The following is a 288,358-nucleotide window of genomic DNA, read 5'->3' as shown; positions in this document are numbered from 1 at the left end:
ATCCCCTCTGGTGCCCTTTATACCTTACCTTTCTCCAAACAGGATTTCTGTGTGTGTGCCAACATCAGCATCTGGTCCATCTGTGCACTACATGAGTACAGGGACCACGTATCTTGCCCACACCTGTGTCTAGAACAGTGTCTGGTACCTAAAAGGTGCTCAATCAGTTCTTTTGGATGACTGGCAATTAATGAAAATAATTCAAATAATTCAAAATTGATCATATTTAGTATTTTTGTTAAAAAAAACTAAGTTCAGAAATGTCTTAATAGAGATTCCCAGGGAAGTCCCCTTTTGAGGGCTTAAGTTTACAAAGCAAAGCCACTCTCTCATAAATCTGTGTTTCTTTGACCACCAGAGACTTTGAAAGAAGGGGAGGTTTATAGGCCCTAAACAGAAGGCAGCTGATTCAAATTTAATTCAGGCACCAAGGCCACGCTTTAACACGTACAACATTCTGGGCTGAAGTCACACTCTGGGTCCATACCTTTGTTTCAGGAAAACTGAGCCCCAAAACTCCTGGCCGTTTCACTGAGAGTCAGGAGAAGGCCCGACTGCTTCCACAACAGACAGCAAGAAGCCCTGCACCTTACAGGTAACCTGTGGCACAGGGGCACATATTCATTTTGGTCTTTAAAAAAAATTGATGCATAATGATTGTACATATTTATGGGGTACAATGTGATGTTTTGATACATGTACGCATGGTGTAATCATCAACTCAAGGTAACTAGCATACCCGTCCCTGACACCATCTCTTGTTTCTTTGTAGTGGGGAACATTCAAAATCCTCTCTTCTAGCTATTTTGACATATAAAATACCTTATTGTTGACGTAGTCACCCTACAGTGTGATAGAACACCAGAACATTCTGGTTTTCACCCACACTTGCTCCTGGAAGTGCTGCTCTCATCCCCACCTTAGGACAACAGGCCCAGGTTTCTGGGTACAAACCACCTCCCTTACCCCATCAGCTGAGAGTGCACTGACTCTATGAGGAGCCAAGAGAAACCACTCTCATGTAATTTTGGCTCCAAGCATTCTCCGCTGAGATACTGGAGCTTAGCCTGCACTTTACCTCTAAGGAGTGAATCGTGGTTCTCTAAATCAAGACCCATTTCTTTAAGAGAAAAAGAACCAAATTCTAGCTCCTTTTGGAGTGAGAATGATGGTCCAGTCCAAACAAATCCCACCCACCAGACCTCCCAGCTCCTCCCCTAGCTTGTTTCCATCTGTGTCACTTGCCCCCATCACCTAACTTAGGTATTTGATTGATGTGCTCATCGGCTGTTCCCCTTCCCTAATGCCCATCATCACCAGCAGAGTGAGAGGCTCTGAGGGCAAAAATTCGCTCTGTTCTGTACCCTCCTATTTCTTTGATGCCTGGCACATTCTTTGGTACATAATAGGTTCCCCACGTGTGTCTGCTGAGTGAATAGATATGAATAAATTAATGAATAAATGCACATACTCCCTTCTTTCCTCCACAAACACATGGAGATGAGTCTCCGCTCATCACTACCTTGGTGACTCCTCTTAATTCCACAGCAGGGAATCCCCTCTGGTGCCCTTTATACCTTACCTTTCTCCAAACAGGATTTCTGTGTGTATGCCAACATCAGCATCTGGTCCATCTGTGGATATTGCCTGGGGCCCTATAAATGTCCCTCTAGGGTCAAGGCAGTTTCTGTCCACAGAATGAAAGCAGCCATGACTTCATTGAGTCTAAAACCCACATAAACAGAACTACCAGTGGCCTGGGGTCCCTGTCCCCTGCAGGCAGATGTTCTCAGGTAACAAGAACCTGAGGCCAGGACCTTCGCTGTTGTGGTGTTAGGGACGCTCAGGGTCCATCGGCAACTGCTGCCTCGGGACGGGCTGGAGGAGAAGTGGTGGCCTGGAGACTCTGAGGGCAGGTGGATGTGGGGCAGCAGGGAGGGTCAGGATCTGGTTTCCTGTGTTGGCTCCACCAGTCCTGGTAAGCCATTCAAACCTCCTGAGACTCACCTATGACTAGCTGCCTTGTGGGGCCATTAGGAGAAGCAGGGTGGGCTTCACAAGAGCCCATCTCCTCATCTGTTCACTGCTGTTTACCCCAAGAGAGGGGAACAGCACTGCGGTGAGCAGCCCAGGCCAGGCCTGAATCCTCCATCTGCCACTTGCTCACTAAGTGACCTCCCACAGGTTTCTAAGCCAACCTCATGCCTCAATATTATTTAAGGGTCTGGCACACGGCTAATGAGCAGTAATTATGAAATGTAAAAGAATGCAAGAGAGTAGCCTGATCCCAAGGTGAAACTGAGAAGAAAGCTGGGTGTGGTGCAAAGGTCGATTCTTACTGTTGGTGTCTCAGAACTTGAACATCGTCCTGTCCCCACTGTTCTTCCCACTACATTTCCAGGTCGGGGGGCGGGGCGCATATTGGTGTGTGAACCTCTGGTATGGCTGGGCTGCTGGCCTTGGGATTGCCCCCAGAAGCCGCAGGTACTAGAGACTTTCGCTTAGTTGTGACTGAGTTGAGATGCATATGTGCTCTCCACCCTACAGAAGTGGAGTCAGAGAGATGGCAGTTTAAATCCCAGCTCTGCCACTTAGCTGTGTGACCTTGGCCAAATCAGTTACCCTCTCTGTGCCTCATTTTCCTAATGTGTAAAATGCAAATAATGATAGCCAGCACCCCTTATACTCATATGGTGGCACATTACCGGCTACATCCACATCCCCAAAACAAACCCCATGTTCTCCAGTCTCCTTGTCTTTGCATTTGGTGGTTCCTCTAACACTCTCTTCCCTCCTCATCTCTGCCTGCCAGAACCCAGACTAATCCTCAGGGCCCTGCTCAAATGACACCGCTTCTGGGAAGTGTTTCCAGGTATTTCTATCACGTGTGGCCTCTTCTTCCTTCCAGTATCCTGGACATACAACCTTTCTGTGGAAGTCACCCAGGCACAGGGTGAATGATACACGTACGTTATTCTTAGCCCTCTGCCTGACCATAAGCGTTGGAATCAGACCTGGGTTTGACTCCAGCTTTGCTATTTAATAGCTGTGTGACCTCAGCTAGATTATTTAAGTTCTCTGATCCTCAGTTTCCCCTTCTGTAAAAAGGACACAGCAAAACACCTATCTCATAAGGTTTGTGGCAAGGATTAAGGGAGATAACACCTATAAAACCTTCAGCACAATGCTTAGTACATTATATGCGCTCAATAGGAGTTATTTTCATTGTAATGATTATTAGCACTAAGTAGGTGTTGAGTCTAAAAGGCTTGCACGTGAAACTCATTCCTTAGGGGCCCCCCTCCAATGCTCATAGCTTCTAAAATGCACATCTTGGGGTTAGTGATGGCCCCAGGGAGGGGCAACTGGTGAATTCTCAGTAAAGACTTTGCTGCTCTTTTGACATCAGAACTTTCGGTACTTACTGGAAAAGCAGAGAAGAGAATACAAAGAAACAGGAACCCGAAGGAAGTTCCAAGGAGGCCCACATGTTCTCTGTTTAAACCTCAGGACAAACCTGCAATGTCATCACTGATGACTCTGAGATTCAGAAGATTTAAGTGACTTACTCAAGGCCACACAACCAGTGGAGACATACCCACATCGCGTTTACTCTAAGGCTCATGGAGAGAAGAGGGAGCAGGTGGAGGAAGGAGAGAGAACACTCATCCACCAAGAGCACGCACTCCCATGATACGGCAGAAAAGCAATCTGTGGAAATGTATGGTCTTATTTATGGAAAATTAATTCAGCATACAACTTCATTATAATACCATTTCTCGAAACATTAACTCCCATCAATGTTGTAAAAGTCTGGGAAGCTACAAAATGTCTTTTTCTAAAATCTCCTATTATCTACAAACATCCACTTTTCAGGCCAACCAAGATTTCCCTCCTCTCCCCTTTGCCCTATTGGTTTTAAGCCTAGAAAGGTCTGGAGTGGCCCAATGTGTTAATGGGGCTTGAGAAAGGTTCTCATCAGCCTGCAAGCCCAGGGGAAAGCAATGCTCACTAACTGCTCTGTAAATTAGAGTCTCCCTTTTTGGTTTAAATTCACGGCCACGGATGTATTATCTTCACCAGTCCTAGAAACAAGTGAAGAATTCTTTCTCTTGTCCGATACCGCCCTCTAGTGATCCAACTCTACTTGAAAAATAGAATGAATCCAGGAAATAGGCAAGTGAGCTACCTGGATCCCTTCACTCCCTCACTGGTTCACCCACTCACCTGACCAGCCTTCCCGCCCCGACACTCACTTTCTCATTATTGGTTACAGGCCTATCAGGCACCAATCAACATGGATGCTGGGATGACCCAGGTGTTAAATGATTCACTTGCAGAACCTGAGAGTCTGGAGAAAATGGCCCACATCTGGAATTCCAGCTCTGCCTCTTAAAGGCCCAAAGACCCTGGAAGTGGGAGTTAGTTCACCGAGCTGGGCCTGTTTCCTCACCATGGAGTGGTAATACCGACTTCTCCATCTTATTCACTGTTACATGCATATCCTCCTTATCTCTTTTATTATTTGTAGAGATGGGGTGGGGGTCTTACTAGGTTATGATGCCCAGGCTGGTCTTAAACTCCTCAGCTCAAGTGATCCTCCCACACTGGCCTCCCAAAGTGCTGGAATTACAGGCATGAACCACTGCACCTAACCTTATCTTTATTTTATTTTCACAACCAGCTCCTGGAGCACACTTAGTTTTTTGTCACAAAGAAAAAGGAGAGAGGCTAATAGGTAAGCTCAGTAGCCTTAGGTTTAAATCCTGGTTCTGCCAGTTACCTACCTTGTTACCTTGGACAGACTACTTAACCTCTCTCTACCTTTTTTATCCTGTCTGTAAAATGAATACAATCATAGGATTGAGCATGATTTAGGTTTGCAAACTTTGGTGTAAGCAAAAATTCCCTGGGGAGCTTATTAACAGGACAGACCCTCCTTCCCAAATTTAACAATCTGGAAAATCTGAAAATGGCCCTGGACCTCTGAGCGGTTAACAAGCCGCCTAACAATGCACAACAGCCACTGAGAACAAGTGTGACTGAGTCAGTGCACTGGTCCTCAAACTTGGCTGCACATTGAAATCAGCTGGGAAGCTTGAACATGCTGATGTCCCCTCACCCGCCCCCCTCTAGATTCTGACATAACTAGTCCAAGGTAAGGTCTGGCATTGGGATTTTTAAGAATTGCTGGGGCGATTCCCCTGTGCAGCCAGGGCTGAAACCCCACTTCCTTAGCCCAATGCCGTAAAAGCTTAATAAATGTTAAAAGAAGTCCTACCAATAGATCCACATCATGACTCAAACATTGTGCTTTTATTCAACATCAACAACAAAATAGTAAGCCTCTATCAGGTGCCAGGCACTGGAGATAGAGCCATCATCAAGCCAAAACAAAAAGACAGAAATCCCTGTGCTCAGGGAGATGGCACTAATGCTGCAGGCCAATTTGTCATTTTGTTCCGGGCCCCCAAAAGTATGTAGCCATCCCCGGAGTCGGGGCTGCATATCACAGATGGCCTTGCAGCTCACAGTGAGAACTCTCTTTCTCTTTGAGATGGGAAGCATTACAACTTCCACAGTTTTCTGTCTTGGAAAAAAAGAGATTTAGAGATGCCACTGCAGCTTTCAGAAAAGTTACTGTCTGATGATAAGATTTCAGGCAGGGAGATCTAGGGGAGAGGAGACATATGTGAGGCCGCAGGACCTGCCCTGACTTACTGCGTCCCTTATGTCTGTCTATTCTCCTCCAAGTAAGGCTGAGCAGGGGATGCACAACCATGGCCAGGAGCTGGTGGCTCCTGCTTCCTCCCCTCCCCCACCTGCTGTCCTGCAGCGTGCATGCTCCTCTCATCCCAGACTCAGCTGCCAGCTGCTTCCAGCTGTAGAGGTGAAAATACTTACTCTTAATCAGGATTTGGGCTTTGCACTTGCTTCCTTGGCTGGAGCTGAGGCTAATTCTGAGGCCAGGGATACAGAGGGTGGAAGGGAAACCCTTTTGGATTACTGCAGCTACTCAGCCAACCCCCAGCTGCTCATTAGCACCTATGAATGAGGCCCAGGAAACCTGGTGAAATCTTGTTAAGCTTCTGAGAGCTTGGGAGAAGGGAGGACACAGAGACCTCTCCTAGTCATCCAACCAAAACTAAATGCCTCCATCACTCTCTCTCCCCATTATCCTGCATTGTCTTTATTCATAGCACCTACGGTGAGCTGACATTTTACTCTGTATGTGTTCACTTCTAGTGGTCTTCTTAAAGATGGAAGATGGGTTAGGTGAGCTTACAGGACCCTTTCCCACAGAGTCAAATGGTCTCCTCCATCCCCACCCTGGAAGGGGGAGGGCAGGGATGGAGCCCCCAAATGGGGCATCAAATGAGATCACAAAAGAGCAGCCCACACACAGCCATCAGACTGTCCTGTTGGCCTACAGAGGTTTTGTTGCTGTTGTTTGGTTGGTTGGTTTCTGTTTTTCTGCAAATGGCATGATTCCACATTTAAAACCCAGGACGGGCAATCTCTCTGGAAAAGCTGGATAGTGACGGTGGGTGGCGCATCCTCATACAACACCAGCTACTTGTTGCTGAGGTGCTGCTGCCCTTTAACTGGGCTGGGCTTTTCAAGACCCCATCCCCTCTGGGCTGCCCAATTCTTCCCATTTCCTGCCCAGCCCTGAAGGCTGGGATTGCACACCCCTCCCCTCCCTATCCTGCTGGCTTTGCTCCTCCTCCCATGTCTGCGGGCATCTGTGTCCCCTCCTAGTGGTGGAGCTCAGGTTGTGCTGGGCAGCATAATTTGCCTGATGGGCGACAGCTTCACCCTCCCCACCAACAGCTGCCAGCCTCCCTGACCTCGGAGCCACAGCCCTGATCAGCCAAGGTCACCTGGGAGTCCCCGGACATCTCTCCTCTGCCACCACACGGTGAGCCAAGGAGTTTATTCCTTTCTCTCCTTCCCTATGCAGCTTCTAAGAATTTGGCCATGAGAGTGATTTATTCAGGTTACCAACAGCCCCGTCTTTTTGCTCAGCCCAATAGACATAAACCCTCAGCCGTTATTTTCTCTGGTCCCCTCCACCCTTCATTTCCCAAAACCCCTCTTAACTTTTCTCAACCAATTTCATTTCTTTTCATTTTTCTCTGAGGCCTCAATCCTGCAGCCCTGCAAATCTATGCAACTATCTCTGGCACGCAGCCTGTTCCTTCTTATTATTAATAAGACTGAGAATAATGGATAATAAATAAGACCCTGCTTTCAAAGGGCTCTCGTGCCATCGACCCAGAGCCTCACAAGAACCATACACCGTAAATGGTGACATGCAGAGTGTAAGTGACCTGTCTACGAGCAGCAGCTAGTTAGTGGCCAAGCCAAGTCAGGAATCTATTTTAAGTGGTATTATTTATGGCTTATCAGGAAATTATCATTTTAAAAACTAAGCCAGTGAAAAAGACAGTTGAGATTTTAAAGTAGGCCTTTATTACATTTCGGCAAGATTTATTCTCCTTCATATTGTAATTAAAGTAAATGGAATAAAATTTGGTATTATATTTGCCTTTCCAACAACCTTTTGGAGACACCTGCATTGCTCTACAAAAGGAAAGCCATCTGTTCATGCATTCATTGCATTAAATACCCACTCACTCACTCAGTCTACAATTATATGTTGCCTGCCTACTGTGTGCCAGGCCCTGGGATCAACACAGGGCACACATTGGTGAGCAAAACAGATCAGTTCCGGCCCCATGTGCTTAGAATCTAGTGATGAAGTCAGGTGTTAAACTAACATGTGCACCAAAAATGTATGACCAGAAACAAGCTAAGTGCCAGGAAGGAAAGGCACAGAGGCTCTGGTAGCCTCTAAGAAAGGAATCGACCTGGTCCAGAAATTCAGGAAGGGCTTCCTGGGGAAGTAGCCATTGCCCCAGAAGACAAGAAGAAATAAACACAGGGAAAAGGACAGGGAAGGGAGAGTATAGGGGAGGTAGAATGTGCAGCGCCCCCTAGTGCATGGACCAAGTAGAGTGCTGTCGGGAACTGAGAGTCGTGGTGGTTGGGGGGAGTATGGTGTGTGACCAGGCAGCACAGGTGGGTGGGGTTAGACTACCCAGTCTTGTGAGCCCAGGTAGGGATCTAGGTCTCTTCCCAGGGAGCAATATAAAACTGCTCAGAACAGGGATTGACCTGATCGGATTAAATCCACTTACATGCCTGGCATTTGGGGTGCCACAGGGAAAAAAATGTTTCAACCCTCAAAGAATTTCCCGTTAGATTCCCTGGCATTAATAAAGCTCTGCTCAAAATTAGGTCAGATTTTTATCAGAAATATAGGTATCACTCTTGAGCTAACAATGTTTTTTAAAATATATAAAAGTTAAAATAATAGGCCAGGCACTGTGGCTCACACCTGTAATCTCAACACTTTGGTAGGCCAAGGTAGGACGATCGCTTGAGGCCAGGAGTTCAAAACCAGTGTGGGCAACATAGTGAGACCCCCATCTCTACTAAAAATAAAAAATCCACCAGGCATGGTGGTGCATGCCTGTAGTTCTAGCTACTTGGGTGGCTGAGGCAGGAGGAACTCTTGAGCCCAGGAGGTCGAAGCTACAGTTAACTATGATCATATCACTGCACTCCAACCTGGATGACAGAGTGAGATCCGGTCTTTATTTAAAATAATAATTATAATAAAAATATCTACTACCTCCTAAGCATTTGCTGCTTTATGTTTTTACTTATTATTTCATTCAATCCTTGCCTCAAGTTGTGAGCACTGTCACTCCCATTTCATAGATGAGGAAAATGAGGTTCAAGGAGGGACAGTAACTGCCCAAGGTCACACAGCTATGGGCAGATCCAAGGTTCAAACCTAGGACCGTCTGAATGTTGGCTCTGCCATCTCTAGGCTCCATAATCTTGGGAATTTTTGCCCAGAAATTCAAGAACAGCCAACATGACAGGTGTAAAGAAAGTGTTCCTCCTGGAATGTCAAAGTCGTCAATGGGCTACACTTTGCCAAAGCCACTGGCCAACTCTTTCCTTGTCTTACTTGACCTTCAGTGCCAGTGAGCAGATGATCACCCCTCCTTCTTAAAACATATTCCTTGTTGATCAGTGCCTGGTTGTCCTCCTACCCACTGCTATTCCTTCTCAGTCTCCTCTGCCCGCTATCCCTTTTCAACTTGACCTTTAATTGTTAAGCTCTACAAAGCTCTGCCCTTGGCTATTTTTCTATTTACAATCCTCTATTTGATCATATTATCTACCCCAGGACTTTAAACTGGGTCCATAAACTGGTGACAAATCCATACCTCCTTCCCCTAACTCTCCCTGATCATGTCTCCACACGGTTGTCTAACTGACCCACCAAGTTAACTCTGGATACCCACCACCAAACTCTTTCCTCCCCTTAACAACTCCCTCTCATTAAATGGCACCTCCTTGTACTTTGTTGCTGAGGCCAAAAGTCTAGGTCTTATCCTTGACTCATCTTTTTCCCATATGGCTCACCTTCACTCCATTGACAAGCCCTGTTGTTTTGCCTTTTCTTCAAACTATATTCTGAATTCAACCACTTCTTACTACTTCCATAACACCACCTTAGTCCAAGCAACCATTTCATCTCATCCTGGACTATTGCAGTTGCCTCCTAACTGGTCTTTCTGCATCCTCCTTTGCCCTCCTACATTCTATTTTTCAGATAGTAGTTAGAGATGCAGGTGTTCAATTTGTACACTTAAGAGTATGACCTGGGTCCGAATCTTGCCTCAGTCATGGGGCAAGCCCCTTAGCTGCTTGGTTTCCCCATCTCTCAACCAGGGGTAATGAAATCTAATGACAGTATTGTTTGAGCACTAAGTGAGATGGTGTGTATATCATACTTAATGTAGTTCCTGGCTTGTAGTGAGTGCTCAAATGTGTTATTGCTACATGCTGCTCAGATTTCCTCACAGGAAGCCTTGCTACATGAACATCAGTTGAAGGTGATGCTGGTCACAAAATGAAGCAATGCCTAATTCATTGTATGTCAGCTTCCTGATTCCTGTCTGGCCTATGGTGGCCATGGAGCATCACTTCCCACCCCATCTCTGGATGCCTGTTGACAGTCACAGATATACACACACACTGGCCTAAGAGCAGACTTTTGAAATGTGAAGCAAGATTGGATTTGAATCACAGTTTTCTTTGCTCAAAAAGAAACCACTCCCTGAAACCACTATCCTCCAGACCCAGATAGAAGCCCTGACATTCAGAAGCTCCAGCTCTGAGATAGGGTTTTGCTGTCACAACTTGAAAGAGCCAAAGGCTTGGCCAAGAGAAGAGGTGGATGTAGCCAAGGGTAGAGTCATGATGTTTGTGCCCTACTGTGGAATTTCCAAATTATGAAAACAAAAAAATCTCATTTTATGGAGACAGGAGACCGAAACATCATAGGCTGGAGAGTGCTTGCCCTCTGGTGAGGAATCACAAGACTAGCCCATGCATTTGCCTTCTCTCCTTCCCTCACCCCTTCCTGGTAAACAGAGGTGAGGCTGCAAAGTCGGACAGACCTGGGTTCAAGTTCTAGCTCAGCCACTTTCTGGCTGTGTGACCTGGGACAACTATGAACCCTCTTTGAACACTGGCTTATTCACCTATAAACTGAAAAGTAATGATATTACTATTTCATAAGGAGCTGTGATCATTGTAGAAATAAAAAGCATCATATCTAAAAAGGGAGAGGCAAAAAGAGATAGCAGTTAAGACTATGGGCTCCAGAGTTTGAATCCCAGCTCTTCCACTCACTGGCTGTGCGAACTTCAACGAGGTACTTAATCTATCTGATTGTCTAATCTGTCAAATGGGGATAGCAATGGCTCCTCCCTCCATGATACATTTTGGGCACTAAAGATGTTACACATGTCAAGATCCTTGAACAGTGGCTGACACTTAGAAGGTGTCCACTTGCTTTTATTTCTCCCTGCTTCCTAGGGCCCACAAGTGACTTGCTGTTACAAAGAGCTTGGGTGGAAAGGAAGTCCAGAGATCAGGTAGAAGATAACTCCGTTACACACTTCATAATATGAAGGCTCATTGTAATTTTGCTTGATTCCCAGAAAGCTCTGCACCTGTTAGTGAACTAACTCCTGAAAATGAGGCTGCTGGGACCTACATGGAGCAAATCTTTCCACAGAGCTGTAAGGGAAGACATGCAGATGGACACAGGTTCTGTGCCATTTACTCTTAAGGCTCACTTACCATAACCATGCAAAATGAACTGACTTCAAACAGCATCTGGCCTCTTGCCTCCAATAGGTTCTCCACTAAACAGCCAAAACAGACTTGGCAGCATTCAGCACTGCCCATCATATTCCTGCTCCTCATGGACTCCAGAGAGAGTCCAAGCCCCTTACCTGGCCTTCAGATTTTCATACAATCTGCCTCCAGCCCCCTTCCCTGATGCTTTCTCTTCATAAGATGTTCCCTCTGTCTGCTCACCCCAAACACACGCACCACTGCCACTCTGGACTACTTACTGCCCCTCTGAACTACTTACTGCCCCAAATGTAAACCATGGGTTTATATCTTTATACTTTTTTCCATTTGGTTTTCTCAGTCTGGGTTGCCCATTGTATTAGTCCATTCTCTCAATCCTGTAAAGAAATACCTAAGACTGGGTAATTTATAGAGAAAAGAGATTTAATTGGCTCATGGTTCTGTAGGCTGTACAGGAAGCATAGTCACTTCTACTTCTGAGGAGGTCTCAGGAAGCTTCCAACCATGGTGGAAGGCAAAGGGGGAGTGAGGTGTCTCTCATGGTGGGAGTGGGAGCAAGAGAGAGGGAGGAGGTGCTACTCACTCACTATCTCGATGACAGTACCAAGGGAGATGGTGCTAAACCATTCATGAAGGACCATGGCCATGATTCAATCACCTCCCACCAGGCTCCCACTCCAACACAGGGAATGCTCACTCACCTGTGCACTCAATGCCACTTCATAGGTACAGAGGGTGGTCCCACCATCTGGTGAAAGAGATGCACAGTCAAGATATGGCCAGATGCACGGACAGGACGTGTCTAGATGCACAGACATTATGTGGCCAAATGCTCCATGGTACTAGACACAGACAATGGGTTTTAAAAATCCTAGAGGGCTGGGACCACCTGCTATCAGGAGCCAGGGGCTCAGAATCAATGAGACCTGGTTCAGTATCACTCTGTGTTGGTAGGACCCCCAGTCCCTTCCTCCCTGTGTTCTATGATAGTGGTGAAGAGCACAAGTGTCATGTCAGACAGAACTGGGTTTAGAAAAACAAAAAAACAGCTCTGTAACCCTGGAGACATAATTTTATCTGTCTGAGCTTTAATTTCCTTTATCTGTCAAATAGAGTTGATAGTGGGCCTGATGTCATAAGTTGTTAGAATTAAATGAGTCACTCCATATAAAGCACCTAGAATGATGCCAGGCACAGAATTTGTATCCAGTAAGTGGTCACTGCTATAGTGGTTGGAAATACTCTTACCATTTTTATTCTCCAAATTCCACCTCGCATCCAGCATCTCCATTAGCTAGCACTGTGCAGTATGCATTACTCTCTTTAAGCCTCAGAGTCATTGAATGACTGCCCAGAGAGACAAGGCAAGGTGAAAACTACATCCAATCTTATATTCACAGGGACCAGACCAGCAGATGCAGGGTTGGATTGGATTTGGTCATTCGTTTATTCATTCATTCAATTACCCACAATTACGTGTTGAGGGACTCTTGCATGTCAGGCCCTGCTCTGGCTCTCGGACCCACAGTCAATAGCACAGAGATGCTTCCTGCTGTCAAAGAACCCACCTTCCAGAGCAGTGCTCTTCATTAGAAATCCCACCAGCACATATGTGACTATATTTTTCTTGTGGCTGCTTTTTTAATAAGGTGCAAGGAAGCTTAATGATATATTTTATTTAGCCTAGTATATCCAAAATACAATCATTCTGATATGCCATCAATATTAAAAATTAGTAACTGGATACTTTACATTCTTTTCTGTCCTAGGTCTTCGAAACCCAGTATGTATTTTTCGCACACAGCCCATTTCAGTTTAGACTGGCCACAGTTCAGGCACTCAGTAGCCATATGGCCTGCATCTTGGACAGAGCTGCTCTCTTGTGTGTGTGAGACAGCACCACCTAGTTTTTTACATTTTTTATTTTAGTCAGTATATTGAAGAGATATCTTCACTTCTATGCTTACTGCAGCATTATGCATAATAGCCAAGTTTTAGAAGCAACCTAAGTGTCCGTTAACAGATGAATGGATAAAGAAAATGTGGTACATATACACAATAGAGAGCCATAAAAATGAATCAGATCCCACCACTTCCAACAACATGGACGGAACCAGAGGTCATTATGTTAACTGAAACAAGCCAAATACAGAAGACAAACATCACATCACCTCACTGTTCTGTGGGAGCTAAGAATGAAAACAATTGAACTCATGGACATAGAAGTAGAAGAATGGTTACCAGAGGCTGGGAAGGGTAGTTAGTGGGGATAGTTAATGGGTACAAAAATATAGAAAGAATAAATAAGACCTAGTATTTGCTAGCACCACAGAGTGACTACAGTAAAAAATAAAATAAAATAAAATAAAATTTGTTCATTTAAAGATAACTAAAAGAGTATAATTGGATTATTTGCAACACAAAGGATAAATGTTTGAGGTGATGAATAGCCCATTTACTCTGATGTGATTCTTATGCATTGCACACCTGTATCAAAATATCTCATGTACCCTGTGAATATGTACACCTACAACGTACCCACAGAGATTAACACACTTTGTTCTCCCACATTCCACCCCTGCAAAGCTTTCACTGTTTTTCAAATCAAATCTAGGCAACAGGCAAACCTGGCTTCAGCCCCTAGCTCTGCTAATGATTAGCTGTGAAAATGTGAGCAAGAGGCTTGTTTCATTTGATTTCCTGGGGCTGCCATTACAAAGTACCATAAAGGGGTGGGGGTACTTAAAATAACAGAAATTTATTCTCTGACACAAACCAAAAGTCCAAAATCAAGGTGTTGGCAGGGCCATGCTCTCTCTAGAAGCTCACAGAGAGAACCCATTTCACCCCATTCTCTTAGCTTCCAGTGTTGCCAGAAGTCCTTGGCATTCCTTGGCTTGTAGATGCACCCCTGTGGTCTCTGCCTCCATCATCACAGAGCATTTAAATTTGCATTTAAATCTTATCTCTTATTGTGATTTTTGTCTCCCAGAAAAGATGGTTTCGGGCATCAGTAAGCAGATAGAAAAGCATCATCTCAGGGGCAGGGTGGGAGTGAGTGGGAGAGATTTTATAGACACCCTCCTTGTGTGTCAGCAGATGCTAGCTACGGGAATCACAGCAAGTCATTTATCAAATATCTGAGTGCTGGATGCTGGGGACAGAGTGATGAACAGGATGTGGTCCATCCAGGTGCTGGGATACAGCATGAAGAGACTGCAGATTCACCTGTGCATCTGTGTCCTCAGGTGGCATTCTCCTCTCTGTATCTCTTCTCTTCTTAAAGGATGATAGTCATATCAGATTAAGGGCCTGCCCTACTCCAGCATGACCTCATCTTAAATTGCATCTTGATTACATTTGCAAAGACCCTATTTCCAAATGGGGTCACTTTCACAGGTAGCAAGGGTTAGGACTTCAGCCTATCTTTTTGGGATACACAATTCAAGGCACGACACAGGTTATTGTGAGGATTCAACAATCCACTGTGTGCAAATGCTTTGACATTTCAAAGAGGCTCCTTTTCTAGGCTACTTTGGATTTTCTCTGCTGGCATCTTGGCTGCTAGATCTGTGCTTGGCCCTATGGCTGACAACGGCCAGCTCTCGCAGCTCCCATCACTCCCAGACTTGCCAGTTTCAGGGTATGTGACTCAAACTAGAAATGTACAAGAGATGACTCCCCATGGAGCAAGCTTGGCCTTTGGGGGATTCAAAATGGGAAAGAAGCGGAAGAGGTGTTTGTCCTCCTGTAGAGCCCTGCTCAGGGGACAGAGGTCCATAAAGGCTCTTTGTGACTGTCCAGCAAGATGGAGCAACCTACAGGGCTGCTGCAGAGCTGTGGACACAATAATGCATTTCTTCCCATTACCCTCCTCCTTCACCACCGCACACGCACACCCTTTCCCTCGAATCTTCTTCCCGGAGGTTGCACTCCCTCCCGCCCCTGCCCCGACCCCAGTTTGTGCACATGATCCCTCAGATTTGCTTTTCTAGAGTCCCTGGAGTAAGCTATTCATAAAGGGAAGTTCTGTTACCTTTCCAGATTCAGCCAAATGACATAACCTTCACCCCCACTCCGACCTCAGTTCCTTCAGGCTCCCAGAACAGCCTGAACACTTACATCTATAGTAGCACTTATCAGATCACTATTAGTTGCTTCCTTGCCTGCCTCCTCCACCCGTCTGTAGCCCCTGCCATGAACTGCAATCTTTTCATGCTGTATCCCAGCACCTGAATGGATCACATCCTATTCATCACTCTGTCCCTAGTATCCAGCACTCAGATATTTGATAAGTGACTTGCTGTGATTCAAGTAGCTAGCATCTGCTGACACACAAAGAGGGTGTCTACAAAATCTCTCCCACTCACTCCCACCCTGCCCCTGAGATGACAGTTTTCTATCTGCTTACTTATGCCAGAAGCCATCTTTTCCAGGAAACAAAAATCACAATAAGAGATAAGATTTACTTTGGGAGGCTGAGGAGGGTGGATCACAAGGTCAAGAGATGGAAGCCATCCTGCCATCCTGGTCAACATGGTGAAACCCCGTCTCTACTAAAAACACAAAAATTAGCTGGGCATGGTGGCGCGTGCCTGTAATCCCAGCTACTCAGGAGGCTGAGGCAGGAGAATTGCTGAACCCAGGAGGTGAAGGTTGTGGTGAGCCAAGATCGTGCCGTTGCACTCCAGCCTGGGTAACAAGAGCGAAACTCCGTCTCAAAAAAAAAAAAAAAAAAAAAGAAGAGAGAGATAAGATTTAAATGCAAATATTGATAAGAGAGAAAACATAAGTCCTTAAATTCTAACTAAGGTATAAATGACTAATAGAATGGTTCTTTTCTGATAGGGGCCGGGGAGTCATGGGGTGGTGGAGGTGAAGGGACAAAGCTAGGGCAGAGGTGGCTAGCCCAGGGCATTTTATTCTTACATAGAATCAACACCATGCTGCCAGCCAAAGAGAGAGCTACCTTCTGGGGGCAATCTGAGGGGTGAAAAATGCCTCTTCCTCAAGTTAGCTCTACCATTGTTCTGCTGTGGTGCCCCAAACTCCCACTCCTCCATGGATCAAGTGTACAATGCAATGAAAGAAAGCTCACAAAGCCAGAACACCTGGTTCTCTCACTGGCATTTCCATCTGCTACTGTGGGATCTTGTGCAAAGCCTTTATTCACCCTCTCAGTTTCTTTAAACATAACGTTAAGATGATGACAATGATACATTCTCTGGTTTATTTACAGGGTCGTTGGAAAAATCAAATGAAGTCACACATATGAACATGCCTCCCAGTATGTAAAGTGATTTGCACATATAAGGTATGTATGTATGTATGAATGTATGTATGTATTTGAGACATGGTCTCTCTCTGTTGCCCAGGCTGGAATGCAGTGGTGTGGTCATAGCTCACTGCAACCTCCAACTCCTGGGCTCAAGCAATCATCCTGCCAACTCCTGGGCTCAAGCAATCATCCTATCTCAGCCTTCTGAATAGCTGAGACTACAGGTGAGAGCCACCACACTTGGCTAAGTGTTTTGTACTTTTTGTAGAGACAGAGTCTCACTATGTTTCCCAGGCCGGTCTCCAACTTCTGGGCTCAAGAAAACTTCCCACCTCAGCCTCCCAAAGTGCTGGGATTACAGGTGTGAGCCATTGTGCCCAGCCAAGATAGTTATTAGTTTTAGAACTGTGGTGAGGATCTTTATTCATAGAAACCTGGAGCTCTCAGGGAGGGGAAAGTCAAGAGGCAGAAATCTAGCTCTCTGTGTGTCTCTTAACCACTCACCCCCATGGGTGCCATCTGCCTCTAGGTCTCTGGGGACCAGGAGTCCCTTTGCCCCTCAGGCAAAGGGGAGCTGTCACTATTTCCCTGTGTGCCACAGGAGAAATTTCCCAGCCCCCACAACCGCAGGAGAATTTGAGCTCTAGGCCTTTCTCCCAGAGTCAACGGGCTCCCCCAAAATGAATAAAACTCTGCCTGAATTGGAAGCTAAGGAGCACTCAGTTCTTACCTCAGCTTTAACTTGGTGGGGTATTTGCTAGACGTATGCATTCCTCTTTGGGGGAAAGTTTTAATGAAGAAATCTGAAAAGTGAAGAGGACCACAGTGTAAAACCAGAAAAGTAAAAGCCACGGCAGTATCTCCTCCCAGGGGGTGTTTCTATTCTCTCCAGGAAGCACCCCGAAATCTAGACTTTCCCTTTCCAATTCTGCATTCCTCCTTGTGCACTGCCATTTCTGCACTTTCAGTGAGTCAAGGCAGTTACAAAAGCCTGCCCAGCTTCAAGGGGAGGGAACACAGACCCCACCCACTTCAATACAGGTAGATCTCATCATAAAAATGTCCACAGTGTAAGAGCAGCGTGAAGGATGGGCTATATGTTGCTGTGGCTATCTTTGGAAAACACTATCTACCACACTGACTCTTTAATGAGGGGGAAGAAATTTTCATTAAAAGCTATTAACTCAGGCTAAAATATAAAACAGAAAATAGTGAATTATTATAAACATTCATACTGCAAGAAAACAGCATATTTGCCCAAGCATCCCCTTAGAATACATTTTGATAATGATAATAGCAATTTACTAAGAGCTTCCCAGCTATAAAATGTCTCCTCATCATTACCTCCTTTCATTCAGCATCGCTGTGAAACAAGTACATCCACTTCCCAGTTAGGGAGACTGAGGCCCACAGCAGTACCTCACCCTGGCTCACACATTTGTTAGTGTGAGTTTTGGGGATTCAGCCCAAGGCTTCTGACTCTGATTATGGTTTCCTGTCCATATCTGACAAGCAACCAGTTCGAGTGGCATTTAGGATCCATTTCACAGACTCTGAAACTCAATACAAAATGTTCAGGCTAGTTTTGAACAAGCTGGCTGTGACTTTCCCACAGTTTGAGTCTGAACAAATCACTTTCCTCTCTGAGTTGCAGTTTCACCAACTGTAAATGCAGAAGATTGCACTAGAGGAATTGAAACTTTTTCCACTTAAAGAAAAATGTAAGCAATCACACCCTTTCTCCAGGAAAAATCTTATATGAGGATTCCTACTCTATGAAACATCTGTTCAAAAATAGAGCTGCCCTGCCTACTAAATCTAAGCATGCAGCCACCCCGTGACCCTGCAACACCACTCTGGGTATATACCTGACATAAATGTGTCCATTTGTCCCCAGAAAGGCTGTGCAAGAGTGTTCATAGCAGCTATGTTCATAACACCAAAATATGGAAACAACCTGGATGCCAATTAAAAGCAGAAAAGCTAAATAAATTCTGCTATAGTCACACAACAGAATACTACACAGCAATGAAAAAGAGTAGACACCTACATGCAACAACATAGATGAATCTCCTAGACACAATTTTGATCAGAAGAAGTTAGATACAATGAATGTGTTCTCTACGATTCCATTTATTTGAGTTCAAAAATACATAATATGAAAATGGTGGTTCTCTTTGGTTAGAGCACTGACGGGAGAACAAGAGAGAACTGCTGACACTTTAGAAAGATTCTTTATCTTGATCTGGGTAGTGGTTATATGGGTGCATAAGTTTACAGAAACTCATCAGGCTTTATTTTATTTATTTATTTATTATTTTATTTATTTTTTGAGATAGGATCTCACTCTGTCACCCAGACTGGAGTGCAGTGGCACAGTCAGAGCTCACTACAGCCTCAACCTCATGGGTTCAAGTGATCCACCCACCTCAGCCTCCTGAGTAGCTGAGACTACGACAAGAGCCATCATTCCCAGATAATTTTTGTATTTTTTGTAAGAGACGAGGTATCGCCATGTTGCCCAGACTGGTCTTGAACTCCTGAGCTCAAGATATCTGCCCACCTCAGCTTCCCAAAGTGCTGGGATTGCAGCCTTGCACCACCGTGCCCAGCCTCATCACACAAATTGAGATTGATATGCTTTGTTATATATAAGTTGTACCTCAACAACAACAAAAAGGGTAAAAAGAGAAATGGAATTACTTTGGTTGCTGTATACCACAAGATCTTGAACACCCCTCTCCATCCCACTACCTCTATCCATTCATACCCTTGAAGGACTCTAAGCTTCTGTGGGGTACAGTTTAAAAGATGATCAGACTAGACCATGTCTAAGGAACTCCCAGCCCTGACAGTCTGTGATTCACCTTTGGGGTTCAGATTCAACTGCCTTTCCCTAGAAACCATCTGATAGGGTTTAGATCTGTGTCCCCACCAAATCTCATGTGGAATTGTAATCCTCAGTGCTGGAGATGGGGCTGGTGGGAGGTGATTGGATCCCAGTAGCAGTTTCTCATGAGTGATTTAGCACCATCCCCTTGGTGCTGTTCTCAAGAGAGTGAGTGAGTTTTCACAAGATCTGGTTGTTTAAAAGTGTGCAGCACCTCCTCCCCTCACTCTTTCTTGCTCCTGCTCCTGCTCCTGCCCCATGAACCACCTCGCCCCCCACTTTGCCCTCTGCCATGATTGGAAGCTTCCTGAGGCCTGCTTAGAAGCAGAAGCTGCTTTGCTTCCTGTACAGCCTGCAGAACTGTGAGCCAATTAAACCTCTTTTCTTTATAAATAACTGAGTCTCCGGTATGCCTTTACAGCAGTGCAAGAACGGACTAAGACATCATCCTACAGGTGACAGCTGTTTCAAATGTCCAAATCCCCATACTGTGGTTACCTTATCTCACCCTCTTCTTGTCACCTTCTTCCTCACCCTCTGATGCCCAAAGCCCACACACTGACCCCAGGACCACAGCCTCCTACTCAAGCCTCCTTAAGCTTCACCATCTGCTCCCAAAGTCCCACAAGGGCTCCTGCAAGCTTACCTCATAGTGTGAGCACAGGCTCCAGAGTCCACCCACCTAGTTTCAGACCCTGACTCCCCTACTTGTAGCTGGATGAGCTTCTTATCTGTACATTGAGGTTGGCTAATAGTATATATCATTGAATTGTTAGAAAGATTAATTAAGATAGTACCATGGCAAGCACTTCGCACAGTGTCTGATGCATCCTAAGTGCTCAAGAAGTGTTAGCTAGTATTCTCATCATTGCTATCCGTCCCCGTCCTGTTCTGTTATCACACACTCATGGCTCAAAGAGAGACAGCTTTTTAAAATTTAACAAGGCTAGACGTGGTGACTCACACTTGTAATCCCAGGACTTTAGGAGGCCGAGGTGGAAGAATCACTTCTTGAGCCCAGGAATTCGAGACTAGCCTGGACAACATAGTGAAACTCCATCTCTATTTAAAAAAAAAAAATTAGCCAGGCATGGTGGCATGCACCTGTAGTCCCAGCTACTTGGGAGGCTGAGGCAGGAGGATGGCTTGAGCCCAGGAGGTTGAGGCTACAGTGAGCTCTGATTGTGCCACTGCACTCCAGCCTAGGCAACAGAGAGTCCCCGTCTCAAAAAATAACAATAATAACAATAATCTAGTAAACTGTTTACCACAGCTTTGCTGGACATCCTCAGCACAGCTTTTTTTGAGTAGACTTTGTGATGTATGCTCAAAGTTATACAAATAATCAAGGTTGGAGACAAAATTTAAATTTGAGCCTTACTGAGTCCAAAGCCTGTCGTCTGAGCCTCCATGCTGTTTGCTTAAGAAACTGTGTAACGGAGTTGATGGAGAGGGTACTTAATCTAAAGGAGTGAGCATCTGCTGGGGCCACTGGTGTGATAGAAAGGATTTATAATCAGACAGATCTGAGTCCAAATTCTGGGCTGTGTGTTTTACCAGCTGCGTGGATTTCCACTAATTGCTTTAACTGCTCCAAGTCTCAGTTAGCTCGCCTGTAAATTGAGACACCATTGTGGAAGGCATTAAATGAACTTTATAATATAGCCAAAAATTTAAAAAAGCTAACCCTGGGGATTTCCAGCATCAGGTGATGCAGATGAAGAGTGATTTGAGGAAGGGAACATATATTTCATCCATGCTTCACCCAGATCTCCTTCCAGTTCAAAACAGAACCCCTCACCCAAGGACAACCCCTCCTATGACTGGGGATTTTTTAAAAAATCAAATGATGCCAAAGTGCAAATGTTGACTTTGTGGTTCTGGTCTCTCTTCCTCTGTTGTCAGTTTTAAAACAGTTGCTAAAAACTAACATCCCCTCCCACCCTATCTTCCTCTTCTTGTTCACAAGACAGAGCCTATTAGAGAATTCAAGGCAGTTTTGCTTTCAAACGGCCCATTTTTCTGATTCCCTCTTCCTTCTCAGCCTGAACTCAACATGACTTTCCCTCCCTACCTCATTCTGCTCTACAGACACAGCTATGCCCTACGTGAGGGCAATTCAGGTGACACCCTAGACTATGATTTTACAACTCCCAGTTTGCAGCAAGAGGCAGGTAGCTGAAGTAAATTCTTAGAAGGAATCAGAAGGGGAAAAGAATTTGGCCACCAATGTGGGTTTAAAAATGCCAGAAATTCATATACACCCCATCTAAACACAATCCTTCACAACCTCCAAGAGGTAAGTGAAGCAGTCCTTTTCTCTCGCTCACTTCCACATAACTTGCTGAGGCTACAAAGTCTCTTGGCAACACTCGCTTTGTCGTCTTTAATGTGTTGCCTTTAATGACCCACATAATGAGATTGCACCTCTCCAGGCCTGAATAAAAGTAATCCTGTGAAGTGGGCATCTTCAAGGAATTGGGAAGAGTACAGCCTTTCTGGAAGGGCATTTTGGCTAAGAATTAAGTCTTTAAAAGGCTGATATCCAATAACTACAATTGAACCTAGTTTATCAAGAAGTCTTCTGCTAAACACTGTTTCAAACACAAAATTGCCACCAACTGTGTGTTCTCAAATCTTCTTTAATGGTGCTTGACATCATCTTAATGCAACTCCATTTATTTCCAGTTACTAAGGATTATTGAGTGGCATTTTTGTTTCTGTTGGACTCAGTCCCATGCATTTCAAAGCTTGAAACTTGTTTTCAGGTAATGACTCTCTTTTCCTCACCACCCCCAAACACATACACAAACCTAGTCTTGAGTTTCTAAGCCACTTAAGGGGGTAGGGAGTGGGGGAGTGGAGAGTATGGTCTCTTCTCACCACACCATCTCCTCTGCACATGCCCCCTGGTGTTGAGGCAGGATGGAAGGAAGGAAGGACAGAGACATCTCCTCGTTTAGCTGATTATGATGAGGAGCTGATACTCTTTATTTCAGTGGTTACTATTTCCTGGATAATGCAGACTGGGCTTTGACTCCTTCTGTGTGGCTCCTTCACGGGACTCATACATTGAGTTCTTTGCAGAATGTTGTAAGGTCATCCCCTGCATATTCACCTATATGGGTGGCCTGGCTAGGGTTCCAGCTGCTTCCTTTCCTTTTCATCCCCAACCACAGTCTTCCCCATACTTTCCTTCTGCCAGGGGCATCTCATCCAGTGGGCAACCCACTTGGGGCATATTGGCAGAACAGCTCAAGTCCTACTTCCCAAGGTGTTCTCTCAACCCAGGGGAAATGTATGTGTCCTTGCCACACCTGAGAAGCCACAGACCCCTATATCCATGTCCTAAGCAGCATCAGGTGCTCCTGCTGGTCCAAGACTCAAAAAAACATCAAAGGGAAAATAACAGACCTCAAATTAATGGAGTCGGACACTGGAGGAATAGGAATCCCAACTTATCAAATAATTCTCTTTGGGCCTCTCTCTCTTGGCTTTAGAGTAGGAAAATACCCATACCTGCTTTTTCTCTTGCATGGGGAAGTGATGAGAAAAGTCCTATAAAAAGGAATTAGTAAATAAATAAATTCTATGGATGTATTCACAGAGTTGATGGATTATTTTAATGGTATGACATGTTAAATGAAAAGAGCAGTGTAGCAGATTGTGTTTTCCAACATGGCAGAAACATCACCACCTCTCTCACAGGCTCTCATTACTATGTGAGCTTGATAATCCTCCTATCAAATGATGGGGTCACCTCCCCTTAAAGATGTGTAGATCTTAGTGTCTGCCTTAACCACGAATAGTGTAGTACTAACATTATGTGACTTTCAAGGCTGACTCATTAAAATGCCATGCACTTTCACCTTGCTCTCTTGAGATGCTCACTCTTCAGACCCAGCCACCATGAAGTGATGAAGCCCAAGGCACCACGTGGACAGGCCATGAGTAGTTGTTTCAGTGGATGGCCCAGCTGATGACTTATGTCAACTGCCAGGCATGTAAGTGATGACTCTCCTAATAATTCTAGCCCTCACCCATGAAGCCATCCCCAACTTCTGCATCTCCCTATCTGAGGCCCCAGACATCACTGAACAGAAACAAGTGATTCCACCACGATCCTCTCAAATCCCTGATCTACAGAATCTTTGGGCATAATAAATTGTTGTTGCTTAACCTTTAAGTGTGGAATTATTTCTTATGCAGTGATAGTAACTGAAACAAACAAGATACCAAATTGTCCATAGAGCATGATCCATGTATTTTATACATAGATAGGAGGGTGAAAAATATTTAACACTGACTGCAGATGCCGCTGTCTTCTAAGAGGAGAAGCATGGTTCATATTAATGAGAAAATAAATCTCTATCAGACTCTATTTCATTTACAAAGACTGGTGGAGAGACATAAAGAAAATATGAGAATTTCAAAGCCTCTACTTTTTCTTCTTGATTAATGATGACTGAAACTTAGAGTAGATGACCCTTGGTGTGAATGATGTCAATAGTAGGTTTTTAGATATACAAAGGAGGTCTAGGACTGTGTAGGGGCTGTAGAGCTAAACTGCCTTCTAGGATAAGTGATAGAATTTGAGTGTTTTAGGGACAGAGAAGGCAAACGACAAGGTGGAAGGCTAGAATCTTTCAAGAAAAGTGGTCAGTGAGAAAGACGCTCCCTACAGCAAGGTTGTTAAGGGACTTTTCAGGAGCGAGGTATCTAAGATCTAATTTTATCTCTTTTTTTAATTTGTAAATTTTTTTCTTCCTTCTAAGGAAAGCAACACTAATACGATCTATTTTAAACTCTTGGCATTTTTATGATTTTTTAAAATCCCTCCTGAGTCCCCATAACTTGAGTAAAGTCTGCTAAGTGTACATTTCTTGGGAGAAGGTCCCGGTGGGAACAAAACACAGATGCCAAGTTTGACACGAAGCTCGGTGCCTTGTACAGGGAGGGCAGGGTGCCATCCCTTCATGTAAGACCATGGATCCAGAGCTCCTCAGGAATGGACACAGAACGCAAGAGCTGTGGGGACATGGCTTCCTCTACCCAGATTTCAAAGGATGTCTCAGATAGACTGGAAGCCCAAGCCAGAACTGTTCCTCAGGGGCAGAGTCACTGCAGAGAGCTCCCACTAAGGCAATGTCCAGCAGAACTTTGGGGTCAGAGCTGCTGCAGAAAGTCCCTAATAGTCCTAGTGGAGCCATGAGGGTAAGGCCATCCCCAAGACCCCAGAACGGTAGAGCCACCATGATCAGATAACAGCCTGGGAGAGCTGCAGGCATGAGATTTCAACCCATGAAAGCTGCCGAGCTCTCCCTAACCCCCTGTAAAGCCATAGGGGCAGGGGTGCCCAGGGTGTTGGGGGCCCAACCCCCATCCCATTATAGCCAAAGGTAGGACACTGAATCAAAAAATATTATTCTTAAGACTTAGGATTCAGTATTATTCACCTTATTTGGTTTTGAATTTGCTGGGGACTTGTTTCTCCATTCTTCTTTCCCATTTCTTCCGTTTGGAATGGGGATGTCTATATTTTGCCTGTTCAGCTAATGCAGTTTGGAAATATTTTGTTTGATTTCACAGGCTGACAGTTGGAAGGGTTTTAAGTCGGGATAAATTGTGCCTTGAGTCTAACCCATATTTCATTTGAGACCCTAAACTTTGAACTTTTAAATTGGTGCTGAAACAGTTAAGACTTTGGGGCTATTGGAATGGAATAAATGTCGTTTGCATATAAAAAGGACATAAGTTTTGGGGGCCAGGTTAAGAATGCCATGGTCTAAATGTGTAGTCCAAAATTATCGGTTGGAAACTTAATCTCCAATACAACAGTATTTGGAGATGAGGCCTAATGAGAGATGATTAGGCCATGAGGGCTCCACCTTCATGAATATATTAATGCCATTATCACAGGAGTGGGTTTGACATAAAAGGGTAAGTTTGGTCCCCTTTTCTCTCCCTCCCTTCCACCTTGGGATGATGCAGCAAAAAGGCCCTCGCCAGACGTTGCCCCTCAATCTGGGACTTCCTGACCTCCAGAAAAGAGCCAAAACCTTTCTATTCACTACAAATACCCATCTCAGGCATTCTGTAACAGCAATACAAAATGAACTAAGATAGTATTCAAGGCATGCCACTCTTTATTCTCTTTCCAGATCTGAAATCTCTCAACATTTCAATTTTCCCATCTGTACAATGAAAAGCAAATGATCAGCAAAGTCTCTTCCAGCCCTGATGATTTAGAATGTTTCTCTTTGACACGAGTTCCTTCCTTCAGTCAAATTGATCTACTTACTTTCCTCCCTGTCCCCCACTCCCATCTATATATAAGCCCAAAACATTTGCCTTTGCTTACACCAGTTCTCTACCAATAATGCTATCATTTCCTCTCTGCTGTTTGAAATACTACGCAACCTTCCATAACCAATAGAATTTCTACTTCCACTCTTCTTCCTCATTTTTTCCCCCTGAAAAAATTTCCCTTTTATAAACTCTTGGGGCATTGTCTAGTCTAGGGATTGGTAAACTGTAACTGACAGGCCAATTGCAGGCCATTGGTCCAAACTGTTTTTATAAGTAAAGTTTTACTGGAACACACTCATGCCAATTAATTTACATATTATCTATGGCCATTTTTTGCCATAATGGCAGAGTTGAGGGCTTGTAACAGAAAGAGGATTGTGGCAGGCCAGGTCTCCATTAGCAACCAGAGAAGTTAGCCTTCACCAATACCTTATTGTCACTCTGATGAATGTATAAGTTAAACATTGAAGAACTGGAGAAACTGGTGCCTTAGTACAAAAGTTAGAATGTAAAAACAAGTCCATTAAGACCCCACCGGGGCTTTCTCAGACCTTAGAGTTAAATTAAAATAATGGAGTGTTCTTACACACCTTGTACCAGCATCTACTTTAGATTAAGTGATTGTTCCAAGCCTCTGAAACAATTTTCCAGACTGCAGGCCCTACATGTAGGCATATGGTTTTAATTTATATACGTGTCAGAGGTATTTAAGCCAGAACAACTCTATCTTGAATGGGGGCTAGATAAAATAAGTCTAAGACCCGCTGGGTTGCATTCCCAGGATGTCAAGGAATTTAGTCACAGGACAAGATATAGGTCATAAAGACCTTGCTGATAAAACAGACTGCAGTAAAGAAGCCAGCCAAAACCCACCAAAACCAAGATGGTGATGTGGGTGGCCTCTGGTCGTCCTCACTGCCACACTCCCACCAGCACCATGACAGTTTACAGATGGCATGGCAATGTCAGGAAGTTACCCTACGTGGTCTAAAATGGGGAGGCATGAAGAATCCATCCCTTGTTTAGCATGTCATCAAGAAATAACTATAAAAATTGGCAACCAGCCACCCTTGGGGCTGCTCTCCTTGTGGAGTAGCCATTCTTTATTCCTTTACTTTGTAACAAACTTGCTTTCACTTTACTCCATGGATTCACCTCAAATTATTTCTTCTGTGAAATCCAAGAACCCTCTCTTGGGGTCTGGATTGGGACTTCCTCTGGTAACATAAGCACTGGAGAAACACTTGTAACTTTGAGTTGGTGTGGTGAGTTACTGGGACCTCCACCTTGTAACCGGTTGCAGAAATAAACTCCCTTCTTTCCTAGTCTGACTGCATCTCGTTATTGGACTGTGAGAACAGGCAGTGGGGGCTCGTTCTGTCCGGGAACAGTGTGACTCATACACTGTTTAAATATTTACTGTCGGGCCCTTAAAAAAAGTTTAGAATAGCGATCATTAAAAAATCTGGAGACAACAGATGCTGGAGAGGATGTGGAGAAATAGGAACACTTTTACACTGTTGGTGGGAGTGTAAATTAGTTCAACCATTATGGAAGACAGTGTGGCGATTCCTCAAGGACCTAGAAATAGAAATTCCATTTGACTTAGCAATCCCATTACTGCATATATATCCAAAGGATTATAAATCATTCTACTATAAGGACACATGCACACAAATGTTCATTGCAGCACTGTTTGCAACAGCAAAGACCTGGAACCAACCCAAATGCCCATCGATGATAGACTGGACAGGGAAAATGTGGCACATATACACCATGGAATACTATGCAGTCATAAAAAACGATGAGTTTGTGTCCTTTGTAGGGATATGGATGAACCTGGAAACCATCATTCTCAGCAAACTGACACAAGAACAGAAAATCAAACACCGCATGTTCTCACTCATAGGTGGGTGTTGAACAATGAGAACACATGGACAAAGGGAGGGAAGCATCACACACTGGGGTCTGTAGAGGGGAAATAGGGGAGGGACAGCGGGGGGTGGGGAGTTGGGGAGAGATAGCATGGGGAGAAATGACAGATATAGGTGATGGGGAGGAAGGCAGGAGCGAGGTATCTAAGATCTAATTTTATCTCTTTTTTTAATTTGTAAATTTTTTTGTTGTATGTACCTATGCATACCAATGTATCCATGGTATATGTACCTATGCATACCAATGTATGTACCAATGGTACCTATGTACCATTGTTGTATGTACCTATGCAACAATCTTGCGTGTTCTTCACATATACCCCAAAACCTAAAATGCAATTAAAAAAAAAAAAAAAGAAAAGCAAAAACCAAAAATTCAGACTTGCAAAAAAAAAGTTTACTAACCTGTAGCTAATCTATGCTTCTCAAACTTGCATACAACAAGATCCAGGCTGAGATCCAAGCAGGAGATAGCAGAATCCACATGGCCAACGTGTGTATCTTCTTGGAGCACCAATTTTACTAGAAGACTAGGAAGAAAAAATAGTTAACAGACTCTAAATGTAGACATTTAATAGACATTAAAGCAAACACATTTATATTATGGAGTGGAATCCAACATTTTGAATGAAATTAGAGTCAAAATTCCAAATATGACCCAAATTTCAAGCATGGGGAGGCCGCTACACATTGTTGATGTTCCTTTACTGTTACAAATATTTTTGTAAAAAATTTAAGAAAACACCCATGTATGCTATTTAATTTATGGTGCAAGTGTTACAGAATTTTGCTCCTTAGTTCAACTAAAACTGGGTTCTTGTCACACAACCAGGAAAGATGATGTGCACGGACATGTTGAAGGGTGATTAGAGAGAAATTTATTGGACAAAAAGAAAAAAATGAAAAACCTCAGCAAAGCCAGAGGGGATCCTGCCAGCGGGCTGCCAGCTCACAGACTGAACACCAGGCCACCACACATGAAGAGGCCAGGCTCCTCCCTCCTGCAAATGGTGGGAACTTTTCCTGGCTCCACCCCATTCTCCCAGTGCGCAGGCCAGTCAGTCGGAGATTCTCCAGGAGACCCCTTTCTACCTGCCTAGGCACTTGGCCATCCCAGAAGTATGTATATTCTGAGTCTTTGTATTCTCGCCACTTCTGGCATAGTGCTTGACTATAAGAACTCCAGAAGGGCTGGCATTATTTATTAACATAATCCTAAAAGGTCTTTACCTGTCAGAATGGCTTAGAGTTCTGCATGTAGGCAGAGGGATATACCAAATGACTCTGCCTGCAGAGGTCTCATACACTGTGGTTTATTAGTGCCTGTACTGTCACTATGGCAACAAAAAGTCTCATAAGATCTAGTTAAATTAATATTCACAGTAATGTCATCACTAATATAAAATTCAAATTAGTTCTTCCTGAGCTAAAGGCAGAACCAATCTCTATATGAATGAACTAGTGATAACCTCATTGTTTTGTTTTTTATTTGCCTTTTTTTCTTTTCCTTTAATTTAATATAACCGATTTATGTATTTTGTAGGGGAATGGACATATTAGAAAGTTTACTATGTCCCTGACTACTGACCCAACCCCTATTACCATCCCACCCCGTATCCCTCACCCCAAAGCATCTCTCGACTTCTGAGATCTGAACAGTTTACAGTTTACTATTGCATAAAACTGTGAACACCGGGTTTTGTTGTCTGTTGTTGTTTACCTTTGCTTTGTTTTTGAATGCAAATGTACCTAGGAAAGAATAACATGTAAAGTTACCAATCTCTTCTTAAGACTCGGCAGATGGTTTTGAATTGGTTAAGGGTGGGGTGGAGAAAGGCAGACCTAGCCTCTGAATCCGAGTCAGATCTGAGGCCAAACCCCAATTCTGCCATTGACTTGCTGAGCTACTCTCAGTAATTACTTGCCACTGATGCACCTTCATTTTTCTTTCCTGTAATATGAAAGCTGGAAACTGGGTGTTCTCCAAGAGCTTTTCCAGCTGTAAAATTCTACAGTTCAAGGCAGCATAATTAATGGAAGAATCAAGGACACAACCACATGGATAGAAACCCAAAAAGATAAGCCTGATCAGAAAAGATTAGTTACAGAATAACTTGTACTGCATAAAACCACTTTAACTTTTTAATTTAATTTTTGGAATAGGTAGCATAGTCCATCCACATGGACTATCTCAAAAAAAAATTAAGAAATACATTTAAAAGTCTTCTTCCATACCTTATCCCACCCCTCTTTCCACATCCCATGTGCAAAACTCCTATTAGGTTTTGCAGGTAAACTTTCGGTTTCTTTATGCACATGCAAACAAAAATTAATACATAGGCTTATTTTCCTCTTTGTTAGCACAAAAGATAGAATGCTATATATATTCTTCTGCACCTTGCTTTTTTTTCCACTTACTATGTATTTGAAAACTTTCCATATTAGTACAGAGAGTGCCTTCATTCTCTTTTATAACTGCATAGGATTCCATTACAAGGATGCACCATACTTATTCAATCACTCCCTGTTAATGAAAATGTAGACCATTTCTGGTCTTTTTAGTACAAGCAATACTACAACGAATAACCTTGAACACATGTGCTTTTGAGCCTGTATAAACATATACCTATCTAAAGATAAATTCTAAGAAATGGGATTTCTTTTATAATTTTGTATATTTGCTTTATTATTACTATTATTTACTTAGAGGCAGGTTTTCACTCTGTTGCCCAGGATAGAGTAGAGTGCAGTGGATCAATCATATGTCATTGCAGACTCAAACACCTCGATTCAATCAATCCTCCTACCTCAGCCTCCCAAAGTGCCAGGACTATAAGCATCAGCCACCACACCTAGACTTGTGCATTTGCATTTTTGATATGCATTGTCAAATTGCCCTCTACAGAGATTATACCAGTTTACTCACCCACAATCAAAGTGTCTCTTTTCCCTCAGCCTCTTCTATACACTGTTATCAAATCTTGGGTATGGACCTATTTGACAGATTTTTGAAATGCTATCTCAATGTGAAGAGTTTTTTTAAGTGATTTTTAAATATACAGACAGGGTCTCACTATGTTGCCCAGGCTGGCCTCTAACTCCTGGGTTCAAGCCGTCCTCCTGCCTCAGTCTCCTAAGTATCCAGGGCTTTGGGAATTCACCACTGCACCCAGCTTCAATGTGGTTTGAATTTTTATTACTCTTTTTTTATGAATGAGGTAGTGAATCTTTTCTTATGGTTAACAGCCATTTGTATTTTTTTCTCTATAAATTAATACTTTAAGCTCTTTCCCATATATGTAAATTTTTAAAACATCCATACTTTTTGTTTATAGCCATGAACATGCATGATGAACGGTGGGAGGAAAACTCTAACCTCAGCTGAGAGGCTGCTGCTGGCAAGGACAGCAGGCAGGTGGGACAGAGCAGAGAGCAGAGAGCAGAGACACAAAGGGATTATCCATGAGAGGGTAACATTTTATTTCATTTTTTTTTTTAAAAAAAGCACATGAAGCAAGAAAAAAATTGAAAAAAAAAAAGGAAGGGAGGGAGGGAGGAAAAGAGAAGACAGGCTTTAAAATCAGTAAATCGGGAGAGAGATCCAAGATGGCTGATCACTAGCAGCTCAGGCTCGTAGTTCCCAGTGAAAGCGCAGAGAACGAGAGGACGCCACACTTTCAGACGAATATTTGTTGCTCACGGACCAGGAGATTCCCAGCAGAGGAGCCCCACGTGTCGCCAGGGCGACTCTTGTGGCCGGCGCAGCGGTTTTGCTGGTGTCTTAGCGTGCCAGTTTTTGGTGCAGAGTCCAGAGATTCCCGGGTAGAAAAGCACCATCAATCTTAACACCGCTATTTTGGCCGGCGCAGTGGATTGCTCAGATTTCGGCGCTGGGAATCAACAAGTTGGACGTCTGCTCAGAGACCTAGTTAGAAAGTCGGTAATTACAAAGACAACAAACGGATAAACATATAATGAAGGGAAGAAATCAGCGTAAAAAGGCAGAGAATACTCAAAATCAGAATGCCTCTCCCTCTACAGGGGATCGAAATTCCTCATCAGTAACGGAACAAGGCTTAATAGATTACGAGTGTGTTCCAATAACAGAAGCAGGTTTCAAAACGTGGGTGATAAGAAACTTCTGTGAATTAAAAGAACTTGCTCTAACCCAATGCAAAGAAACTAAGAACCTTGAAAAAAGGTTTGACGAAATGCTAATGAGAATGGACAATTTAGAGAGGAATATAAGTGAATTGATGGAGCTGAAAAACACAACACGAGAACTTCGCGAAGCATGCACAAGTTTAAACAGTCGAATTGATCAAGTAGAAGAAAGGATATCAGAAGTCGAGAACCAGCTCAGTTAAATGAAACGAGAAGACAAGATTGGAGAAAAAAGGATGAAAAGGAATGAGCAAAGTCTCCAGGAAATATGGGACTATGTGAAAAGACCTAATTTACGTTTGATAGGTGTACCTGAATGTGATGAAGAGAATGAATCCAAGTTGGAAAATACTCTTCGGGATATCATTCAGGAAAACTTTCCCAACCTGGCAAGGCAGGGTAATATTCAACTCCAGGTAATACAGAGAACACCACAAAGAAATTCTTCAAGAAGACCAACCCCAATGCACATAATTGCCAGATTTATTAGGGTTGAAATGAAGGAGAAAATACTAAGGGCAGCCAGAGAGAAAGGTCAGGTTACCCATAAAGGGAAACCTATCAGACTTACAGGAGATCTCTCAGCAGAAACCCTACAAGCCAGAAAAGAGTGGGGACCAATATTTAACATCCTTAAAGAAAAGAACTTTCAACCCAGAATTTCCTATCCAGCCAAACTAAGCTTTATGAGCAAAGGAAAAATTAAATCTTTTGCGAACAAACAAGTACTTAGAGAGTTCACCACCACCAGGCCTGCTTTACAAGAGCTTCTGAAAGAAGCACTATACATATAAAGGAACAACCAATATCAGTCTTTCCAAAAATATATCAAAAAGAAAAGAACGTTAACACAACGAAAAATTTACACTAACTAATGGGCAAAACAGCCAGCTAGCATCAAATGCCAGTATTAAAGTTATATATATTCTAATCGGATAAAAAGCCAAAACCCATCGGTATGCTGCATCCAGACCCATCTCACATGCAATGATACACAAAGACTCAAAAAGAAGGAGGAAGATTTATCAACCAATCAGAGAGTAAAATTAAACAAATAAATAAAAAGCAGGAGATGCAATTCTCGCCTCTGATAAAGTAGACTTTAAAGCAACAAACAGCAAAAGAGGCAAAGAAGGACATTACATAGTGGCAAAGGGATCAATGTAACAAGAAGAGCTAACGATTTTATAGATCAAAGAGACAGAAAATAAACAAGGACATCCAGGACTTGAACTCAGACCCGGAACAAGTAAACTTAATAAACATTTATAGAACTCGCCACTACAAATACATAAAACATACATTACCACCTCACACCTATTCCATAAGTGACTACATAATTGGAAGTAAATCACTCCTTAGTAATCGCATAGCATTTCATAGGTTTAAATGAAATATTGGTTGGCTGTTCGTTTGTTATTTTCTTCCCTTATTCCTTCCTGTTTACATCAAGTATAATTATCGGTATAAAAGAGGTTTTTAATACCCATTACTAAACTGCATTCTAGCCTGGGCAAGAAAGCAATACTCCCATTCTCTCTCTCTCTTTCTCTTCCTTTTTCTTCCTCTTCTTTATTCTTTTTCTTTCTTTCTTTCTTTCTTTCTTTCTTTCAAAATAAAAAAAAATCAGTAAATCTGGGCCTGAATCTCAGCCAAAATACATGCTCTGTGGCCTTTCAAAGCTCTCATAACCTCTCATTCTCAATTTCCACATTTCTGGATGTAGAGAATATAATAATGACTAAAGATAATCCATGTAAAACCATGATTAGCACATCATTGTTGCTCAACAGTTATATTACATTGTTAATATTAATTTGATTATTATTCAAATATATATGATACCTCAAGCCAAGAGAATGGTCTGGTGGCTTTTCCTGGCTCAACCACCTGTTTCCTGTTAGGCTTCCCCAGAGGGTAGCCTCTTCTTGGTGACAGCACGCCAGAGGTTTCATCCTCTCTTGACTATTTTCCAAATGTCCTCCCCAGAGCTGCCCCTGTTGGTTTAACTGGTGTGACTGAGAGAAGCAAGGATGTGCTTGGGGTAGGGCTGGGACGAGGAGTTTCCTCTGTGTCGCAACCACTGTTTCCAAAAGCTGTGACCTCTGTTAGCTGTGAGATTTTGGCTTCCAGCTGTGGCTACATCTGGAGAACCACATCCATGTTTACCTGCAACCTGAAACACCCTGGCCTCAGAGGAAGCCGAAACCTCTTTTTCCTAGTTTGCATCACCTTGACAGGCAGCAGACTTCCCCACCACCCTGCACCCTCCAGGTCTCTTGATGCCTTGTTTTTCCAAAGCCTCAGAGAAGCAGAAAAGTTATTTCTTTGCTGTAAACTCCTTTTATCAGAACAGAAATTATTAGAGCAGTGAACTTCGTACACATCTTCTTCCATCTTCGGATTATTTTCTGAGTTTAAACAGTTTCTATTCTTTTTCATGATTTTGATCCTAAAACATCAGAACACTAGAAAGGAGAGAAGAGAAAAAGGAAGAAAAAGAAACAAAGAGAATGGCCTAGGCAGAAAGAAGGAAAGCAAAATAGGGTTGAAACAGATGGTATCCTGGCAGGGTCACTTCTTAGGCCCTGGAGAGAAGCTCCAGAAGTGATCTAAAGGCTTATGTCGGACACCACCAGGTCCTTGCTCAGTGGCTGAACCTTTGATCTCAGAGACCAAATAGCTCCTGTGCAGCTAATGCCCAGCTATAAGTGAGAGAATTCTGGCTGAGCTTAAAGGAACACCCCCTCTGACAACAACTGGAAGCTTCACCAAACCAGCCAAGACAATGTCCTTCAATTATAATTGCAGCGATGAACCAATAACCTATCAACCAAATCATGAAAATTATGGAGAAAGGAAGTACTGTTATTCACAACAGGTGAAGATCACTTTATCCTTGGCAGAACTGATCTGAAGGGAAATTATAAGACACATGAAATTTAACTTTCCTGGCATTTGTATTTCTTCTTTTAATAACCTGGATTTCATGAAACCAGGAACCTCTTTCTGTAGCATCCCTCGCAGGCCTGCCAGCGCATTTACTGCCGGTGCCTCACCTCTTTCCTTCATCCGACCCCTTTCATTGGCCTAGTTTTCTGGAGCTCTTTGCTGGGAGACAGACAACTGCCTGTTCTGAGAAACCATTCCATTCTAAAACGAAAATGAAAATGGATGCTGCAGTAGGTAGAATAATAACCTCTCCAGATATATGCATGACCTAATCCCCTGTATATTTGAATATGTTACAACATAGCAAAGGGGACTGTGCAAATAAGATTAAAGTTAAGTACCTTGAGATTATCCCAGAGGACCCAGGACAGCCTAATCCAATTACAGGAGTGTTTAAAAATGGGGACACTTTCCTTAAAAAATGAATCAGAGGTGAGAGGAAAGAAGAGTTTCTGACTTTGAAGATGGAAGAATTAGCCATGAGTCAAGGAATTTGGGTGGCCTGGAGAAGCCAGGAATGGCCTTCAGTGATAGCCAGCAAGGAAACAACATCTCGGTCCTACAACCAGAGGAAATGAATTTTGCCAACAGCCTGAACGTGCAAGGAAAGAGATCCTCCCCTAAGCTCAGTAAGGCACACCCCAGCTGACACCTCTATTTTAGCCCAGTGAGACAACGCCAGACCCACAGAACTGCAAGAGAATAATGTTGTGTTGTTTGAACTACAATATTTGTGAAAACATGGATTTTTTTTTCCTAGCAACAGAGAACTAATACAGTGCTAACATGAGACTCAGTCAGTAGGGATTTCAGTTAGTTTGTTTTCTAAAGCAACCATTACGGCACAATATAAGGGGAAATATGTGTGCATTTTGGAGCAAGCAAGTTATTTTGCCACAATTTGTGGTCAGGTGTGTACACATTCACCTGTTCCATAAATATTTCCGGAATGCCTACTATGTACCAGGCACATAGCTCCCTGCACATACACTTCCTTTTTTAGATCATGTCTACATAAGTGGATTCAGTCAGCTAATAAGTCAACAAATGTTCACTGAGCATCTACTATGTACTACGTACAAGGACAATCCAATTGGGATTCATTGAAACGTTCTTTAAGCTGTGTAGGATGCCTGGGGAACCTGAGATTCCAAATTCTGCAAAGGAAGATTGGAACCAGACAGCATTGAAATCTGTTTTCACAACAGCTATGAGATACTGTTGTCTTCCTTTCATAAATGAGAAAACTGATCCTTAGAGGAACTAATTGACCAAGTCACACCACTAGTAAGTGATGGAGCTGGAATTTTTAAATTAAAAACAAATAACAGGGCTTGGCACAGTGGTTCACGCCTGTAATCCCAGCATTTTGGAAGGCTTGAGTCCAGGAGTTCAAGACCAGTCTAGGCAACTTGGTGAAACCCCAACTCTACAAAAAATACAGAAATTGTTGGGCATAACATAAACGCACAACACAAAATGTACCATCTTAGCCATTAACCACTTTAAGCATACATAGAAGTAATGTTAAGTACATTCACATCATTATGCAACCAGTCTCTGGAACTCTTTGTATCTGGCAAAACTGAAAGTCTGTACTCATTAAACAACAACTACTCATTCCTCTCTCCCCACAGCCCCTTCTAACCACCATTCTACTTTCAGTTTCTATGAATTTGACTTTTCTAGGTACTTCGTATAAGTGAAATTATACAGTATTTGTCTTTTAGTGACTGTCATATCACTTAACACGTGTACATGAATATTTGGGACTATCCCCATGTAAAGATGAAAGGGAGGGTTCCCCTTGGCCCTCTGAGGATTTACTGAAATATCAACTAGCAAAAGGCAGGTTAATTGGAGAAAAAGGCATACAAATTTATTTAATGTGCATACATAGGGGACTTCAGACTGAAGAACAAGGATACAAGGGAAATTGTTCATTTTTATGCTTGGGTTCAACAAAGTATGAGCAGCCATGTAGAAATAGAATTAGACAAAAAAAAAAAAAAAAGGGTCTAATCTAACTCTAATGCGAAGAGACTGAGCAGGGAAACCCAGCAAGACCTGTCTGTCTAGGTTCTTCTGGGTATGGGGCAGGACCCCTCTCTGGAATGGGGGTCAAACAAGGTAGGTCAGATAATTTCTTTATGGCCAGTTTTTACAAAGAAAGGCAGAGGGGAATATTAGAGTAATAATTCTAGGTTTTGTGTCTGTCTTTGGGGAAAAGGGGTTCTGGTTCCTATGACCTACCTTGGGAAAAAGGGATTCTAATTTCTCTGGCTAGCCTTGGGGGAAAATGGAATTGGGAGACAGGAGGGCAGACATCAGAGAAAAACTTTTGCTTCTGAGGCCTTTATTTTGGGGTATTGTTTTCTGAGCCCCAACACCCACCAGCGGTCATGCCTGGGGAACTAGATCAGAGAGAGTAGAGAAGAGAGATATTTTCCATTTTTCACTTCATACACCCTGTATTGTCAGAATGCTTCACTATTAGCTTCAATTGCTTTTGTAATGAAAATAATCCTATTATATTTGCTGAAGTGTTTAGAGGAGGAATATACTGATGTTTGCAATTACCTTTGAAATACAGGTATTTCAAATACATATAAGCAATTGGATGGGTTGATAGATGGATAGAGGATTAGATAGATGAACATGTGATAAAGCAAGCACAGAAAAGTATTCATTGTAGAATTGAGATGACAAGACAAATAGATGGGTGTTCATGGTGCAAGTCTTTCAACTTTCTGATTGTTCAAAAATGTTCATAATAAAATTTGGGGGTGGAAATCTTACTGTTTATTCAGTGCACAATTCTCGAATGCCTACTATGCGTCAGACATGCACCCTAAGTTTCTTGAATTCATGTCCATGCTGCTGCAATGGCATTTAAATGGCATCACAGGGCATTGTTGTGACCCCCTGCTGCCAGTTACGCCACAAGCCCCTTGCATCCTAGAAAACCAGGATTCAGCAGCAGAGCCGCCTACATTTGGATGTGGTGTCCCTGTATTGGACAGTCCAGTGCCTCAAGGAAAGAATGGGTCAGAGTTTCAAAGAATCTGTATTTGTCCAAGTTCCAGGAGAAAACAAGGAATATCCTCAAAACAGTCAACTGGAGAGTTTGCTGAAGGCACTAAATTCAGAGATGTGGTAGAACTAGGAAGTGGCTGGGGATGGAAACGCACCCTGGGAAGCCATTACTACCCCTGGGTCTACAGGGCTGGGAAAGGATAAGGTTTCTAGAGCTCAGCCAATGGAAGCCATGGGCACAGGAAACAGACACTGCCCAGGATGCAAGAAAGGGGGCACAGAGCACTTGATGACCCTGCTTCTCTCTTTTCCCTCACTCCCTTCTTCTGTTAGTGCCTTCCATCACCAAACCTCACAGGAATCAGAGAGCAGGAGTGGCCAAGTGACAGTGCCATTGAAGGTCAGCATTCCAGAGAGCAAGCTGGACAGAGCATGAATCTGGGGACAGAGGAGGATCACGGACAGGTAGTCAGAAAAAAAAAAAAAAAATTTAAGGACAATAATCTTACAACTGGCCGAGACTTGTATCAAACTAATCTTATAATTCATCAACCAATACAAGTTATTTAAAGAAATGGCCGGGCGTGGTGGCTCACACCTGTAATCCTAGGACTTTGGGAGGTCAAGGTGGGCAGATCACTTAAGGTCAGGAATATGAGACCAGCCTGGCCAACATGGCAAAACCCCATCACTACTAAAAAGAAAAAATTAACCTGGCATTGTGGCACATGCCTGTAATTGCAGCTACTCAGGAGGCTGAGGCAGGAAAATCATTTGAACCTGGGAGGCAGAGGTTGCAGTAAGCTGAGATCACACCACTGTACTCCAGCCTGGGCAACAGAGCAAGACTCCATGTCAAAATAAAAAAAAAAAAAAGAAGAAGAAAAGAGGCTATTATTAATCATTACACCAAGTCTACAGGCAAAGCCAGAACTGCATAGCGACTCAACTTTCATCATCTATTTCAATCTCCCCAGTTTGCAAATGGGGTAACTGAAGAGGCTCACACAGGTCAAAGGCAGAGGTGGAAAAAGTCACAACTGCTGACACCCAGCCTGGGGCTCTCGATTCCTCACCAGTTGGTCACAATGATCAAGCTCAGCAAAACATTGCAATGCGCTCACATGACTCTGGGGAAAGGACAGCTCATCTGCCTGTCCCAAGAAGCATGTGGTTTGAAGCTCCATTTTTTTCTCATTTTTTCTTCCCCCTTTTTGTGGTCAAATACTGGGCTGGCTAGAGGGGAAGCACTCAGGTGTCAGTGGGGTTTCACTGCTATTTCATTACATAAGTGAAAGCCTGCAACCGGGAATGAAATGCAAAACAGGGCCATCTGACAAGCTCCTTGGCTCTTCCCGGAGGGGCTGCAGGGCTGCCTCAGTCACCCCCATGGTGCCTTCCTGCCTCTGGGGACAGGCTGTTGAGACTTCTGGGAAATACCCGTTCAGTGAATTCCTCATCTAACAACTATTACTTGAGCATTTTTTAAGTCCCGGGCACTGTGCTATATAAGGATGATGAGAAAGACGTGGTCACCGCCCTCATTAAGATCCCATTATGGAAGATAATAGGACATTATGGGTGTTGGTTAATATATATATATATATACACACACACACACACACACATATATATATATATATACACAAATAAATTAATTATAGACCACAGTTAGCACTAGAAAGGAACTAGAGTGCTCTGACAAACAGTCATAATGACCAACTATTAATGTCGTCCTTTCTCCACAACTGCTCTGTGAGAAACATACAATTATTACTTCCATCTTACAGAAGTGGGAACTGAGGCAGAGAAGTCACGTGATTGCTTAAGGTCAACTCGCTGGTACGTGTTGGAGCTGAACTTGAACCCGTGAGTGGTGTTTCAGAGCCTGGGTCTTAAGTATATGTTCCCCAACCACTGTCTATGTTGGGGAGCATATACTTAGGCAGGTATGGAAGGCCTTTCCAAGGAGGGGGCAGAAGAATCTTTGAGGCAGAAAAAGGAGGTGGGTCAATGTACAAAGTGGAAAAAGAGCCTGGGGTGCTCGGTAATCTGTCAGAAGGCCTGGGAGATTGGGGCAGGGGTTGGATTTTATGCTAGGTGCACTTTACAAAGTGTCTTTGCAGCCATACATTTTCCTATGTTACCATCAGAGAACCTGGTCATGCCAAGTGGCCATGTATTATCCATGTTTTACAAAACAGCATACATTGTTTTTGGGAACTTAGGACAAAGGTGAGTGAGACTGGCCCCTGTGACTTTGGACTCATGTCCAGTGCTCTCTCTATGTGACCTCTGCTAAGGAACAAGCCGCCTCTATGGCTCTTTAAGTACCACGCACCACGGTAATGCCAGCTCGTCTTGTTCCCTTCTCTGCCTTCTCCTCCCACCCCAGAATTCACCTCTCCAGCTGCCTCAACAACCTCATTTCTAGGGGAATCTGATAAACAAATCTGTGCTCATTTGCTAATAGGTAATAAATCCCTGTTGGAAACCTAGAGAAAACTTGTCTTTAGATTCCTGTGAGAACTCACAACAGCCTTTCCATTTTCCCAGTCATAAGATCAGCCTTAAGCTATTAGACATTTCCTTCTCTGACAAAGAGGAAGTCATTCATAGATTAATGGCCTATTCCCAGAGGAATCTAGCCAGAGTTTGAGCCCAGGGCCTTCTGGTTAACAGGTGGCAGTTTGCAGATGCCAATAAACTAACCATTGTTCAAAGCAGCTAATTCTTTGTCTGTGAGTATAATCTCATCAGCCTTGGAAGCCAGCCCAGGAGATCAGCACAGCAGGCTCCACACCCCTAGGGCTCTCAGCCCCTCAGCATGGCCCCAAACACTGCCTTCCTCTCCACCTCAACTTGTACCATGTCCTACCTTAACCCTGGGGCCTAGATGCCCCAGACCCTTCACAGGTCCCAGAGTACACCATGTGACAGCCTTCCCCACCTCCTTCCCAGGTTGTCTCCTTTGCACCTGTGAAACACAACCCAGAGACACCTCCCCCAAAAGCCTTCCCTGACCATCCTGCCTCTTCTCGGTGCTTCCATAATCATAATTCTCTGAGTGCCCAGGATACACTGCACACTCTGTTATGTACTCCCCAGGGATTATCTCAATCTGATAGCAATTCAGAGACACAGAATCTCTCATCCTACTGTTTTATCATTGAAGAAACCTAATCACAAGGCTATACCATGGCTGGGCAGGGAGTGCTGGAGAGGGAATACAAACCCAGGATCATCACCATCTGCCATGCTTACCATCACGACTCACATTTATTGGGCACTTACAGCATACCTCCCATAGCCCTAAGCCCTTGACATACATTTTCTCATTGAATCTTCACAGTAATCCTACACAGTTTAGTCACTACAAGGTATGTATTATTATTATATCTATTTTGAAGATGAGAGAGGTTTAATTATTTAGCTAAATCACATATTCAGCAGAGAATATGTGATTTATTCTCCACAACACACTGAAATTGCCCAGATTAGCTGACACTGCTAGTAATTTACCCAACATCCCTTCTTCTCCTCTTTCATAATAACGAAGACTATATTGTTAGAGATGACAACGTGCCCAGCTTAAAAAAGAAAAAGTAAAGGCTAACCAAATTATCTGCTATCCGCCTTTGCAGATAGGGTAGGCAATGAAACGTTAAGTCAACATTATGGGATGGGGACCCTAGAAAAGTGATTTAAAGAGGGTGTACCCTGACCAGTACTGTGGCTCAAACCTGTAATCCCAACACTTTGAGAGGCCAAGGCAGGCAGATCACCTGAGGTCAGGGGTTCGAGACCAGCCTGCCCAATATGGAGAAACCCTGTCTCTACTATAAATACAAAAAATTATCTGGGCATGGTGACAGGCGCCTGTAACCCCAGCTACTCGGGAGGCTGAGGCAGGAGAACTGCTTGGACTTGGGAGGTGGAGGCTGCAGTGAGCTGAGACTGTATCACTGCACTCCAGCCTGGGCAAGAGAGTGAGATTCTGTCTCTAAATAAATAAATAAAGAGGGTGTACTCTGCTAACATCATTTTGCATTTACCCCTTTCTCCCTCCTCCTGCTTGAGACATGCAGTGTGGATTTCCAACAAGTGTCTTATGACCATGAAGCAATACTACTAAACACTGCCAAGCAGAAAAATTGAAGGAACTTGGGTTCCTGGTGACATCACAGAGCTCCCAAACCAGCCCTGGGCCACCCCCACTCCAAATTTCAAGAAAGTTGAAAGAAAAAGAGACTCTTGTTTAAATCTCTGTTGTTTTGATTCTCTATTACTTGAAGCCAAATGCAATTCCTCACTCATTTACTTTGCTATGTGTCTGATGACCTGTCCCATCAGCTGTGAGGTCCTCAATACTGAATATGCTGTTTTCTTGGTCTCGGTACCAGTCCCCTAGCACAGCACCTGCTCAAATCAACCCCTTTTTGCCATTCTATTCCCTCTACTCCTGCCTGGACAAAAGAGGTCATGTTAGGAAAACAGACATCTCCCCTTACAGGGGGTGAGAGGTAACAACGCCAAATTAAGGGAAGAATGAAGAAAAGCGTGAAGGGAAAGAAGGTGAATTCCATCTGTGAACCAGGGGACTGGGAAGAACCCATGCTGGTTGAGTGCCAGAGCTCCACTTGGTCTTCTGTCTCAAGTCACAGTGATGTCATTTCCATGCCTAGGAAACCCAGGGTCAGGAGCCAAATCAAATCTGGAGAGTGCAGTCAGCAGAGTACCCGAGCCAGAGCTCACTGTCAGCTTATGCAAAACAGTCAGCATCCCAAGTGTTGCAGCAATTTGAGGCACTCTGGGGATGGCCTGCTGCCCAGTCTCCACCAAACCTGAAGTCCTTCCACAGGCAGCATTTCACAGGTGAAATGCTATGGCACACTGTGGCCCCGGGACGAGTGCACTGGTTACTAGGGAAGTCAGCTTCTCAGAGGCTCAGTTTTCTCATCTGCACAGTGGAAATAATACTTCCTTCCCCTGCTTCTTTTTTATTATTATTTTTATTTATTTACTTTTTTTTTTTTGAGGTGGAGTCTCACTCTGTCACCCAGGCTGGAGTGCAGTGGCATGATCTCGGCTCACTACAACCTCAGTCTCCCGGGTTCAAGTGATTCTCCTGCCTCACCCTCCCGAGTAGCTGGGATTACAGATGCACACCACCATGCCTGGCTATTTTTTTTTTTTTTTTAGTAGAGACGTGGTTTCACCATATTGGGCAGGCTGGTCTCGAACTCCTGACCTCAAGTGATCCACCCGCCACGGCCTCCCAAAGTGCTGGGATTACAGGCGTGAGCCACCACACCTGGCCCTTCCCCTGCTTTCACACAGGAGCTAGGAAGAGGGTCAAGTATAACAATGAACAGGAAAGTCCTTTTATAAACACTGAAACTTTACACAAACCCAAGGTAATGAGTGTATATTTGTTTTTCTGAAGTGGCCTCTGCATCCACAATTATAGAAAGTTCCTTCCAGATCCCAAATACTACATTCATTATAATCTTTTTCTACACTCAAGTGTAAGCTGCTGATAACAGTTTTTTTCTGAAATGGAAAAGGTGGGCATAGGGTAGAATTCCATAGCAGTGAAAAGAAAAAGCCAAGAGAATGGAAGACAGATGCATGAGGAAGCCATGCTGTTCCCATAATGTGTAGCCCTGGGATGGTGGAAAGTGGGAACTGAGATGGATTGATTGGTTTGCTTGTTTCTGGCTCCTCTGGAGATGGAATAATCAAGCTATAGGTGATCTTCCTTAGCTTAGATACTTATAAGACATTAACTTAATTTCTTATTTTTCTCTTTTTTTTTTTTTTTTTTTTGAGACAGAGTCTTGCTCTGTCACCCAGACTGGAGTGCACTGGCATGATCTCGGCTCACTGCAACCTCCGCCTCCCGGGTTCAAGTGATTCTCCTGCCTCAGACTCCTGAGTAGCTGAGATTACAGGCACCCACCACGACACCCAGTTAATTTTTTTTTTTTTTTTGTATTTTTTTTTGTATTTTTAGGCTGGCCTCTAACTCCTGACTTGGTGATCCACCCGCCTCGGCCTCCCAAAGTGTTGGGATTACAGGCTTGAGCCACGGTGCCCCGCCGATATTAACTTAATTTCTTTAGGGGAGTGGGGCTGGGAGTTTGATCAGATGGGAAGGAAAAGGACTTTTATACTTTATAGCTTTCCAAATATTTTTGTTTTTACCACAAATGCATTTTTTAACTTATAAAAAGTATTTATAGGCAGGGTGCAGTGGCTCATGCCTGTAATCCCAGCACTTTGGGAGGCTGAGGTGGTAGGATCTTTTGATCCCAAGAGTTCCAGACCAGCCTAGGTAACATAGCAAAACCCTATCTCTACAAAACATTTTCTTAAAAGCTAGCTGGGCATGCAGTCCTGGGCAGAAGGCTCAGGTGGAAGGATCACTTAAGCCCAGGGACTGAGGATGCAGTGAGCCATGATCACACCACTGCACTACAGCTTGGGGTCCAGAGTAAGACCCCTATTTAAAAAACAAACACACACACACGAAAACAAATGAAAAATAAAATAAAGGTATTTATGTGTTTATTCAGAGTTTAAAATGCAATCAACCAAAATATTCATAAATGACGTTAATATTACCTGAATTTTCACATCCCCAACCCCTTCATGGGGCTGCCACTTGATACAGAAATCCATAGTGTAGCCCAGTAGTTAGGTTCTGCCCATCGTATTGATGCCATTAAGGGGAATTGAGGCTGGTTCACTTGCCATTTCTGTCCAGCCTTGCCCTGGCATTGAGAAGACCAAGAAACTGCCCCTAGTGTGTAGTTGCAGGGACGGTGAATTCCCATCATTTGTCAATCCCGTGGGTCCAAGATCAGAAGGGATATGCTTTAACCCAATGATGGCATTAAGTCATGAGATGAACTGCCCATTAGCTAATTTACCCATTAGCAGAGGTTAGCTTATCTGATTAGCTCATTGCCACCATCGCCCACTCATGCCAATAGAAAGCAGAACCTTAAGAGAATAAGCAAGGGATGCACTCATTTTTATGGATGGCAAAAAAAAATAAATTAAACATTAGAGCTCAAAAAGACCTGAAGGATGATCTAGCTAGGAGGCTGTAAACTGGAAAGCTCTGGCTTTATGTATTATTGTTTATCAATGTAGTGCTGTTTTCTTTGAATCCGAAAGTCTTTATATGCACTTTTCCTTTTATAATCATACTCCTCATCCAGTTATTCTATAGCTGACTACCTCTAATAGTTACGTTTCCTGTTTGGTTTCCAAAATGACCCTGCCAGGCCTTAAGTCCAGCCTTTGGTACCTGTCCTGGTACCCTTTGGCTAGGGCCAAGAATCCAAAAGGATTAACAATAAATGCTCTCAAGAAATGCATGCCACCTAAAGGAGAAGGAAATATAAAAATAAATTAATAAACAAAAATAAAAGTTGGACACACAACATAATGTCTCTGAATCTCAGAAATCTCTGAATGTCTCCTGTAGAATGGGGTTAATACTGCCTAGCCTAGAGTTGGGGAGAATCTGATTAGAGAAAGCATGTGAATTGCCTTCTCTCATCTTTAAAGAATATTCCTGTCCTTTCAAGAGTGGTCTTTACCATCCTGGTCAACATGGTGAAACCCCATCTCTACTAAAAATACAAAAATTAGCTGGGCATGGTGGTGCATGCCTGTAATCCCAGCTACTCAAGAGGCTGAGGCAGGAGAATTGCTTGAACCCAGGAGGCAGAGGTTCCGGTGAGCCGAGATCAGGCCATTGCACTCCAGCCTGGGTAACAAGAGCAAAACTCTGTCTCAAAAAAAAAATTAAAAAAGAGTGGTCTTTAAAGAATGTGTCTGTCCTATCCTTCCCAGAAGACTCAGCATGCTCTCCAACCCTCTTGCCTCATGACTCAACATCCCTTACCTAATAAAAACTAAGTAAGGAGTAAATATGATTGGGGTGTTCCAGAGAGGTGAGCTGAGGCAGAGGATGACAAAGTAACCTGTCCTTCATCACTTGGGCAGGTGCCTCCATCCAGCAGGCACCCACTTAGCCTGTAACAGAAGTTGGAGCTATGTCACCAGTTCCACCCAAAACTTGAGCAGTGGAGGTGCATGGTCTTAACACCACTCTTCTTGATAACTGATCCCACACAAATGGGCTAACCAGTAGCAGAGGCCAGTCATCACATATATACCAACAGCTTGCTTACTGGTTTCTTTTCTCTGCTTTTTTCTTTGGGCAAACGAAACATCCCTCAGCCAGATTCTTGGCTTCTACGTTGCCCCTCGGGTCTGATAACTGTTGGTTCATGGACTCCAACCTGGCCTGTCATTTTAGCAACCTAGCTAAAACTTCAGTCAATGAGGGGGAAATGATCATTTGATGGCATAAAAAGCCACGATCCAGGGGTAGGCCACAGTGTGGCCTTGTGAGCTGGGTGCCCCAAAAGACTGTCCAGTTCCAGTGAGCTGCAGAACTCCTGTGTCCTGACCTCATCTGTTGTTGGTGTACATTAACCTGACTTTAAATGACTAAATAATCACATCAAAATAGAAACCAGGATGGCTGGTCCCTGTTGAAATCTTGGCATTTTGGTCTCTAGTAAGCAGTGACCTTCCATCTGAGCCCACCTCTTTCTTCTCTTCTCTCCTCATGATATTCTCTTTCTTTGGATTTTCCATGGAGTTTCCTTTATTAGCATTTGCTTCCTTGGGTTTTTATCACTTTACACTAATTTCCTCTTTGTCACTAGTTTAAGTCCTACTCTTCCCTCTGCCTCTGCCTCCTCCACATAACTCTTTCTTCCTCCTTTTAATTTTCCCTGTCTCTTTTCTGTAAGTATTCCTTGAAACCCTTCTACTTTTGATAAGAATTGAAGAGCCTGTCAAGGAGAGAAAGTGGAGTTTATTAGTGAAAAGCAAGAACTTTGGTGGCAGCTGAGCGTGTCACCAAGATTTGCCCTTAGCAACTGTGTAGCTTTGGGCACATGATCTAGCCACTCGGCACCTCAGTTTCCTCATCTCAATAACAGGTATAACAACACTCATTTCGTGGGATCAAACATAATGCTGTGTATGTAAATAGCTTTGTTAGCAAACAGCCTTACCATATGATATATTCTAAACAAAAGTTAGCTTAGGGAAAAAAAGGATTTACACAATCTTTGCTCTCTATCATGGTTCAAATCAAGAGGGTCTCAACTATGTTCCTTGAAAAACTAAAGCTCCAAGACTTACCTGAGATGAGTTGGATAACAACAGGATGAGCCCTAATTACCCTTCCACTTTTAAAACAGTTTCTATTTTCTCTCTTTTGCATATTGGATCTCTGAATAATATTCTGAAAAAAGGATTCTATTGCCATGAAATTTTTTTTTCTGAAATTGGTTTAAACTGATTTTTTCACTTGTTCTTTTGCAGAATTCTTTTATCTTTGTTCACTCCAAATGAGTAGGTACCTGACACACAGAACCTATGAAGTCATCGTTCCACTCCTTGTTACTTCTTTGCAATTTGAAGCCCTTCTCTCTATTTTAAAAAGTATGACTGACATTTCTTTTCTGTAAAGAAGTGGTAGAGGAGTTTAGCCCACCCGTCAGACTCTCTTGCAAGATCTTTACCAGCCTCTGACTATCAGACAGTGAAAGATGGTTGTTAGGTACTTGGCTTCATTTGAAGAAAATGGATTGCCCATTTTCTTTACTATTTGAGAAATTTGGTTACACCCAGGATTTCACCCAATAGCCTGTAGTAAGGAATTGAGTCTGACAAAGCATTATTCATACTAAGTAATACTGTTTCACTACCTTAAAAAATTATCTTAAAAAAAGTCTAGGCCAGGCGCAGTGGCTCACGCCTGTAATCCCAGCACTTTGGGAGGCCGAGGTGGGTGGATCACGAGGTCAAGAGATCGAGACCATCCTGGCCAACATGGTGAAACCCCATCTCTACTAAAAATCCAAAAATTAGCTGGGCGTGGTGGTACACGCCTGTAGTCCCAGCTACTCAGGAGGCTGAGGTAGGAGAATTGCTTGAACCCAGGAGGTAGAGGTTTTAGTGAGCAGAGATCGTGCCGCTGCACTCCAGCCTGGCACCTGGCGACGGAGCGAGACTCTGCCTCAAAAAAAATTAAAAAATAAATAAAAAATAAAAGTCTGACCTTATTGAAAACAGATCAGAAATAAAGATTGCCTTTATTCTCTCAAGGGTCACCTAGAGGTATACTCACCCCCAGTCCCCCACACATTCATCCCCTTCCCCATAGTGGATGATCACAAATATGTACACAGACTTCAGTGAGACTGTGTTTTGGCAGAGATGTTCAGGTGCCTCTTTCCTTCTCCGTATCCATTTTGCATTCCCCATTTACATTCCTAGTATTTTACTGAGGGAGGTGGGGAGTTACAGGGAAAGTGTTTAGAGAGAAGAGAGAAAAGAAAAGAGAAAGACAACTAAGATGGAGGCTCCTCAACCCCTCCATCACCCCGGTTGTGAGCCCACATGAAAGTGAGTGTGATTGGGGCAAGCCACTATAGGATTAATGTTCATGAAAGATGATGTACAGACAGCTGCCACAGGACCCAGGAAACCAAGAGGGACGTTTGATTGAAAGCTCGAAGACAGCAGATCTCAGAGACTCATGACAATGTCATGGGTTAATGTATTCCCAGCGCCTAATACATTACTGACACATTGTGAATCTAATCTGACAAAAAATTCTCCATACTAGGCACACACTAAGACACACAACAAAGAACTGTCAGATGAATACATCAATGAATGAAAAAATAATTTGGAGAAGAGCCATTTTCCTTGCCTCCCCAACTGCCTGTTCCATAGTAGTCCATATGGGAGCTGACAGCCTCTCTGCTTGCCCTCCTGTTGGCAAATCCATCCTCCACTGTAGCAAGAGTGACCAATTCAAAATATAAATATAAAATGTAAATCAGGTCTTCTCTTTCCCTTGCTTCAAATCTTCCACTTAGGACTTAAGACATAACCAAAACCTTTGCCTGCGTGATGTGATCCTGGCTGACTCAGGGGCCCCTCCCTGGCCCTCATCCCTTCATTCTCTGTACTGCAGCCACTGTAATATTTTGCTTGTTCCCTAGACAAGCCAAGCTCATTCCTGACTCATGGCCTTGGCACTTGCTGTTCCATTAGTCTGGAAAACTCTTCCCCCAGATCTTTAAATGAAAAGACACTTATTATTCAAACCTCCAGTCAAATGACACCTTTTCATAGAGGCTTTTCTTGAGCACCTAAAGTCACTGTCTATTCATTGGTTATCACACTGCCATTTTCTTTTTCTTCACAGCATTATGCATTTAGGAATTATTTCATTCATTTATGTGGCTTCATTATCATCATCAGTCTTATGCAGTCTAATATCAACTCTTTCTCTATGTTGTTTGCAGCTGATGATTCCCCAATGCCTAGAACAAAACCTGGTATGCAGTGGGCTCTCAATAAATATTTTCTGAATGAATATTATGAAATTATGAATATGTATTATGCAGCCTTGGCATCCTGAGGGCTCTGGGCAACACCAAGTGAATTTTCCCAGGAGCGAATGCATCAGAGGCGGCAGATAGACGCTCCAAATTGATGCATCAGGAAAAAGAAGTGCAAATGATGATAGCTGACATTTATAGAGCATTTATTATATGCAGAGATTTTTTTCAAGTCCTCAATGTTTATTATCTTTTATAATTCTTACAGCCACCCCTGAAGCTAGGTCAAATTATTATTTCTTTTTTATGGATAAATAATTGGAACAGAGAAGGGAAGCAACACCCCCTAAGTCACAAGGGTAGTAAATGGAAGATCAAAGATGTAAATCCAGATTTTTATGCACTACACTACACTGCTTCTCTCAAACTGACTTACTGAGAAGCACACCCTCCCTGGGTGGAGGCTGGTGGAGGCAGGAAGAAATATGAAGCAAGTCAGGTATTGATATCAGTGTGAACACAGAGGTACCTCCAGACTGGTGAAGCTTGAAGCCTGGAGTGTACATAATGAATGGTCTCACATTGAAAGAAAAATGCTCTGGAGTCTGCCACTTAGCCCTCCAGCCAAAAACACACCTGGTTAAATTCCAGGTCCATAGCTGCAGCAGTGCCTCAGGCAGTCCGTCTGCCTCCATTCCCACCCTTGATGCTCAGAGCCTGAGAGCCAGGCCCAACCTACAGACACGTTTTACTTCATGCTCACAATGTGGTCTATATCATATATTTTTTTAATTATAATTGTGGCCAGCCTTTAAAATAGCTACTCCACATTTAAGTTCAGAGTTCCAGCTCTTCTCCAAACATCACAAGAACTGTGATGCCCGTCTTTCTTTCACATCTGGCACAGTCAGCTGGATGTGAGCAGCGAACTCCCTCTGGGAAAGAGCATGCACCATGGGTTCACTGTGGTCCCACCGCTCCCTAGCTTGCCCTCAGTCCTGAGCCTTGCCTTCCTGTCTGTGTATTTGTTAACATGTGCTGTGTCGAGCCTGGAAGTTTGAGTTCATGATGTCTGGTGGGCATTAATTGCCACACCCGGCACCCCGAGACAGCTCTGATGGGCCTCCTACCTCGAGTCTCACACCGCTACAGCACCATCCTTCATAACACCACCAGATTCCGGCAGCCACCTCACCAGAACTCAAACTGGAGCTCATCCCCAGCACTGCCACTTGCTATGTGGCTTGTCCTCTCCTCCTCAGTTTCCTCACCTGTAGAATGGAGAGAATAATAATAATATCCACTGTCTTCATTTGTCCCTGATACTATAACAAATTACTACACACTGGGTGGTTTATAAACAGCAGAAATATATCATTTATAGTTCCGACGCCTGGGAAGTACAAGATCAAGGTTCTGACAGAGTCCATGTCTAATAAGCCTCCATTTCCCCATAGACAGTGGCTTCCTTCTGTGTCCTCACATAGTGGAAGGAATAAGCCAGCTCTCTGGAGTCCATGTTATCAGGGCACTAATACCAACCAGGAGACCAAAAGGCTCTACCTCCCAACACTATTACCTTGGGGGTGAAGAATTCCACATATGAGTTTTGGGGAGACACAAATGTTCAGACCATAGCACCTACTTTGGAGGGCTAATGAAGATTTTAAAGACTTACAAATTCCTTGGAATATGTGTGACAGAAGACCTAAAATTAAAACCCAATATTATATGTTGCCTTGATATCTGGGTGAAACTGGGAAGGCCTCAAATGGCATAACCCTAAGCTCCCCTCCCTACCCTGCAATAGCAGATAAGGACTCCCTGCCAAAGAACCCTTCTTTTCAAAGGGACCAGGAGTAGTGCCTGCTTATCTCTTAGTAGTGGGTTTTCATTCTGTGTCAGTCAGCAAAATTATTCAAACGAGCCAATCACATCCTCCCACAGGCACCAAGGAGCACCACAGCCTCATGATACTACAAAGCCTGCCTTCTACATTGCAATTCCTGCTAGTTTACTCTGTTCCAAAGCATAAAGGCTACCACGTGGTGTCCTCCTTCCCTGGATGTGAGTGCAGTACGTGTGACTGACAAGCTGCTATCCATCTCGTCTGTTCAGTGTCAAGTGTTATATGTTGGCCATCCCTATAATCCTAGGTCAGGAATCCCTGTTTCAATAATCGGGTGAGTATGAGGTAAGTAAAACAGTATAATGAAGTGCTTAATTAATGGTGCTAACAACCCTTGAATAACTACTTTTGTAAGAAGAAAAAAAAACCATTTCATTTTGCATTCTAGAAAGTTTTTCATATACATCATCTCATTTAAATTGCTCAATGGCTCAATGAAATGTGTTGCCATCCCATTTTACACACAAGGAAATTGAGACTCAGAGAGGATGATTTTTACAATTGGAATCATCCCAATGTCAATTATTTATGGAGCTCTAATAATGAATGCCAAGCACTATGATTTTATGCTCTCTCCAGAGTGCTGCAATGTAGGTACAACTATGCCATTTAGCTTATAAGTAAGTTACAGCTCTTAAGGCTTATATAACCCAAAGTCACAAAATCTTTAACGGCAGAACCAAAGATTTATACTCAGTCTTTTCTGGACCTAGAGTTAGGTCTTTTCACCTCATTGTGCTTGATATCAGTAAAATCAGGACTCAAATCCAAGTCACAAGGATTTGAGATCTCAAATGTAGTGTCTTTATATTCTCTGTATCATGTTACTCCCTTATAGGAAATCAATCAATCAGTCAACAATGAGAACCGTTCATGTCCAAACCTCTCAGTTTGGCATTCAGGCCCTTCCACACTTGGTATCCATCTTGTGAATCACTACCACTTTTGCTTTCTCATCATTCTCAGGACATTTAATCAGTTTTGCCACAATACTTGTTGTATTAGTTCATTCTCACATTGCTACAAAGAAATACCCGAGACTGGGTAATTGGCAAGGAAAAGAGATTTAATTGGTTTACAGTTCTGCAGGCTGTACAGGAAGCATGGTGGCATCAGCTTCTGAGGAGGCCTCAGGGAACTTACAATCATGGTGGAAGGCAAAGGGAGAGTTGGCATTTCACATGGCAGGGGCAGAGGAAGAAAGAGAGTGGGGAGGTGCCACACACTTTTAAACAACCCAATTACAAAATGGGCTGAAGCCCTCAATAGACACAAGACATACAGATGGCAAATAAGAAGATATACAGATAGCAAATAAGCATAAGAAAAGATGCTTCACATCATATATAACATCAGGGAAATGCAAACTAAAACAACAATGAGAGTAGTGTGATCAAGACAACTGACTAGACATAGGTCTTTGTCCATAGAGAGGAACCAGAATAGTTAAGTGGATACTTACATTTCAAATATATCATCTAGGATTCACCAGAGAAGTGATGGGAATCACCAGAAGTAAGTGAGGAGAGGGTTCAAGGCAGCTCGCCAGGCAAGGGACTGGCTGAGAGCTGGGCGAGGCTCCTGGATGTGGGGAAACAGTAAGAGAGTAACCTCTAGGGCTTCACACTCCAAAGCAGGCTATTACAATCTTGGCTATGGGAGAAACCTCCAACCTCTCAGGGCCTCAGGCCTGACCCAGAGAGCTGCCTAAAGATTGCATAGAGACATTGCTCCAGGAAGGAAACACACACAGAATTCCACAGGCACCTAAGCCTAGAGCAGCTTCAGCTGGACACCATTTTGAGAAGCTAGATACCACAGATCTACAGACATGGCTGCTGCTTTTGCACTTCTTCAAGGAGGGAGAGGGGAGACCAGGCACTCCCATGCACTCCCTGGGAAAATGCCTACCACTCTGTGCAGCCTGCTGTTGAGATTCAGACATGAGCAGGTTGCACCCCCCACAGCTTCTTGCTCATGCTGCTTGCCAGGGAGGAGCCCGACCCTCTCTAGTCTCAGGGCCAAAGTATCAATTTGATAGTTTAATGCTGGGCTGTGCCTGTCCTCAGGCCAAGTTGAAGGTAACATGGCTGCAGATGCCACCCAGCCAGAGGAGGGACAAGAAGGACCAAGCTCTCCTGTGCACACTTAGGACAATACTTGCTGCCCTGCTACAGGCAGCTGTGCAACTGAGAACTATCCCAACCAATCCATTGCAGCCACCAGCAACACCAACATGGACTAATTGGGTCCAAGTGGGTTGGTTGCTTCACCACTGCTACTGCCGTAATGCACACCACACAAGCTGCTCAGGGGTCTGAGAATTTGCTTATACACCCAGCCCACTGTTCCCATTACTAAATTCTAAACAAGCCACCTGGAGGCCAACGAATCAACTCTCCAGACCCCACTAATGCAAGAGCTAAGGTAAGCTGACCTAGGGTCTAAAAACAAGCACATTCAGGCCACTTCTGCCACCACTGGGGCCCTAAGACTGACTCAGTTGGTGTCCAAGTCCCCAACAAAACATAGCCACAACCTCAACTAATAACTGTACTCTAAGGTACTGAGGAAATCACAGGTACTATTGACCCTTTTTCCTGCCAAGAAGTCAAACAAAGATCAAACCACCACGGTCATCTAAAATCAAAGCCAAAGTATCCTACTCAACCAACAACATATCTGCAGAAAAAAAAATTCTCCATTACTGGGTATATATCTGAAGGATTATAAATTGTTCTACTATAAGGACACATGCACACAAATGTTCACTGCAGCACTGTTTACAACAGCAAAGACTTGGAACCAACCCAAATGCACATCGATGACAGACTGGACAGGGAAAATGTGGCACATATACACCATGGAATACTATGCATCCATAAAAAACGATGAGTTCGTGTCCTTTGTAGGGACATGGATAAACCTGGAAACCATCATTCTCAGCAAACTGACACAAGAACAGAAAATCAAACACCGCATGTTCTCACTCATAGGTGGGTGTTGAACAATGAGAACACATGGACACAGGGAGGGGAGCATCACACACTGGGGTCTGTCAGGGGGGAAACAGGGGCAGGACAGCAGGGGGTGGGGAGTTGCGGAGAGATAGCATGGGAAGAAATGCCAGATATAGGTGATAAGGAGGAAGGCAGCAAATCACACTGCCATGTGTGTACCTATGCAACAATCTTGAATGTTCTTCACATGTACCCCAAAACCTAAAATGCAATAAAAAAAAAAAAAGAACTTAAAGACACGTCTTTTGAAATAATCCAGTCAGGTAAAAGAATAAAAGAACATAAAAGAATGAGCAAACCCTTTGAGAGAGTTGGGGCTATATAAAGTGACCCAAAATTATGAATTATCAGTATTCCAAAGGAAGAATAGATTTTAAAAAGTTTAGAATACCTATTTAAGGAAGTAATTGATGAGAAATTCCCAAGTTGAGCAAGAGAGTGACACATCCAGACACATAAGACTCAGCAATCCCCAGGCAAATCCCCTTTGAAAAAAGGACTTTACCTCAGCATATTGTATTCAGAATATCTAAAGTGAAAGTGAAAGAAAGAATTTTAAAATTAGTGGGAGAAAAGTGGCTGATCACCTATAAAAAGGAATCCCATCAGACTAACAGCAGAGTTTTCAGTAAAATCTTTACAGTCTAGAAGAAAATGAGATGGTATTCTCAAAGTGCTGGGGGAAAAAAAATACCTATTAGTCAAAAATTTTACACCCTGCCAGAATAAGCTTCCCAAATTAAGGAAAAATAGTCTTTCCTAGACAAGCAAATGCTAAGTAAATTTGTCACCATTAGACCAATCGAAAATGTTGAAAGAGGTCTTAAGCACAACAATAAAAGGTCAGTCAATATTCACCATAATGAAAACACATGAAAACATAAAACTCATAGATCTTATAAAACAATCACACAAAGGAGGAAGAGAAAGGAATTAGGCCAGGCACAGTGGTGCACTCATGTAATTGCAGCACTTTGGGAGGCCAAGGTGGGTGAATCACTTGAGCTCAGGAGTTTCAGACCAGCTCAGGCTAAATGACAAAAGCAAAAAAATTAGCCTGGCATAGTGACACACACCTGTATTCCCAGCTACTTGAGAGGTTGAGGTGGGAGGATGGCTTGAGCCTGGGAAGTTGAGGCTACAGTGAATTATGATCATACCATTGCACTTCAGCCTGGGTGACAGCATGAGATTCTATATCAAAAAAAAAAAGGGGGGGGGGCGCGGCCAGCCATGATGGCTCACACCTGTAATCTCAGCACTTTGGAAGGCTGAGGTGGGCAGATCACCTGAGGTCAGGAGTTTGAGACCAGCATGGCCAACATGGCGAAACCCCATCTCTACTAAAAAAAAGAAAAAAATTATCTGGGCATGGTGATGCAAGTCTGTAATCCCAGCTACATGGGAGGCTGAGGCAGGAGAATTGCTTGAACCCAGTAGGCAGAGGTTGCAGTGAACTGAGATCACACCACTGCACTACAGCCTGGGTGACAGAGTGAGATTCCATCTTAAAAAGGAAAAGAAAGAAAAAAGATAGGACTCAAAGGGCAACACAATAGAATTTCATAAATCACAAAGACAAAAACAGAAATAGAAAGAAACAAAGAATTTATAAAACAACTTGAAAACAATTAACACTGTAACAGAAAAAACTTTCCATATCAAGATTAACCTTGAGTGTAAATGGATTAAATAATACTCCATTTAGAAGATACAGATTGGCAGAATCATTTTTTTTGTTGTTGTTTATTTCAATAGTTCTGGGGGTACAGGTTGTTTTTGCTTACATGGATAAGTTCTTTAGTGATGATTTGTGAGATTTTGGTGCAACCATCATTCAAGCAGTGTACACTGTACCCAAATGTAGTCTTTTATCCCACACCCCTCTCCTAACCTTACCCCCTAAATCCCCAAAGTCCATTATATCATTCTTGTACCTTTGCATCCTTATAGCTTAGCTCCCACTTATAAGTGAAGACACACAATTTTTGGTTTTCCATTCCCAAGTTACCTTACTTAGAATAATGGCTTCCAGCTCCATCCATGTTGCTGCAAAAGACACCTCAAGGAACTAGAGGTGTCTTTTATTTCATTCCTTTTTATGACTGAATAGTATTCCATGGTGCATATGTACCACATGTTCTTTATCTACTCGTTGGTTGATAGGCACAAAAGTTGGTTTTATATCCTTGCAATTGCAAATTGTGCTGCTATAAACATGCACATACATGTGTCTTTTTCATATAATGACTTCTTTTCCTTTAGGTAGGTATGCAGTAGTTGGATATCTGAATCAAATAGTAGTTCTACTTTTAGTTTTTTAAGAAATCTCCATATTATTTTCCATAGTGGTTGTACCAGTTTACATTCTTACCAGCAGTGTAAAGGTGTTCCCTTTTCACCACATCCACTCCAACATCTACAATTTTTTTACTTTTTATGACCATTCTTGCAGGAGTAAGGTGGTATCTCGTGGTTTTAATTTGCAGTTCCCTGATAATTAGTGATATTGAGCATTTTTTCATATGTTTGGTGGCTGTTTGTACATCTTATTTTGAGAGTTGTCAATTCATGTCCCTTGCCCATTTATTTGTTTTTTTTTTTTTTTCTTAATAATTTGTTTGAATTCCTTGTAGATTCTGGATATTAGTCCTTTGTCAGATGCAAAGGAAAATTTTGTGAAAATTTTCTCCCATGCTATGGGTTGCCTGTTTACTCTGCTGATTATTTCTTTTGCCATTCAGAAGCTTTTTAGTTTAATTAGGACCCATTTATTTATTTTTGTTTTCGTTGCATTTGCTTTTGGAGTCTTAGTCATGAATTCTTTGTCTAGGCCAATATCTAGAAGAGTTTTTCTGAAGTTATCGTCTAGAATTTTTATGGTTTCAGGTCTTAGATTTAAGTCTTTTTTTTTTAAATGAAGTCTTACTCTGTCTGGCTTGAGTGCAATGGCATGATCTTGGCTCACTGCAACCTCTACCTCCCAGGTTCAAGCAATTCCTTGCCTCAGCCTCCCAAGTAGATGGGACTACAGGCACGCAGCACCATACCTGGCTAATTTTTGTATTTCTAGTGGATACAGGGTTTCACTGTGTTGGACAGGCTGATTGATCCATCTTGAGTTGACTTTTGTATAAGATGAGCAACAAGGTCCTGCTTTTATTCTTCTACATGTGGCTTGCCAGTTTTCCCAGCACCATTTATTGAATAGGGTGTTCTTTCCCCAGTTTGTGTTTTTGTTTCTCATGTGCTTTGTTGAAGATCAGTTGGCTGTAAATATTTGGATTTATTTCTGGATTCTCTATTCTCTTCCATTGATCTACATGCCTATTTTTGTTTGGTTTTGTTGTTGTTGTTGTTGTTGTTGTTGTTTGAGACAGGGTCTCACTCTGTAGCCCATGCTGGAGTGCAATGGTGCAATCTTGGCTCACTGCAACCTCTACCTCCTGGGTTTAAACAATTCTCCTGCCACAACCTCCCTAGTAGCTGGGATTACATGTGCCTGCCACCATGCCAGGCTGATTTTTGTGCTTTTAGTAGAGACGAGGTTTCACCATGTTGGCCAGGCTGGCATCAAACTCCTGACCTCAAGTGATCCACCCACCTCGGCCTCCCAAAGTGCTGGGATTACAGGTGTGAGCCACTGTCTCTAGCCTACCTGCCTATTTTTATACCAGTGTTATGCTGTTTGGGTAACCATAGCCTTGTAGTATAATTTGAAGTCAGGTGATGTAATGCCTCCAGATTTGTTCTTTTTTCTTAGTATTGCTTTGGCTATGCAGGCTTTTTTTTTTTTTTTTGTTCCATATGAATTTTAGAATTTTTTTTCTAGTTCTGTAATGAATGATGATGGCATTTAGATGGGAATTGCATTGAATCTATAGATTTCTTTGGGTAGTATAGTCGTTTTCACAATATTGATTCTACCCATCCATGAGCATAGGATGTTTCCATTTGTTTGCATCATCTATGATTTCTTTCAGTAGTGTTTTGTAGTTTTCCTTGTCGAAATCTTTCACCTTCTTGTTTAAGTATATTCCTAAGGGGTTTTTTGTTTGTTTTGTGGCTGTCATAAAAGGGTTTGAGTTCTTTATTTTATTCTCAGATTAGTCATTGTTGGTGTATAGCAGTGCTACTGATTTGTGTACATTAATTTTGTATCCTGAGACTTTACTGAATTCATTTAACAGATTTAGGAGATTTTTGGATGAATCTTAAGGGTTTTCTAGGTATACAATCATAGCATCAGCAAACAGCAACAGTTTGACTTCCTCTTTTCCCATTTGGATGCCCTTTATTTCTTTCTCTTGTCTGATTGCTCTGGCTAGACCTTCCAGTACTATGTTGAATAAAAGTGCTGAAAGTGGGCATACTTGTCTTGTTCCAGTTCTCAGGGGAAATGCTTTCAGTTTTTCCCCATTAGCATGATGTTGGCTGTGGGTTTATCATATATGGCTTTTATTACTTTGTGGTATGCCCTTTCTATCATAAAGTGTTTTTATAATAAAGGGATGCTGGATTTTATCAAATGTTTTTTTCTGTGTCTATTGAGATGATCATATGATTTTGGTTTTTAATTATGTTTACATAATGTATCACATTTATTGACTGGTGTATGTTAAACTATCCATGCCTTTCTGGTATAAAACCCAGTTGATCATGGTGGATTATCTTTTTGATATGCTGATGGATTTAGTTACCTAGTATTTTGTTGAGGATTTTTGCATCTATGTTTATCAGGAATGTTGTTCTGTAGTTTTGTTTTTCTGTTATATCTCTTCCTGGTTTTGGTATTAGGGTGATACTGGCTTCATAGAATGATTTAGGGAGAATTCTTTCTTTATCTTTTGGAGTAGTTTCAGTAGAATTGGTACCAATGCTTCTTTGAATGTCTAACAGAATTCAGCTGTTAATGCATCTGGTTCTGGATTTTTTTGTTGGAAATTATTTAAATTAATAATTTAATCTCACTGCTTGTTATTGATTGGTCTGTTCAGGGTTTCTATTTTTTCCTGATTTAATCTAGGAGGGTTGTATATTTTCAGGAATTTACCCATTTCCTCTAGATTTTCTAGTTTGAATGTGTACATGTGTTCATAGTAGCCTTGGGTGATCTTTTATATTTCTGTGTTACCAGTTGTAATATCTCTCATTTCATTTCTAATTGAGGTTATTTGGATCTTCTCTCTTCTTTTCTTGGTTAATCTCACTAATAGTCTATCTGTTTTGTTTATTGTTTCAAAGAACCAGCTTTTTGTTTCATTTAATCTCTTGTATTTTGTTTGTTTCAATTTTATTTAGCTATGCTCTGATCTTTGTTATTTCTTTTCTTCTGCTGTGTTTCGGTACAGTTTTCTCTTGTTTCTCTAGTTCCTTGAGGTGTGATTTTAGATTGTCTATTTGTGCCTTTCAGACTTCTTGATGTAGTCATTTAATGCTATGAACCTTCCTCTTAGCACTGCTTCTGCTGTATCCCAGAGGTTCTGATAAGTTGTGTCACTATTATTATTCAAAGAATGTTTTAATTTTCACATTGAATTCATTGCTAACCCAAAAATCACTCAAGAGCAGTTTATTCAATTTCCATATATTTGTATAGTTTTGGGGGCTCCTTTTGCAGTTGATTTCAGTTTTATTCCACTGCAACCTGAGAAGATACTTGATAGGATGTTGATTTTCTTAAATTTATTGAAACTCATTTTGCGGCCTAGCATATGGTCTAACTCGGAGAACGTTCCATGTGCTGATGAGAATGTACATTCTGGAAAGAATTTTTTACAAATATCTGTTAATTCATTTGTTCTAGGCTATAGTTTTAGTGCATTGTTTCTTTGTTGACTTTCTGTTTTGATGACCTGTTTAGTGCTGTCAGTGGAGTACTGAAGTCCCCCACCATTATTGTGTTGTTGCCTATCTCATTTCTTAGGTCTAATAGTAATTGTTTCATAAATTTGGGAGCTCTGGTATTAAATGTATATAAACTTAGGATTGTAATATCTTCCTGTTGGACCAATCCTTTTACTATTGTATAATATCTTTCTTTGTCTTTTTTACTGTTGCTGCTTTAAAGTCTGTTTTGTCGGATATAAAAATAGCTACTCCTGCTTGATTTTCGTTTCCATTTGCGTGAAATATTTTTTTCTACCCCTTTACTTTAAGTTTATGTGAGTCCTTATGTGTTAGGTGAGTCTCTTGAAGACAGTAAATATTTGGTTGGTGGATTTTTATCCATTCTGCCATTCTTTATCTCTCAAGTGGAGCATTTGGGCCATTTACATTCAATGTTAATATGGAGATGTGAGGTGTTGTTCTATTCATCATGTTAGTAGTTGGCTAGATACTTTGTTTTTTTTTTCCAATGTGTTATTGTTTTACAGGGCATGTGAGATTTATGCTTTAAGGAGGTTCTATTTTGGTGTGTATCAAGGTTGTTTCATAATTTAGAACTCCTTAGCATTTCTTGTAGTGCTGGTTTGGTAGTGGCAAATTCAGCATTTGTCTGAAAAAGACTTTGTCTCTCCTTCAATTATGAAGCTTAGTTTTGCTGCAAATAAAATTATTGGCTGACAATTATTCTGTTTAAGGAAGCTAAAGATAGTACCCAATACCTTCTGGCTTATAAGATTTCTGCTGAGAAATCTGCTGTTAGTCTAATAGGTTTTCCTCTGTAGGTTACCTAATACTGTTGTCTCACTGCTCCTAAGATTCTTTCCTTCAACTTGACTTTATACAGCCTGATGACTATGTGCCTTGGTGACAATCTCTTTGTAATGAATTTCCCAGGAGTTATTTGAGTTTCTTGTATTTGGATGTCTAGCTCTCTAGCAAGGCCAGAGAAGTTTTCCTTAATTATTCCCTCAAATAACTTTTCCAAACTTTTAGATTTCTCTTCTCCCTCAGGAACACCAATATTCTTAGGTTTGGCCATTTTACATAATCCCATATTTCTTAGAGACTTTATCCTTTTTTTGTTTTCTTTTTATTTGTCTTTGTCTGATTGGGTTAATTCAAAAGTCTTGTCTTTGAGTTCTGAAATTCTTTCTTCTACCTGTTCTAATCTGTTGTTGAAATTTTCCACTACATTTTGTATTTCCCTAAGTGTATCCTTCATTTCCAGATGTTCTGATTATTTCTTTATGATATCTATTTTTCTGAAAAATTTTCCATTCATATTCTGGATTTTTAAAAATTCTTTAAGTTGGCTTTCACCTTTCTCTGGTATTTCCTTGAGTAGTTTAATAATCAACCTTCTGAATTATTTATCTGGCATTTCAGAAATATCTTCTTGGTTTGAATCCATTTCTGGGGAACTAGAGTGATCTTTTGGGGGTGTTATAGAATGCTGTTTTTTCATATTCAAGTAGTTACTTTTCTGGTTTCTTCTTATTTGGGTAGACCATTTCTTCACATTATTCTTGAATTTATTTTTGTTTTGACTGTGGGATGTTTTTCTATTTCTTTTTCCCCCCGTTTTAAGGTTCAGACTTGAGTGACTTTAATGTTTATGGTTTATTTTAGCATAATTTGATTCTTGGTGCTTTTAGGGGGAAAATACTGTATGAGTTCCTTTATCATAGAGAGTCTTTGTGGTCTGGCTTTCCCAGATGCTGGTTGTAGTAGTTATGTACTTGGAGTGTGGGCCAGTTGACTGTCTCCTATGGGATTGGAGTGATAGGGATCTCTTGAGGCTTATCTCTTTCTCTCATAATATACACTTTACTTATTTGTTTAAATTTTCCCAGTATTTTATTTACTGAGTTGATGATTCAGGCTTCAGGCCAATAAGGGAGGTATCCTTAGGTAGGCACTGGTTGTAGCTAAAGCAGGTTTGTAGATGTAATACCCACTGGAGAGCAGAGGTCCCACCCTTGATGAATGTGGCTGGCGAAGCTCTCAATTAGATGTGCAGAGGTTTTATCAGAATGAAGAGTGGGTGCTACCTCAGTTCCCCTGCCAGGCCAGCAGGTAGGCTATCTACCTCACAGTCTCACTCTTGTCCCAGTGTTCGAGCCATTCAGATCATACAAGCACCTCTTTTCATCATAGAAATGTTACTTTTCCAGTTAGGAAGGAATTCTGACTCTGTCTCTCTTGCAGCCCTGAATCTGGGCAGCGCTCCTCCTGTGGGGCTACAATCACCCTGAATTGTTCCAGGAAAGCTATCTACAGATGCATCCACATTTCATTCCCATGGGAGAAGACACAGCTGTGTCTGCAGTATGTGCCGGGGGAACAAAAACTCCGTCTCCAAGGCCCTTTATGATCATAGAGGCTGCCTGCCTGTTGGTGTAGGCGTACATATTTTTCCTACTGTGCCTAGCACTGCAATTGTATCTCAGCTATAAGAAACTTCACACCAGAAGAAATATCAGGGACTAAAGGCCTGCCATTCAGATTATTTTGTTCCATAAGGTGACTCCTCTATGTGGTGCTCTCCCCCTTCCACCAGGACTGGGCTTCCTGAGAGCTGGACTGCAATGGTTGCTATTGCTCTTCTGGGTCTAGCCCACCAGTGGGACTACCAGGCTTTGGGCTAGGGCTGAGGAATATCTGCAAAGGATCCAGTGATGTGACCTGTCTTCAGGTCTCCCAACAATGGATACCAGCGTCTACTCTGATGGTGATAGCAGGGGTGTGACACAGACTCTATGAGATTCCCTGGTTGTAAATAGGTTTAGTGTGCTGGCTTTCTCAATTGTCAGTTATGCTAGCAGTGAATCTGTGATATGGACAGACTCAGGACCACTGTTTAACCAGCATGTTGCAGGCAGTGATGTTAGCTGGGATCTCATAGTCATTTTCTCTTCCCTAGGTTCAGTGTTATTCTATTGAGAGGTGCTGTAATAGCCTGAGTTAGTTGGCCTCCAGCCGGGAGATGCCACTTGCAAAAGAGCACCAACTGCATTAAGCTTTTCCTAAATTATCCAGGGGAGGTATTCTGGTTTCTCAACCAATGGGCAGGGCTATAAAGCTCCCAAACATTTATATATTTGTGTTAAGTTACCAGGGAAGATAAAGAAATACTATCAGGTGGGGTCAGGATTAGGCAGGCTCAAGCTCAGACTTTCTTTGTGCGGGGCCTGCCTCAGCCAGTCTGGGGAACAGAGGGTGGTTCTCAGGCCACCGGGGTAATGTTCCAGAGGAAAGTATAACTGTCTCTGCTGTGTGGAAGAGTTCACAAAGGGAGTGGAGGTTAGCTGACAGCGGTAGTTCCCAACCAGCTCCCACACAGTTGGTGAGGCTAGTCTCACTCCCACAGTGTCCCACTAACTGCACCAGGTTTAGATCAGGCAGCCTGCACACAGAACTTAGACCTGACCCAGGCCATAAGCTTCTCCACAGAAGCTTAGATCCAGGCAGCCTGCTCACAGAACTCAGACCTGACCCCAGTCATAAGCTTCCCTACAGAAGCTTAGATCCGGGCAGCCTGAGCACAGAACTCAGACCTGACCCAGGCCATAAGCTTCCCCACAGAGACGGCAATAACAGCTTTAAGGCCATTCCCCTCCCCATCTGCCCACAAGGCCAGGCACCCAGCTTCTGTGCTTGTGTCTACAGCACACTTCCTGCTCACCCCTGGATTCTGTTCAAGAGAAATTGTCCCCACTCAAAATTGTATCACAAAATTCAGTTGGGAGCTTCTTTCACCCTAATATCCTGCCCTGAGTTCATTGGATAACTTCCCCAACGGCATCTGTGAGAAATAATCCAGGAATGGTTTCCTTTGGCTCATGCTGCAGACTGTCAATGCCTACAAGGCACTTCCCACTGCTGCTGCTTCTTTAATATTTCACATTTCTGCCTAAATTCATTCCAGCTCTCAGTAGGGTTAAGGCCTTCTCCCATGATCTAGGTTTTCAGATTCCCCAGTAGGGATGTGTGTTTGAACCCAGGTTCTCCCCCTCTCACACTCTGGGTACTTACAATTTTTCACCTGTCTCATGGAGTAGGTTACAGCCTGCTGCTTCTTTCAAAGGCTCTGTGAATTCTTTCAGTTTTCCTGGTAAGTTCCTGTGGTGGTTCATGGAAAAAAAAATTAACAGTGTGAATCTCCACCCACTATTGTATCCTTTCAAGTGGGAGTGGGACACCAACACTACCTCCTATCCACCATCTTGAAAAAAAACACAATGGGTTTTTCTTAAATGATTCAACAGTATGCTGTCTATGAGAAAGTCATCTTATCCCTATACACAGACTGAAAAAAATAAATGTGTGGAAAAAGATATTCCACACAAACAGAAACCAAAAGTGAACAGGAATAACTGTATCAGGTAAAAAAAACTATATCAGGTAAACTATATCAGGTAAAAAAAAAAACTACTTATATCAGGTAAAACAAGCTTTATTACCAAAAATACTAATAAAAGAAAAAGAAAGTAATTATATAAAGATAAAGGATCAAATCAGCAGGAGGATATAGCAAACCTAAATATATAGGCACCCAACATCAGATCACCCAAATTCACAAAACAAATATTACTAGACCTAAAGAAACAGATAGCACTATAATAACAGTGGGAGACTTTAGCACCCCACTCATGGCACTAGACAGGTAATTGAGACATAAAATTAACAAAGAAACATTGAACTTAAATTGAACTTTAGACAAAATGGACTTATCAGTTTTTTATATAACATGCTACCCAACAACTGCAAAATGTTCATTCTTTTCATCAGCATATAGAATATTCTTCAAGATAGACCATGTGTAGGCCACAAAGCAAGTCTTAACAATTTTTTAAAAATAAAAATCATACCAAGTATCTTCTCAGATCATGGTGGAATAAACTTAGAAATCAATACCAAGAGGAACTTTAGAAACTATACAAATACATGAAAATTAAACAGCATGCTCCTGAATGATTACTGAGTCAACAAAGAAATTTAAATGGAACTTTTTTTAAAAAAAATTGAAACTAATGAAAATGAAAAGACAACAAACCAAAACCCATGGGACACAACAAAGGCAACGCTAAGAGTAAAGTTTACAGTATTAAATGCCTACACCAAAAAAGTAGAAAGATCACAAATTAACAACCTAATGGCACATCTTGCAGAACTAGAAAAACAAGAACAAAGCAAAAACAAAGTTAGCTGAAGAAAACAAACGACAAAGATCAGAGCAGAACTAAATAAAATGAGACCAAAAAAAAGATCAATGAAATAAAAAGTTGGTTGTTCAAAAAGATAAACAAAATTGATAAACCATTAACTAGATTAAAAAGAGAGAGGCTCCAAATAAGCACAATCAGAAATGAAAAAAGAGACATTACAACTGATACCACAGAAATACAAAAGATCATCAGAGACTATTATGAACAACATATGTTAACAAGCTAGAAAACCTAGAGGAAATGGATAAACTCATGGAAACATACAACCTTCTGATATTGATTCAGGAAGAAATAAAACTCCTAAACAGACCAATAATGAATAGCAAAATTTAGCCAATAATTTAAAAACTCTCCCCACACAAAAAAGCCCAGGACCAGATGGATTCATATTCAAATTCTACCAACTATACAAAGAATAATTAATGCCAATCCTCCTGAAACTATTCAAAAACAATGAGGAGGAAGGAATTATCCCTAATTCATGATATGAGATCAATGTCACCCTCATACTAAAACCAGACAAGGATGCAGAAAAAAAAAATAATAACTACAGGTCACTATTTCTGATGAACATAGATGCAAAAATTCTCAACAAAATACTTGCAAATCAAATTCAATAGCACATTATAAAGAGAATACTAACCAGGCATTGCAGCTTATACATGTAATCTCAGCACTTTGGGAGGCTAAAGCAGGAGAAGTGCTTGGGGCCAGGAGTTTGAGACCAGCCTGGGCAACATACTGAAATCTTGTCTTTACTAAAAATTTTAAAATTAGCTGGGTATGGCAGTGCACACCTGTAGTCCCAGCTACTCAGGAGGCTGAAGCAGAAAGATTGCTTGAGCCCAAAAGTTTGAGCTTAAAGTTAGCTATGATTGTATCACTGCACTCCATCCTGGATAACAAAGCAATACCATGTCTCAGAAAAGAGAGAGAGAGATAAAGAGAGAGAGAGAGAATGCAAGGTTGGTTTAACATATACAAATCAATAAATGTGATACATCACATAACATAATTAAGGACAAAAAACATAATCATCTCAATAGATGCAACAAAAGCATTTGATAAAATTCAGCCTCCATTCATTATAAAAATCTTCAACCAACTAGGCATAAAAGAACATACCTCAACATAATAAAGCCCATATATTACAAACCTACAACAAATATCACACTTCATGGGGAAAATTGAAAGCATTCTCTCTAAGAACTGGAATAAGACAAGGATGCCCACTTTCACCACTCCTATTTAACATAGTATTGCAAGTCCTTGCCAGAGCAATCAGGCAAGGGAAATAATAAAAACTATCTAAACTGAAAAAGAGAAAGTCAAATTATTCTTGTTCACTGATTGATTATATAATCTTATATCTAAAAAACCCTAAAGACTTCACCAAAAAACTTTTGGATTTGACAAATGAACTCAGTAAATTTTCAGGATAAAAAATTAATATGCAGTAGCATTACCATAATGGTCTAGCCATGAACCAAATTAAGAAGGCAATCTCACTTATAACAGCTACCAAAAAAATTAATAAAGTATCTGGGGATATATTGAACCAAGGATGTAAAAAAATCATTTTAGGGAGAATTACAAAATACTGGTGAAAGAAATTATGGATGACACAAACTAATGGAAAAACATTCCATGCTTATGGATTGGAAGATATAATTTTTTTTTTTTTGAGATGGAGTCTCGTTCTGTTGCCCAGGCTGAAGTGCAGTGGCATAATCTCAGCTCACAGCAACCTCCACCACCCAGGTCTAAGCAATTCTCCTGCTTCAGTTTTTTGAGTAACTGGGACTACAGGCATGTGCCACAACACCCAGCTAATTTTTGTATTTTTAATAGAGATGAAGTTTCACCATGTTGGTGAGGTTGGTCTCGAACTCCTGACCTCAGGTGATCCACTCACCTCAGCTTCCCAAAGTGCTGGGATTACAGGCATGAGCCACTGTGCCCAGCTGAATTAATATTCTTAAAATGACCACACAGACCAAAGTAATCTACAAGTTCAATGCAATCCCTATCAAAATACCAATGTCATGTCCACAGAGAAGGTTTAAAAAAAATACCAAGGTCAATTTTCACAGAATTAGAAGAAATAATTCAGAATTCAGAGTTAGAAAAAATGAATTCATATGAAGCCAAAAAGGTGCCCAAATAGCCAAAGCAATCCTAAGGGGGGGAAAATAAACAAAGCTGAAGGCATCACATTGCCTGACTTCAAATTATGCTATAAGGCTATAGTTACGAAAACAGCATGATACTGATACAAAAATCAACATAGATTAATAGAACAAAATAGAGAAGCTAGAAATAAAACCACACACTTACAGCCAACTGATCTTTGACAAAATTGACCAGAACATACACTGGAGAAAGAATATCCTTTTCAATAAATTGTGATGGGAAAATTGAATTGCCATATGCAGAAGAATGAAACTGGACCCCTATCACTCACCAAATACAAAAATCAACTCAAGATAGATTAAAGACTTGAATGTAAGAAACTGACAGTATAAAAATGCTAGAAAAAAAATAGGGAAAACACTTGTAGACAGTGGTCTAGTCAAGAATTCATGAAGAAGACCTTGAAAGCACAAGCGACAAAAACAAAAATAGACAAATGGAATTTAAAGTAAAAAGCTTCTGCATAGCAAAAGAAATAATCAACAGAGTGATAAACAATCTGTGGAATGGGAGATAATATTTGCAAACAATAAATCCAAGAGGGGACTAATATCCAGAATTTACAAGGAACTCAAACAACTCAACAACAAAAAACAATTCCATTTAAAAGTGGGCTAAGGACCTGAATAGACAATTTTCAAAACAAGATAAACAAATAGCCAACATGCATATGAAAAAATGTTACACATTACTAATCATCAGGGAAATGCAAATTAAAATCACAATGAAATATCATCTTATACCAATGAGAATGACTATTACTAAAAAGACAAAAAAAAAAACCACAGATGTTGGAGAGGATTTGGAGAAAAGGGAACTCTTACACACTGTTGGTGGGAATGTAAATTGGTACAACCTCTATGGAAAACTGTATGAAGATTTCTCAAGGAACTAAAAATAGAACCACCATACAATCCAGCAGTCCTACCCAGCTGGGTATCTACCCAAAGAGTTAGAAATCATTATATCAAAGAGATACCTGCACTCATATGTTTATCACAGCATATGGAATTAATCTAAGTGTTCATCCAGTGGAGGACTGGATAAAGAAAATGTGGTGTATATACACAATGGAATACTATTCAACCATGAAAAGAATGAAATTATATCTTTGCCAGAAACATGGATAGAATTGGAGGCCATTTTCTAATATGAAACAACTCAGACACAAAAAGACATGTTTCTCATGTTCTCACTTATAAGAGGGAAGTAAGTAATGTGTACACACAAAGCAGAATGTGGAGTCTGGGATAATGGACAATGGAGACTCAGAAGGATAGAAAGTTGAGGGGTAATGGGAGGTTGCTTGGTGGGTACAATGTGCCTTGCTCTAGTGATACATGATGCACTGAAGGCCCCAATTTCACCACAGTTCAACATAACAGCAGCAAAAATGAATGCTTATTATCAATGAATATATATACACATAATAAAACAATGAGCTACCACTACATACCTATTAGAATGGCACCAAAACACTGACACCACCAAATGTTGACAAGAATGTGGAGAAACAGGAACTCCCATTCATTGTTGGTGGGAATGCAAAATGGTATAACTACTTTAGAAGACAGTTGGGTAGTTTCTTACCGTTCAACTCAGCAATCGTTCTTGGTATATTTACCCAATGAGCGTGAAAATTTTTATCTACACAAAAACCTAAGCATGGATATATGTAGCAGCTTTAGTCATAATTGCCAAAACTTAAAAGCAACTAGAACATTCTTCAATAAGTGAATGGATAAATAAGCTATGGTACATCCAGACAATGAAAAATTATTGAGCACTGAAAATAAATGAGCAAATAAGCTATGAAAAAACATAAAGAAAATTTAAATGCATAAAAGAGTGAATTTTATCATATTTAAATTATATCTCAGCAATTTTTAAATCTCTTTAAGGAAGTTACCATTAGGATAAATTGAGTAAAAGGCACACAGGATTTTTCTGTGGCATTTTATACAAATGTATGTGAATTTATAGTGATTTCAAAAGAAAAAGTTTTGAAGAAATATTTTTTTAATTATGAGACTTAAAAAATCTCTTTAAGAGATGCATAAAGAAGAAAAACTGAGAAGGAAAAGGCTTACACTAAAAATCAGAACTCAGGAGGAGTGTGGATCACAACCATGGATTTGGATTTCAAGATGATTTACCCAAAGTCATATTCATGTGAGAGATGAAGACAGCCTTCTTCATTCTGAGGTTACTCAAGTTGTCACCAGAAAGCTGCTGCCAGTGATGACTCAAAACCTTCTCCAAGATTAGGAGGAATCCCACAATCCTCAGCAAAAAACACAACTTAAGGTCTTTCCCCAAAAGCTCATGGTGACAGTTCCTGCTGAGAGTCAAGTCAATCTGCAACCATTCCAAATCTCCCAGCCGTACTTTCCACCAATGAAGAAGACCAACCCAGGACAAATGGCCTTGGCTAATGAGAGACTGGTAAACCACAAAAACACTTCCCAAAAAATCCACAGGGTCACAAAGTGGCAGAGCTGTCCATGACAGTTGATGAAGTTCCTCTTTGGGTTCCACATATGCCTCACAGACTTCCTCCCTTTGGTCCAGCAGCCTAAACTCCATTAATCACAGGTGGGCATCACTATGGACTAAGTGGGGTGGGGCATTCTGGCAGGAAGCAAAGGGATAAGCAGTCAAAGAGAGTTTGAACTTCAGTTTGGGAAAAAGGCCTTCTGTACACTTATCTAGAAGACAGAACTTGATTTTCATCAGAAGACTTGAGTTTCATCTCTGCTCAGTTATTGCGGAAACTTACAAAAGTTCTATAACCTGTTTCTCATCTCTGTCGGTGATACCTCTCAAGAAATATTAATATGATAACTCTTAAGAAATATTAAGATGCAATGAGGTCATGGATATTCAAATGCTGGATTTTTCCTTTTCTTTAAGTCAGTGTTTCCCAAGGTGTGGCACACGAACTATTAATGGTACATTAGAAAATTTTAGATTAAAATAGACTTATTAATTTTAATCCTTATAAACTTGACTTAAAGCATATTAGAAAAAATATAACTAGCTTATCTACCTTGCCAAGATTAGGTTAAGTGTAAAACTGAGTCAAAGTAAAATCTACATTTAAAAATCTATTGGGTTAATAATTTCTGGCCAGGCATAGTGGCTCAGGCCTGTAATCCCAGCACTTTGGAAGGCCAAGGTGGGCAGATCGCTTAAGGTCAGGAGTTCGAGATCAGCCTGGCCAACATGGTGAAACCATGTCTCTACCAAAAATATAAAAAATTAGCTGGGTGTGGTGGTGCCACAAGAGGCTGTGGCAGAAGAATCGCTTGAACCCAGGAGGCGGAGGTTGCAGTGAGCCAAAATCATGCCACTGCACTCCAGCCTGGGAGACAGAGTGAGACTCTGTCTCAAAAATAATAATAATAAACTCTAAAATTTAGTAAGCATATATGGGAGAAATAATAAAGATGATTAAAATTTGAGAAATAATGCTTCCAGGCCTGGGAACGTCATCCCTGGGTCTCCTGAAAGGAGGACCTTTGGGCCTTTTGTATTTTATAATATAGTGCTCTCTTTGTTAGAATCCAGGGACACATTATTTTTGGTCATAGTATTAGATGCAGTTGTACTTTTCCTAAACATTTGTCTCATGGACATGGCAAAACTATGTAATTGGTAGAGTTTCTCTATTTGCATTGACAACAAGAAAGCTTAAAACCCAACCCAACTTAGGGTTAGTTGTCAAATACATACAGAACTGTGTCACATTCTTTTTATTTTTTATTTTTATTTCAATAGTTTTGAAGGTACAGGTAGTTTTTGATTACATGGATACATTCTTTCATGGGGTTTTCTGAGATTTTGATGCACCCGTCACCTGAGCAGTATACACTGTACCCAATATATGTAGTCTTTTATCCTTCACCTCCCTCCCACTCTTCCCTCTGAGCCCCCAAATCATTCGTATGCCTTTGCATCCTCATAGCTTAGCTGCCATTTACAAGTGAGAACATATGATATTTAGTTTTCCATTTGTCAATTACTTCACTTAGAACGAGGGCTTCCAGTTCCATCCAAGTTGCTGCAAAGTCCAGTATTTTTGTTCTGTTTTATGGCTGAGTAGTATCCTACGGTGTAGCATATTCATTATTAGCCTCATTTCTAACACCATTTAATGTTCCTGTCTTATCATTTTTGTTTCTTAGTTCTACTTATTTTATTTTCTTTATTTTTGAAACAGAGTCTCGCTTTGTTGCCCAGGCTGGAGTGCAGAGGCACGATCTTCACTCACTGCAACCTCAGTCTCCTGGGCTCAAGCAATTTGCCTGCCACAGTCACCTGAGTAGCTAGAACTACAAGCATGTGCCACCACACCCAGCTTTTGTATTTTTAGTGGAGATAGGGTTTCGTCATGTTGGCAAGGCTGGTCTCAAACAAACTCCTGGCCTCAAGTGATCCTCCCACCTCCACCTCCCAAAGTGCTGGGATTATAGGCATGAGTCACCTCACCTGGCCTCTCTTCCACTTTTAACTTACTGTCTTCTTATATATTCCTATTCTTTTAGCTTAAAAATATGGGAAAATGTAAAGTTATAAATGTCCTAAGTTCCTTTTCTTTTTTTTTTATCAAGAATATCTTTCTCTAAGCAAAGTTTGTCCTAAAATTCAAATGATTGTTCTTTCTGAATCTTTCCATATCCCTAGGTTAGTACAGATTTAAGAGTGAAACAATCAATCATTTGGTATCATTTTGAAATTAATCCTTATAAAAAGCCCATTCTTTTCAGGGTTACATTACTACAGTACAAAACAGATAGTTATTAACTTATTTCAGACATGGGCAACCCCATGGACCTAAGGTAAAATGGGAAGTGGGTTCTGTGGTGGAATTGGACTTCCTCCTTTTTCCTCAAAAGCCAAGATTTTACTGACAAAAGCAACAACAACAAAAAAACCCAACCTAAAATGATACCAAAATCTGGTATCAGAACATTCAGAATACCCTAAAGGGTGGGAAGCTATTTTATTCATAGTTCATATACTAAGTCTCCTAAGCCAGTAGACTTTTCATGACCTAGCTCCTTGTACCTACCAACGTTTTCAGTGAGAAAAGATTTTATGTTTGTTTTGGATTAACTCCAAGACTTTTTTAGTATCTTGTTTGCATATTTTTTCTGAGCTTCATTTTCTCTCTGTAAAATAAAGATAATTTTTATTCTATTTCAATATAAAGTCACAATGAAATACTAGTCAGGACTGTCTCAGTTGCATGTGACAAAAATTCAACTCAAACTAACCAAGAGCATAGCTAGATGGTGGTGGCAGTGGAGTTGTTAGAAGTTACTTAGATAAATATTGAACAGCCAAAACATTGCATAAAGGTGGAGCTCAGAGACTGGAAATGGAAATGCCTCCTTACTCTCTTTGCGTCTTCTCATTTCTGTTTCAACCCCACAAGACACCTCATTCTTTCTTAAAATAGACCAGCCAGGAACATGGCCACCCAGAGCTCTAGTACCTCAAATCTTACAATGCAAAAGCAAAACCCACAGAGGAATTGAGATTCACTTTTTCTAGTCTCAAACTCGAATATCCTACAAATTGATCAAATTGACCAGTCTTGGGTCAGGTACTTATCACCGAACTCACCAACTGTGGACATAAGTTTGAGTATTCTGATTGGCCTGGACTAAATCAAGTGCCTGTCTCTGAGCCAATCAACACTGCCTAGGAGAAAGACCTCAAAAAAGATGGCAGCTCCCATTCAAGTCACATGATTAGAGTGAAAAGCAGCAGCATTTCACAGAGAAAAAGAAGATGGAAACAGGTGGACTCTTCTGGGCAGGAAAAAAAGGAGAGAGACTTATTGTAGGTTTTTAAAATCAGGATTATTAGACACATATAGTAAAATGATTTCCAAGTGACTGAAGACTCATACCAAGTGTCTCCTACTCCTGATATCCTTTCCTGACTATATTTTCAATTATAAAACCCTTCCCTCACTGGCCTACCCATTATAGTTATGCAAAGTATAACTTTCACTCAATTATGTTTAATTTCATATTTGAGTATATGCTGTAATAAATTGCTTTCTAACAAACTATTTTAAATTTGTCTTCTTCACTTGGTTATTCCCTGATGACAGAAATTAGCTATTTCTTGCTGGTCATAGTGAATTGTGTTAATTTATTTTTGCTCCCAGGAAGAATATTTGCATTTTATCTAGGTCTATCACAGGCAAAGTCTTAACCCAAAGGAGTGACTGTGACACTGGGAATGTTAAACATACACAACAGAACATCTTTGGGATTCTACCCTCAGGCCCAAATGCTGTGAGATCGTTAATATAACCCCACTATATTAATATATTCATTGCCATCATCTATTTTGGGCTGCTGATAGACCTATGGCAATTATACATGCAGAATATATTATCTGGAAAGAGGTAGGCAGCATTGTGTTGTGGTAAATAAAGACCACAAGCTCTGAAGCCAAACAAACCTAAATTTGTCCTGAGTTCTTCCACTTATTTGTTTGACTGCACACAAACTACTCTACCTCTCGGAACATCAGTTTCCTCACTCTAAGGTGAATATGGTAATAGTATCTCCCTCAGGGAGCTGTTTTGAACATCAAATGAGAGAAGGTATTCAAAGCTTTTACTGTGCTACTTGGTATACAATAATTGCTCAATAAATGGTAGTATTCTTTTAAAGGTTCTAATTCAAAGAGTAAATCCCATTTCCCCCAAAAATATACATATCCATCAAAACACATGATACAATTTGCAGTTAGAAAATGTGATAATTATACCTAAACTCTATGATAAAAGGGCTACAAAATAACAATACTATTTTCGAGCATATTCCTATATAAACTGTAAAATCTTTTGCCAAGATAGATTTGGACTGTGATAGTCTTATAAAACTTTATTAAATTTATCAAAGTTGTTTAACTAAGACTCCCTATAAAAGTCCCCACATAGGCATGTGGAATTACACACCTATCTCCTCCCAATCCCTGGAAAGTAGTATGGAACCACCGAAGATTGTTTGGATAAGAAATTAACCTTTCCTGATACGCTTCTGAGAATTTGAGGTTGTTTTGTGCTGCAATATAACATAGCCTAACCTGACTAATAAAGAACTTTTTAATTTTTCCCCCAGGCACCCACTTAGAATGGCCTTTCCAAAACTCCCCTCCCTGCAATGCCCTAGACATTTACTTAGTGCTTTCTCCACCAAAACATACCTGCCCATATCCCATGTCATCAGTGACAATGAGTTCACGTATTAATTCCTGCTCACATACTAATGGCAACAGAAGTATAAAAATGTTATCCTTTTTAGGAACAAACACTCATGTTTTAACTAGAGCCAAACACAACAAAATGTCCAAAATGCTCACAACAAAAATTCTTCCACAGGAGAATTTTTATCACCAAGGAAGTCCAAATGGAAAGAAATTTGGGATAAGCAAGACATTTTCTGACTATATTCTCAAAAATGTCTCATGATGAATTCTTATACTTCATAAAGTACTTTTACACTTAGTATCTCAGGGGCAATAAGTATTATCCACTCTACCATAAAAGGAATGGAGGCTTAGAAAGTTTCATTTGGTTGCTTAAGGTCACATGGCTAATAAGTGGCAGATTTAGAACTAGCTAATCCAGATCTTCTGATGCCAAGTACAGAATCCATCACTCAATATGTATTTATAAATCATCTACTATGTACCACACATTTTGTGGGCTTTGGAGATATAGAAGTAAATAAAACAGAAAAAAAAAATCCTTATCCTCATGAAGTTTATATTCTAGAGAGAGAAGAAAAGGGTAGCCAAACACTAAACACGTCAATTTATTTTTTGTCTGTTGGGAAGTATTATAATGAAGAAAAATAAAATCAAGGTACAGGTAACAGTGGGTGCTAGAGAATGCCATTTTATATAGCATAGTCATAGAAGGTCTTTCCAAAAAGGTGCATTCCAGCTGAAACCTGAATGAAGGAAGAGGAAAAGCCTTTTGGCTATTTAAAGTATAAGCCTTCCAGATAGGGGTGGCAGCAAGGGCAAAGGCTCTGAGACAGGAGGGTGTTTGATGTTGTCGAGGAACAGTAAGGAGGCCAATGTAGTTGGAACAAGGTGGATAAGGGGGTGAATTGTGGGAGGTGACAGCAACGAGGGAGTAGAGGCAGATCATGGAGAAATGAGTGTGCCAAGGTAAAGATTTTGGGCGTTATCTCGAATAGAATGAAAGCACTTTGGGCATGAGGGAGACTGGGCAGTCTGAGAGGAGCTAGCAATGTGGCAATTAATTAATTAATTAATTAACTATTTATTTGGAGGAATCCAACTAAGGTCATGCTCATAGGGCAATTTATAACCTTAAAATGAATATGTTAAGAAAGAAGAAAGGCTGGGTAAAAAACAATGATCTATGCTTTCATCTCAGGAAGTCAGGAATTGACTAATAAATTAAACGTGGTAGATTACAAGTATTGGTTTGTAAATACTCAAAATAATAAATTTATAATATTGGATATTCATATCCATGTACTAATTCTGTCCAAATTGATCTATTGATACAATGTAATCCTAATAAAATTTCAATAGATTTTTATAAAAGTTGACAGGCTGACTCTAAAATTGATATGGAAATGTGAAGGACCAATAATAATCAAGACCTCCTGAAAGAGAAAGAATAAGATAGAATGACTGGTTCTACTCATTAAAAGATTTATTTTAAGCCAGGCATGGTGGCTCAAGCCTGTAATCCCAGCACTTCGGGAGGCAGAGGTGGACGGATAACCTGAGGTCAGGAGTTCGAGACCAGCCTGGCCAACATAGTGAAACACTGTCACTACTAAAAATACAAAAATTAGCCCAGTGTGCTGGCACATGCCTGTAATCTAAGCTATTGGTGAGGCTGAGGCAAGAGAATAGCTTGAACTCAGGAGGCGGAGGTTGCAGTGAGCCGAGATCACACCACTGCACTCCAGCCTGAGTGACAGAGTGAGACTCAATCTCAGAAAAAAAAAAATATTTATTTTAAGATAACATAATATTGGCACAAAGGTAGACCCGTAGATCAATGGAGAAGAAGAGATAGCTCATGAATGTATAGGTACTTGCCTAATGATGAGTCACTGAAAAGTAATGGAGAAAAAAAATCTTTTCAATAAGTGGTACTAAGTTACTACATATCCACATGAGAAAAATGAAACTTGATCTTTACTTCACATCATACATAAAAATCAAGTCTATGTGAATTATATATCTAAATGTGAAAGACAAACCAATAATGCTTTAGAAATATACCATAGGAGAATATCTTCATAATTTTGCAGTGTGAAAATAGTTTTTTTTATTATTATTATTTTGTATTTTTTGAAACAGGGTCTTGTTCTGTTGTCCAGGCTGGAGTGCAGAAGTGCCATCATGGCTCACTGTAGCTTCAACCTCTTGGGCTCAAGCAGATCCTTCCACCTCAGCTTCCTGAGTAGCTAGGACTACAGGCACGAGCCACCGTGCCTGGCTAATTTTTTAATTTTTTGTAGAGATAGGGTCTCCCTATGTTGTTCAGGCTGATCTTGAGCTCCTGGGCTCAAGCAATCCTCCTGCCTCAGCCTCCAAATGTTCTGGGATTACAGATGTGAGCCAGCCCAGGAAACAGCTTTTAAATTAAAAAATTCCAGCGTGAAACAAAAGGATTAATAAATTCGCCTGAATTAAATTTAAGAACTTCTGGCCATCAAAACCTACCATGAAGAGAGTGAAACAGCAAGCCACTGAGTGGGAGAAAATATTTGCCACACATGTAACTGATAAAGAGCTCATGCCAAAATTAAAGGCTTCTACAAATCAATAAGGTAAGACAGCCAATGGACAGATGAATTAAAAACTTAACAGATAACTGATAGACTGACAAGGTGCTTGGCCTCAAAAATAATCACGAATATGCAAATTTAAATGACAATAAAATAACTGCAATCTCATTAGAATTGCTGAAATGTAAAAACTAGTCATTACTTTAATTTATTTTGGCAAAGGTGTAAAGCAAAGGAAATTCTCATGTGCTTACTTGTAGGAGCATATGTGTTTATACCCACTTTGGAAACCAGTTTGGTATGTCTACCAAAGTTGAATATACAAATGACCCCATGAGCTGGTTGTTTCATTCCTAAAGAGGTATATCAAAAAGAAATGCATAGCCTGTAATCCCAGCATTTGGGGAGGCCAAGGCAGGAGGATCATTTGAGCCCAGGAGTTCAAGACCAGCCTGGGCAATATAGTGATACCTCCATCTCTATAAAAAATTTAAACATTAACTGAGTGTGGTTACACATACCTGTAGTCCCAGTTACTCAGAAAGCTGAAGTGAGAGGATTACTTGAACCCAGGAGTTTGAGGCTGCAGTGAGTTATGATCGCACCACTGAATTCTGGCCTGGACAAGAGAGTGAGATCCTGTCTCAAAAAAAAAAAAAAGAAAGAAAAGGAAAAAGAAATTCATACATATATTCACGAAAAGAAATGCACAAAATGATATGTCAGTATAATTTGTTGCAACCAACAACTCAAGCCAAGTGTTCATCAGCAGGAGAATGTATAAATAAATTATGATATATAATCCTACACACACTTAACTGTTTGAATATGGAAAGGACTTAGAGCCACATAAATATATCTTGCTGATCTCAATAAAGTGTATCCTCAACTCCCCTACCCTCAGAGTCTAAGACTTGGACAAATCCCAAAAAACATCAATAACTATTTCATCACCACTTAACAAAAGGCAAAATGTGAAGGCGGGAAAGTCAGAGCAGAAAGCACAACCACCTTAAATGACTGCGGTCAAAATATTCTCCTTATGTAAAATTCACAAAAACATGTAAAAATGATGACAAATGACCATATAAACACTTTACTGAGCACTCCACCCCACCTTAGGGTTTTGGATACAGCCTATACTGTACACTGTATTGTCTTAATGGTAAATCTAACTCTGGTTAGAAGTGAGATGATCACTTTGGGAAGGAAGGGAAGGATACAGATTGGACAGTGGCACAAAGAGGACATCTGAGGTGTTTGGCAATGTTCCATTTCTTGAACTGAGCAGTGGATGCATGTGTATTTGTTTAGTGATAATTTATTGAGCTGTACATTTATACTTTGTGCAATTTTCTATATGTGTGCTATCTTTAAAATTTTTTAAAGCTTAAAATTTATTTGACTGTAGTAATCATTTCACTATGCATAAGGATATTAAAATGTTATCTTGTAATCCTAAATATATACACAAATAAAAATTGTTCAATGATTTAAAGAGTAAAATGTTTAAAATTACTTTCCCAGAATAATTAAACTTTCTAGAGTGGCTAATTAGCAAGGCTTGGTATTTTGTACATTTAACATATTGGAGAGACAGTTTGCAAAGATGACTTCTTTGGAATCAGATAAACCAGGTTCAACTCCTAACTTGCATCACTGAATAACTCTACAAAGTTGCACTGTTCAATATGGTAACCACCAGCGGTAGTGGCTATTAGGCACTTGAAATGTAACTACTCCAAATTAAGATGTGCTAAACACCATGCTCCTAAATAACCAATGGGTCAAAGAAATAATCAAAAGAGAAATTAGAAGTACTTTGAGATGGATGAAAACAAAGATATGGCATACCAAAACCTAAGAAATGTAGCTGGATCACTGCTCAGAGGACAATTTAGAGCTGTAAATGCATATATTAAAAAAGAAGAAAGACCTCTAAGCCATAACCTAACCTTCAAACATTGGAAGAAGAAAAGCAAATGGAACTTAAAGCAAGCATAAGGATGGACATTATAAAGATTATAGTGGAAAATGATAAAATAGAAGATAAAGAAAGAATTACAAAAATTGATGAAATCAAAAACTGGTTCTTTGTAATGATCAACAAAATTGGCAAACCTTTAATTAGACTACTGAGAAAAAAAGAGAGAAAACTCAAATTGCTAGAACCAGAAGCAAAAGATGGAATATTACTACCAACCTTATAGAAATAAAAAGGATTATAAAGGATTCAAAATAGTTATAACATTCTTATAAATAATTATATTTCAATAAATTAAATCACTTAGACCATCTTAGACCAATATTATCAGTAGACCTTTAACAAGTAAAGAAATTGTATTTGTGATCAAAAATCTACCCACAAAGAAAAGCTCAAGACCAAATGACTTCACTGGTGAATTGTACCAAACATTTAAAGAAGAACTAATGTCAATTTTTCACAAGCACCTCCAAGAAAATAAAACAGAAGGAAACACTTCTTAACTTATTCTATAAGATTAGTATTACCCCGATACTAAAACCAAACAAATACATCTCAAAAAAACACTACAGACCAAAATCTCTTAAGAATATGTAGACACAAATTCTCAACAAGATACTAGCAAACTAAATCCAGCAACATACAAAAAGACTGCATTTCATGACCAAGTGAGATTCATCCTGGAATGAAAGATTGGTTGGTTTAACATCCAAAATTCAATCAATGTAATATGCCATATCAACAGAATAAAAAACAAAAGCCACATGATCTCCTCAATAGATGTTTTAAAAAGATTTTACAAAACCCAAAACTCTTCTACAATATTAAAAAGAATAAAAACTCAAAACACCTAGGAATAGAAGGGAATTTCCTCAACCTAATTCAGAGAATCTATGAAAAAAACTCACAGCTAACATCATACTTAATGATGGAAAACTGGATGTTTTCCCCTAAGATCAGAAATAAGACAAGAATATCTATTCTCACCACTTCTATTTAACATTATACTGAAAGTATTAGCCAGTGCAATTAGGAAACAAAAAAAGGAATTTAAAGGTATTCATATTGTGGAAAAGAGAAGTAAAATAATCTCTATTCAAAGATGACATAATCTTGAATATAAAAAATTCTAAGACCAGTGAGAAATTATTCAAGTCAATAAATGAGTTTAACAAGTGCAATTTATCAGGGTTTCCAGAGAAACAGAACCAAGAGAATATATACACACACGCACACACACACACACACACACACACACACATATATATATCACATATGTACATGCATATATATGTATATATACATATATGTGTGTGTATATATATATATCACACACACACATACACACACACAGAAAGAGATTTATTATAAGAAATTGGCTCATGTGATTATGGAAGCTGACTAGCCCTAAAATCTGAAGCCGACAAGCTGGGGACTCAGGGTAGCTCATGGCTTAGTTCTAGTTCTAGTACAAATATCTGAGAACCAGGAAAGCTAATGTTGTAGATCTAGTTTGAAAATCAGCAGACTCAAGATCCAGAAAGAGCTGATGTTCCAATTCGAGTCCAAAAGCAAGAAAAAACAGATACTATAGCTCAAAGGTAGTCAGGCAGGAGAAATTCCTTTTTATTTGTGGGGAGGGTCAGCCTTTTTTTCTATTCAGACTTTTAACTGATTAAGGTCCAGCTACATTACAAAGTATCTACTTTACTCAATCTATCAATTTAAATGTCAAACTAATCCAAAACATCCTCCCAGAAGCACTCAGAATAATGTTTGACCAAATATGTGGCCACCTCATATCCCAGTCAAGTTGACACAAAAAAATTAACCATCACAGCAAGGTTACATGAAACATGATCAATATACAATAATTAATTGTATTTTTATATAATTGCAATGAATAATATGAAAGTTAATAGGAAAAATTCATTTATAATAGCATCAAAAAGTATTAAATACGAATAAACTGAACAAAAGAAATGCAAGAGTTATATGCTGAGAACTGTAAAACACTGTTGAGAAAATAAAGATCTACATAAACGGAGAAAATTTTATATTCATGAATTGGAAGACTTAACATTATTAAGATGGCAATATTGACCAAACTGATGTGTAAATTCAACACATTCCCTATCAGAATCCCAACTGACTTCTTTGTACAAATTAACAAGTTGATTTAGAAACTTATATGGACTTGAAAGAGATCTAGAATAGCCATAATAATCCTAAAAAAGAGAAGAATAAAGTATGAGGACTCACATTTCTCTATTTCAAAACTAAGTACAAAACAACAATAATCAAGACAGTGCAGTACTGGCATAAGGATAGGCATACAGATCAACGGAACAGAACATTGAGAGCACAGAAATAAACTCATATGTCTATGGTCAACTGATTTTGACAAGGGTGCCAAGACCCTTCAGTGGGGGAAAAATGGTCTTTTCAAAAAATGGTGCTGGGATAACTGAATAGCCACATAAAAAAGAATAAACTTGAACTCTTACCTTGAAACATGCACAAAAATTTATTCAAAATAGGTAAAGGACCTAAATGTAACAAGAAAAACTATAAATCTCTTAGAAGAAAACATAGAGTAAATCTCCATGACCTAAACCTTGCAAAGAACTCTTACACATGAAACAGAAAGCATGAGCAGCAAAAGAGTAAAATAGATAAATTGGACTTCATCAAAATGTAAAACGTCTGTTGTGTTTCAAGAGACATCATCAAGGAAATAAAGAAAACCAACAGAATGAGAGAAAATGTTGGCAAATCATATATATAATAAGGGACTGGTTTAGTCCATTTTGTGTTGCTATCAAGGAATATCTGAGGCTGAGTCACTTACATAGAAAAGAGGTTTATTTGGTTCATGGTTCTGCAGGCTGTACAAGAAGCATGGCACCAGTATCTGCTTCTTGTGAGGGCCTCAAGAAGCTTACACTCATAGCAGAAGGTGAAGGGGAGCCTGTTTGTGCAGAGATCACATGGTGACAGAGGAAGCAAGAGAGGTCGGGGAGGTGCCAGGCTTTTCTGGACAACCAGTTCTCACGGGAGCTAACAAAGTGAGCAACTCACTTATTACCATGAGGATGGCACTAAGACATGCATAAGGGTTCCACCCTCATGACCTAAACACCTCCCATTAGGCCTCACCTCCAACACTGGGGATCAAATTTCAATATGAGGTTTGTGGGGACAAACATCTGATCTATAGCAGGAACTTATATCTAGAACATATAAAGGACTCTTACAGTTCACTAAAAGGAAGACAAATGACCCAATTTTTAAGATGGCCAAAGAATCTGAATAGATATTTCTCCAAGAAAGATATTAAATGGCCAAAAAACACCTTAAAAAGTGCTCAAATCATTATCATCAGAGAAATACAAATCAAAACCTCAATGAGATACCACTTCACACCCACAAGTATGGCTAGAATCAAAAACCAGATGCTGGTGTGATGCTTCTTATGCAGCCTGCAGAACCACGAGGCAAGTTAATTCCTTTTCTTTATAAATTACCCAGCCTTGGTTAACAAATATTGGTAAGGATGTGGAGAAATTAGAACCCCCACACACTACTGATGGGAATGTAAAATGGTGCAGCCACTTTAAAAAACAATCTGACCATTCCTCAAATAATTAAACATAGAGTTTTCACATGACTCAGCAATTCCAACTCTAGGTAAGTACCCCCAAAAATAAAAACTTATGTCCCCACAGAAGCTTGTACACAAATGCCATAATAGTATTAGTCCTAACAGTTGAAAGGTGGAAACAACCCAAATGTCCATCAATGGACAAATGAATTAACAAGATGTGACATATCCATATAATGGAATATTATTTGGCTATAGAAAGGAAAGGAGTACTGATACATGAATGCACCTTGAAAACATTATACTACGTGAAAGAAGCCAGACAGGAAAGAACACATATCATATGATTCTACTCATATGACAGTCCAGAATAGGAAAATCTGTAGATATTTAAATTAGATTAGGGGTTGTTTATGGGGGCCAGGGTGGTAGGTGAGTGCTTGCCAAAAGACATGGGATTTCATCTCAAGGGGATGAAAAGTTTCTAAAATTGTGGTGGCTCACACCTGTAAACCCAGCATTTTGGGAGGCTGAGGTGGGAGAATCACTTGAGCCTCAGGCAACAGAGTGAGACCAGCCCAGGCAACAGAGTGAGACCTCTACAAAAAATTTAAAAATTGGCCAAGTGCCATGGTAGATGCCTGTAGTCCCACCTACTCAGGAGGCTGAGGCAGGAGGACTGCTTGAGCCCAGGAGGTCTAGGCTGCAGTGAGTTATGATTTCAATGCTGCACTCCAGCCTGAGTAACAGAGCAAGACGCCATCTCAAATAAAAAATGATAAATAAAAATTGTGTAAAATTTAGTATATTCACATGTGTGTAAATGTGTGTAACCATATGTGAATATACTAAATTTTACACAATTTTATATGTACAATTGTTACACGTATGTGAATATATTAAAAGCCATTGAATTGTATACTTTAAATGGGCAAACTTTATAGTATACGAATTATATCTCAATAAGGCTATTTGTTTTAAAAAAAGAAGAAGAAATACTAAATTTTAAAGACAGTACAAAAAATATACAAGGCATCTCATTAGTTAATTTTTACATTGATTACATTTTCAGATGATAATATTTTGTATATATTGGGTTACATAAAATACACTGTTAAAATTAATTTCATTTGTTTCTTTTTATTTTTTAATATGGCTACTAAAAAATTCAAAATTACATACATGGCTCACTTTATATTTCTGTTGGACAGTGCTGCTCTAGAGATTTTACACAAATGACTTAAACATTCTGAACCCCAACTTCCTTGTATGTTATGAGGCTGTAATAATAGTATTGGCTTCACACAGTTATGACGAGGATTAAATGGTTTTAAACTCAGCATTTGGATGTTAGCTTTTATTCTAAGTATTAGTTCTTATTATCAGGGAAGCCCCTGGGTACCACTGAGCACAGCAGTCATGTCAAAAACCCCCAGTAGACTCCTTGGATTTATTTTACTATTATAAAATCATTTTTAGAAATGAATCTTAGAAATCATCACACCCAGGAATCACCAACTGTCACCTTGCCAAACTGTTGTTTAACAACCCCATGGTTTTCAAAACTTGAATTTTATTGTGGGACTGTAGTCTCTACTTTGCTGTAGGCCTGACCACCCCTATTCCCTTAGCAGAGCCTCACATTTGAGTTACCTCCTTGTTATCAGAGGTATTTGCATTTATACCTGATCCTTCACTAGTCCCAGCCCCTCATCTTCCTGATGAAGAAACTGGGGCCTGTGGAAAGGACACTGAGCTGCTAAGTGCAGAATTCAGCCTGGAAAGGACCAGGCCAGTCCTCACACATGCAATGCAATGTCCAGAAGACCCTGACTAGCAGGGTCTGCAACACAGGCTGTTTTGTTTACAAGCTAACACGCTATCCTTGGGAGTCTTGTTGGAACTTTCAATCTTCTTTAGTTTATTGCCACTGGAGAAATAAATCATTACTGGCACTCATGATACCTTTAATGCAGACCAGTGGATCATTCTGATGGGGAGGGAGAGAAGATGGTACTTGGAGCTCAAAAGTTCCAAATAGCCTGGTTTAACATACCCAAAAAATCCAGTTCTGTGTAAATCTGTCAATTAGCCATCTCTGCAGCACTTATCTTCTCCCTTTTATTTCCTTTCTTATATTTGTTTATCAAATAATACTTAACAAAGCTCAATCATTTGATTCCCAGGGTAACCCCACGAAGAAATGCAACCTGGGATAATTATTCCCATTTTATTCTTGACGCCCAAACTGGGTCTACCAGAAGACAGGAATGGTAGAGCTAAGCAAGGACCAGAAGAGAGTTTGGCAAAGTTCACTGAATGTATATTTTGGTTTTGCCATATCCAAATATCACCTGCATTATATAGTTATTATCTTTCTTTTTCTTTTTTCTTTTCACTCTGTCACACCAGTGCAGTAGCATGATCATAGCTCCTCACTGCAGCCTCGAACACCCTGTCTCAAGTGACCTTCCCACTCTTCCCACCTCAGCCTCCTTAGCAGCTGAGACTACAGGTACTTACCACTATGTCTGGCTTTTTTTTTTTTTTTAAGAGATGGGGTCTCACTACATTGCCCAGACTGATCTCGAACTCCTGGCTTCAAGTGATCTTCCCACCTTTTGTTTTTATTTTTCTTTAACAGGCACTTACTGTTTTTATGTAAGTCAACTGATGTTGAAAGGAAATTTTACTTTAGTGCGTTCAGTAGAAAACCAGTATCAAGTGCCATTAATAGAAGGTTAATATTTATAATACAAAACAATTCTAATTAGAAACTGTTGTCTGGAGAGCTTCTAAAAATCCTAATGCCCAAGCCAGAACTTAGAGCTATTAAATTGGAATTCCTCTGGGGAGGAAGCAATTAGGCATAAGTAATTTTTTAAATCTCTCCCCAGGAAATAGCATCATGCAGTCAAGGATGAGACCCTCTAGAATAGATACTATTGCCTGCTAATGCCTCTGAGGCTGAAGAGTGCTTGCCCTCTCTTCAGAAGAGAGACCAACAAGTGATAGGGAGGTATTAAAGAGACACTAGCCTAAACCCAAGACTTTCTCCTCAACATCAAAAGAACTGAAAAGTAACTTTGAAAAAGGAAAAGTCCTCATTGGTGATTTGTTACTGTTAATGAGTTGCTCCTTTGCAGTCTAAAACTGCCTCACAGGGCACTTGCCCTTTGGAAAACACTGGATCAGAAGACCCCAGGTGGTGTGCTTTCTATTCCTGTGCCCTTTCAGCTCCAGAAGCTAGCTTCCCAGCCAAAGACTCCCACAAGGTCACTGGAGAACCCCTGCTCAGCTCTGTGTGTTCTCCAGCAGGGACTCCAAATGCCTGCATTTACATCACACTATCAGACCTATCTTTCTATTTCAAAATGACTCTTCTCAGTGTTCACTTTAGAAAACCTTAAGGCAAAACTGGATCTCTGTCTCCTTTCATTTCCTCTCAAGAAGCCCCTCATTTTCTTCCAGGAATGTCTGCCCTGGAGAAAACTTAAGTCAGCCCTGCCCTTTTGGATCTTAAAAGGAAGTATCGCTAGGGAAGAGGGAGAAACAGGAGACTGACGCGGTGCAGATCCCCACATGACTTTGAGAGGGTCTTCTGTTGTGAAATTTCTCTTTCATCCCTCATCTCTGAACACACACAAGACGGTTCTCGTGGAGGGATGCATTAGAATGAAAGCTGGACTTTTGGGTGGAGATTCCAGATCTCCATGACATCATTTTCTTATCTGGCTTGGGGCATCACTGCAAGAACTGAGTACCGGCCTGTGTGGACTCCGGTTTGAAGAGCTGCCCCAGAAGGACTATGTGGCCTCAAGAGCAAGCAGTTTGTCTCACTAGGCAGGTTGCTGAGCAAACCTCTGATCTGCTCACTTCCTACATTTACAACCTAGAATGCTGACACAGTGTCTACCACCAGACAAGCAGGTTGCCTTACTGTCTTGTCAGCAGAATCCATCTCTCTTGTTTCTTTTAGAGCCTAAGGTCCTGCTTTGAGGTCTCCTCCCTATTCTCCATCTCAAAGTTACACAGTCCCTCCTCCTAGCCTTAGCTCTTGTTTTCCCCTAGTCCAGAATGTTCTTTCGCCCCATTCCTGCCTGTCCAAAGCCTACCCACCCTCAAAGCTGATTGTAAATGTCACCTCCTCCATGAAGCCTAAGATGATTCCTCCAGTCAAATAATAACAGTAATGGAATTAACAAAAAATAAGAGTACTAATAATAACCTACATTTATTGAGAGCTGCTGTGGTCAGGCAATGGGCTAAGATCTCACAAGCATAATCTCAACCAAATCATATACTAGATGTATCTCATTATCCCTGCCCTTTTGATATCAACTTACCTGCTCTTTCTGTGCCTCATTTTTCTCAGATATCAATGGGGATTATAATGTCTTCCTTGTAAGATTAAGTATAAAATAAGCTGGTGCATATAAAGCATGCAGCATAGTACCTGATACCATGATTTTGGCTTAGTGAATATCATTAGTTCTTGTAACAACTTTAAGGTCTATGTTTCTACTCATAAGGACAGGAGGTAGGGAAATACTGGGTAGAAGATGGTGGGGTCCCTGGTGAGGAGTCCCCCCTCAAGCCTGGACCCACAGCCCTAGATGAGAACTTCATATCCTTGTTTTCCCACCTGAATGTTGCCTTTTCCAAAACCACCCTGACCTGCCATGCCCCACCTCCACCCTATACCCATAAAAACTCCAAGCTTCACTGGCAGAAGAGCAGAGTAGTGCAGCAGAGAAGGAGGGAAGAGAAGTGCCTGAACATCAAGAGGAAAAGAGGCAGCTGGACATCAGATTATAGTCAGAGAGGAGTTTGGCCAGGAGTGGCCAAACTCCAGAGGAAGAGTATCTTCCTACTCCATCCCCTTTCTAGCTCCCTATCCCACTGAGAGCCACTTCCACCACCTAATAGTCTCTGCATTCACCATCCTTCAAGTCCGTGTGACCTGATTCTTCCGGACTCCAGACAAGAACCCAGGTGCCAAGAGGACAGGGTGTAAAAGGCTGTCATTCCGACCCTCCACTGAGTTGGTAAACACTTAGTCATCTGTGGAAGGCAAATGCTAAAAGAGCAGTGTTTAACACTTGCCATCTTGGGCTCCAGAGGTCACAGACAACCCCTAAATGCTGTCACGGGCTGGCACAGGGTTTGTTCCTGATGGCGTCCAAAGGCAGTCACCCTGGCTCCTGCTCCTGCTCTCCTGTGTGCTCCCCCTCCTGCAAGGGGTTTGAGTGCAGTGGCAAGTAAACAAGCCACCCCTGTCGCAAGTCCCATGAGGGGGTCAAGGGAACTCTCCCATCTCAGTATTATTCTCATCTTACAGATGAGGAAACCAAGCAATAGAGAGGTTGAGTAAACAGTCCAAGTTCAGTGAGAAGGAAGAATTTTACTTCCCTCTGGTCTTCACTGAACTTTGCTCATCACAAAGATGATGTAAGGATAATCTTCCAATTGCCATGGGAACTCATTTCATCAGCATCTCAGCCATCCTCGAAGATTTGCATACATGACATTATGCAAAAAGAGAAAGTTAAATTGACTTGAAGTCAACTGGCTCTACTAGCTACTGTCCTCTGAGACACTGTGATATTTACATTGCATCATGGTTCAGGGTATTCCAAAGACAGGTGTGCTCATTAATCCTCATACTTTCTCTCACTCACCAGGAATGTGATCCAGCTAAGGAGGCAGATGAGAGAGACCAAGGAACGTGCTGATGGAGCAGGTGTTGAATTCCTTCTCTGCATTTCTGCTCTTCCGCTCTTTAATTGGCTTCTGGCCGGATGTTCCTGATTGCAGAGGCAACACCTAAGGATTAGCCAGCTTAACTGCAGGTCTGCACAATAACAAACCCTTCAGAATTTCAGCACTCATTTCTTCATCAAGGGACCCAGAATTATGGTTGCATATCACCTACTCATTTCCTCTTGGTTCAACCTCACATGCTTTCATACTATTGCTGACCATCTGTACATGTTACTCACCCCTTTCCTCCTTCCCTCTATTCAAATAAGCCAGGCTGAGTTAGCACTCTGGATGCATCCCTATTGATGGTTGGACAAATAGGATACAGTTTCCAGAAAGGGTGACAACTTTCCTTCCTGGAATCCCTGCACAAAATGCAGGGTCACATATGGCCCTGAGGAGGGATTTGGTGGCAAAGAGATATCTGAGTTTCATAGTTTGAAAGTACTAGGCTAGCTGTGGTTCCAAACTGTCTACCAGGTCACCCTGTGGTGGCATAGTAAATTCACAGGACTGTGGTTTAAATTTTCCAAGGGAAAGAAGGGATCTTCCGGATCTGTTGAACACTGCACAAACTCAGGGTTGCTCATGGTTTCAACATTGGATCATGTCATACTCCTTTCAGTGATGGCATTATTTAGGGGAAGCCATGTTTTTGGCAGTTACTGTGACAAAAAGCAAGTGCCACAAGGAAATCAGTGTGAAACAGGAAATGAAAGTGGCAGTGCACACTGTGATTCTGAAGTTTAAGGAGTTGTACACTGCCCAAAGCCACACAGCCCATTAGTAAGCAATTGCATTGATTTGGGAATACAATAAAAATAATAGTTTTTTGTTTCAATGTATCATTTTTTTCAAATGGCCATTAAAAAGTTGTTAGCACATAAAGACTTTAAAGCGATTTGACCCTAACTACTTAATCAATGGATCTGTTTGGTATTTCTTTTGGCCTACAGATGCCATGAAAAAATTACTGAGGCCTAAGGGTTCTGCGACCAAGGAAGATTTGGATACTTCTGGTCTGGTCGAGTCAGCCATGTTTCATAGCTCCCAAGAACTTCATTGGTACCTGATCCTACGACAAAGCATACTTAGGTCTTGGTTTTGGTTGTCATGGCTGTTTCAGCTCAGAGACTTTTCCATATTTTTAGTGCTAAAGGTGCCTACTACATGGGGCCTATGCAGCCACGTGCCTTGGCCAGCACCGGCCTCAGGCTCCCTGGGCATCTCTCCCTTTCTTTTGTGCTTAAGTCACACCAATCTTTTTTCTGTTCCTCCAATCTGCCAAGTCCTGTCCCATCATAGGGGCTTCTTGCTGATTCTCATCCTGGTTCACCTGCAGGTCTCATCTTAAATGCCACTCCATCAGAGATCCCTCCTCTGTGATTCTTTGTCTCACCACCCATTCATCCCCTTCAAGTATTTTGTCCTCTGCACATATGACTTCATGAGGACAGAGTCCAGGTCTGTTCTGCTTACAACTACATTTGCAGAATTTAGCTGGGTGCCTGATATGTAATTGTCACTCAATAAATAACTGCAAGGTTAACAAGTGTCAATTTAAATCATGCATAGGTATTTTAACTGGGGCCCTGTGCAGCCCAAAGCATTTCAGAAGGCTTTTCTGGCAAACGGTCCGTCAGATAGACACGTGGGACAATTGCACCACTAGCCCCAGGCAGAGGCAGTCAAGGGCAGTGTTTGCGATCAAGATTCCCAGCTCTGCCACCTCCTTGCTGGCAGACATTGGGCATGTTACCCATTCTGCCTCTACCAGCCATGTCTTTGCCTAGAAAAGCATTGTTAAAAGGACTAACTATAAAGCTCCTAAGTAAAATCTGGCAAGAAACAAGCATTATAAATAAAAGTTAACTGCCATTATTAGGACCATGTTAGTGGACTATCCCATGAATGCCCACATGCCATTCTGAGGGGAAAGTTCTGCCTCAGAAACTGACAGGTCCAATGCCTCTTGCTTGTCTTAGAATAAAAGGCTCAATTCAAAAATGATACATGGACAATTCATTCTCAGCCCCATTGGTGTCCCCCACACAACTCATGATTAAAACCAAAAAGAATCTATTATGAAACTTTGATTATCCAGGTGGACAACAGAAATGGAGGATGTTAGGCAGTGATTGCCAATTTATCTATACTTGAACTGCTGCAAGCACATGGCGGAGTGTGCGTGCCTTATCCCTCCAATCCTTGGCTTGTTCCCTTCTAACCAGCTCTCCTCATGTTCTAGGCTTAAAAGTAAGCCCAGTGCACTCTAGTGTTGTTCTGGTTGTACCTAGGGAGCTCCAGGGGCCTGGAGCTGCTCACAATCATGGAAGGGAAATGCTACATGGCTCCTCTCCTTGCAGTGGGAAAAAGCATGAGTACCAGCCTTCATCTGTCCATACCTGAGTGACCGTTGCTCTCCTTCCTGGGCTCCTTCCCCCAGCCTCTCCCCTACCTGATCCTCAAGTCTGGACACGTCATTTTCACAACCCCCTGGAATCACATCACTCTCCTCCCCAAGAGCTACCTATACTTCCTATTTCATACATACCCACATCTTAGAAAACCATTTCTCCCATTGGCTTCCTATAGATGGCCTAGCTAAGGGTAATGTCTTTTCTGCTAGCCTGAGTTGCTGTCACTTTATAAACATTAAATAGAATGGTCTTACAAGACAGATGGTACTGATGGACTCAAACACGTGATGTGTTTCCTTAGATTCTCCATCTACTAGCTACATTTTTTATGGCAAGTTAACTTTACGTCTCTGAGCCTTAGTCTCCTCACCTGTAAAGTAGGCAGAATAGTTTCCACCTCATAGCTTTGTCGCGAGTACAGGACGAGAAAACTCACATGAAACACATAGCACAGTACCAGGTCGATAGGAAGCACACCTAAAAAAGTCTACTATTGTGGTTTCTCAGGTCAACCCCTCATTTGGTAGGTCTCAACTTAGACATTATCTCTTCTGGAAAGCTTTCCCTCACTGCCACCCCAAAGATGTGTGTGCATCTAAAGCACCCTTGCCGTGATTGTCATTGCAAGGTGTGTCACACTGCCGTGTCATTGCTCTTGGCTGTTTTTGACCCCTAGAATACTGTGAGCATATTATTGGTGGAGGTAGTGTTCCTTCTACTGTGGCAGAGCACCTGGCACAAAACAAGTGCTCAGGATATTTTTTGTCCTATTAAAAATAGTTATTTAAACAAGGAATCAAATAAAGAGGAAACTTTGCTGTGTTATACACTTATTACTGCTACATTGTAAGACCAGAGACTCCCTTGGCAGCCAAACACATTCCTTTTTTATATTATTTAATTTTAATAAGAGTTATCATGTATTGATTCCCCTTCTATGCCAATGTAACTTCATCTTATCAATTCTCTGAGGTAGATATTATCAGTAGTCCCATCTTACAGATAAGCAATATGAGGCTCAGAGAATTGAAGTAATTTGCCTAAGATCATCCAGCTTGTAGAACAGGGCTGGGACCCAAACCCATGACTGTGCATCTTCAGTGTCTGTTTGCTTTGATGCTCCGATAAGACTGAGGATGCCACTTTCCTTTTTGTTAAATTTTCTGGCCTCTCGAATACTACGAAGTGGCATTTCATTATTATTGGCACCTACATAACAAACATGGTAATGCCTTAGATGTAAATTCCTTTGGTGACTAATGAACCCCACCTTGCCATATTTTTGTCTTTGGCATTATTTAACTTTCATGCCTCGTCAAGTCTCCTTAACTGGAGTGTAACCGGTTGGTGACAGTGCCCAAGTCTTAAGATTCTTTCTGTCTCCCCAGATCTAAAAGGAACATCTCTTACCTATTAAAAAACAAATGAAATTGAGTTTCTGTCTATTTGGCCGTTCCATGTTCAAGTAAAATGACAGGAAGATCATTGCCAAGTCTGAAGGGTATTTGGGACAGCTTGATTTGGATCTGTGGTATACACAACTTTCACACTGGGGGACCAGGGAGGCACCTCAAGTAGACAGACATACTTGGTAACCTTTGTACTTTTTTTTTTTTTTTTTTTTTGGACACAGGGTCTCTCTCTGTCACCTAGGCTGGAGTACAGTGGTACAATCACAGCCCACTGTAACCTCAACCATCCGGGTTCAAGTGATTCTCCTGCCTCAGCCTCCTGAGTAGCTAGGACGACAGGCCTGTGCCACCACACCCAGCTAATTTTTAAAAACGTTTTGTAGAGATGGAGTTTTGCCATGTTGCCCAGGCTGATCTCAAACTTCTGGCCTTAAATTATCCTCCCTCCTCAGCCTCCCAAAGTATGGGGATTACAGGTGTGAGCCACCATGCCCAGCATGATTTATTTTAAACTAGGGACATGAGTTACTTTTTAAAGTACCATCAAGAATAAAGATAGATAGATAGATAGATAACAGATAGATATTTTCAAAGCCAAAAATTAGAGAGAAAATGACAGTGCAGAAGACCAGGGGTCATAGTTATTTTCCAGAGCAGATTCCCAGAACAAGATACAATAAAAGCCTGATGAATATTAATATAAATTTTTGGTGAATGAAGAAACGAATGCAGCCTTAAATGTGAGTCCCAAATCAACTGTCACAATGGAAGATGCTCCAAACTGCAGACCCCGATTTTTGGTCAATCTATTTCCTCCAGGAGAATTCTATGTGCTCTAGAGTGAGTAGCAGCAGGAATATGCTTTATCGGATGGTGCTTTAACAATTCATCCTATAAATGCAGGGGGTGCTAGTTAATATTCAGTAATTGTTGGTTGGAGTTGATGTTGATAGGGGACCCTCAGACAATAGATGACAGGACCTCACCACAAACATCTGCCCACTCCATGTTGTTCCCACCTTGCCTTGTTCTAACTGTGTCTACTGAGAGCAAGACCAGACCAACTGTTCTCATACCTTTCCAGCATACCCATTTCTACATTTCAGCAATCCTACAACCTAGGACACACCCACTTCCTTCTGGTTGCCCACACACCCATTTCTTTCACTGGGATTACCAAAGAGTTGCATTTAGAGAAGAAAACAAAAAAGGTTTCCACATGCAAATGGCAAAATCAAGGTCAAAGTGGAACACTTACTCCACAGTCAGTCCAGTTGAGCAGGCCAAAAATGCCCACTTGGATAATGAAATTCAGTAGTGACTGCATCTACCACCCTCTGCCCTTATCATGGGCCAAGGGTGGAGGACAATATTATAAACATGTGATAAGAGTCATCTTTGAAGGAGAGGAAATTAATGAGGACATTGTAGACCCTTTGAAAGTGAAGCTGATTCTAACAAACCAGCGGGTTCTCCTTGAACCACTGCTCAGACAGAGCTGATTTATCCATATAGGGGAGTTGCCACAGAGAAAAAGTTTAATTCATGCAGAGCTGGCTGTACAGGAGATTAGAGTTTTATTATTACTCAAATCAGTCTCCCTGAAGGCTCAGAGGTTAGTGGGTTTTCAAAGATAGTTTGGTGGGTAAGGAGCCAGCAAGTAGGGAATGCTGATTGGTTGGGTTGGAGATGAAATCATAGGGAGTGGAAACTGTCTTCTTGTGTTGAGTTGGTTTCTGGGTGGGGCCCATATGGTTGTCAGAAATGTAAAAACCTGAAAAGACATCTCCAAAGGCCAGTCTCAGATTCTAAAACAGTGATGTTATCTGATGGAGTAATCAGGGAATTCGCAAATCTTTACACCTCCTAAATAATTGCTACTTAGGCATATTTCCTAATAGAATTCAGGCCCCTCTCATCCTCCTAGCTTTGTGGTCTTTCATTAGTTAGTTTTTTTTGTTTTTGCTTTTGTTTTTGAGATGGAGTTTCACTCTTGTTGCCCAGGTTGGAGTGCAAGGCGCGATCTCAGCTCACTGCAACCTCCACCCCTGGGTTCAAGGGATTCTCCTGCCTCAGCCTCCAGAGTAGCTGGGATTACAGGCATGTGTCACCACACCAGGCTCATTTTGTATTTTTGGTAGAGACGGGGTTTCTCCATGTTGGTCAGGCTGGTCTTGAACTCCCGACCTCAAGTGATCCACCTGCCTTGGCCTCCCAGAGTGCTGGGATTACAGGCGTGAGCCACCGCTCTCAACTCTTTTCATTAGTTTTACAAGGGCAATTTAGTTTCTGGGAAGGGCCATTATCATTTAATTAAATTTCTCCCAAAGTTAGCATGGCCCACACACAGGAATGAGCAAAGATAGCCAGAAGCAAGATGGGGTCAGTTAGGTCAGATCCCTTCCACTGCCATAATTTCCTCACTGTTATAATTTTTGCAAAGGGAATTTCAACTCTAGGAATCTTTTGCAAGGCATTAAAACAAAACAAAAAACCATGTACTTGAAGGGCCCCTGAAAAACGGAATGAGCTAACTTCAAGGAGTTTTCTGCCTCCAGTAAATACCACACCTAAAACAGATGCTTCCTCATCACCACCCAGAAAAGTACAGCATTTCAGCAGTAACTTACATCCATCCCAGGAGAAGGTTCTCAGCTATAAGCACATGGAATTGTATTTGAAATATGAACTATGGTCTAACCTGGGCCTGTCAGATTATAAAACACAAATTTCTGGATCCACTACATACTCTGCCTTTTGCATGTGCTTCACTTATCTCTTCTTTCAGTAACTTTTTTATTCTGATTAGAAAAGTAACACAAGGTCATTGTAGACATTCTGGAAAATTTAAGAGACCATAAAAAAGAAAACAAAAATCATTCACCATCATACCACTCATATATACACTGTTAAATTTTGGGCTCTAGAACATTTTGCTACCACTAGGGAACGTATCCAAGTCACATGGCACCAAAATCACATAGCACCAAAGTACATTAGTGTTGGTGAACCTCAATTCTTGCCTCCTCATGAAACATGAAGCTTTCCTTGACTCCTTCACAGGCCTCATGACAGGGGTGCCTCGTTTACTCAGCCAACAGCTCTCAAACCCTCACGGGAGGGAGAGCACACAGGTGAGCAGGTGCAGGAGCCAAAGCAAGCGCTTTTGGGCACTGGCAGAACCAAAGCTCTGTGCGGGGCCCCCGCAGCAGCATCTAGCGTGGAGTACCCATGACCCCTGGAGTACCAGGGGATGTGTTACAATGCACTCTTAGCTTTGCTGTCCACAGATGGCTTAAGTGTTTAACAACTCAGTGAACCCTCCGCCTTTTCGCCAAAGCAGAGGGTCAGTGTGACAGCCTTTAGCGTCCTCACCTGTGGCACCTGAGCTCTCGTTCCGTGTCCAGGAAAAATCAGGTCACATGAATGAACTGAAGGGTGGTGAATGTGGAGGATTTTACTGCTGCTGGAAGTGGCTCTCTGCAGGAAGGGGAGTTGGAAAGGGGAGGGACCAGGAAGGTATTCTTCCCCTGAATTCCTGCCATCAAGTCATCCCTCTGAAGTCAAACTGCTTCTCTCCAACATTCAGTTGCTTCTCCTCTCCTCCCCTTTTCTACTCTTTGCCAGTGGGGCCTGGGGTTTTTATGGATACAGGATGGGGGTTTTGGGGCAGGCCACGGGTGGTTTGGGAAAAGGCAACATTGGAGTGGGAAAACAGGAATGCGCTACTCACTTTGGACCATGGCACCAGGCTTGAGGGTGGGTCTTTGCTAAAGACCCCCACCCTTTTCTGCCTAGAATTTCTCTGCCTCCTGTCCTATTACTCAGAAGAAAGAATTTGAACAAAGGGCTTAAGACAGAGTGAGAGACCCAGGCAAGTTTTAGAGCAGGAATGAAAGTTTATTTAGAAAGTTTTAGAGCAGGAACAAAAGGAAGTATACTTGGAAGAGAGAGGGCGATTTGAGAGATTCAAGTGTGTGGTTTAACCTTTCATTTAGGGTTGCATATGCTGGCGTGCTTCTTGGGGTTTGCCTCCCCTCTCCCCTGATTCTTCCCTTGGAGTGGGCTGCCCACATGCACAGTGGCCTGCCAGCACTTGGGAGGGGCCACATATGCAGTATGTTTACTGAAATTGCATGCATGTTCACTTGAGGTGCTCTTCCCTTACCAGTCAAGTGTTCTTAGAAGAAGCTCATACACCAGTTAAATTTGACCATTTTGCCTCCTAGTGTGTGTGCTTGAGCCCACTCGCCCAACTCCTGAGATCTTATCGGGAAGCTGCTGATCACCAGCATCAGGTGTTTTTAATCTAATTTTATCTAATGCCTTTTCCTTGTACCAGCAGTGACCAATTATTATTTTAGAGAGACAGTTTAATAATCATCTGACCCTCACCTGACGGTTGTCTGACGTTCCTGGTGGTGATGGGCAGGGATGGGGGGCCCTCTTCTGCCCTGCTCGTGTCTGACTAGCTACCTACTGTAACACTTTCACTCTTTTTTCGGCAAAAGCATTTATCTCTGAGGCAGGAGGTAGAAGCTACTTCCTTTGCCCCTAGGCTAGAAGTGTCCCTTCAAAAGCAACTGACCAATCGGGGGGAAGAAGGCTTAGTTTTCATCATCCTCACAATTGCCCTATTTCTGCACTTCAGTGGCCTCACAAATCCCTTGGGCTCACCTAACAGACGCATGTGACTGTATCTATAATAGGTTCATTGCCCATTGCACACAGCAAGTCAATACGCTGAGAGGCCAGGATGCAGAAGAGAAAGAGGTTTAATCGCAAGGTCACCGAATGAGGAGACAGGAAGAAACTTTAAATCTATCTCCTTGTGGCATTTGGGGCTACGGTTTTTAAGAGTTTTGGAGTGGGCCAATGTGTTGGAGATGGCCATCTGGTTGAAGAGTGCCGGGCGAAGTCATGGGACAAAGTTAAGCTGTATTTTTATGCTGATCCCCTCTTTGTGGGAGTTTTCAAACTGAAATGTGGTAGAACTGGGGACATGAAAAACAACTTAAGTGATTCTTTTTTTTTTTTTTTTTTTTTGCATTTTAGGTTTTGGGGTACATGAGAAAATCATGCAAGGTTGTTGCATAGGTGCATACGTGGCAGTGTGATTTGCTGCCTTCCTCCCCTTCACCTATATCTGGCATTTCTCCCCATGCTATCCCTCCCCAACTCCCCATTCCCCCTCTGTCCCCCCCACTCCCCCCCCAACAGACCCCAGTGTATAGTGCTCCCCTCCCTGTGTCCATGTGTTGTCATTGTTCAACACCCACCTATGAGTGAAAACATGTGGTGTTTGATTTTGTGTTCTTGTGTCAGTTTGCTGAGAATGATGGTTTCCAGGTTCATCCATGTCCCTACAAAGGACGCGAACTCATCGTTTTTGATGGCTGCATAATATTCCATGGTGTATATGTGCCACATTTTTCCTGTCCAGTCTATCATTGATGGGCATTTGGGTTGGTTCCAGGTCTTTGCTATTGTAAACTGTGCTGCAATGAACATTGGTGTGCATGTGTCCTTATAGTAGAACGATTTACAATCCTTTGGATATATACCCAGTAATGGGATTGCTGGGTCAAATGGAATTTCTACTTCTAGGTCCTTGAGGAATCGCCACACTGTCTTCCACAATGGTTGAACTAATTTACACTCTCACCAACAGTGTAAAAGTGTTCCTATTTCTCCACATCCTCTCCAGCATCTGTTGTCTCCAGATTTTTTAATGATCGCCATTCTAACTGGCGTCAACTTAAGTGATTCTTAAACAAAAGCATTATGATTGTAATGTCAGAGGTCCTATCTAAAGGAAAATAGGGATGTAAATCAATTCCTATAGTCTTATGACCCTAACATCAGAAATCCTGTCTATTGGAATGATTCGGATGCAAATGGTTAGGATCTAGTGCTATATGACTTGGAGCCACATGGAAGTGGGCCAAGGTGCAGCCTCATTAATGCTGAATTGTAACTATATTTCTGTCCAGAACCCAGCATGCAATTCTTGTCAACCCTGTGAGGGTGGTTTCCTGACTCTCAATGGCCTACCAATTTCCACCTGGTAGGGTGAACCTGCCTTGTCTATCATTTCCCTTGTGATACGTTCATTCTCCTTGCCAGGGAGTGGTATACAGGTGACAAGTGAGACTTCAGGAAACCAATATGGGAACTTCTAGGGCAAATTATTTGCTCCTAAGAGAGACAAACAGGAAAAGATAGTCTTTTCTCATCTAGGATGTTATCAATCCTTAGTGGATTGATGCCTGGAACTCCAGAGGTCCTTGGAAAACTAAGCCCAGGGCAACCTAATTGATGCAGATATGAAATCTGTTCAAGTGACCTCTAGCAAGTCACTGCAAGTGGCTGAATACAAAATAGACAGTTGCAGACGAAGAGCAATTTGCAGAATAATATGTGTAGTATGATCTCATTTATGTAGCCAGATAGATGTAAATACATAGAGAAGCACTGAGAAGTGCTGCAGGAATGTAGGCAGTGGTTACTCTGGAAGCCACAGGAATCAGGCTTTCAACATTGTATTCTATGTACATCTGTATTGTTTGAAGTTTTTACAATAGCATGTACTGCTTATGTCATTTTCTAAACATTTTAATTTTTTCGAGTACACATGGCTTCCCCTTTATGTGAAATGTGTACTAGATGATCAAAGCATTCTTCCAGGAGAAAATATGTTTTTGTGGCCAAAAAAATCCTTTAGGTTATTTTTGATTTTTAGGGGGTTGCCTCCATCTCACAGCTTAATTATCAGTCACATTAACCTTGCAGTTCAGCATGTCCTCTATTTGTCAGCAGACCTTCCTCTCCTACAGGGTGAGCCATAGAAAGCTATGGGTATTGGTTCAGTTTGCCTGGGGTCAGGGTCTGGATTGTGAAGTGGAACATGTTGATAAACTTCTTCTCCAAAATCAGGTCAATAGGCATTTGGCTGATATCACCAGAATGCTGGCTGGCCATGTGGGGTGTTCAGAGATGAGTGAAGCGCAGGATGTATCTCCAGGCAATGAAACACAAGTGTACAGCCTGCCTCAGAGAATGGGCTGTGGTCCCCACATTAGAACAACCTGCCAGTGACCACATTAGAACCCCCATTCTTAAAATGCAGGTTCGGAGCCCGATTCCAGATCTGAATCACAACCCCAAGAACCTGAATTTTGTTATTATATGCAGATAAAGTACGAGAACTGCTTCCTCCATGGGTGAACTGGACTTACCAAAATAGTCAGTCAGTCCCGTGGGGCAGAGATGGGCAGTTGCCAGTTCCTCTTTCTCATCCTAGATGCTCAGAGTCGAATTTGCGGCTCAGCTGTAGCCAAGTGATTTCACTGTGGGAGGACAATTCAGAGCCCTGTTACTGGCTCCTCACATTGATTCTCTTCATCTTCTTCTACTTCTTTTTGTCATCTTTGACGTCCCCTTGTGAGCTACCAAAAGACCTTCCGGGACATGACAGGATAAAAAATAAGTAAGTATAAGCAGCCATTCATTAAACATTTAGCCAGAACGCTGCTCTAACTGCATCCCATCATATCTCATTGATCTTCACACCAGTCCTATGATCGGGTACTATTATTAACTCCATTTTAAAGATGTGAGGAACTGAGGCTTACCAAAGGTAAGTAACTGGCAGGTGCAGGTATCTAGCTCCCTAACTCCAGAGCCCTTGCTCTTAAATCCCTACCACTTGTCCCTGGAGGAACTGAACACTGAAGATGTTTTATGAACACATGAATAAAATATTTGTGTCGTTTTGAAACTTGTCTTATTTTCTACATGTATTTATTTATTGGGGTGGCACAAGGACTCATCTGTGATGGTGCAGCCACTGTAAATAAATTAGTGAAACTACTTCATGTCAATTTCATATAAAGTTTTCTGTTCAATACACTTTAGTTAGATTGTTTGGAGGAAATTAATACATGTTTACAAAAAGCCCCTCCCCCAGTTGTTACATATGCCTGAGATAATAGCTGTGAAAAGTTCAGGTGCACTTACACACACACACACGCACACACACACATCCCACAAAGGGTATCATACAACCAACATACCCTGAAACCTGCTTTGTCCACCTAATAGTATATCTTGGATACAGAACTTGTTTCACTGGAAGTCTAAGAGGCAAAGTCTGGGGAGGCCTAGAGGACACAGGGGATGGGAGGAGGCGCTCTGAGCTGGAGGTAAGGTCTCCGCCCCCCGCCAGAGCACAAGGTCGGATAACCAGTGGGACTGCTGGCTTGGCGGCCAGCGCTCTGGAGGGAGGAAGTGTGCGGCTGGGAAGCTCCGGTACTCTCGCCCGGGTTTCCCATTTCCCCCTCCCCCGCTAGGCGAGGAAAGTTAGCCCAGAAATCTGCCCCCGCCTGAAACCCGCCTGGTCCCCGCTCCCGCCCCAGGAACGTACCTCGCCAAGGGGGCCGGAGTCGAGAGCCTGGATGGAGAAGTGGACGCGCGCGGGTGGGTTCCGGGGCATGGGCACCGCCTCGCAGCGCCCTCTGCCGGCGGCTCTGGGGACGGCCCGCATCTGTCTGCGTGTGCTTCCACCAGGAGAGAGAGATTTATTTATTTTTTATTTTTATTTTTTGAGATGGAGTTTCGCTCTTGTTACCCAGGCTGGAGTGCAATGGCGCGATCTCGGCTCACCGCAACCTCCGCCTCCTGAGTTGAGGCAATTCTCCTGCCTCAGCCTCCTCAGTAGCTGGGATTACAGGCACGCGCCACCGTGCCCAGCTAATTTTTTGTATTTTTAGTAGAGACGGGGTTTCATCATGTTGACCAGGATGGTCTCGATCTCTTGACCTCATGATCCACCCACCTCGGCCTCCCAAAGTGCTGGGATTACAGGCGTGAGCCACCGCGCCCGGCCCAGGAGAGAGAGATTTATTCCGCTAATCCTGTGCATCTGTGCGGAGCTCCTAGGGCCATAGATTGGGGTGCAAATGAAATGAAGATGTAGTCTGGGTGGTTGAGTGTGGTTGTCTGTGTACCTCCCTGAGGATATTTTACTTTCTGCTCTTATCTGCCCCTATGAGCACAGGATGTATCTCTGCACATATTTGAGTGTTATTAGAGGTACATGCAGTTTTATCATCTCCCCAGGGTTGTGTTTGTATGAATGTGCATGGGTGTGTGCATGTGCACGAGTGTGTGTGCACACTCAGGGAATGGGGGAAGAGGTGCATGGAGCCAAGATGGGTGGTAAATAGTATGTTTCTGAAATTAAAGGAATAATGTGAAGGAAGGTGCTCCAGATGTATTAAACCCTTTGCCCTTCATCTCATCCCCTCTGACTTGGGAAGAACCAGGATTTTGGTTTTAAGCCCTGGGGCATACAGTTGCTCCATCCTGACATGAACTCCTCCTCCTGTCTGACTGCTCCTTGGCCTTCCTTCTTCCCTGATCTGTGGAACCCAGGCAGGCTGCCTAGTGCTGTCAATAAGCACCTTGGCCATGATGTAAACCCAAATTAGTATCCCTATCTCCTTCCCATTTCCCCCGCCCAAAAGTCATTTCCTCTTAGTTCATTACTTAGTTTTGATGTCTACTTTCCCTCATCATTATTAATGCACAGAGAGAGAGAGAAAAAAAAGGAACTTCTTCAAATTTTCCCAAAAGGTTTTGAGAGTTGTGTTCAATGTTGCAATTTGGCAAGTCAGTTTCCATCCGAAAGCTTGGAGGGAGCAGGGTATATAAGCTCCAGTAGAAGCAACAGCAGCAGAAGAAACAACATCTATTTCAGGGCCATTGGAGTCTGCATCCTACCCAGAGCAAGGTAAGTTCTTCCCAAGCCCCTGCCTCCCTTCCCTCCCTGTGGGCCTGCAGCTGTCCAGGTGTAGAAACCATTAGTGTGCTACCCTTGTACCTGGCAGCATGGAGTCGGTGGATTCCTGGAAGCACCCCTGGTGAGTCACCTGCTGGAATACTAGTGAAAACTCAGTACTTTGGGGACTGATGTACAGTGTTCATTTTAAAAGCCAACTAATAATAATTGTATAGCAAGATTTGTGAGTGTATGCATATTTTATGGAAAGGTTTACCTTATATTGAAATGGTATGTAGTGATATATACAAATATATTCCTAAATATTAATTCCCATCAGTTAAAGGACTGTACAGAGCTAAAGTGAGTGAGTCTGCCTTACTATTGAAACTTAAAAAAAAGCCTTTCATATATTCTTTAAAGTAATTGAATTCACAATTATACCTTATAACAATGTTACAAATCTTGCTCCAGTATTTGTGATGGTCTTGGTTGTCAGTTGTGATATAAAACAAATTGATAACTGTGTTCCTCATTCTTGTGGGTTAACTTTGGCCCATTTAGAAAATGAAAAGCTCTTATTACTTCCTGAGGTTTTTAAATCTGTGAGAAGGGGGAAAAAAGATAACCTTTACTGTACTGGTATCTGATACTTGCCCAGGTAAAATTGTGTGCAACAACATGGCAAGGTTAAATATCATTTTAACAAAGGGATTACTAAACCCCAGGTGATGACCCACTTTTCAAAACAAGGAATTTCAGGATACTAGATGGAATGTGGGTAACCACTTAAGAGTTAATTTTACTGGAATCTGAAATTGTATGATTTCTGTATGTTTCCTCATTCTACTGATAAGTCATGGAATCCCTCTGTGCTGGACTCTGGGGATAAAGTACGAAACAAGATAAACATGATCCGTGGCATAAGAGACTTCACTCAGTGTGGTGGAGAAGACAAACAGTAAAGAAGTAACTGTAGTGTTGCCATTGTAGTAATGCTATGGAAGGAGGGGAGCAAATAGTGGGTCCTGACTTCATCCAGGCACCATGATACTTTACGTGAATTATGTCACTAACTCCTTACCACAGTAGCATGCCCATTTTACAGATCAAGAGTGTGAGGTTTAAAGAGGCCAAGTGACTCACCCAGGGTCACACAGCTAATTAGTGAAATAGCTGGGATCACAGTTCTAGAAGTCAGCCTGGCCCTCAAACTGGGGCTCTTTGCATATGCCACCCATGGCATCAGTGACTATATCTTTTTATTCTTTAATAATAGCTCCCTTTTCTAATTAAAAGTAATAAACAAAATAAAATTTGAAAAAGAGATGCCCACCCAAGTGTCATTGGCATGCTGATGTTGGCACCAGTGTTGGGAAGCCCTTAGCTTACCCCAGGAAGTAGGAGAAGCTAACATGGGGTCCCTTTGTCTTCATGCAAGAATTTCAAGAGTTTAGAAAAACTTATGAAATTGCATACACAAAAATTTGTTTTAATCCTCAAGACTCTCAAACTTACCATGTTGAGGAAATGTGGGCTGAGGGCTACAGCTCCCTAGAATCAGCTGATCAGCCAAAGAGCCAAAGGAGGTGACCCACCACCATCTCCTCTCCTGGACAGCGCTTTGCAGTCTCAAATGTAGGTGATATTAAAGTGAGAGTTGTTTCTTAGAACCATGGCCAGGGTTTCCTTGACCCTGAAGTGCAGTTCACCTGAGATTGTCAAATGCATCTGAGGCACACAGAGGAAGTGCTGGATACAGCCTGTGGGAAAACCCTAGCATAACTGGGCATAAAGGAATCACCAGGAGATGCCAGGAATCTCTACTGTTTCCCTTCCAATGTGCCAGCCTCTGGGTTTTACAGGCCCATGTAATTACAGTACCTCTGTGGGCACTTCCCTACAGCCTGTAATGACTTTTTGACTATCCATGGTACATAAAACACAGAGATATAAAATTGTTCCCTTACTTCTTTCTTTAGGTTCAAGCTAATATGTTATTGGTTGCCTTCTATAATGTTATCTTGTTGCCTTTCCCAACAAACCTTTGAGATAAGTATTAAGTTCATTTTATAGATGAAGAGACTGAGGTTCAGAGAATGACTTGGCCAACATACACAGCAAATGAGTGGTGGGACCAAAATCAAAGCTATGTCTGTTTAACTTCAAGCCTGTGACTGTACTAACCAGTGCTCTGTGCCAGCTAGTACTTTGCCACAGTCATAACCTAGACTCAAGAGATAACCATGCCCCTAAAACCCCATGCTGTGGTGACAGCACTGAGCAGTGCGCAAGAAGGCTTGACTTCTAGTCCTGTTTCTGCCACTCACAAATTTATAATAAGGGAATGATGTACACAGCAAGGTCCCCCTAGGGTTAGCAGCAGTTCTGACAAAGTTGTGATTCGTCAATATTCAGTCACCCAATCCAGGAATGCTCACTTTTAAGGTATTTGACTGAAATAGTTAAGCATTGCCCTTCATGAAATTAAAAACAGTGGTTTCGGAACCCATGTTATCCTCCAGACCATGGGTGTTCTGCAAGGTGAATGGAGCTGTTTCAGAATGTTTCAATAACCATCTCTACCTCATTTGTAAGTGGCATGTAATTTTTGCAATCTGAAGATTTTCACAAACCCTGGATAATAACCTAGAATGGTTTCTGTATCAGATGGTGGCTGATTTAGCACAAAATTATGCATTTCATTATTTCATGGTGGATATATCAATATATTGTGGTCTTTTCCCAGTGAGCACCTTGATTTTCAGAGGTTCTACACCCTGAACATGAGGTAAACCACTGGTTCTCAAGGTGTGGTCCCAATACCAGCAGCATCTGCTTCACCTGGAAACTTTCTAGAAATGCCTATTGTCAGGCCCTCAGCCCTGCTGAATCAGTCTCTCTGGGGGCGAGACTCAGCCATCTGTTGTAGCAATGCTTCCAGGATATCCTGACAGTCACTCAAATTTTAGAACCACTAGGTTCTCTATGTGGGAAAGAGTAATCTTTAAACTTGGAAAAATTGTCATCTAAACAAGAGAAGCTGAATGCCTACAGCAAGGGCTGGCGACCAGGTTGTTGCCAGACCTTGAAAGTTTACCTCTGTATCACCTTTCCTGTCCCTAACCCAAGTCCTTCAGCTCTGGGTATCCCAGCAGACACTTCCTTGTGCTGCAGTGATACAGATGTGTGGCTTATCTCCCCCAGCTGGAGGGGAGGCATTTAACACACTGACTTCATAAATATTCATTGAGTAAAAGTATCTGCTCCTAGGAAGCGGGATCCAGGTAAGCCCTTTTTTCTCTCTCTCAACTGCTTCTAGCCCAGTGTTCTTTATGCAGTAAGCACTAAGTAAACAACTGCTAGATGTTGATCCAGAAAGTCACATTCCTTCTCTAAGCTTTAGGTTTCTCATCTTAAAAATAAAAGGATTGTATCAGACAGTTTGCCTTAGGTCTCTTTCAGCTCCAGAGCCCCAGATAGCCTGTGGTTTCTCTATTTGGAGATGTTCTTCCCGAGAGACTGTCATAGAACTCCTGTGATTTGCTTAGTACTTGGCAGCATGGAGAAGAAAGGGGAGAATGAAGATTTTATTTAAAAAAATAGCTAATATGTATATATGGTTCACAAATGTAACAAGAATTATTAACATTTTTTCTTCTCTTTTTCCTTTCTCTTCCTTCTCTTTTCCCCTTCTCTTCCCGCTGCTTCTCTCCCTTCTTATAGATGTGCCACCAGCGGTTGCTCCTCTCTTGGTTTTCCCTGGCTTTGCTAGCATCTCCCCTCGTGGCCATATGGGAACTGAAGAAAGATGGTAACCAGCCTCTCATTCTTCTCTATGGAGGCCCCACTTCTAAGCTAGGACTCTTGGGCAGCCACTGGTGGGAAATCAAACTGAAATGGGCAACCATGCACTGGGTTCTCCTAGAGAAAGCCATCACTCTGGGAAAATGCAATGCCATATCTCCTTCTTCTACCTTGATAGTATCTATATTGTTTGGTTTTCACCTTGGATGCCATTGGTACACTATGATGGGAAAAGAGATATGAAATTTTCCCGTATTACTAAAAACCAGCTGTTTCACACAATTAAAATTCCAAAGTGGAGGATTTGCAAAGTAGAACAACTGTGTTCATTTCTCATTCTACCACATGATACTGCTCCCTCAGTTGGCACTGTGATGACTTACCTCTGACCAGTTACTTTGGAGGAAGCACAGGATTCAGACTCACATTGACTTAGGTTCAAATCCTAGGTCTGTCAATTACTGGTTATGTGACTTTGAGCTAGGTCACCTATGATCCTGAATTTCCTCAACTGTAAACTGGCTATTACAAAGTGGACACCTACTACATGGGTCATTTAATGAGTTAATGAATGCAGAATACAACTCAACAGATAGTAAAGCGAAAGTAAATATCAGCTAGTATTACTATTTTTGTTGTTTAAAATAATATCTCTCATGATTCCAGAGATATTATTTATTACCCCGATGATCAATAAAAATTATTAGACTTATAGAATAGTTAACGGTAAAATAAGGGGTTCTGCCTATCCTTCTAGTATCTCACACTCAGTAAATGTGCATTCTGATTGTTGACTGCACCTGAAAGACCCTCAGATGTTTCTCACTGAAGCCAACATCATGTTCGCAAATACTGTCTTTAGTTGTATAATAATAATAGGTAATGTTTATTAAATGCAGTATCTCACTTAATTCTCACAAGAACCATATGAAGTAGAGACCGTCTTCATCCCATTTTACAGATGTTAGAAACTGAGGCTAAAGATATTAAGTAACTTGCCCAATGTCACATACCTGGTAAGGGTGGAACAGGGACTTGATCCCAATTCTGTCTCATTTCAAAGCCGGTACACAAGTTTGTGAAAAAGTTTTTACAGCGACATGAAGTAATTTTCTCCTGGGTCTTTGTAGAGCTGAATAAGAGGAAATGGGCATAAATTAAGGATGAAAATATTTCAAGCTGATGATGAGAAATAATTTTTTGATATTCTGGAGAGTACAATCTTGAAATGGGTACCTGAAAGAAATTTGGGACCACTTCTCTCTTCTCAAGAATTTTGGGAAGACAGTAATCCAGCCACCCCTTCTCCATGAGGGTTTGAGAGGTTTCAACACTCTCTTAAGTAAAAGCAAAGGCGTGAGCCAGGAAAATATGCCAGATCCCTTCCAACCCTGGGATTTTTGGTGAGCTCAGGAACCTTGGCCCTGGCATATTTAACCCCTTAGTGACTTCTGATTTGGTAAGCCACAGAAATTCCAGAAAATCAATGTGAGAAACGCTCCAAGGTGTGACTTAGGAGGGCAGACGATGCAGGGAGGCTAAGCACCAGGTTCCTGACGCTCCTCTTCAGCCTTCCTCCTGCAGCTGTCTTCCCTGCTGTTGAGCAAACGCCTTCCAGAGCTTCCAAGTCTCAGCTGGGACAGGAAAGTAACTATGCTGTTCAGGTGTCAGGGGGACAAGAAAAACTAGAAAAAGCCAAAGATGATGCCACATGGTTTTATGTCAGCACAGCTAATGATTTCCCCAGAGCTGGACCTCAAACGCTTTTGACTTCTTATTTTTGTTACCCATTCAGTCCTTATAATCCAATTGATGTAAAGTGAAAACTTTATATTCTACGATGCTTTACATCCAGAGGCCAAAAACAAGAACCACCATTTACAAAGCATGTAAGGGCACTGGGTTAAGCTCTTATGTGAATGAGCTTATGTAATCCACATATTGACTTTCTAAAGCAAGGGCTAATAGGTTTTTTCATTTTAAAGATGATGACACTGAGGCTTAGAGTAGCTAAATGTCTTGCCAAAGGTCACAAGACTGGAGTAAGGGCTACAGCTGATTCTAAATCCAGACCTCTGCGAGTCCAAAGTCCAGTCCACTATGGCTCATAAACTTGAGCAGGCATCAAAACCATCTGGAGAGCTTAAAAACCATACTACTAAACCCATTCCAAGGTTTCTGATTCGGCAGCTGAGAATCTGCATTTCTGACTGATCCCCAGGTGATGCTGCTGATGGAGTTTCATTCATCATGCTTTGGGAACTACTACATTAAGCAATTCTATTCAACTAATAATTTATGCATAGATAAAAAAATGAATGAAGCTTTGCTATGACACACTCTGAAATATTATACTAAGCCATTCTTCAAAGGCCAGTTTAGACACTGGGATTAGGCATCCCTTGCAAAGCCCAAGAGACAGAAGGTCTGAGCTGTAGCTCTTGCACTTCTGACTTGATGTGACCATGGTTAGACCCTTGGCCTCAGTACCCTCCTTCATAAAATGGAAAGATTAAGATCTATTGGACTGCTTCCTAAGAGTGTATGACAGGTAAAAAAAAAAAATACAGAGAGAATGAACATTTCTATTGGTAATTTGAAACAGAGGGAACTAAATCCTTAAATATCCATGGAAAATTGTTAAGAGAGTTTCTCTATACAGTTGGCTGACTCTTCAGTCTATAAATAACAATAATTAACACAGAATTTACTGTGTGGCAGACATTGTGCTAAGTACTTTACATACATTTTTTTTCATTTAATCCTCCATCAAACGTATGGCAGATACTGTTATGATTATAATTTTACAGATGAGGAAGCTGAGGCTCACAATAATTAAGTACCTTGTTCCAAATCCCCCAGCTGGTTAGTGGAGACTGGATTTTAGTCCTGGTTAGTCATTCTCGACACTGCGCTTTTAACCACTAAATTATTCTGCTAAATATTGTACCCTGCCGTATTCTCTATGAAACTGAAATTGTGCTAAAAGTTTCTCTTCCCCAGACCTTTGGCAGAGAGTCTTGTGCTATTTGCAGTTTTTGGTGTGTTAAGATGTTTCCATCTGCTAAATAATCAAAGGTTATTAAAGGTGGCCTCCCAGTCAATGAATTGATGGCTTTGTTTCTCTTTTCCATGACCTTGAGCCCAAGCAGGGTCTAATGCCCTGAGATAATCCCAGCAAGCATTTGCCAAACACTTATTATGAACAAGGCTGTGTTTAGGCAGTGGGAATGACCAAAGGGCTAATAAAACATAATTCCAGAGTTCCTGGAGCTTACAGCCTGGTTCTCTACTTTCTGTGCATTCCAGTTTATGTCATAGAATTGGATTGGTACCTGGATGCCCCTGGAGAAATGGTGGTTCTCACCTGTGACACCCCTGAAGTAGATGGTATCACCTGGACCTTGGACGAGAGCAGTGAGGTCTTAGGCTCTGGCAAAAACCTGACCATCCAAGTCAAAGAGTTTGGAGATGCTGGCCAGTATACCTGTCACAAAGGAGGCAAAGCTCTGAACCATTTGCTTCTGCTGCTTCACAAAAAGGAAGATGGAGTTTGGTCCACGGATATTTTAAAGGATCAGAAAGGTAATTCTATGACCTCAGATAGTATCAATTTTCTCTTTTGCTCATAAGAGTTAAAGAAAAAAAATATATTGGAAAGGCAAGTGATGATAAGTGTAGTTAATGAGTTAACACCAAGTCTCTTATTGAAACCACCACAACCTCCATTTTCCTTTGCTTTCCTGGACCCTTTGGGTGATAAATCATCAAAATCTTATATTAGGAGAGCTTCATGGTCAGTCTGAATGCTTAGCCTGATGTTTTCTTTAAATAACAGTGATATTATTTAATGGCTAATGGAAATTAACCAATAGTGCATCACTCTGCACTGGTGTGATAGCCTTGAAAAAATGAATGCCTCTATCAGGTGTGTTGGGTGTGTAGTGTACTCTGCAGAATCAGCATCCTACTGGGACCCTCCCAATCCCAGCTACCCAACAGGGAACACGTGGAAGACTTTCACCCTGTACCATCTGGCAACCTGTGATTAAACACAATCAAAACCTTTCTGAAAAAACTCTAAATATTGAATTTTTGTTCTTTTCAAATCCAGAACCCAAAAATAAGACCTTTCTAAGATGTGAGGCCAAGAATTATTCTGGACGTTTCACCTGCTGGTGGCTGACAACAATCAGTACTGATTTGACATTCAGTGTCAAAAGCAGCAGAGGGTGAGTGAAACTGCTTTGGTTTCTCAGAATTTTGCTAGAACTATTTCATTAAGAAATTAAGGGCAACCTCTCAGTGACCTATTGGTTAATGATATAAGGGGAAAGGCAAAGTTAAACCCATATTTTTTCAACCACCCTTTCTTGTCTACATTGAAGAAAGAACATGGAGATTTAGGCCAATCGTTTGAATAAATTTATGTGTTAGGGCAGGATGTTACTGGAAGCTGAGAATAGTTTCGCTTTGTTTGAACTCACTCATCCAAATTGCCTGGCCATGCTTCCTGAAGGCTCAAAGCCCCAGAGAAAGGGATAAAAGGAGAATTCAAAGCTACAAATGACTTGCCGAAATTGCACCTTGAGTCAAAAATAAAAACAAGAGCTCCAGAACATCGATCTTAGAATCCCTAAAGTAGACTCCAACACTCTATGAGGCCTCCTGAAATTTTCCCAGGGCCACCTCAACTCCTTTTACTTCTGCTGACACCAGTAATCTGAAGTTCCCTGTTGGTCCAATACACTTGGACTTTCCCTAAGAAAGCAATTTCCATAAATACAAGACCTATGTGTTAACCCCCATGTGACATACTTTAATCATCACCTAAGTTCCTGAGCAATGTGGCATAATGGAGCAAACCCCAGGCATCCTGGCTTTACCATTATTTCACTGAGTAAATTAAGCACTGGGGTCTCACTTTCCCATCTTTAAAAGGAAAATGCTTACTAAAGAAATGTTTCTCCAAGTGCATAAACACATAGATGCACATGTTCACTGTGATTATTTTGGTAATCAGCAGAGGAATGGTTAAATAAAACATGGTACACACTACTCTGGCTTAATGTGCAGTCATTGAAATGGATAACCCAACCTATATGTTTTGCCATGGAGAGCTCCCCATAATATGTTCAGAGGGGAAAAAGATGGTTACATAATCATATGTATATAATTTGATCCTAGTTCATAAAAATAAAATCTATAGTATATTTACGGGTAAAATATATAGTGGATATATATATAATGTGGAGATATATAATATGGATAATAATATATACAATGTGTATTGTATATATAATGTGGATATACAATTATCTTGAATATTCATTGAAAAAGTTCTGTCCAGGCAAAGTGGCTCACACCTGTAATCTCATCTTTTTGGGAAGCTGAGGCAGAATTATTGCTTCAGGCCAGGAGTTCAAGACCAGCCTAGGCAACATAGTGAGACCCCATCCCAACAAACATTAAAAATAAAAAAATTAGGTGGGTGTAGTAGCACACACCTGTATTCCCAGCTACTTGGGAGGCAGAGGGAGGGGATCACTTGAGCCTAGGAGTTCAAGGGTACAGTGAGGTCTGATCCCACCACTGCATTCCATCCTGAGTGACAGAGCAAGACCCTGTCTCTTAAAAAAACAAGAGCGAGAGAGAAAGAAAAAGAAAAAGGAAGGTCTGGAAAGATACAACAACCTCCCCATCCTTAACTGGGGAGAGCAGTTAAGGATGAAGAAGACGTACACTTCTTTCCTTTATATGCATCTTTATCATTTTTACTTTTATAATTAGTGTGTATTGATTTTATAATTAAAATTATTTTAAAAATAAGTTTTTAACAAGGGGGTTTAATAATCAGGGACTCTAGGTCTAAAAAAAAAAAACAAAAACAAAAACAAAAAAACAAAAACTTCCATATTCATTTAGTCCAGAGACATATAAGTGCTCTTGAAGCTAAGTTCTTTCTCCTGGGGAGGGTGGTTTCTTACCTTCTGGGTAGAAATCAGCCCAGTTGGAGAAACTGTGTCCTCAGACAGACAGTTGAGGCCTTACCTGCTTCACTGGCTAAAACCACTAGGAAATCTCTCCCCAGTGTGTAACACAGGCTAATTTCTGTCTTTGACTTCAGCTCTTCTGACCCCCAAGGGGTGACGTGCAGAGCACCTATGCTCTCTGCAGAGAGGGTCAGAGGGGACAGCAAGGAGTATGAGTACTCGGTGGAGTGTCAGGAGGACAGTGCCTGCCCAGCCGCTGAGGAGAGGCTGCCCATTGAGGTCGTGGTGGATGCCATTCACAAGCTCAAATATGAAAACTACACCAGCAGCTTCTTCATCAGGGACATCAGTGAGTGTTGGATGATTATATGTGCTCCATAAAGAAAGATACCATTTGTCACATGTTCACAATCCCCCATGCACTGGGGTAGGTGGTTGACAAGCATTATCTCTTTTATTCTGCATCAAAAAAAAAAAAATGATGTAGATACTATTATCTGCATTTTAAGGAGGAGGAAATTGGGTCTTATAAAAGTTAAGCAACTTGCCCCAGATCTCAAATCTTACAGTCAGATCTTACAGTTAACAGTTCAAATCCAGATCTGCTCCACTAGAAAAGGCAGGCTCTTTGCTGCACTTCTATTCGGCTGCCAGACAGTTTCCAAGATGAATCCCAGAGCCCCTCAAGCATAATATTCATATTTAGAACCAGGGCTTCCCTATTAATGGCAATTATTCCCAACAAATCTTTCCTTAGCATTTGAAAAGGGACTTCTTTCTCAGAATATAAACCCCTCCAAAATGGACACTATTTTTTTTAATTGGCAGATAGGGATTTCACCCTAAGTCATTTCCTTTGCTATTTATTGATTAACCAGGCAGCATGATAAAGTGTAATAAAACCAGCTTCAAAACTTATGGAGGGTTTGTACTTGGTGGGTGGGGTCTAGTTCACATAGGGTAGCCAAGGAAGGCCTCTCTGAGGAGGTGACATTTAGCTGACACCAAAAGGAAAGATGTCAGTTGTGTTAAAAACAGAGGAAAGCATATTTGCGAAGCACCTGCTAGGAACCGTGATCTTTGCATGGAGCAGTGCCAGGCCTGCAGAGCCCAACCACACCCCGTAGCATGTCTCCCCCTCCCGTTATCTAGAAGACCTAATTGAGGAAGGAGTCTTTGTGAAACTCACTGCTGTATCCTTCAGGCATAGTCCAGTGGCCGGAACATAATGGGTGCTCAGTATTTATGGAATAAACAAGCAAATTGAGCATAGAGACAATTGACTATAACTGCTCCAAGACATGTCAGCAACAAAAGCTATGAAAGACAAAAGAAAAGGCAGTAAATAGAAAATCTATTATCTCATCCTCAGGGAGAGGCTCAGCTCAGTTCCATGTTCGGTGCAAAGTGAGGGATTCAGCACAGAGAGGGTGGTCCTTCAATGCATGGCTCATAACCATTACAGCGGAGGTTGTCCCATCTGATTTTTCAGTGATGAGGATTCTGAGCATCTCTCAGATCCTGCAATAAATGTGGATCTGAGATGTAGCCATTGATAACAACCGCCTTCCCGAGGCACCCGCATGAGCACCTGCAGCAGCAGTGCCTCACATTTGCCAGCCAGGTGCTCACAGAAATTAAGTAACTATCCAGTGGACTCACAGTTGGTCAAAGGTGCAAGTGGGATCAGAAGCCAAAACCACTGAACTCCAAAGTCTCATTCGCAGAATAAAGAGTGTTTATCCTCTTCCACAGTCAAACCTGACCCACCCAAGAACTTGCAGCTGAAGCCATTAAAGAATTCTCGGCAGGTGGAGGTCAGCTGGGAGTACCCTGACACGTGGAGTACTCCACATTCCTACTTCTCCCTGACATTCTGCGTTCAGGTCCAGGGCAAGAGCAAGAGAGAAAAGGTAAGAAGTGATTCAGGGGCAGTATATTTATTGGTTAGGTTTATGGAGGCCTGCCATAAAGTGAGAAGATGAATGATGATAATAACAACTACATCCATGTATCACTTAAAATTCTGAGAAATGTGTCGTTATGCAGTTCCATCACTGTGCAAACATATAAGATGTACCTACACAAACCCAGATGGTATATAGCCTACTACACATCTAGGCTTTATGGTATAGACTATTGCTCCTAGGCTGCAAACCTGTATGGCATGCTCTTGTACTGAATGCTGTAGGCAATTATAGCATAATAGTTTGTATATCTAAACAAAAGAGCAAAAATATAATATTATAACAATATAGGGCCACTGGTCATACATGTGATCCTTCTTTGACTGAAATGTTATTATGTGACGCATAACTACTTTTTTTAGCACTTTTCTATTTGTCTGGAACTGTGACAAGGGTTTTCCATGTTTATTTCACTTAACCTACAAAATTAACTCAACAAAGGCAGCTGGTATTATTCTGGTTTTTTATACTCCCTTTATTGTGGAAAAGAGGTTTTCCTTTTTTCCAGAAACCGTGCCAAGGTAAAGCAAAGCTGTAGCTGATGCAGGAATTTTGTGTCAGTGTCAGCAGCTCTGCCCTCACTATGTGCTCACTGGGCAGTAGCCCTAGCCCCAAGGAAAGGATGGTGGGTAGCCAGTAGTATTATCATCATTTCACAAGTGATTGAAGACTCAGGGAGGTTAAGTGACTTTCCCAAGGTCACACAGCTAGGAAATGACAAAACCAGGATACAAACTCCACCTGCTGAATAGTTAGCCCATGCACCTAACCACCCTACCACCTCTGGTCTGGTTGGTCATTGATCTTGGCACTCAGAATTCATCCTGATATAGGAAACCTGGGCTCAAGAAGCCTAAAATTGTTGTTTCAACTGAGTGCACGTAACAAATGATAGAACATGCAAGCGATATTACCCAAAAAATGGGTAGCTCCTGGCTGTTCCAGATATTAAAATTATTTTATTAAACAGGATGTCTACATTTATACAGACTAAGACAATGGCTTTCCAGCTTCCTTGCCTTTCAAAATGGGTGTCCATTTTGGAGGGGTTTATATTCTAAGAAAGAAGTCCCTTTTCAAATGCTAAGGAAAGATTGGTTGGGAAAAATTGCCATCAAGGAATTTTTTTGCCTATTGCAAGGTTCTAGAGGTCCTTTTGTACACATTCCTTTGTCTCCCTTGACCCCACTTTTAAAATCACTGGCAAAGCCTTAACTCAGCATAGCATTTAGCATGTGGTAGAAATTCAGTGAGTTAGTTACTCTCTGGGAAAAAAAATTCAGGTGGGGAGGTATTCTGGAATAGATATTTACCTAAATTTTATTTTACATCTTGACAAGTACTTTCCTTATTTAAGATCTGTATGATTAGTAGGTGATATTGAGTGCTTCCTATACGCTAAAGACTTGCCAAGACTTTGACGTGATTTTTACCTTTAACTTCTACAATTCTGTGAAGTAGGCATTACTGTTATCCCTACGTATAAGTGAGGAAACAGACACAGAGAACCTAAGACATTTTCCTGAAGTTACACAGCTATTAAGTAGCAGAGCCAGGAATTGATGAAAGTTTTCTGATGAAAGGATCAGGATATGGCATTTCTGAATATCTCAGGGACAGCTGGAGCAAATCTCCCTCTCTCTCTCACCATCAGCTCAGGACTGGGTGACTGGCCATGGGTACTTGAGGCAGGTAAGGCAACTGTGCTAGAAAGATGAAAGCTGGGCCAAATGATTTCTCCCTCAAGGGCTTACAAAGTACAAAAGCTGCACCTCTATTTGGAGTGTCTGCCAGTAGGTGGTGCAAGTTCTGCACACTCCCCTGTGAATTGCAAGCATAGTGCCCTAAGACCAAGATGGGCTTGTTTTGGGAGATTATGCATTGCAGAAATAGGCTCAGCTTACCCTGTGACTATGTTGCCAAGGGGCCTTCACAGCTTTCCTCCTCTTTTGCAGAAAGATAGAGTCTGCATGGACAAGACCTCAGCCACGGTCATCTGCCGCAAAAATGCCAGCGTTAGCGTGCAGGCCCAGGACCGCTACTATAGCTCATCTTGGAGTGAATGGGCATCTGTGCCCTGCAGTTAGGTGAGCAGGCCCTCAAAGCCCAGCCCAGACCTCCACGCTTAGTGCACCTGGGTGCAGGGATATGATTGGGGGCTGTGCTGGAGAGGAAAGGGGGATGGGGTGGCCAGCACCCAGTTGCCAGAATCAGAAACATATTTATTCACTAACAGATATTTATTTTGTGCCTGTGTTATGTAGGACACTGTGCTGGCCACGGGGATATTGCAGGAAAGAAAACAGACCTGGGTTCTGCCCTCCTAAAGAGGAAGGCAAAGAAGAGAGATAGGTAGCCAGGAGGCAGAGCATGGAGGACTTGCAAGCTTGCAGGACTGAGAACCTCGTTCTGGGGGCCCTGGGCCCTGAAACCCACTGGGTTTTCAGCAAGGAATTAATACAATCAGATATTCTTTTAAGAAAACTCTCAAGAAAGCCTCTGGCAAACACACATGGTACCAGCCAAATTCCAGGCCACATAAGGAAGACCTGGGCCTTCTGGCATGAAATCCCCTAGACTCAATTGCCCAAGATAATGTGTTAAGAAAAATAAGAAGAGTTTGCTGTTGCAATGTCGACCCCATATAGATTTTTGGCATTCTTTTCCAGGTTCCAATCCCAGGATGAAAATTTGAAGGAAAACTGGAAGATATTATGCAATATGTTTAAAGACAGAATGGAATCGACCCAAAAAGATACTTTCTATCTGATTTGCTTAAAAAAAATGTTTTAGGGTCACAATGATATCTTTGCTGTATTTGTATAACTAGATGCTAAATATCCATTGAAACAATCAGCTAATTTATGTATAGATTTTCCAGCTCTCAAGTTGTCATGGACCTTCGTGCTATTTAAATATTTAAGTAATTTATGTATTTATTAATTTGTTACTGTGATTTAACATTTGTGTTCCAGGACGTATTGAATGTTTCATACTTTCACCACCTGATCCATCAGGGTCAGTCCCTATTATGCAAAATGTGAATTTAATTTTATTTATACTGACAACTTTTCAAGTAAGGCTGCAAGTACATCAGTTTTATGACAATCGGGAAGATTGTCATAATCATATATTAGTGATGGATGGGAACACAAGAGATACTTAAATAGAAACCTGACGATGCAAACCTTTTGAGAAGATCCTGGAGAAGAAGATGCTAGGATGCTAGTTCTCATGTCTGTGAAGACTTCCTGGAGGTGGTGTTGATAAAGCAATTTAGGGTCACTTGCACTTCTAAGCAAGTTTAATCTTTGGATGCCCAAATTTCAAAAGAGCTAAAAAAAAAAAAAATGATTGACCAGCCTGGGAAACATAGCAAGACCCCCGTCTCTACAAAAAATTTAAAAAGTAGCCAGGCATGGTGGCTCATGCCTGTGGTCCCAGCGAGGCAGGAGGATTGCTTAAGCCCAGGAGGTCAAGGCTACAATGAGCCCTGATTGTGTCACTGCACTCCAGCCTATGTGACAGAATGAGACCCAGTCTAAAAAAAAAAAAAAAATGATTGAAATTAAAACTCAGCTTTAGCTTCAGTGGCAATCCTTACCCCCACCTCTCTACAATACATACGAGGATGGCACAGAAACACCATAAGTGTCTGGAAGGCAAAACGATTTTAAGATTCAAGAGAGAGGACAAGTAGTTATGGCTAAGGACATAAAATCGGCAGAATTGCAGGTGGCTTCTTAACAGCCATGTGAGAAGCAGACAGATGCAGAGAAAATCTGGAATCCCTTTCTCATTAGTATGAGCGAAGCTAATATGCAGTTATGACCAGAAAATTTTACTCCATGAAGTTGCTATTTTAAGTAATGTATATGCTTTCTGTAAAGTGATTATGTTTGTTTTCTGTTTATTTATTTATTTATTTTTGCATTATGAGGCTGAACTAGTAAAAACTCTTCTTTGTAATCATAATTTGGGTTTTCTCAGCTGATTTGAGTATTCTGCTTGCAAGTCTACTAAGGGTGCATTTTTTCCCCTATCATTTAAGAATTGCCCTTTCTTGGAGTGATCCCATTCCAAATTTTGCAGAGTTGCTCTTTCCCCGTATAGTATTTCCAAAGTCAGTGTCTTTCTGAGCTCAGGGAATGTGCCTATAATCTGACCAGGAAGGATCCTTTGCAAGGGCACCAAACTGCATTGTGCCTTCTTTATGGGTGGATGCTCTCACTTCTTCCACCCTCTATCCTGAAATCAACTACTAGTTTCCCCAGAATCATAAAATAAAACTCTAACCTGGTACAGCCACGGACATCTCAGCTCTTAGGTCCAGCTCTAGTATTTACTGAGGGTTTGCAATATATATGGACTTCTGTGCCAGCTTTGGGCTAAAGAATAGGCAGGGCCTGCCAATTCCCCTTGGTGCTTCCCATGGAATGAGCAAATGATGGGATCCAAGGGGATGCAGTCAAATTTCCTGCTCTCCCCAAAATCCAAGTGTGCACATTCAGGCTTCCTTGCCATGGCAGGGTAATTATAATAGGGGTGTTTGTTTGCTTTCCTGATTTTAAGTGTCCCCTGGAGCCTTATGCCACTCTGTTCCTGGCCTGGAAAAATGGTGGATCACTTCCATCATTCTACTCCAACCTTTGAAGCATATGGTCCTGTGTTATAAGCCCACACTTGACAGCACATGGTTGTTACTAACAAGTGTTTGTCCCCCATAGGGTCTTTCATCTAGAGTTACCAAAGTACTTAATGGACATTTAATGAACAACACTAACCAGATTTTTAAAATAAAGAAATAATCACATTTCAGGGCCAGGCACAGTGGCTCACACCTGTAATCCCAGCACTTTGGGAGGCCAAGGCAGGCGGATCGCCTGAGGTCAGCAGTTCAAGACCAGCCTAACCAACATGGTAAAACCCCATTTCTACTAAAAATACAAAAATTAGCCGGGCATGGTGGCGGGCACCTGTAGTCCCAGCTACTCAGGAGGCTGAGGCAAGAGAATCACTTGAATCCAGGACGCAGAGGTTGCCGTGAGTGGAGATTGTGCCACTGTACTTCAACCTGGGTGACAGAGCGAGACTCCGTCTCAAAATAATAATAATCACATTTCATAAGCTCTGAGAACTGGGGACATTTCCCCAGATTTCTGTTCAGCCTGGGGCAGAGCTCAGATGTTCTGGCTCCCACCATGCCCAGTGCTTTTCCAACATGACCTCTTAGCATTCGATTAATTTCAGTGCATGCAACACAAAGCTTTTCTTCTTTAAAAATATTCTCCAGGACTGTCCTTTTTATTGTACATCTAACCATTACAAAATGTATTAAATTCTAAGCCAAAGATCTCAAGATTGGGAATCAGAGTAGCAGACTCTAGGCCCAACCAGACCTGTTACATAACCATGTGGCCTTGAGCAGGTGTTAGACACAGCCTGCTGGTTTTCCAATCAATACTCATTCCCAACTGTTTTCTCCCACAATGCCCTCTTCAGCGCTAAATGTTGGGAATTTAAGTGAAAACTTTTTCAGCCACTTTTGCTGCCCAGCACAGCCAAAACACCCAGTTCTTGCCAATGAGATGTAAGAAAATTCTGCTGGGAGAGTTGCTGACGAGTTTGACTTTTCTGATGAAAGACAGAGCCATGGCTAGCATCACCCTTTCCCTCCTTCTTCCTCTCTTGAGCAGAAAAAATCTTGAGAAGCTTCAGAGGACACCTTGCACCCAGCATGAAAGCCATCATGCAAAAACTCAAGCTAGAAAGACTCCAGGCCAGGTGCAGTGTCTCACGCCTGTAATCCCAGCACTTTGGGAGACTGAGGTGGGCAGATCACCTGAGGTCAGGAGTTCAAGAACAGCCTGGCCAACATGGTAAAACCCCGTCTCTACCAAAAAAAAAAAAAAAAAAATACAAAAATTAGCTGGGCTTGGTGGCACACTGCTGTAATCCCAGCTACTCGGGAGGCTGAGGCAGGAGAATCAGTTGAACCCAGGAGGCGGAGGTTGCAGTGAGCCAAGATCACACAATTGCACTCCAGGCTGAGTGACAGAGTGAGACTCCACCTCAAAAACAAAACAAAACAAAACAAAAAAGAATAAAGAAAGACTCCAGACCCTCATGGCATCATGGAGCAGCTGAACCAACCCCTGTATCTACCTACCCCAGATTTCTTGACATGTGAGAAAGACAGACCTTATTTTTTTTTATTTTGGTGAAATATTCATAACATAAAATGTAGCATTTTAACCACTTTTAGGTATACAGTTCAGGAGCATTAAATACAATCATATTGTTGTGCAACCATCACCACCACTCATCATTAGAACTATTTAATCTTCCCTAGCTGTACCCATTAAACATTACCCCCATAGTTATTTTTAAAGTAGAAAATGATTCAACCAAAAAGTAAAGACACTCTCCTAAACATCAGACCCCCATCTATGAGATGCTGCTGGCCAAATCAGAAAAAGGACCCAGGCCAGCGCAGGAAGAAACCTGGGGTTTGATGTCAGAAAACCTGGTTCTGCCCCTCACTGCTGGCATGAGCCCAGTGAAGACATGGAGCACTTGATTTCCAATGACACCAGATGGGGCTTTGGTGATACCCTGCTGAGGTGTAAGACATGTGAGGACATCAACCTGCAGGCCCCCCTCTGAAATCTTCGAGTCATACCCTTAAGAGTTTGTCTCCCGGCTCCCATGTTCAAGAAGAAAGTGAAAAAACTAAGGGCCAAATGCAGCCATAGAAGCTGTCTCACTGGGTCCCTAACAACTCTGTGCAGGAGGAATTCTCATTCCATTATTACAGGTAAGGAAACAGTGGCCAAGGTCCCTGTTACAAGGGCAGCCTGAGCATCAGCAGGACTCACCTGAAGGTGGGGAGAGGTGGAAGATCCCACAGGAAAGCACCTCTACCGTCTTTTCATTCAGTATTTTTGGAGCGCCTGGCACCATCTCTGTTCCTGGCACCATCCTCAACTTTCTGGATACAGGGGTGAATAAGCCCCTGTCTTCCCATGATTTTCATCTCCAAAGGACCAGATGCTTGGAATTCTAAGCATTGGAGGTCACTTCTTAAGGATCAAGGGCACTATTAAATGAAATAAATAATTGGTTCAATGTGATGGTCACCATGCCTGGCCCACGGGAAGCATTCAGTGAATGGCAGCTATGTCCACTGACTAGCTGTGATCTTGAACAAGTTATTCAACATCTTTGAGCCTCAGTTTTCTCATCCTTTAAATGAAATGATAGTACCTACCTCATAGAGTGGTTGTGAGGATTAAATGAAATAATGTTCAGAAATTGCTTTAAAAGGTACCTGATCCAATAAGTAAAAGCTTATTGTAAAGTAAAAAGTAACTGATCCAATAACTAAAAGCTTATTGTTATTAGTTTTATTGTGCCACTTAGAACCTGAAAGAAGCATAATTCTGGACCCTGTGCTTTTTGCAAGGTTTAGGGGATGAAGGGTTGGTTGTTACCTGGCCTTGGTGTCTCTGAAAACCGGGTTGGCATGGAGGGATCACTAACCCGCCAATGGGGAGGAGAAAGCTTGTCCAGTCTGTTAACAGATTTAAAAGCCTCTTAGGTGTAAAATCTCTTTCTTATAAATAAAATCTCTAAAACGTCCCCATATGGGGATATCAAGATGCCATGAATCCAGCTCTTGCTTTCAGGGCTTGTACAGTCTGGTGAGAAAGAGAAAAGGGAAACGGTGGTGAATACAATAAAATATAACCTGACTGGGTTAAAGGTATGTGCGCCATAAATATTTCTTTTTACAAAGGTTTCCAGCTCTCGAGAGGAGCACTTTCATTCCCTTTCAGCTTCTCTGGATGTAATAATTTGGCATAAACCTACCAATTCACCTTACCTATAAATCAAAGTTTAATCATCTCCGTTTCATTTCAGTATAGACCTTCTTCTAGGACGGCGTTTGAGAGCAAAACGTATTTGGACAAGACTTTCTCCAGAGGGTCATATTATACCAAGGAAATGAATTCCCTCTCTCCAGCTCATAAAATGCAAAAATAAAATCAGCATTTTGGCTGAAGGTGGAGAAAACCAGGCGCACATATTGAAAACTCTCCTTCTGCGGGGAGCGCTGGGCGGAACTGATTTGCATTTACCTTCACGCAGGCCTGGGTTCCGCAGTAGGCGCAAGAGTGCCCTGGCAGCGCGCCCGCCCGCTGCGGTCATGCACAGCCTCTCCACCCGGTGGATGCTAGCGTGTGACAGGCTTCAGGGCCCTGCAACTGCTCACTAAGCTCCCCTGTGTCTTTTCATAAGCACTAGCCATCCCTTCACCTCTACCCATCAGGCTGCTTGCAAAAGGAACTAACCCTAGCGTGGGGGATACCAAGGAACTGAATATTCTGCCAGTGACTCTGGGGTTTAGTGAAGAGGGAAAGTCGAGGGACAAATTTTAGGTAAGCCACAGTGTTCATTGAGCTTCCTCCTTCCCACGTCCGACACACAGATAGGTGTAATGAAGCTAAAATGACAGCAAGAGCAACAACACCTGGAAGGAGTCCAGGGCACAGGGGTGTGCACTTGATCCTGAAGTAAGGAGACTGGGCTCACACCTGGACTCACCACTTACCAGCTCTGTGCTCTTAGGCAATTCCTTATCTTTTTGTGGTGTGTCCTCACCTCCAGAACAAGTATGCTAATAGTGCCACCACCTCCTGTGTGCTGTGGGGGTTAAATGAGACAAGGTTCACAGGACCCAGTGCTCCATTGCCCAGGCTGGAGTGCAGTGGCACAATCATAGCTTACTGCTGCTTCTAACCTACAGCCTCAAACTCCTGGGCTCAAGAGATTCTCCCGCCTAACCTTCCCGCGATTGTTTTTCTCAGAGCAGGCCAACAAGGAGAGGCAATCCTAAAGCCCACTTCTTCTCTTCCCATAAATATGAAGGTTGACTTTGGACATGTACAGAAATCTTCTAGTCCTGACTCAGAAAGCTGTGTCTTCCCAGCCACCAGCCCTCTCCTAGGCATACAGCCAGCACACAGCAGTGACATCTCCCTGGAATCGCAGCATCCAGAAAAATGCCCTATTTCAGCAAATTATTGCATGGGTTTCTGCTCAACCTTGTAGAACATTCTCAAGCCATGGCTTGTCCATTTCCCCAAAATTTCTCTTTGTTGAGTGTTTGGGGTGTTTAGGGGTTAACCAAACCAATGGTCTCCCAACTTGTTTGAGCCAGGGTCCCTTTGTTCAAATGGAAATCTTAAATGCAATTCCAAGATACACAGGAATTGGGGAGTATGGTGGCCAAAGGGGCTTTAGTTGTATCTGCAACGTTCTAATTTCTTACCAGGAAAATATATTAGTATTTTTTCCATAATTAAAATTAATTTTTTATAGTCCTGTATATAAAGTAGGCAAAAGCAGAGCTGCTCTGGCTGGAGCCTCACACCCACTCTTTCCCTGTCCCCTACTCACCACTGAGAAGCCTAAGGTCTCTTCTCAACACTCCTAAATTCTGCAGAACATAATTTTATAGATGACAAAACTGAAGGACAGAGTTTGGTGACTTGCCCAAACACCCAGAGCCTGATTAATGCCAGGGCTCAAACTTGAGCCTGGGTCTCCTGACTCCCATTTTGGCAGTTTCTGTTATATTGAGTCGTAATTCCCAGAAAATTGCCATTAAAATGACCAGTCTGTCACCAGACAGAGACAGCACATTAAAACGTAAGAGCTCCCACAACCACTTAAATACTAATTAGCTTCTCAAAACAGTTGCCCATCTCCTTGGAACATGGTGTCTGGAATCTGACAATGATCTTGTGCTTCACTTCATGGGAGGATGGAAAAGAACTAGCAAAGGCTTGCACCCTATCAGACTAGAAAAGTCAGAATCCGAGCTGTCACTGCACTGCTATGAGTCTTAAGGCAACTTTGTGCAAAGTTTTCCCTCCTCCAGGTAGACACAGCCCCACGCCAGGGTCACGGCTTGATGCGGGGAGAGCATGCGGGGAGAGCAAGCTTGTCCCCTCAACCAGGTACCTCTGTGGAGGGTACACAACCTGACCAACCATATGTGGCAATTCTGGTCATGGGGAGAGAAGTAGGTGCTTAGAGTAGAAGACACTGAAGGAGAGGGGGAACTTTCATCCATCCATCCATTCATCCATCCATCCATCCATCCATCCATTCATTTAATCACTCATTTAGCAAATAATTACTGTTTACTGTGCCAAACACTATGCTAGGTGCAGGAGAGAATACATGTACAAGGTGGGGAGGTTGACTGCCCTCGAGATCTTACAGCTTAGAGAGGACTGAAGACAAGGCCACAGACATTAACACAGCATGGTGAGTGTTAGCACAGGTGAGGAAAAGGTCTCTGTGGAGTTACTGATTGGGATACTTTGAGCTGCAAGAGGAAATCCTAAGGACAACATAAACAAGAAGTCTAAAGGTGCAGATACTTTGAGCTGAAAGAGGAACAATAAGGACAATATAAACAAGAAGTCTAACGGTACAGTATAGCAGGATAGGTTAATTCAGCAATTTGCTAATGTCATCAAGAACCGAGACTCATTTCAACTATCTTCTTCACCAGCCCTATGTGTTGGATTTGGCCTCATACATACCCTTCAAAGTAGCTGCTGTACCTCTGAACATCATGTTCTTATATCATGGTGCATAAAGATTGGAAAGTCAGTTCTCTTCTAAGATTGTTTTTTTTGTTTTGATTTTCATTTTGGGTTTTTTTGTTGTTGTTTTGGTTTTGGTTTTGGTTTGGTTTGGTTTTTGAGACAGGGTCTTGCTCTGCCAGCCAGGCTGGAGTTCAATGGCACAATCATGACTCGCTGCACCCTGGGATCTGGCGATCCCCCTACCTCAGCTTCCCATGCAGCTGGGATCACAGGTGTGTGCCACCATGCCCGGCTAATTTTTTAACTGTTCATGGAGATGGAGGTCCTATGTTGCTCAGGCTGGCCTCAAACTCCTAGGCTTAAGGGAAACTCCTAATTTGGCCTCCCAAAGTGCTTACACTTGGGATTACAGGCATGGACCACCATGCCTGGCTGGCCACAAATTTTTTAATCAGGAAAGACTACCTTTCTCAGAGTACCCTGGCAGACATACTTACATCCTAACTATAAAGGAGGCTGGGAAAGTAAGAATGTGATATTGGCACCCTCCAGAGTGCGAGTCAGGTTCTGACAGCTAGAAAGGTTTCCTTTCCAGCTGGAGATAGCCATTGGTTAGACAACCAAAGTGTCTGCTACAGGAGCACAAGGGAGGGACATGGAACCCAGATTTGAAGGTACACATCTGTGTTCTGCAAAAATAATGGTGACCTATGATGTCCATGCCCTAATCCTCAGAACCTGTGAATATGAAGAGAGTAACCTGGATTATCCAGGTGGAACCAATAAAATCACATGAACCCTTAAAGTGAAAGAGATGCAGCAAGAGGAATGTTGACAATGTTTGATGCATGAGTAATATTCATCATACTGCTGCTGGCTTGAATGTGGAGGGGGTCATGTGCCATCAAGGAAATAGGACCTAAGTCCTACAACTGCAAGGAACTGATTTCTGCCAAGAACCTGAATGAGTTTGGAAGGAGGTTCTTCCCCAGAGCCTCCAGAAAGTAATGCAGCCCTGGCGTTTGGAGACCCAAAGCAGAGAACCCAGCCAAGCCCACCTGGATCTCTGACTTTCAGAACTGCGACAATTATCTCACGTGTTATAATCTGACATGTGAGATAATTTGTTGCAGCAGCAATAGAATCTAAAACAGGACACCAAAGGTGAACGTATCCATGCTGTGTCTTGAAGAATTCGGGGAATTACCAGGTAAAAGGAGCAACTTGAGCACAAGTCTAGAAGAAGGACATGTTGCATTTGGAGAACAGCAGAAAGTTTCTTCTGCTGAAGCACAGTGAGAGAGAAGGAAAGGAAGGAGAAAGATGGAAAGTAAGGGTATGGAGATAAGTAGAAATGAAATCGACTGATCTGCAATGCCAAGATGGAGCTTCATCATGATGATAACAGGGAGCTACTGAAGGGTTTTAAGAAGTGATGGGATCAGCTTTCTGTTATTTTCAGATAGCTGTAGTTGCCATATAAAAAATAGATTGGGAGGTGGCAAGAGAAAAGGCAAGATGACCAGGTAAAGGGCACAGTTGTAGCTCAGGTGGGAAACAATGACCACTGGGACTGGGAAAATGCTGGTGGGGATGAAGATAAGAAGACCACTTTGAAGGAAATGGATGAGAGAATTGATAGAACTTATTGACTAGACATAAGTGGTGAGAGAGGAGAAGCAAGGTTGATGCCCATGCATTGGTTCGGTCATTCAACACACGATTATTAGCACCTTCCACAGTACATGTTCCAAAGACTGAACTAGACACAAGATATTGCCTCAGCTAAGAACCATCATTCACTTTTTTGGGAAATCCAACAAGTCAGATGTTCATTGTTTTCAAACAGGCAGACATCTGATTTCACTAGGCTAGGGTTGGTTGTGGAGGAATGAGCAGTAAGGAAATAGGATTTGGCATTTACACCTGCACTTGACTATTTTCCATCCCTGGAACCTACAGAGAAATTAGCCAAAGACAATCATTTCACATACCATAAGAAATCTTCGGAACTGGAAGCCAGGAGAAGTAAGCAATTGTATAGTGGTTAGGAATACGTTGGTATCAGACTGTAAAAGTTTTAACTCACACTGTCATTCAATAACTGTGTGACCTGGGGTAAATTATCCACTTGGTGCATCAATTCTCTCAACTATAAATTGGGACATATATAGCATCTACTGCAAAGGGCTGGGGTGAAGATGAAATGTGCTAACGCATGTGAAGAGTTCAGCATAAGTCCTTGCATGTGGTAGATTTGCAGTAAACATTAAATATAGGAGTATTGGTTTCCTGGGGCTGCTGGAGCAAAGCACCAAAGACTGAGGGGCTTAAACAACAGAAATGTATTGGCTCACAGCTCTGGAGGCTGGAAGTCTGAAATTCAAGTATCATGAAGGCTGGTTCCCTGTGAAGGCTTTGAGGGAGAATCTGCTCCATGCCGCTCCCCTAGCTCTGGTGGTTTGCTGGCAATCTTTTTTTTTTTTTTTTTTTTTTTGAGACAGAGTCTTGCTTTGTCACCAGGCGCCAGGCTGGAGTGCTGTGGCATGATCTTGGCTCACTGCAACCTCCACCTCCCGGGTTCAAGCAATTCTCCCACCTCAGCCTCCTGAGTAGCTGGGATTATAGGCGCATGCCACCACACCCAGCTAATTTTTGTATTTTTAGTAGAGACGAGGTTTCACCATGTTGGCCAGGACAGTCTTGATCTCTTGACCTCGTGATCTGCCAGCCTCAGCCTCCTAAAGTGCTGGGATTACAGGCGTGAGCCACTGTGCCTGGCCTGCTGGCAATCTTTGAGTGCCTTGGCTTCTGCTGCATCACCCAGTCTTTGCCCCATCTTCACATGATGTTCTCCCTGTGTGTGTATCTCTGTCCAAATTTCCCCTTCTGATGAAGACACCAGTCATATTGGTCAAGGGGCCCATTGTATGATTTCATCTTTAATTTCATCTGCAAAAACCTTGTTCCCAAAAAAAGGTTACGTGTTGAGGTACTGGGTGTTAGAACTTCAACATACGATTTTTAGGAAGAGACAATCGAACCAACAACAGCTCGTGTTATGACTCCTAACGTCATTATCATGCACACATCAGATTTCCAACTAAAGATACTTTCTTTTCAACTTTTCATTCTGAATTCATTTCAGACTTAGAAAAATATGGCCAAAATACTTCACAGAAGTCCCATATTACTATCCCCCAGGTTTCTCTAATGTTAACATAAACATGGTATAATTATCCAAAACAGGAAATTAACATTGGTCAATACTGCTACCTAATAGATAGACCTTATTGAAATTTTGCCAATTTTTTCACTAATGTGCTTTTCCTGGCCCAGGATACAATCTAAGACTAACGTTAAATTTAGTTTCATGCCCTACAATCACCTCAAATCTGGGACGGTTCCTCAGTCTACGTTAATCATGTATTACCTTGACACATTTGAAGAGTTGCGAGCAGTTATTTTGTAAAATGCCCCTCAACTGGAATCTATCTCATGTTTCTTTATGATTCAATTTGGGTTTTACATTTTTGTTAAGCATCCTACACCAGTAATACTGTGCCCTTCTCAGTGAATCTCATCAGGAGGGGCATGAAATCAATGTCTCTCAGTGCTGGTGAAATTAACTTCGATCACTTTGTTTAGGTGGTGTCTGTTCACCAGTGTTCTCCCTGTAATACTATTTTTTCTTTTGGAATTAATGTATCTTGTGGAGAGACACTTTAGGACTATGTTGGCTGGGCGCAGTGGCTCACGCCTGTAATCCCAGCACTTTGGGAGGCCGAGGCGGGTGGATCACGAGGTCAAGAGATCGAGACCATCCTGGTCAACATGGTGAAACCCTGTCTCTACTAAAAATACAAAAAATTAGCTGGGCATGGTGGCGCGTGCCTGTAATCCCAGCTACTGAGGAGGCTGAGGCAGGAGAATTGCCTGAACCCAGGAGGCGGAGGTTGCAGTGAGCCGAGATCGCGCCATTGCACTCCAGCCTGGGTAACAAGAGTGAAACTCCGTCTCAAAAAAAAAAAAAAAAAAAAAAAAATTAGCTGGGCGTGGTGGCATGCTCCTGTAGTCCCAGCTCCTCAGGAGGCTGAGGCAAGAGCCTGAACCAGGTTCGCCTGAACCCAGGAAGTGGAGGTTGCAGTAAGCTGAGATCATGCCACTGCACTCCAGCCTGGGCAACAAAGCAAGACTCCGTCTCATACTTCTACCAACAGATTTTGTAATACTTAGATGATACTTGCTTGCAAGCAACAATAATTTCACCTAATGGTGATTTTTATTTCCATTCTTCTTTCTACATTTATTAGTTTGAATTCTACTGTAAATAAGAATGCTTTATTCTTTGTATATTCTTTTTAGTAAAGCATTCCTAACTTTTGATGTTATCAGAGACCATCATGTCGACTCCACAGGACCCTTGGTATCTGACTCTTGGGTCTGCTCAGTTTTGGGGTATTCACTTCTGTGTTGGCATAAAGAAAAATGCCTTCTTTATTTTGAATTTAAACCTTATGATTTTAGTTGCCATTAATAGAATTTTTGAGAGAGGACTGTGCTAAATGCTTTGCAGGGTGAATAGGATGTTTTATTTATTCAAGAGAACTGCTTTTATGCAATTTGGGTGTACCCATTTACACATAAAAATTAATGCTAAATAGATATGATTTCCATCTATTCATTAAAACAAATCCCAAAGCAGTCCAGAAATCCTCAGTAGCCTGATGTTATTCTTGGCACTTGAAAACTTAACTGTTCTTCTTAAAGAAGAAAAACCACAACCTGTCTTTTATAAAACACTTATTCCCACTAATGGTGGCCTTCTTGTTCCTTTTTTCAAGTACCCTTCCTGTTTCCTTCTCCTAAGCAACCATTCACTCAACACTATTTTACTGAGAACCTACTGTGTGCCGGCCTCTTCTCTAAATTCTGGGGCCAAAGTAGTGAACAAAACAGACCTGAACTCCCTGCTTTGAGCTTCCAGTTTATTCAGGAAGGTAGACTACAAACAAATTCTGTAAGTGGTAGTTGCTTTGCAGAAACATTAAGAATCACAGGGGCAGCTGGGAGCAGTGGCTCACTCCTGTAATCCCAGCACTTTAGGAGGTTAAGGTGGGTGGATCACGAGGTCAGGAGTTCAAGACCAGCCTGGTCAATATGGTGAAATCCTGTCTCTACTAAAAATACAAAAATTAGTCAGGCATGGTGGTGCAGGCCTGTAGTCCCAGCTACTTGGGAGGCTAAGGCAGAAGAATCGTTTAAACCCAGGAGGCGGAGGTTGCAGTGAGCCAAGACCGTGCCACTGCACTCCAGCCTGGGTGACAGAATAAGACTTTGTCTTAAAAAACAAACAAACAAAAAAAACACACAGGGGCAGAGAAACCTCCAATTTAAATAGCATGAACAAGTAAAATCCCTCAGAAGAGGTATGCGTGGTAAGATTTGAACAGAGAATAGAAAGAAGTGTGGGAGAAGTTGTGTGGCTTAGGGCAGAAGGCACATTTCAGGAAAGGAACAGCAAGTGCAAGGTTCTGTTTTAGGAGCAATGATCGGGCGGCATTTGCTAATGGGAGGGGTTGTTGTGTGTCTGTTCCCAAACGGGTCCCCTTTTGCTGTACGTACACAGTCTTCTTTTGCTAAGTCTTGCATTTTTACTACCTTCTCCTCTCTGCTTAATTTTTTCAACATGTAGTTTTGAATATATCTCCTTGAGGTCTGATATAGGGATAGATGGATAGATAGATAGATAGGGATAAATGATAATATAATGTATATATAGAGAGAGCCTGATGCCTTTATTTTGATATGTGACTGCGGACAGCTCTTAAGCTTTGCTCCTTCCTCTTACCTCTCTGCTCCACACCCACACCAGGGCAAGCTGATAAGAAAGCCTGGGTACGCCTTCCTTTGGTATAGCATCTGAACCAAATTTGGGGTAAAGATTCACAAAACACACCCATCTGTGCTGGTCAGTACAATACGTGCCAGCCACAGCTACTGAGCAGCTCAATTGGAAACATGGTTGAGATGTGATGTACATACAAAATACACTCTGGGTCTCAAAGACAGTATGAAAGAGGCTGGACAACATAGACCCTGCCTCTACAAAAAACAAAACCATGAGCCCAGTGTGGTGGTGCACATTTGTTGTCCAGCTACTAGGGAGGCTGAGGCGGGAGGATCACTTAAGCCTGAGAGGACCAAGCTGCAGTGAGTTATGATCACACCACTACACTCCAGCCTGGATAATGGAATAAAGCCCTGTCTCTAAAATAAAATAAAATAATAAAAAACAAAGATAGTATGAAATAATGTGAAATATCCTATTAATAATTTTTAAGTTGATTGCATGATAAAATAATATTTTACATACATATTAAGTTTAAAGTATTATTAACATTAATTTCACCTTTTTTAACCTTCTTTAATGTAAGTACAATATTTTTGTTTTGTAGAGATGGGGGTCTCACTATGTTGCCCAGGTTGGTCTTGACCTCCTAGGCTCAAGCAGTCCTCCCATCTTGGCCTCCCAAAGTGCTGCGATTACAGGCATGAGAGCTGCACCTGGCTACACGAAAATTTTTAATTAAATATATGGCTCATATTTGTCATTCATCTTCTACTTTTGTTAAACAGCATTAATATATACCAAACTAGTAACAATGACTATGTCTTAGTTTGTTATTTTTTAAAATTATTTCTTTTAGACTCTCTATATTCTCTGAGCATGTATTTAAAATAAAAATAAATTTAAAAATAAAAAGACATTTCTTGGAGTTGTTGTTGGTGGAGGTAGGGAGGCTTTTTGGAGGATCTGAGAAGAAAAGGTCTCCCTATCTAAAAAGTCCAGAAAGTGAAAACATTTTCCAATCAGCTATGATTCTGAAATTGATATCTGCCCTCTCCCCAATGTTTAATTAAACTAAACTTAACCTGAAGCTGGCTCCATACCTTGAGTCTCTATGTAATGAACTGAAACCTAACTTGGTATGAACTGACTGAAAGCTAATTTAATATATTTTTGTAGCCAATAGCTGAGTCTCAGTAGTAAAATATGGCAGCAAACCTCCAATCAATCACAGGCTACCAACTGATCAGACCATGCTCAAATAAGACAAACACCTAGCTGTAACCAATCATGCTGTCTCTGAACCTCACTTCCATTTTCTGTTCATAAATGCTGTCAACCCATATTGTGGAGCAGAGTTCTTCGAACCTCTGCTGGTTCTGAAAGCTGCCCCATTGACAGGTCATTCTTTGCTCAATTAAATTTTGTTAAGTGTAACTTATCTAAAGATTTACTTTTGACATTGCACATATACTGTGAGAGACAGGCAGCCTCTCTCTATGTTGGAGGAGATGACTTTCTAATGGTGACTCTGGGGTTTGCAAATGCATTGGTGTGCCTTGGCCTGCAAGCCTCGGCTCCTTAGCACTGATGTGCTGCTGTCATAGGAAACTCAAGGTGTGGCTGCCTACTACTTTCCTGTGTACATCTCTAGGGCTGCCATTTGAGCTTGATCCAATTCATATCTACTCTCTACAAGCCCTCAGTGTCCCAGATCCTTGTCCACAAACCTAGAGAACCAAGCTGTGGACAGCTATCCAATCTGCTTGCAGCCTGCTTTGTAGGGTAATAATGCTGTAATGTTTTGGAACAAATTGTACAGACTTAATCATGCAAAATGTTATTGTATTGAAGAGGTTAGACTTCAGAACACACTTGGCTGATCCAGCAACTGAATTTTACTATTACTGACTCTGAAGAACAGAAAACAATCCCACTACCTGTACATAAGCAGTCAACTCTTTCTACCAGAAAAGCATTGGACAGTAAGAGAAGGCAGAACGGGGGGAAGAAATCAAATGGATTTAACTAGATCATCATATAAAAACTGCAAATGTATAACTTTTCCCAATAGTTAAAAAATCAAAATAAAAAACTGCAAATGTCCTATCATTTTTCAGAAAGATTCACTGTCTGCTTTCAAAGGATTTTATTATATGTATTTTCTTTACACAAGTAAATTTTAAAATTTAAGTCTTAGTAATTTCCACTCTGTAAATTTTGAAATTTCACTAAGAAAAATACTGACTACTGACTTTCAAAAGGCAAGTCTATACTAATAGGCAAATTTGTAAGTTTATTGTTGGGACTCTGAAAATGATACCCCAAAGTATGGGTCTTTCATGCAGAGTGCTTTGAACTAAGGGAGAACCAAGGCCTCTCTGAAATTCTTCTGCCCTGCTGTCTCTCACCCCTGTTTCAAAAGCACAGGGAAGGAGGCTCTCTGAACTTTCCTCATCTGCCTAAAGATTGGATCTTCCAAAAAGGCACTCAATTGTCATGAGTTTCCTCCCCAGGAATCTCATTAATTAGGAAAGATTAACTGTATCACAGGAGGAGAACCAGATTGAAGTCAGTGCCATACCCAGACATTGTCACAAACTATCACCTGTTCTGAGGGCTGCTCCAAGACAACCTTTATTACTCTGAGTTTTTATCTGCATGACAAGACAACTTTTATTCACCATACATTTCCTCCCCTCACTCTTCCATGATTTGTGTCATGCCCCACCCTCAATTAAGCTCTAAGCCCCAATTCCTTTCTGTAGCTCAGGATGCTATATGAGCTTTAATCATTTAGCCCTTCTTTGAGTCTCATATTTTGTGAGATTCCCATGCCTATGCACATAATTTTTTTTTCCTGTTAATCTGTCTACTATTTACTTCCAAGACTCAATGATCAAACCTTAAGAGGGTAGAGAGAAAGGTTTTCTCCCGTACATTACATTCCACCCAAGATCCACAAGAAGCAAAAATTTTACTTTTAAATAATGAAAAAGTTACCCAATATATACAAACCCTCATATCTGACTTTACTCTTCTGACTCTGCATACTGAAGCCACCATTAGCTACTACAATTTGACCACCAAGCTATACATTTTTCTAACAACTGTAATGAGGTATAGTTCATATACTATACAAGTGACCCTTTTAAAGTGCCTAATTCAATGGCTTTTATACACTCACAGGGTTGTGCACCCATCACCACAATACATTTTAGAATATTTTCAATAACCCAAATAGAAACACAGCACCCCTTCCCCATCAACACCTGACATGGTTTGGATATCTGTCCCCTCCAAATCTCGTTGAAATTTGATACCCAATGTTGGAAGTGGAGCCCGATGAGAGCTGTTTGGGTCACAGGGATGGAAGTGTCATCAATTGCTTGAGCCATTCTCTTGGTGATGAGTGAGTTCTTGCTTTATTAGTTTACATGACAGCTAATTGTTTAAAGGAGCTCTCCCCTCTCTCTCACTTCCTCTCTTGCCATATGATATGCCAGCTCCCTGTTTGCCTTCCACCATAATTGTAAGCTCCCTGAGGCCTCACCAGAAGCAGAGCAGATGCTGACACCATGCTTCCTGGACAGCTGCAGAACTGTGAGCCAAATAAACCTCTTTTCTTTATAAATTACCCGGCCTTATGTATTCCTTTATAGTAATGCAAAACAGACTAACACAACTCCCAATCCCAGTATTCCTCCTCCTCTGCATGGTCCTAGGCAACCACTAATCTACTTTCTGTCTCTGTGGGTTTGTAAAATTCTGGACATTTTATATAAATTGAATTATATAATGTGGTCCTTTGTGACTTTCTTCTTTTACTTAGCATAATATTTTCAAGGTTTATACAGGTTGCAGCATGTATCAGTACTTCATTCCTTTTATTCCTGAACAATATTTGATTGCATTGGTATGCCACATTTTATTTACCTATTTATCAGTTGATGGACATTTGGATTATTTCCACTTTTTTACTATTATGGCTAATCCTGCTACTAATATTTATGTACCTAAGCATAATTTTTAAATTTAAGTAATTCTTGACTTAAGGCTTAGGATGCATCCCCCCAAAAATGAAAATAAAGCAAAGTTTCACAAAACAGCAAAGCAGAACTTTGCTTTATCAGTGACCGCCATCCTTAGGTCAACTTTTCCCATGGAAAATAGTCCTTAACAGCCTGACTTAGGAACATCAAAAGAGCTCCATCTAAAAATGTTGTGTTAAACAGATTCAAACACACATTTTTTTTTTTTTTTTGAGATGAAGTTTCACTTTTGTTGCCCAGGCTGGAGTGCAATGGCATGATCTTGGCTCACTGCAACCTCCACCTCCCAGTTTCAAGTGATTCTCCTGCCTCAGCTTCCCAAGTAGCTGGGATTACAAGTGTGTGCCACAAAGCCCAGCTAATTTTGTATTTTTGGTAGAGATGAAGCTTCACCATGTTGGTCACATTGGTCTCAATCTCCTGACCTCAAGTGATCTACCTGCCTCAACCTCCCAAAGTGCTGGAATTATAGGCATAAGCCACTACACCCAGCCCCCAAACACATGTATTTATTGCATGTCTAACATAAGGGAGAAAAACTATTTTTCTCCTACCTTTCATGATTTTTAGCTGATACAACTAAAATTCCTATAACAAAATACAGATTAACAACAGAAAAACAAACAGAAGTTAATTAACATGTATGCCTCATTTATACCATGGAAGATACACAGGGAAAATGAATAATTCTCTAAGAGGTGGTTTAAATTCCATCTATTGAAACAAAAAAAAAAGGGTGTGGGGAAAGTCCAGTTTTGACAAGATGGCCAGGCAAAGTACCATAAAACAGCATTAGGTTTGTTATACAGATTTAAGTCAGTGCCTTCTCCACTGATAGGAATGTCTAATCATGTAGAGTCGCCCTTCTCTACCTGGCACAGAGAGGAAAACACCCTTACAATTGCAGATTTCCTTTGTAAATGTAAATTTTTTTTTAAAAGGGTAACTTTCTTATTTTCAGAGCTCCTCCTAGGTCTGCTATTTCTTAAAATAATTAGATCAACATAATCCTTATGCTAAAGAGGCATATTTTGTGGTGATATATTCTGGTCTCCAACACAGTCATATTTTGGGGTGATATGTCTTGAACCTCATCACCAATAAATAAAAAGTGCTATTTGTGGTGGGTAAATAATTTTAAAATATTTTTTAAAATATTTTCTGTAGTTTTTTTTTGCACCTCTTTGTTCTCCTCTGCGTCCCTACCCCCATTCAGTCACTCATTGCCTCAAGGAATACATAACTTAGCCGGGCACGGTGGGCCTGTAATCCCAGCACTTTGGGAGGCCGAGGCAGGTGGATCACGAGGTCAACAGATCGAGACCATCCTGGTCAACATGGTGAAACCCCGTCTCTACTAAAAATACAAAAAATTAGCTGGGCATAGTGGCACGTGCCTGTAATCCCAGCTACTCAGGAGGCTGAGGCAGGAGAATTGCCTGAACCCAGGAGGTTGAGATTGCACCATTGCACTCCAGCCTGGGTAACAAGAGCGAAACTCCGTCTCAAAAAAACAAAAAAACAAAAAAACGAATACATAACTTAGAGAATGGCAGAGAACAAAGGCTTTTGGATTTGTTATTGAACTGAACTTGGGTCTGCTCACTTGGCACAGCAAAGCCAAATGCTGACATTAAGATTTGCAGTGAGACACTTCAGCTGTAGGTAAACAGCACCAACAAAAACAAAATAATTTATTCATTAATTTTTTAAAAAAGATATTCAGTGAGAGAAAGAAAAGCATCTATTGTAGGATGCCAAGCAAGGAGAATTGACCAGATAATGCTTAAGGCCCAAATTCCCCATGGCTTATAAGCAAGAGATTCTAAAGGCAGGGGTACATTTCAGGAAAGTAGAAGTTATAGGCAAAATTGTAAATCAATACATGGAGGTTATATCATTAATTTGGCTCAAAAAGGCAGGATATGTTGAAGCAGGGGCTTATAGGTCATAAGTAGATTCAGCGATTCTTTTATTTGCAATTGGTTAAGGAAGCAAAGCTTTGCCTAAAAACTTGGAGTCAACAGAGAGGAATGCTCAGGTTTGGCCTGTGGGCATGACTTTCTCTAGGCTCCTCAGAAAAAGATTTAACACCAAGAATAGCAGTCAGAGTTCAGTCTATGTGACAGTGGTTGACTTTTTCCATCTGGTGGGAGTCCAGGTTTCTGGAAAATAATTCAGGGATTATGTCAAGATGTTAACTTTAGTTTTTATAGGAAACCAAATATTATGTCTCTAACTTACTTGGGTGGCTATTGTTTTAATTATTATTACCTTTTTGCTTATCAGTTTGCTCATTTATTTCCTCAAAGCTAGCTGAATGCCTGGAATTTCCCTTGAGAGGACTCAAAATTTTCCTCTATTTCAATGCTTCGGGGAGGGGACACTGGGGCAAAAGAGCCCTGAGAAGGGATCCCTGCTCTCAGATTTTGCATCTTGAAAACGAGGCAACAAATTTGAGAACATATATGATGAGTTAGATCAAAGTGATGTATTAGATCAAAGTTTTCTTTCCCTCCCCCACCAATTAAGTTCTTAATTTAAATTATTAATCATAATAATATTAAATTAAGTTCTTAATTTAATTGGTGGGGGAGGGATAGAAAAGAGAATGTATGAGGAAAAGTGAGCCAAGGAGGGAACCCCTGGAGAACCACATGAAGGTTTATGGGATTACAAAGCAATGTAATTGTGTGTCTCTCTTCCCTGGCAGAGTCTAAGAGAGGTGCCAAGACCTCAAGAAACGGCTGCAGGGTGTGCCTAGACAGAGGAAACCTAGACAGTTTTGCAAGAGTTTCCCCTTAACCAAGCACAGAGTGATGACAAAAAAGTGACCTTATGCTGCTAAGAGTGGCTGTGAACAAGGCTTTAGCTCCACTGAATGTCCTAGGGTTGAGGGAAGCACAGGAATTCTATGCATTCAGCAGAAGTATAGCTGTAACAAGGAACACTCATCAACCTGACTTAGAACAAGGGATGATGTAGCAGTGACCTATGTGGACCAGTGGCCAAGGTCCAAGGCAGACTTTGGAGATCTTAGCAGATGCCAACATGACTAGCAATATGGTTTGGCTTTGTGTCCCCATCCACATCTCATCCTGTAGCTCCCATAATTCCCATGTGTTGTGAGAGGAACCTGGTGGGAGATGATTGAATCATGGGGTGGGTCATTCCCATGTCGTTCTCTTCATAGTGAATGGGTCTCATGAGATCTGATGGTTTTAAAAATGGGAGTTTCTCTGCACAGCTCTCTTTGACTGCTGCTATCCACACAAGATGTAACTTGTTCCGCCTTGCCTTCTGCCATGATTGTGAGGTCTCCCCAGCCATGTGGAACTGTAAGTCCAATAAACTTTTTTCTTTTATAAATTGCCCAGTCTCAGGCATGTCATTATCAGCAGTGTGAAAACAGACTAATACAATAAATTGGTACCAGGAGTGGGGTGCTGCTGAAAAGATACCCCAAACTGTGGAAGTAACTTTGGAACTGGGTAGCAGGCAGAGGTTGGAACAGTGTGGAGGGCTTAGAAGAAGACAGAAAAATGTGGGAAAGTTTGGAACTCCCTAGAGATTTGTTGAATGGATTTGCCCAAAATGCTGATAGTGATACGGGCAATAGAGTCCAGACTGAGGTGGTCTCAGATGGAAATGAGAAACTTGTTGGGAACTGGAGTCAACGTGACTCTTCTATTATAGCAAATAGACTGGTGGCATTTTGCCCCTGTCCTATAGATTTGTGGAACTTCGAACTTGAGAGAGATGATTTAGGACATCTGGTGGAAAAAATTTCTAAGCATCAAAGCATTCAATAGGTGACTTGGGTGCTGTTAAAGGCATTCAGTTTTAAAAGGGAAGCAGAGCATAAAAGTTTGGAAAATTTGCAGGCTGACAATGCAATAGAAAAGAGAAAAAACATTTTCTGAGGAGAAATTTCAGCTGGCTACAGAAATTGCATAAGTAACAAGAAGCCAAATGTTAATCCCCAAGATAATGAAGAAAATGTCTCCAGGGCATGTCAAAGGTCTTCACAGCAGTCTCTCCCATCACAGGCTGGGAGACCTAGGAGGAAGAGATGGTTTCATGGGCCAGGACCAGGGTCCCCATGCAGTGTGCAGCCTAGGGATTTGGTGCCCTGTGTCCCAACCACTCCAGCCATGGTTGAAAGGGGCCAACGTTCAGCTTGGGCTGTGGCTTCAGAGAGTGCAAGCCTCAAACCTTGGCAGCTTCCACCTGGTGTTGAGCCTGCAAGTGCACAGAAGTCAGGAAGTGGGATTTGGGAAACTGCATCTAGATTTCAGAAGATGTATGGAAATACCTAGATGCCCAGGCAGAAGTTTACTGTAGGGGTGGAGTCCTCACAGAGAACCTCTGCTAGGGCAGTGTGGAAGGGAAATGTGGGTTGGCAGCCACCACATAGAGTTCCTACTGGGGCACAACCTAGTGGAGTTGTGGGAAAAGGGCCACCTTCCTGCAGACCTCAGAACGGTAGATCCACTGACAGCTTGCACTGTGTACCTGGAAAAGCTGCAGACACTCAACACCAGCTTGTGAAGGAAGTTGGGAAACAGGCTATACCCTGCAAAGTCACAGGGGCAGAGCTGCCCAAGACTATGGGAACCTACCTCAGCATGAGCTGGATGTAAGACATGGAGTCGAAGGAGATCATTGTGGAGCTTTGAGATTTGACTGCCCTGCTGGATTCTGGACTTGCATGAGGCCTGTAACCCTTTTGTTTTGGCCAATTTCTCTTATTTGGAATGGCTGTATTTATGCAATGCCTATATCCCCATTGTATCTAAGAAGTAACTAACTTGCTTTTGATCTCACAGACTCATAGGTGGAAGACACTTGCCTTGTCTCAAATGAGACTTTGGACTATGAACTTTTGAGTTAATGCTGAAATGAGTTGAGACTTTCAGGGAATGATAGAAAGGCATGATTTGTTTAGAAATATAAAGATATGAGATTTTGGAGGGGTCAGGGGCAGAATAATACGGTTTGGTTTTGTGTCCCCACCCACATCTCATATTGTAGCTCTCATTAATTCCCACGTGTTGTGGGAAGGACCAAGTGAGAGGTAATTGAATCATGGGGGCGGGTCTTCTCCATGCTGTTCTCTTGATAGTGAATGGGTCTCACAAGATCTGATAATTTAAAAAATGGGGGTTTCTGCACAAGCCCTCTTTGCCTGCTGTCATCCATGTAAGATGTGACTTGCTCTTCCTTGCCTTCCACCCTGATTGTGAGGCCTCCTCAGCTATGTGGAATTCTAAGCCCATAATCTTTCTTTTGTAAATTGCCCAGTCTGGGGTATGTCTTTACCAGCAGCATGAAAACAAACTAATATACTAGGTGACAACTAAAGACCAGATACCCCATCATCTCAATCCCACATCCCCAATGTCTTGGCATATTGTAAGACCCCAGTACTTAGATACAATATGGGGGAAAAGACAGGAAACCTCATATTGACCAAGATTAAGTTTCTGCTACTCAGAAGAATAAGGAATCTTAAAATAAATTTTCTAATAGAAAAATAAAATCATATTTCTGAATTAACAATCTGAGATTTGTACATGTGAATTTTTTAAAAGTAATTCCAAGATCCCAGGAACTTGGATCCAATGTTGTCAAAGTTGTGATTCTCCAGATCCTAAGATTTCACTCCTTTTCTAGAGATGGCCTAACTCTTCTCATGTGACCCCAAATCCTTGCTTGGTGTGACCTCAGCTCTCCCTCTTCCCTACTATGTTATTCCTCCTATAATATACACCTCATACTTAAAATTCATATTTTAATACCTGTAATTTTCATTGCTGTGAGCTCCATGAGGGAAGAAACCATAGATGTTTTATTCACCGGGCATGTAACACAATGTCTGATATGTAATAAACTGTCAACAAATGGCTGTACAACTTTTTCCTACAAAAACACAAAAGGACACAAGAATATATCTAGAAGGATGTCCACTGCAGCATTGCTGGCAATAGTAAAAATTAGGTTCAAACTAAGAGTAAATCAATGGGGAGAGAGTAAGTAAATTAGGGTAATTAGAGTACCTCTGTGATGCAGAATAATATGCTTGTGCAAAACAATCAGGGAAAGAAAAAATATTTATTTCAAAGTCAAGTTAGATATTTTCCTGAATTATATCTTGCCTAAGATAATCAGTTCCATCACCCTCCTCTCCATGTCCCATAGATAACTGAGTTGACCATTATCCTTTGAGACAGTCAAGTTCAAAACTTGAAATTCCTCATATTGTGGTGAGTGCTTAGAAAGACACTCATGATTTAAGATTATAGGCATTTATCAGGATACCCATTGGTTATCACCAATGATTATCATCATCATCATCATCAGTGACATTTATTGAATGCTCACTATGTGCCAGGTACCATGCAAACACTTGATACACATTATCTTGTTTTGAATTAACATAATAACCCTCTGAAGTAGGTTTTTTTATACCAACTTTACAGAGTGGGTTCAGGGATTGTGGCAAAGACTGTACCATAACCCTCAATGTTTCTACCTTCTGCTGTTCACATATTTGTGTAATCCCCTCCCCTGAGTGTAGGTGGGACTTGTCACTTGACTCTAAGAGAATATGGCAAATGTGATAAGATGTCACTTTCATTCTTGCCCAGTCAAGCTTTTAGATGGACACAAGTCTGGCCAACACCATGATTGCAGGCTTGTGAGACTCTGAACAGAGAATCCAGCTAAGCACAGAGGGACTGTTGAAGCTGTAAGATAACAAATGTGTGTGATTTAAGCCACCAGAGGTGTGTGGTAACTGGTTATGCAGCAATAGAAAACTAACACAGAGAGGTGAAGTTTCTAGCCCTAGATCCCACAGGAGCCACAGGACTAGATATCCATCCCAGGTCTATTAGCCTCGAAGCCCATGTTCAACAGGATATCCATGCCCTGTCCTCTTGCTCCCAGATGGTACTTTCAAGATTGTTTTAGGTCTGAGTCTGTACCCTAAAACATGACTCAGCTGAATTCCCCCTATCAACTCAAATCAAAGGTTCTTCCCTCACCTGTATCACCTAACAAATCTCACTATCTTTTCATATATATTGGGCTGGCTGATAGAGGAACAATAATACGGGTTCACCTTGGGCACTACTGGAGAAGTTTTAGTGACCTGTGGCCCTGGTAGGACCTCCTTGAAGATATGGGCCTTCCACACATGTTCATGGCACCTTACTGTGGGATTGGATGGGTTGGATGTATGGCTGCTTACTCACTCAGTGAACTAGATGGCAGCCAGAAAATTGTAGTACTTGGATTTAAATGATTTGCTGCTTGATGGCACCAGCATAACACCTATCAGTGTCCTACTAACCAGGATTGATGATCATCTCATTTTAAGCTCCCAGAATTCCCCAAGAATAACAATTTATGATAAATAATTACAGCATTTAGATATGGTGCTATGCACTTCTATTATTCTCTTGTGAAAGCATTTGTAAACTACATGAATCAATTGACTATTACACTAAAGGCAGAATGCATTTAAGAGATGAATGAAAATATCTCTCATACATTATGGAGACATAAAACTATAGTAGTTCACCCATCCAACATTATATCAGTAACCAGAACTTTAAAATTTCTTCTTGTAATAAGCTGTCATAAAAATGTTTTCCTTATTTCAATATATCCTCCTAAATGGTGGACTGAAAAATCAATAAGCCGGGATGCAAAAAGAAAAGGGAAATAAATATGTGTTATATTTTTGTCATTACTCTCATCATACAGGAAAGCATTTAAGAAGCAAATGTTATTAAAATAATGACATTAAATAAGTACCTATTTTATGGCTTGTCTGTTTACACATTCATTTGTTAATTCAACTTACATTGATCATATATCTATCAAATTCAAAGACTTACTATGTACCTGGGGAATACCAAAAAATAAAAAATAAACACATAGTCTCTGCTTCCTAAGGCTTTCAACTATATGCATCTAACAATAATCATTTGAACTAATTCAATCCCAGAGAGCCACTGAGACATACCTATCCATTCTTTCACATATATTTTATCAGTACACATAGGTATTAAAAAAAAAAAACAATGTAAGCCATTGTTACCTCTGGGTGGTGAGACTACATGTAATTTTTTTAAAAACTACATTTCTTAAACAAATAGAAATTACCATTAAAAATAAAAATAATCATGTATAGCTCTTAAAGATTGTTAGGGCTCAGAACACTATACTCCACAAAGTATGGCACTTTGGCATGCTGAGTACTTTGAACCGAAAAAGATTGGAAGGACCTCAGAAGCAAGATGTTCCCTCTGACCTTCTCCACACTCCTTTCTCCTTCTCCATTTTTTCTCCCAAGCATGTCATGGGAATGAGAATTCCTCTTCCCCAAAGCAGGTTATAGAAACTAGAACTCCTCTCTCCCAAAGCAAGCCATAAAACCTAAAGAGGTCATTCTCTGACCTACGACCTCTGAAAGCTGGCCATAAACCTCATTCCAGAAGGGCCTTGCCCCATACCCAGTGAGGAAAAAGTCCTGTACAAATAGGCCAAGAAGAATCCAAACAGGCCTTGCTAGGGTCCCCTGTTTATTACCATTAGAGCATACCCTTTTCATCCAATCACATTTCTACATGGCTGTCCATTCTTCATTGAACCTAACATAAAAATACAATTTTCCCTGAGTCTTTGGGCATTCATTTCTGAAGGCTCTCATGTCACACACAACTTTGTTGTTTGTTATGCTTTCCTCTTGCTAACCTATGTTCCCTATAGAGGTGTTGGCTATGGAACTCAAAATGAGTGAGGAAAAGGTATTACACCTTTTAACTCCAAGATCTTTTAAACCATTAGGTCTAACATTAATTAAACAGGTCCACCAAATCCACTAAAACAATGATGCAAATTTTTCTTTGAGCAAAGAACCAACTAAGGGAAAATAAAGAATAGTCTACTTATTTTTTAAAAAATTATGTCTTCTTAAAATTAAGTATTACTTGCAATAGTGCTTAAGAGCTCCTTCATTATTTTCCCCTCAGGGGATGTTTAAGCTTATTTTTTTGTTTTGTTTTTGCTTTGACTCAAATTTCAAAAGCTTTATAGCAGTGTGTGTCCTGAAAGATCAGAGTGTAACAAAGCACCTTTGAAGCAGTTTGCAAGATGAGCCAGGGGAATGCTGGAGGGAGGGGTTTGGGCATCAGGAGCTGGAAGAAACTTCTGGCAGCAGAATTTAACCACAGAGTACATGCTGCAGCCCCCATTAGATACTGGGGAAGAAATGGCAGTATAATGAGCGAAAGTGCACAAATGCAAAATCCTCTGTCAATGACCGTCTCATTCTCAGCTGTCCATGTGTGAAATAGCTAGAAGGGGATGTTCTTGCTGCAACACTCTGGAGAGAGAAATGGAAGGGGGGCCTTTGATCTATCTTCTTAAGTGTGCAGACCTCTGCTGTGTCCCATGCTGGCACAGGTCATGCATGTCCAAGCTGGACACTTAATCCTGGGTCTGGCCTCTGGGCAGGATGGTTGGGTGGAATTACAGAAGGCTTTTTTCATTGTGGGAATAAATGGGTAAGAAAGATTTTTCATATATGTTGATTTTGATACACTGAATTCTCTATTCTTCAAATCACATCACTTACCCAGTGGTAAAGCTGGAAGGGCTAAGTTTGTGGTGCACACAGTCCTGCAGCTGCATGCTCCTATAAGGCACATCGTGGAAGATGTGGCACCTCATACATGGCCTGGTACAGCACAGGGGCTCAATAGGTAGCTGGAAGATGATGCTACAAGGGAGTGAAGAAATGCGTATTTTCTCACAGTCACTCTGAAAATCTCTCATCTCCTAACAGGTCATGTCCTTTCTACTTTTGCCCTTTGACAGTCCATTCTCACACAAGAACCAGAATGATCTGTTTAAAAACAAATCAAGTTCTAAAATTAGCTTACAGTGATGGTTGTACAACTCTCTAAATATACTAAAAACCATTGAACTGCATAATTCAAATGGGTAAATTTTGTGGTATATAAATTCTATCTTGATAAGGCTGTTAAAAAAATTAGATTGTCATTCCATGCTTAACATCCTTCACTGGTTACTGCCATTTCATGTAGAATTCACCAGACTTATTGTGATGTACATCTTACCTTTTCCACAGGATCTGCCTACCTCTACAACCTCACCTCGCACCAGGCTACATCTTACCTCCAACTCTTCCCTGAATCTGCCTAGGTTGATCCTGCCTTATCTGTCCACAATAATATTCTTCTCCATACTTTTTTTTTTTACTTTTTTTCTTTGCCTCCTTAAGATTTCCACATCCTCTCTCTGTACATTCCAAATGGTGGCTCTCATTCAGATCTCAGCTCAAATTCCATCTTCCCACATTAGGTCATGAAATTGTGAATCACTGTCACAATCATTTTCTCTCATATTATATTTTTATAGCACTTCTACTTGAAATCATCTTGTTTCATTATTGTTTCCCTCATTCAAATATAAGCTCTGTGAGGGTAGAAAATCTTGTGTTTAACCCTTGAAGAACAGTGCCTCAGACACAGTAGGTATTAATAAATATACATTAAATGTTGACTGCCTGGTTCCCGCATGGTTTGTTCTGCCAAACTTGTGAGAAAAAAACAAAAACAAAAACACAAAATGTTTACACCTTAGCATATCTTCACAAGAAAAAAGTTTTAAAACTCATTGCTTTTGAATGATTTTTCATTTTTACACCGCATGGAAAAATTAGCAAGCTTCTATCTGGGAACAACTGATTTCCAAAGTTAGAAGATTAAAATCATGTAAATATTCCACTATACAAGATGTATTATAATGCTGTTAAGGTTTAGTCATAGTCACTTTAAGGGTGGGGGTGGAAGGAGAGGGACTTCTGGGCATCCAGTCCAAAATGGCATTTGCAGACTTAAAAGCAGTTGGATACTTACAAAAAATCTAGGTCATAAGAGGTTTCCTCATTCTCCTTTCCTTGATAATTTAGAACTCTTAGGAAAACCAAGATAATATTTGCAGTCTTCCTTTTAGTACTTCACTTTTGGTAAGTAAAATTTCAGGAGTGATAGAGCTCGATGATAGCCATATGCTCTGAACTACTTTTAACATCTGACATTCACATACGCCTTTGCTGCTTCCAAGTTCTTCCACAGGAACTCTCATTTGACTTTGCCACAGCCTATGGGAAAGGCAAACAGGTGTAGAACTTTTTTAAGGAGGAGGAAGCAAAAGTTCAAAGAGTTGAAATGACTTGCCTAAGGTCCTGTTGCCAATAAAGAGGGATTCTAGTCACATGTTTTTTTGACCAACCACTGGCTCTTTCAAAAGCCTTATTTAGGAAGCCACAGCAGTTCTCCTCACAGATTATGCAACAAGAAATGATAGCAATCAGTGTTCCAGAGAATTAAGAACTGGGAATAAAAGTAGGAGGGATTTGTATTCAACTAAATAATTGATTTGCCTCATTTTAATAATGTATTTATTCCTGAAGAGTCATCAGTTTGCCCTTCAGTATAACAAATTGTACACAAACACTATTTAACGTGTGTTCTTCATAGCCATATTGGTTTATGGAAACATCATTAAAGCTTAGCAATCATTTTGATATTTTTAAGGTTTTGTTTCTACTGTTTACAAATGATTTTAAAAGCTGTAAGTTCAGCTTTTAAAGCTTTTCAGAAGCAAATCAGCATTTTAGTAAGTAACAGTTCATATCAGGAAGTATCATTTAAGTGTTTGCTTATTTCCAAAGTGTTTTTACAAAATTATTAATGTGGGAGGCGTGTAAGATTTTATACTTTACATGGTTTATACTTTACATGGAAGCTCACTGACATTACTAGATAGATAACTGACACCATTTTTAGCCCTACAGGATGCCTGATATTGATTTCAGTTCTTATAATGCACTAATTTCTCAGAAGTCTTTGCTAAGTCTATGAAACTAATTACAAAAGATTCCCTTAAGACTTAAACAGTAAGCACTCTGAAGAGAGGTCTGTAATCTCATGTTCACTGTAGCATTATTTACAATAGCCAAGACATAGAAAAAACCAAAGTACTCATCAACGAATGAATGGATTTTTAAAATTTGGTATATACATAGATACCATTCAGCCTTAAAAACAAAAAAAGAACAGGAAATTCTGTCATTTGTGACATGGATGAAGCTAAAGGACATTATGCTAAATAAAATAAACCAGGTACAGAGAGACACAATATGATCTCACTTATATGTAGAATCTAAAAAAGTCAAACTCACAGAAGCAGAGAGTAAAAGAGAGTAAAAGTGGTTACCAGAGGCTACGGAGGGCAGTGGTGGTGGCTGGGGAAAGAGGAGATGTTGGTCAAAGAATACAAAGTTTCAGTTAAATTAGAGGAATACGTTCTGATGATCTACTGCCCAGCACAGTGACTATAGTTAACAATAATACATACTTCAAAACAGCTAAAAAAGAAAATTTTAAATGTTTTCACTACCAAATGATATTTGAGGTGATGAATATGCTAATTAGCCTGATTCAATCATTCCACATTGCATATATGTATCAAAACACCATCTTGTACCCCATAAACAATTGTCAATTACAAATTTAAAATACTCAGATGTCTCACCAAGACTCACATAGCAAAACTAAATCTTTACATAAATATCTATGCATTTAATCTTTACAGAAATTTCTTGGGCTATCCCAGTTCATAAGATTGAATTTTGATGTAAAATACTTCATTGGAGACCATAAAATTCGTCCCTTAAGAGAGCTCTGTTCATTATTTGGAATAAGAAAACTCAAGTTTATTATTCACGTTTTATTACTATTTTGAGCACCCAATTGTTATTAATAATACTTACAAACCAAGCAATAACCTAAAATGCAACTAATCTGCATTTTTCTTTTGTTGCATATCCTTTTTTCCCAGTCCCTAGCCCTGTACAGTTCCTCTTCCTCTCCTCAAGCACCTATTTTACTTTCTATGAATAAATAATAAGTTTCAGTTGCTTACAACTGTTAATAACATGTTTTTCCATTCCTTACCTTTTAAACTGAAGAGCTGCTACAGGTATTATTGGTCCAATAACTGATTTCCATAACAAAGACCTGAAGGGAAACTATAAACTTCCCTCTGAATCAAAGATTTATTTTTTGTAGTTTTTAGGCTAGATGTGCTTCGTACAATACTGTTTTAATGTTTAACCCATATAACTAATAAAAATAACTTGCAGTTATCACCAAAATATACATCTGAATTAAGTGAGCAATTGGCTCAGTTGTGTGTGCCACACAACTAGATACAAAGAGATGGAGCTGTTCAATAAGCCATGAGATGCAGAAGACAAATGAAAACTCGCACACTCTATGAAGGTTTTAATCACATATAGCACATGCTATCTCAACAAGCTCAACGACAATGTTCTCCAGAGTGGCTTAATTAAGCACAGCCGCTAAGCTTTGGTTTGGGCACCACCTAATGGCAGAAAATGTTTTTGTAAAATTCTACCTTGCTTCCTGTGACTTGTTAACTTTTGTATTTTAGTTTATACTGATTAAGAAAATGTCTGCTCTTTCTTGACCTATGTTAATAGTTTAAGTGTTCCGTTTTATTGAGAAAATTAGGCCCTTTCCATGCCTACTTTGGAATAAGAAGTTGTCTTTTACAGTGGGAAAATGTACCAATAAAATGAATATTCTAAAATTTCTTTTCTATCCATATTTAAAATTTCATAATTAAGAAATACATTTTAATTCAATCACTTTACTTACAGTCCTCAAACTCTTCTGCACTGTATATCCTTATAATAACCTGTCACAAATAGTATATATTTCTGAAAAAAAAAATGGTACTTATTAGAATTAAGTAATTTAACGTATCTGATTAGCTGTTACTACTCCTGAATGTACAAATAGTGATATACACACCTTTAACATCACCATACACATTTAAGTTTTTGCAAGAGGTCCTTGCCTGAACACAATGTTCATTCCTCTTTTCAACAAACAGTAATATCTGCAGTAATACAGAACAGATAACCAATGTTTTAAGAAAAGATATTTATTATTTACACCACTGAAATTAGTCCTGTAAGAACAATATACACCATGTTTCTTTAAAAGGATCAATTCCTTTCAAATACAAGAACTGTATAAAGCAAAAATACTGTCAACACAAAACAGTGGTCACATTACATATCTGCAGGCTTAAGCATTGCAAATAATATATTTTTTAAATCTTATGGCTAGGTATTTTCACTGAAACAGTGTTAGCACTTAGACAAGATATAGCTGGAACAGAACAAAAACTTTTTGTTCATGCTTTTTAGGGATTAATCAGTGATATGTCCCTTTTAAAAATTTATTGCCTTTAACTGCTTTTATGACAATGGTTTTAGGCAGATTCTACTTAGTCACTGAAAAGAGATTCATTCTTGTTCCTTAGTTTTTATTCTTCAGTCTTCGGTTTCTCATACTAGGACACAGCTGTATCAAAGATTGATACTTTCCAGCTTTACTTGAACATGTATACATATACAGGCCTAAATGAGACCATTCAGAATTTAGAAATTTAACTAGTGGCATACAGAAGAGAAATTGTGTCTATGATAAAGGAATAAAAAATTCTTGGTAATTTTAAGCATAACAAACTAGGTTCTTTATTTAAAAACTTTTTTTTTTTGGTTTTAAAGGGAAAAGCACTAGTTTCAACATGGGTTTGGTCTTTGATTTTAGTCAGACAATAACACAATAAGACAAAAATAAAAAACATAACTTGTTTCCAAAGTCACAAAATGACATTGTTGAGTATACATTTTCTCCACTTTGTGTGTGTGTTGAGGGGACAAGGAAGGAATCAGTAACCAACCCTGGAGAAAATACTTTTCAAGAGTAACAGAATATTCATATAGGGGACAAAAGCATTTTTTTTTTAGCATATTGCTATAATCTTCAAAAAATATAAAATTAAATTTACAAAAAACTGGAAGACCAAGTATAAGCAATATGGTATTTGCTTCAGTGTCCAGCACTATCATAATGATTTCTAGCATAAAAGCAAGAAGTTCCTGGATCTTAAGTATCTTCAATAATTGCCAGTATAACTTAAAACTACTGTCCTTGCTTCTTTGAGAGATATCTGCAAGAAATAAAATAAAGATGTCAAAGCTGTATCATGATAAATTCATGAAGATAACCTAACTTCCCTCCCAAAGGAGTTTATTCTAATGACAAAACATTTCAGGATAAGTACTGTTAATAATCACTTACATCTACTGATTATGTGCACACACAGTTCTAAGTACATGTATTAATTCATTTAGTTCTCACAACAGCTCTGAGGAGTTTCCATTAGTATTATTCCTATTTTACAGGCACAAAGAGGTTAAGCAATTTGCCCAAATTCACATAGCTAGAAAATGGAAGAGCCTAGATTCAAAACAAGGCTCTAGAGGTTGCACTCATTAGCTATCACTCCATACTGCCTTACTTCCAATGTGAAAGTAACTGTATTAATAGTATCCTAGCTTCCAAATATAGCTGAAACTCCATAAAGATCTTATTTTTCTTACATCAAGATAGTGGGCAAAAGATGCTAAAGGTCTTTGATCAAGAGTGTAAAGGATATAAGACATTAATTTACTAAGCAAACAAATATCTTTCTTATTAGTAGAAATCTACCACTAAATTAAAAACGATCTCAATTTCTCACATTTACAAACTACTAAAATTGGTGGTGTGGGGATGGGGAAAGAGTTCTTAAAATTGGCAAACTTGGACACGTTTTGATGGTACAATTTGCTTACTTCGTGACACTGCACTAAGCATTTGCTATCTCCATGACTCAGTTACATCATCTGCAATTTAAAGATGGGGATAAAAATGTCTGCTTTATCTTCCTATTAGGATTATAGACTCTTAGAAGACTTGTGTCAAAGTGATCTGAAAAGTCAAAAGTGGAATCTGAAAAGCCAAAGTGTTATTATTACACTGTTTCTTTTATATATATATATATATCTTATATATATATATCTTATATATATATATATATCTTATATATATATACACATACACACACACACATATAAAATATACTTTATTTTGTTATTTTTTTTTTATTGCATTTTAGGTTTTGGGGTACATGTGAAGAACATGTAAGATTGCTGCATAGGTACACACATGGCAGTGTGGTTTGCTGCCTTCCTCCCCATCACCTACATCTGGCCTTTCTCCCCATGTTATCCCTCCCCAACTACACAGTTTCTTTTGATGATGTATTACTGGAACCAGATCCTTAAAGACTTAATTCCCCCCCAAATGCTTGTAATACACAGTAATACCTTCCACTTCCCCAGGGGCTTTTCCCTGTCTCAAAACCTTGATGTTTATATGCAATGTCTATATAGATTTGTGGATACATTTGAGCTTAGAAAAAAGACTGAAAGACTAATATACCAAGATGGTAACAGTGGTTATCTTTAAAAAGGAAAATTATGAGTAACTGTTTTTTTCAGTGGGATGAAGTTTTCTAATTTTTTTGCTACACACAAGTTACTTGTAATTTTTAACACTATTCATAAATTTTTACATGTGTTTTATTTTATCCTGACATTATGTTAAGTATGAGAGGAGGGATTACATTCCCATGTGGTTCATAAAGGAGTAGCCTACCTAACATCACAAAATAATTTACAGGCAGCATCACAAACATATGCTAGTCTCTCAAGTTCTCTCTTCTACAAGTATTAAAGCGCTTACAAGAGATGTGTTTACGAACAAGTTAGAGGTTAAGATGAAAGGGGAAAATACTTTCAAGGGGTAGATCACTGAATAAGAAAATGTTTTTAGAAGTCATCTATTTTAAATAAAAATTAAGATATATGTATGTATGTATATACTGGGGTCACTGATGAAAAATGATAATTTTTTCATCATTGATGTAAAGAGAAAATAAATAAGCAATTAACACTTACCTTTCCCAGTATTTGTGATTTAGATCCAAAAAGTCATCTAATTTTGCTATCTCCTTGAGGTACTGAGTTAATTTTAAAAGTTCTTTGTCTTTATCTCGATTTAGGTGAGCTTTCATGAAAGGCCTTATCTATTAGGAAACAAAAATTACTCAACACATCACAATTATGATAAGGAAAACTAACAAATCTATACTATCATTTCAATTAGAGTTAATGAGGCTAAAATATTACCAAGAACATAAATACTAAAAATGATTTTATATTAGCCTAAGTAGAAAGTCATGTATAATATTTACTATGCAAATTACAAGCTTTCCCACCTATTTTACCTAACGTTATCTTTTCGGTCTGAACCTAAGAACATCAGCTTTCTTACAGCACTTTAATCCCTACATATAGCTACTCTATTTTACAAAACTAATTAGCCTTTCCCACATCCTATCATTCTAGTTGCTTCTTACTAATAAATTTCATTTTATTAATATTAATATTTTATTAATATTTAACCAAATACCAGCTTGATATAACAGGAGAGTGAGATAAATTTTCACAATGATGATTTTTATTTTATTATTGTTCTATTAAATTTTTATATAGCTGAGGTATCATTATATATTTATATAACCTGTTTCCTTCTATATTTTATCGTAAGCATTTTTCTTTATCGTTAAATTCTCCATTAAAATCATGTTTAATTATGCAAGAGTTTTCCATAACAAGAACTGTCATATTTTCCAAAGGTTTAAGGCTCACCTATTTTATGATGAAAAACAGTTTAAAAAGGATTACTTCAAACTATACAAGTCAGAATAACAGACCGAGGTGGGGGGCTGCAATTAGTAAGGAATGTCATATCTTGACTTGAGTGGCGGTGCTATGTATGCACATGTTTATATGCAGTCTTTAGATCTGTGCATACATCTGTGCTTAGAAAAGACTAGAGGACTATAAATCAAGATGGTAATAGTGCTTATCTTTGGAAAGGAAAATCATGAGTAATTTTTTTTTAGTGGAATAAAATGTTTTACAATAATTATCTTTACAATTTATTAAACAATAAATTTATGTACTTTTCCTTATTTTATAGCTTCAATAAAGAATTTTACTTTTTTGTAAAAGGCATCTGGCTCAATATCTTTATACAACTCAAAATAGTCTTTGAATAATTTTAAATTAGTTTTAGATAATATGATATGGCTAAGATTTACTTCAAAATATTAAGGAGACAAAAGTAGGGTATAGAGCAAACATGAATTAATAAGCTAACTTAAAACTGAATGATACACCACTTGGGGGTTTGTTAAGCAATTCTATATAGTTCTTTTTATATTTGAATTTTTCTGTTATCTTTTTTTTAAAAAATCATACATATTCCTAAAGCACACATGTAAGGACTGATTTCATCATACTTAGCAAAGTATTAATATATCCTTTCGATCTGGAGAAAATTCAAATTGGTCATTAGTTAATTTTATACAGTAACACTGAAAAATGAATGATATTTAATCATTGTCACTTACTGAGAAGCAAAAAGGAGTGAGCCGAAAGGAGTCTACTATCATATCTACTAAGTGTAGGGAAGGTTTTAAGTATTTTCTACACACTTTTCTTCTGTCAATGGAAAAACACCACCAGTCTGAAATGGACAGAAGAAAATTTTCCCACCTGTTCCACTCTCATCAGAACAGCTTGGTGCCAGTGACCTCCACACTGTTAGCTGGTTCCCACACTGCTTGAAGGGCACCAGTCAGAGCTGTCAAAGGGAGTCTGCTCAAAAATCAGCATTTGTGGGAGATCCCACTTCTCTGCTGTAGTGCAGCAATGCTGTTTCACAGCAGCAGTGAATGTAGGGGATGAAGATGACACCTTACAGGGCCTTGCTTAGGCCCTAGGGATGGGAGTAAACAGAGGCATGATATGAAGATGTAGTGAAATGAGCTTCTGCACAATCCTGGGCAATAAGGTAATGTTTTAAAGTATTCCTTCATTCACTTCCTAAAGACTGAACAGCAACAAATTAACTTTTAAACAATTAATATATAATGTACCAGAGTGTCCAAATTTAAACAGCAGGAAATTACAGGGTTGGTGGCTAGTAAGTAAGATTTTCAACCCAAGCCTCTGCTAAGTTATTTTTACTTTCCAAACATTTGCTTTTAAGCACTATTAAACAACAAAACTAAAATATTCCAATGACTCTCATTCTAAAATTTAAAATAAACAAATTAAGGGTGAAAATCTATTCACCTAATTGACTTCACTTGCTCCAGTATAGCCATTGTTTACTGTACATTTTTCAAAATTGATCTAAGTGATCACTACAAGGACACACAACCATCCTATTTTCTCAGGTCAAGGAAGCATTTTTAGAAATTGAAAATTGCCTACATTGGCTGAATTCTCCTATATCATAATTTCCTTGAATGGATAACAAAAGTGGAGTTTTCAGCCGATAAGCTGCTTTATCCATGACCAATATTCACATTCTTTTAGTATAATACTAAATTCATATTCACAGTACCTTTCATATATTTCAGACCTTATGACTGACAAGCTTATGTTTAAATAGAAGTTAAAATATTTAAGAAATAAGCAGTCTTATTTTTTAAGATCTACATGAAATCTTTGAGATTTCTACCAAGCGTATTATGAAAGCATGGTAACAAAACACAGTATTTAAGAATATTTCTCCATTTTAGAACTGTTTCTGGACTGGCACAGTGGCTCACACCTGTAATCTCAGCACTTCGGGAGGCTGAGACAAGCGTATCACTTGAGCTCAAGAGTTCGAGACCAACCTAGGCAATGTTGCAAAACCTTGTCTCTGCCAAAAATACAAAAATTAGCCAGGTGTGGTGGTGTGCGCCTGTAGTCCCAGCTACTTGGGAGGCTAATATGTGAGGATCACTGGAGCAATGGAAGTCGAGGGTGCAACGAGCCGTGATCATGCCACTGCACTGCAGCCTGGGTGACAGAGCAAGACCCTGTTTCAAGAAACAAACAACAAAAAACCCCAACTGTTTCTATGCCAATGTGGGCAGATACTTAATCTTAACCTTTAATCTTAATCTCAACCTTCAATCTTTAACCTTAAAAGAGGTTTCACAAAGTGCTATCTTGGATAGATTAATTTTATAAAAAAGAGGTTTTCAATAAAAGACACACAAGGACCACCTGTGGAGTGTCTAAATATACCTCTGGAATTAGAATTTGGAGGATGGGTACATATGTATTTTTAGGAATTCCTTCAGTGGGTCTACTGAGTACAGTCTTTTAAAAACCCTACTATATAAAGTAACATGAAGAACTAGACATTTACAATAACATCCCTCTTTGCATCAAGAGATGAATAGAGCTCAAATGTTGGTTAGGAAAACAAAGTTTCTTTTAAACAAACATGAAACTAATGATTATATATATATATTTAAAGCCAAAGGTCTCCTCAAAAATTATTCCTTGACCATCATGAGGGCTCACCCCCTTGGAAGAACAGGTAATAACCATTAGTTTCACAGACAATTAGGTTTACACCAATCACATTTCTTCTCAAGACTCAAGAATACATTTTTGTACGTTACACCTGGTGAAGTATATGTAAGAAAAGAACTTCTCCCCAGGCCTTCAACAGAAACCATTAAGGACAACCTAACTACTTTTCTTTCAAGTCAACAGTTTTTATACTTGTGGCAATTCACTACCTAGATTAGCATTCTGCCCTAAAATATCCTCATTGTACACACAAAAAAATCAAATCAACAGTCTGTAAGAAAGGTTTAAAAAATGTACTTGAGGTTTTTCTGTCTTGTCTTTAAAACCACTAAGAACCCAGCTAGTAGAAAAGTTTAGGACTGATAACAAAAATATCTCAGTGTCAGGACTGCCACTTCAGATGGAGTCTCCATATGAAATAATACCATAGTATAGAGTTATCTTTTCCATTTTCATATTGTACCATGTAACCAACTATGGGTACCAGAAACTTTTAAGTTTCAAATTTTACTCCTATCAATTTTACACTCTTAGCAGGATGAAATGTCACATAACATTGCATGCAATTGCATGCTAGGATTGTCACTGACCTAGGAACTAAGTCACTAGAGTCTAACCCAAATTCTGTCATTAGCCAGTTACGTACACAACCTTGGGCAAGTCAGGAACTTCTTCAACCTTAGACTGTATCTGAAGTTAAGAAGATAAGCAAGATGACTGTGGTTCCTTCTGGCTCTGGCATTTTTTTGATTCTAAGATCTATACTTGCCCTCTAGGAATTTTCAAAAACCCTTTTAGTTTCAGTTTAAGAAGAAAAAACAAAGTACCCTTACTGGCATTTCTCAAGCTAGCCAGAATGTTTAAAATGCCAAGATTTGTATATCTAAAAAAATGACTAACAATTTCACTTTCGATGCTAAAAGTGGGAAGCCCATGTTGCTCTCTGTTGGGAAGCCCATGTTGCTCCCACAGAGCTAATTAAAAATAAAACACTTGGATGAAGTGGATAACTACGGAGACATCAATGCAAAAAAGACAAAGTTCAATTTTTATATAAATTGTTCTTAAACTTTTCTTGCCTGTGACAAAAGAATACAGTACTTGCTAAAATGTATGAAATTCAACAGTTCTTACTACAACAGTTCTACCACCCAGTCCAGATTACGTGAGCACATGACAAGTCAAAGTATGTCTTACCTTTAGTCCATTCTGTGGGTTCATTAGAAAATTTCTCCCTATGTCATCAAACATAATGGTGTTTTTCTTGCTGTAAAACTCCGAAAACTTTCCCCATATAACACCAAGAGGCTTTACCTTAGAATAAAAGTTTAGATTTAACTCAAATTTTATCAATATTTCATCCTGTCTTAAAAGCAGAGATACTGCACACTGCCCTGCAGAACAATGCCAAAGCGTTCCTTTCCTCCTGTAAGACAGGTGTGAAGTAATCATTAAATGCAACCCACTTTAGAGCACAATGCATTTTGCAATGTTCAAACTTCTTGAAGGTTTGTTCATGTCCAACTGAACTAAATCCATTAAATCCATTATAAAACTTTCCATAATTTTAACATACAGATTTTGGGTAAAAGTAAAGAATTATTTAATTTTAAAAAGTCCAAAGTAATTGAATAGATGTCTGCTATGCAGTCACATGACTTCCTTGGTTAACACATCCCTCTCAAAACTTGGGAGTCACATGGAGTCTGCTTTCAAAACTAGAACACCCTAGTGAAAGAAAATGTATTTGGCTCTTTCAATTGATAATTTAAATATTTTGTAAAGGAAAAATTCATTTTGTCTTTAACTCAGTGGCACAGGTGCATAATTTCTAGGGAATCTGCTTGCTTAACTTTGGAAGTACCGTATTTTACATATTCTTACTCTTATTTCTGAATTCTTAAACTGAAGCTTCAAAGAGACAATTTTTTATATAGTCTTATCTCTTGGTATTTGTGTAAAGTCTCTGTAAGACCACACAGGAAATAACACTGATTACCTATAGGGAGAATAAGTGGGTAGGCACCAGGTGAAAGATGACTTTTCATTATGTACTTTACTTTTTTTTTTTTTTAAGTCACGTGAATGTATTACACATTCAGAAGATGTTTTAAATTAATTTTTAGAAAATTACTTTTGTTGAACAGAAACTTTATGATATGCAAATAGAATGTAATAATAAATATATGCGATTAAGTGATAATAAATAGTGATAAAGGTCATCACTTAAAAGTTTTTTTCCTCCTGTAATTTATTTTAATTTGGAGAAAGCTTTTTCCTTCCTATTGTCCTGCCTACTACAAAAAATGTTAATGAAATATTTTAATTTACTAAAATTTTACTTTCTTGATTTTTTCTGCTGCTGATCTTGTTTAATATTAAAACAGACCACCCCCACCTCCATCCCCACAAAATGAAGACAAATATATAGGAGGAACTAATACAATAAGCCATATTTGGGGACTTTTAGCTAACAAAAGCCTCAAGAAATATGACAACAGAGGTAACTTTTTATGACATCCAGAATAAAAATCCTACATCCTCTTAAAAAGTGCTGCCATTTGGTAATTAGGTCAAGCACCATATGTTCCCCAAAACACAGTCTACTTTGTTCTGAATTAGAAAAGTAATATTGCTAACTATAGAAAAACTTGAAAATACATAAAAGCACAAAGAAACACTTTAAATCATCAATAATCCAGTCAGTACCAAGGATAGCAACTCAATATTCTGATATATTGCCTCTAGGCATTTTTATAAACAAGAGCAGCCTCAGAGAGTTGACAGGTTTTTTTTTGTTAACCTAAGGGGAATCCTGAACCAAACAAACGTTAAAAACTATTTTGTAATGGCGTACAACATTGTTCTCTAAAATACTTTCACTTAAACATGTTATGAAAATTTCTAAATCATTATATATCCTACTACATCAAATGACAAGCCGCACTCCCTTATATACATAACAATAATGTATATATCCAATTCCCTATTGCTGGATATTGAGGATTATTTTTATTCCTTTAATTTTTCACTGTTAAAAACATGATGTGTAACATTTCCCTATTTTTTTTTTTGAGACAGAGTCTCGGTATTATTTTACTTCAGTATATAATAAATTATCTTTTTCCCCTGATACATGCAGTATTTTCTTTATAGAACCAGTTCCCATGCCCGTAAATCATCCTATTTATGGTTTTGATGGTCTTAATACTGTCTACTCTAAGGTTTCCTAGCAACCTAAGATCTCCTCAATTCCTATTAGCTTGGGTGCTTTTATTTTATTTTTACTTTATTATTATTATTATTTTTTTTGAGATGGAGTCTTGCTCTGTTGCCCAGGCTGGAGTGAAGTGGCACGATCTTGGCTCACTGCAACCTCCACCCCTCGGGTTTGAGCAATTCTCCTGCTTCAGCCTCCCTAGAAGCTGGGATTACAGTTGTGCGCTATCCAGCTGGGCTAGCAGTTTGGGTGCTTTCAAACAGCATGGACTGTGTCTCACTCATCTCTTTATTCCCAACAGTGCCTATCCCAGGGCCTTCCAGACAGTAGGTACTTAATAATATGAGTAGTTACTTGACAACTAAAATAACTTGTTAACTCAACCCTTTTCTCTGAGTGTTGCTGCTATTTTCTAGCATCACCCCAAAGTATATGCATCGTGAAGCATCTGCTTTTATTAGCAGTTTCATACAGGGCATGGTGAGTGTTTTCATTTGTTTCTAGTATCTTCCTTGATAATATTCAGCATTTTTCTCACTTACTCTGCCTAGCAACATTGTGCTGTCATCAACACAGGTCAATTACCCACAATCACAAGTTCCTTTCTTGACAGTCCTGCTTCAAGATCCTTAATTTTATCATTAAAATTAAAATATTTTAACTTTAAACACATTTTCCTATGTCAAAACTCAACCATTTTGTTACTCACTCAGATTAATCTCTACACTCTTTCTTTAATTTACTCCATCAGCATAAACATAAAAAGTATACTGGAAAATAATCATGTCATTAAATAAAAGTAAAATGACTTCTTACATCTATTAATCCTCTCCTTGGAGTATGCACTGTTATCATAGCAGCACTATCCAACATGAAGGTAATCTTATAATTTGCATTTGTGCTTACTCCCAGCTCCTATAAACATAAATATTCATGAGGTTAAAACACAATAATGCAGAAAATTTCAGATTTTCTGAATATTCTAGCTGCAATTTCTCATAATCCCCACTTTCTACACCACTGGCCACTACATCTTGCTAACCAACTAGCAACTATTTTAGTTTCACTGAGCTAAGTCAATAAATTTTCCAAGGAAAATAAACTAGAAATAGACTGCTTCCTAAATTACCATTTTAGGAGAACGCTGCCTCTTTAAGTATTACACACATCAGAGCAAAAGAAGGAAAATAAAGTATTACTGTAAAACGAGGAAGAATGTGAGGGAGAGAACAAGCTTAGTTATACTTTTTCTTAAAAAAGACTTAGGGATTCAGTACAATCCACTTATTAAACACACTTTAAACACACCTCTACTCCCAGTAATGGCATCTATCTACTAAATGCCCTCCAATAAGAATAAAATTATTTCAGTTCTAGAACTTTTAACAAGACAAATGCAGTTTCAAAATATTTTTAAATGGATTGCTTTCTAACACTTACTTTCATTTTAGCTTCAATCCACTTCATATTTGTTGCAGCTAAAACACGAGGAATGATAATACAATACATATGAAAAGCTTGAATTTCTTTTAAAAAACTCTGAATAAGTTTTCTAAGCAAAATTAAAGTTTAAATGCATCACAATTAACAGTCCCTAGCATATTTACGATAATTTTCTTTTAAATATTGATAGAAGTAAACTTATTTCAGTGAGTCTTCAAGACAGAAGAAATTTTAAACAACTCTTATATATGAGATACAGGTAACCCATGCTCAAAACAACTCTGAACCTAGGAAATTTATAAATCAAGACTTAAACTCCCTTTTTAAACCAGCCCTGACATTCTATCAATTCCAAACTTAAACTTGGGTGCCTGGATCACTTTTTTCCATGTTCCTACTTCCAGGCAATGCGCAGGTATACATAGTGTCAATATAAGCATATTGTTATGTGTCAAAAGTTTATATTGAAAACCGGCTACTTAGGTTCAATAAAAATCTGCATTTTGTCAGTCTCAGCAAATTGAAGCTCACTGAATCTAGTAGCTTGTAACAAGAAATCTGAGACAAATTCATAAAGTATATCTGCATCATGTAGCTGCTAACTGAGACATTAACCAGCTTCATGATTATTGATACTAAAATTAAATCCTCATCTTATGTGCTCTTCTGGTTTACTGCACTAAATTATACAGGTATAACCAAGCAAAATGTTTAAAAAGAGGAAAAGCAATTTAATTATTTGAAGTGTCAGTGTGTATAATTTTCAAAAGCAAAAGAGGAACATGAATTCTCACAACAAAAAATCTTTAGTATGCACACATATAAAAAACAGAAAAATCACCTTACATACAAAAACTGGTCAGTTGAGCTAAAATTTTAAATATTGTTGTATCTCTGATGAAAACAATCATAAGACAGAAAAAAAAATTTTAATTCAGTACTTGTTTTGTATCTGTAATTATCAGATTAAAAACAAAAAGACTCACAAAACAGCTAATAAGTTTCTAATTACTAAGTAACTATATGTTAGACATGTTACTAGTTGCTATATTGATACTATTCTTAAAACTTCTAATAAATATTTAGTTATCTTAATTTCTCAGATGAGAAAAGTAAGGCTCAGAGATTAAGTGACCTACCCAGTGTCACATAGTAAGAACAGAGCCAGAATTAAAATCCTAGTCTATTTAGTTCCAAAGTGAAGTATGCTTTTTAATTAACTACCACAAAATATCATAGTTTGTAAAAATAACTTAAATATATGATTGTAAAAGTTCTCTACTTTTATAAGTCTAGTTTAATAACATTTAGAGGATAAACTTTTTTCTCAAATATCATCTTATATGTCAAAGTTGCTAAATAAATAATTGTTACCAGCAAGCTTTCTTCACCTTATCTTACTAAACCAGAAAATTATATCATATTTTGACCATAATTTTATTCTTTTATTTATTTTATTTTTGTTTTGGTTTTTTTTTGTTTGTTTTTTTTATTTTGTTTTTTTTGTTTGTTTTCTTTTTGTTGACCATAATTTTAATCCTAACAGCTATGAACTCACATGGAACTCACATATCACAAACAATGGAAGTACTCTGATTACAAGGAAAAATATAAAATGAATTTACAGACTATAACAACTACATAGTTTCTCTCAAAGACCTAGTACAATTAAATGTAGCACCTTTACTTGATGGGACTTTATTTAATTCAGTCAGGATAAGTCTTCTCTGCTTATGACATTGCCAAACAGCAACTTAAAATATTTCTAGGGAGGAGGGATGTAAATCAATGCATTGCTTCATTTTTCAAGAAAATCTTGCTACCAAAAAATGTTAATTGAACTGAATAGTGTGCTTAGTATTACAGTAGATTTAATTCTTGAAGCAAACTCAGTAACTTATCACAGACCTGTAGATTCTTGAAATGGTCCATAGACCACAATTTGAATGTCATTGCTTTACTCCAAATATTATTATTTCCTTAAGTAATTCAAGTTGCCTTCATTTCTAGAGAACTATTTCACTGTGATTTATTTTTAAACACCTTTCTCCAAGTATTTTAAAACTGGAGTCAAGAAAAAAGGAGAAAACAAAAATATTCCGAAGCATCAAGAATTCCACAGCAAAGATCAAAAGGAAAGCCTGGGCACATTGGCTCATGCCTGTAATGCCAGCACTTTGGGAAGCCAAGGCAGGAGGATCACTTGAGCCCAGGAGTTTGAGACCAGCCTGAGCAACACAGCAAGACCCTAAAGTTATGTTCCTAGTTTAAAAAAAAAAAGAATCAGAAGGAAAAACTTCTAATCAAGGTGGGGTCATTGGGAAAATGAGCCATTTTTATTCTTATACTATAATGTACTCACGTCCTATACTTAAATTAACTATCTCACTGGTATTTGGCAAATATATGTTTAAGTTTATATTGTGATACATGCTTCATTTTAGAAATCTGCTAAAAAATGAAAACTATTTCATATTTAAACACAGCTCATTTTAAGTCACATTTTATACAGCACAATAATATAAGGAACAACCTTATTTCCACAGAAATCTAAACAAAAAAAAATACAGCTTACACCAAATAACAATGTCATAATCTTCATAAGCAGATGTTAGAAATTCATGAAGATATGGTCGCATTAATTCTACCCCAGTCTCTGCACAAGACCTGTGGTCTAAAAGAAAATTAATCATAAATAATTATTAGTTTACTATAATGAACAAGTATCTAATACCAATTATTATAAAATGTAACATATTATGAAATGCAATATAAACATTCCATTGCAAATTGCTTTAGAATGAATTACACTGGCTGACAAAAAGATGTCTTTCAAAATATACAATTTAAAATCCTTAAGATCCAATTTTAGTTGATCAATTTTGTTCAATTTGCAAAAAGCAATACTGAAAATTCAGGCTTAAGTAGTAAACTGTAAATTTTTTTTCTCACCTAGGCTCTGAAGTTTAGATGTTATTTTATAATAATGAAAAACAAACTATGTCCACTTATACTCACCTTTAGTCATCTACCTTGCAGATATAATCACATTTCTTCAAAATGATAGGGCCAATTAATTAATTAAATTTTTTAAAACTGTACCTTAACTTATATTTTAGGTTTAGAATTAGAAATAAATTCCAATATCAGAAGTTAACTATTTCTTGCCAACATCAGACATAAAAAGAACATCATTCTTTTTCAAAGAAAATAAAACATATTTTTTTCCTTGAGACAGGGTCTCCCTCTGTCACCCAGGCTGGAGTGCAGTGGCATGATCATAGCTCACTGAAGCCTTAATCTGTGCTCAAGTGATCCTCCCACCTCAGCCTCCTAAAGTAGCTGAGACTAGGTGCATACCACCACATCTGGCTAATACTTTTAGTTTTTAGTAGAGATGAGGTCTTGCTATGTTGCCCAGATTGATTTCCAACTCCTGAATTCAAGTGATCTTCCTACCTCAGCCTTCCAAAGTGCTGGGATATAGATGTGAGCCAGCACACCTGGCCTACATAAGAAATTTTAAATTAAAGAATCTGTTTGAATATAATTAAACAAGAAACCAAGGATAAAATATCAAAAATGATTTTAATATTCCTCATAAAAAATTAATTATAATTAACAGGGAATAACATGATTAAATGATGATGCATCCATAAAGTAGAATATTGTCTGGCCTAATAATATATATATATTTTATATATATATATTATTTATTATGAAATAAAATACATATATTTCATAATAAATAATATTTCACTGAGAAGATGTTCAATCTGTTATTAAATAAAAGAATAAGAGGAGATACAAGCAGTCTAGAAGATATATATCAAATTATTAAGAGTGGTCATCTTTGGGTATCAGGATTAGAGATGACTTTTTTTTGCTTATCTGCATTTTCTACCATGAGTGATTTACTTTTGTAATAAAAGTTTTCAAGTATTTAAGGAGAACCATGAGTTGCTAAGAAAAAAAAAAGAAAAAAAAAGTTGTTGTGGGTAACAGAAGATGAAAAGTATTATTAACAGACTTACCAAATAGTGTATAATCAACATCTAATACCAAAAGCTTTTTCCCTTCCCTGGGAGGATTCAAAATTTCCACTTTGTACTCTTTGACTCTGCGAGAAATTTTCAGTAGGTTTTCTTCTCTAAAGGAAAAAATATACTTAGATGAAATATTCACTTTTTCTCACATGAAAACCGATTACTTCTAAAGCGAAAAGCACCTACCTATTTTCTACTTCAACTACTTCATCTTCAATATCAAAGTCATTAACAACATCATCATTGTCAGGGGGTGGGCCTAAGACATCTTCCTATTAAGATGGAAAAAGTTTTGTTTTACCACATTATCCTTAACATAACAAATACACGCATAACACAAAAATCAAATGAGAGATACAATTTGAGTTCCAGAGTCTTTTAAACTCACACTGGAAAATTTCCACAATTAGTAATTTGTTATGTATGTCTCCCGGGCAGATTCACCATGTTAAATTTGACCATTTGCGCTACTACTATACTTACACAGTTAATTCCACATTCACAATGCAGGTTTTATTTTTTTATTGATTGCTAGACTGACAATTTTACCACAATTAAAACTATGATACAACAGTGTAGTATAAATCATAATATCTTCAAACGGACAAATGGTAACAAAAAGTAAACATTTACCAAGCTCTCCTCACGAGTTCCCATCATCATGATTTTAGTATTTGGTTTCAGTTTGAGAGCTCCAAGCTTAACATCATTTTCTGCAGGTTTGCCTATAATACAAGCAAATGACTGTTTTCTCAGTAAAGTTCAGGTGCTGGTTTCACTATTCCATTATACAAAACCCTAACATTAAAAGGTTTGGTACAGATGTCACAGCAATTTTTGTTGTTTCTGTTTTTCCTACATTAACAAATTGTTTCTACTGAATTAGTCATATGTAAGACACTGAGAAGTCAAAATTAATACAAGGGTTATTTTCTCCCCAGTTCTATCTTAGATGAACACCTTTATTCAACTACCTAAACAAAATTAATTCATGTTTTATTCTGTTGTTCAAGATGAATATTACTGTTTTCCAGGAAGAGTGCCTAAGAAAATCGTAGATTTACTATTATTGAAAACTCACTCTTCAATGATAAGATAATCAAAAAACACCATAAAAAAATCCCTTTTAAACTGGATATGAAAGCTGCCTATAATTTTTAAATGTCATCTTTACTTTAGAAACAGAAAAGATAATCTGGGAAGAGTACAAGGCCCACGGTACAATGAAAACACTGATCTAAAAGGTAGATGTCAGAAAATAAGTGAGTTTCATCTGGGACTTCTGTGCCAAAGGTTTAACAAGCAAATATCAACTGTCTAAAACATCAAAAATAATCTTAATAATCATGGTATTTTTGAGTATACTTTAATATTTTTACTTTTACCACTAAAACAATTTTAAGAATGTTTCTGCTAAAGAAATCTCCAAAAAGAAAGACGTATTAAACAATAAATAGCAAGTATAAATTATTAAACAATTATATTCAAAACAACTATTAAAATTCATAATACTAAAAATTCAATGCAAAAAATCTGAAGTGGGGAGGAATTACCTTTAACTTTGAGTCCAAGTAACTTTTGGCGTTCTGGAAGCACTCCTGTAAGGGTCTTGAGAAACTGTTTGAGATCAAGCACAGTATCATCTTCTGAAAGTGTGGTCACTGAATACTCCTGTCCACCCCATTTTACAATGATAGGGAGAGCCATTCTTGAAACATATGAGGAAGCAGCTGTCCTTCAGAAAAAAAAAATACCTGGAAAGGAAGACAAAAAGTGACTAAGTTAAAATAGATACTGTACATTGAAGACAAACTTTTAAGTTTGAGCCCACTTTAGACAGAACTTTTGTCCATACAGGAGTGCTACCAGAACACCAAAAGATACTAGGACTCAAAGTTAAATTCCCCCACACTCCTAATTTTTTGCTTAGAGTTACTACTTTCTAATACTCTCTCACTGTTCAACTGGAAATGTGCAATTATGAGCTATCTATTCCTCCTGCTGTATTCGGTCAAGTTTATGCTACAGGTAAGTTCTTCCATGACAGACTATCCACATTCATTTAACATTTGAAAGGTAATGTGGTGTAGTTAAGAACATAGACTCTAGAGCCAGATGACCTGGGTTCAGATCCCAGCTCTCTTCCACTTAGTTATCTGACTTTGAGAAGGTACTTGACTCTCAGTGCCTAGGTTTCCTCATCTGTAAAATAGGGATGATGATACTAGCTACTTCTTAGGGCTCTTTTGAGGATTAAATTAGTTAACATTTGGGTGACACCTAGTAAATACTACATAAATTAAGTATTGGTTAAACAAAAATCTTTTTAAACTGAAAACTTACTATGTTTCAGGCACTGTGCCAAATAAATAGTAAACAGCCACTGTTTCATATTTTATGAATTGAAATTACACAATCTTATTAGAGAAAGTAATTTGATAAGTTTCCCCTCTTTTACAATTAAGGAAAACAGGAGTTTTGAGAGGTTATATAATCTCCACATAGACACATAGCTAGTTAGAAAACGGGTCTTCCTACTAAATCTTGTGTTTCTTGCCCTACACAACTGCCTCTCTTCAGCTGAACATACAAGAGTTAAGGTATCAAAGATCAGTGTATTAGTTTGTTTTCACACTGCTAATAAAGACATACCTGAGACTGGGAAGAAAAAGAGGTTTAATTGGACATTACAGTTCCATAACGGCTGGAGAAGCCTCAGAATCATGGCAGAAGGTGAAAGGCACTTCTTACATATAGCAATGGCAAGAGAGAATGAGGAAGAAGCAAAAGCGGAAACCCCTGATAAACCCATCAGATCTCATGAGAGTTACTATCACAAGAACAGCATGGGAAAGACCAGCCCTCATGATTCAATTACCTCCCCCTGGGTCCCTCTCACAACATGTGGGAATTATGGGAGATATAATTCAAGTTGAGATTTTGGTGGGCACACAGCCAAACCATATCATTCCACCCCTGGCCCCTCCAAATCTCATGTCCTCACATTTCTAAACTAATCGTGCCTTCCCAACAGTCCCCCAAAATCTTAACTCATTTCAGCATTAATCCAAAAGTCCACAGTCCAAAGTCTTATCTGAGACAAGGCAAGTCCCTTCCATCTATGGGCCTGTAAAAGCAAGCTAGTTACTTCCTAGATACAATGGGAGTACAGGTATTGGGTAAATACAGCTGTTCCAAATGAGAAAAATTGGCCAAAACAAAGGAGTTACAGGGCCCATGCAAGTCTGAAATCCAGAGGTGCAGTCAAATTTTAAAGCTCCAAAATGATCTCCTTTGACTCCAAGTCTCATATACAGGTCACACTGATGCAAGAGGTGGGTTCCTATGGTCTTGGGCAGCTCCACCCCTGTGGTTTTGCAAGATACAGCCTCCCTCCCAGCTGCTTTCATGGGCTGGCATTGACTGTCTGCAGTTTTTCCAGGTGCACGGCACAAGGTGCCAGTGGATCTGCCATTCTGGGGTCTGGAGGATGGTGGCCCTCTTCTCACAGCTCCACTAGGCAGTGCCCCAGTAGAGACTCTGTGTAGGGGCTCCGACCCCACATTTCCCTTCCACACTGCCCTAGCAGAGGTTCTCTATGAGGGCCCTGCCCCTGCAGCAAACTTCTGCCAAGGCGTCCAGGTGTTTCCATACATCTTCTGAAATCTAGGCCCAGGTTCCCAAACCTCAATTCTTGACTTCTATGTACCCATGGCTCAATACCAAGGCTATGTACCCATGGAAGCTACCAAGGCTTGAGGCTTCCACCCTCTGAAGCCACAGCCCAAGCTGTGAGATGTTGGCCCCTTTCAGCCATGGCTGGAGCTGCTGGGACACAGAGCACCAAGTTCCCATACTGCATACAGCATGGGGACCCTGGACTCAGCCCACAAAACCATTGTTTCCTTCTGGGCCTCCGGGCCTATGATGGGAGGGGCTGCCATGAAGGTCTCTGACATGGCCTGGAGACATTTTCCCAATGGTCTTGGGGATTAACATTAGGATCCTTGCTACTTACACATATTTCTGCAGCCAGCTTGAGTTTCTCCCCAGAAAATGTTTTTTTTTTTCCTATCGCATAGTCAGGCAGCAAATTTTCCAAACGTCTATGCTCTGCTTCCCTTATAAAACTGAATGCCTTTAACAGAACTCAAATCACCTCTTGAATGCCTTGCTGCTTAGAAATTTCTTCCACCAGATACCCTAAATCACCTTTCTCAAGTTCAAAGTTCCACAAATCTCTAGGGCAGGGGCAAAATGTCACCAGTACCTTTGCTAAAACATAACAAGAGTCACCTTTACTCCAGTTGTCAACAAGTTCCTCATCTCCATCTGAGAACACCTCAGCCTGGACCTTATAGTCCATATCGTAATCAGAATTTTGGGCAAAACCATTCAACAAGTCTCTAGTAAGTTCCAAACTTTCCCACATTTTCCTGTCTTCTTCTGAGCCCTCCAAACTGTTCCAACCCTGCCTGTTGCCCAGTTCCAACGTTGCTTCCACATTTTCGGGTATCTTTTCAGCAATGCCCCACTCTACTAGTACCAATTTACTGTATTAATCTGTTTTCATGCTGCTGATAAAGACATACCTGAGACCGGGAAGAAAAAGAGGTTTAATTGGACTTACAGTTCCACAATGGCTAGGGAGGCCTCAGAATCATGGTAGAAGGTGAAAGGCACCTTTTACATGGCAGTGGTAAGAGAGAATGAGGAAGAAGCAAAAGCGGAAACCCCTGATAAACCCACCAGATATTGTGAGAGTTATTCACTATTAAAAGAATAACTCTGGGAAGACTAGACTTCATGATTCAACTACCTCCCGCTAGGTCCCGCCCACAAGTAGGAGTTCTGGGAGATACAATTCAAGTTGAGATTTTGGTGAAGACACAGCCAAACCATATCAATCAGTAAATACAAAACCCACGGGTACAGATTTAAGCATACAAGATTATATAATCTCAACATCCAAAAATAATTTGGAAACAGTGTCTCATACTAACAGGCCAATTAGAAGAGAGCACCATAAATTCATATCTATATTTACTCATATGAATACAAACATGAAATATAAATGTATATTTACTCTAATGTTTACAAACTGTTCTACTGAAAATGTATAGCAAGCGTGTGAATTTTGAGTACTGTATTCCATTTTAGACAGAACTATAACAAATGTTATAATCCTCAATAAAAAGACAAGTGGACCTTTTGAGTTAAACTGAAATACAGCTTAAATATTTTCTGTAAGATGTAAGAATAAAAATGATTCCTAAAAGAGCTAGAAAGGCAACCAGAACTAATACCCCATATATTGTGATAAATAGTAGTGCAGAGTATGGAGTGAGATCATCTGAGTTCCAGGTGACCCTGAACAAGTCATTGCTCTTCTAGACCAGTGGTTTTCAAAGTGTGGTCCCTGGACCAATCAACAGCATTTACCTCACTTGGTAATTTGGTAGAAATGTAATCAGGAGTGGTGAGAAAGGACCTAAGAATCTGTTTTAACAAGGTCCATCCTCCTCACCTCTGATGCATGCTCAAATTTGAGAGCCAGTGCTCCAGGCTCTTCAATACTTTCATCCTTAAAAAAAAAAAAAAAGTGCCAGAGGGCATGGGCTCTATATGCTTAATAAAGCAGCATTTAAAAAGTTATGAAGCACCTATCCCTCAAGTGGAAATTCCAAGTTGGCAAATGCCTTAAGTGCCAAGCAAAACAAAACAAACACCATAAAAAATGTAAATGTATAAGTCTTACGATTTGTTTAAAAGTTACTGAACCTTATTTCATCATTACTAAGACATGAACATCAATGAAGCGGTGTGACATAAATGCATGAGCTATTCTGCTTTCACATTTAACCTTCTTTCTCACCCAATTCTAGTATTTTGAATCATTTCAGATCCCATCAGATTTATAAACTGAAAAATGATTTGGGGTGTGAGGAGTGCAGTTGGCAATCAAACCCAAACAAGCAAGCAAAGAACACATATATGGTCAACCTAGAGTTAAGAATAGCTGTTTAGGTTGGAGTTCTGTCTAACACACTGTCTTGACTTTGCCTAGTCAATCTACCTCTCGGCCTCAGTCTTCTCAACCACAAGATGAAGCTATTAATATTCACTGGACAGTAGTGTTAAGGCATGAAGTAACACCTGTGACAGCACTTTGTAAACTATAAAGCGCAACATGGTGTTCATGATGGAATAACATGATAAACAATTTAATTATCCTATTGAATCTTCACAATCCTGGACCAACAGCTGCTGTCCTCATTATACAAATGAGAAACTTGAAAAGAAATTAAACTTGTCCCGGACCACACACTCAAAAAGTGGCAAATAAAGAACTTTGAAGTACAGCAGTAAGAAGTACACCACTTTGGGAACTGATGGGAGGTTAACTTTCAACAATCCCAGCAAAAGGTAACCGTGAAGCACGAAGAACTCCCGGCGAGAACCACACGCCAGCAACAACTGCGAGGTGGTGCAGTGTCGGGGGCTGAGCTGACTGACTGATTCAGGGCAGCATCAGGAGGCAGGTGGAGACTCCAGAACCAAGAGGGCCGGGATGCCTTCAACAAGGAGGGTGAGGGGAGAGATGGACAAGCCCCAGAAGACGGAGTAATGAAGTGTGGGGACGCAAAACCCACGGGGACACCAAAACCCCTCGAAATAGGCGAGAAGGCCGGATGGAAGGACAGCGGCCCGCTTAGTCGCGGGGGCCGAAGCCAGCGGCCTGGGCGTCGGACTAGGGCAGACACTATCCTCAGCCCGCCGCAGTGCAAGCCACGCCGCGCAGGCGGCAAAGTCACTGTCCCCAAGCCCCAATGGCGTCTCCACGGGCAGCGCACCAAGGTGCCCCGCAACCCCTCACCTGGAGCGCGGCAGAACCAGCGGCAGCAGACGCAGGAACCGGCCGCCGTGACACCGAGAGCGAGCGGAAGTGAAGGGCGGGACCGGAACCGGCTGACAAACCGGAAGTGGGTGGTCTGAAACGGAAGTATGTTGCGGACCGTACGGCTGCTTCCTTGGAATCTCTTCGGGTGCCAATCCTTAATGGCTGCTGTAAGGGATCTCTACAAAGCCACGAAGAAGCCAGGGCTTTCCGAGACTGTAACCGCTGTGCAGATGGCCCCGATCCCTGGGTGGCCGCTTGCTCGTTCTGCGCGTGTGCTCGCTGTGGGCCCGGAGCGGATGGGTGCTGCGGCTTGTGACGTCTCTAGCAGCGTCGGAATTGGGTGTGTTGGCTTTCCCAGGTGTATTGAGGTCTTCGTGAGATTCAGGGCTAGGACTCCTGTGGCTGTATCGTGTTCCGAATGAAGCTTAAAAGGTGATCTTTGAGAACTCAAGATTGAGACCCCTCCATGGCCCCAGTGGCTGCCAACACTAATAATTTCAGAGACATAGAATCTGAGGAGAATATCCAATCTAAGGGGAAACGGAAAAGGGTCAGGAAAGGGAAGGGGCAAGCTTAAGTGACTCAGAATCCAGGAAACAAATCTCATAGGAGAGCTGCGATCGAGGTTACCATACTGTATCGAATCGTCTCAACCCTCGCATCAGCACCTCCATACCGTCTTTCCTCTGAAGCAAGGAAAGCCGGTTACACAAAGGCTGAGAAAAGAATGTCAGATTTGTATGGAAATTCGGAGCAGTCCCCATCTGCTCCATATAGCAAACTTCCAATGCGCACGACGGCGATGTAACTAATTAATGTTTCCCTCTTGGCAGTGACGGTAAGGCAGCAAAGAGCCAAGTTTTGTATCTTAACAGTTCTTTAGTTAAGAGGCACACGCTATTTTTTACTTTCTTCCCTCCTTTTGATATTTTTTTTGCTGCACTAGTAATGCATGAGTATCTGCTCATTTAAAAATCTCGAACGTTTTTTCATTGAAAAGTATGCCCTCTGCCAGGCCCGGTGGCTCACACCTGTAATCCCAGAACTTTGGGAAGGTGAGGCGGGCGGATCACCTGAGCTCGGGAGTTCAAGACCAGCCTGACCAACATGGAGAAACCCCACCTCTACTAAAAATACAAAATTAGCCAGGTGTGGTGGCGCACCCCTGTAATCCCAGCACTTTGGGAGGCCAAGGCGGGTGGATCACGAGGTCAAAAGATCGAGACCATCCTGGTCAACATGATGAAACCCCGTCTATACTAAAAATACAAAAAATTAGCTGGGCACGGTGGCGCGTGCCTGTAATCCCAGCTACTCAGGAGGCTGAGGCAGGAGAATTGCCTGAACCCAGGAGGCGGAGGTTGCGGTGAGCCGAGATCGCGCCATTGCACTCCAGCCTGGGTAACAAGAGCGAAAACTCCGTCTCAAAAAAAAAAAAAAGAAAGAAAGAAAAGAACTGGCTGGATGCAATGGCTCACGCCTGTAATCCTAGCACTTTGGAAGGTCAAGGCAGGCAAATCACTAGAGGTCAGGAGTTTGAGACCAGCCTGGTCAACATGGTGAAACCCCATCTCTACTAAAAATATAAAAATTAGCTAGGCATGGTAGCACGCGCCTGTAATCTTAGCTACTCGGGAGGCTGAGGGATGAGAATCACTTGAACCTGGGAGGTGGAGGTTACAGTGAGCCAAGATCACACCACTGCACTCCAGCCTGGGTAACAGAGCAAGACTCTGTCTCAAAAATAAAAGAACTTTTGTCTCCTGTTGCTCCCTGGAGCCTCTCTTCTAATGTGTGGAGGATAATATACTTGTCCTTCATTCATGCAGCCCTGTAGCAGCTAAAGATGCCTAGAAATTCCTCTATAGATGGTCAGGTCTAAGAGTCTATATATATAAACAATTTCACAACATCAGGTGATAAACTATTAATATTACTATGACCACATTTACTTTGGAAGACAAAAGGATATTCCTGCACCTAGGCGAGAAATCCACCACTACTCGGCTTTTATCTCCATCTCCCCTAGACTTCTTTCTCTCTTTTCTCTCTCTGGCCATTTTCTTTCTCTAGCAAGTGTGCTCTCTTGCCTAGCTGAGATCTACTCACCTCATAAAGCTTTCCCTCTCTTCCCATTTGGAAAACAATCCTCTTTAAAAATTTAGTTCCCTCTAGAAGTTTATCTCTCTCTTCTAATACCTACTCCCTTGACTTTATCTTGCCTACAATAAGGGAGCTGAAAATATTTAGAATCTGCCCCATATGACAGAATACGGGTTCTTAATGAAGTCTGCCCAGTTACAGCCCTTCTCTATTCAGTGTCCTTTCACTAAACTATTAGTTAAAAACTCCGTTTTCTTCAAACCTCACAGCTTCCAATATACATCTTTCCTCTAGGCAGATGACATTGTCCCATATTTTGGCAATTCCTCTTCAAACCTATAAATCTACAAACTAAGCCCTATCTTTAGTCATCCTCACTTTTGCTTCTATTTCAGTTAAGGCAGTTCCCTTCTATTTGAAGCCAACCCTTTTACTTGGTCTCTGGCTTCTTCCTTCTAAGGAAGCTTTCTATAAATCCAGGATTCCCTTTTGCTCTTATATACTTAGCCTCTTTCTTCTGGTTCATTCCATCAATAATAAACATGCCATGGTATCTTGCCATCATAGCCACCACCCTTTCCTTTCACAGATGGTATTCAGAACATTGTTTATAGTTGTCTGAACTTGACATACTCTATAATTGTGTATTTCTTAGAGCTATTATTTGTTTAGTGACATTCTCTCCCACTATATTATAAGCATATTATTCCTTGTTTACACTGCTGTAAAAATGCTACCTGAGTCTGCGTAATTTATAAATAAAAGAGGTTTAATTGACTCACAGTTCCACAGGGCTAGAGAGGCCTCAGGAAACTTACAATCATGTCAGAAGGTGAAGGGGAAGCAAGGTATGTTTTACATGGTAGCAGGAGAGAGAGAGTGTGTGTGTGCAGGGGGAACTGCCACTTTTAAACCATCAGCTCTCATGAGAGCTCCCTCACTATCATGAGAGCCGCATGCAGGAAACCACCTCCATGATCAAATCACCTCCCACCAAGTCCCTCCCTCAACACATGAAGGTTATAATTTGAGATGATCTTTAAGTGGGGACACAGAGCCAAACCATATTAGTAAATTTTGTTTAAAAACAGACAATTTATTCACCTTTCTATTTTCAGAACCTAGCATGATATTGGCTAGCATAGGTGCTCAATAAATATGTGCTGAATGAATGAATAATGAATGTTAAGTAATAAGAGCATATTACATAACAGTTGTCCTCTGGTATTGGTAGGACATTGGTTCTAGGACCCCCAGTGAATAACAAAATCTTTGGATGCTCAAGTCCCTGATGTAAAATAGCATAGTATTTACATATAACCTATACACATCCTGTCATATTCTTTAAATTATCTCTCAATTGCTTATAATATCTAATACAATGGAAATGCTATGTAAATAGTTGGTATACTGTATTGCTTTTACTTCCATTATTTTTTATTGTTGTCCTATTATCTTTGGGTTTTTCCTCTAATATTTTCAACCTGAGATTGATTAAATGCGTAGTTTTGAAACCTGTGGATCCAGAGGGCCAGCTATATATATTATGCATGTAACGATACGTATCAGTGAATGATTACAATTTGTATATAACTCTGGAGGTACAGGAAAGTTCTGAAATGCACACTGAAATTGTGATAGATCATAGCTCTGTAGGATGTACTCAGTAGATATTTGTTAGGTGAATTAATGAAATTTTCTGTTTGTGGCATCATAGAACAGGTGATTTTCTTCTTGTTTGTATTTTTCTGTATATCTGAATTTTTTACAATGATTTTACATTACTTTTATTTCTTCTTTATATGAGAATTTCATAAAGGCATTCTTTTAAACAGTATCCAAATAACACAGATATATTAATAACTCTGCTAACTTTTTAGTGCCTATCCTTGCTTTTCTATACTTTATACACACTCATACACACATATGTATAGTTTATGTGATTTTTTTTTTTTTATCTTGCTCTGTTACTCAGGCTGGTGTACAGCAGCATCATCAAGGCTCGCTGCAGCTTTGACCTCCCAGGCTTAGGTGATCCACATCAGCATTTCAAGTAGCTTAGGCTGCAGGTACGTGCTACCATATCCAGCTAATTTTTTCCGTGTATGTTTTTTCTAAAGACAGAGTTTTGCCATGTTGCCCAAGCTGGTCTCAAACCTCCTGGACCCAAACAATCCACCCGTCTTGGCCTCTCAAAGTGCTGGGAATTACAGGTGTGAGCCACCGTGCCCGGCCTTTTGCGAGACATTTTAAAGTCTATTTTTAGATCATTGTAGATTCCCAAGAGAATTGTAGATTCTCCTGAGAATCTACAATGATTTAAAAATAATTATGAAGATTTTATAATTATTATAAATGATCATTATATTTATAAATATTTGTTACTTTATAATTATAATTTTAAATTATTATAAGCTTCTGCAAAAAGAAAAGTCATGTGCACCCTTCACTCCAGTGAATTACATCTTACATAACTATAGTACATCAAAACCAGAAAATTGACATTCATGCTGTGAGTGTACTTATAGCTCTACACCATTTTATCACATGCAGATTCATGTAATTACCTCTGTGATCAACACGGAGAACTATTCCATCACCACACTTGTGCTACCTCTTTGTACTCACATCCACCCCCATTCCTCTGACCACTCCTAATCGCTGGCCACTAATCTGTTTTCCACCTCTATAATTTTGTCATTTCAAGAATATTATGTAAATGGAATCATACAGTATAAGTGTTTGGAGATCAGCCTTTTCATTCATCATTAGGCCCTTGAGATCCAGTCAAGCTATTTTGTGTATCAGTAGTTCATTTCTTTTTATGGCTGAGTAGGATTCCCCATGTGGATTTACCACAATTTGTCTAACCATTCACTTATTGGGCATTTTAGTTGTTTCCAAGTTTTGCCTTTTAGAAATAAAGTAGACCATTTGTTTATAAGGTAATTTGCAATCTGTTGAGACTTAAGTCTTCCAACCTATGTTTTGTTTTCTGTTTGTGGCTTCTATTTTTAGTTTTTCTATTTTTTCTTGTTTTTCTATCTATTTCTTGAATATTGTTTTAGAATTCCATTTTGATTTGTCTGCGGTTGTTTTGAGTGTATCTCTTTGTATAATTGTTTTAGTTTATCTCTTTGAGTAAATTTTGTAGCGGTTGCTGTAGGTATTATTACGTTATATTTACATTATATTTAAGTTATGTAAATATAAGTTAAAACAGTCTGTTAGTGATAACATGTTACTAGTTCAAGTGAAGTGTAAGGGGATTTATTACAGGGATTGGCTCATATAATTGTGGAGGGTGAGAAATCCCTTGGCAGCCCATCTGCAAACTGGAGTCTCTGGGATGCTGGTAGTATGGTGAGGTCCAAGCCCCAAGGCTAAAGAACCAGGGAAGCTGGTGATGTAACTCCTAGTCCAAGGCCAAAGGTCTGAAAACCCAGTTGGTCAGGGAGGGAGGGTGACTCTGGTGCAAGTCCTAGAGTTCAAAGACTGGGGAGCCTGGAGTTGTTTTCCTAGAACAAGAAAGGAAAAAACACATCCCAGTTCCAGCAGACAGAGCGATGCATTCACCTTTTCTCTGTTTTTGTTCTCTGAGCCCCTAGCAGATTGGATGGTGCCTGCCCACGTTGCAAGCGGATCTTCCCCAGCTAGTCCACTCAGACTCACACACTAATTTTCTCTGGAAGCATCTTCACAGTCACACCCAAAAATAATGCTTTACCAGATTTCTAGGTATTCCTTAACCAAGTCAGAGTGACTTCTAAAATTAACCATCGTAGTAGGTCTGCTAGCAACAAAAGCTCTTAGTCTTCCTTCATTTGAGAATGTCTTGATTTCTCCTTTATTTCTGAAGCATATTTTCACTGAATACAGAATTCTGGGCTGGCTTTTCTTTTCTTTTGGCACTTGAAAAATGTGCTTCTTTCTTCTAGCCTCCAGTGTTTTACATGAGAAATCCTGTGTAATTCTAATTGGTTTTCACCCTACTCATAAGCCATTGTTTCCCTTTTGCTGCTTTCAAGATTTTTATTTTTATTTTTTTGTCTTTAGTTTTCAAAAGTTTGACTACTGATGTGTCAGGTGGGGATTTATTTGTGTTGATCTTGTTTGGGGCTCACTCAGCTTCTTTAACCTGTAAGCTTATGTCTTTAGCCAAATTTGGGCAATTTTCAAACACTAGTTCTTTAAACACTTTTCGAGGTCTGCTCTCTTTCTCCTCTCCTTCCAGGGCTCCGATAGAACAAATGTTAGATATTTTGATCCCTGAACCTCAGTTAATTTTTTTTAGTCTATTTTCTCTCCATTGTTCAGATTAGATAACTTCTCCTATTCTATCTTCAGGCTCATTGATTCTTTCTTCTGTCCCCTCCCTTCTTCTATCCACTAATTTTTTTTTATTTTGGATATTGTATTGTTCAGTATGAAAATCTCAATTTATTTTTTCTTTATATCTTCTATGTTTTTGCTAAGACTTTATTCATTTTGAGCATGTTCATAGCTGTTCATTAAAGCGTTTTTATGATGACTGCTTTAAAACCCTTATTATGTGGGCTAGGATAACATCATTCCAACATCTGTATTATCTCGATGCTAAATCTTATTTAAATTTTCTGTTTCATCAGGCCTTCTCTGACACTGAATTGTTAGAAGAAGGGAGATGACACCTTCAAACTCTCTGACTGGGGAGGAAGCCAAAACTCTCCATCAGGCCTCCTTTGACAACCTAGGTTGGTGGGAAAGGTATCTCATTACTCTTGGGCAAGGTTGGGAGTTCACGCTCCCCACTCAGCCTCCACTGATACTACCCTGGTTGGTAGGGAGAGAGATGCCTCATTATTGTCCCTTGTAACTGAACCCAGGTTCAGCTGCTCACTGCTTGAAAGCCAGGCATGAAAAACAATGGTTGGTGGAAGGAAAAGCAGATTTATTTGGAGAGCCAACTGAGAAGATGGTGGACTATCATTCTAAAGTACCATCTTAAGTCAGTACAAATCTTAGGCTCTTTTTATGTTAAAGGGAAGAGGAAGAGGAGGGAGATGAGATCAAGAGGTGACCAATAACCACAGACACCTGGGCACCAGTGAGGGTCCAAAGTGGTTGGGAACTTCTTTGTCCTTGGTCATGTCACAAATGTTCCTATAAATCTTTAACAAAACATAGTTAGCTGTTTACATACTTCTTCTTTAATCCTAGAGTTAGTTCTAAAGACTATATGATTGCTGTTTTTGCATATTATCTCAGTGTTCTAAATTATCCTAGCCTACATGCAGGAATGAGTAAAGTCCCCTTAAACAAAAACTGGATTAGTTATGTTAGTTCTTTTGCTGTTTTACTGTTACATCCTCACATGGCCTCTACTGACACTTTGGAGGGTGTATCGGGGGACTAATTACCACTGGAAGATGGTGAAAGTTTGGCTTCCCACTCAGCCTTCTCTGAAACCAACCTGGTGGGGGTTTAGAGGACTCTATAGTCCAGCAAGGGTGATAAGTTCTGGGCTTCCCATTCAGCTGCTACTGAAGGGTGGGGGTGGGACCACTACTTTTTCTGTGACATTTGATTGGAGTATGGCAGTGTGTCAGGGGTCTCCAAGAACACTCCCAGGTTCAGTGTTTCACTAGGAGGACTCACAGGGTTCAGCATATAGTTGCAGTCACAAATAAAATGAGCAAAAGGAATAGCCTCATGGAATGAAGTCTGGAGGAAACCAGGCACAAGGTTCTAAGGATTCTCTCCCAGGGAAATTATGTAGAGCACACTTAATTTTGTTAATAGGGAACTGTGACAACAGGGATGAATTGTGTCTACAAAGGAAGATTATTAGAGACTCAGTGCCCTAGGTTTTGGGGACAGTTAATTATTGTATTAGTCCACTTCAACTGCTGCTATAAAGAACTGCCCAAGACTGGGTAGTTTATAAAGGAAAGAGGTGTAATTGACTCACAGTTCCACATAGTTCGGTGGGCCTCAGGAAACTTACAATATGGTGGAAGGTGAAGGGGAAGCAAGGACCTTCTTCACATGGCAGCAGGAGAGAATGTGCAAGCAGGGGAAATTCCAGGCATTTAGAAAACCATCAGATCATGTGAAAACTCACTCATCATCATGAGAACAGCATGGGGGAAACCACTCCTATGGTTCAATCACCTCCCACCAGGACCCTCCTTCAACATGTGGGAATTATGGGAATTACAATTCCAGATGAGACTTGGATGGGGTCACAGACAAACTATATCAATCATGTAGATACCCATTGTCTTGCATCTATAAAATTGCAAACTCTCAGAAGGAAAGCAGCTGTGCAGCAGAAGTTAAATTATTTGCCATCAGTCTAGGCTCAGTGAGCCATTCTTACGATTTCGGGAAAGTTTCATATCTATGTAGGAACTGTAGGATGTTCCCACATGCCAGCAGAAGATGAATCTTGCAAGCAAGAATTTCTAAGGATAGCGGACTCAGGCCTCCCATGGTAGCTTTTCTACACAGGTGGTTATTAACTAAATGTTTTCTTCCTTGATAGGCTGTCCCTTTCCTGTTCCTTTGTCTAGAAAGAGCAGGCTCAGGGTAGGGATGGAGGGCGTTGTATGAACCCCCTGGTATTTCAAGGTTGCCTGTATTGCCAGTACCCAGTTTGGGATATATGAAGCAAAAAGAAAGCCCAGGGAATTTGCTGGCATGTTTTTTAATGTAAATGGACAAACTGCCTCATCTCTACCTTCCAGAGTCTCCTTATATTTATTTTACATATATTGCCCAGGGTTTTTAGCTGTACTTAGCAGAAGAATAGGGAGATGTGCAACTGGAACTGTCTTGGAACTGAAAGTCTCTATATTAATTTTACAATGAGAAAAAAAGGCAATTTTTTCTTTTCATTTTGAAAACAAAACATAACCACATATGATATAGCAAACAAAACAAAACTAACTAAATAAATATAACAAGCTTAACCTAAATATAGGGTTGAAAAATTACTAACAGGAGTGAAAAACATTATCATGATTTGATTCTACTTATTCTAACAGTAAAATGTATTTTCTCTCATTTATAAAAATAATATGTACTTAGCCGGACGTGGTGGCTCACACCTGTAATCCCAGCACTTTGGGAGGCTGAGGCGGGTGGATCACCTGAGGTCAGGAGTTTGAGACCAGCCTGGCCAACATGGTGAAACCCCCTCTCTACTAAAAATACAAAAAATTAGCTGGGCGTGGTGGCAGGCACCTGTGATCCCAGCCATTTAGGAGACTGAGTCAGGAGAATCACTTTAACCTGGGAGGCAGAGGTTGCAGTGAGCCAAGATCGCACCATTGCACTACAGCCTGGGCAACAAGAGTGAAACTCTGTCTCAAAAATAATAATAATAATAATAATAATATGTACTCATTATAAAAAACTGATTCTACTTTTCTTTGACACAGGTTAATATGTTAGTTTTTTTATTTAGTAAACAAAATGAAAATCTCAAAGTTAGTAAAGATTGCAGGGTGGCAGAATATCTACAGTAATTTAATTTCACCATCATTTATAGGGAAGAATATAGAATAGAAATTTTTCCTCAGTTGAAGGATAGAAGTAGAACAGACCTTCCATAGATGTCCTATGCACAGTTTTAATAGGAACAATAAAATGTGTGCTTCTCCTTTATATCCAAAATCATGTGTATTAGAGATAGTATATTCTTATTCCTGGGAATAATAATTACAATGTCCCTACCCACAAATTCTAGACTAATGATACTATATCTGAGATGAAAATTTTACATAATATATTGCTGCCTAATCAACATTCAATTTGAAATCTTAAAAAAGAACATCAAACTGTTATGTTGTGGTATTTAACATTATGAGGGTAATTTCATTTATTTGTTTTTTTTTATATCCACAGTGACTCATAAGTGAATAAATTAATATCTCCCATGCTTCAAAAAATATTAATGCAATGTCTAGACAGTTACAGTCTAAACATTTACAACACCACCAGGCAAGCTTTGATTACCAATAAGCTATCTGTAATGAATAGGCTACCTCATATTATTCATTATCCTTCCAATCTTCAGGAGACATTTTTTTAGCAATGTGTTTATTTCTAAAGAGCAATAGACAGGGTTCTAGAAGCAGTCTTGCCTAAAATTACCCTCCCGACCTTGAGGAAATCAATTTCCCCTGACCTTAATTTCCCATTTGTAAAAATGAGCTTATTGAATAGCCAAAAGACAAAAAGATAAATACATTCTGTATTTCAGAGCCTCTGTGGTTTAATAGTTCTCAAACAACAGCCTGTGGGCCTGGGCTAGATTTTGACTGTTTCCATCAAGCTTCCGATTTGCAAAATGAGAAACATTAAGAATCATGTAATCCATAAAGCCAAATGGAAAAATCATACTCTTCCTCTTTATTGATAGCTATTATTACTTCCCTGGTATCTGCATTTATCTCTTTTAGAATTGTCAAAGCTTCATTCATACTTAAATAAATTTCATAGAAAATTTACATTTAGTATTTAGAATTTCATTGAAAACATCAAAGTGGTAAATATTCTCTTGATACTGTATCAAGTCTTCAAGTGACTTGTTTTGAAATATTAGTTATGGTTTTAAATAACAGAAACTTAACTATGCTAGCTTGAGCCTAAAGGGGGTTGTGGAGAGGAAGCAGGAGAGCACTATTAGAAAGGGCACAGTACCAGACACAGTTATGCATGTTGTTGAACCAGGAGCCAAGGTGAGTTCAAGATCCTCAACAATAAATTCTATATCCACAGGCCTTCTCTCTGGAGCACTGCCATTCATATGACTATGACTCCCAGTCTGTGTATTGCTTAACTCCACATTCCAAAATCCCGAGATAGAATCTTATTGCCCTCACTTAGGCCACATGTCGGTCTCTGAACCAATCAGTTCTGCCTAAGGGATCAGGTTCCACCTGAGCTTGCCCGTGTGTACTGGGGAGGGTTCTCAGGGATGAGAGCCTCTCTGTAGGCCAAATAGCCACTCCTGAAGTGAAGTTCTTCTACATTGACAGTTAACAGTATTATTTTCCTAACAAGTTTCAATGTTACTCTTTTTCTTCCCTTAATATTCTAGTTAATTTATTATTCATTCACCCACTCTATTTTTTAATGATAGTCACATTTTATCCATAAGAAAATCACTCATTTTCTTCTTCTCCATTCATATCTTAGCTCTTTGGATTTACATTAGTTTTAAATTATACCACCTGGAAATGTATTTTCTGCTGTCACTGTTACTAGCAAATGTAAAAAGTATTAAATAGTTCCAAATTAGTTCATGACTCTCTGATCTTGAAATCTCCCATATTTTACATCAACAGTGATTTCTACATTAATTTTTTTCTTAAAATTACTCTCTCTGAGGTTAGGTGTGGTGGCTTACTCCTGGAATCCCGGCACTTTGGAAAGCTAAGGCAGGAGGATCACTTTAGGCCAGGAGACTGAGACCAGCCTGGCCAACAAAGTGAGACCCTGTCTCTATTAAAAATAGAAACACTTAATCAGGAGTGCTGGTACATGCCTGTAACCGCAGCTACTCAGGAGACTGAGATGTGAAAATCACTTGAACCCAGGAGTTTAAGGCTGCAGTGAGCCATGAACATGCCCCTGCACTCATGGGTAACAGAATGGGACAGCCTGGATAACAGCCTGGGTAACAGAATGGGACCCTGACTCTAAAAAAAAAAAGTAATCTCTCTGAATCTGATTATATTGTAATAATTCCAATTTTGATGTGAATCACAATTATCATTTTTTTTATGGTGAATCTAGCCTATAACTTTTTTATCCTCATGACTTTCCCATAGTAATATTCCCAGTTAATATTTTAATAATAATAACAGCTATTATTCATGCATGTAAACATCATAGATGTAATATTTCATTTAATTCTCACAAGCTTATGAGTATCAAATTAAAACTTTCTGTCTCCAAACAAAAAATGGGCAAACTATAGATGTCTATGTTTTACTCATGGTTTGAGAAAATCACTGGCTGCAATCTGTTTAAAATCAGATTTTGTTGCTTGGTTCTCTGCCTCTGATGTTGACTTAACTCCGTTTCTGCATCCTCAACAAGGCTGGGTGATGAAAGCCTAAGACTCCAGTTAACTGCCACAGATGTACCATTGTCCTTGCTTTGTAGATGTATTTATTTTTATTTTCAGTCAATGGGCAGCATACCTGACATCTGGCACAATTTCCTCCAGATTTCCTCTGTAACATCTGATATAGGCATGAGGCTTTTATGACCCTGGAAAATGTAACTTTAAACATTAACCAGCTACCTGCTTGCTTTGTATTGTTTCTGTTTGTGTGTGTGTTTTCATAAACTGCTCTGGTGATCCTTCCATTTTTCAACTATATCCCACTTCCAATTCTGTTCTGTCTCTGAACAGGCCCACTCTTTGATCATTTTGCTGGTGCCCTTGCTATTATTACTAATTGTTGGCACATGCCAACATCAGTATGTCTAAGAATTGCTCTTAACCCTTTAAAGCAGGGGTCCTCAACCCCTGGGCCACGGATGGGTACAGATCCATGGCCTGTTAAGAAGCAGGCCGCATGGCAGGAGGTAAGTGTGGCGCATGAACATTACCGACCAAGCTCTGCCTCCTGTCAGATCAGTGGTGGCATTAGATTGTCACAGGAGCAGAAACAGGAACTCTATTGTGAACTGCATGTGTGAGGGATCTAGGTTGGGCACTCCTTATGAGACTCTGAGGTGGAAAAATTTCATACCAAAACCATCCCCCCACCCCCATTCCCATTCCGTGGAAAAATTGTCTTCCAAGAAACTGGTCCCTGGTGCCAAAAAGGTTGGGGAGCCTTGCTTTAAAGTATTGTCTTTAAGCCCATTGTGCTGATAAGGAAACAGACATAGTGATGTTAAGTGTTTAAGTTCACACCGCAGGTTTGTGGAGGATTTAACACCCAGGCAGGCTGACTCTAGAGCAACATTGTCCAATAGAAATATAATACAAGCCACATATGTGTAATTTTAAATTTTCTAATAACCACAAAAAAAGGTAAGAAAAGGAGAGATTGTTTAATAATATTTGCATGATAATGATATGTCAGTATAAGTTAATTGATTGTAATGAAGATACCACTCTAATGGCAGATGTTGGTAGTAGGCAAGGCTGTTGTTCCTAAATGGGGTAGTGGGTATATGGGAAATTTCTGTATCTTTTTTTTTTTTTTTTTTTTTTTTTTTGGCAAAGGAGTCTCAGTGTCACCCAGGCTGGAGTGCAGTGATGTAATCCCAGCTCACTGCAACCTCTGCCTCCTGGGTTCAAGCAATTATCCTGCCTCGGCCTCCCAAGTAGCTGGGATTACAGGTGCATGCCACTACCGCCCGCTTAATTTTTGTATTTTTAGTAGAGAAGGAGTTTCGCCATGTTGGCCAGGCTGGTCTGGTACTCCTGGTCTCAAGTGATCTGCCCACCTCCACCTCCCAAAGTGCTGGGATTACAGGTGTGAGCCACTGCACCTAGCCATCTATGCACCTTTCAATTTTGCTGTTAACTTAAAACTGCTCTAAAAATAATAATAATCTGTAAAACATGTTATCTTAGTCTTTGTTTCTAGAATTCCTAAAAACACCTAGTGCTTAAGAATATCCTTTCATAATGTTCTCTGGGTTTTTGTGCTTGCCTGGGATTAACAGTTGACCAGATGATTTATTTTAACAGCTGATTTATTCTCCACTCTGCCCCACCCTCACATAGTCAGCAGTTTGCCTTTATTTGAATTGTTTGTCCTGATGGCATATATGCATAGAATTGTGATGCGGGAGAACGAGAACTGAACCCTCACCATCACCATGCAAGAATTATATTTTGTGATCTAGTGTTCTCTATAGTTCCTTCAGTCATCATAGTCTTTTTCAGACACCAAGAAATCACTCCTTGATTCTGTCTTCTAATTTTTTTTTTTTTTTTTTGAGATGGAGTTTCACTCTTGTTACCCAGGCTGGAGTGCAATGGCACTATCTCGGCTCACCGAAACCTCCGCCTCCCGGGTTCAGGCAATTCTCCTGCCTCAGCCTCCTGAGTAGCTGGGATTACAGGCATGCGCCACCATGCCCAGCAAATTTTTTGTATTTTTAGTAGAGACGGGGTTTCACCATGTTGACCAGGATGGTCTCGATCTCGATCTCATGATCCACCCACCTCAGCCTCCCAAAGTGCTGGGATTACAGGCGTAAACCACCGCGCCCAGCCCTGTCTTCTAATGTTTGAGTAGACTGAGTGAGTGGGGAGAGGGAGAAAAGTGTGCAGGTTGATGTCAATTGGCCAACTGGTCCTTCTGAGTTTTAATATGATGTACATAAGATAAAATCAGGACATATGCTTACATTTGAAATTTTCTTCCCCAGCTGAAAGAGAATTAATGAAGAACCATTTGTGGGTACAAATGAGCTCCCCTACTTCTTTGGCATATTTCTTTGGACAAGTTACTTTACCTCTTTTTGATTCATTTCTCATATTAGTAAAATAGGCATAATGGTATTTCTCTCACAGGGTCATTGCCCAGAACGTGGTAATTGCTCAATAAATGACTTTTAGAGTCTCTATTTTACTTATGATTTACAAAACAACCCGTGGGCCTACTACTAATTGAATAAAATACATAGATTATTATGTTTCTGAAAAACAAATGCCTGGCAAGGTAATTAAGTTTGCTCAAATCTAACTTAACTGAATTCTTGAAAAATTATTGAAAAAAAGAGAATTTCCAGTAATCACATGACATTGCACCAATCCAGCAAACCCCTCCACCCCCCACGTAGTCATAGAATCTGAAGTCATTCAAAACAGTGTTTGGGCTGGGCGCAGTGCCTCACGCCTGTAATCCCAGCATTTTGGGAGGCCAAGGCACATGGATCACGAGGTCAGGAGTTCAAGACCAGCCTGGCCAATATGGTGAAACACCATCTCTACTAAAAATACAAAAATTATCTGGGTGTGGTGGTGCATGCCTGTAATTCCAGCTACTTGGGAGGCTGAGGTAGGAGAATCATTTGAACCCGGGAAGCAGAGATCGCAGTGAGCTGAGATTGTACCACTGCACTTCAGCCTGGGTGACCCAGTGAGACTCCAACTCAAAAACAAAAAACAAAAAACAGCACAGTGTTTTATACATTGTGCCCCAGTACCTTCTGTTTCTTCCATTCTCTTTTCCTGTAAAAGAAAATATTACTGTTCTTGTTGATCACCTTGATTTTTAGATCTTGCTTAACATCCTCTCCTGTTGTACTTGGGTTCAGTTCTTACCTCTGTGATGCTCTTAATGTGTCAGTGTTCAAAGGATGAGGCATCCCCTGCCTCTCTGAATGCAAAAGTAGAGTTCTGATGAGGGAAAACAGAAAGAGAGAGCTTTCACAGACTTTTCTTTATACTAAATCATGTTAAATCCATGGTGTACTTCATACTCACAATGCATCTCAGTCCATGCTAGCCATATTTCAGATGCTCAATAGCCACATGTGGCTGGTGGCTGCTGTACTATACAGCTCTGGAATCTGTACTTTTAACCCTTTATTCTCTCTCTCATTTATTCTTCTATGCTGTATATTTCTTCATTATAATTTTTATAAAATTTCTTTGCAATTTCTCCAATTTGGTTTCACATTGGAATTGAAATAATCCAAAATGTGGCCACAGGAAATTTTAAAAATCAAGCCACTGCCCCCCCAAAATATAGTTTTAAGCACCCACTACAAACTCTCTTAAACATATTTTATTCATTGTTTGTGGAGAAATATGTAGTCATTGGTCCTTTTTAAGACATCACTTAAAATACATTTAATTAGTATCTCTGGTTCAAAATGAAATTTAATTCACTCAATAGTTCTTGGGCACCTGCAGGGACAAAAGCTGTAGTAGTTGCTAACAGTAAGACAAAGAACCCTCTGAAGGAGGGCATGTATATGTGAGAAACAGACTTTGAGTGTGAAAAAATTTGTTACCTGTTTTTTTCCATTGCCCTCCACAGGGAAATCTTAATCTTAGCTGTCAGTGTGCAATACTACCTCACAGAAGACTTAAAATAGATTATAGGCAGATTTTTTCCCCTTTATTTTTAAGGTATGTTTTGCCCTTTTTGTTTTTTAAATTTGATACAGGGTGTTACTCTGTTACCCACAGGCAGGAGTACGGTGGCAAAATTATAGCTAACAGTAGCTTCAACATCCAGGGCTCAAGTGATACTCCTTCCTCAGCCTCCTGAGTAGCTGGGATCACAGGCATGCACCACCATGCTCAGATAATTTTTTGTTTCTATTTTGTAGAGACAGGGTCTCACCTTGTTGCCCAAGCTAGTCTTGAACTCCTGAGCTTAATAAATCTTGTCGCCTCAACCGCCTAAAGTGCTGGACTTACAGGGTGAGCCACCATGCCCAGCCATGTTTTACCTTTAATAGGTGTAAGATTGTGATTCCTAAAGGAAAACCCAGGTCCCTAAGGATCTATAGCATGTTTGACAGAAGAAAATAATGTAGTTTTCTCCTAGATTTTAAGTCAGCCAGGAAAGGAAATTATTTTAAGACAGCTCTTTTTAAACTGACATTTGTTTAGATAAATATATTAATTATTTAGAGTAAATTCAGCCCCTACTATACAGAAATAGTTTATTCAAATTCAGTTTGATTTCAAATGTCTCCAAGTGTTTACACAACTGCTCTTGTAAAACTTACTACAACTACAGTTCATGTTACTGGGGACTTGTTAAACACCAGCAATTGAAGTGCTGTTTTCATACTATCTAGAGATTGAAGAAAATGAAATCCACTTGAAAACAAATTGATAAATACTATCCTAAAAATGATAGTTCTATTGAGCTTCCATTTGAGCAATTGTGTAATTACATAACTACTACAGAGAAACTAAGTCAGAGAAATTGAAAAATACTTTAGAAGATAAAACTATTGCTATTTTTCTGGACCAACAAAAGAGACTTGTTAAATAGCAATGTTGTAAAGAATGTACTTTATGTAGAAATCAAATAAAATTGAGGCAATTTACTAAAAAAACTTCCATTTATATAATGTGTGTTTGTAAAACACTATCCTGAGAATTATAATTATAATACTATCATGTTTCCATTTGGGTACTTATATAATCGCTTAATAGCAATAAAACTAAAGGAGAAAATATTCAAAATTATCTTTTTGCCGTGTTTCTGATTATTTTAGTGAACTTAACAACAACAAAAATAGTGTAATTACATACAAATAGAATAAAATGAAAACAATTTGCTTAAAAATTCACATTTAAGTAATCTACAGTTATAAAACAGTATCATAAGATGTGTAATTCTCTCTAGCTTTCATTTGAAGCACGGAGTAATCACTTAATGGCAATGAAACTGACAGAGAATATCAAAATTGCTTAAGAAGAAAGCAAAAATACATTTTATGATTCTGATCTTTGGAAGTAGGCTTCTTGGGAGGCAGGATCAATTCTGAAGGTGCATCACTTCTGTTTTCAAGTTGTGTGAACAGAAGACAAAATCCAGCACTAGTGAAGACAAGTTTCTTGTTGCCAGCAAAGGATGTACTGGGCCATGGCCATCCCTGAGGAAAGAATCTCTGGGGAGGTCCATGATGGCTTTCCAGAGAAGAGAGCATGACAGAAGTTTTGCTTCTTGGGAACATTCCTCTGGGACACATCTGTGCCATCTGACAGGGTGATGAGGTAGAAGAACAGAGCCTGGGCAGCTGCCTCCTGTCCAGGTGGAAGGGTTGAATTTGGCATAATTAAATGACCAAGATCATCTGCACTGTCTTTCCTATTGGTCTCTATTTCTGAAAGATGGAAATGCGTGCCTCTCAACATCATCAAAAGAAGGCCTTGAGTACTGAATACCATTGAAAGAAGGCAGCGGCCAGGCGTGGTGGCTCACACCTATAATCCAAGCACTTTGGAGGCCAAGGCGGGTGGATCACCTGAGGTCGGGAGTTCAAGACCAGCCTGACCAACATGGTGAAACCCCGTCTTAAAAAAAAAAAAAGAAAGAAAGAAAGAAGGCAGCAAAGGAGTACCAGGAGAAACTCTGTTGTGGAGGAATTGCTGCGTCCTGATGGAGGAGTCTGGTCCACACTAGGCACAGATCCTGGATCCCTGAGCCATTCCAACCTAATGCTCCACTGTCTTGGTACCAGGGGATTCTAGTACTTCCCATGCCTCTGCCAAATTCTCCTTTTGGAATATCAGGGACATAGAGATACTTTTTAAAAAGCTGAAACTTAAGTTCTTCCTAAATCATTATTTCTCCAAAGTATGGGTTTTATTTTTTTTATCAAAGTTTTTCTCAGCCAATAGAGCTCTCAACCAAATATTAAGAGTTTATTTTTTTCCTCATCATAATTGATAAGACCTAATGGGTTTTTCTAATTTTTCTAGAAGAATTTTAACTTGAGCTGGGTGTGGTAGTTCACACCTATAATCCCAACACTTTAAGAAGCCAAGGCAGGAGCATCTCTTGAGCCCAGAAGTTTGAGATGAGCCTGGGCAACATAAGGAGACTCTGTCTCCACAAAAAAATAATTAAAAAAAAATTAGCTACATATAGTGGTGCATGCTTGTGGTTCTAGCTACTTGGGAGGCTGAGGTGGGAGGATCATTAGAGCCCAGGAGGTTGAGGCTGCAGTGAGCTGTGATTGTGTCACTACACTCCAGCCTGAGTAACAGAGAGATACCCTGTCTCAAAAAAAAAAAAAAAAAAAAAAAGAGAGAGAATTTTGGCTAGGAATTCTGAAGATGTCTAGCACTTCAGATGCATGAATGATTTTTTCATCTGCTTTGGAAAGATTCTTCTCTTTCTTTCCATAGCAAATCACTTTAAATTGAATCTTACATAATCATTTTATTTTACTGATGCAGTTTAATAATGGTTAAATTTCTGCTGAAGCTCTGAAATCTCACTTTCAAACTGGATTTTTCAGACTGCAATGAAGCTAGTACATTTTTGAGACTTTTAACATTATCCATAAGTGCATTTGTTATTTTGACTTCTTCAATAATTTAGTGTAGATTTTATTGCTTTTTCCTTCAAAAGTTTTTAAAGATACATTTACCATGGCCATATAAATCCAGCTTCTTCAGAACTCCATTTTAATAACATAGGTGTTAATCTTCATGACCTTGGGTTAGCAGTGGTTTTTTAAATATTACACCAAAGGCAAAAGAAAAGAAAAAGAAAAAACTTAGATTTCATCAAAAGTAAAAATTTTTATGCATCAAAGGACACTACCAAGAAAGTGAAAAGACAATCCATGGAATGGGAGAACATATCTGCAAATCAGAGATCTAATAATGGTTTAGTACCCAGAATATATAAAGAACTCTTAAAACAACATAAAGACAACCCAATTAAAAATGGATAAAGGAGATGAGTGCACATTTATCCAAAGAAGATATACAGATAACCAATAAGCACATAAAAAGATGCTCAACATCATCAGTTGTTAGGGAAATGCAAATCAAACCACAGTGAAACACCACCTCACACCCTCTATGATTGCTATAACATAATTTTGTTTTAAATGCGAAATAAGTGTTGGCAAGGAAACCTCAGACTTGAACCCTCAAAACCTGCTAGTGGGAATGTGAAATAGTATAGCCACTGTTTAAAAAAATAAAAGTTTCCTAAAAATGTTAAAGACAGAATTACTACAATATATGACCCAGAAATCACACACCTGGGAATAATCTAAGAGAATCGAATCATATGGTCAAATAAAATCTTATACATGAATGTTCATAGTAGGCATAGTTTATAATAGGAAAAATGTAGAAACAAGCAACATGTCCATGAGTGGATGAATGGGATGAACAGAATGTGGTAGACCCATACATTGGGATGTTATTCAGCCATAAAGCTAAGTGAAAGAAGCCACACAAAAGGCCACATAATGTTTCAATTTATATAAAATGTCTAGAATAGGTAAATCTACAGAGGCAAAACATAGATTAGTGGTTTTCAGGTGGAAGTGGGGACAGGAATGGGGAGTGACTGCTTAATGTGTGTGGAGTTTCTTTTCAGGGTGACAAAAAAATGTTCTGAAGTTAGTAGTGATGGTTGCATGACATTGTGAATGTACTAAAAGCCACTGGTTTGTATATTTTAAAGTGTTTTTAAATGAATTTTATCTCAGTAAAAAAACTTTATTTTATTAATCTTCCACACAATCTACAGTGTCTGAGGCATTAATTATTAATATCTCCAATTCCCAGACCTCATTCTCCTATATGAGAACAGCAGCTCAATCTCTCATCTTCTGCAAGTTTTTTTTTTTTTTTTCAGTTTATTCAGTTTACTCACTCTTTCTTTATATCTTAGCTTCTGGTGAAAGCAGATTTATGTTTTTGTGAAAGTATGCTTTCATCCAGACCATCTTTTATTGCCACCTTAAATTTTTTTTTCATTTATCTGATATATTTTAAAGGCTGTTTTCATTGCAGCTACTTGAACTTGATGTCTGATGCATTTTCTAAAGACCAAGTCTCTCTTGTAATCTCTTTTAACCCAAAGAATTGGATATTTCCAGAATTTTTTGCTTATAGCCTCGATGAGCAAAGTCTGGCTTCCATTAAAGCAGATTGAAATCTTTCAAATTCTATTCAAATGAGGCTAAGCTTGAAAAAAAATTCATGTTTTTCCTCCAGGAAGGCAGAAACGCCAATAGTCAGTTCTTTATGTTTACTTGCATAAAATTCTATTTTAATAATTAAAAATCTGACTACGATTGAAAATACCTTTATATCCCATAGCAATTGGTGGGAATCTGTGCTGTTTGAGAAGCACTGCTCTAAACTCTTTCTCATGCTTCAGGTATCAGCCAACGTGCCTTTTCCTCAGGGAGCCTTTTGTAACCCCACAATCTGAGTCACGCCCTTAACTATGACCTTCAGAGAAGCTCCGTCATTTCCTTCAAATATTTATCATAGTTTATCATCACATGCTCACCTCCACCCAGAGGTAGCTATTATCTTAAATTTTGTGTTAAGCCTGTCTGTTTACCTTAGACCTTACCACACATATAGGTAACTCTAAACAAACAATTATTTGATTTTGTCTGTTTTTTAAACTACATCTATTAAGTCATATCATATGTGACTTTCTCTGACTTACTACTTGGTTTTCACTCTATCTTGTGAAATTCATCCATTTATTATATGAGGTTGTAGCGTATTCATTTTCACTGCTGTATAAAATTCCATGATATGAATAGATGACAATTTTGTAAACCATTTTAATGTCAATAGAAATTTCAGTTGGGTCAACATATTTTGCTATTGGGAACAATTATGGGCTATTGTGCAATGGAGTTTCTTATACAGGTGTCTCTTGCTTCACATGTGCTAATAATTTTTTTTTTTTAAGTTTAACCATAGGAGTAGAATTGCTTGATATGTGACACATGCTTACTTGACTTTACTGGGTGATGCCAAATTGCTTTTCAAAGTTGTTGTAGCAAATCACACCCCCACCAGTAGTGTGTGAGTTTACACTGCTCTATATTCTTGTCAAAACTTGGTATTGTCTTATTTTTACGTTTATGCCAGTCTGGTGGATTTAAACAGTTTCTCATTGTGGTTTTAATTTGCATTTATCTGATTACTAATGAGATTGAATCTCTTTTCCTATGTTTCTGGGCATTTGGATTTCCTCTTCTTGAAGAGTCTTTTGCTCATTTTCTACTGAGTCATTTGTCTTCTTCCTTGTTGATTTGTAGGAATTATTCATAGACTCTAGACATTAATTTTTGTTTATTAGATATATTATATGACTATCTTCTTCCAGTTATGGCTTCTCTTTTCATTCTTTTTATCATGTCTTTTGTTGAAAAGAAGTTTTTAATTCTTATGATTTATTACCTTTTGCTTTATGGGTGGTTATTCCTGAACTTTCTTTAAGAAATCCTTTCCTGGCCGGGCGCGGTGGCTCACGCCTGTATCCCAGCACTTTGGGAGGCCGAGGCGGGTGGATCACGAGGTCAAGAGATCGAGACCATCCTGGTCAACATGGTGAAACCCCGTCTCTACTAAAAATATAAAAAATTAGCTGGGCATGGTGGTGCACGCCTGTAGTCCCAGCTACTCAGGAGGCTGAGGCAGGAGAATTGCCTGAACCCAGGAGGCGGAGGTTGCAGTGAGCCGAGATCGCGCCATTGCACTCCAGCCTGGGTAACAAGAGTGAAACTCTGTCTCAAAAAAAAAAAAAAAAAAATCCTTTCCTAACCTATGGTCATAAAGATATTCTAGCGGGGCATGGTGACTCATGCCTATAATCCCAGCACCTTAAGAGGCTGAAGCAGGTGGATCACCTGAGGTGAAAGTTCGAGACCAGCCTGGCCAACATAGTAAAACCCTGTCTTAATTAAAAATACAAAAAATTATCTGGGCATTGCGTCAGGCACCTGTAATCCCAGCTACTCAGGAGGCTGAGGCAGAAGAATTGCTTAAACCCAGGAAGCTGAGGTTGCAGTGAGCCGAGATAGCGCCATTGCACTCCAGCCTGGGCAACAAGAGTGAAACTCAGTCTCAAAATTAAAAAAAAAAAAAAAGATATTCCATACTTTCTCCTAAAAGTCTTAAGGTTTACATTTTGTACTTAGGGTATGATTCATATGAAATTGAATTTTGAATATGGTGTGAGGTAGGTATTCATTTTCATATGAGTCTATTTTTCTCTAGTATCAAGCAAGCCTGGGGGTAGGCAATTCAACCATTCTACTCTGTGGTATATTTTCTAGAAAGACACTCTTGGGCAGATGAAGCAGGAGAAATGTATGAACAAGTTCATGGAAACATTATTCATAATAGCAAAACACTGGAAATGTCCCCAAATGTCCATGAATAACACAGTGGACAAGTTTTGGGTTGGTGCAAAAGTAATTGTGGTATTTGCCATTACTTTCAATAATAATGATAATAAATTGTTATATATGCCTGCAATGCAATACCATACAGCACTAAAAATGAAAGATCGATAGCCACACATATCAAAATAAATCCTTCCAAAACATTGAATTTTGAGTAAATAACCAGATTGTAGAAGAACTCATAAAGCAAGATTCCATGTATATACATTTAAAAATGTAAAAACTGGGGCTGGGCACAGTGGCTCACGCCTATAATCTCAGCACTTTGGGAGGCCGAGGTGGGTGGATCACAGGTCAAGAGATCAAGACCATCCTGGCCAACATGGTGAAACCCCGTCTCTTATAAAAACACAAAAATTGGCTGGGTGTGGTGGCGTGCGCCTGTAGTCCCAGCTACTCAGGAGGCTGAGACAGGACAATCACTTGAGCCCAGGAGGTGGAGGTTGCAGTGAGCCAAGATCACGCCACTGCACTCCAACCTGGTGACAGAGGGAGACTCTGTCTCAAAAGAAAAAAGAAAACAAATGACAAAAAAAAAATAGAAAAAATTGAACAACATATTAGTGGTGTGTGTGTGTGTGTGTGTGTGTGCGCGCGCGCTTAAACTATAAAGAAAAGCGAGAGATTGGTTAACAGAAACTTCAGAGCAGTGATCACCGATGGTGGGGAGGGAAGTGCCTGAGGTCAGGAGTGGACACACAGGGTGCTTCAAAGCTAGGAGGTGGGACATGTCTCCTCTTTCTTTCTAATTCCAACTACTCCATAATATCACTCCCAGTGCTGACTTCCTGAAGCCCACGTCTAATTATGCCACATTTGTGATCTTCTTACCTTCCTATCATCCTGTAAGTATTGGAGTTCCTAGAATTCTTTCCTTGGCTCTCCTTTTATCTCATGTTACAGGATGATCGTAGTGGGTGATTTCATTCATCCCTGTGACTGTCAACTGCCACTGAAGTGGTGATGACTAACGTTTGTGTCTTTCCTAAACTCCAGACCTACATATCTAGCTACTGAGTAGATATTTCCACTTGTATGTTCCATAGTGTCTCAGATTCAGTATGCCTGGTGTCCTTACAAAAATGGGAAATTTTGACACAGAGATGCACGCATAGGGAGAACACCATGTGAAGATGGAGGTGGAGGTTGGGCAGTGCAGCAGAAGCCAAGGAACACCTAGAGAGCCAGCAAACCACCAGAGCTAGGGTACAGGCCCTCAGAAGGAATCAACCCTGCTGACACCTTGATCTCAAACTTTTAGCCTCCAGAACTGTGAGGCCATACATTTCTGTTGTTTAAGCTCCCCAGTTTGTGGTAGTGTGTTCCAGTAGCCCTAGAAAGCAAATGCAATATGTATGCTTGCCATCCCAATTTTCACATGCAGTAATTGATCCTATAAAAACAATTGCACAAGTGAGCAAAGGAGTTTACATAATGATATTGACAACAGTAGTGTTTATCATTTACAACAGGGAAAACAGCCTAAATGTCTTACAGTGAGAGAAAAGTTCATAAATTATTATATATTCACACAATGGAAAGTGGTGTGGCTTTTGAAAATGATGTAAGTATAAAGCTTGAGAGCGAAAGACATTCACAGTAAGTTGCTTAAAGGGGGCTATAAAAGAGTATGTATATATACACTCTCGGCCATTTTTTTCAACGTGTGTGTGTGTGTCTGTGTGTTTGTGTGTGATAAATGCATAGGAAAAAGTCTGAAAGTATATCAACATATTTACATGCTAGAATTTCAGGTAATTTACATTTTCCTTTCTTTGCTTCTCCATATTTTATTAAGAGATGTGGTTTAAAAATGTGTCTGTGGGCCAGGCACGGTGGCTCATTCCTGTAATCCCAGCACTTTGGGAGGACGAGGCAGGTGAATCACGAGGTCAGGAGTTCAAGACCAGCCTTCCCTAGATGGTGAAACCCTATTTCTACTAAAAATACAAAGATTAGCCTGGCGCGGTGGCAGGCACCTGTAATCCCAGCTATTTGGGAGGATGAGGCAGGAGAATAGCTTGAACCCCAGGGACAGAGGTTGCAATGAGCAGAGATCACACCACTGGACTCCAGCCTGGGCAACAGAGTGAGACACTGCCTCAAAAAAAATTTTTTTTTGCTGTAAGGTTTCCTTGTTTTCCCTCTCCCAATTGCCCCCTTTAAGATTGACTGAGTAGATTCGCAATCCCTCCATACCTTGGGAAGGAGGAAGAAAGAATAGGAAGAAAGGGGAAAGGACAGGAGGAAAGGAAACGTAAATTATTTTTATTTATTTATTTATTTTTCTTTTTTTAAAGATGGGGTTTCTCCTTGATGGCCAGGCTGGTCTTGAACTCCTGACCTCAGGTGATCCACCCACCTCAGCCTCCCAAAGTGCTAGGATTACAGGTGTGAGCCACTGCACCCAGCCTGGAAACATAAATTATATATTAAAGAATTAGGGGTTAAAAAGATTTGTTTGTTTTTTTGTTTATAAGAGATGGGGTCTTGCTCTATCGCCCATGCAGTGGCACCTTCTTAGCTCACTGCAGCTTTGAACTCCTGTGCTCAAATGATCCTCCTGCCTCAGCCTTCTGAGGAGTTAGGACTGTAGTGATGCCCCATCATGCCTGACTAATTTTGTTTTTTGGTAAAGATAGAGTCTTGCTATGTTGGCCAGGCTAGTCTGGAACTCCTGGCCTTAAGGGATCCTCCTGCCTCTATTTCCCAAAGTATTAGGAATACAGGCATGAGCCAGGGTGCTCAGCCAGATTCTTGAATTTGGAAAGCAAAATATAGTGCGAACTGTAGGATAAAAAGGTTTGGGGAGGTAGAGTTGTGAATGAGAGGCTCTAAAGCAATATGGGGTGTGAGAGAATTGTGGAAGAGAGCAAAGAGCACAGGAAGAGTATTCCTGGGGGTTACAAATGGGATCCTCTTAAACAGTTTCCAAGCAATGCATATGAAAGCTCAGAATTTCATGTTTTACCATTTTTAGCTGTTGGGATTGTACTTCTTTGAATGCAACATCAACATCATACAGAGAAAGGACTCAATGAATCCAGAATTGATAAAGTCATTTTTCTACAATTAGCATATGGGTTCCAGTTTGTAAACTGAAGTACACAAGAAATATTACTTTATTTTTCTCTGTCTTAATTTTTATTTGTTGTTATTATTCCTCCCAGTGGCAGAAACTTGGTCGCAAGCAACTAAGTTTTATGCTTTAGATAACATTCAGGTGGAGGTAGGGGTGGGCAAAGGCTTAGGTAATGATGAGGTCCACATGGAATGCGTCTGGGCCTGAAGTCTTAGGATAATGGTGTCTTTTAAGATGGGCATCATCCTAGCTGACCTTGAGATCTGCATGATCCCATCTGTCCACCCAAGTGCCTGTCTTTTCTGGTCTGGTGGGTCTCTTTGTTGGGCCAATTCTGTTTTTGAGGCAAGGGAAACACTCACTAGGCTCCTCAACCACACTGGGCCATGACTACTATATTCCCCACCACACTGCACTGTGGGAAAACTCTGGGGTCCTGTCACCTCCAGGGCTCAATATGTGACTTAGGTAGGGACCCATAGATCCACTTAAGCCACCAGATGGTTAATATTCTTAAATTGATTGTATTGAAGGATGCAAAGTATTTTTTTCTGGTTGTCTGTGACGGTATTGCCGAAGGAGATTAACATTTGAGTCAGTGGACTGGGAGAGGCAGATCCATCCTCAATGTGGGTGGGCACCATTCAGTCAACTGCCAGCTTGGCTAGAATAAAGCAGGCAGAAGAAGGTGGGAGAAGCTGACTTGCAGAGTCTTCCAGCTTTCATCTTTCTCCAGTGTTGTATGCTTCCTGCCCTTGAACATCAGATTTTGTTATTTGGCTTTTGGACTCTTGGATTTACAATAGTGGTTTGCCAAGGGGCTTTCAGGCCTTTGGCCACAGACTGAAGGCTACACTGTCAACTTCCCTACTTTTGAGGTTTTGGGACTCAGACTGATCTGCTACTGGCTTCCTTGCTCCTCAACGTGCAGACTGCCTGTCATGGGACTTTACCTGTTAGCGTGATCATGTGTCAATTCTTCTTAATAAACTGCCTTTCATGTATACATATATCCTATTAGTTCTGTCCCTCTAGAGAACCCTGACTAATACAGATTTTGGTACCTGGAGTGAGTGATACAAAATTTTTAAGGATGGATATCTTTTTTTTTTTTTTAATTGTACTTTAAGTTCTAGGGTACATGTGCAGAACACGCAGGTTTGTTACATAGGTGTACATATGGCATGGTGGCTGGCTGCATCCAATACCCTGTCATCTACCTTATGTATTTCTCCTAATGCTAAAGGATGGATTTCTTATTATTATTTTTTTATTTTTTTATTTTTTTAAAGACAGGGTTTCACCATATTGGTCAGGCTGGTCTCGAACTCCTGACCTCAGGTGATCCGCCTGCCTCAGCCTTCCAAAGTGCTGGGATTACAGGTGTGAGCCACCATGCCCGGTGGATGGATTTCTTTAGTTAGCTTCAGGGTTTCTGGAATTGGCTGCTTACTCTGATTAGACAACAAAAATGCTAAGGACTCTACTTCAAATAGTATAGAAAACACTGATAGTCCTTGGTGTGAACTGTTTAGAGAGTTATGCAAAATAAATGCATTTGATATTCCTGATTCACTGCGCTGGAGAGCAAGGAGTTTAGCAACTCTATACATAATACCTGTAGGGAGCCAGCCCTACATCACATGTGGGTACCCCAAGTTCAGTGGGACAAATGAATGAGAAAAAGACAGATTAAGAGAGAAAGTGTGACCAGGGGGCCATCACTTTATTACTTTGGAAGAGACAATGAAGGTCCTGAGCTCTGATCATCGACACTATTTATTGATTGCAATCACTTTGATCTATAGGGTAGGGGTGGAGTGATGGTGGAATGAATCAGTGAGCCAGAAGTGAATCAGTGAGCTGGACTGGTGTGTCATCCTAAGGATTGATAACAGTGGCGGTTTGGGAGTTTCACAAAACAAAAACGTGGTTTTCTTTAGCTTATTATCTATGTGCAGCTGGTGGAACTTGGGCCTACAAGTCTGGCTACATCATAGTACTATGAAGGGGTTTTACATCCTTGAGCACAATGTTTATAGTAACAGAGCCTAGGTCACCCTGCACAGAAACATGAGGCATGGAGAGGCTTCCTCCTCAGAGGCTTCCTGTGGCCTTCTGCAGTTTGTTGTTCCTTGTTTATATGTTATTCATAACTAATTTATGTAGGCACTCTGTAAGTCCTTTCTCCTTTGCTACTTTTCCCAACAATACCTTTGACCAAGAAACGTAATAAAGTTGTTTGGTTGCTCCCAAGTTTGCTGGATAAAGTGGTGAAAGAAAACGATGAACTCAGGGATTCTAACTCCTGGCTCCAGAAGCAGATACTGAGTCCAAAATTTTCTAAGATTGCCCTGAATGAGAGTCTTATCTCCTGTAGAGAAAGAGCTGAAATTATGGAAAATCAGACACAAGCTCTTGGTTGGGCATGGTGACTTATGCCTGTAATCCCAGGTCGGAAATGGAGCAGGTCAAAACTCCCATGCTGATCAGTAGTGGGATAGCGCCTGTGAATAGCCACTGCACTCCAGCCTGGGCAACAAGTGAGAACCCATCTCTATAAAAAATAAAGATTATAGTGCTCTGCTGGATTTCAGACTTGCATGGAACCAGTAGCCCCTTTGTTTTGGCCAATTTCTCCTATTTATAATGGCTGTATCTACCCAATGCCTGTACCTCCATTGTATCTAGGAAGTAATTAACTTGCTTCCCTACTTTTGAGGTTTTGGGACTCGGGCTGATCTACTACTGGCTTCCTTGCTCCTAAACGTGCAGACTGCCTATTGTGGGATTTTACCTATGATTGTGTGAGTCAATTCTTAATAAACTGCCTGTCATATAGACATATATCCTATTAGTTCTGTTCTTCTAGAGAACCCTGGCTAATACAGATGGGATTCCATCAATCCCAAATTTTTCCAGGGTTTCTGTCATTGCCTCCCCATTTTTCCACCAACTTCCTTCCAACACACATGCCATGGGTTTAACTTTTTCCTCATAGACATTTACCTATATTTTAGTTTTCTGAATTATCTCCAGTTCTTTCTCTTCATTTGGTCCTGGAAAATCTTGTCACAATTTTGTGTTGTCCAGATTCATCTTTGGCCTCTGAGCATTTCTTCATCGTCATATATATATATATATATATATATATATACACACACACACACACACACACACACACACACACACACACACACACACATATATACTTGTTCCAACATCTCTTGACAAAACATTCAGCTTTTAGCATTCCATTTTTGGCCCACTATCTTTCTCAGTTTTTCCCAGGTTACCTTGTCCACTCCCAAGGATTTAACTATCACTTCTATGCTAATAATTCTTGAACCTACAGCTTTAGTCCAAAGTCCATGTCCTATTGCTGTATATCTTTCCTTGATCTCCTACAAGCCAATAAAACTCAACTTGTCCCAAACTCTATATATCTTCTGAAAACCTGTAGTTTTCTCTTGCATTCTGTCTCTTCAGTGGTGGATATAATTAAAAACTGCTCAGGTTATTAAGGAAAAGTGCTCAGTACTTTAAGGATGTTTAGTAGAGGCACTCTCTATCTGCCTAGGATGGGGAGTGGGGATGCAAGGAAACGTTCTCTTACTTAGATATTATTGAGGCTGGCATTGTAATAACTGAGTGAGTTAGAAGGAAACGCCACGCTCTGAGTTCAAATTATGAGTCCTTTATTCAGAGGGCCACCAAGAGTCAGCTAATGCTCAAAATCTCTTGGCCCGAGAAAGGGGCTTAATTTCCCTTTATACCTTGATTTAGGTAGGAGAGGGGGCAACCTAGCTGAAGCAGAATTTAACAGAAGCAGAACTAGCAAGTTAGTAGGAGGAGGCTGGTAACCAGGGGGGCAGGTGGTTCCCAGGGTTGTTTGTTGCTAAGGGTATTTCCATACAATCACTAAGGTGGGCAGCAGGGAGAACTTTCCATATAATCAATCACCAAGGAGGGTATTCACAATAGCAGATAGACTGGCCAGGCAGGATGCAATGGTTACAGGTGCTGTGAACAGTGTGAACCGCTCTTAACGGTGCAAAGCTTTGAGTGCAGCGTGACCCAGTAATGCACCTGAGGGGCTGCGGCAGGGAGGGAGAGGCTCGAGAGAGTTTGTCAGGTTTGCAGCTAAGATGGAGTCAGTACGGCTAACCCAGGTTCGGTTATTATAGCATCTCCAGATCTGCACTACTCAGGAGTCTGACTGCATCACTTCCTTGCCCCAGACCTTCAGGAAAAACATGCAGTGGTGCTAGTGGGTAGCCACCTTGATAGAGAGGAGCGTGTTGTCATTGTTTAGAATTGTTCGCAATATAGTCAGTTTTATTATTTTTTCCTAATACTCAATAGACGGTCTACCCACTTTTTGCCTGCACCCAGCATGGTGCACTCGCATTGCCCTACTCCTTGATAATTCACTGAAAATGTTGAGGCTTCCACTCTCCTCTCCTTATCCCCAAATCCCTCTGCTGTTCCTCATTTCTGTGTCTTTTCTCATGCTCATCCCTCTGCCTGTAATTCCTCCTACTCCGTACACACACTGTATCTGGTTTACCCCTACTCTTTAATATTCATCTTAAATTTAGCCTCCCCCAGGAAGCTGCCCCTGCTCACCCAAGGCTGAGTCACATGCCCCTCTTTGGGCTTCCATGGTATCTTCTAAATGCTGAATTTCTGCATTGGCCACATTGTACTCCAATTAATCTGTTTATGATTTTGTCTCTCCCGATTATGGTGTGCAAAGTGAGGTAGTCTTATTCACTTTTTGATTCACTGAGATCCAAGGAAACACTATATTATTCATTTTCATATCTCTGAGATCTAGGGAAATACTTGTCACAATATTGATGAGAAAGGTGTTTACATCATGTTGTGACATAAGCTTTAAATTCTGCAGAACGCTTATTTTTGTGGGGAAAATAGTATTTGGAGCATGCCCTTAGGGTCTCTCTCTACTTCCTTCCCTGGTACTCTTTAGAAACCCTTATGTGAACCTTCCACATATCTGTAGAAGCCTCAGGTTTGTCTTCAATCCCACTGCCTCGAATCTACAAATTTGCAAAGTGGAAGACATTTTTCAGTGTTAAAGCACGCTCTTCTCCAGCTCTCTGCAGAGCTTTTGTTTTTGCAGGACCGTGACTGAGAGTCTGGTATTCAATTATTATTCTGTTCATTTAACCAGTAAATAGTGATAGAATTCAGAACTCAGAGCTACCTTAATAATATGGAATTTTCATCAGGAGGAGGTGCAGTGTTCTCTAAGAAAAATAATAATAATAATAATATGGAATTTGAAAAAGGCACTTGAGATCCTTGACAGCAGAAGTAGAGACATTGGAAATACAGAGGTTGGGGAACCAAATTGTGAAATGTTCTCTCTGTAATCATTTTCAAAGAGATGTGCTTTGAAATGATTCCTATTCCAGGGGAGAAAATACAACCCACTCCTCTCTTCCCATTACCACCATTTACAAAGCACCACACAGGTCTTATGGACATTTTTTTCCCGGTATCTCTCATAATCATCCCTTTCTTAAGGTTTCATAAGAACCATATGAATATTCTTTGACATCATGTATCATATGCAGTGATTCTTTAAATAGTATTCTAGTGTTGAAATAGCAAAAAGTGCTGGAAGCACTGGTGTGCTGGTAAATGTTTCACAATTGGCTCTCTGGGGAAAGAAGCTCTGTTGGTAGTGTTTGCCAATCTCTGTGATGTAAATACTCCCACCAAGGCAGATTTCAAGCTATCAACTTGATGTCTCTAAATGAGGAGCTGGGGAAAGGTGGACCCCATTGGCTCTAATGAACCAATACAAGTTGCTGTATGTCAGCTCTAGCACCTTTCTAGATGGATGTCACTGCAAAGCTGATGAAATCTGCTTGCTGTTTGCATCTGTTTAAACCATCACTATAAGAAAGTGATTCTTGGGGTTAGGGATGAGTGATGGCAGTTTTTATGACCAGAGAAGATTATTTATAATGAGTTTGTTTTTTATAAACTAATATTCCATTTAAGGTTATAAGATCAGAAAACTATTTGTCCTTAAGCTTTAAAATTCAAAATAAAAATCACATTATTCTATTAATAAATACATAAGACCTGAACAGTCACTTTCAAGGGGGCCTTTGATTAATGTGTGAGCCCATTTACAAACTTAATTTTAATTCTTAAACATTGAAAAATTACATTCATACATTTAATGTACATGTTTTCATTTTAAGTCATTCAACTGTGTAACAAAAATAATTTAAGTAACTCTAACATATTAAACATAAATATGGTGAATATTAGGTTCTCCTGAATGTTCCAATAGTATCTTTAAACTTAGTAAAGTTTTCTTATACATTGAACTTAAAGTCAGAAGTTAATCAATTATTCAATTAAATATTATACATTAAATCATAAAGTAATTCTGTTTGATTTGCTCATCTGCTACTAATAAATTCTCCAAATCATTGTGTATATTCTAAATAGCAAGTACACGAGATATTTCTCAACTTACCGTGAATACATGAATACAGTGGGTTTAGATTAATCAGTTTTCATAATTTACTCTATTTTCAATTACAGATCCTCTTCAAATTAAAATGGGCAGATGAAGCAGACCGTTATATCACACCAAACATTTGGTGTTACCTTTCAGGAGGAGGTCAATGAGGATACAAATTGACCCTGGATTTGGCTGGGACTCAGGGTTTTGTGTTCTCCCAACATACTGAGGCCTCATAACTCAGTAATAGGAGTTTCATAGCCAGAAAGGGTCCCATGTCCACATCTTTGATTCTAGTGAACTCTGGGTCTGTAACCCCTGTCCCAGGTTGTTGCACTTTGAGATTGGAATGATTTACTCTTTGAATGGCTGTATTCTATCCTAAATTATCTTCCTATTCTTGTTACTAGGCAGGGCTCAGCTCTTATTGATATTTAAATAGAATCCAGTTGGGATTCCACAAATACCTTTGTAGTTTTATATAGCTCTATTTACAATGCTAAGATCAGTCTTAATGATAGGAATGGATCTCAATCTACAAACGCAGTTCTGCAAATAACTTATTTTCTAAATATGTGACTCACCATTAATTTAATTAATTATTTTTTCTAGGTAAACACAGAGCATGGCATTGTTACTTGCTACAAGGCAGGACAAACAGGAAGGGGCTGGCAAGGAGTCATCGTGTTAAGGTTTAGGGCCACGTTACCCTTCTGGGGTCTCACCTTCTGGGATCTAGGGGAGTTGCAGCAGCAGCTGCAGCAACAGTGGATGATAATGAGCAACAGCAAGAACAACACGGTGCTGATGAAGGTGAGGAAGGTAATGTAGGCAGCGGTGTCCCACTTGGACTGGAAGGGCTGATCCCTGTCAGCTGTTGATCTCCCCACACTTCCAGGGCCATTACCCCCAGCTCCTCCATGAACAACAGATCCACTTTAGCAGAAGCACCCTGGTGCCACCTTTTAAAAATATACTAGACAAGCGTCATGAAACACATGGGCACTCAGCCACTGTTGACTCTGTGAACAAAAGAAAGAAAGAGAGAAGGGAGAGAAGGGAGAGAAGCAGCAAGGGAGGGACAGAGGAAAGAAGGGAGGGAGGGATAGGAAGAGTAGGCTTTAATTTATAATTTGAACCCTTATTCAACAGCAATTGAAAATGATATTAGAGTCAGTACTCACCCCTCCCTTTCCTCCTGAGATTTCACCTGGGTTCCAGGTGAACCCAGTGACATCAAGTTGGAGAGCTTGAGACTTGCCTCTGGCAGAGTAGTTACACAGGGAACAAGGGTTTCTAAACCTTTAGAATTTCCCAATAGGACTGTCTTTTGTTATTTATAACATGCCCCTTTGAATCATACCTGACCTTATGCTAAAGAGAGAATTCTTAGTCTCTAGAGAGCTTCAGGATGAACTGATCACCAGAGTCTTTTCAGCCACATCCCCTAACCATGGAAGGGGAGGGCTAAGGGGCTAGAGATTGAGTTCAATCACCAATGGCCAATCAATCATGCCTATGTAATGAAACTTCAGTAAAATCTCTTGAACAATGAGGCTTAGGGATCTTCCAAGTTTGTGAACATATTGATGTGCTAGGCGGGTGCATTCCCAGAGAGGACATGGGAGCTCTATCCACCTTCCACTCCCTTCCTGGCTCTATCTATCTCTTCCACTTGGCTACTTCTGAATTGTACATTTTATAATAAAACTGCGTGGTAAGTATAGTGCTTTCCTGTATTCTGTGGGTCTTTCCAGCGAATTATCAAACCTGGTGGAGGATGGGGAGTGATATTGTTTAGCCGTGTCCCTATGCAAATCTCATCTTGAATTGCCATGTGTTGTGGGAGGAATCTGATGGGAGGTAATTGAATCAAGGGCTCAGGTGTTTTCCATTCTGTTCTTGTGATAGTGAATAAATCTCACAAGATCTGATGGTTTTACAAACAGGAGTTTCCCTGCACAAGCTCTTCTCTTGTCTGCTGCTAGGTGAGATGTGCCACTTGGACTTCTGCCATGATTGGGAGGCCTCCCCAGCCACGTGGAACTGTAAGCCCATTAGGCCTCTTTCTTTTGTAAATTGCCCAGTCTTGGGTTTGTCTTTATCTCATCATGAAAACAAACTAATACAGGGAGGGTCATGGGAATCCCCAAATTTGTAGTTGATTGAGTAGTGGTTCAGTTAGCTTGGAGCCCCATATTTGGCTAACATGTGAAGTGGAGGAACTTTTATGCAACTGAGTCCATAACTTTTGGGGTCTGGACTAACTCCAGGTAATTGTTGTCAGAGTTGAATTGTTGGACACCCAGTTGGTATCAAAGAACTGGAGAATTGGTAGTCCTTGGCAAATGACAGATTTGCTGTCAGAAAAGCAATGCTGTGCTTCATTGGAGTACTACTCCTGTATGCCTAGAGATCACTTTGCTCTTCTGCATCGAAGAGAAGAAAGGGGGAATCTGTGAGGTTTCAAAGTCCAAGAGCAAAGGCATCTACAAAGCCATTTCTACTCAATGTTGGTCAATTTGCTGGGCTGGGCCTGGAGAAAGTGAGCACCAGTCTCCTCTGCTCTTATGAAGTCCAAACTAATCTTGAATTTATCATCCCCTGGAGCTTGGCCTGGGCAGTGAGATGGGGTAGAGGCTCTGTTTTGCAAAGACACAACATCACCTAAGTTCTAATCACTTCCCTCTGACTCTCCTCTGTCCTAGAGAAAAGTTGCCAGTCTCTCGGCCAGAAAAGCCTTGCTCTGATTCATCGAGTATTTTCTCAAATCACTATTCATGACAGAAGTTATATTGTATGCCTACTGAAAACTAGGATTTTGGAACTCAAGAGCTAAGACAAGATTTTTGTTCGTTATATATTGGATTCTGCAATTCATCTATTTTCTGCATCATTACATGCAGAATACTGAGCTGATTGAATGGGTAAGAGCCAAAGGAGAACAAGTAATGTGGGGACAAAACACATACTGAGTCGTTTTCCAAAATATTAATTCAGCACACACTTTGTGTGTATTTGTATTAATGCTTATGGAATAGTATTTGATGCCAGTTTTCCACTAGACTATAAATACCATGAGGATAGAGATTATATCTTGCTTGTTCATTATTGTATAAAAAATACCTAGAATAGGACCTGCATCCAGTAGAAACTCAGTAAGTATTTGCTGAAGTCATTAATAAATTTAAACTCCTTAGTTTGACATTCATATCTGACTAAGTGATGACTCCCTGCTCTGATAAGCTAATTTTATTCCTGTAGTTGCCAACTTTCTATATCACCTGAATTAATATAGTTATCAGCTTCTATCTGTCACTTATTTAAGACCAGCTCACTTCTTTGAATATCTTGTTTTCTTTGCTAAAAAAGTCCTTTCTCCACTATAGTAATGAACCATCTTACCCTCTTTCAAACTATGCCTTAAAACTGATGTACAAACGACCTGCCATGATTGACCTCACTTGTCTGTACACTCAATTTCATTCATTCATCCCTTTAAAAATATATTTTGAGTAGTTACTCTGTATTGAACACCATTCTAGGCAACGGGGATACAAATGTAAACAAGACAGAATAGCTCTCTGTCGAAATAAATAAAACATAAATGACGTATTTTTAAATAATGATAAAGGCTATTAAAAAACAAACAGGGCAGGCATGGTGGCTCATGTCTATAATCCCAGAACTTTGGGAGGCCGAGGTGGGTGGATCACTTGAGGTCAGGAGTTTGAGACCAGCTTGGCCAACACAGAGAAACCCATCTCTACTAAAAATGCAAAAATTAGCTGAGTGTGGTGGTGCATGCCTGTAATCCCAGCTACTCAGGAGGCTGAGGCAGAAAAATTGCTTGAATCCAGGAGGCAGAGGTTGCAAGTGAGCCGAGATCATGCCACTGCATTCTAGGTAACAGAGTGAGACTCAGTTTAAACACACACACACACACACACACACACACACACAAACAACATAGGGTAGTGTGTGATAGAAAGTGATCAGGGGACAGCTGGACAACATTAGTTAGTGATTCAGGAAAGCCCTAGACTGGGTGCCATGGCTCATGCCTGTAATCCCAACACTTTGGGAAGCTGAGGTGGGCAGATCACCTGAGGTCAGGAGTTCAAGACCAGCTTGGACAACATGGTGAAACCCTGTCTTTTCCAAAAATACAAAAATTATCTATGAGTGGTAGCACACACCTATAATCCCAGCTACTTGGGACGCTGAAGCAGGAGAATTCCTTGAACCCAGGAGGCGGAAGTTGCAGTGAACCGAGATGGTGCCACTGCACTCCAGTCTGGATGACAGAGTAAAACCCTGTCTTGAAAAAAAGAAAAGGTAGTGATTCTGGAAAGTCTTGTCTGAGCATGTGATGTTTGAGCCAAGGCCTGGATAAAGGGAAGATGCAAGGATGCAGCATTTCTGCTGCCATTTTTGTCAGGAGTGTGAACAGGTACAGAGGGTGTGATGCAAGCATGGGCTGGGGTATTCCTGGAAAAGCAGGAGTAAGGCCCATGACTCAAGCTGGAGGAGGAAGGAGGAAAGTGGTAAGAGATTAGGGCAGAGAGGCAAAGTTGCCAGGTCAGGCTGGGCCCTGTGGGCTAGAAACAGTAGTATGCATTTTGAACATATGAAGCACCTGGAAGACTGAAACTGGGCCATGTCATGATCTGATTATGTTTCAAAAATTAATCTAGCTGCTGGGTTGTGGGGAGACTGCAGTGAAAGCAGAAAGACCAGGTAGAATTTAATTGCAGTAACATGAAATGATAGCTCTGCATGAACTAGGATGGTAGTAAAAAATAGAGAGAAGTGGACAGATTGGAGACCTATGCTTGAGGTCAAGCCAAAAGGGCTTGTTGATGGATTGGCTGGGCATGGGAATGAAGACTAGGGTAAATGGGGAAAGAGTAGAATCAAATTTGAACTTGACTTCTATGGGTTAGTGGTGCCATACACTGAGATGTGGGACTGGGGAAGGAAAGATTAAGGTGAAAGTAAGGGGCAGGAGTCCAATGTTCTATTTAGTTCACCTCCAAGATGCCTATTAGACATCTAGGTGCAGATGTCAAGTATGCATTGAAATATATGAGCCTGGAGCCCAGAGGAAAGGCAGAACAGGTGGTGGTAAAGAGAGCAGACTCTGGACTCAGCTTACCCAGTTTCAAATCCTGGCTCCTGGCTTTGTAGACTTGAACAATTTACTTAACCTCTTTGTGCTTCAGTTTTTTCATCTATGAATTAGGGATAAAAATCGTACTCACCCCCTAAGTTTGTTTTTTTTTTTTTTTTTGTACTTTAGGTTCTGGGGTACATGTGCAGATCATGTAGGATTGTTGCATAGGGACATACATGTCAAGGTGGTTTGCTGCCTCCATCCGCCCATCACCTATACCTGGCATTTCTCCCCACATTATCCCTCCCCACCTTCCCCTCTCCCGGCTGTCACTCTCCTATCCCCCCAACAGACCAGTGTGTGATGCTCCCCTCCCTGTGTCCACATGTTCTCATCGTTCAACACCCACCTATGAGTGAGAACTTGTGGTGATTTTCTGTTCTTGTGTCAGTTTGCTGAGAATGATGGTTTCCAGATTCATTCATGTCCCTACAAAGGACACAAACTCATAGTTTTTATGGCTGCGTAGTATTCCATGGTGTATATGTGCCACATTTTCTTTGTCCAGTCTATTGTTGTTTGCCTCATAAGTTTGTTGTGAGGATTAAATGAGTTAATACATATCAAGACCTTAAGACAGGGTCTGGTACATAGGGAGTGTCCAGTAAGTGTTAACTACTATCATCAATAGGAGGCTGGGATTTGGACACAGCTGAGGGTACAGCTGAGGGCTGGAATATAAATTTGGAAGTCATTAGTGGAATTTTAAAACCATGGGAGTGGATGATATCCCCTCAGGAGATAGAGTGTTTAGAGAGGGTAAAAGGGCCCTGAGTCAAGCCTTGGGTCACTCCAATATTTATAGCTAAGGCAAAGTAGCCCTCAAATGAGAGTGAGAAAGAACAGCTAATGAGGTAGAAGAAAAACAAGGAAGGCATGCAGTCACAGAAACTGTGGTAGGTTAAACAGTATTCTTCCCAGAATTGATGTCCATCTGGAATTTCAGAATGTAACCTATTCGAAAATAGGGTCTTTGCAGATCTAATTAGTTAGATCTAATAAGTTCAGATGAGGTCATACTGATTACAGTGGGTCCTGAGTCCAATGACTGGTGTCCTTACAAAAAGGCCATGTGATGACAGAGGCAGAGACTGGAGTGAGGCAGCTACAGGCCAAGGAATACCAGGGATTGCCAGGAGTGACCAGAAGCTAGGAAGAGGCAAGAAAGACTCTTCTTTAGAGACTTCAGAGAGAACACAGCCCTGCTGGCACCTTGATTTTGAACTTCTAGCCTCCAAAATTGTAATGAAATAAATTTCCTTTATCTTAAGCTACTCAATTTGTAGTCATTTGTTACAGCAGCCCTAGGCATCGAATGTAAAATTCAGGAGGAGAAAGTGTTTTTAAAAGGGAGAGATGATCAGATGAGTGTGGTGGCTCACACCTGTAATCCCAGCACTTTGGGAGGCTGAGGCGGGTGGATCATGTGAGGTCAGGAGTTCAAGAACAGCCTGGTCAACAGGGTGAAACCCCATCTCTACTAAAAATGCAAAAATTAGCCAGGCGTGGTAGTGCGCGGCTGTGATCCTAGCTACTTGGAAGGTGGAGGTAGGAAAATCACTTGATCAGGGGAGGCAGAGGTTGCAGTGAGCCAAGATTGTGCCACTGCACTCCAACATGGGCAACAAGAGCAAAACTTCATCCCCCAACCCTGCCCACAAAAAAAGGATGATCAACCCTTTGAAATTGCTGGTGACAAGTAGAATAAGATCAATACTGACAAGGGACCAGAGGAAGTCTTTCACGATCTTGCTAGAAAGCTTTTAGTGAAATATTTGCGGGGGTGGAATTCTGATTGGAATGGATTAAGGGGAGAATGGATGGCAGGAAGTTGAGGCAGTGGCTATAGACAACTTTTCAGGATATTTTTTGTAGTGAAGTGAAGAGGGAGACCCAGGCATCTCAGATCAATTTCCCCTTTTCATTCCTAAAACTGTAAACTTCCCCTCTTCATTCCTAAGACTGTAAATCGAAGCCCTTTTCATATGTAATTCCTGAGACTGTAAACCGAGATCCTTTTCATATGTTAAGTTATAAACCTAAGATTCTTCCACATGTAACATCTAAAGTGTAAGCCTATATAAAGACGGAACCTTCCTTTGTTAGGGGAGCTTGGCTGTTAGGCAACTTTGCCACCTTGCTCCCGGCTGAATAAACTCCTTCCTCCTGTATTCGGTGTCTGAGAGATCCGTTTCCTGTGGCCGCTCCTGCTACATTTTTGGTGCATTGGCCGGGAAGCGAGTCTGGGATAGCAGACGGTGGGAAAAAGTCTCTTAGGTGGTTTGCCTAGCCCTGTGGAGCATCCCTGCAGGGGGACTCCTGCTCGCTGAGGTGATGCATCCTGAGAGTGCTCCTGGGCAGGTATTTGCCTGGTGGAAAAGCCTTGCCAGAGTGGAGCAGGGAGGCCCTGCAGTGCAGATCCACCCAGTGGCTGAACACCGAGGAGGAATGTGTATTTGGGGAAGTCTGGACAACTGAATTTGGTAATATTGAACCTGGGAAAGTAGCCCACCCCATTTGGGGTGGAAGCGTGGCCTGATCACCCACAGGTACCAGATCAGCACTTTGGAAGGTAGCTCTCTCTGTAACTAACCTTGGAAGCTTTTGCTTATGGTTTTGAATTGGAAGGAGAGCAATCGGATGTGTGTCTATGTGTGTAGATGTGTCCAGTCAGACTCATCAGTCATAAAAGGTATTGGGCCCATTAGGAAGGGCCTCATGTGTCATTGAGCAATTTGTAAGAATTAGAGACAGCCACATAAGGCTGAATGAAGAAGCCTCTGGGCATTGTGAAAAGATTGAAGTGAATGTAAATTGGAGAGTGCTCTGTGCTGGGTCTTGCTAGGCGGGAACTGCTGTGAGTGAACTGACACTCTCCTAACTGTGGGAATTGTTTCTTTGAAGTGTTAATGTGGGTCACTCCCATAGCAAGCCCACCCCTTTAGAAACCATGCTGAAAAATTTCAAGAAGGGGTTTAGTGGGAATTATAAAGTAACTATGACACCAGAGAAATTAAGGGTTTTATGTAGGGAAGATTGGCCAGCATTTAGGGTAGGTTGTTCCCAGAGGGGACCCTAGACAGGTCCCTTGTCTCCGAAGTAAGGCATGAGGTTATATACGGCGAGCTAGAACACCTTGATCAATTTCCATACATAGACTCATGGTTGCAGTTAGTGTTAAACCCTCCAAAGTGGCTAAGAGAGCAGGCAGCGAGTGTTTTAGTAGCCAAGGGATAGACTGCTAGAAACCACCATCCCCCTCGCCACTGAGAAACGCGGACTCCCAAGTCCGGGCAAATTCAGTGGCAGAAACAGGCAGGATTTGCATGCATGAATACTTCAGTTATTGGAAGTAGCTAACCAGGCGTTTGTAAACCAAGAGGCGGTAAGCCAGAGGGAAAATCATAGGGAAAGGGAACGTCAGGCTCAACGGAAGGCTGACTTGATAGCTGCTGCTATCAGAGGAATGCCCCCAAGAGTGTGGAAAAAGGGGGTTTCCTGGAAAGCCCCACAGTCTGCCCACCTGCGCCTGCAATGTGATCAGTGTGCATTTTGTCAAGAAATAGGACATTGGGGAAAAAAAAATGCCCACAGTTAATGGGAGAACAAGGTGATCCTAAGAACGAGGATCCAGATAAAAAGTGAAGGGGCTCTGTTCAATCTAATGGAAGGGCCACTGGACTAAAAGAGAGGGGGGCCGGACTCATATGCCCCCAAAGAGCCCACAGTCTGGACGACAGCCCTGTAACCCCCCATGGAAAAAACAGAACCAATATTGTTAGAGCTATTAAGGTGTTAAGAGAACAGACTTTCTTGTACTTAATGGACTGCCCCTGCCTCTCTTCTCCGCAAAACCTGTTGTGCAAATTGAGGGTCACTATCCCATTCAACAAAATAGACTCCCTGCAGCTAAAAATGCCCCAGGCAGGGGTCATCCAGGCTCCCATTGTCCCTTAGGAAGGAGGGTGGAGACTTCCTAGCCAGAAGCAGAAGACTGATATTATCACCCAGGCCCATGCAGGGCTTGCGTGGCTTTGCACCCAACTCATACACGCCGTTGGGACTATTGCCAGCAGAAGATAGTTGGTTCACTTAATTGGACTTAAAGAATACCTCCTTAGCATTGGACTGGCCTCGCAGTGTCAAAAAACTATTTGCATTTCAATGGGAGAAACCCAGAAGCGGGTATAACCACTCAGTACACCTGGACCCAGCTTCCCAGGGGCTCAAAAACTCTCTCATCATCCTTGGGTTGGCATCAGCCAATGACCACCCCCCAGAAGCTTCTTGCTTGCATGCTGCCCCTGTATGCTGATAACTTTCTATTGGGACACCCTATGGCAGTTGGGTGAGCAAACAAATGCCTTACTTCGGCACCTGGAGGACTGTGGGTATAAAGTATCTAAAAGGAAAGCCCAGATTTGCCAAAAAGCAAATGCAATATCTGAGGCTCACCATCCAGAAGGGGGAACGCAGCCTAGAAGCAGAGAGGAAGCAATCCGCTTGCAAAGTGACTGAACCTGAGATTAAAAGGCAGGCAAGAGAGCTCCTGGGAGTGGTGGGTTTTGTAAATTGTGGATTTCCAAACTTTGAAGTACTAGTGAAACCCCTCTATGATGTGACAAAGAGGAAAGTCAAGGAGTCCTTTGAATAGGGATCCCAGCAGCATCAGGCCTATCAGGAACTGAAAACGAAACTAATGTCAGCTCCAGCTTTGGGGCTGCCTGATTTAACAAAGCCCTTCCCATTATATGTGGCAGAAAGAGAAAAAGTGGCAGTTGGGGTCCTAGTCCAAACAGTAGGACCTTGGCCCAGGCCTGTAGCTTACCTCTCTGAGCAGCTGGATGGAGTTTCCAAAGGATAGCCCCCATGTTTAATGGCCCGGGCAGCAACTGCTCTGCTAGCACAAGAAGCAGATAAGCAAACTCTGGGACAGAACCTAAATATCAAGGCACCTCACGCAGTAGTGACTCTAATGGATAGCAGAGGGCACCACTGGTTATCAAATGTTAGGCTGACCAAATACCAGGGCCTGCTATGTGAAAATTCCCGCATCACCATTGAAGTCTGCAACACCTTAAACCCCGCCACTTTGCTCCCAATGTCAGAGGGTCCCATTGAACACAACTGTGTTGAAGTCCTGGACACAGTCTATTCCAGCAGGCCTGATCTTCGGGATCAGCCATGGACAGTCATAGACTGGGAGTTGTAGTGGATGGGAGCAGCTTTGTCAATCCATGAGGGGAAAGACGTGCAGGCTACGCCGTGGTAACTCTGGACACTGTATTCGAGACCAAATCCCTGCTTCAGGGCACCTCAGCTCAGAAGGCTGAACTCATTGCTTTAACTCAAGCCCTAGAGCTGAGTAAAGATAAGGTTGTAAACATTTACACTGACTCTCGATATGCAGTCCTGACTCTCGAAATACATCGAGCACTGTACAAAGAGAGAGGCCTGTTAACTTCAGGGGGAAAAGAAATAAAGTATCAGCATGAAATTTTGCAGCTACTAGAAGCAGTCTGGAAGCCCCGGAGGGTGGCGGTCATGCATTGTCGAGGAAATCAGTGGGCCCACACCTCTGTGGCCCTGGGAAGTTCCCGAGAGGATTCAGCAGCTTGTAAGGCAGCATCTGCTCCCTACCGAATAGCAGTTACAGCTCTGCTGATTCCCCAGATCCCTGATCTAATACCTACTTACTCTAAGGAGGAAAGAGACTTTCTTCAGACAGAAGGGGGCAACTGATTAAAGAAGGATGGATCCAACGGCCAGATGGAAGAATAGCAGTACCGCAGCTGCTGGGGGCAGCAGTTGTACAGGCCTTACATGAGACCACTCATTTAGGTCAAGAGTCGCTTGAAAAGATGTTGGGCTGGTACTTTTACATCTCACACTTAGCAGCCTTGACCAAAACTGTGGCACAGCAATGCATTTCATGTTGGCAACACAACGCGAGGCAGGGTCCAACTATTCCCCCTGAAATTCAAGCTTATGGAGCAGATCCGTTTGAAGATCTCCAGGTAGACTTTATTGAAATGTCCAAGTGTAGGGGACATAAGTATTTGTTGGTCCTGGTGTGCACATACTCTGGATGGGACTGAGGGAGCCCATGAAGTAACCTGTGTGCTGCTTCGAGATCTTATCCCTAGGCTTGGACTACCACTGCACATCGGAGCAGACAGTGGACCAGCATTTGTGGCAGATTTAGTCTGGAAAACAGCAACGGCCTTGGGTGTCACCTGGAAACTGCACATTGCCTACCGACCTTAGAGTTCCAGAAAAGTGGGAAAAATGAACCGGACCATCAAAAACAACTTAGGGAAAGTATCAGGAAACAAGATTAGAGTAGGCGCAGGCACTTCCCTTGGGGTTATTCAAAATTAGAGGCACCCCCTTTAGGAAAAACAGGATATTCCCCTATTAAGTCTTATAACATAGGCCCCCTCCCCTACTTTGGGCACTCCTAGGAACTCCTTGGGAGTGGGGAGAGATTGAGTTAGGATGCTAGTTACCAGCTCTAAGGAGAATCGCTTAGGATACTTCAACCTAAGTAAATAACAAATGACCTGTAAGCCTTTTTCTCCCCAGTTCACCCTTTCTCACTAGGTAATCACGTGTGGATAAAGGATGGGAGTACAGCCCCTCTAAAGCCACAATGGAAAGGACCTCAGACCTGATCCTGACCAATCCCACAGCCGTGAAGGTAGAAGGAATCCCAGCCTTAATCCACCACAGCTGTGTAAAAACCAGCAACAGCTGAGACTTAGACCAAGGCAAGGACTGCAGAATCACCTTAAAAAGGACAAGCCCTGCTCCAGCCACATCCTGGAAGCTGGCTGGTCCCTGCATAGCCGAAGCATGAGGAAATTCATCATGGGACTTGTTCTTCTTAATATTTGGACTTGTACAGTAGGAACATTAACTAATTTTGAAGAATACCCTCAGTATGTACACCAGGTAGGACATAAAAGTTACTGTCATTCTTTTGTCCTGCAGTTCTTATAAATGTACGGGGACACAGAAGGGAACCTGTTTATATAATGGTACTCAATATAAGGTGTGTAATGCATGAGATGGACAGGTAGCTGTGTCATAGGCATCATTAAGCCTTCTTTCTTTCTATTATCTGTTAAGACAGGTGAGCTGTTAGGGCATCCAGTCTACTCTGCTAGGGAGAAGTGACACCTAAAATTAGAGGATTAGACAGATTATGAGTGGCCACTGGAGAGAATTAATGAGTACTATGGGCCGGCCACATGGGCTGAGGATGGCTCATGGGGATACCGGACCCCTATTTACATGCTCAACCAGATCATCTGGTTGCAGGCTGTTTTGGAAATACTCACTAATGAAACAGGCAAAGCTCTGTCCCTCTTGGCCCGACAAGAAACTCAAATGAGAAATGTGATTTATCAGAACTGACTGGCCCTAGATTATTTGCTAGCAGCTGAAAGAGGAGTCTGGAGAAAATTCAATCTAACCAACTGCCGTCTGCACATAGATGACCAGGGCAAGCAGTGGAGGATATTGTGCAAGACATGACCAAAGTGGCACACGTGCCTGTACAGATATGGCACGGATTTAATCATGAGTCCTTATTTGGATGTTGGTTCTCATCCTTGGGAGGATTCAAAACTCTCATCATAAGTGTTATAATAATAATAGGTGTTTGTTTACTGCTCCCTTGTCTACTCCCCTTGTTCCTTCAAATGATTAGGGGATTCATCATTACTGTAGTTAGCCAAAAAATGACATCACAAGTGTATTATATGAAACATTATCAGTCGGTTTCTTCAGAAAATCTGGAAAGTGAGAATGAAAGTGAGACCTCTCACTAATATTATAAAGTGGTGAGGGTCTCAAAGGGAGGGAGTGAAGAGGGAGACACAGGCATCTCAGATCATCTTTCCCTTTTCATTCCTAAGACTGTAAACTTGCCCTTTGCATTCCTAAGACTGTAAACTGAAGCCCTTTTCATATGTAATTCCTGAGACTATAAACTGAGATCCTCTTCATATGTTAAGTTATAAACCTAAGATTCTTCCATGTGTAACATCTAAAGTATAAGCCTATATAAAGACAGAACCTTCCTTTGTTAGGGGAGCTTGGCTGTTAGGCAACTATGCCACCTTGCTCCCAGCTGAATAAACTCCTTCCTTCCGTATTTGGTGTCCAAGAGATCTGTTTCCCATGGCCGCTCCTGCTACAGAAGTGGAGGTGAGGGTTGTGAGGAGGGATTTTTTTTTTTTTTTTTTTTGAGAGACAGGGTCTCACTCTGTCACCAGGCAGGAATGCAGTGGCGCAATCATAGCTCACTATAGCCTTGAACTCCTGGGCTCAAGCAATTCTTCTGCCTCAGCCTCCTGAATAGCTGGCACTAAAGGTGTGTGCCTCCATGCCCAGCTAATTTTTTAAAACATTTTTGTAGACATGTGATCTTACTAGGTTGCCCAGACTGGTCTCAAACTCCTGGCCTCAAGCAGTCTTCCTGCCTTGGTCTCCCAAAGTGTTGATATTGGAGGTGCAAGTCACCATGTCCAGACACATTTTTTGAACAACTGCCATTCTAATCATGCTCGTATGCTAGTGGGAATTATTCAGTAGAGAGAGGACTTGATGGTATGGGAAAGAACGAGATTTATTTCCGATTCTAAATGCTGGAAAAAACAAGAGGCTGAGATTCAGCTCGCTAGTGGAGGATCTGATCTTTGGTTGAAGCCAGGGAACCTCTCCCAGGGTTCAAGAAAGAAGGCCTAGAATATCGCTACAGTCTGGTCATTTCATGGTGGACAGACAAGGGATTTGACGGATCACTTCGATTTTCTCAGCTACTCACTCAACTGAAAATAGTGGAAGAGAGAGGATGGATGGTGTGGAAGGTTTGAGAAGAAAGCAGAGCATGCCTCTCTGGGAGTGGGAAACAAACATATCAGGACAATGCAGTGAGATTGTGGAGCAGGTCTGAAGGCTCAGATTTGAGATTTGTGATTGGTTTTGTGATTCATCCAGCAATATCAGCCACTCAGGTGCAGATGCAGAGCAGACAGAGAGTCAAGAATCCTTGTAAGTGGCACATTGAAATGACACACTATAGAACTATGGTGGGTGAAGAGACATGGAAGGACATAAGGGGAAGACGTAAAGAGCTGGTAGGGTCAGTGGATTGGAAGCTTGATGCTGAGAAGAACACTTAAGCAAAGGCATTATGAAAAAAGGACCAGAACCTTTATAGGAGTGGTCAGCAGGAAAGATTACTGAAAATGAGGTTTTCGTGGCCAGGCACAGTGGCTCATTCCTATAATCCCAGCACTCTGAGAGGCTAAGGCAGGTGGTTCACCTGAGGTCAGGAGTTTGAGACAAGCCTGGCCAACATGGTGAAACCTTGTCTCTACTAAAAATACAAAAATTAGCTGAGCGTGGTGGGGGGGCACCTGTAATCCTAGGTACTTGGGAGGCTGAGACAGGAGAATTGCTTGAGCCTAGGAGGCAGAGGTTGCAGTGAGCCAAGATTGCACCACTGCACTCCAGCTTGGGTGACAGAGCGAGATTCTGTTTCAAAAAAAAGGAAAAAAGAAAACAAAAATGAGGCTTTTGGAAGCTGATGACAAATTAGCTGAAGACATACTGTAGACAATCTTCTAGGTGGAAGGGAGAGGGAGTAAGGGATGCAATAAGGAATAAACCGTGGCTCATGCCAGAAAGAGTTTATAATCAATTAAGGGATAAAATATGTACAAACCAGCTTTATAACATGACAGCACACGTAGGTCCATCTATCTAACTGGGTCATGAGAGGCTTGAAGGCAGAAATTATGTTCTGGTTCATTTACGTCACACTTAGCATCTGCAGGAATTGTGTGTTCTAATTCATTTATACGGCACCTAGCATCTAACAGATGCTATGAATATGTGCTCAGTAAATATTGACTGATAGTATCGTTAGTATCTTTGAATAGTGAAGGTATGAGCATGATAAGCCAAAAATAATAATAATAACAATGATGATAGTAACTGCTTATCCTGGTTTGGGCTGCTATAACAACATATCTTAGATCAGGTCATTTATAAACTGCATAAATATATCGCTCACAGTTCTAGAGACTGGCAAGTCTAAGATCAAGGCACCAATGGGTGTCTGGTGACAGCGTGTTCCTGGTAGATAGTGCTTTCTACATGTCTTCATGAGGCAGAAGGGGCTAACAAGCTTCCTCAAGCCTCTAATTCCATTGCTGAGAACAGAGCCCTCATGACCTAATCACCTCCCAGAGACCTTACCTCTTAATCCTATTGTAGTGGAGAATAGATTTTAGCATATGAATTTTGGGGGAACATAAACATTCAGACCATAGCTGTGCTGCTTTTCTTGTGCCAGATATTGTTTTAAGTACTTTATATGTATAATGACACATTTATATATAAAGGACACAAAATCCTATGAGGTAGGTGCTATTAAACAGGAAATTAGGCAAAGAAAAGTTGAGTACGTTGGCCAAGTTTACACAGCTGGGAAGAGGCAGAACCAGGCTTTGAACCTAGTTAGAGTAACTCTAGTCTGCACTGTCCTAGCCGCCACCTCCATTTCCTATTTAGAAAGAGTAATTAATTAGCCAGACTCTACTCAGAAGTCTATGGCCCAAAGCAAACGTTCTTATTTTGTGAAACAATGGGGAGACATTGTATTAGTCTGTTCTCACTGCTGCTAATAAAGATATACCCGACACTGCGTAATTTATAAAGAAAAAGAGGTTTAATGGGCTCGCAGTTCCACATGGCTGGGGAGACCTCACAATCATGGCGGAAAGTGAAGGAGGAGCAAAGCCACATCTTATATCACAGCAGGCAAGCGTGAGTATAGAGGGGAACTGCCCTTCATAAAACCATCAGATCTCGTGAGACTTATTCACTATCAAAAGAACAGCAAGGAAAAACTCACCCCTATGATTCAATTACCTCCCACTAGGTCCCTCCCATGACAAGTGGGAATTATAGGAGCAACAGTTCAAGATGATATTTGGGTGAGGACACAGCCAAACCATATCAGACATCAAATAAAACTCACAGGGGCCTGGCACAGTGGCTCACACCTGTAATCTCAGCACTTTGGGAGGCTGAGGCAGGTGGATCACCTGAGGTCAGGAGTTGGAGACCAACCTGGCCAACATGGTGAAACCCGTCCCTACTAAAAATACAAAAATTAGCTGGGAGTGGTGGCACATGCCTGTAGTCCCAGCTACTTGGGAGACTGAGGCAGAATTGCTTGAACTCGAGAGGCAGAGGTTGCAGTGAGCCGAGATCATGCCACTGTACTCCAGCCTGGGCAACAAAGTGAGTCTCTGTCTCAAAAAACAAAAACAAAGAAAACTCACAGAGAAGATTCCTGAAGTGTTATGGTCTTTTCTGTTTATATAGTCATTTCAGGTAATCATTCATTCATAACTAAGGAGAGACCAGTGGGGCTTGAGTTCTAGACTCCGTGAACAAACTCATCACCTATCCTGGCATTATCAGTGGACAGGAAGCAGGTGCACCATAATGGGGGACATACACATTGAACCCAAACAAGTCTGTGTTGTATCTGGGTTCTGCTGCTGCTAGCTGTGTGACTCTGGACAACTTACTCGACCTTTCGATGCCTCAGTTCTCTCATTTTTAGAATGGCAATAATTATACTGTCTACGTAATAGGTTTTTCATGAGAATTAAATTTGGTAGTTCATGTAAATCACCTAGTACAGGACCTAAAACATAGTAAATGCCCTAAATGTTACTCTTCCACATCAACTCCTCAGCATTTCCTTGATTTCCTGTTCAAACTCCTTCACATGGCATGAAAAGTCCTTCCTTAACTCCTGGACTGACCCCAGCTTACCTCATCTTTCCTTCCATTTGCTCTGTAAATCTGATATGCAATCATAATTGTTTAGTTTATCATTTCTTATTTGAACTTTTTACTCTGGAAGTAACTCCCAAGATTCCTGATGTAATCAAAGTGCAATCTGATTTTATTACTCACTATCCGTTTAAGTTTTTATTCAGAAGGAGTAATTTTTTTTCTGCCTTCCAAAGGAAACTTGGACAGATATCAAGAATTCTTAATTAGTGGGCAGTCCTACTCACTTTAAGTAAAAAATCAGTCTTGCTTTGGTAATTAGAAATGTGTCTAGTCAAGATATTAATTAAATGGCTCAATCTCCATTCAAAAAGTGAGAGCTCTCTGCACCTGCAAGGGCCTGTGGTCAACTTATGCTCTCTCTCCCCACTTACATCCTCTCTAGGCGCCAGCAGCTGCATCAGACCCCACCTGGGCAGAAGCCGGCTGAGGCAGTGCAGGTTGCTGATGGCCTTCAAGTTGTTGGCATCTGGCAGGTGCCTAAATATGATTCTTTCTCTTCTGAGTGCACATCTTTTTTTTTTAATAGCAGTTTATTAAATAGAATATATGGATATACAGCAGCAAGTGACATAATTGATAAAAGAGGACCCACATATCACTGATTCTCCTATTACTACACGAAACTACTCCATGCAGTGATTTAGAAGGGACCCTAGTTTGCAGGGTGTACAGGTTGCTTCACATTATAGAATATATAACAAGCAGGAGTAGTAACTTCATAGAATCTGAACAATTGGTTCCACTGCTACTGTTAACTGGTAGAAGCTAGCTGGCTTTTTATAACTGATCAACTATTGTGAGAAGCTGTTGACTCTCCATGGGTTAAGATTTTTTTTCTTTTTTTGTGAGACTGGATCTGGCTTTGTTGTCCAGGCTGGAATGCAGTGGCGTGATCTCGGCTGACTGCAACCTCAGCACTTTGGGAGGCTGAGATGGGTGAATCACTTGGAGGTTGGGAGTTTGAGACCAGCCTGGCCAACATGGTGAAACCTCATCTTTACTAAAAATACAAAAATTAGCCGGGCATGGTTGTGTGCACCTGTAATCCCAGCTACTTGGGAGGCTGAGGCAGGAGAATCGCTGGAACCTGGGAGGTGGAGATTGTGGTGAGCCAAGATTGTGCCACTGCACTCTAGCCTGGATGAAAGAGGAGGACTCCACCTCAAAAAAAAAAAAAAAAAAGTAAATTAACATTAGTAATAACATTAAAAAAAAACCAACACCACCAGGTATGGAGGAATTAATGTAATAAGAGATAGGTAAGACCTCTGTGTGGAAACTAAAACTCTCAGCAGGATCTTGGGAAACTTAACAAGCTGATTCCAAAATTGATATGGAAATGCAAAGAGCCAAGATCCTCTTGAAAACAAAACAAAATAAAGAAAATCAAGTGGGAAGATGTGTTTACCACATATCGACTTCTTATTTAGTTATAATAATTGGAAGAGTTTGGTGTCAACACAAGATTAAACAGAAACCAGTGGGATAGAATAGAAAGTTCAGAAACACGTTTATTCAGATATGCACACTCAATTCATGACAGAGATGAAGCTGTGGAGCACAGAAAAAACAGGTTTAAAACAAGCAATACACATAAAAAATATTAAATTTAAACTAAAAACTTATCTTCCTCAAAAGACATCATTTTGAGAATAAAAAGGGAATCTATATAACAGAACATTTTGCATGACATATAATTGACTAAGGATTTGCATTCGTAATATACAAAAATTAAAAAAGAAAACAACAAGCAAAAGACAACCTAAGGAAAAATTGGGTGAAAGACTTCGAGCAATTCATCAAAAAGGAAATCTAAAAAAGCCCCCAAAATATGAAAAAGTACTCAACCGTACTGGCAATTAGGGAAATGCAAGTTAAAAACCCCACTGGAATGGTTAAAATTAAAAGGTCTGACAATACCATTTATAGGCCGGGAGATAGAGCAACAGGAAATAGACTGCTGTTAGGCAAGTAAGGTGCTGCAATCACCTTGGGAAACAGTTTGGTTACCTAAGAAAGTTGAAGATATGTAGCCCTGTGGCCCAGCAATTCAAGAGAAATATGTACACATGGTCACCAGGAAGGCAAGTGCAAAAATGTTGACAGCAGCATGATTCAGATTGGAAAAGTTTCCAAACTGAAAATTTAATGTTAATAAATTCAATGTTCATAAGTAGTAGGATGATTAAATCCTGTGCTATTCATAGATAGAATTCTATGCCACAATAAAAATGAAATAACTGTAGCCTCATAAGAACATAATTGAATCTCACAATGTTAAGCAGAAAAAGCTAGTCACAAAAGAATATCTAGGCTGGGCATGGTGGCTCCAGCCTGTAATATTAGCACTTTAGGAGGCGGAGGTGGGTGGGTCATTTGAGGCTGAGACAAGCCTGGTCAACATGGTGAAACCCTGTCTCTACTAAAAATATAAAAAACTAGCTGGGCATGGTGGTGCACACCTGTAATCCCAGCCACTCAGGAGGCTGAGGCAGGAGAATCGTGTGAACCCAGTAGGCGGAGGTTGCAGTGAGCCGAGATCATGCCACTGCACTCCAGCCCAGGTGACAGAGAGAGACTCTGTCTCAAAAAAAAAAAAAAAAAAAGGATATCTAATATTTGATTACTTGATGCAATTTATATAGCATTCAAGAACTAAACTACAGTTTTTAGGAATTCATAGTTGGGTGGTCAAAGAAAGAAAAGAAAGTGACTACATTAAAGTCAGGAAAGTGGTTACCTTTGGGGTTAGTGAGACGGCTGTGAATAAAAGGGCATGTGAGGGTCTGAAAATGGGAAAAGCTTCTATTTCTGGATAGTGGTTAAGTGGTTATATTTTATAACAGTATGTGGAGCTGTACAATTGTATTTTTATTCGCTTATCATTATTACTATTAGTTACCTCATATTTTACTCAGGGATGAGTGACAAGCAAATTATAAGGATTGAATGCCTTGGGACCCTTAACTATAAATAATAGAAAACACAACCCAAACTGGCTTAAGCCAAAAAAGGTAATCTATTGAGTAATATAATTAAAGAGTGAGAGGGTGAGCATGCTCGCTTCAGATAAGGCTTAGAGCTCATATACTGTGACTAGGTCCTGGTTTCTTTTTATGTCTCAGGTTCTCTTTCCTGTGTTGGCTAAATCTTCAATTGGTTCTTCTCTTTTGTATCCCAGATAGCTACCAGTAAATCCCTGGGATTATAGGTTTCCTTTTTTAAGTCTAGCAGGAAAGAGAAACTTTGCTCTTCCACAGTTCAATCAAAACCTCTGAGGTTTAGTCTTAGTCCTGATTGGCTTAATGTGGCTCACGGGTCCTTCCCTGGACTAAGCACTAAGGGACAAAGGATAAACGGTGGATCCCATTCCTAGTCAAGGGCCAATAGATCACATGTTTATTTAAGGTTCAGGATAGTATTAGAAAGAAGAAAAGGAGAAGAAGAATAGTGAGGAGGTAGCTAAAAAATGTCTACAACAATCAATGACCATTTTATTTAGTTGAATATCATCACACATAAACAGCAACACACAGTTTTGCACTACTTCCTATCTCAGGCTTAATCAGAACCAAAGCAAAGAAAGTAGCTAGTTAGAACAGAGGTACCAGTTGACCTGAAATCTGAAAACAACAGCAAAAACACATTTTTTTTTCCTGCGGATGTTAGTGATTCTAAACAGTCACAAGCGCTCAGATTGATTAAAAGTAAAGCTGGCTTGTCAGATTGGATCTTCTTAAGAGATACTTTGAGGTGAAATGAGAAAATCTGAGTATTGACTGGGCAGTAGAGGATTTACAGAACTATACTCCATTTTCTCAGGTGTGGTAATGGTAATTGGTAATATTTTTAGGAGCGGCAGGTTGGAGTATTTAGGGGTGAAATGTGTTGATGTCGGTAGCTCTCTAAAATAGCTTAGCAAAACACACACACACATAGATAAAGCAAACATGCAAAAATTACCAATTGTTGAATCTAGATGGTATGCATATGGGTGGTCATTAGAATATTCTTTTAATTCTATATGTTTGAAACTCTTAAAAACAAAATGTTGGGGAAATAAAAAATGTTTCCAGAAAAATCTGAAAATTCCAAACAAACAAAAAGGCTGACTTGTTTCTATGCTTTCTCCTCCTATAGTCTCAGGTATTAGTTCCATACTAGGGAGAAAGAAATAAATTTATTGTGTTAAAACACTGTAAGTTCTATTGCTATTTTCAGGTATCCACACAAAGTGTTTATTCAGCACCAGCTATGTGTATGAATTACTTAGTGTTAATATAAAGTTAAAATTTCATCTTTATCTGCCTATTAGAGAATAAAAGTTGACAACTAAATACTACAGTCAGAAGGAGGGGAACTAGGCCAGGTACGGTGACTCTTGCCTATAATCCCAGCACTTTGGGAGGCCAAGGCGGGTCTATCACTTGAGCCCAGATCAGCCTGGGCAACATGGCAAGACTTTGTCTCAACACAAAAATTAGCTGATGCAGTGGCGTGTGCCTGTAGTTCTAGTTACTCAGGAGGCTGAGGTGGGAAGACTGCTTGACCCTGTCTCAGAAAAAAAAAAAAAAAAAAAAAAAAAAAGGGAGTAGGGGGAACTATTGAGGGCTTTGTACCGGGAATATTGGCATACAACATTTCATTAATTTTTCACAGCAACGCTTTGAAGTAGATACTATCACTATCTCTATTTTACAGACAATAAATGGAGGTGTTCTTAAGTTCTGTACACTTGGCACAGGGTCCTATAGCTAACAGATAGGAGACATCTGAATCAAAGAGTAAATCTCTCCTCATATACTGCTGGTGGGAATGTAAAATGGTGCAGCTGCTTTGGAAAACCATTTGGCAGTTCCTCAAAAAGTGAAACCATAGAGTCACAATATGACCCAGCAATTCTACCAAGACGAATGAAAATGTGTCCACACAACAACTTGCACGTGAATGTTCATAGCAGCACTATTCATAAATGCCAAAAAGTAGAAATAACTCAAGTGTCCACAACTGATGAATGAATAAACAAAACATGGTATATCTATCTATACAATGGAATTTTATCTGGCAAGAAAAGAAAATTAAGTACCAATACATGCTACACATGCATGGGCCTCAAAAATATTATGTTAAGTAAAATAAGCCACACACAAAATGCTGCATATTGTATGATCCCCTTTATATGACATGTCCAGAACACACAAATCTGACAGAAAGATTACTGATTGCAAAACGATTAGCGATTGCTTAGGGCCGGGACAAGAAGGTAAGTAACTGCCAATGGATGTGGGTTTTTTTCCCCCAGCAGGAGGTTATGATGAAATGTTCTGAAATTGTGTTGATGGTTATACAACTCAGTGAATATACTAAAAACCACTTAGTTGTATGTTTTAAAATAGGTGGATTATATTATATGTCAATTAAGCTGCTTTATATATATATAAATGAGAAAAAGAGTGACTCTCCCTTTACTGCATAATGTTGCCTAACAAAACTATAGTTTTCCTTTTATTGTTGACTCTCAAAATCAAACCATGAGGGTAGCCAGGTTGAATGAACTCTGTATATTATCTAGACTCTGCTAATTAGAAAGTTGATTATTGGATTGGATATCTTTGAATATCCAGTTGTTTGAATTGGATAAAGAAAACTATAAAGTGCCCAGAAAACATTAGGAACAAAAAAGCGTGTGAATAAATGACGTGCAAATTGTCCCTCATATTCCCAGTGTTGGCTATCCAAGGTTCTTTGGATTTTGGCCCCATCATGTGAAATTTGTTATATGATTTTCTCTAGATTTAAAAGACAGAGCATAATAAACTGGCCATCAATTGTCTGCGGATTTGCAACAAAAGACTATTGCTGTGACTATTAGCAATAGTTGGAATGAGTCTTTTGGAATGGCTAGAACTGTAACATATATGCACTCGTTTAAACTTTGTGCTGACTTCCTCCTCAATGTGGGATGCATTTAGAAGGGAAGGAATAACTTTCAGAATCCTGAAAGGTCTGCCATTAGGCAGTCATAAAACATACCACTTCTTTCCTCCTACCACCCTGGACTAGTTCCTTTTTATGACCAAGCAGTAGTATTTAGACATTTCCTTACCTTTGTTCCAGGTACTTAATGACAAATTTAGCTCCTGGCTTCTCCTGATTCTGGTGGGTTTGGGTGCCTCTAGAAAATACTTCCTCTACATTTGATTGAACTCTTTTATTCGAGCTGCCCTCTCTTCACCCACCCCACCCCTACTTCTTTTTTTTCCTTTGCGTTTCTTTTTAGTTCTGTTTGATTACCTGCTTCTGGCAAGGTGGAGCTTTCCAAAACTGGATTAGCAGCACTATAATAGCAGTAACCCTTTCATTACCAGAGTAATTTTCTTTACTTGTTTTGAACTTCAGCATTTACAGGCAGCTGCTATTAAGTTAAAAGGTAAATAGACATATGATTTTTTCCTGCATTTACAAGTCCAGAATGCTTATAGTGAGGGTTACAGAGCTTTGAAGCCATTTCCCTCAACTTTAAAAAAAACAAAGGTAAGAGCTGAAGTAGGCCTCTCCTTTATTTAAAACACAAATCCAGCAACCATACTTCCTTGTAAGGATCACATTTTCAAGATTCTGCCATTTATCCAAGAAGAATAAATAAATCAAGTTAGAATTTAGTGTTACGTTCATTTTGACTTCTTTGTAATCTGTTTCTGGCCTTATGTTTTCTTGAGTCAGTCAGTAGGAAAGTTGTTAAAACAGGGAGGGGACCAAGGGATAAGGTCCTGCTATCTTGGTCTGCTTCCTATTCCAGTCATTATTCACTGGGGCCTCTGTAATTTTTTTTACTTATCAGGTCAGATAAACAGACTCAGGCTTAATGATTATGGTGAAATAGTCTGAGGCACCTGGATGAAAGGTGGTTATAGTGAGTTATGTACACAATTCTCACACATTTTAAACACTTGATTCCTACAGAGCTATCAAACTAACAAAGGCAAGTTAACTCTGAGTTTGCTTGACTGATACCTCCAGGGATTGCATTTTCTAAATACAGAGCTTGCTTTCACAATTTTAGCAAGATAAAAGTGTGTTCAGAATTGGGGGGTTGCCATTCAAAGAGCAGAGGCCAGAGACTTGAATTTTCAAGGAGGGTCCTCCACACAGATACTGAGATTACAGCACGTTAATTTCTCTTGCACATGCAGAGGTTGGGGCTTCACAATGTCAGCATGACCCAGTATAGTTGCAACATCTTACCCATCTGGCCCTTTCAACATCTAAGGCCAGGCTAGGTTCTCATAGCAACTGGCTCTCCAGGAACTAATGAAAGAGAAAGCAAGAAACAGTGGAGGGGTTTTGGTGGTGGTGGAAGACGGGTGGCGGGGGGGGAGATAGAAGTGGGGCTTGCGGAAGGTCGTGGTGAGGCAGAGTGGTAGACAAACACGGAATGAGAAGTCTTGCCAAGCCTAAAAGACTATCATTGTGTAAACACACAATATGCTTCAGGCTATGTATTGTAGAAAACAATTACTGCCCTAAAAGGTGTTGACATTTAAATTAGGGTAGGATTGTGCATCTGTGACACAGACTGGGACAGAGACAGAACAAATGGATACATTAATCTGTTTTGAACCTTAGGCCAAGCCAAGACGAACACACAAACACCATTTAATTTCATACTGCACATACTGCAGTAAAATTTTTTGGACCAAACCATGGGATCAGAATTGTTATAGATACTCAGTGAACAGTTCCAATGCATTCATTCTTCCATTCATTTACTCTATAGGTGTTTGAGTGCTTGCACTCGATGCTGGGCACCGCTGAGCCATACCAGACGCCAAGGAGTTGACAGTCTAGTCCAGTCAGTGACGGGGTTAAAAGGAATTCTCGCATCATTGCTACTGCGAATGCACCAGGACAGGATCAGCCCTTCAAATCTCCCACGTGGTCCCTGCAGGTGAGTGTGTGTGTCAGCGCGTGCGGCCCGTGGTGTCTGGAAGTGAGAGAGCACGTGTGTCAGAATGGCGCGTGTCACAGTGCGCGTACAGGTGCCCTGGTACGCGTCTCCATAGCTGCAGGAGCAGGGCTATGCCGGCTGGGCGAAGCTTATGTCTCCCGCCCACGCACCGGAGGCAGCGCGGAAAGCACTCCGCGGGCGCGATTGTGAGTGAGAGCGGGCGCGCGCGGGAGGGGCGGGGGAGGGGCGCGCCGCGCTGGCTGGGAAGCGCGCAGGCGCAGAGTGTGGAAGCCCGGCCGCGGCCGCCGCAGAGCGCCGGGGGCGGGAGGAGCGAACGCAAGAGGGTATGGCCGCCGCTGCCGCCGCCGTCGCCGGCTGCTGAGGGGCTCGGCCCGCGAGCGCCTGCTGCCGCGGACGATGGTGACCGTACGGGCCGGGCCGCTGCCGCCGCCGCTGCCTCCGCCTCCCCAGACGCAGCATCCGAGGCCCGGCGCAGAAGAGCCGCCGCTGTGAGCCGCCCTGTCCCGGCCCCGCCGTCGCCGCCCGAGGAGAACGGGAGGGCGGGCGAGAGAGCCGGGGAGTTGCGGAGCCCGCCCGCTGGCAGCGCCGTCCCCCAGGGAGGGAGGCCGCAGCCTGAGGTGACCGCGCCGCCCGCCCGGCCCCTTCCCATCCTTGCGCCCCATGGCCGCTTCCCACGGCTTCCCTCCCCTCCCCCATCGCGTCGCCGACTCCTTCCTCTTCTCCGTCTTCGCCCCTTTCCCTTTATCTCGCTTCACCTCCCTCTTCTCCCTAGCTTTGAAGGAGTCCACAACCCGTGTTCACCCGCAGCATCCCTCCCTCCCATTCTCCAGCCCCTCTCGCCGTCCTCGCCTTTCTCCGACCCTGCGCTCCCCTCCCGGGCCCCACGCAAAGCCCCCTCTCTTGGCGCTCGGGCCTCGGCCGCCGCCTCCCCAGCCTCCCATCCTTTCCTCTCTTCAGGGCCTCGAGCGGTCACTTACATTCCTAAGATGCCCTTCCTCGGGGCTTTCCCCCTTTGCCTCTCCAGCATCGCATTTCAAGGCCTTTTTCAAGACCCTTGTAGAGCGGCCCCTTTCCAGATCCCTTTCTCGTTTCCAACTTTGCCTCTTTTGCGTCTTTGTTCACTTTGCTTCCAAGCTCCCCTCCCTCTTTCCTTTCGCCTTACCCTTCTTTGATCTACGCAGCCCCAAACTCAGTCTCCCTCCCCTCTTTGAGGTGGTGTGAGGTTGTTTGGGGGTGCGGAAGGGCCTGCCAATCCATATTCGAGGGGGGACCCATTGCTCTGCATCCCGTTCGCCTGCCCCTTTTTATAGTAAGAGGGCTCGTCCCTTCCTTTTTGTCCCCATGGTTTCCTCTCTTGCTTGCCATTCCTTACGTCCTCTCCCTCTAGTTATGTTTTCCCCACCCAAGGACCCCCAGACCCGTGCACCCCCCTTCTGGAATGAATTCCCTTTCTCTTCGGGGATGCTGAACTTCGCCCGCGTTTTTCTTCGCGAGCCTTTTGGTACGTGGCGTGGCGCGGCGCGGCGCGACAGAGCCAGCACCCTTGGTGAGATAGGAGGGGAGCTTCCGAGCCTCTTTCCTGGCAGAGTTTTTGCTGAACGTAATCTCTTAGCCCCGCGGCGGCGGCCGGGTTGCTGCTGCTACTGCTGCTGCGCTGCTTGCTTGCCGCGAGCTGGGTTGAGGTTACTATAGTTCAAACGCCTCTGAGATCAGCCGGCGTGGTGGGAGGAGGTGCAGGGAGAGAGGAAGGGGGCCTGTGCAGTGAGCAGGCGTCAAAGAGTAATGGATGGCTTTGCATCGCAGTCTGCAGTAAACAGGAAACTAGTCTGAAAGGGAAGGAGAGGACTGTGTGTCTTTTTATTTTTTAAAATACGGAGTGTGCAGTTTTACTGAATCTTGATTCATGCCCAAAAGGATGAGCTGTTGGTGCTGCAGTCGTGACCCAGGCTGAGCGCCCGATGGCAGAAGTAGCAGTTTTATTTCCTCTCTCTGCTCCTTAAGTTGAAAGATGGCCTTTGTATTCAGAGTGGACTCCCTGTCTTTGCGGTTTTGGAGATGATGAGAAACCACAGAATTGCTAGTAGTTTATGTGGAGATCAGGTACATACAAAGTTAGCTAGCAACGAGTGGGAGTGGGGAGGACCAGCTATATTTAAAACATGTGCCACTGCTTATGTAAGACGTGCGTTCTCTTTCCTGGTATCTCAGTTCTGGGCTTTTACTTAGGATTTTAGGCTCTAGTTTTGTGCTCTTAACATTTTCAAGACTTACCATCCTAACAGATGGACAGCCCGAAAATTTGCTTTTCTTAAAATCAGCTTCACTTGATGGTAGAATTTTTTTTTTTTAACTGGTTGGGAGAAAGAAAGATTAATGGTGAATCATGATTTTTGTTTTTCTTTTTTAGATGGAAGGTACAGAAGTAGTGTACTGAATAATTTTAAATTGGGTCACTTGTCATTCTTGTTTTTTCTTTGTCTTTTAAAAAAAGTTTAGGAGATATGAGTACTTTTTTTTGGTAAAATCACATTTTTCATTTCTCTTATTTTACATAAGTTTTCAGCAGAGATTAGCTGTGACTTTAAAAAACCTGCATTTTTCTTATTCAGGACGATTTGTTTGGTTTCTTCATATTCAAAACTAAAATGCCGTATTTTCAGGCAAGTGTAGAATGAAGCCCCCTGTGTTTTCTAACCTACAAATCTGAATGGTAAACTGTACAACATTATACTTCTACAAGACATTACTGTTTTCTTAAGTACCGATTGCTGCTTCCAAGCCTGAGAAAGTCATTTAATGAAATCGTTGTCGTCTCCTTTTTGGTTATCATTTGTTGAACCTCTCGTGTGGGTTTTGGAAAGAAATGTCTTTTTTTTTTTTTTTTTTTTTTGGTTTGTTTTTAGCTGTTTTACTGTATAAAACATCTTTAAGTTTGAGTCACATTTAGTTTATGTTACCTGCAGAGATACCATGTTGGAGTATTACTTTACCAGTTCCTTTGAGAGTTCAAGGAGGAAGTTTTAAGATCTTGCATCAAAGGTAAAACAGTATAGGAACTTTATATATTTGGTTTTGGGTGTGTTAAACCGTTCAATTTTCTCTTTCAGCTCTCCTGCTTATTTTCTAGGATTATTTGGTATTATTTTGTTCTTAAGAAAATTTTGAGCTCTCCTCTTCTTTAGAGTATGCTCATTAGCCCTGTCTGACAATAAATCTGGAGCAAGATAAATGAGGTAACATTATAAAGGTATTCTCTAGCTCAGGATAGAAGGCTCCATTTTACTTTGTTTTGTATAATAGAGTGATTTGGCAGGTATGAGTAATTGCAAGTACCTGCAAAGAAGATGAATATTTTAAAGTTTTGTTTTGATATTGGTTTAGTGTGTGGTGCTAAAGTATAGTGTACAGTACCTGTTTGTGATGGTAACTATCATGTGGACTTTTACTTTAGAAAGGTTCAAAGGTGCCCTCACACATGACCAGCTTGCCACTGACTTGCTAAAATATCACTCATATATAAGAAAAAAAAAGTTTAGTAAGCAGCAGATTCATTATTAAATGGGCATACTTAATTCTATCCGAAGTCCTTCTTAAAAACATTTCAGTCTTGCGTTGGCTATGTAGTAGAGTTGGGGATCTTTCTTGGATATTGTTCAGTATTGACAGCTTTCGGGACCCAGTATTTTTTTTTTTTTTTTTTTGTAGAAATAGAAATATGTCCTATTTTCTGTTTCTTATTATATTTGTTAGGCAGGAGTGGTGGGTGGAAATTGAGGGAACATATACCATTCTGCTAAGGGACTTTTTAATAGAGATGATCCTCTGTACGGATTAGGAAGGTCTTTTTCCTTAGCAAATCTTGATTTCTAAAGCAGGATTAGTTACTTGTTTAGCTCAAATTTTCTTCTTTACCCATGTAGGAGCCACAGTAAATAGTGAACATGGGTACATTTTAAAATAGCAAAACATTGAAACAGGAGGAAGTTTCCAAATCAAATGAAATAAATATGGGCTATAAGTATTAACTCAGTAATAGCTCCTCCCCGTCTTGTTACTTATAAAAACAGAGGAAGTGATTTATATTGGATTCCAGAATATGGAAAAAGTTACTTTTCCTTTATAGTATAAAGACTGTCAGTAATACTGTCATCTCAGTACATGGTGATTTTCACAGTGGCTGGTGGTTTGAAAGAAAATCTATTCATATTACTTTGAAGTAAGTTCCTAAGAGGGTATTGAATTAATCAGTTTGCTCACCAAAGTAAGTATTTCCTGTGTAATTCCCAAAGCTATCTAGATGGCTTATGCACATAAAAAACGCATTAAACTTTTTACCAACAATTTCTGTGAATATTTTTTTCCTGGGATTGAAAAAGTAATAATATCATGCGCTTTGAGAAATTCAGTTTAGATTCCTCAGTGGTGTGGTTTGCAATAAATGTTAAAGGTTAGAGATTTTACTTGTCAGTGCATTTTTTCCCCCTTAGGACATGATATTTAGTTTTGATTTTTACAATATTATTTTTTCTTCTGTAGGAAAATTATCAAAATGATCTTGTTCATGTGAAATAATCAGAATTGCAATACTTATCTATAAAAATGTTAAGTCTATATTATTGGTAGGCTATATATATATAAAAAACATTTGGGTTATGGGAATGGTTGATACATGATAATTGAAAAGCTTTTAACAACGGTTTGCCAAGTTGAGTTGCCTTTAGCTTTTAACTATCTGAACTAGGAAGCTATGAAAATTGGAGGGTAAGATGGAAATACTGACAAATATTTAACCATAGCATAGCAATCTGTCACTATAATTTTCTGCAGAAATAAATGTTTTCGTTTGTCCTGTAATGTCTGAAATTACTGCCAAAGCTGGAAATGTGTTTAGCTTTCTCAGCAAAATTCTTAAAAGGATATTGTCAGAGCCAACAATCCAGAATTATCTTTACTCTTTAAATTGTTCTTTATCCACTTTTGTTTGCCCTATTTTTTTTTTTTTTTTGAGACCGAATCTTGCCCTGTTGCCCAGGCTGGAGTGCAGTGGCGCGATCTTGGCTTACCGCCACCTCTGCCTACGGGTTCAAGCAATTCTTCTGCCTCAGCCTCCCTAATAGCTGGGACTACAGGTGCATGCCACCACACTCAGCTAATTTTTGTACTTTTAGTACACGAGGTTTCACTATATTGGCCAGGCTGGTCTTGAACTCCTGACCTTATGATCCATCTGCCTTGGCCTCTAAAGTGCTGGGATTACAGGTGTGAGTCACCGTGTCTGGCCTTGTTTGCCTTATTTTATAATTTTTTTGGATTAATTTGAAGCCTTATCATAAAGCAGCATGGCATTGAATTGTTTATTTATTTATTTATTTATTTAAGATGGAGTCTTGCTCTGTTGCCAGGCTGCAGTGCAGTGGCGTGATCTCGGGTGACTGCAACCTCTGCCTCCTGGGTTCAAGCAATTCTCCTGCCTCAGCCTCCTGAGTAGCTGGGACTACAAGCCCGCGTCACCACACCAAGCTAATTTTTGTATTTTTAGTGGAGACAGGGTTTCACCCTGTTGGCCAGGCTGGTCTCGAACTCCTGACCTCAAGTTCCACCCACTTCTGCCTCCCAAAGTGTTGGGATTGCCGGCGTTAGCCACCACGCCTAGCCTGAATTGTTCCTTTAAATAGTAAATGGTCCTGATAACTAACTGCCTTTTGTTTCTTCCTTCCCTATCCCCACCCCCCACTACTTATCAAGGTCTATGCAGAGACGGGCTGCAGACTCAATGCCTGGCTTCTTCCATGTGCCTGCTTAACTGTGTATCAAGGGAAGAATTTGATGAGCATTTGATGAACACTTTGAAGGCAGATTATGGGAATTTTAGGCCATGTTTAATTTTAAAGATTCAAGAAAATGAGATTGTAAATAATAATGTTTTCCTCTACCTGTATCTAATGAATTCTCTAGATTGTAAATTTAGTACTTCAGTTTTGATTAAGTGAATAAAGAAAAGGATAGAGTACAAGATGCTGCAAACTAAGTGTGAATTATCAAGTTTCTATTGAATTGCTTAGGCTTTTTCAAGTGTAAATATTCAAAATTTGCCCACTTACGAGCTACTTAAATGTCAATTTTATAGGAGTCAGTGAATTTTTCAAGTGAATTGTATGCAAGTTACAGTAGTCTTATAGAGTGTTTTGTTGCTAAGTTCCTAGATTTGGAGTTAGTGGCCTTTTAAAAAATTAGTTTTGAGGCCTGAACATTTAATCAGAATTATAAGATTGGGCAGACCTGAATGGGCCAGTGTGAAACCACTATACAGAGATTATTTCATGAATATAATCTAAAAATAGTAGATGTGGCTGAGAAATAGTATTACACATTTTCACATAGTTTTGTACAGTATGTGACAACCCATTAGATTCATAAAAGGATATCTAAAAGCTATTTGTATTGACTTTTTATTTTTATATATTGTTTGTTCTAAATTTTAGGTCTTCTCCAAGAAAAAAACAAAACAAAACATGGCTGCAAAGGAGAAACTGGAGGCAGTGTTAAATGTGGCCCTGAGGGTGCCAAGCATCATGCTGTTGGATGTCCTGTACAGATGGGATGTCAGCTCCTTTTTCCAGCAGATCCAAAGAAGTAGTCTCAGTAATAACCCTCTTTTCCAGTATAAGTATTTGGCTCTTAATATGCATTATGTAGGTGAGTGTTTATATCATATTTTCTAATCTTATAGTGAGCATTCTGATTTATGTCTTTGTATATTTTTGAATTTGGGTAAAATAAAGTTCATTTTCATTAAGATGATAGTGATATAATTATTGATGACTGTTTATGAATCTTGATGATAGTTTTGTCTTACCATTGCATATGAAATATTAAGGCAAGAATAAAGTGGAGAGTATATTGGATTTATTTTACTGGATAAAACTGGAAGGCAGAAGAAAACATTTTAGATTTTAGTATGATGAAATATAAACAATGATAAATACTTTTAGAGACATTTGGTCCCTTCTAATTTGTCCTTGTTTTGGGACTTGGTAGTAATTCAGAAAGTAAGCTTTTTTAAAATGCAATGTTCTTTATTGTTCCCTGAGACAAACTAAAACATTAACATCAGCTGAAGATAAAGTGTTCAGCTAAATGAAATGTGGGAAATGATACTATAATTTGTTCCATAAAAAAAAAATCCTCCTGGAACTATAATCTTTTTTTTTTTTGCTTGAATCCCCTTTCAAGAAAAATGTAAGTATTATTGATATGCTATGTGGTTAGTGGTAAAAATAATGATGAAAGATTAAAGAGGGCCAGGCACGGTGGCTCACACCTGTAATCCCAGCACTTTGGGAGGCCGAGGCAGGTGGATCACGAGGTCAAGAGATCGAGACCATCCTGGTCAACATGGTGAAACCCCGTCTCTACTAAAAATACAAAAAATTAGCTGGGCATGGTGGCACGTGCCTGTAATCCCAGCTACTCAGGAGGCTGAGGCAGGAGAATTGCCTGAACCCAGGAGGCGGAGGTTGCGGTGAGCCGAGATCACGCCATTGCACTCCAGCCTGGGTAACAAGAGCGAAACTCCGTCTCAAAAAAAAAAAGATTAAAGAAATTAAAGTCAAGAAATACAAGCATGAAACATAACATTTATCTAGAATAAAAGTCATAGTCCTTACTTTTTAGGTTAAGTTTTGGTTTATTTGTAATGTATATAGCAATATATTTTATTAATGTTGTGATTGCAGAGTTCCAGACATGGTTTGAATGGTACTATATTGGTTTTGCTAATATTATTATAATTGCCTATCACAAAGTATATCTTTTATAAAGTCATGAAGAGTTGTCCTGTCTCTCTGAGATTTATTTTTATCTATAAAAGGACTTCCTGGGTTCTAAAACTTAGCCCTGAGAACTCCTTACATCCCTAAGAGAGTACCAGGTAAGCCGTTGTGGAAAGAAGTATGATGTAGTAGAAGACAGCACTCTAGAAACAAAACATTTTGGTTCAATAAACTCATCTTTGTGGTTGGCATTACCTTGGGAAAGTCTCTGAAATGAGAAGTTTCCTCTATATTGCAAAACACTATAATTCTCAGCCTTTTATTAAAGGCTTTGTACGTTAGCCAGTTTATGGAAAGTAATTCCAGTCAGTTGTAGAACATTTGGGTACTTGGCTTAGATTTTTAGCTTAATCAGCAAAGTCATACATAACTGTGGTTTTAAAAATGTGCTTATATATTATTTCTGAATAGGTTGAAATATTTATTATAAAAACAGCTGCCTGATAACCGGAAATATTAATTTTAGAAACTGAATGTGTTCTAGTACAATTGAAGTTCATATTCTGGCTTATAATTTTGGAAACTCAATTCAGCCCTCTTAAATACACTGACTCCATGCCAAAGTAGAGTAAGCTCAGTGGTTACATGCATAGATATTTTCAGCTTGAACAATTTTTTGGTTGGAGTTACCTTTGTCAAAGTATTACCTAGTGTTTATGTAATGCTCTTGTTTACAGAATTTCACCCTCAAATTTAAATCAAATTTCACCTTAATAAAATAGATAATATATTTATGTTCAGAAATCAAAAAACATAAAAAGTATTTAAAGAAAAGTATCTCCCTCCCATCTCTGTTGTTCATTCACTAAGTTCTTACTCTAAACACCAAGCAGCATTTATTTCCTTCTGTATGATTCTTGAGATATTTTTATGTATACATAAGTAAATATAAAATATATATATATATTTCCACCTTTTTATACAGATGTTACCATGGTATACGTAGCTCTGAACCATGTTTTTTGTTTGTTTGTTGATGTATTATGGAACCATAACTACTATATTTAGATATTTATAAATAGAGTCTTGTACTCTTTTTTTATGATGACAATCTGCCAAATCTTCAGACTCTGAATAAATGTTGAGGGCTCATTTCTTCTCTTCCCAATTGCATTTTACATTGACATAGTATCCTCATATGGATCTACCATAATTTATGGAACTAATTACTCCATTGGTGGACCTTTTAGATAGCCTGCCTTCTGCTATTTTGTACAGTGTTGTGCTAAATAACTTTGTATAGCTATAATCTCAACAAGTACAAATATAACCTTGGACTAAGTTACAAGAAGTGAAGTTCTTGGCTTAGAGAGTATAGTTATTCCTTGGTATATGCTGGATATTGATTCCAAGATGCCCGTGCATACCAAAATCTGCACATATTCAGGTCTCTCAATTGACCCTGTAGAACTGTGTATGCAGAAGTTTGGCCCTCTGTATATGTGGGTTTTGCATGTTGCAAATACTGTATTTTCCATAAGAGTTTGGTTGAAAAAAATCCACATGTAAGTGGACTCTCACAGTTTAAACCTATGTTGTTCTAGGGTTAACTTATGTATATTTGAAGTGTTGACATATAGTACTTTCCATAGGGTTTTACTATTTTGTAACTTCAAAAGCAGTGGTTAAGAGTTCCTACAATCCTATATTATCAAAACAGCCTGTTAGCACACATATTTTGGCTACTCCAATAGGTGGAAAAATTGATTTTTTGAACTCAAGTTAGTTTTAGTTTGCATTTCTATTATGAATGAACTTACACATATTTAAGAAAAATCTGTATTTTCTTTTTTGAGAGTGTTGGTTTATATCCCCTGCCCACCTTTCTGTGAAATTCTTTTTTTACCAATTTGTGGGAATTTGGTATATATTACAGAAATTAATCCTATGTGATAAGTTGAAGATCATTTTTCCAGTTTCAACTCAGTGATTTTGCTTATGATTTTTTGACATTTAGAAGGTTTTTTTGTGATTGAATTTACCATTTTTTCCTTAAGCTTTAGTATTTTGAGTCAATTAGAAAAGCCTTCTTTGGCTGGGTGCAGTGGCTCACGCTTGTAATCCCAGCACTTTGGGAGGCCAAGGCGGATGGATCACCTGGGATCAGGCATTCGAGACCAGCCTGGCCAACATGGTGAAACTCTGTCTCTACTATCACTCCAGCTTGGGTGATAGAGCAAGAAAAAAAGCCTTCCTGATTTTTGAGTTTATAAAGAATTCTGTTGTGTTTTATCTTACTATTTTTGTGTTCTTATTTTTATATTTAAATCTTTGCTTCATTTATCTGTATGAATAGTGTGTTATAGTTATAATTTTATTTTTTATTTGTTTAGTCCATTTTTTTCCTGACTATTATATACTGAATTCTCACGCATATTTTGTTTTATTTTTGGACTTCTCTTCCTTTAATCTGTCTGCCTGTTGTGAACTATTAACACACTGTCTTATTTGTTGAGGGTTTTGATTATATTTTACTGTCCGATAGGGTTAGTAGTCTCTTCCGTTTTATTTATTTCCTCCTCACACCTTTTTTTTTTATGGTTAGTTTTCTGTGTGAATTTAAGAATTGTCTGGTCTATTGTCTAGATCTCATTTCAAAAACAAAGCAACCCATTTGATTTTTTTATTGAGATTGCATTATTAATTTTTAGGGTGGATGGGAAGCATGGGCTCTTGCTGTGTTGCCCAGGCTGTCCTGGAACTCCTGGGCTCGTGATCCTCCTGCAGCAGCTTCTTGAGTCTCTGTGACTACAAGTGTGCCGCATTGTCTCACTGCATTATTATTCAGTTTTTAAGTTAGGATGAAGAGATAGCTTACAGATTCTAAGTCTTTTTCTATGCAAGAACAGAGAAAGTCTTTCTATGTTTAAGATTTCGAGTACTTCTGGAATGTTTTAAAGATTTTTCATGTATGTCTTAGACATTTATTGTTAAGTCTCTAGGTATTATATCTTTTTTATTGCTACCGTAAGTGGGAGTTTTTCCCCCTTTATATCTTGTAATTGTTTGTAATTAAGGAGATTAAAAATTAAGGTAGGGAGCAATAAAGTTTGTATTTGTGGAATGTAATTGTATCTTCAAACTTAGAAGCTTTCCAGGGTGGGTTTTGCTGAAAGAGAAGTGACTGTCCACTGTTTTTTGGAGTGTAGGATATGAAAAGAGGAATAGAAGTAATATTGGTAAGGTAGAGTAGGGCTTTTGTGAAGAGTCCTGAATACATACCATAGATAGTGTGCTTAATTCTATAGGTCATGGTGTGTCAGTGAGAATTCTAGAGCAGGGGAGCTGCATTTTAAGATTCATTAGGCAGTGTTTTACGGATGATGGATTGGGGAGAGGAGAAACTGTAGGTAAGAAGGCCAGTTAGGATTTTAGGCATGAGGTAATGAGAGCCAGAACTGGCAAGGTAGAAACTAGAAAGGAAAAAATGGATATGAAAATCTTATTGAAACTACCATCACTAAAATCATTAGTGACTTAAAATGTAAAATTCAAGCCTCACTTATGTTCTCATTCTACAGACTTTTCTATGTTTATTGAGCTGATTACCACTTCCTCTTTCTTGAAAATTTTTTTTGCCCCAATTCTTCTCCTAGCTCTCTGACTGTTGCTTCTGATTCTTTTGTTTTCTTTAGACTTCTTAAGTGTTGATATTGCCCACAATTTGTGTTTAATTTTAATCTTTTGTTGTTTGAGTGGCCTCACATAGTTTTGACTGCAAATCTCTGTCTCCACTTTATACTGCTGTTTGACCACTGTTGTCTGGAGTTGATGTTCTTTCTCTGTGATTCCATGGAACCAGTTCACATCTCTACCATAGCAATTATGATGCTGCATTCTAAGGGTCCATATGCTTATCTATTTTCCCAACTGTTAATTGTTTGTGAGCTCCTTTAAGGTAAGAAGGGGGTTGTTATCTCAGTATTCCCAGCACTTCGCTGGTGCCTGATAATGAATGAATTTTATATGTATGTATGTACGTGACAGAGTCTCATTCTTGCCAGTTGGAGTGCAGTAGTGTGATTATGGCTCACTGCAGTCTCAGACTCCTGGGCTCAAGTAACCCTTAGCCACTGGAGTAGCTGGGACTAAAGACATATATCAAGGTCTCATTTTGTTACCCAGACTGGTCTCAAACTCCTGGCCTAAAGTGATCCTCCTGCCCCAGCCTCCCAAATTGCTAGGATTGTGGATATTAGCCACTGTGCCCAGCCCTGAATGAATGGATTTTGAATTACTTATTAGACATTTTCACCTAAATAACCTATAGACATTTCAACTTGTCAGTCACCAAACTCATCACCTTTATCTCACCTCAGAACTCCTCCTCCTCCATGTTTACTGTCTTAATAGCAAAGCTGTCTTCTTGATTACCCAAGCTAGAAACATCGGATCTTCACTTCCTTGTTCTCACCTGTAGGTAACCACTAAGACCTATTTAAATATATCTCATAACTGACTGGCAGCTCCATACCCAAAAACAGTTATAAGCCAGGCTCTCATTTTCTCTCCAGTCCTGCTGTTGTGCTGAACCCCTGGGCTCCACTGGGAGATGACACCAGGTTAAAGAGGCTGAAGAAGACACCCAGAGCCAGCAAACCAGACATGGTTTGTTGTTGTTGTTGTTTGCAGGCTTACATACAGGGAAGAGAATCCAGTGGCAGTGGGCTGGACAGAACTGCAACTTCTTGCAAAAGCATGCAGTGTATATAGCATTTTTACTTAGCACCTTTTCCCTAACAGCCTCCACATGACAACCTTCATTCATCCTAAAACTCAGAGCCTAATCCCCTGTGTGGCCAGTGTTCCACAGGATGCACCAGGGGCTCAGATGTTCCTCACAGACAAGGAAAGAATCTCTGGATTGGCCACTCCTGGATTCCCTAGCTTGGACCACACTTTTAGGTACATTTGCCATACAGAGTCAGTCTCAGTGTATGCTTAAATTATTGCTGTCAGGTGTGTTTACCCTATAACTACTATAATGTTTAAATAGTAGAAATTATTAGATTCATCAGTGTTGTTTTAAGCAGGTCATCATTTTTATTTATTTATTTTTTTTCTTTCTGTTCTCACAGTCTGTTCTCATAGGTCATCATTTCTATTTTATTTTTACTTATGTATTTATTTATTTAGAGACAGAGTCTCAATGTCACCCAGATTGGAATGCAGTGGTGCGATCTTTGCTCACTGCAGCTTTGACCTTCTGGTCTCATGTGATCCTCCCACCTCAGCCTCCTGAGTAGGTGGGACCACAGGTATGTGCCACCACACCTGACTAATTTTTTGGATTTTTTGTAGAGACAGGAGTTTGCCATGTTACTCAGGCTGGTCTCAAATTCCTAAGCTCAAGTGATACTCCTGCTTTGGCGTCCCAAAGTGCTGGGATTGTAGATGGGAGCCAGTACATCCAGCCCTTATTTTTTATAGAGACAGGGTCATGCTCTATCACCCAGACTGGAGTGTAGTGGTGTGATCATACTTCATTGTAACCTTGAATTCCTGGGCTCAAGTGATCCTTCCACCTCAGCATCCTGAGTAGCTGGGATTATAGGTGTGCACCACTACACCTGGCCTAGGTCATCGTTTTTAAATGCTGCTGGTCTTGCTTTTTAGTTATAAATTACTGTTAATAATTTAAAAACTAACGACTTTGTCATTATAAACTTAGTTTGTTATGGATTGTTTGGTTAATGCCGTAGAGTGAGTTGTGATGCATATTTGTATCAGTAGTATTTTTGGCTTGCATTTTTCAAATTATTAGATTATATATACATTGTAGTTCAGATGATTCATTCATACTGCTCTTATAGTTAGTATTCATAATCTCTCAAACTTTTCTTATACAAATATTTTGTTATCACAGAGTTATTTTTCCACTGGAATATGAAAATGGGGTATAGATGAGCCATGGTTCTTCTGTGGTTTTGGTTTTTGTTCTCTTACCTAAATGGGTATCTGAAGAATTTGAGAACCATTCGCCAAATGCGAATGATTATTGTATCTAGACTTTATATTGAGGCTTTAGCTGCTAGTTCTTTCAGCATTGTCTCCCAATAATCTTTCTGTTAACACCAAATTCTAGTCTAACCTACAGAATTTTCTGTCCCCTGGAAATACCCTTTTATGCTTTTATGGTTTTCATGCTTGTGGTTCCCTTTTCCTAGAATGTTTCCCTTTCTTCTTAGTCCGGTAAAGAACCATTTACTGTTTGAGATCCAAGTTAAGCTTAATCACTTAACCATAGCCCTTCTAATGTTCATTTATTATAGCAACACCAATCTCATAATTACTTTTATCCATCCTTAACTTTTCACTAGACTATTATTCACATTAATTTTGGATTGTCCATGTCTAGGAATGCAAGTGGGTCATACTTTACACATAATAATGTTGATTGGATGACTGCATAATTGAAGGAATGGATGAAATGACTATGTTTGACCTAGAAGATTTGGCAGCTGATTTTATACGAGATATGTAGGAGAAAGAAAAGACAAGACCGTTCTGGGAAGGAAAATGACAGTTTCATTAAAAGAGTTTAAGGAGAAGTTTCATGTAATAGACATTAGAAAATCCTTCAGCTACAATCAGTGGAAATGCTTAGTAACTATAATATGTATCTTTTAAAATACCCCTAAAGTCATTTGAGGTAGGGATTAACAAAATTGGAGAAATTATTTTAAGAAATAAAGAGCAAATAAAAATACTTAACTCTGACTTCTGAAGGATGGTCCTTGTAGTTAGGGTGTGTAGGAAATCCTCAGTTCTATCTCTTTAGTCCCAAGCAGGCTTATGTTTCCTTAGCTTTTAGCATGATTGATTCAGCATGGGAGAGGCATTAGGGGATAAGTAGGAGTACCTGTGCCTTAATAAAGATTCGTAAATTAAGTGGAAGATGGTTATAGAAGGGTAGGCTGGGTCCAGATTGTGTAAGACCTAGAATGTCAGGCTCAGAATGTCAGATTCTTAACTTTTAGAGCAGGAAAATTGTCAAGTAAAAGTGATGGTGTTAGGAATATTACCCTGGTAATGAAGTATATCAGGGGTGTCCTATCTTTTGGCTTCCCTGGGCCACATTAGAAAAATAATTGTCTTGGGCCACCCATAAAATATACTAACACTAATGATAGCTTATGAGTTTTAAACAAATTGCAAAAAAGAAATCTCAAAATGTTTTAAGAAAGTTTATGAATTTGTGTTGGACTACATTCAAAGCCGTCCTGGGCCACATGCGGCCCGTGGGCCACGGTTGGACAAGCTTGAAGTATAGGGTATACGTTGAATAGAAAGAGACTAAAGGAAGGATGGTAGTATATTGTGCATTGCAGAGTAGATTAGTATGGGACATAGAGATTGCAATGGAGGGGTAACGTATGAGGAATTTGTCAAGGAAGGCTCAGCAGGACTTGATGAGATGATAAGAGAGAAAAGATGACTCAGGTTTTGAGTCACTTTGAGTTACTTTGTTGAGGGAGAAGGTGGGGAACACAGTTTGTACTTGTTGAATATGAGGGGAGCACAGTTTGTACTTGTTGAATATGAGAACATTTAAGTGGAATATATCTCAGGTGTCATGAGATGGGATGTCTACTTAGACTAAGAAATGAGAACATGTTTTTGCGTGTATTGTAAGTTCTCAGTAACTTTATTGATAACATTTCTGGAAGAGATGCTGATATTTGAAGTTACAAAACACGTTGTTTGCACTAGGTACTGTATATATAGAGAAAAACAGTCGTTTAGGAACCAGATTTTCAAAGTTTATTGGAAAGGGTGAAAAGAAATTAAGGGGAGGAGTTAGAGGGTAAGAGGAAATCCACGTCACAGAGCCAAAGAGTAACAGCATTTTGATGGTAGTTGCCTGGATTTTCGGTATCAACAATAAGCAGAATGTCTTAGATGCGACAGGTAGGCAATTGTTGACTTCCAACTTTCTTTAGAGCAAAAGAGTTAAGGGGATTTGTAAAGCGATTGTAGTTGGTAAAGGGAGAAATAGATGCTTAGAAAACAGAGGCATTGGGTATAGATCTTTTGAAACATTTGACAGTGAAATGAGAAAAATAGTTAATAGGAAAAAGAAATCACTATGAAAACAAGTTTATTTTCAAGATGGATAAAAGTCCTGCACATTCTTTGAAACAAAGGTAAGGCGTGATGTCAGGGGGAAGGACTGAAGGTATAGGAGATAGAGGACCTTCAGGGGTTGGAGAAATAAGGTCTTGAATCACATGGAAGGGGCAGCCTTAGAGGGAGACATTAAGGTACTCAGTTCTTCCTCTGGGACTAGAAAGAAAGAGAATTGGCATAAAACAAGTAAGTTGACATCAAGGAAAGGTAGATGATGAAAGGAGTTGTGTTGTACATTTGTGTGATATATTTGATTATTAGGTAGAGAAATCTAAAAAAGAAGTGAAAAATGCAATACATTTTTAACAACAAAAAACCCATAGTGGTGTCAGTATGCTAAACTTACTTTGGTAAGTATAATCAGAAATCTCATAAAATCCTGAAACCTATTTGGAAAGTTATTTCAAGCTCTTTCTTTTATTATAATTAATTGGGAAACTAAATTAATATTGTATGTTATTTATCTCTCTTTTAATTTCTGCTACAGGTTATATCTTAAGTGTGGTGCTGCTAACATTGCCCAGGCAGCATCTGGTTCAGCTTTATCTATATTTTTTGACTGCTCTGCTCCTCTATGCAGGACATCAGATTTCCAGGTAAGAATATAACCCCATTTTTGAAATGTATGACTGAATTTAAAGTTTTCTTTTGCCAGTAAAATACTTTTCATGAACACTATTAAGTAAAGCTAAAGCTTTGATAGGTCCAAAACTGGTTTGATACTCATTTTCTAAATCTTACACAAGATTAATAGCTGGTTTGTGCTCACATTTTATTTCTATTTTTAAAACACAAGCTTAACATGAAATAAGCCTTAAGGTTATGTTTATAAAGATATCCTTGAACTTTCCTGTATTGCCTGATAAAAGAATTTCTAAAGGCAGGCTGGGACAGTTTAACAATTACAGACTTCATTAGTTTAGGAAGTCAGTTTATGATGTATAAGAATCAGCATAAGATGCAGCCAGGTGGAGTGAATGATTGATCTACATTATCTGGTGAGGTAGGTTGTGTAGCTCAGAACTTCTGTCTCTTTAGCCATGTTGTTGTGTACCTAAGTTTGCTAGACCTAAATTTTAACACTTGGGGCTGCCAGTGAATATGAGCTTCCTATTTTAGAACAGAATGTTAAAATATAGGTGGACCAAAAGTGACACTCTGAAGTAATGGGTTGGAATACATTTTGGAGGTATAATTTCTTTTGAAACTTGAGTTTTATGATTTTTGATAGAAAGATATTTACCACAATAAAATATATTTCCAATTCTAAGAGGAGTGGCAGTTACCTTGCATATAGTACAAGCCATAATAAGAGTCTGAAACAGATTTTGGTGTAGTTGAAATTTAATCTTAGAAACAGCATTTTTGGGGCCGGGTGCGGTGGCTCACGCCTGTAATCCCAGCACTCTGAGAGGCCGAGGCGGGTGGATCACTAGGTCAAGAGATCGAGACCATCCTGGTCAACATGGTGAAACCCCGTTTCTACTAAAAATACAAAAAATTAGCTGGGCACGGTGGCGCGTGCCTGTAATCCCAGCTACTCTCAAGAGGCTGAGGCAGGAGAATTGCCTGAACCCAGGAGGCAGAGGTTGCGGTGAGCCGAGATCACGCCATTGCACTCCAGCCTGGGTAACAAGAGCAAAACTCCGTCTCAAAAAAAAAAAAAAAAAGAAACAGCATTTTTACATATTAGGAATTTCATTGTTGAGTTTTTTAAAACATTAACTTTTCTGATTATAAAATTATGGTGCTCACTATAAACAATTTTTGGAAAATACAGAAAATTTAAAGGCAGTTAATAATCACCTGAAATTATACCGTCCAGAGATGGATGTATAATATTCTGGTACTTTCAGTTTGTAAAATACTGTTCAGTTCTCACCACTTCTGTGAATATGAAAGGAAAAGAATAACTAAAATAGTCACTGGGTTTTTCGCCCCTCTTGTTGAAACAGTACCTCCAATTCTCTTTAATGTTTTTCTAATTACTTCTCAAAGTCCCAAGGTGTTTCCCAGCTCTTCTTGCGTGTTCCTCCTTTATTCCTTCCTGGCTGATTTTCTCTGCTCCAAATGGTGCCTGGAGGATGGTGTCTTACTCTTTAACTTCTGCCACCTTTAACTTTCTGCTTCAGCCTCCCAAAGTGCTGGGATTACAGGCTTGAGCATAGATCTTGTACATTTCCTTATGGCCCCAGTTTGAGTCAAAGGAGAGGAGGCTATGATTACAGGACTAGGGAAGTAGATTTTCCAGAGATTTTTTTGGTTTATTAGTGCCTTGGGGTGATTGTCAGCCTTCCACAAATGAAAAAACGTTTAAGAAGGAAAGTATTTTATTCAGTTACAAGCAGATTGGCAGGAATTCTTGCTTCTGAAGATCTTAATACATTCCACCATTTAAATCTTTAAAAATGAAAAATTGTAATGCTTCTCTTGAATAGCTCACCTGACTCTTAAGAGAATCATAAGATGTTGTTAAAAGTTAGAATTTTATGATTCTTGCCTTGAACTAATTTTTCACCTCAGATGACTCATGGAATTTTGGATAATTCCCACTTTCGATCCTTCTTATTTAGGCTTACTGTCTTGTTTTTCTTACGTTGTGAATCACCATCCCTGTTGGGACCGAGTAACCAAGAGTTCTCAATGCCAGCATGAGATGGCCTAGAAGATGTATATAAGTTAGATATAGAGATCTTTGTTAACACTGATTATTATTTCAGTTCTTCTCTACAGTTTGGGATGGGATGCCCAGATCCCCCTTTCAGAAGAGACAGCTCCACAGTGGCTGTGTGGCATACTAGGTAGTTTAGCTGTCACCAAAACCATTGCCTTGAGTCCAACAGGCTAAGCTGAGCTGGCCTAAAGAGAGAGTCTGCAGGTTTTCTAGGCCTGGCTGTCTTTATTGAGGTGGGGCTTGTTGGGGAGTCAGCCAAGGGGAGGATTTTGAAGAACTCTATTGAGAGAGAGGAATTGAGCAAATCAGAAAGATTCTAAGGGGCCTAGGGATGTTATTAATTTTGAAACTATGATGACTGAATGATACAAAGTCTCAGGTTGGGCAGTAATGTGGGAGGCAGTACAGTATTGGAGAACTAGTCCTAGGATCCTAGAGGAGGACAAAGTAAGAGAGCAAGTGGGAGGAAACTGCTTAACATCAGGGCTATCACTGTGGCCTAAAGGTGGATTATTTATTCTTCTGGAATGCAGACCTCGCTTAGTGTCCTATAATCACAGCAAATCCCAAAATAATGAGTATAGAGAAAGTAAAAAGAAATAAAAAGAAAATAATGGAAAGGATTAGAAAGTTAAGAGAAGGCTTAAAAAAACAAAGAAATGAAATATAGGGCTGGATAAAAGAAAAGGAAATAGTTACATTAAAACCTTGTATAATAACCATATGAAATAGGAGAGGTAAAATAAGTAGTATTTAAGATAAAAAAGTAAAAGGCAGATAGAAATATTAATAGTTAAATGAAAAGTTAGAACCTAGAAATAAAGAGAATAAAAGATGTAATTTTTAAATATAGCTGTGAACTTAAAATCTTTTTATGTATCAATAAAAAAGACTTTAGAATCCTCACAGTAGCTGTATTTTTTCTTACAGCTCTGATCATCATCATAATTAAATAATTATAGAACTAAGTATTTATCTCCCCTCCCTGTTTGTAAGTTGCATGCTAGTATGGACTGTGCAGCATTCGCAGGGCCTAGCAGGGTGCCAGCAACATTTTATCTATTCAGTAATTTCTTTTTGAGCTAAAAAGAAACAGAGAATGTTAGTTATTCCTAGAAATTTTGTTACGTGAAATTAGAATTTAAGGTAAGAAACTCTAAAGAAAGACAAAGAAGTTTTTTTTTTTTTTTTTTTTTTGAGATGGAGTTTCGCTCGTTACCCAGGCTGGAGTGCAATGGCGCGATCTCGGCTCACCGCAACCTCCGCCTCCCGGGTTCAGGCAATTCTCCTGCCTCAGCCTCCTGAGTAGCTGGGATTACAGGCACACGCCACCATGCCCAGCTAATTTTTTGTATTAGTAGAGACGGGGTTTCACCATGTTGACCAGGATGGTCTCGATCTCTTGACCTAGTGATCCACCCGCCTCGGCCTCCCAAAGTGCTGGGATTACAGGCTTGAGCCACCGCGCCCGGCCTGACAAAGAAGTTTTTTAAAAGAAGATAAACTAAAGTAGGCTGTCAGATAATGTAGAACAATTAACAAATATCTCAGCTATAAGAAATTCTAACATAATGTTCAGTTTTGAGCTTTATTATAAAGTGTCAGTAATATGTGACCAAAACCAAACAGTGTAAAGAAAACATGGCAGGGAACTCAATTCTCTGTCTTTTCTTGCCCCTCACAAAGAGATATTTGGGACTGAGGTCCTTCTGGGGCACTCTGTGGCTTTCTCCTTGGGAACAGTGCTCTTGGAGCTGACCTCTCCCTTTTCTAATGTAAAATTCATATAACATAAAATTAAATCATTTTAAAGTGAGCAATTCAGTGGCATATAGTACATTCATAATGTTGTGCAACCATCACCTTTATATAAATCTAAAACATTTTTGTCACCCCAAAATAAAACTCAATACTCATTAAGCAATTATTCCTGTCTCCCCTTCTCCCCAGCCCTTGGCAATCACCAATCTGTGTTCTATCTGTGTGGATTTTCCCTGGCCCCTGTTTAAACTAGATCCATTGGAGAAAGAGATGCTAAGACCAAAAAGAAATTATTGGGAAAGGTCTGGATAGTACCGAGACTCAGAGTTATTATATCTCTTTTTTTTTTTTTTTTTTTTGAGACGGAGTTTCGCTCTCGTTACCCAGGCTGGAGTGCAATGGCGCGATCTCGGCTCACCGCAACCTCCGCCTCCCGGGTTCAGGCAATTCTCCTGCCTCAGCCTCCTGAGTAGCTGGGATTACAGGCATGCGCCACCATGCCCAGCTAATTTTTTGTATTAGTAGAGACGGGGTTTCACCATGTTGACCAGGATGGTCTCGATCTCTTGACCTAGTGATCCACCCGCCTCGGCCTCCCAAAGTGCTGGGATTACAGGCTTGAGCCACCGCGCCCGGCCTATATCTCTTTTAGATATAAATTTATTTTTCTAAAAATGCTTTGTATTAATAATATTTATATGTGCATTTTATTCTAATTTCATAATTTTCTTAATTCTTTAGTTTTCTATCCTAAAACTATATAATTCCATTGGTGGTTACCTGTAGTAATCGGATATCTATGTGTTTGCATTTGTACCTTTCTACATGAAAATAAGGTTACTCAGTATTGCACAGTTGGCATTTTGGACTCAATCTTTTTTTTTCTAGGGGCTAGCCCGTGCATTGCAGAATATTTAGCAGCATCTTTAGTCTTTACCCAATAGGTGCTAGTAATACCTCTCCTTAGTTGTGACCACCAAAAATGTTCCAGACATTGCAGAATATCCCCTCAGGAGTAAAATTGCCCCTTGGTTGACAACCACTGCATTAAAGTAATTCTTCTTGAGAATTCATCTTTCTCTTTTGGTAGAAAGAGACAATTAATACATTATGTGTTAGATGCAGTCATCTAAGAGTGATAAAGGAGAATTGCTAGATCACCCATAGAACTTAGTCATACATTTTTATAATCTCAGAAACTGTTTCAATTCTTTAAAAAAAGTTTAGTTTTAAATTTTGATTCTTTTTTGGGAAATACTTTTCTGGCTGATTGTGTAAGGGTCTTTCCTTGTTTGGCTATCCAGTGCTAAAGTTTGAATTCCACTTCATTGCCTAATGGGAAGTAATTTCATAGAAAAAGTAAATGGAGCCATATGAATTTGTTTAGAAATACTTGAAATGTTCTGTTTTAAATACAATGAATAAAGCATTAAAAGTTGAAGAAAAGAAGGAAGAAGTTTTTTGACACAAACTTCCCTTCTTTGATACCAAAAATACTTGAGACAAACTGTCTTCCAGTACTGTCATCTTAACTTACTGGTTTGTGCTTCCTGCCTGTTTTCTCAGTGGGTAAAGCCTCTTTGGTTATTACTTAAAGCTTACTATTTCTCAGTAGTCACACTTTAAATGAATTAAATTTTATAAGGAATATTTTGTTTGATCTAAAATTTGCTTCAAAGTAAATATGTAGCCTACTTAAATATTATAGTTCTCATCATAGATTTCATATAGAGTTGAAAATGACAATTTTTAAGGATTGTACTGCTATCCCCCAGTTTTCTAACTAGTGTATGGTTCTACTTGGGACTAATAAAATATAACTGGGACTAAAACTTTGAGGGAAATAAGACGAAGGTAGGGTGATGGTGGTGGAAGATAGCCAAAAAGGAGACATTTAGCGTAATATCACTAGATATCATTATTTAGTGTAGTAGAGTTGAGAGAGACCACCTCTCAATTGGGTTTTTACTGGGCATAAAATATTTAATAAGGCCATGAGAAGAAATAAAATTTCATAATGTGGAGCTTTGGCAGCTTTCTCTGCATGATAAGATTCCATTTCTGTCTTTCTAGTGCACAGAAAACAGAGATGAATGCCATTTCTATATAATTCTTCATACCTAAATTTTTCATTAGATGGGGAAAGGGGTATCATTAACATAATATGCTTTTATAAGCATATTGTGATTCTGCTTAGAATGTATCTAATATATACATACTTATCATGATATTTTCTTATTTAGGGACTATGTTCGGAGTGAACTGGAGTTCGCCTATGAGGGACCAATGTATTTAGAACCTCTCTCCATGAATCGGTTTACCACAGCCTTAATAGGTAAGTATTATAAAACAGTTAAAGTGTAGGTAGGAACCAACCAGCTTTACTAACTTACACAATTCGTGCATACTCGTTTTTTTAAAAAATGGAATTCTCAAAAATGATTCATGGTGACTTTTTCCAAATATAGCCGTTGTTTAATGTATTTTTTAAGTCTTTTTTCCCCCATGTATAGGTTATGTATTTATAGTAATATTGTACATAGTGTATAGTTGCTTGTGTTTTTTAAGGTTTTTTAAGTTTTTGAGATGATTATTTTTTAAATAGAGCTAATTATTACTTTGAAAGATTAAAATGAAACATGTAGTGTCTTAAATTTACTTATTGCTGTTGAAAGCCATCACCTTATTGTCAAAAATAAAAGTCCAGAAACATTAACAACTTGAGATGTGATTGAAATATTCAGATAGCAGAATGTTAAAAATATTCAGGTAGCAGAAGTGTTGGCTAAGGCCTAAAAACAATAAAGGTACAATTTAAAGTGACATACCAGACCCCCCTACCAGAGTGTACCATGCCAAAATGCAAAAAAGGAAGGGAGAGAAAACCTATTTTGTTACTTTGAAACTCACCAATGTAGAAGGTGTTGAAAGGCCAAATATTAGAGATTAAAGGAGGGTTTCTTCAGAGAGAACTCCTTTTTTCTGAAATACTTTCCTAGCCCTTTACGCTAGAGGATTCAGTGGGGGACCTTTAGGGGCGTTATGTGTCTTGTGTGGTGAAGCGGGGAATGCTGTGGACTGGTGTCTGACTCACCTTGCAACGTCTTTTTTCTTTTTTTTAAATGAGTTACACTCTTTTATTTTTTTACATTAACAAATTTTTTTTCAATATGTTTCTGGGAAAAGATGGTGTTTGGTTACATGAATAAATTCTTTAGCAGTGACTTCCAAGATTTTGGTGCATCTATTACCTGAGCGGTGTACACTGTACCCAACGTGCAGTCTTTTATCTTTCACTCACTTTTCACCCTTCCCCCTGAGGCCCGGAAGTCCACTATATCATTCTTGTCCCTTTTCAACCTGCAAAATCTAAAACTAGATTGTCCAAAACTAGACACATACGGCTATTAAGCACTTGCAGCATGGTGAATTAAAATTAAGGTGTGCTGTACATGTAAAGCACACACTCAATTTTGAATAGTTGATACAAACCAGGTTAACTTTTAATATGTCTTGTTAACTTTTAATATAGATTCAATATCTATATGATAATGTTTGGGATATGTTAGGTTATATAAAATATATTGTTGATATAACTTGTTTCTTTTTACTTTTTGAAATGACACTATTAGAAAATTTTATATTATGTATGTGGCTCACGTTATAATTCTTACCTGATATAAAGGACTAGCAATGGGATATGTTAGGTTATATAAAATATATTGTTGATTTATCTTTTTTACTTTTTGAAATGACACTAATAGAAAATTTAAAATTATGTATGTGACTCACATCTGATATAAAGGACTATCAATAGGCTAGTTGCTTGTTGGGTGTTTTGATTGTGGAGTGAAAATGCCTTACAGGGTTTTCCTGTATCTTCTGATACAGGAAATTGTGGAGCAAAGGTTATGAGTTTCTTGTGAACTAAATAAGGGCCCCAAAAGTCTGTATAGGATTTCCTAGGTCCTGTTCAAGAAGGCCCCAGCGGGGATTGGCCTTCCAGATTCCCAGAAGCTGAGAAAAGAGCCAAAAATAGCCAGTGGAGGGTGTATATCAAGCACCAAGGGTGCTTGCAGGTGAGAGAGCCACAGTGATAGGAACAGTTTCAGAAGAACCCATAAAAGTGTCCAGGGGAAAGTAAATCAGTTTTAGACACCTCAAGTCTAGGGAGCACCAGTACCAACCACATTATTGTAAGAGTCCAGTTAAGTAGGAACCTGCCTGCTTCCCTCCCTCTCCTTCTTCCCTACCTGCTTCAATCCTGGGTGAGTCAGAGAGAGAGGGAGAAGTGCTAGGTCAAAAAAAGAGAAAGAAGCCAACCACAACCTCTCCACCCCCTCTCCCAATTGCAGATTTTCTATCTTAAAGCATAAAGGCCAAAATTAATGGTTTCCCTAGAAGGCCTGAACTCTAGAGTAAGGGATAAGTCTCAACTTTAAGTCTGTTTGAATGAAAGTTTTGGTTATTGTTAAATTGAGACTGTAACCTAAGCTGGAGTAGAAAAGTTATGGGACTTGCCTTGGGTTTTATCTAGGGAAAGGAAAACCACGAATCTCCACAGAGTAGATTTTAAAAGTCAGCAGAGGACAAAATAATGTTGCTTTATAAATGACTATATTGTATGAGTTGGCATATTTATTAACAGTAACATTCAATAATGAAAACATTGGCTAAGTTAGAAAGCTTATGAAGTTTTATTTTATGATGGATATGTTTGTATTATAAATATGAGGCGTATATACTAAAACTCTTTTTATCAGTGGCCATGGTCTTCTGTTTACTTAACTAAGATTCAACTTTCCAAAGTTCATAAACTAGTAAGGAGCATGTTTTCTTCCAACTTTGATTTTAAAGTAAATTTCTGGTGTTTTTCTTCATTTCAATAGCAAACTTTTTTGAAAAACTGGGTACTTTTAATATGCCATGATCTTAGGGTTGCAGACTTCTTGGAGATATTCCTAATAGTGGAATCCTGAAATCTAAAGAGCACTTTGGGATTTTGATTTATTCAGAATTAAAAGTTGAAATAGGCAAATCAGAAGACAAACAACTTACTCTTTTGGAACTTCAGGGGGAGTTTCCACCAACAATATGACTCCTTCCTTCTTCCACCTAATCAGGAGGAGTAGTCTTCTCTTAAATATGCCATATGAGTCATACTCTTCTATGAAAGAAGATAAATGGAGCCTGTAACTCCATTGCTGAGCACCACATGTGCTGGCATAGACTTAAGGGAATTTTCAGAGCTTAGAGGAAGTTTACATTGTGCTGAACCAAGGACATTTAAGTTTCATAGCTGTAAGCACAGTGGAAGCAAGATCATTTGGTGACTTCTTGTTTTCTGTATTATGATGAGTTTTTCTCTTCTTTATGCCTTTATGAATATTTTTCACATTACTTTAGTGTCAGTTGTTTAAAGGCCAAAATTAATGCTTTGTGAGACAAAATACCATGTGTTTTATGACACAGTAGATTGTTACAAGTGTTGGGCCTTATGTAAAAATGGTTGACATATTTGTATTTTTCTAACAATTACAGATTGAATTTTCCTTATTCAAAATGCTTGGGACCAGAAATGTTTTGGACTTCTGATTTTTTTTTTTTTTAGATTTTGGAATATTTGCATTATACTACTGTTTGGAAATCCTTAATCCTAAAATTTGAAATCTAAAATGCTCCAATGAGCATTTTCTTGGAGCATCATGGTAGATTTTAGGGCATTTTGGATTTAAGATTTTTGAATTCGGAATATTCAACATGTATATGGATACAATATAAACAAGTCCCAAATTTTTGTTTTGATTTTCATTGACAAGAAGTAAGAATATGACTAATGATTCTAAATTAATCTGGAAAATAACATTTAGTAATCTCTAAGAAATTCTGAAAGGAGCAATGAGAGAGGATTTGTCCAATCAGTATGATGGAACAGGGTGGTACAGTCATTAGAATAGATCACTGAAAACAAAAAGTAACAAGTTTTTACACAGACCTAAATATGTAAAAGATTTTGGAGCATACTACAGTGGCATTTCAAATGAATGAGAAAGGAATGGATGATTTCAGTAACCAATTTTGAGATAACTGACTAAACATCTGCAAAATACCAAACTTAGATCTTTATTTTCTTATTCCACAATAAATCAAATGCATTAATTTTTAAGTTAAAATTAAAAATTACTAAAAGAAAATATAGCTATTTGTATAATCTTGAGTAGAGGTAGCCATGTAATTAACCATGGCACTAAAGGTTGGTACCATTAAGAAAAAAATTGGTTTTACTATTTTCAATACCTACTTTTATATGAGAATAAAGTTATTAAAAATATTAAGACAAGGGACATACTAGAAAAATGCAGTCATATGAGTAAGGATTAATATTTTGATCAAGCAGTAGAATATGTATTCCAGTGGGAAAATGGACAAAGAATGTGAACAAACAAACAAATTCCAATTATTTCCGAATAATTGGAAATGCTTTTCTATACTTATTGATAATGTTTAGTGCTGCTAGTAACCAACAAAATGGCAATTTAAAAAACAGAAAATAGGGCCGGGCGCGGTGGCTTATGCCTGTAATCCCATCACTTTGGGAGGCCAAGGTGGGTGGATCACGAGGTCAAGAGATCGAGACCATCCTGGCAAACATAGTGAAACCCCATCTCTACTAAAATACAAAAATTAGCTGGGCGTGGTGGTGCATGCCTATAGTCCCAGCTACTCGGGAGGTTGAGGCAGGAGAATTGCTTGAGCCCGGGAGGCAGAGGTTGCAGTGAACCGAGATCGTGCCACTGCACTCCAGCCTGGTGCCTGGTGACAGAGCGAGACTCTGTCTCAAAAAAAAAAAAAAAAAAAACAAATCTGAGGAAATATTCCCTCTTCTTCCCCTCTCTAAATTATACTCAACTATTGGCAAGTTAATAGAAAAACGGCCACATTATGCACTGGTAAATTGTTTCTGGAGGGGAGCTGACAATGTGTCAAAGTCTTTAAAAATGATTTTTTCTGATTCAGTAATTTCTAGCCGAAGAGAGTATTAGGAAATGTGTTCCAAGTAGTTTATACAAGGATGTCATAATATAAAAGCTTATTCATACAAAGCATTTTATAATTATGGACTATTTGGAAAAGACTAAATGCTAATATATCACATACAGTCAGTGTAATCCAAGGTGTTCTTAGGGCTACCTTTGAGTTGTGGGATTATAAAAGGCTGAGTGTTTTCTTTCCCTTTTTGTTTCTCTGTATTTCTGACTTTTCTGTAATCATATGTAATGCCCAATGAGAAGAATTTAGTTTGTTTTTAGTTTTAACTTATGATTTAGTTAGTTGGGAGGTTTTCATGGTCCTCAAAAAATAAAGATTAAAACATTCTCAGAACAAATATTGTTGCAGTATGATCTGGAACAAGTAACTGTGTTTCTTGGATTTTATGCTGTGATTTTTACTGGATTGGAAGTTCTCTATTTTCTTGGGTCTAATCTTTTGGTACCTTATAACCTTGCTAAATCTGCATACAGAGAATTGGTTCAGGTAAAACGTATAGACCAAAACAGTTAAGTATTGAGTACCTTTGGAAAAGAAGCTATATATAAACAGTAACAACTGAGTTGTCACAATACTGAATTAGACATTGTTTAAAGTTTTCTTCATGTTATACATGCCATCACAGATGACCAGTGGAGATTTATGCTGGTTTTTCCAGATCAGCCCTAAGGAATTAGTATTCAAATTTCATAGAACATGTGAATATGTAATTATAGTCAGATGAAGTTTGATTTAAAACATTATCTACGAGATTTTAGTTAGACTTCTTCAAAACTTGTGTTATTATCCTTATCGACAGTGTTTTAGTTTTTATTTTGTGGATGCCAAATGCTCAAAATTAAATGTATTCTATTCCCCATTTTAGGTCAGTTGGTGGTGTGTACTTTATGCTCCTGTGTCATGAAAACAAAGCAGATTTGGCTCTTTTCAGCTCACATGCTTCCTCTGCTAGCACGACTCTGCCTTGTTCCTTTGGAGACTATTGTTATCATCAATAAATTTGCTATGATTTTTACTGGATTGGAAGTTCTCTATTTTCTTGGGTCTAATCTTTTGGTACCTTATAACCTTGCTAAATCTGCATATAGAGAATTGGTTCAGGTAAGATTGACAGTCATACTCAGGTAGATAAAATTCTGCATAAATGTTAAGCACATTAAATTTATAGTTCATTTTTATTTCACAGTTATAGTTATGGTACCATTCTTTTTTTACAGTTTCGAAACAGCAGCTATTTTGAGCCCAATTGGGAGCAGCTGAAAGATTCTTATGTTCTATGGAGAAGGCAGTAAAGCGAAGTGGTTCTCTTAAAGCAGTTTTATCTGATCATACCTTGATGCTGCTGGTTACTATCTGTGTAACCTTGTGATAATTGCTTGACTTTCTGTAAAGTGGAGCTAATAATAAAAGCTGTGTTTTCCTCAAAGGGTTCTGTGGGATTTAAATGAGTTTAGTACCAGGCAGACAGTGTTCCATATGTGTTAGCTATTGTAATGAAGACAAAAATAATAAATAATTGAATACCTATAAGTCAAATCCTGTTTTTTCCTCCTGATTATACTCCTCCTGTGACTACAGTTTCTTCCCTTTGTGTACCTAATTTAAACAGAAAAGTTAAATAGTTCTGGGTTATAATATGTTAGATTTCAATTAGGTATAGTACTTGAACTGACTATGCCAACATAACATGCTTTTTGTAAAAGTCTCTCCCCTACTTTTTTCAGCCTTTGCTCTAAGACAGATTACTCCCAGATACAAACAATACACATTTGGGAAATAAATGTTTTTCTTTGGTTTAATTGACAGTTTGTAGCATATGAAATAGATTTTAAACTTGACAGTGGTATAAAAAGAGAGTGTTAAAATATCACTGTCTTCCAACTCTTGACTGTGTCCTTAAGGTACAGGAAGATCTCAAATAGACTTAACTGTTACAACTAAGTGAGGTTTTCTCTTGTGGCCCCAGGGGCAGATCTTTGAGAATACTTTCTCTAAGCTTTTGGCCTTAGCCTGTTTCTGTCTTCATCTTACACAGTGATTAAGTTGGGCAGTTTTCCCAGGAGTAGATCTTCCAGAGAAGAGATTATTTCTACAGTCAGTGAAGAGCTGCTTCATGGAGAAGCAGGGCAGGAAGGGTTATAGTTGTATTCAGGGTAAGAATGACAAATTGAAGATACATATTTTTTTTCTTTGAATTTAGACTTATGAAGGCTTAGTTTGTAATAAATAATGAATATTCAGTAAATATTATTGAATATTAAATATATATTGAATAATCTGAGCCTTCATTTTTAAATGTCATGTTTACTCAGTTGCCATAAGATTCATACATCAACTAAGTGGAGTTGTTGGAAATATGGGTTATAAAATGTGTAACCAGGAAAGAATTAGATAAGCAAGAAATGGGAACAGATAGTGTTTTTTTAGTAGTCTGTTTCTTGAATGGAAAGGAAGAAAAGTATTCTCTGCCTCTTAATGATCAGTTTGCCTCTAATAATAATTTCGCAGCTAGTTGGGCAGTTTTCCTTTTTCTTTTAATCTTTTGCCACTGGGGAAAATAAGAGTTAGACTGGATTGTAGAAAAAGCCTTTGCTTTACTGATGAAAAAATTTAAATTTAGAATAATCTGCAAGTCAGTATAGTTTTACTTAATACTTAGCTCTTTATACCTTATCGAAGCATTCTGGTATCACATTGAGAGATTCCAGCAAGACCAGTTGACTGCTAGATTTTGGTTTTGTAAGCTCCCCAGCAGAATTCCTGCTGTGTTACCAGGGTCTGGTCCCTAACATAGTAACTCTAGAAACTTGGTTACGCCTATGCTCCCAGATTGAATCAGATTCTGGGATTGATGTTTCCTAAGTAATTGCATAGGAGAGTGTTTTATAAACTGGAAAACTAGTGAGTTGCAGATTATTAAGCCTTTTTGTTTTGTTTTGTTTTTGCTTTTAAGATATATCCTTGTCCTAGTGTTACTACACTTGGCAAACCAAATGGAGAAACATAGCTTGATAAAAAGCACAGTAGGAGGAAGGAGAATTGATGTGTATGGGAGTAAAAGACTTGCTAACTGTCTTTGCTCTGCAAAAAATTTTTCATTAAGTACTATTCTTCCATTGTACTGTTTCTTATTTATGACATTTCTGAATAAACCCTGAAAATTTTTACTTTTACATATTTTTCCCTAGTGCCTCAAGCAGTATTATCCATTCAAGCTAGTCCTGGTTATTTTGATTAGACATGAGTGTTTACCAAGTCTCCTCAAACTACCTTTAAGGTCATTTTGTACTGAATATGACCTTGTTTTGACCTTATCCCTGAACTTTTAGGGCAGTTTACTGTTGCTGTCAGATAAGTGTGCCTCAAATGTTAATAAGAATGCAAAATCAGTAAGTTTTAAAAAATATACTATTTATTAACTATATAGGCTAACTTTAAATGAATTTAGCTGAAACAATCTTGCAGTAAAAGAAAAGCTATTTAATATTTTACTTCTGATTTTACTCTTAAGTGTTTAAAAGTGTTTATTGATGGTGATGCAAGATGTCTTTTTATCTTATGTTTTTATTCAGGTAGTGGAGGTATATGGCCTTCTCGCCTTGGGAATGTCCCTGTGGAATCAACTGGTAGTCCCTGTTCTTTTCATGGTTTTCTGGCTCGTATTGTTTGCTCTTCAGATTTACTCCTATTTCAGTACTCGAGATCAGCCTGCGTCACGTGAGAGGCTTCTTTTCCTTTTTCTGACAAGGTAATTAATAAGAGCCCATGATACTATATATAACCTTAGAAAGAGAAAACTTTGATCTAGAAATAGTAAGTTTTTCAGATTCCTTTAATCTCTCATGTTACACAACTTCATATTTTCTTAAGATAGGATTTTCATTCATGGATACCTAGGTTTGGCAATGCAGGGAGGTGCTAATATAATAATGTGGTTTGTTTGGCTGCACTGTGGACCATAGTGCAGCAAATTTGTGGAGAGATACATAGCAAATTGTAAAAGTGTTTTTTCAATTTCAAGTTAAAATTCTATTGGGTCAATCAGAAAGAACTGTATTATAAAAATAATATTTATTGAGTATTTAAAATATACCATACCACTAAATACTTTGCCTCACATTAATCTTTACAGCAACCCTGAGAGATAGGTGCCTTTATTATAATTACCATTTTATAACTGAAGAAACTGTACCAGGAATAACAGTGCTAAAAGAAGCAGAACTGGCACTCAGACCCACCTGAGTTCGAAGCCTGTGACTTATTCTGTACACTTTGCCTAAGTCCTCTCTTTACTGTTGGCTTCAGTATTGAGATAGAGTCAGATAATTGGTGAAATAAGTAGATAATAGTACTTTACTATCTAACCCAGGGTGTTCAATCTTTTGGCTTTCCTGAGCCATATTGGAAGAAGAATTGTCTTAGGCCATACCTAAAATACAAGAGCACTAACCGTAGCTGATGAGCTTTAAAAAAATTGCAAAAAAAAAAAAATATATCGTAATGTTTTAAGAAAATTTAACAAATTTGTGTTGGGCTGCATTCACAGCTGTCCCCAGCTGCAGGTTAGTCAAGCTTGGTCTAACCCAAAATAATTCTAAGACTCAGTTTTTAATATTTAGGGTTTTAAAATGTCATTTGAGCCTTTTCACATTTTAGTATCTTTATTGTGAGCTTATGCTAGATTTGTTATTTTTTCCACTCTTGAGTTTGAATCTCACATTCTCAGAATCTAGTACATGAATATACATCTTAGTTCCCTGGCTTATTGTCATTTTAAAAAGTAGGAATGAAAATATGTCCTCCTAAAAAGTAAACATAGGTAGATAGCCGTTGTAAGTTCTAGTTAATAGTCATTGTTTCTCAGCCATCCAGTGTGATGGAAGACTGCGTACTAAGTGTTGTAGGCTATGAGAAATTTAAGACAAGTTTACTATCCTTAAGGAGCATGGAAAACATTAATACAAATCTAAATATCATTAAAAATGTATGGGACAAAAACCTATTTTAACAAATAAGTAGGATAAACTTGGTACTGAATCAGATTTTGAATTTGTAAAAATGAATAACAATTTTAAGTAGCTTCTATAAGCATGCAGTAAGTTGATGTCAAAGTCAGATACATTTTAATGATTAATTTAGTATTAAATAAATTTGACTGCTATTTGTTTTTATGTAAGTATTATCGAGGTTTTATGCAGACTTTTTTTTTTTTTTTTTTTGAGACAAAGTCTCAATGTGTCGCCAGGCACCAGGCTGGAATGCAGTGGAACGATCTCGGCTCACTGCAACCTCTGCCTCCCGAGTTCAAGCAATTCTCCTGCCTCAATCTCCTGAGTAGCTGGGACTACAGGCGCACGCCACCACGCCCAGCTAATTTTTGTATTTTTAGTAGAGATGGGGTTTCACCATGTTGGCCAGGATGGTCTGGATCTCTTGACCTTGTGATCCTCCTGCCTCAGCCTCCCAAAGTGCCGGGATTACAGGCTTGAGCCACTGTGCCTGGCCACAGACTTTTTTCTGAGTTGGAGTCTTGGTCTGTTGCTCAGACTGAAGTGCAGTGGCACAATCTTGGCTCACTGCAACCTCTGCCTCCCAGGTTCCAGCAGTTCTTCTGCCTCAGCCTCCCAAGTAGCTGGGATTACAGGCACGCGCCACCACACCCAGCTAATTTTTGTATTATTAGTAGAGAGGGGTTTCACCATATTGGCCGGGCTGGTCTTGAACAACTGACCTCAGGTAATTCACCCACCTTGGCCTCCCAGAGTCCTGGGATCACAGGCATGAGTCACTGTGCCCAGCTTGCAGACTTTTAAAATGATCCAACAAGTAACTGAATTTAAAGAGAAAGAGACAGACAATTCTGTGGTTAGGATAACCTCAGCATGGGACTGAATTGGTCGTGTTTTAAACCAGATTGTTACCCACTGCAAAGTACAGTAAGATGAGGTATAACCTAGTGCAATAGGTTTAACAATTAAGCCATGAATGAATTTGGACTTGTTTACAAAGTAAGAAAATAATACTGGGGTATTATATGAAATTTAGATATCTTGCTAACATAATTCTTCTCTTTTTTTTCTATGCATAGCCAGGATAGATTGCCTTTTTTCATGATAAGAATGTTGTAATTTGCATTGAGAAGTTCCCGTATTGTTCTTTTGTTAATTTTTATCTCTGTAAGAGTTGTTCTGTTCTTACTTATGCTTTTTTCTGCTGGGTAACATTTATGTTTCTTTGCCAAAAAACAACTTATTTAGAAAAAGATTGGAAGTTTACCAGAATACTCTGACTAAACAAACACACTGACCAGCAAAACAAGCACCCCAAAACAAACTGCAAAACAAAAAGTTTTTTTTTTTTGGTAGCCAGAAAATAGAAATTAAGATTAATAAAAATGACTTATTGAATGAAGAGAGAGCAAAGAAAAATTTTATAAATTCTCCAAACTCTTTTCACTTCCCCAAAGCTAATTTCAGAAATTAGATTGTAGTAATGTCTTAAAATTAATTACTTTTTCTAGCCATTAGCCACCATGATTGATGGATATTTTGGCTCCTAACAGAAAACCAGACTGTTCTCATAGTGTACATTGGTACCATGTAAAATTAGATGCTTTCACATAAAAATCAACTTATAAGCAATTGTGTAGGAAAGATAACTGTATAGGAGCATGGTGCTACATAGTAAAAGATAAACATTGATTGCCTGAATGAATTCCTCATCTACATAAGTGGAATTCTAATTTGAAATTTAAAACTTAAGATGTTGATACTATATAAGGGCTGGGCGCCTTGGCTCATGTGTGTAATCCCAACACTTTGGGAGGCCGAGGTGGGAGGATCGCTTGAGGCCAGGAGTGTGAGCCCAGTTTGGGCAACATAGCAAGACCTTGTCTGTATAAAGAATAAATTAGCCAGGCGTGGTGGCACACTCTTATAGTCTTAGCTACTTGGGAAGCTGAGGTCAGAGGATTGCTTTTGCCCAGAAGTTCAAGGCTGCAGTAAGCTATGATTGTACCATTGATCTCCAGCCTAGCAACAGAGCAAGACCCTGTCTCAAAGAAATATATTTAGATAAGATAGATACTGTATAAATGCTAAATCCATCTCACTAGTACATAATAGTGCATGTATTTATAAAATACACGTAAGTTAATATTAAGAAGTTCAGTGAAAATATTTACAAGCTCTAGTGTAATGTCTTTCAGTTATCCTTATGAATAGTATCATAGCAAACATTCATGTTAAAAATTAATATTAAAATTATTTTTAAATAGTCTTGGAGCAAATCGTTGGGCATGCTTTTGAAGTAACCCCTTTTTAAAAAATGCATTTGTCTTAACCTAAATTTTAAAATACCAGTAGGATGTAAGATACTGTTAGAGTAGGAGGAGTGATACCTGCTCCATAGCAGTTTGGTCAAATAAGGAGTTGCAGCAAGTATTCACATTATAATGCAGCACAGTAACAATTTGAACAACCGGCATTTTTCAGGAAGAACAGTGGCCAACTATACAAGCTTCTTTTGAATACTTATCAACATGCTAATTATATATTTCTTAAGTTGTGAACAAGATTTAGGCTCTTTGAATTTTACTGCATTTTTAGATAATTAAAATAAGACCTTGTTTCAGATATGGTACTATGTACTACATATTTGCCAATAAGATAGAAAAATATGGGTTTGAAGATGAATAAGATGATTACATTATTAATGGAGTAATTGGGTGATTTCACCTCAAATTTTGGTTTAGGATGTTTTAATTAATGAAGATCAGGTCAAGCTTGGTGATTATAGGCCTAAAATGTTTTGACTCCAAATGTGAAGTTTATGTCTGTTAATTTCCCCCTTTTTTCTAGTATTGCGGAATGCTGCAGCACTCCTTACTCTCTTTTGGGTTTGGTCTTCACGGTTTCTTTTGTTGCCTTGGGTGTTCTGACACTCTGCAAGTTTTACTTGCAGGGTTATCGAGCTTTCATGAATGATCCTGCCATGAATCGGTAAGTTCTTTCCTTGAATATGTCTAGAAATGTAAATTCTATAGATAACTTGAGGAAGTAATGATGAATTTCTTTGGCTGATGAATTTTAGAAGAAATGGAATTTGAGAGGTTTTGTTTTTTTGAATGGTTGCAACATTTGGGTTAAAGTACTATGAAAAAATACATTTCCATATTAAAAAAAAGATGTATTTTTGTTGTATGTATTAATACATTATGATGACTATTGGACATCTTCCATAGATTTCTTTAAGAGATTTTCAGAAGTTTGCTTTTTCCCATTTGAAGTTTAGCCCTGTTAAAATCTGACTCTGTACAGTAGTTAATATCTGGCTCATTAACAAAGTCTGGTTGGAAAACTTCTGTTTGCCTTGGAAGTTACTGTTTTTGCCCTCATTATATGGTAAAATAATAGCTATTATGCCTTTGCACGTGTAGTGATATATATGACTATTTCATTAATGTTATAAAGTTAATCACTGATCAGGTTTTTAGTCTGAATTAAGTCAGTAGATTTAAAAATATGTAACAACAGTCTACTAAGCCTTTGGATTATTTTTCTCTTTGAATTAAGTGAGATTCAGATTATTTTATGTTTTCTGAAAATGTATCCTTTTTTTAGGGGCATGACAGAAGGAGTAACGCTGTTAATCCTGGCAGTGCAGACTGGGCTGATAGAACTGCAGGTTGTTCATCGGGCATTCCTGCTCAGTATTATCCTTTTCATTGTTGTAGCTTCTATCCTGCAGTCTATGTTAGAAATTGCAGATCCTATTGTTTTGGCACTGGGAGCATCTAGAGACAAGTAAGAATCCTTTTAATATTTTTTAAATTAACTCACGTAATATTCTTTACATGAATTTGTTGTCTAAATATTTAGGGAATATAAATGGATATGGGTAATTGGTATTAACTTAGGTTAATTCAGTAAGTTTATGTTTTTTTTGTTTTTCCTGTATGAGATGTTTTGAGTTATTTGACTTTTCTAATTTTTTTTCTCTCAAGATTTTTTAGTTAAAAATCACATCAAAGCATTGTAAGTTAATTTTTTCTGCTTCGGATAAATTTATTACTTTTTCTGTTTGTCCAGTTTTAAAATTAAGGACATAGAGCATAAAATTTAGTCTAGTATAATAAATATAACAAATAATATGTAATTTTATTCTGTGCAAATTAGTTAAAGAAGAGAAAACATTAAGTGAAATGTAAATGAAGGAGAGGAAAATAGAGACTATCAAGTAATCATGAAATAGAATTTATGGAAAAACAGCCTCATTTGATAGAGCTTTGGACAGTTGCAACTGACTTGGTTATAAATGAGGATTCTTGACAACTTATAGGACCAAATGAAATTAATAGTTGGTTTCATGTACTTCTTACATTCCAGAAAAAATTTATACTCTGTATATTTTATTGATGTATACTAATAATATATATTTTTGAGGTACATGTGATATTTTGAGAGCTGTATACATTGTATAGTGATTAAATCAGGGTAATTGAGGTATCTATCCAGAAATTTTTGTGAGCGCTAAAAGCCAAACTATTATTTAGTTCCTTAAAGATACAGTCTTTTTATTGTAGTTTATACAAGGAATTTCTGTATGTAATTTCTTAAGATTCAGTGTCACTCTTTTTTTCCAGTGCTCTATCGACACTCTGATTATTGATTATAGAAATACATCTGAATTTATGTTTCTTTGGCAGCCTTTTATGAGTAAGGGGACAGCCAATCTCTTAGGAGGTAGAATTGTATCAGCAGATTTCTAAAACATTCCAAATTAGCATTTTAATTATAGTATATCAGATTCATCTTTGTATCCCCATAATGCACATTGCCAAACATTGTATAAAATTTTCTCAAGTGGTAGGCTGGCTGAAAAATCCCTTTAAATAAGCTCAAACTCTTAGACATGTTTCAGATCTTCTTACTCATAGTTGATGATAGTTATTTCAGATTTTCGAGGTTTAAGGTTTCTCGACTGAAGCATTTAAAATGTTGAACTCAAGGGTGCACTCAATTAAATAGCCCCTTAGTAGATCTGAAAAGTAGATTGCTTTGACCTAAGTACAATTTGTTGTCTCTGTAAATATATTTGTTATTAATTACACTAATTAGTATATAGTGATAAAACTAGTATTTGGAAAAGAGAAAGAAAAAATACGTTGTTCCACTACTATAAGAATCAGTAGATGCTGTTGTAGGTCTTCCCAGGATGCTGAACTAGTCTCACTACTGGCTTTCTCCAAAATTGGATGCAGAGGAAATTTAGAGAGAAAGGAGCAAACTGAGAAGTGTCATATGGGTCTGGGATAGTTACTTTGAATTGGTGTCTGTATTATTCCTGTGGGTGCAGCTGCATTAACCTGAGGCAGGAGAGGCTGCCCTCTTGGCTGTGGGAGGAAATAGACAGACATAAACCGTTCTGTTCTGTTCCTCCCTCCCATCATTGCTTACAGTAATAAGAGAATAACCATCAGCTACATGCCAATACTTTTTAAAAGAAATGAAGTAAATTTATGAGAAAAATGCCACCTACCACAACTGACTCAAGAAGTAAAAATTATTATTTAATTTCTGCCAACAGCAATTAAAGCAGTTAGCAAACTTCTTAAGCCAGGTGATATTACAGGACAGTTCTACCAAATTCCAAGGAACATTTATCCCTATTTTATTTATTTATTTATTTAATCAATTTATTTATTTATTTATAGATGGAATCTTGCTATGTTGTCCAGGCTAGACTTGAACTCCTGGGCTCAAGCAGTTCTTGTGCCTCAGCCTTCTGAGGAGATGGGACACAGATGCATGCCACCACACTTGGCAGATTATTTAAAACAAATACTTTCAAACTATAGGAAAAATATTCCCCAGCTCACTCTGTGAAGCCAGTGTAACCCCAATATTGAAATAAATTAGGCAATTTGAGAATAAGTATTTCACTCATAGCAGAAGATATTGTGAGGTGTTTGTAATACTGGCCTAAGGTAGACCAGTGGAATACAGACCCCAGACTGACCCACATGTGGGTAGAATTCTGGTGTATGACAGAAGTGGCATGCCAGGTGAGTGGAGACAGGTGGTGCTAGTCTGTAATGAAGCTAGAAAAAAACTGGATTTCTGTCTCACACTATAAACAAAAGAAGTCCAGAATGTTAGGGACTTAAATGTCAAAAACAAAAAGTTCGACTGAGATTAGTATATTTTGGATGTTTGAGTAGGAAAAGGTTTCTTAAACTGACAGAACTGACTATGGAAGACTGAGATTGACTATGACTGTGAAAGAAAAGATTAATACATTTAACTATTAATATTAGAATAATAGCAGTTTTTAAACTGAAAGCTAAGTTAGAAATGGTCATTACAATCTGGAAGAAAATGTTTCCAGTACGCACTCTTGATCAAGAATCACTCCTACAAATGAATGAGAGAAATGGACAAAAAACATGATGAGGCATTTAGGAAAAGAGGAAACACGTGAACATGAAGGGAAGTTCGGCATCATTCATGATAAGGGAAATGTGAAGACCACAGTGAGGTACTGTTTTACACCTATTGGATTGTCAGGGAGCAAGCAAATCAAAAGGAAGGATGAAGGAGAGAGAAAGGGGAAGGAAAATCTGCCAATACCTATGATGGGGGAAGTTGCAGCTCCACAGGATATCCCACGTTACTGATGAGAGTGTAAAGTGGTGTAGTCACCTTGGAAGAGAGTTTGGCATGATCTCCTCATAGGTATATATTCAAAGACTCCTGCACGTGCACAGTAGGAGACGTACAGAAGAATGTTCGTAGGACAGCTCACAACAGCAGAAGCCTGGGAACAATCCACATGCCAGTGCAACAAGAAAGTAGATGATAAAATGTGACAGTAGTCACAGTGCTATGTTAAATATAGTGACACACAAAACAGCAGGAATGATCATAGCAGCATGAGGTAAAAAAGTAAATCCAAAAAGATGACAATGTAGGATATTATTTTTATGTTAAAAACAAAATTTTAAAATTTGTAATCCTTAGGAATATATATAGATGAAACCAAACTATAAAAAGGGAAGCAGGCAAGAGAATGAAGCACACAGGATTCAAGACAGTGGTTTCATGGGACAGAGGGGCGAGGATGTGGTATAGGCAGGCCTCCCCTGGTCGATAGGTGTGGCTTATTGTCCAGGCCTTCACCTGTATGTGGGAAGTGGGTTCATGAATGCTTGTTACATTATTTACAATAGTTAATTAGGTTAGATTACTGGCTAAATAAAAGGAGGGACATGCACAGACCAATGATGATAGTATGTCATCAATCAAGGATTGTGATGAATTCAATCCAGTGTACTGGGGATTAAAAAAGGAAAGGAAAAGCATATTCATTCTCAAGTTAGAGGACAATTAAGAGATGATACTGACAGTTCATAAAACAATTTTTCTCTCTATTATTAATGAAATAATTGTTAAGGGGAAAATCTTTAAATATGTCTTTGGAGTTGCTTGAATCGTAGATAATTTCCAGTATTTAGCTTAAGAGGATGTGTGAGTTAGTTTTAGCCATAGAAATAATTGCAATTGTTTATTTTATCTGTAAATTTTATTGCAGTTTTTAGCGAGGAATATTAGAACTATGGTCTACTTATTCAAATTGTATAGCAAATTTTCAGAAGGCAAACATTTTAGGAAATGGGTTGTAGTGAATGTAAAACATGTTTTTTTTTTCATTTTATAGTGCTTAACCTATCAATGACATGAAGTTTCAATGTGGTTTTCCCTTATTCTTTGTATATTTTATTTGAAATTTGATTTTATTTAATTTCAACTATTTAGATAAGGACATATATGTGTGTCTATTTATATGTTTGTGTGTATGTATCCACCTTTATTAAAATTAGACATCAGTATAAAAGCTCTTGGCATAACATTATTGTATATACATTTCTGTGTGTGTGCTTAAATATATATATGTGTATATGTAAATATGTATATATTTCATATAAATGAATCATAGCTGGTTTGATTTAAAATATATTTAAGGTTTTAAGGCAGATTGCCCTGTTTGATCTATCATTCATCATCTAACACAGTACAGCTACTATGATGGTAATTCCTTCTTGCCCACCTTTCTTTAAAAAGTTAAAATTACTGAATCTCAAAGCAAAGCTACTGACAAGTTTATATTTGTCCCTTAATTTCTGATTATTATTATTATTAGTTTTTGGCAAAAAAAATATAAAACACTTTCCAAAGTATGCAGCTTTAATTTTCACCATAATAATTAACTTTGTTCTCCAAATTACTGATTATGATAGGACCACACTGTATAGCATTTGACTTCGTGTGTGGTAATTTTTACTTCCAGCCTATATTATAATTAAAGGTAGGAAAGATGATCTGTGTTATTTGTGTCTCTTTGAGATGCTTTACCTGGATTTGAGAACATGTCACAGATGTTGATATTTAATTAAAACAGCATTTTTTTTGTAGCCATGAATTTTAAACTATTTTGTTTAGCTTGAACTTGCCTAAAGTGTTTAGAGAAGATCATGATGGAAGAATCTAGTGGGATGTAAGAGTGCTTGTGTCTTGCTGGGAGGACAGTTAGTTAACCAATTTGCTTTATGAGGAACATATTTGACAAGTTTGAATGGAAAAATTGGGAGTGGAGGACCTCAAATGTTACACTCAAAAATTTAAAGACAGTGTTGAAAATATTATGATAGTAGAGCTTTAGGAAGATTAATCTGGCTGGCAGTGGCCTGGATAGATCAGGACTGGAGGAGGAAGGAAGACCAGCTAGTAGATCTTACAGTACAGTTGCTCTTAGTCACGTCTCCCACTTACCCTGACCACAGCAGATGTGAGGATGAGTATACTAAAAGGAAAGTCACTCCTATTAGTGATACTGTACTCACTGTAACAAAGATTGTCATCACAGAGTGGAGTGGGTGGGGAGAGGATGTCATAGATTTGAAAAAGACCACGAATTATTATAATAATCCCTTCCTGTCTTAACCAGGAAAAATTACTATCAAAATTGTTAAAAGTTTAAGGCTACAAAAGCCTGAAATAATTTGAAATTGCTAGGAGTAGCAGTTGAAAGCAAACTATTGAGAAACAAAAGAAAATCAGTGGTCCTTTGCAATTGACTTGAGTGTAGTGGCTTTGAAATGCCAAGCCTACATGACTTGCCCTGAACTCTACTGCAGCGAGTGGCACGGAGAAGGGTGCTTACTGAGGAATTTGTGAAATTTAGTCATGGCACCAGAGATGTTAGCTGCTGTTGAAGTGGTTGTGCTACTAGGTGGCAGGCACTTCAAAAGAATAATTTTGTCTTTCTCCAGGAGCTTGTGGAAACACTTCCGTGCTGTAAGCCTTTGTTTATTTTTACTGGTATTCCCTGCTTATATGGCTTATATGATTTGCCAGTTTTTCCACATGGATTTTTGGCTTCTTATCATTATTTCCAGCAGCATTCTTACCTCTCTTCAGGTAAGCTTATCATTAATTAACTCTGTATAATAACTGATTTTGTTATTTTTCCTCCCAGAAAAGGAACTAAACTTTTTCAAGATGAATGATTATAAGTGGACTATTTAAGTCCTAACTTCTGTCTCTCCTTACCAGAACACATTACATTTATTTGAGCACAGGAGTTAGATGGCAGGTTATTAAAATACTAGCTAGACCTATTGATGTCACTGTATTTTATATGAAGGTAATTAAGCCTTTCAGTTTGTCTTTTTCAAAATAGTATGATACAGAGATGTCATATAAATCTTAAATTTATAAGTAACTAAAATATTAAAAGTTTTCAGAGCTTATTTGGAGTGTTTTTTTTAATTAAATTCCACTAAAAATACCAATAGTTTCATGATGTGTGTGTGTGTACATATATATATATATGATGTGTGTGTATTACACACATGCAGACGTGATACATGTTTTGTAGACATGCACAGACAAAATATTGCCCTAGAAATAAGCTTATTGTAACTTAAAGGAAGATCTTTGCTACCTAAGTTAAGGAGTAAAAGAAAATGTAACACTGGCAGTGAAGATTTATTCATTTTTTTTTCTGTAGAAGTAAAAGTTGTTTGAGAGTTGTGGAGCAGGCATGACTGTGGTATGAGGAAAATTAAGATGGAGTTGATGGCATTTGGTGACCTAAGGAATAAGGGAAAGGGTGAATCAGAAAATTGATTACTCATCAGAATTATTTTAGGAAAGTCATGTCTGAAAGTGTGGCTTTTTGTTATCTGATGCCTGGATTACTAAGATCACCCAGATTTTAATTACACCAGTGTCTTCTCCTTAGAGTTCATTTTTTTGTTTATTAAAATTTTTTTTTCCCCTGGATACTCTTCTGTATATTTGAAATACTGCATCCTAAAAACACCAGGAATGTGTTATTGTTTAAAGCCTATGAAAAAAGTTTCTTAGTAATCATATTCTTTTTTAAGATACATACATTTATTTTTTCAGGTTCTGGGAACACTTTTTATTTATGTCTTATTTATGGTTGAGGAATTCAGAAAAGAGCCAGTGGAAAACATGGATGATGTCATCTACTATGTGAACGGCACTTACCGCCTGTTGGAGTTTCTTGTGGCCCTCTGTGTGGTGGCTTATGGTGTCTCAGAGACCATCTTTGGAGAATGGACAGTGATGGGCTCCATGATCATCTTTATTCATTCCTACTATAACGTGTGGCTTCGGGCCCAGCTGGGGTGGAAGAGCTTTCTTCTCCGCAGGGATGCTGTGAATAAGATTAAATCGTTACCCATTGCTACGAAAGAGCAGCTTGAGAAACACAATGATATTTGTGCCATCTGTTATCAGGTAACTCCTTCAGTAAGAATCCATTTGGGTGGGTCATACAGATCCCTTGGGACTGTAACCATTAACCAAATTCAACTTAAATTTCTAGGGAAAATTATCTTCTGGGTTAAAAAAAAAATGGGCCTCAGAAATTAAAGACCTGATAAAATATTTCCATTTTATTTCTAAATTAAGCTTTAAATTTAGTCCCTAGGGTTCTAATGTATTGTTGTTTTCAACATTATTGCTCACCCATAAATAAAGGAAAAACAGGTCAGGTGCATTTTATATTTACTCCTGAATACACACTCAACACTGACTATCAAATATACTATCAATGAGGCGTCCGCAACTCCTGAAAAGTGGTGTGCCAAGATTCTTTTCCCTCTAGTATTCCCAGAGTGGGGAAGAAATATTCATGTACCTAACATAGGTGGAGAGAATATGTGCCCACCTGTGGGTTGCTAAATCTGAGGGTACAAGCATTTTGTGGGAGTGGGTGGATGTGGTGGAGGTCACCAATTGATGTACAATTGAAGTTGGCCTACCTGTAGTCTTTGGCACATGTACCATAAAGAGCCGGATGATTTCCTTCTATTACAAATTAAAGGTAGTACTTAAATCATTTTGGAAATAAAACAACAACAAAAAGACCTAGAGTTTGATCATTAGTCATTGGTGCAAGAGGCTGCACTGTTGGAAATGTGGATAGAGATGATGGGCCATAGCAGAAACTGTGTCCCATTTATAAAGTCACCCTCAAAGAGTATGCGCTGGTAGAATAAAACTATGAACAGTGTCAATAATATACAGGGGATATTCTTCAGGATTGCATTTGTAGTGTAGGTGGGGTATGTATGTATTTGTGCATATTTAAATAAGAATTTTTTCTAATAGTAAAATACAGCTACCAGTTTTTTACTGTGAGTAGAACATACTTTTTGGTCCTAGCTAACCAGTGTTTTCCAGGTGGTTTTTGCATTTGAGGGGACTGAGGACTAATGTAGGATTCCTGCCCCACTTCAAAGTAGTCATTCTTTTAGTTCTGTTTATTATTAAAGTGAACTCTAGCTCTTTTGTGCTAGGTAGCCTCATTGTACTCAGGACAAAGCACATCAAAAACAGTCGGAGCACCTCCGCTTCAGCAGCTGATGTCTGAATATTCCATCTTGGGGATTCAAGAGTCCTGTTTGTATTTCCTGTTGTCACATCACTTTTTTTGAGGTGCTGGAACTACCTGCTGATATTACATAGAAAATGAGAGCAGAACTGCTTAGCTTCTTAGCTGGCTGCTTTTCCTTGGATGGCTTTCTGCTTAAAAGTTGACTCCCAGGTGTTACCAGTTCTTGGCAAGGAATTTCTGGGATATCCACACCTCCTTGTTTAGGGACTTGAAACAAAGTCAGTGGTTGATTTGCCAAATGTATGTCTTTATAACTTTAACTTCATGTCTTCAGGTTTCCCTTTTCATATATATTTTATGCAAAGAATATTAATGCAAAGTACACCACTCCTTATTCCAGTGGTTATCAAATATGAGTGTATAAAAGTCACATGGGTGGCTTGTTGAAACTAAACTATAGATTTTACGAATCCCGTCGTCACATATCCCACTTCAGAAGGTCTTGGGTAGCCCAAGACTATGTGTTAACAAGTGGTTCTGATGTGAGTTGAGAAACACTGGCTTATATAGACCAAATCTTGGAAACTGGGTTTATACATTGTCCCTAATGAGAGATTGCCACTTCCTTGCCAATACCCTGGTATTATGTGGCCGATTTTTGTCTCCTTGCTGATTTCCTCATGGAGTTAATCTGTTTAGCTGTGTTGAAGCAAAACTATGGAAAAAGTCCTGTCTTCATCAGATTTTCTGAAGTTCTAATTATGCTCTTGTCATACCAGTGGAGACCCAGTAATAATACTGCAACAATTTTGTGATACTTGCATTTCATACTAAGGCAAAACCCAGTTACAAAGGTAGTTTCTTCCTCATTTTAAAATTTTCCTTCCTTTTTAAAAAGTATGTAGCCAGTGGTTCTTATATTACTTGTATTGGGGGGGAGTCTATGATGGCAACAGGATTATTACTGATATATAAAGTAAGTTTTATTCTAAGATCTGTGTTACAAATTTTCCGTTGTGGGAAAGAAACATTAGACCCAGAACTTTGGGGATAGCACCAAAGATTCTAGTTAATAGACATTTATAAGGTATCTTTTTCTCCCCTCTTTTAGGACATGAAATCTGCTGTGATCACGCCTTGCAGTCATTTTTTCCATGCAGGCTGTCTTAAGAAATGGCTATATGTCCAGGAGACCTGCCCTCTGTGCCACTGCCACCTCAAAAACTCCTCCCAGCTTCCAGGATTAGGAACTGAGCCAGTTCTACAGCCTCATGCTGGAGCTGAGCAAAACGTCATGCTTCAGGAAGGTACTGAACCCCCAGGCCAAGAGCATACTCCAGGGACCAGGATACAGGAAGGTTCTAGGGACAATAATGAGCACATCGCCAGACGACCAGATAACCAGGAAGGGGCTTTTGACCCCAAAGAATATCCTCACAGTGCAAAAGGTGAAGCACGTCCTGTTGAATCAGCCTAGAGGAAAAGAAGCAGGAATGATGCTTTGATACTCTAGAGGAGAAGTTAACTCAAGATGGAATTCATGGATTTGAGGAAGAAAAGTGAGATGATCAGGCAGGAAACTGACATTCCAAGGATCTAATCCAGGAAGTACTCTGAGTGGAGACCACCTGGTTTCATCCCCTGACATTGTGGGAGAAATTTTGCAATGTATGCTAATCAAAATGTATTTATATATGTTCTATGCTGATGTTTTGTAGAGGTTTGTGAAGAAAATTGAACCTCAACAACTTCAGAAACTACCCCTGATATGCGTGAGAGAGAAGTAAAACCAGATTTGAGTGTTGAAGGGACTCAGGAAGTGAGGATAAAGAGCGTGAGGACAGCATGGGAAGAAGGAGGCAGAAGTGGAACTTTAACTTTCCATGGGACAGATCAGTCTCATCATCAAGTCTGAATAGTGACCAGCCCTCTCGTCCACCCCCTTTCTCCTCAGTTAATTGGAACTAGTCAGGTGATTATTGAGTTTTGCATAGCACTGAAATGAAATCAAAGATGTAGAAGCATTGATTGTATTCAAAGATTGAAGCACGCTCATACTTTGTATGTGCTTTAGGGAAGGGGTGGGTGGGCACTTGGGCCTTGTGGGTGCATTCATGTAATCTGAGACTCTTGAACTTTATGACAGAGTCTTCAATATTTTGATGTATATGAAACTTTTGTTAATATGTTGTATACTTCGCTGGCTGTGTGAAGTAAACTAAAACTCTAATGAACACTTTGGAGTCCACTTTAGTGAAGGAGACCAAAGTGGGAAGGGCTTTAGGGCACTGATAGAGGCCCTGGGTGTACTTTTCAATCCTGTGTAATGTTTAATTCTTGCAGCTGAATCAAAACAGTGTTAAATTATGGCAATATTTGCACTTTGGGAATGAGTACATAACTGTATGATCACACTCTGCAAATGCCACTTTTAAAGCTGTTAATAGACTTTGCACCTTTTCTTTGACAAGTGTCATATTTAAATTTTTACATACATCATGGCTACAGGTAGAACTGGGGAGGGGGGAATGTAATTTTTTATGGGAATTTTGATATGAAAAGAAACTAGTCATTTATTTATACAATAGGCTTGGCTCAAAAAGTGTTTTTCAGACTTCGGTATTCCTAATGTGGGATGTGACTTTATTTTATTTTTAGTAGCAAATTTGGATGTAGACTGACAGACATAGCTGAATGTCTTAATAAATTTAAATTTGAAGATAATTATGTTTTGTTCCTGTGGTTTGTTGTAATTATAAAGGGCTTTTTTTGAAATTCTGTTCTTAGGAAGTTACATTTTCAACTTAGTTGGACTTATATGTTAATCCTCATCAGAAATGCCCTGTAGGTGGTGAAACTCTTTGATTGAAAAGGACCATTTCTTTGAAATCTTATATACCCAGTGTCAGCAAACCCAGCTCTGCATCAGAAGTGTTTGGGGAGATTTTTTGTTGTTGTTGTTACTTCTTTTTGGGAGATTTTTATTTTAAAAAATTATACATTTCCAAACCTTACATCTGATTCAGATTGAATCAGCCTTTTAGAGTGCCTGAGCATTTCAGAGCTTCTATCCAGTTAGCCTAGCTCTATAACACAGTATGACTTGTGGAGGGGAGGAAAAGTATCTAGGCTAGAATTCATTTCTCCCCAGGTGTAGCTGAAAGTTTATCTTTTCAGTGTACCCTGTTAGGCAGAAGACAAAGTAGATAGCTCCCTCTAGTGGTAAGAAGGCTGCTATCCAAAGACCTAACAGTACTGAGATTTCAATAAAAGTAGAGTTGTTCGGAATCACTTTCTCATTATAATACACTTTTTACTTCCTAATAGCGAATAGACCCCAGCTCTACATACCAAATCAGATGAGTCTATTAGTAGCCTTTTGGACAAATGTCACTGTAACTGTATTTCAGGAGGAATATATTATGTGGTTATAACAGAAAACCTCAAAATTGTAGTGGTTCTAAAACCACAACGGTTTACGTCATGCATGTACATTACAAGGATACCCTATTTGGTGCAGACTCAGGGAAGTAGGCTGGTGGAATAGCCACTATTGAACTTTCTGGATGGTCATGCCAAAGGGAAGACTGCAAAGCTGTACACCAGCAATTACATGCTCCTCTCTGGTATGGACGTGTCACTTCTACTCACTCCCTTGGCCACAACTACTGGCATGGCCCCACCAGCCACAATAGCAGAGAAGCTGTTTTCTGTGTCCTAGAAAGAGCGCATCGGTGACCAGCACTCTGATGGGCAAGACTTCATTTTATAGGTTATTCAAAATTTGGGAGCACACCTGTGAATGGTTCCAAATATACCAGTTGAGAACCTCTGACTTAGTTTGTTCCTTGCCCTTATGTACTGGCTGGACAGTAGCATGTATAATGCCATCCATATTCAAAATCTAGTCATTTTGTTATAGCTTCCAACTCACTGCAGAGTTTTTAACTTAGGAAGAAGACAAAGTTTAACCACCTAGTTTGTTCTACTGAAGAGAAAATGAGAAAATTAGATTCAGTTCCCCTTGTATTATGCATGATCAAATTGAGAGAAACATCAGTTTCCTTATGAGTCCTTTTTAGGTCACTTTTCTTGTCTACTTCATGGTTTCCAGTGTTTTCAGACAGTGCATACCTATTTTCACTCATTAGTATTTCCTTAAAAACTTTGTAATAAGGATTGTCACCTTAACAACTTTGCCATCAAAGGTAGTACTGTGACAATCCTTTGTCAGTCCTCTTGGATTTAGGGAAATGGGCAGCACAGAAGGGATAAAAGGGGCTTGCACTAAGGGCAGGAGCTCTGGATTATAATTTTCAGTTCTCTATGATCTTTGTTTAGCCTTTGTTTTTCTGCACATCAGCCTCATCTGAAAACAAATCACTGAGGTATCATTCTGGTTTCAGATTTTGCCCATCTGTATTTTTAATCCTCACCACTAACTGAGTAATGAGCTTCATATTTTTTTTTAACAGTTTTAAACTAGAGACAGCTGCTTCATATATTTTTCATGTGCTGTGCTACATATTAAACTTAGCTAAGATTTGGTTCGCCACTGTATTTTCAGTGTCTGGCATAGGGCAGGAGCACTCTAAATACTGAGTGAACAAATGAACTTAGCAAGTGGCTCCTTGTATCAACGCTGTAGTTTAAAAATGGCAGAGAATTCTATTCTTTCTGGAGGCAGAGAGCATAATATTGCGTGGCAACTAAACGAAGTCATTTCTGTGTGTGGGTTTTGATCGTCTTAACTGATCAGATCCTGAACTCAGTTTCTAGAACAGAAATGACAAATTTGGGACCATCTGGGGAAATCTGGGCTGATAAATTTTGCTTTGTTTTGTTATTTGACCTCAATGATACATTTATTTTATTTACTTTTTTTGGATGGAGTCTCGCTCTGTCACCCAGGCTGGAGTGCAGTGGCACAATCTCGGCTCACTGCAACCTCTGCTTCTCAGGTTCAAGTAATTCTCCTGCCTCAGCCTCCTGAGTAGCTGGGACTACAGGCACACGCCACCACATCTGGCTATTTTTTGCATTTTTAGCAGAGACAGGGTTTCACCAGGTTGGCCAGAGTGGTCTGTAACTCCTGGCCTCAAGTGATCCACCCGCCTCCGTCTCCCGAAGTGCTGGGATTACAGGTGTGAGCCATGTCCGGCCTCAATGGTACATTTTTGAATGATATTTTAAAAAATATTTGAAATAGTTGCCAACCATTTAAAAATTGCAAGATGGTGTATGACAAACTCAGTTTCTATCTTCTTGTGAAAAATTGGAAGTGCTGGCTGCATAGACCCCTCATTCTTGCTTGGCAATAGTTAGCATAAGTTGGGGTGGGTTGAGTTTCTGATTCACCCCTGTTCTCCTCTCCACCACAGCTTGCTCGATTAAATTAGATTGCAGTCATCAGACTCTTCTGTTTGCTTAGAAGATGCTGTAAGTGAACACTGGGCAAGTTCGACATCTCATTTAATCACAGTCAAATCCTATGTGAGTATGTATAGTGCAGATATTCTGTACTGATTAAAGTGAAAAACAAAAAACCAGAAGCAATGTGTATAAATTTGATGTTCATTTATGGAAGTGTAGAACCTGTTTGTTTTTCTTTAATGGCAGCAGTGCAGTTAAAAAAAAAAATCAATGAGCAAGTGTTTTGTTTGAAGATATTTTCAATTTGGATCTATGCTGGAATTTTGCACTTTGATATCACCAAGTTGTTCCATGACCAGTGTTTCTCAACCTTTGATGGGTGTTAGAAGCAGATTGAGAAGCTTGAGAAAAATACGATGCCTAGACTCAGTGCCATAGATTCCGACTGGGTAGGTTTGGGATGAAGCCTGGTATCTTATCTTTTTCCAAGCTTTCAGATGATTCTGATTCAAATGGAAAAGTGAGTACCTTTCATTTAGAGTAAATATTCCTGCTATTTCAGTGAGAGGGGCTTCTTGTTCTTGGATCTGCTGTTTTTATGGAAGAAGATTCTTAGAGAAGAAATACACGTGAGGTTTGCCTTTGGGAAACATCGGTGGTTAAGGATTTCGGCAAACATTACAATTGACGGGGTTTCTGCAGTGAAACAGCAAAGCCTGGCCAACACATGATGCAGGTGCGCATGTGCGATCTGGCCTCATCTACCAACCTTTTTGGTTGGTTGACCACCCAGAAGTGTCTCAAGCTATTTAAGGGTAAAACGCTGTTAGCACATCCTCCACCTCCCCTTTCCCCAAGCATATAGCATTAAAGAATCATAGAATTTTGGAAGCAAACCAGCCTTCAGAGACCTAGATCAGGGGTCCTACTTTACAAGAGAGCCGACTGTCAGTGTGCCCAAGGCCACACAATTGATGACAAAGCCAGGAAGTATGCCAGGTCTCCTGAATCCAGTCCAATGCTCTTTCTGTTAAACCTCCTCACCTCAGACAAGATTCAAACAAACACCCATGTCTATTTTGTTGTATTCAATATAACTTATATTGACTTTAAAGATGTTATAAGGGAGCTTTGGTGAAGATCTGCAACAGTTTGTGATATAATATTTAAAATTATCAATTTGAGATCAAACTTCTGGAAAATTATGTAAAAAGAGAAACACTAAAAATACGGGGTGTGGAATAAATCTTACTATGTGGCAAGCCACAGCCCTTCAAGATTTGGAGTTGGAAGCTGTTGACTATAAAATACCCTCGTGCCATTTAATATAAAAACACCTTCTGCATATTAGAGCCACAAATCCGTGCAGACCGGTGTAATCACACTATTTGCAGGAACAGATGGGCTGTGTTTAAAACTGGGGAGTCAAGACTTGGTGTAGAGAATTTTAAAATATAAAACGTTTTCCTTCCCAAGGTAAGTATTAAATCTTCCTAAGAGGCACATATGAGGGATAGATAGACATAAACATTGTAAATTCCCATTTTTTTCTCTAGTTGATTAATAAATCCTTTCTAAAGTCACTAGTCTTCCCCAAATTACCTTGAAATGCCTCCTCTACCCCTAAAAAGAAAGACAAAATTTTAAGGGGGCCCTTATATTTATTTTTGTTATCATGAGCTATATTGTCAACTCAAACGAATAAATCTGCGAGATGGCTGCCTCTGTGTGTTTTGGTGCTGGTGCTGGTGGGGGCTGGTACTGGAAAGCCATGTATGTTAGAAAGTATGTTCACAGGGGAAGGAAGCCCATTAGCTGAGCTAACTTACACCATTTTAGACCTTCAACCTGTATCTCACAGGCTTACAGCCTGCCTCCATGCCATTGCCCTTTATCTTTTGTTATGGCTTTAGGTTTTTGTAGTGTTTTCTACATTTAAGGAGAAAAGAAACAAATATAGCGTGAACAAATAATACCTGATAAATGAATATGCTCAGGTGGGTGGCTCTCACCTGTAATCCCAGCCCTTTGGGAGGCTGAGAAGGGAAAATTTCTTGAGCCCAGAAGATTGAGATCAGACTGGGCAACATAGGGAGACCTTATCTCTCCATGCTGGAGATCTGAAGAAGTTTTGTGTGTGTCTGCTTTCTCCACTCTGGCAGCCACTCATATGGCTATTTACATTTGAGTTAAAATTTTTTTCAAAAATGAAAAATGAAAAATTCAGTCCCTCAGTCACATTAGCCACATTTCACATGCTCAATGGCCACATGTGACTAGTGCTGACCATGTTGGACTTTACAGATAGAGAACATGTCCACCATTGCAGAAAAGTCCATTGGACAGTACCAGAGCTTAGAGGGTGGAGGGGACTAAGGAAAGAAGGTGGAGAGGGGGCATTATGAGAGAGGAGGCTAGACACATACTCACAACCATGAGGTCATGGGGGTGCTGGTGCACCACCTTAAGAAGTTTGGACTTTGTACTGAAGATTTGCCTTTCAGTAAATTCATGCTGCTATTGGGTGGACAACGGACAAGAAGGAGGACAAGAGTGGATGCCAGAGACCAGTTAAGAGGCTGTGGCAGTCCAGGTAAGAGAGGAGGATGCCCAGGGACTAGACATCCTCCGTTATCCACAACGGTTCGGCCAGGGCCTAGAGCACAGGCATCACTTACAAGTGCCAGGTCTAGATTATTTACTCAAAATCGCCCTCATCCTACAGGCAAGGAAATTTAAATTTGCATGGTTAAATACAGTACCCCCACAGACCACACAACTAGTAAGTTTCAGAACTGTGATCTGTGATTCTAACACAGTTATGGAACTCCAAAGCCTAAGATATATCTGTGTATATATATATATATATATATATAAAAAGTGTGTATATATGTATGTGTGTGTGTGTGTGTGTGTATATATGTATATATAAAGAAGGACTTTAACTCTGTCACCCTGGCTGGAGTGCAGTGGCATGATCTTTGTCCACTGTAACCTCCGCCTCCTGGGTTCAAGTGATTCTCCTACCTCAGCCTCCTGAGTAGCTGGGATTATAAGCACACACCACCATGCCTGGCTAATTTTTGTATTTTTAGTAGAGATGAGGTTTCGCCATACTGTTCAGGCTGGTCTCGAACTCCTGACAAGTGATCCACCTGTCTTGGCCTCCCAAAGTGCTGGGATTACAGGCTTGAGCCATTGCACCCGGCCCAGATATTTTTTTATTGTTGCTTTTCTTCTCTACACAAGTTTGCTTCCTAAAAGAGAAAGCAAAGAACACAGAGACCTGGCAGAGTGAAGTGGAGCTTGGCAGGGCAGCTCCCAGAGGACAGGGAAGAGGCTCTGCCTCACAGTCATGTGACCTGAGGAACACTAGCCCCAAACCACCCTGAATATCATGTATGGGAGGGCACTGTGTTCCTCAGTTCACACCTGGTACCAAGTTCTGTTCCGTTTCCTTTATTTTCAAGGCATAGGTAGCAATGTGCCTATTAATACATACAGCAGGATTATTATGAAGGAGAACAACCTGAGGGTATGCAACACACACTATCTGTCAACTGGTGTTTTGCTGGTGACTAATTCATTCCCTTTTGCATCAAATTTCCCCCCAGATCCAGTGACTCACTCAACTGCATCCTCACCAGCACTCCAGTTTCTTTTCCTTTTAAGATGAGGAAAATTATATTTCAGAGTGATTTTTGTTTGTTTATTGCCAGATTCCTCTAGTCCAAATATAGCTGGTTGGTGGGTTGGGTCCAATGCTAGGACCCAACCTGGATAGCCAGTTTTCTGTATGTGATGACATTAAATGTGCGAGCTTTTATGAAAGTGTGTGCCTTTGAGGAATTTTCCAGGCATTTAGGGAATTGAAACTAGTAATTTATAATAGATTTCCCTGACTAGCAAGATTATTCCCTAATGAAAAGAACAGGGCTTTATCTCAAACTGTCTGCAGCAGGGGAAAGAAACTTAACAAGACTTTGACATTCTCAAGCTTCTAGGTGCAAGTTTACTTGTTTATTTTGCTCTTTTTTAAAAATTCAATTTAAAATTCATTAAAATCTTATTTTACCTTTTTTTGGTCACTTTCATTTTGATTTAATTTCAAATTTACAGAAAAGTTGCTAAAACTTTTATGTACTCTTCACCCAGATTCACCAATTGTTAACATTTTGCCACATTTGATGAGCAATCCTTCATAATACACACACACACACACACACACTCACATATTATTTTTGAACCACTTGAGAATAAGCCACAGACATAATGCCCTGTTAACCCTAAATATTTCAGTGTATATTTCCTAAGGCAAGACATTTTCTTACATAACCACAGTAAAATGATCAAAACCAAAAAATTTAACACAGACACAGTATTATTATTTAATCCACAGTATCTACGTCACAAAATTATCGAACTTTCACCCTTTATTCCAATAATGCCCTTCATAGTTGTTTGCAGTGCCTCCACGGAGATCCCTTGCAGAATCGAGCCTAGGATTACGCATTGTTTTGAGTTGTCATATCTCTTTGTACTCCTTAATCTGGAACAATTCTTTATACTATTTTGACTTTCATAACATTTATATTTTTGTTTATTTATTTATTATACTTTAAGTTCTGGGAATGTGCAAGTTTGTTACCTAGGTATACCTGTGCCATGGTGGTTTGCTGCACCCATCAACCTGTCATCTGTATTAGGTATTTCTCCTAATGCTTTCCCTCCCCTCGTCCCCTACCTCCCAACAGGCCCTGGTGTGTGATGTTTGACATTTATATTTTTAAAAAGAAATACATAATAATAGCAATAGATTATAGATTTAGACATAATCTATACATGAATATGTACTCTATATCTAATATGATATGTAATATCTGCTACATAATCTATTCATGAATTGGCTCATGAATTCTAGACCCATAGATTGTAGATTATGTAACAATTCATGAGTTTATTCTAATAAATAAATACAAGCATGCATAAGCGAATCAGGAAAGCCTCTCTTTCAGTAGAATGCTAATAAAATAGATAAAGGAATGACAGAATTAGAAAATTATCATTTTGTAACCATTATAGTAGTAATTGATTTAGGCAAGAATTATCCATGGATACTAAAACTAGTGGATGAAAGTTTGAAAAGGAAAAAGATGCTTACATAGCCTCATAATATGGTCCCTCAAATCATTATTAAGAATGGGAAGAAGAGTAACTCTACAGGAGATAAATCTGGTAGATAACATGGTAACCAAGTGACTGAAGTTAGCATCGCCAATGATAGACCAACCCCCTCATCATGTACCCCTTGACACAATGCACTAAGGAAGACACCCCTTTACCTACAAGATACTCTTGTTAAGCATAATCTAATCATGAAGAAATAGACAAATCCAAACTAAGAGATATTCTACAAAACAGTGTTTCCTTTTTAATGACAAGCCTGATTAAGTAAAGGGTTCTATCAAGAGTTGTGTTTTCACAAAGCAAATTACAATGAGATATTATCTTACAACAGTCAGTTGGACTAGCGATTATTAAACAGTCTAAAACCAACAGATGTGGGCAAGGATGCAAAGAAAAGGGAATGCTTATAGACAGTTGGTGAGAATGTATATTAGTACAACCTTTGTGGAAAACAGTGTGATTTCTCAAAGAACCAAAACTAGGACTACCATTTGATCTCACAGTCCTGCTACTGGGTATACACCAAAGGGAAAGAAACAATTATAAAAAAGATATTTGCACTAATGTGCTTATTGCAACACTATGCACAATAGCAAAGATATGGAGTCAACCTGAGTGTCTCCATCAATGGAGAACTGGATAAGGAAAATGAGGTATCCCAGCACTTTGAGAGGCCGAGGCGGGTGGATCACCTGAGGTCGAGAGTTCAAGACCGGCCTGGCCAACATGGTGAAACCCCATGTCTACTTTTTAAAAATACAAAAAATTAGCTGAGTGTAGTGGCGGGTGCCTGTAATCCCAGCTACTCGGGAGGCTGAGGCAGGGGAATCTCTTGAATCCAGGAAGCAGAAGTTGCAGGGAGCCGAGATCGTGCCATTGCACCCCATCCTGGGCAACAAGAGCAAAACTCCATGCCAAAAAAAAAAAAAAAAAAATGAGGTATAGATATACCACGAATACTACTCAGCCATAAAAAAGAATAAAATCATGTCTTTTGCAGCAACATGGATGGAACTGGAGGCCATTATCCTCAGTGAAATAATTCAAAAACAAAAAGTCAAATATCCCGTGTTCTCTCTTAGAACTGGGAACTAAACAATGGATACACATGAACATACGGAGTGGAATAGACACTGGAGACCACAAAAGGTGAAAGGGTGGGAGGGTCGTGAGGGTTGAAGAACGACCTGTTGTGTACAATGTTCTCTATTTGGGTGATGGGCACACTAAAAGCCTAGACGCCACAACTGCGCATGTAAGAAACCTGCACTTGTACTCCCTAAATATGTAAAAATGTTTTTTAAAAGTTGCATTTTCAAAAATACCACTAGATGTCACTGTGGTTCTGCAAGTTGCACAAGTTTTATCAGTAAAGACTACAGATTGCTTGGTGGCCTTCCTCCTGACTCCTTTGTAGACTGGGCACATTTAGTCAATTTCAACACATATAGCCTTTATGAAGCCTACAAATTAAATAATGGTAAAAGAGACGAGGGAAGAGGCAGCAGGCTTAAAGCTCGTTTCTGCCAGTACAAGCCGTAGGACGGGGCAGTTCCTGCTCTGTCTCTGGACTTGGTTTCCTGGATTGCCTGCTCTTCATCTCTTCTAGAGCTCATAGTCTGCGAATTTAAACTGATGTTTTCCCAACTAAAATTATTTCAGTGCCCCTTACAAGATTTTTGTCCAACCACATTGGACCCACTACTGATTTTTCTGTTTTTCTTTTTTTTTTTTTTTTAGTTTTTTTCACTCAGTGCTCTTATTTATATAGTACTTGTCTTTAAGTTGACTCCACTTTTTAAAATGTAAATAAAGAAAAAAATGTCATAGGCCCATCACAAGTGGAAACCAGTTCACGTGCCATAAATAAAGGTAACCATGAAAATAAATGTAATATAAACAACATAATATAATTACATTCAAGTGATTGTTTGCCAAAGGCTCACAGCGTGAGTCTACTCTTTTTTTCCCTCCTTTTTTAAAAGGGAGATTTGGAAATGTTGAAGAGAAGTTGAAGACAGACCAGCCCTGAGACTTGCCTTTCAATGTCAGCAAATAACCGAGACTGAGAAGACCTTTCTGTCTGTGCAGTTCACGAAACCAACCACGATACTTCACGTATTGTTCTAAACCATTCTCATGCTTTTATAAGCTGTTCTAAGCTATAGGATTCTTTTTCTTTCTTTCTTTTTTATTTCACTCTTGATTCTTCAGTATTTCTAAAGGGCATGATCAGAAATCATACATTATTAAACGTTTTCTTCAATCTCTATTTAAGCTTTCATTTTATTTTGGTATCCACTTCAGTTCTGTATTGGTTTAACTTCCCTTTAATGTGTATTTAAATTTGCCTTTATATTCAGTCTTCTTCCACTTAAAACACTCACTCTCTTTTTAACAGAGGAGATGATATATACTCCTCTGCTGTCAATGTCGAAGCAATTATGTGCCACCAAATGGCTTGTGATGTGGCATCTCCTCCTGATAAAGGCTTATGATAGATAGGACGTGGCAGAGGTCAGGAATTCTGCTGAGTACAACCTGAGGGTATTCTTCAAATTGCTTGAGCTTTCTCCAAATCCCCTAGGACACAATCAGAAAACTCCCCTTTAATTTTGGTGCAGAGCTTTTTTCTTCCTTCTTCACAGAGATTCAGAGTGAAGATGCGTGAGGCTGAGCCATCTAATTGCACTCTTTACTCCCTAACATTAGTTTAGCCCTTTGCTGCTTTGTATAATCTATTATAATTACTAATTTGCTGGCCACAATTAGCATAGGGGGTTTTATCGAAGCAGAAACAATTTCTTAGCTGCCCAATGTTACTAAATAATTTAAATAGGGGAAGACAACGAATTTCCATCAAATGTGCTTTGTTTTCTTAATGCCTGTGTTCCCATTAAGGAAAACCATTATAAGGTAAAGAAATCAGGAAATTCATAAAGATCAATACACCAATTATTTCCTGCATTATAAAAGTTACCTTTTCTTAATTTTCTTTTCTTGGTGAGGTAGATTTATTTTGCCATTAGAAGCTCAAAAGCTGAGAGGTCAGTTTCACTGTTCAAAACAGAATGCTCTTTGTCTAGCCGGAAACAATGTTTTCGCAAAAAACTGTCCAGAGAGATCACATCCCCCCAAAATTTTGATTAAAAAGATTGATTCTGAAGTAATAGAAACTTTTTTTCTATACCAAATTATGTTAAACTATACTATACCCCTCAGGCCCCACCCCCAAATCAGAGTAAGAATCTCTGAAGGGTTTTTTGGTTTTTTGTTAGTTTTCATCACCGTAACTATGCTGAGATTCAAAGCAGCATGGGCAGATATTACACAACTTGAAATATACTAGAGATACCAGTGGAAATCAATGTGAGACATGGTTAGTCTCTGGTGGGAGGCTTACTTGAGATTTTCTGAAGACTTCTTCAGGTTTCTTCCAGCCCCATTTGTTCCTTGTGCTGATTAGTGTTTATGATTCCATTATCTTCTTTATGTCACAGATTCCTCCCTCCCCCACACATTTACTCTATTGTTTTATTATGTGTTGACATCAGCCTGTGGACGATGGTGTTCTGGCAAAGTCCCCTTCCATGGCTTTCTGAATACCACTGGTAAGTGTTCTTTGAGCCTCTTTCTGGAACTATATCCCCAGGGCTGCAAATTATACTTGATTTCATTGTTTTCAAGTGTGTAGAGCCAACATGTCTGTTTAAGATACCGAGCCAAGTATTGTCTTTCCAGCACATCTATAACTATTGATTCCTATGAGAGAGGCCTAATTATATTTGTGCTTATCTTAAAACCACAGCATTGAAAGAGGCTTTAAAATTCCTTCACCTCATCTAGGGCCTGGGTTTATCCCATCCAACATCAGTCTTCTTTCCATGGTACAAGTAATAGAAACCAACTCTGGGCAAATTAAACCAAAAAGGGTATTTGTGTTATTGAAAGGGGGACTCCAGAAACAAAAAGGCAGCTAAAGAACCAGGTTAGGACGACTCAGGTGTCATGAAGATTCTGGGGATCTAGATGACTAGGTGACAGGCACTGACGAGTGGTGTCACCCAGTGGTGACTCCAAGGAGATATTGGAGGGTATTTGGAGGAATTTGAAACCCTTCTATCCAACCCTAATTCTTTGTGTGAGAAGTTGAGTTTTCTTACCCTTATGCAAAATGCTATGTGAAGATAGGTTAAAGTGGTCCCTCAAATGCCCTAGACAGATTGCCATCCGCTTTCCTTCTACATAGAAACTCTAAGGCTCCAAAACCTAAAATGCAATAAAAAAGAAAGAAAGAAAGAAACTATAAGGCTGCCACTGAAACAGCCACTGGGGATATCAGCCTTGCATTGTCTTCCCAACTCCATTCTTGTACCACTGCAGAGAAGAGAGTCCTTATTTGCAGTGGTGCAAGAATGGGGTTGGGAGGAAAGTCCATTTGGACCACCTTAAGTGTGTGACCACCCTTTGGCCAGGGTCATTGTTTAAGTCAAGGCGGCCACAATAGAGGAAAAGTAATTCTCCACAAGGAAAATTGGGGGCTGTTCCCCAAGGGAGAGAGAATGGCCAAAATCATACGGTCACTATCTTACCAAGACAGTCTTACCAAGAGAACGACAATCACTTTCAGTGATATGAGCTGTGCTGACTCTTCAAGCAGCCTCCCGAGAAGTTCTGATAGCTGCAAATCCTGTGTTTCCTTTAGGAGAACTCAGCCCCCCATGGCTTTCCTCTGCTGATCCTGGCTACACATTCTTGAGCTCATCCAAAGCAAATCTTTCAGATATTTCATATCAACCTGCAAGTCAAACTCTCCTTGCAAGTTACTCTCTCCTTCTCTAGATATTTTTGGGGGCTCTGAACTAGTTATTTTCTTTTGCTGGGATGTACTTGCCCCAAATCTTTATATGCCTGACTCCATTTCACCTGTCAGTTCTCAGCTCAAATCTCATCTTCTCAATAAGGCCTAATCGGACAAATCAAGCTCAAGGCCTTCAGACTCAGGGCTTCTCTCTGTCTGCCACTCTGCTTTTCATAGTCTTTATTGCAACATGAAATTATTTTTTGGGGTTTTACTTTTTGTCTATCTTTCTCATGAAACTAAGCTTTAAGTTTCATGAGACCTT

General features: G+C 39.9%; 3 protein-coding genes, 2 long non-coding RNA genes and 1 other non-coding gene across 12 annotated transcripts; 4 read left to right on the top strand and 2 right to left on the bottom strand.

The window, feature by feature from the left end:
• The first annotated feature begins 102,165 nt into the window (after positions 1-102,165).
• On the top strand, positions 102,166-118,061 carry IL12B (interleukin 12B). Its single transcript, XM_012461051.2, has 8 exons — positions 102,166-102,296; positions 106,011-106,098; positions 109,401-109,676; positions 110,206-110,323; positions 112,219-112,433; positions 113,840-113,997; positions 116,007-116,138; positions 116,721-118,061. The coding sequence occupies exons 2-7, from the start codon at positions 106,011-106,013 to the stop codon at positions 116,136-116,138; spliced, it is 987 nt and encodes a 328-aa protein (XP_012316474.2). The 5' UTR covers positions 102,166-102,296; the 3' UTR covers positions 116,721-118,061.
• Positions 114,552-114,678, bottom strand: LOC135275139 (U4atac minor spliceosomal RNA). The gene has a single exon (XR_010342853.1). It is a non-coding gene; the product is annotated as a U4atac minor spliceosomal RNA (small nuclear RNA).
• A 24,239-nt stretch (positions 118,062-142,300) lies between the features above and the next one.
• Positions 142,301-170,712, bottom strand: UBLCP1 (ubiquitin like domain containing CTD phosphatase 1). 3 transcript variants are annotated; one of them, XR_001108766.2, is made up of 14 exons: positions 170,639-170,712; positions 165,315-165,515; positions 164,395-164,486; positions 163,948-164,033; positions 163,750-163,865; positions 162,291-162,389; positions 159,713-159,750; positions 159,089-159,187; positions 156,250-156,366; positions 151,564-151,691; positions 148,520-148,607; positions 148,364-148,425; positions 144,229-145,779; positions 142,301-143,976 (listed from the first exon to the last, which is right to left on the bottom strand). XR_001108766.2 is itself a non-coding variant. In XM_012461050.2 (11 exons), exons 2-11 carry the CDS (start codon positions 165,466-165,468, stop codon positions 149,702-149,704), a joined length of 957 nt encoding a protein of 318 aa, XP_012316473.1. In that variant the 5' UTR covers positions 165,469-165,515; positions 170,639-170,710; the 3' UTR covers positions 148,635-149,701. The 3 variants fall into 3 exon arrangements, 1 of the variants encoding a protein (XP_012316473.1); XR_001108764.2 differs by having other exon boundaries at positions 142,301-145,779; XM_012461050.2 differs by lacking the exons at positions 142,301-143,976; positions 144,229-145,779; positions 148,364-148,425; positions 148,520-148,607 and adding an exon at positions 148,635-149,729 and having other exon boundaries at positions 170,639-170,710.
• Positions 170,713-170,763: 51 nt separating this feature from the next.
• LOC135275110 (uncharacterized) lies at positions 170,764-216,599 on the top strand. The gene is made up of 3 exons (XR_010342829.1): positions 170,764-171,500; positions 174,741-174,834; positions 215,024-216,599. It is a non-coding gene; the product is annotated as an uncharacterized LOC135275110 (long non-coding RNA).
• Positions 216,600-228,582: 11,983 nt separating this feature from the next.
• RNF145 (ring finger protein 145) lies at positions 228,583-275,396 on the top strand. 4 transcript variants are annotated; one of them, XM_064376497.1, is made up of 11 exons: positions 228,583-228,913; positions 234,779-234,992; positions 244,746-244,854; positions 250,937-251,028; positions 256,609-256,844; positions 259,316-259,491; positions 263,603-263,743; positions 264,365-264,547; positions 270,073-270,220; positions 271,214-271,570; positions 273,784-275,396. In XM_064376497.1, exons 2-11 carry the CDS (start codon positions 234,809-234,811, stop codon positions 274,147-274,149), a joined length of 1,992 nt encoding a protein of 663 aa, XP_064232567.1. In that variant the 5' UTR covers positions 228,583-228,913; positions 234,779-234,808; the 3' UTR covers positions 274,150-275,396. The 4 variants fall into 4 exon arrangements, with proteins under 4 accessions (XP_064232567.1, XP_064232565.1, XP_064232566.1 ...); XM_064376495.1 differs by lacking the exon at positions 228,583-228,913 and adding an exon at positions 230,011-230,396; XM_064376496.1 differs by lacking the exon at positions 228,583-228,913 and adding an exon at positions 231,199-231,335.
• Positions 275,397-278,056: 2,660 nt separating this feature from the next.
• Positions 278,057-285,504, top strand: LOC105723177 (uncharacterized). 2 transcript variants are annotated; one of them, XR_010342828.1, is made up of 2 exons: positions 278,057-284,381; positions 285,218-285,504. It is a non-coding gene; the product is annotated as an uncharacterized LOC105723177 (long non-coding RNA). The 2 variants fall into 2 exon arrangements; XR_010342827.1 differs by having other exon boundaries at positions 284,973-285,504.
• The last annotated feature ends 2,854 nt before the right edge of the window (positions 285,505-288,358 follow it).

The sequence above is a fragment of the Aotus nancymaae genome, unplaced genomic scaffold (genome assembly GCF_030222135.1).
Source record: "Aotus nancymaae isolate 86718 unplaced genomic scaffold, 86718_ANA_hifiasm-v0.15.2.pri h1tg000015l_0, whole genome shotgun sequence".
In the NCBI taxonomy this organism is placed as follows: domain Eukaryota; kingdom Metazoa; phylum Chordata; class Mammalia; order Primates; family Aotidae; genus Aotus; species Aotus nancymaae.
Note: the sequence above shows the minus strand (reverse complement) of the source record. Positions and strands in the feature narration are given on the sequence as shown.

Coding starts and splice junctions, on each gene's coding strand:
- RNF145 (XM_064376494.1), top strand. CDS start 234,086: ATGTGCCTGCTTAACTGTGTATCAAGGGAAGAATTTGATGAGCATTTG. Junction 256,845..259,315: donor CATATAGAGAATTGGTTCAG/GTAAGATTGACA, acceptor GTTTTTATTCAG/GTAGTGGAGGTATATGGCCT. Junction 270,221..271,213: donor GCATTCTTACCTCTCTTCAG/GTAAGCTTATCA, acceptor TTATTTTTTCAG/GTTCTGGGAACACTTTTTAT.
- UBLCP1 (XM_012461050.2), bottom strand. CDS start 165,468: ATGGCTCTCCCTATCATTGTAAAATGGGGTGGACAGGAGTATTCAGTG. Junction 164,034..164,394: donor GAACTCGTGAGGAGAGCTTG/GTAAATGTTTAC, acceptor CCATCTTAATAG/GAAGATGTCTTAGGCCCACC. Junction 159,188..159,712: donor GGATTGAAGCTAAAATGAAA/GTAAGTGTTAGA, acceptor TTATGTTTATAG/GAGCTGGGAGTAAGCACAAA.
- IL12B (XM_012461051.2), top strand. CDS start 106,011: ATGTGCCACCAGCGGTTGCTCCTCTCTTGGTTTTCCCTGGCTTTGCTA. Junction 106,099..109,400: donor ATGGGAACTGAAGAAAGATG/GTAACCAGCCTC, acceptor TGTGCATTCCAG/TTTATGTCATAGAATTGGAT. Junction 110,324..112,218: donor AGTGTCAAAAGCAGCAGAGG/GTGAGTGAAACT, acceptor CTTTGACTTCAG/CTCTTCTGACCCCCAAGGGG.